The 232,158-nt window shown below is 37.2% G+C and overlaps 1 protein-coding gene across 3 annotated transcripts; it reads right to left on the bottom strand.

The window, feature by feature from the left end:
• Nucleotides 1-30,984: 30,984 nt before the first annotated feature.
• SPHKAP (SPHK1 interactor, AKAP domain containing) lies at nucleotides 30,985-169,740 on the bottom strand (the record flags this gene model as incomplete). Of its 3 annotated transcripts, none has more annotated exons than XM_082630818.1 (12): nucleotides 30,985-31,128; nucleotides 40,303-40,487; nucleotides 40,575-40,627; nucleotides 42,985-43,071; nucleotides 44,907-45,092; nucleotides 59,153-62,921; nucleotides 64,867-65,122; nucleotides 68,971-69,105; nucleotides 71,260-71,319; nucleotides 113,617-113,724; nucleotides 133,825-133,930; nucleotides 169,709-169,740. In XM_082630818.1, the coding sequence occupies 12 exons, from the start codon at nucleotides 169,738-169,740 to the stop codon at nucleotides 30,985-30,987; spliced, it is 5,121 nt and encodes a 1,706-aa protein (XP_082486944.1). The 3 variants fall into 3 exon arrangements, with proteins under 3 accessions (XP_082486944.1, XP_082486943.1, XP_082486945.1); XM_082630817.1 differs by lacking the exon at nucleotides 169,709-169,740 and adding an exon at nucleotides 147,282-147,360; XM_082630819.1 differs by lacking the exon at nucleotides 42,985-43,071.
• Nucleotides 169,741-232,158: the final 62,418 nt, after the last annotated feature.

Here is a 232,158-nt window from a genome sequence, read left to right as displayed (position 1 = left end):
TTTTATGGCTGAGTAGTATTCCATTTTGTGTGTGGCAGACTAGAGTCCTAGAGAAGCATCATCCCAGGGTCTGGATGCTAGTTTCTTTTACAGAACAGGGAGAGGGGGAGGTGAGGAGGTAAAGTAAAAAGGGCCATAAGTTTTGCAAATATCTCCTGGTTTTGCCAGACTGGGGGAGGTGATATGTTAATTTCTTCTTTCCTGGAGCCATCTTCTTGGATTCCAGCTTTCTGAATTAAGTCATTACTCCTTGCCCCAACACCACGTCCCCGGATTTACTGGACTGTTGAACGAGCTTGCACTTGGTAACATGATTGCAAGAGCACCTCAGCAACAATAATTAGGGAACTTTGAAAAAAAAACAAGGTTTATTACACACAAGTCCTGTAGGGTACAAGTCACACCCAAGGGCCACACAGGAGGTCAGGTGGAGGGAGGGAAGCATGGGGGTTCACGGGTTCACACTGCATTGGTGAATTTAAAACAGAAGGGTGGGAATTAGGACACGGGAAGGGAAGAATCGGGGTCACTCGGGTGTTTCGTTCTCTAGGTCACCCAGGGCTTTCTGAAAGAGGAATTCCATGGGTGAGGTGGCCTGGCTCCTGATCTGGGTTTTTTTAGCTAGTGTATGTGTCATACAGCTGGCAATACATTTATTTGAGATGGATGTCTTTGAAATGGATGCCTTGGCAATCAAAAGCTTATTTTCTGGCACTTTTCACTACCTATACCCACTTTACTTTCATCTGGGTATTGTAAGGTATGGTGAAGTGTATGTAGGGTCTGGAGTCACATTGTCTATGTATATATTCTCATTCCAACTCTTCATTCTTGGACAAGTTACCTCACCACTCTGAGCTTTCTCATCTGGAAAGTGGTAACAATAATAGTTGTTGTTTTGAGGATTAGGAATATCTGGCACATAGCAAGCATGAGGATACTGTTTGCTGTTATTATGATCAATAACTTAGCAGTCATCTTAAAAAAAAACTGTGCTTCACATATAAATGCGTCTTTCAGGAAAGAACAGTGTTGTTTACTCAAAATCATAGTTGAAATATAACTTGTTTAATGCATTAGAGGTATCGTAGGGAGGACTGTAAATCAAATTTTTATCAATTAACACTTAAGAGTCTTGGAATAATTGTCCCTTTGTAACCAAGCAGGACCCTATGGGGCCTTCCCAGGACAGGCCTCCTCTCGCATCCCCTGCTTTAGCTCCTCTCTGAGGTACCTAGGTAGCAGTATTGGATGCATATTTCCTGAGTTGTTTTACAGATGGGACCCACCTCCCTCTCCCCGCCTCCACCAAATAGAAGACATTAACTACTTGATGAACTTGAGCACAGAGCCCCAGGCCTCCTGGAGCCTAAGGACCCAACATGTGAACCCCTATGACACCACCCTGTTACCTCACCATCAGCCAATTAGAGAACAGTGCACCAGCTGGTCACATACGCTTCGACACCCGCCCCCGCCCCAACCTGGCTTTTAAAAGTGCTTCGTTGAAACCCTTCGGGGAGCTCAGGGCTTCTTAGGGCATGAGCCACCCATCTCCTTGCATGGCTCCAAACTCCGACATTTTGGTTTGTTTGGCCTCACTGTGCCTTGGGCACACAAAGTTGCGCTAACACTTGTAAAGGTTTTCTTTCAAACAGAGGAGCTGAGATGTGAGGAGATCGTTAATATAGATGATTATGGCTTAATCTATCCTCATATATTTAGATTTCATATAGAATTTTATGAGTGAATTGTGCTCATAAAAATGGAATATCTTTTCTAACAACTCATATCTAAAATGGCAATAGCTCATGATTTAGCATAATGTCTTATTTAAAGGCAAAATAAATGCTTTTAGAACTAAGCAATGCTCTTTATACATGAAAGTCTTACATTGCCACTTAAAAACACATCTATAATCTTTAAATTACAAGTGAATTTATTATCCTATGTTTTTCCACTGCTTCTGTTACTCTTAATTTACCTTTTTTGGGTCTCAAAAGGGATGAGATTTGAAGTAAAAAAAAAAAGCTATTTCGATGTTAAAAGACATATTCCTTTTCAAAAACAGGTTTGTAAACTGACTCAGAATTCCTACAATAATTTTAGTTATCTTACCAAGATTATTTTATGTTTTGTTTAACTTCACTGTTATCTCGGTTTGGTCTGTAAGTAACAAAACACGTGGTTAAAACAAGGTTAGTTAGTCCCATAGTTGGCTATGCAGTGACATGATGACACAAGGACCTGGCATTTGGGGGCTTTCCCCTCTGCCATCCTTGTTGGCTTCTCTCCTATGTATTCTTTCTAGTTGCCAGATGGCTGACACTATTTTCTTAGTTTAAGTATCTTGCTATCTCTTTTAATTTCATCAAATCCAGAAGCGAATTTCTTACTTCTCTCCCTGTTATTTCCACATGCTATATACCATCTTAGCAGTTCTATTTCTGCTAACAATGGAATCATCTCTCGCTTTTTCTCTTTATTTTCTCTATCCACCCACCCAATCATAAACACTTTCCTCAATTAAAAAACAAATCCTAGCTGTCCAGTCTTACTGCCATTTTAATCTGTAATCTATAATCTCATTACCCCTGCACTAGAAACGGAAACAGTCTTCTACTTAATTATATTGGCTTCCTTTTGCTCTATCAGATTATTCCTTTCTAAAATAAACAGAAAAAATTCCAAATGTTTATGTTTTACAGTTTACAAGACTTTTGCAAAAATCAGTTCATTTCTTGATGAGGAACAAAGTAGGAATAATTAGAACCTAAATTTAGAGCTGATAACACATGTTTAGGAGAGGGGAAAGGTGGCTTGCCCCCAAATCATATGATAATAATTGAATGATGACAGGAAAACATTCTCTTACTATAACATAAAATATGAACTAGAAAGGGAGTTGTATTTGATGCTCTTGAAATTAGAAAAGTTCTCAAAAACTTTCTCATAAAAATTTATGGCTTGATGTTTTATGATTTTGGTTTGGTTATACGAGGGTAGTCTATGTTTGGGAATGCCACTTTTAGGATTCCCCTTCCCTTTTAGGGTAAATCCAGTGGAATTTCACAGGCCTCTGAGGTCAAGTCATCATAACATCTAGAAGACTCTACCAGGGAGTTGGTATAACTTTGAGTCTTTTACCCCTTTTTATTCCCCTCCCACACCTTCTTCTCCTTCCCTCTTAAACACCCTGGTATTTATAAGGAATCCCCAGGGTGGATACTGGCTTAGAACATGGAGGGGAATTAATAAAGTTGTGTGTGTTTGTGTGTGTGCGTATGCATGTCGGGGGCTCCTTAAATTCTGCAAGGCAAGGCAAAACCATCAGTTTCTCTCTATTCCTAAATTTCCTCCTGAGTCTGGAGTTTTAGGCTGTATTACGTAGAACTGAAAAATGAGTTTATCTGCAGTATGCAAGAGATGGAAATCCTAGAAAAGTTATATGGAAGCTGTAAATACAATTAGGACAAAGACTTATCTATTCTACCTTTTGGGAAATGTTGGATGAATCTCTTTGAACAAAAGTTGCCTTTGCTATTTTCTTGGGACTGTGAGATCTAATCAAGTAATCACCACCACAAGTCAGATGACCTTGTATTTTACTGAGAAATGAAGAACACACTTTCTACTGCTCTCACTAGTGAAAAGTAGGAAATGCTGAGTTTTAAAAGTGTACACACTTTTATTCTCTTATCTCAGCAGGTGGCAGTGTTTATCTTTTGGCTAATAAGTTATTTTAGCTGCAAATGAAGAGTATAAAAAGTAAACTTTTTATTCTTCATTCTTTACAGATCAGGTTATGTGGGGCTATATAACAATGCTCAGAGCGTGGTGTGGTTTAAAGCTTAGGACCATGTTTGCATATCTGAGGCAAATGACATAGCTCATTGATCCTGATGCAGTGTAGGGACATTTTTCCATATATTTATGAGAACACCAACCAGTACTAATAAATAAAAGATAGTTCTATTTTTTCTCTATAGATCCCTCTATTGGAAACCAAGTTATAATTATTTATTTTATAATGACACAATCTATCAAGGAATCCAACATTCAATTATGTCTTTTGATAGTAATACTTGATCTATTGTTTTAGGTTTTAATAAACTTGATTGTAATTTCAGTGTGTTAAGAGCCTAAGGATTGTGAATACTTTGAATTTTATTATTTTAATGTAATTGTACATCAAAAGGGTCAAACTGGTTTGGCATTTGGTTATCAAAGACAAAAAAGTCTGAGACTAAATTAACAGAGGCTAATTATTAATGATGGGAAACCATCTGCTGTCACTTTCATTTCAGAAGGAGTTCCAAGTTTCAAAGGAGAGTCAGTTTCACAGAGTAGAAAGATGAAATACTGAGATAGTCTCTGGTTGACAAGTGCTCTATTAAGGTGGCAGCTTTGGAAATGGGGTGACTGTCTAATTGGTCTTCAGGTATATCTGGCAGCCCTTGGCTAGCTGCAAAGGCGACAAGAAAGCGGTCTGGGGACATGTCCAAGGAAAGAAGGATTACTCAGTGATGCGGGTGGAGAGTTTTCTGTGGTGGCCACTTCCTGGAAGATGTTGGGGGAGCAGGTGCTTTGTTGCCATTTCACTGTCATAAAGGTTCTTATTTGGTGGGGTGAGTGGCTGCCATTAGAGCCAGTTTCTCATGAGTGACAGTATTTTGGTGATTAAAAACATAGACTGCAATCAAAATGCCTGTTTTAATATCCTGCTCAACCACTTCTTGGATGTGGGACCTTGAGAATTCAAACACTCCTTGACTCAGCTTTCTCATCTAGAAAATGGGACTAATAATAGTGTGTGAGGAGTTTGTGAGGATTAAATAAGTGAATAGACACGTAAAGAACCTGATACATCATGAACATTTAATTAATGGGTAGCTAATATTATCTGTAAACACTGCTTCAGTGACTTGGATTTAAAGGACTTAAGAGTTGAGAAAGAATTTGCATATTCAAGGCAAATTTTCTTACGAATTTATTATGGTTTGGAGCATCTCTGCAATAGATATAAAAATCTTCCAATTTACCTTCTCCTAGGAAACTGATGGGGAATAAAATAAATGCAGCAAATATTTTGAGTGTTCATCTCTCATAAATTCTTATGGATTCAGGAATGAGAATAAAGTTTTATTTCAGCTTGAAAAACATGTATTGGTCATGGCTGTGAATTAGCCCAGCTTTTCAGTATTTTTCCCTCTTTGCAAAGCTGTAAACTTCTAAGTGAAGTTTCATCCAGCATTCACAGCCATAGGAATCACTGTTGAGGAGGAAGAAGATGCAAATGCCATTAATTAAGTGGAATTTCTAAATTCTTCTTGAAACTCTCCTCTCAGTATTTGGCAAGATAAGACATTTGTATTAGAAAAATTAGAGGAAATTTATTAAATACTTCTTTCTTAAAAATATCTTAAAAGTGGAAATATTCTCCCAGGGTGTTCTGATGTGCTTATTAAAATTTCAGTGATTCATACATATTGGAGGAGTTGACAAATGCCCCTAAATTTGAATTTTAATTACTCATAGTAATTTACTCAAAGAAGCCAGCGCCCCTTCATTAAGGGTGATCACAGACACACTTCCCACTGGCATCTCCAGTGCGTTGGCCTGTAATATTTTGGGTGTGGGTTTATGCTGCACAGTGTAATGATTTCCTTGGAATTTTTGTGGTGTGGTTCCTGTTCTAGTACTTTTCTTTATCTTATACACCTTGTTATTTGCAACTATTTCTAGGACACACTCTCATCCTTAATTATGGAAATAGCAATTCAGGGGGGAATGCCTGAATTTCTGTTCAGTGAAGATGTGTTTTTTTCCCTGTTTTCCCAGAGGAGTGCATATCCCTGGAGTGGAGGATGACACTGGGTGTTTTCCCCCAGGCAGGGGGAGACTTCTTTTCTAGGTGTGCCTGGAGCAAAAGAACATGTAAAAGAAGAAAAGAACAATTCTTCTCTAGGTTAGAAAATCTCCAGCATTAAGTAGAGTAGCGGTTATAGTTATTACCTCTTGGGTTATTACCATGAATAAACAATTAGTTTGAACCATATGAAATTTTGACAAATTTTGATTTACAAAAAGTAATTTCATATGGTTCAACCTAATAAATTGCTGTATATGTGCAGGTTAAGAGGTTTTTTTTTTGTCCTGGTGTGTCCTCAAACAGATCCTCGATAGTGGCCCACAACCATTGTTGCATCCTGGGGTCCTCCTGCAGAGGGCAGATGGTGGGATTAAAACAAAGGCTGATGATACCTTAACCTACATGGTCGTGGTACAGAAGACCCACTTAACATGGTGTGTGGCAAAGAGCGTGGACTTTGGAATAAGACAGTGTTCCACTTGTTATTCTCTTCTTATGAGCAAGTCATTTTACCTTTCTGAGTTTGTTTCCTCATCTATAAAATGGAAAGAAAATAATAGAATGAAATGAGATAATGCACATGGAGAAAAACTAGCCCAGGGCTTGTGGTATAGTTGGCAGTTAATAAGTGTCCTTGACCTTCCATTTCTCCTTTGAGAAATGCAATCAGTGATGCCTTGTGTGATGGAAAAAGTGATCTTGCATGAATTGTCCTTGGTGAGAGCAAGGGCAGCCTCTCTGCCTTTGTGAAGGCCCTTTGCCCACATTGCAGCACAGAGATTTCCCTTCTAAATGTGCTTCTCTCAGCCACTCACTCAGGTTTTACTGACTCCCTTGGGAAAAGCAGTTGGCCTATATTTAGAATAGCCTCAGCTGCTTTCTTAAGCATTTGAGCTAATGCTTACTTACAAGTATTAATCAAAAACATTTTAAAGCATTGGCTATAAGTCCACATTTTGTTTCAAACAATCTTTTAAATATCTCTAGGGTCTATTTACATTTGGTTTGAAGGAGAAGGATATAAACAGAAGTATATGAATCTATATATCTGAAAGTAAGCCTCTTTATAGGGAAGTCAGTTGCTACAAAATATACCTTATAATATATAGAAATAATTATTAGTAAATGAGTCATATTAGCGGGTTTTGCCTTCAATTTTGAACAGTCCAGTGAGGTAAGGATATCAGGTCAGGCATTCATTTCGTTCACTGAGTAAAAACTGGAAGTTCCGATTTCTTGTTCTTATGTTCCAAGGCACCTATGTGTTGGCCTCAACCTACATTCCTGGCCTTAATCTTCCCTGCTCCCCGATACCCCGGGTGTTATGGACTGAATCGTGTCCTCCCAAAATGTGTATGTTGAAGTCCTAATCCACTTCAGAATGTAATCAGAATGTAATTGTATTTGGAGATAAAGCCTTTAAAGAGGTGATGAAGTTAAGGTTTTTAGGATTGTCCCTAATCCAATCTGACTGGTGTCCAAAGAGGAAATTTGGACACACAAAGAGATACCAACGCTGCTCATGCACAGAGAAAAGACCATGTGAGGACACAGCAAGAAGATGGTTATCTGCATGCTAATCTTGGACTTCCAGCCTCCAGAACTGTGAGAAATAATTCTCTGTTGTTTAAAACACCCAGTCTGTGATTTTTTTTTGTGGTAGCCTGAGCAGACTGATACAGCAGATAACTAGACTACTCATCAGGTCTCATAGATGTGCCAGACTTTCCGTTCCCTGTGATTTTACTTTTACCTACTGTCTTAGCCCATTTGGTCTGCTATAAGAGAATACTATAGATTAGATGGCTTATAAACAACAGAAAATTATTTTTTAACAGTTTTAGAGTCTGGGAAGTCCAAGTTCAAGGCTCAGCAGATAAGGTATCTGGTGAGAACCTGCTTCCTGGTTCACAGATGGCTGTTTTCTTGCTGTGTCCTCGCAGGGCAGGACGAGCAAGGGACCTCTTTGGGTTTGCTTTTATAGGGGCACTAATCTCATTAATAAGGGTTCTACCTTCATGATCTAATTACCTCTTGAAGGCCCTACTTCCTAATACCAATCACATTGGGGGTTAGTTTTCAATACACGAATTTTGGGGAGACACAAACATTCTGTCTACAGAAACTACCTACCCTAAACTTCCTCTTCCTGTATCTCTAGCTGGGAAATCCTCCCTCCAATGCTTCATATATACCCCAGATATTATTTTTTTCTTGAATTATTCTTCCTACCCACCTTCACTCCTCCAAGGTAGAAAAGATCTTCCTCCCAATTCGATTCATGCATGTTTATTTTATAATTTTAAGTCATATTATTCTTGAAAATAAAGACCAGAGTTTCCAGAACATGTGCTGGAGATGAAAAAGATGAAGGGGCCATGGGATCATTGGAGGTAACTGTGGCTTGTTTTTAGGATGAAGGAGGCTTATGCCTGATTTTAGACTGGGGAAATGATTCTAGTGGAGAGAGAAAGGTTGAAAAATTAGAAGAAAGTTTGCTGGATCCAGGTATCAAAGGAGACAGAAGAAGTGGTTAAAGAACAGAAAGAGGGAAGTGTTTACACTGAAAGGAGAACCAGCTCCTGTTCTGAGACTGAGGAGAGGATGTGGGAAAGAGAATGGTCTTGCTAACTTTGTAGTTTGTCATTTCTAAAATCATTGAGAGTATGAGCTCCTGAGCTGCACTCCTGAATTCCTTCACCCATTATGCTGGATCTATGACCTGGATGGCTTTTAAATTTCATTCAGTCTTAGTGTTTTCATATCTACAGTGGATAAAATCATCACTGTCATCAAAGAATTAAAGGGATCACACATGTAAAGCACATGTTAGCACAGAAACTAACAAAAGTGATAACAATAAATCTTATTACTGTTGTCAATGACAAAGACCATCAAGGATATGCCTGTATTTGAACAATTTGGGATGATTGTTCCTTGGAGAGAGAAGACACTCCCATGGGGAAACATGGAGTGCTTCAGAAAAAGAATGTTAGAAAGGATTTATTATAAAATTTGGCCTGTGTTAGGTTCTTTTGGGAAGTGTTAAGGGACTTTTCTCTAGATTGGATGCTGTCAGGAAGTGGGGTAATTCTATGATTGGATATCTTCATAAATTTTATGCAAGGCTAAAGTTGTAATTGGTAAAGGAGCAGCTATCATTCATATAACCTAGGAGAAGGGGACATTTGGTTTGGACATTTTTGTGGCTCAAACAATGCTCATATTTTGTCTGTGTTCAGACAAAATAGAGTAGTTTTGTTTTTTTTCATGATCCACCCTGAACACAGAGTGGCCTTTTCCAATGTTGATGTTCTGTGAAGTTGTTTATGAGAACAACAAGGCCTGGCTGTGAGTGTCATGCAGTAGCAACACAAAGACCTAGCTGATTAATGCCTAAGGATCTTGGTTCCTGTAGGGCATCTGCTGAAAATGAGGTGCTTAGAGACTGAGATGGACGTTGACAATTTCTTTTTTTTTTTTGATAATCAATGAAGAGACTCACAAAGGGCTGGTGGGCAACACTGAAAGCCGAGGTCAGAGACGGTGGATTTGTTGTAGCCATTTGCATTGTGATTGTGTGATTCTCACCCTTGGTGCTCGGCCACACAACACAGGTATGCAGAAGGCACATCCTAAACTGGTCCTGGCCTGGGGTTTGCAGAGAGACCAGGACACAAGAACAGGAGTTCAAACTCAAGAGTGCAGGTGACAATAATTGTGTTAGTTTGCTGTGAGGTATGGGCAATGCAATGAATAAAGACAGACGATGAAGAAATTAACCACCAAGAGAAGAGAAAACTGAAAGTCTTTTAGAGGACTTTCTTAGTAGAAGACCTTCTGGGTAGTGAGAAGATCTTTGGCTGTAAAGAGTCCAGGGTGTTGGAAATGAAGGGGTTGGGAAAAAAAGCAGAAAGTCTGCACTTCAAAATAGACCAAGCAAACAGACTTTAAAGTCTCCTTGGGCCATTTTGGATTTGTCAGACTTTCTGATTCTTTCAAGACAGGATGCAGGCAAGGTGACAAGTACTCCTGCCACCATGACCCTCACCTTTCTCTCATCTGATAGATGATATTCTCTTATCTCCCATTTTTAGAATCTGTTCCACTTCACGTGAAGATGCTAACTTTTGGCACTGCCTCAGTGTTGCAGTTTGCAGCGTGGGCTATGAAGCAGCTTTGTCCTTGCCCCAGCGTTTCAGATATTTCTATGATGGAGCACTTTATTTTTGCCTCCTCTCCCCAGGGCTCTGGTACAAGTTCAAGGAGGAGAAAAATCTAGTAAGCACAGAGCCACAGTTTTTACAAAACTCTGTCTCCTCTATCAGAGACAAATTGTCTTTGGAATAAACCTCAAAGTCCTTGGAAGGCTGACTCTTAGGACCTTAGTCATGCCTGGAAAGATCTCAAGCTGGTTCCACCACCAGAAGACAGGTCTCTTTTCAACTCTGAGCTTCTCCAGAATGTGGTGTAGTAGAGTGCTCTAAACAGTTAATGACTGATTGATTGTTGACGGATTAATAGAGTGAATGAAGACTGATATGGCCAATTGCATTTTTTTTTTTTTTTGCGGTACGCGGGCCTCTCACTGTTGTGGCCTCTCCCGTTGCGGAGCACAGGCTCCGGATGCGCAGGCTCAGCAGCCATGGCTCACGGGTCTAGCCGCTCCGCAGCACGTGGGATCTTCCCAGACCGGGGCACGAACCTGTGTCCCCTGCATCGGCAGGCGGACTCTCAACCACTGCGCCACTAGGGAAGCCCTGGCCAATTGCTTTAACACTGATTTTCAAATGATGTTTGTGAACATTAGTTGTTCTTTAGAGGTTCTGTAAAGGCATCCATGGCAGTGAACAAGGAGCTGGGCACACAAAACCCTGTCTTCCACATCTTTGTGTAACCAGTCTGTTTTTTCATTAAAAAAACAGACTCACATAGAGAACAGACTTGTGGTTGCCAAGGGGGAGGTGGGTGGGGGAGGGATGGACGTGGAGTTTGGGATTAGCAGATGCAAACTATTATATATAGGATGGCTAAACAACGAGCTCCTACTGTATAGCACAGGGAACTATATTTAATATCCTGTAATAAACCATAATGGAAAATAATTTTTAAAACCACTGTTTTTCTTCCTGATTTTAGCCTACAAGTAAAGGGAATTTGGAAGAAGGTTTTCTAATCTTTAAGGGAGAGAGAGAGATCATCAGCTGAAAGAATAAAGTTCTGCATTTAATCATGGAAATCTGGTCATGATCTATTTTTCAAAGCTCATGTTCATCTGTTGCTTACATGAATTCTTTGTCTAGTCCAGCTCATCTAATGTGTCGGAGTATGCCATTTCCAGTCTTTATACTTCTGCTGCCCCAATCTCCAACCTGCAAAATCAGGTCATTGCACATCTTCCCTGCTCTCCATGGCGGGATGTTCTTGCTCCTTGGGCAGAATTCCACAGCCTTTATTATGCTTCATGTTCCACTCTTTATGTTGCCTGCTTTATTTCTCCAACCATATTGTTCATTCATTCAACAAGTGTTCATTAGTGCCTGTTATGCACCAAGCATGATGCTAGGTTCTGGGATTCATAATGAATAACACAGACACCTCTGTCTGTAGAATGTACAATTTAATGGGACTTGGGGAGTATATTAGTCAAAGTTCAACCAAAAGGAGATATATATTAAGAGATTTATTACAAGGAATTGGCTTATATGATTGTGGTAAGTCTGGGGCAGGGCATAGGATGATCAGTGTGACACTCTCAGGCAAAAACTGAAGCTGCTGTTCACAGGCAGAATTTCTCCTTCTTCGGAGAAGCATCAGTTCTGCTCTTAGGGTCTTCTAACTGATTGAATCAGGCCCATTCAGATTATTTAGGATAATATTCCATACTCAAAGTCAGCTGATTATGTCTTTAATCACTTCTACAAAGTACCTTCATAGCAACTGCTACATAGTGTTTGATTAAATAGCTGGGGACTGTTGCCAAGCCAAGCTGACACATAAAACTGACTGACCATCATAGGAAAGAACAGGAAACAAATCACTGAAAGTATCATGATAAGATTCAGGAAGGAGAAAAAAATATTTCTATATTCCTTTGTCTAGCTGAAAGCTTAGATTTCAATTTAATATTTAATTTTAAGGCTGAACTTAAAAGACAACCTATCCCAGGAGCTTAATGCAACTATCAAATTCTTGAGTGTCACACTCAGGATCTTTAAAAAATAGCAATCACTGGGCCCTCCTATGGACCAATTAAATCAGAATTTCTGGAGATTAGGGCCCTGGAACTGATGTTTTGAAAATGTCCTGCCAGGCAGTTCTACTATGTAGCCAGAGTTGAGAAAAACTGCTTTAAATAGATTTGACTTTTTTAGCTGTCCTTTTATATGTGTTTTGATATTGAAATGACCTTTTCGTCACTTTTGGAAGTAAAAATAATAAATTAGAAAGAAATAATTATTTTAGTTAAAAAAATGGGTTCTTATTAAAGCCACTGAAATACTTGACATCACCTTCCTGGACTGCAAGCCTACTGAGGGCAAGTATTATGCATTAATCATTAATTAGAATTGATACCGGTGTGCTACAATGAAATAAAAACCCTCACTTCTCAGGAAGTTAATAAAACAGAGATTTATTTCTGTTTTATTTATGGGTCTAGGTGACTCTCCAGGCAGCTGTTCCCTTTGGATGGCTCATTAATAAGATCTAGTTGATTTGGTTTCCTATCTCTGCCTTGAGCCCAATAACTGGCATATAGTAAGGACATACTAAATATTCAGAGAGGTACTTCCCTGACGGTCCAGTGGTTAAGACTTCACCTTCCAGTGCAGGGGGTGCAGGTTCGATCCCTTGTCGGGGAGGCAAGATCCCACATGAGTTGCGGCCAAAACAGCACAACATGAAAAACAGAAGCAATATTGTAACAAATTCAACAAAGACTTTAAAAATGGTTTGTAGAACTCACATACCACGTTTTCTTTGCTTTTCTATGTGTGTGTGTGTGTGTGTGTGTGTGTGTGTGTGTGTGTTTAGTGAGTCAAATCCTTCTTTCTGGGCAGGTGTTTCTCAGCTCATTAGCTCTGCAGGTCTATAGCTCCACGGACTTGTGACTTCTGGGTTGTAGGAGCAGAGCTGGGACACCCACATCTGCAGCCATGAGAGCTTTGTAATTCCAACCACAATGACAGCATCAGTAGAGAAAAGCTCCTTTGATTCCACAGAGTACCACTGACCCTCACCTCTTCACCAATAAAAAAGCAAAAGGACCTTTTAGAGATTACCCAGTTAAAAAGTCAGTTTGCAAATAACCTGGCCAAGTTCTGTGGAGAAACACTAATGCAGTTCCCTAGTCAGATAAATACCACTGGCCAGCGCTCTCCCAAGCAGGTCCCAGATCTGCATAGCTCTGAAGAATGGAGGCTTACCTGGGAAAGGGAAGATAGCCCTGAGGTCAGGGCCTCTCTAGAATCTTACCAGTGATCTGCAAGCTTCTGCAGGTCTCAAACCCAGGTGTGTGAGGTGTCATTTAATAGTATGTTTTCACTTCAAGATAAACTCTTTTTCCTTTGAAACTACCCATCCTATATGGAAATGCTGGTGCTGTAGATGTTTGTGTACTCAACCGAGTATCTGTTATCAAACACATTTTTCCTAAGCCTACATTAATAATTTCCAATATAAAAAAGCATTCTTCTTTGAGTTCAGAATTTCATTAATTGAGGGCATTTTGAGAGGGTAACTTGAAAAATGTATTTTTCAGTATTTAAAGTGTATTCTAATTCTAAACGTAGCACATTGATGCTGAATTATTATTTCTAGGGATGCCAGATAAGCACCACATGTGGTATTGCAGAGGTAAATTAAAGCACTATTGTTCTAGGAAGATTTGTTTTGTGAATTATGTTTTTACCAGTGATTATTAATAAATATGTCTGAACTGGTTAGAGTGGGAATATAGGAGAAAATTATATTCATATTTTGGCATTTATGTCATCTCTAAACAATAAAACTTTTTGATCAATTATGCTTACCACTTTGCATTAAAAAGAATCAGAGAATTACCTACTTTGAGGCTATGGAAGGATTATCTTTTCCATTGGTTATTAAATAAGAAAAAAATTTATTAGTTAATTATCCCAAGTCTGTTTGTATCAACTTTGGAATGGTGTGACCAAGTAAGTCACTGCTCCCAGCCTGGTGCATCAGTTTTCTAAAAATGGAGTGAAGAGAAGAAAGAGAACTTACATTTCCAATTGCTTTGAATTCTTATGCAATAGTGTTGTTGATTTTCTGAACAACTCTTGTCCAAATATTCCAGATCGTCTATCATCACAATCCTAATTGGATAAAGCTGTGATCGGGATTCAGATATATTTTTAAGTTTTTGGTAATAAGGGAAGGAAAAAATAAAGATATTTAAAATTGTTATTAAATATCTAATATGTGGCAAGTAATTTGTAAAGGTTCTTGCTTTTAGTCTTCACAGACTCCCTGGAATTTATGAAGCTAAATAACTGGCCCAAAACGACTCTGCTAGTAATGACAGAACAGGGTTTTGAACACAAAAAGACCTGCTTAAAAATCTTGTACACTTTCCATTACACCATACTACCTCCATTAGTCAAGAATTACCCCTCAGTTTGAAATTTTATATACATGGCCTCTAGATGCTGAAAAAGGAGGTTTCAGATAGATAGATAGAGATATAGAAATAGAGATATCTCAAAAACCTCAGTGTTAGGAGTAATTGCTCAAATTCCACTGCATTTTAAAAAATCTTATATAGAGCTTGCATTTATTATTTATTTATTTATTGGCCACACTGTGCAGCATGTGGGATCTTATCTCCCCAACCAGGGATCGAACCCACACTCCCTGAAGTGGAAGCGTGAAGTCTTAACGGCTGGACCACCCGGGAAGTCTCTCCATTGCATTTTTAATCTTCATTTGAATCCTGAGTGACCTCCATTTAAAAGTTATCCTAATTATTTCTAGGAGTCCCTGGAAGTGTTTCTTGTCGGCTGAATTTACTCATGGTGTTTTGTTCTGGACTGCCTTGAATATGTCCTTGAACTTGAGGGGAACCATCCACTCTGCAAATCTGCCTACTTGGTACCAATTAGTGAGGACAGGTCCAGAGCTCCCAAAGCTGCGAGGCCTGATGATGAAAAATGGCCTTCTGCTTATAACCCCACGCATCACATAGTTCCCTGTGAAAACAGTTCCTTCAACTTTAATCTGCAGACTCACCCTCCACAGGCTTCGACATCTGATCATGGGGCTTAGTGTGTGGACAGATATCATACTACTCTCTGTTCTCTTTCTCAGTCCAGCTCATAAACCTCTTACTTCTTGCAGATCATCTTTACTGAAATCAGAGTACTGCTGAGAGGACTACTGCATCAGGAACTGTCGAACATGCCCCAATTTCTCCAGTACCTGTATATCTAATATATTATAAAGGAAAGGTTCAAACATGTTTGATTTTGGCAGCTTCTTGTTTAAAGAATACATTTGGAATGTTCAGTTATGAGTTTTAATCTTCCCAACTCCCACTCAATATTCCTATCCAGCTTTATGCATGTTATGTAACTTTTTTCTGTTCAAATTTTAGCATCTCCATCATCTGCAAACTTGTTAAAATGTAGAATTCTGGTCCTCACCCTAGGCCTACTGAACCAGAATCTGCATTCCTGTTGAAAATCCCACTATTTAACAAGGTACCAGATGAGTTGTATGTGTCTTAAAGTTTGAGAATTCTGACCTCTCTTAGCCTACCATCCCCTGAATTTATGATTTAGGTAATGCTGAGCTGGGTAGTTTGAACCAAACCACCACTGAAATAAATAAAAAGAACTGGATAAGATACAAAGTGAACTTAAGGCAGTCTGGACTGAAAAACTTAGAAGTCTGACAGAGCAAGAAACAAATGCTTAGTGAACAAGCTAGAAAAATGGAAAAATAAAAGCAAATAAGTCCATTTATCTTGATACATCTAGAGTAGTTAGACCTTAATAGTCAATCAACCCCTGATTAACTCTCTAGGCTCAGTTGTATTTCAACCCCTAAGTCAACCACTGGTGCCAATGAAATAGAAAGCAGTGATTGGTTTAGCCTAGGTCATATGCCAATCCCTGGAGGCTGGGCAGGTATTAGTTTGCCTTTAAACAAGCAGATACAAGGATGGAAATTGAGAGTCAATGGCATGGGAAAAATAGAGGCTAGAAGATCCACTATCAAGAATCCATGATGGGAGAATGTATGTTCCAAACAGAGAAAACAGTTGGTGTAAGGTTCTCTAAGATCATGGATTACTTGTGGGGTAATGGAAAGGAACTGTTATGGCTGGAGTAAATAGTGTCTAAAAATCCATGCCCACAAAACCACAGGAACCAGACCATAGCTGTGTCACACTGAAGGATGATTACATAACTGATTCATTATCAAATTTCTTTCAAAATAAAATAGAAACCTGTATTTTCATGGAGCTGAGATACGAGACTTGGAAAATATAGGGAATAGGAGAGTATAAATGCAGAAATGTTACATAAAAGTTTTATTAAAAAAACTTGGAGACTTATGCTCTCCAAGATCTTAGCAACTGTACTTCAAGCTAAAGTTGACTACCCTCAATTATGGGTTCTATTCATGGGCCCATGGACTTGACACTTGAAAGCTTCCCCTGAGAATCACCTGTCAAAGTATACTTTGCCCAGCTGAAAACTAGATTTATAAATACTTTAGCCTGTTTGAACTCTGTCTCAGCAGACTTATATGTCATTTTCAAGCAGGCATCAATTGATGCGAACTTTGCGAAAGAGAATCAAGGATTCAGGAATTACATTGACACTGTACCTTGGATAGCGTCTTGCTGCTTACAAAGCGTGTTTGTGAGTGTTGTCAAATTGAATATTTACAACCTTGTAATGAATGTATATTGATGCTCATTTTATAGACAAATAAACTGAGGCTCAGAAAGGTTAGTGATTTTCCCAAAGATACACAGATGATCAGTGGCAAATGAGTCTCAAGCCTGGACTCCCTTATTCCAAATCCAGCACTCCTTTGGCTGTTGCCCTTTCCTATCATGAATAAAGCAGGCATTACCAGAAGCTTGTCATTTATTAAAGTATGACTTGAATCACAGAATCCATATCTTGCTTTAAGCAACTGGAATTTCAGCAATAATTTGCCTATAATCAGAATACTAGGATAATAGAAAATACAAGTAAGCTACTTTCAGAACAAATGCACATAAAACACCACCTTGCTTCGTTGGATCCTACCTCTTAGTTGTACATTCAAGACCTTCCAAATTTTGGCTCCAACCACTTCCAAATCATAAGTACTCTATTCACCCATCTCTGTGTCCTATATTGTCTTGGCTTTGAGACCCCATCCCATTGCCTACTCTCTTCCTTTTGCTTAAAATTATTTTCCCAATACCACTTCCATTTCTGCTTTTCCAAATCTGATCTGGGGTTTAAGGCACAGGCCACATGGAACCTCAAAGTCATTATTCTCAAGCTGAACCCTCAAGCTATCTCACTGTAACTCTATTTCTATCCAATGCTATCTCTCTTTCTCAAAATGTGTGGGTGAGTGTGATGATAGAAAGGCAGATGGGAGCATAAAAGTCCTCTGAAATTGTATTAGTCAGCTTGGGCTGTTGTACCAGAATACCATAGCCTGTGGGGCTTAAGCAACAAATATTTGTTTCTCACAGTTCTGGAGGCTGAAAGTGTGATATCAAGGCACCAGCAGGTCTGATGTCTGGTGATGGGATGCTCCCTGGCTGGCAGATGGCCATCTTCTTGTTATATCTTCACATGGTTGAGTGCAGAGAGAGAGATTCTCTCTCATGTCTCCATTATAAAGACACTAATCTCATTCATGAAGGATTCATCCTCATGACCCAATTAGCTACCAAAAGCCCTGCTTCTAAGTAGCATCACATTGGGGATTTAGGCTTCAACATATGAATTTTAGGAGAACAAATATTCAATATGTAGCATTTTGCCTCTAGCGTCCCCAAATTTATGTCATTTTCTCATGGAAAAGATATCCATTCCATCCCAATAGACCCAGAAGTCCTAACTCATTTCAGCATCAACTTTAAAGTCAAAAGACTAATATCGCATCTAAATATCATCAAAATCAGATATGAATGAGACTTGAGGTAAGATTCATCCTGAGGCAAAATTCCTCTCCAGCTGTGAACCTGTGAAACCAGACAAGTTGTATGGTTCTAAAACACAATGTTGGGACCTGTATAGTATAGACATTTCTGTTCCAAAAGGGAGAAATAAAAAAGATCCTTTTTGAACAGGATCATGTTCAAATCATGGGTGTGATGGGTCCCAAGCAAGGTCAACACCTAACAAGGCAAGCTCCATGAGATACTAAGGCTCAAGAATGGTCCTCTTTGGCTTGATACTCTACCTTCTAGACCCACTGGATAATGTAACCTGGGCAGTCACACAGGCCTCACATTTAGAAAGGACTTGCACTTAGTTTAAGACTCTGCTGTTGCAATCGACATTTTTAACGATTTTTGAACAAGGTGTCCTGCATTTTCATTTTGCACTGAGGCTTGCAAAATATGTAGCTCATCCTGCTTCTTTGGTTTTAAATATTCCAACAAGTTGGTGGAAGAGAGGGAGAAGGAAAGGAACAGTCATCTCCTACTTAACTGGCCAATTTTGAAATCCTGTCTCTAGAAATGAGAAGAATTGATCTCTAGAAATGAGAAGAACATGGCTTCAGAGCTGTATTCCTCAAGCCACTTCAGCTATCCCCCTTTGTTCTTGGCTGCATGAATAATGGGTCATCAGCTTGTGCTTTTTTCCATGTCCCACTTGTGGGGAGGGTATTTTTCCTTCCCTTTCCTTGAAATCATGAGAGGGGGCAGCAAGATTAACCAAGATCACCCTGTAAGGAAGGGATTCTGATTTACTTACTTTTGATTGGCTGCCTGTTTGGAAAGCTGACTAGATGATTTTACCCTAAGCACATCTGAGTGAAGAAGAAAATTCCAGAAAAGACTCAGCTTAGATGAAAGAGGAAGAGGAACAGCTTCGGTGTAGATAAGATTCTTACTGTTTGGCATGATGAGTTCGCCTAAGTTTATTGCAGACATAGTGGTAGGTGACTGTGCTTGAGCTGTTTTGATGGTACCCTACCCATGGGGTTGTCTATTGGGTAAGAGGTATTGGGAACCAGGAGAAAGAGGCTTGGATGGGGGTCGGGAAGAGAGAGAGAGAGAGAGAGAGAGAGAGAGAGACCACATGGGGGAAGGCCACTGGCTGCAGGGAGAAAAGGTAAAGCTGAAATTATAATTGTGTCTTCTATTCAGAGGCATATTCACAGTGGCCCCACAAGGCTCTCCAAAACACTCACACATGTATCCTATGGGGAAAGGAGATGTTTGCATTCCTGCCCCAAAAAGGGTATTATCAATAGGGTGATATTAACTAGAGAAACAATCATAGTCAACAGAGAGTTGCAGCTGAACTTCCAGATAAAGAAAGAAACACTTGCCCTGCTTCCTCTCCATCCCCCAGTGCCCAGCATGGGCAAAGATAGAACCAGAAAAAGTAGGGGAGGAAGAACAAAAAAATAGCAGACATATCCCTTTTCTAAATTCAAGCTCCTCAGGCCAAAGCCTAGCTGGTGCTTAGCAGAAGGGAATAAGAGCTTTAAATCACACACAAGAGCCAGGCTACAAATTGGATTAGACTGGCTGGAGATTTTAGTAATGAAAGAGAACAGAAACTGTGGGATCTGCCCTAGATTTGTAATAGGATGGCAAAAAGATATTTGACAAAACACAGTTGGCTTAGTGGTTGAAGAAACTTAAAAATGCATCATGTTTTTGTTTGCCTCCTGTAATTCAGATTGTTTAATAAACCATTTACATTTGCATGTTGGCTGCCAGAAGCAACCAGGGAAATGCTTTCCTGTTCAATTTTTCTTGGGAGCTGGAGAAAGATAGAGAGAGAAAGAGAAAGAGAACCCTCTATACAAATGCTTCCCTTCAGTTTGGGCGATTTAGGTCCCAAATCTACCCTTGAACTGATAAGGATTCTAATAAGGGAAGGCTGGTCCCAATGGACTTAGTCCAGCTTGCATTCATCCAAGCCCTGGGATGGAATGTGTAGGAACATGAATTCATGCATATAGTCAGGTAAGAAGGAGAGGAATGCTGCTGACTAGGCCACCAAAACTCTCCACTACATTGGGGTCACCACATGTGATAATCATCTGCTTCCATTTGACGATGGCCCAGGTTGCCCTGGGAAGTGTGGACCAGTTTTCTTTGGGCTGCTCCATGCCAAGGATCTCCTCCATTCCTCACAATCGGTGGAAGTTGCTCATGCCCAGATAAGGAAAGGACAGGTGTCACTTCCAGCATGTAATTGGTGACCAGTAGGACTGTATGCTGTGGTCACTTAATCATCCCTACCCTTCTCTTCATGGCCTGCCTTAAGAGAGATTCCTCTAACTCCCAGACCCATCATGAGTCAGCCTTGGCATCTGTTTCTTTGAAAACACTCTTATTTATTTTTTTCTTTTTTCTTGTCATCTTCCAGAGTCAAGCTCTAAAAACAGAATTAAAAATTCATCTCCCAGTGTGTCTCTGTGATGTTCATTCTTTCCATGCTGAAAATTTGGCTGGCACACAATTCCTCTGGGCTCCATTGAACAATTCTGCTCTTTAGTTCACTAACTTTTATTTTGAACAGATGAATGATATAGCATTATTGGTTGAGAATGTTTAATATAACAGTTTAAAAAGTTAACTATAACATAACATTTTAAAAATGCTTCTGAAAGCATTGTGAGAGAAGCCAAATACTTTTTTTTTCTTTTTGGTGGTTGAAGAGAAAATTTTATTACCATTTTAAACTTTTGGAAAACATCTTATAACCTGATGTTTATCCAGATTGAGGACATCTTTACATTTTTCAGTAAATGACGTCTTTACCTGGAGGAAACTTGTGTGAATGATCTAGAAGTACAGTCTCCTTGCATGGGGTACTTTAAATAGTTAACCCAGATTCTTGAATAGTCATCAACTCCACTTTCCCAGTCTTAATTTCTGTCAATGTCAAGTAAGTAACAAGGAGTTTTGTTCATTTGTTCTTTCTTTATTTGGGGGGCATAATGGTAGCTGAGAAAATATATGACTGAACCAATAAAGGATGACTTGTGGTTTGTGACTCTCCTTCTTTTTCCCTCTGCCTTGTCTATCTTTTGACCTTTCTCACTTCTCATGCCTCCAGTTTATGCCAATTTAAAACCCTGCAGCAGAAGTTGAGTGCAGGCTCTGGAGTTAATCTGACTGGGACGAATCCTGCTCTACCCGTTTCTAGTTCTGTGACATTAAACAAGTTAATTCTTCTTTTCATGTTCCAGATTCTTCAATAATGAAATGATAATAACAATACCTACTTCATACGGCTGTTGAGGAGCTTAAATAAGTTAATATATGTAGAGCACTTAATGTATGTCTGGCACATGGAGCAAATGCTCAGTAAATTTTAGTTGCTGTTGTTATTTTTCTTATTGTTCTTTGATACCTTGATTAGGTCCCCTCACACCTCTGAATCTCAATTTTCTCACCTGCAAAATTAGGGCCATAATTTTTTTCCATGCTCAAATGATTTACATGGACCTGAACAAGAAACAGAGAGGGAGGAGTCATTAGTAAAATGTTGGTGAATTAACACCGGGGAGCTTAATGCCAAGGCTGACCTCTGTTTCGAGAATCATAAGTTGAGGCTCAGACTTCAGTCAGATGCTAGTGGATGTCTATCCTCCAACTCAAGGGCTTACCCAGACCTCCAATGTTGAGTCTGGAAAATTTATTTTCTCCCAAGGATAAATTCATTTATTTTTAAATGTTATATATTCATTAGTCAGGGAGTTCTGAGGATGACAGTATTGCCCTTGACATTCTAAAAGAGGAAGCTCCATGCCTCAGGCAACAGTGTGCTCACGAGTCATCCACCCATGGGCTCCTGAAGGGCAAGTAAATATGGGGGGGTGTGGGGGGGGCGCAGCAAGAGCTGGAGACAGGTCAGAAAACGTCAGGGTGGAATGTACTGAGATCTTAGTTGAAAGTGGAAAAATACATAGTCTGAGAAACATGGGGATGAGAGGAAAAACTGTCCAAAGAATAGGGATATATTGGCTTCCATCAGACTTCTGCTCTTTTTAAAAAAAAAATTATTTTTAAAATTTTTGTTGACATAGAGTTGATTTACCATGTTGCGTTAGGTTCAGGCATACAGCAAAGTGATTCAGTTATACATATATATGTATATATATATTCTTTTTAATTCTTTTTATTTTTTTAAATTTTATTTTATTAAAAAAATATTTTTGGCTGTGCCACCTGGCTTGTGAGATTTTAGTTCCCCAACCAGGGATTGAACCCTGGCCCTCAGCAGTGAGAATGCAGAGTCCTAACAACTGGACCTCCAGGGAATTCCCTATATATTCTTTTTCAGATTCTTTTCCATTATAGGTTATTGCAAGCTATTGAGGATAGTTCCCTGTACTATACAGTAGGTCCTTGTTGGTCATCTATTTTATATATGGTAGCGGTATATGTTAATCCCAAACTCCTAATTTATCTCTCCTCCCCTCTCACCACCATGCTATCCCCTTTGGTAACCATAAGTTTGTTTTCTGTGTCTGTGAGTCTATTTCTGTTTTGTAAATAATTCTGCTCTTTGGAGTAAAGTTAACTCTTCAACCCTGTTCTCACCATCACCCAGTAGAGGCATTTGTCAACATTGTGATGGTGACAGGTTAGCTCAGTCTGTCTCAGTTGCTGAGGTGTAGACAACAGCTGACTTTGTCACAACCTCCTTACTTAGTACAAAAATTACGTGTTTATATTGACCAGTGAGTAAATAAATGGTGAGGGAACATTTCAAGTGATAATATTCAACTTCTTTAAAAACTTGCAAATTTACCTAAAGAGGAACTTGGAACCTCTGGGGTTAAGCATGATCCAAACGGATACTTTCCATCACTCTTTAACTCTCACTCTACTTTTTAATTATGCTTTTCTGGCAGTTTTCACTGATGTTATATGTTCAATTAAATTTATTTTATATTGCTTTTTTTTTTTCTTTTTTTGCGTACATGGGCCCCTCACTGTTGCAGCCTCTCCTGTTGCAGAGCACAGGCTCTGGACCTGCAGGCCCAGCGACCATGGCTCACGGACCCAGCCGCTACGTGGCATGTGGGATCTTCCCGCACCAGGACACGAACTCTTGTCCCCTGCATCAGCAGGTGGACTCTCAACCACTGCGCCACTAGGGAAGCCCTCTTTTTTAAAAAAATTTTTGGCTGCTTTGGGTCTTTGTTGCTGTGAGCCAGCTTTCTCTAGTTGCGGTGAGCAGGAGCTACTCTTTGTTGCGGTGCGTGGGCTTCTCATTGCGGTGGCTTCTCTTGTTGCAGAGCACGGGCTCTAGGGCGCACGGGCTTCAGTAGCTGTGGTGCGTGAGGGCTCAGTAGTTGTGGCTCACAGGCTCTAGAGCATAGGCTCAGTAGTTGTGGTGCACAGGCTTAATTGCTCCACAGCATGTGGGATCTTCCCATACCAGGGATCAAACCCGTGCCCCCTGCATTGGCAGGGGGATTCTTAACCACTGCATCACCAGGGAAGTCCCAATATATACTGTATTTTTATCATGGCTTGTCATCTGTAATCCTTGTTAGAATGGAAATTCTAAAATGCCAAGGAACTAGTCTTTCTCTGTTGCATTTCCTTGTGTCATGTCCAGTCCCAAATAAATGTTTGTGGAATGAACACCTAGCAGAATGCCAGACATTCTGCTGGATTTCTTTTCTTGGCCCTCTTTTCTGTGAGTTGGATGCTGGGTCTAGAAAGGCCTATGATGGAATGTCAAGAAATGCTTAGTTAGATAATAAGAGGCTGTTACGGGCATAAGAAGTTGCAACTTATTATTTTTTCAGAGCTATGTATAGGAGTTCTGTTGTAACTGATGCATTTTTTGAATTTTTTTTATTATGGTAAAAAATATTAAATTTACTATCTTAACAATTGTAATTGGTACATTTTTAATGAAAAGTAATACATTACATCTGCTTTGAGTGGCAGGTGGTTAAAACTGTGATCACTGTTTTCAGCAAATTTACATGAAGGAAGAACAAATTCACATGATTTGATTGGGGGATTAACATCAGGCCTTCATCCCATAGGAGCTGAGGAGAAACTAGAAGCTCTTGGAGTTGAATGGAAACCTCTATAGGAGCCATGAATGGGGCCCAGGGTTTTCGCTGAAGCATGAAACAGCCAGTGTGAACATTTATCTTGTTGTGTATTAGCCATGACATATGTTATGTAAACTCAACTCTGTACTTCTGCTGGATTTAGAATTTTTGTACTTTAAAAGTAGTATATTTCTGGGGCTTCCCTGGTGGCGCAGTGGTTGAGAGTTCGCCTGCCAATGCAGGGGACACGGGTTCATGCCCTGGTCCAGGAAGATCCCACATGCCACAGAGCGGCTGGGCCCATGAGCCATGGCTGCTGAGCCTGCGCGTCCGGAGCCTGTGCTCCTCAATGGGAGAGGCTACAGAGGTGAGAGGCCCGCGTACCGAAAAAAAAAAAAATTAAAAGGAGATGCTGATGTCAAAAATTAAGAAAGAAGGAAATAAGTGAACTAATTTGGTGAAGCTTTATTAGACATTTCTGTGGGTTTCATGAAAGGTCAATATGTGGTCTACTGTCTTTTTCACTAAAAATGTTGCTAGGTTTAAATTAACTGTCCTGTTGTTTGAAAGAGTAGGCAAGAGTAACCTTCACAAATGGCATACGTGACCATGGAGAAGAATCCAGTGCACTGAAAACTAGAGGCCCTCGTGGTATCATCCATCTTTATTCTCTCTCAACAAATGGTGACTTGATTCATTCTGCTTCCCTCTGTAAGAAGGAAAACAGAATGTATGCTCCTACGTTATCTGTGCCACATGCTACTGTTTGCGATGTGACAGAGAAGGAAGGGCTGTGTGTGTATAAAGATCTGGGCCAGGGGTTCAGCTCAGACATAACACAATCTACCGTGAAACAATCTTTGCACCTGGGATTTTTTGGTGCTCAGAGCATCATGGTAGAATCTGGAGTTCCTGCAACCTTCTGTACCAGAAACAGGCAGAGCAGGGAGTAAAGTAGAAAATGGGACAGAGTTCAACAAAGCAGTGGGAACCTTCCAAAGGCAAACAAATAATTGTTGATACGTATTTAATGAAAAGCCATTCTAAAGGACAGAAGGGGAAGAAATAGGAAGGAGATATGAAAACTGAAAAGAAGTGAAACTGGATATGAGGCTTTGAAGGGGCATTTCTGAGGGGATTATTTCAGGAAATGAAAAACTTAAGTGGTCAAACGATTCTTGCAACAATAACAGTGGATTAGCATTTTGTTTGTTTGAGCACAGACACTATTTCTTGATAGGAAGGGAGGCCCAAAGATTCTTCCTCCTGTGCATTTTGTTCAGATCTCTCTGAACTCAATTGGCCTTCAAGTCTTGCTGATAATGCCCTGGATGTCACTTAAATTCATCCCAAAACCACAGAAGGAAAACAGTCTCCTTTCTGTGATCAAATGTTCTAATGCAACTAAAATAAAAGGCAAGTAGTTTTAGAAAGTTTCACTTGCATAAATCCAAAAGTAATTTTATAAAAAGTCTTGAGACTCTTAATAAACCAGGTCTCTGGAAAACTAAGGAGAACGTTATAGTAAAATTGTGTTTCCTGAACAAATGATTAAACATCACTAGATGTAAACCAAAGCCTCAGTTACCCAAGGCCTGTTAGCTTTATCAGTTCAATTAGACATCTACCTTGGACAAGGCATTGTGATAGAGACTCTGACTAAATCCACAAGTGAGTTAAAGATGGCTCCATCCTCAAAGAACATACAATCATCTACGGAGACACAAGTATTCAACTTATCATGCTAGAAAGCATATGGCGATGTGCTAGTACAGGAAATGGTTAACCTAGGAGGCCTGGGTGCTCACACCCTGCACACCTCTTCCTAAAAGAAGTCTGTTTTCAGGTCTTGCCTTTGACTGGCTCCTAGGAGTTGAACTCTGAGCCTCGGACTCATGGACGCCCCCTTTGTTCACAAAGACCCTCCAAATTTCCATTCTTTGTCTCATAAATGATTAGCTGAAATATTTGCACCCACTGATCAACTACAGCAAAACGCTTGTTAACCACACTTTAGTTAAGTTTCTCCCCTTTCTCCAGGCTGTCGAAATTTAACCCATCTTCAGCTTGGTCCAGCATACAGCCTCTCCTTAAAGAACCCCTTTGGGAACAGGCTGAGCCCAGGATAACATGTTCTCTGATCTACTGTCCCATCATGCCTGCCACCTGCACTGGTTCACCTTGTTCATCTCACTTTCCACCCCTGGTTCTCTCTAGTCCTTTACTCTTCTCTGAGAAAGAAAACCGCTTTTTTGCCAACCCCGAGACACTCTTAGATCTCACAGCTGGAGCTTTCTTATCTTTACAATAGACACCAGTCCTCCTTCCTTCCTGCTGCAACAGTCCCTTTCCCTTTCTTGTAATAATCCTTTCCAATAAAGTCTCTCCTTATTAATGTCCAGAGTTTATTTATTTTTATTTTATTTTATTTTTACATCTTTATTGGAGTATAATTGCTTTACAATGGTGTGTTAGTATTTCTTTTTATTTATTATTATTTTTGGCTGCGCCATGCGGCTTCCCCGACAAGGGATCAAACCCTTGCTCTCTGCAGTGGAAGTGCAGAGTCCCAACCACTGAACCACCAGGGAATTCCCAGTTTTATTTTTATTTGACATTGTCCTCTGGCTGACTGGAGAATTCTTTACCTAAGCATATCCACACCTTCTTATTAGTGAATAAAATAAAGTGCTCAGGAATCTCAATACTTTCTTTCTATAAAATCTAATAATTTTTGAGATTGAATATGTTTTTATTTATGTGGGCTGGTGTTTATAATGAGTGGTTTTGTTTGCAAGCATAATTATCCTATAGAAAAAAGAAAATATATTTGTTTTATTGTCTAAGTTTCTGAATATCAGTACACACATGCTTATAGTCTCATATATAAATTAATCTCAATAAAATAATTTTGATTTTAAGAGATGTATTGTGATTTTTACCATATATAACTTTGTACTTGGAAAACCTCAGATTGTAATGAAAATATTGACACAATTGTTCAGCTATTTCTATGATATCTTCTAGTTTTCATATAGATATTAGGAAAACAGACTCCACTTTTGCCACTCATTGTTTTAAGCATTGTATGGATCATTTAGGTTCTCTGTATTTTAGTTCTCCCTTTTGGAAAATCACCATAAAATTGCAATTAATAAAACTGTTGAGAATAGTAGATGTGCTGTTATCCTTACTGTTAATTACCTGAATAATATTCCTTCTTATCTTTTTTTGCTCTACAATATATCCTTGTTGTAATAAATTCTATCGAGTTCAAAGAGCACTGGTCCCTTTACTTCTGAGACTGAAAATGTACCTCTAGTTTACTTGCATCTAGGTTGGTTCACCCCAGGTTTGTAGACTCCTTTTTGTCTTGTGACTCGTTCTCTTGTTGTTAAGACTTACTGTAAAGGCCACAGCCCATCAGTCTTGGGAGGGTAGGGGGAGAATGCCTGGTTTTCATGTTCCTACTGGGGTTCTCCACACTAGGGGCTACAGAGACCTCGTCCTTTACCCTAACTCCTCCTAGAGCCTCAGGCTCTGCCTCTTCAAGGCATTATTTACACTAAAGGTCCTCAACCTGTGGTGATTTTGCCCTGCAGGAAATGCGATATTAGGAGACTTTTAGAGGCTAAACATCCTACAGTGCTCAGGACAGATCCCCACAACAAAGAATTATCCAGCCCCACATGCCAGTAGTGCTAAGATTGAGAAATGCTGATTTACGTAAATATTACTGATCCTAACTAATTTAGTCAAAGAATATTTTCTTTCTTTTTTTTTTTTCATTTGTTAGTTCACTTTATTATTCATTCAACAAATACTTATTGAGTACTATGTGCCAAACACTCTTCCAAGTGCTTGGGCTACACATTATTTACACAATGGACAAAATTAAATTTCTTCACCCACTCTGCCTAGGTGGCAGCGTGCCTCAGTACAGTGGGGTGAAATATTCTGCTAAGTGGTGTTCCTGCTATCAGTTTTGCACAAGATAGCCCAATGTCCACAGAACAGAAAAAGTAAGTTTTAAAAGTCAAATTAAAAAAATATTAGTCCTTTGCTACCTTCACCTGTAACTTAGCCATCTACAAAGCTCCCAATAATTTGGCCCTTCTTAGCTCTTAGCCTTACTCTTTTTTTTTTAACATCTTTATTGGAGTATAATTGCTTTACAATGGTGTGTTAGTTTCTGCTTTATAACAAAGTGAATCAGCTATACATATATATATGTTCCCATATCTCCTCCCTCTTGCGTCTCCCTCTCACCCTCCCTATCCCACCCTTCTAGGTGGTCACAGAACACTGAGCTGATCTCCCTGTGCTATGCAGCTGCTTCCCACTAGCTATATATTTTACATTTGGTAGTGTATATATAGCCATGCCTCTGTCTCACTTCGTCCCAGCTTACCTTTCCCCCTCCCGGTGTCCTCAAGTCCATTCTCTGCATCTGCGTCTTTATTCCTGTCCTGCCCCTAGGTTCTTCAGAACCATTTTTTTGTTTGTTTGTTTGTTTTAGATTCCATATATATGTGTTAGCATAGGGTATTTGTTTTTCTCCTTCTGACTTACTTCACTCTGTATGACAGACTCTAGGTCCATCCACCTCATTACAAATAGCTCAATTTCATTTCTTTTTATGGCTGAGTAATATCCCGTTGTATATATGTGCCACATCTTCTTTATCCATTCATCTGTCGATGGACACATAGGTTGCTTCCATGTCCTGGCTATTGTAAATAGAGCTGCAATGATGACTGTGGTACATGACTCTTTTTGAATTATGGTTTTCTCAAGGTAAATGTCCGGTACTGGGATTTCTGGGTTGTATGGTAGTTCTATTTTTAGTTTTCTAAGGAACCTCCATACTGTTCTCCATAGTGGTTGTATCAATTTACATTCCCACCAACAGTGCAAGGGGGTTCCCATTTCTCCACACCCTCTCCAGCATTTATTGTTTGTAGATTCTTTGATGATGGCCATTCAAAGAATATTTTCTTATTCAAAAATTGAAAGTGGAACTGTAACACGTGTCTAAGGGATAAATCTATCTTCACCCAATTACACTGTGACTATTTTTTTCTCTGAGGTGCTTAAGCTCTTGGAGAAAAAATGATCAACCATTTGGCAACAAAAAATTTATTGATTAGTTTGCAACTTTAGGTACAACAAATATAATTTCATCACATGATTACAATCCAGTATTTGTGCTTTGTAGGATAAGTAAACATTCATTTGAGCACAACAAAAATCTACACACAATATTCTGGGGTTGTGTAAAAAATAAACATACCCTTTTCCATTTAGTACCATGAAGAACTTTCAGTTTGAAACGGTGGATAAATGTTAAAATTTGACATTTGTTTGTGTCAAATTAAACATACAACCTAAATTTGGACTATTTTTTAATAATAAATGCCTAAAGAGTCCTGGAAAGGATTCCTGGGGTGGGTGGTAGGGATGAAATAGAGCTTCCAATGAAGCTTTCTTGACATTTCAAGAAATGTCAATTTCTTGTCAATGTGGATGACACACAAGGCCAGCATTGATGGTGTGGGGTCTTGTTCACATTTAAAATTACTTCACAATCTTAAAAATAGTGTAAGAGCATAGTATCTCAGGAAATCTTTAATAAACACTTTCTTTGATCAAGAAGATAAAAGCCAGTCTAGCTCATTTAGCTGAAGGGAAAGAAGACTTACTGGGGAGAAGTTAGATACCTTTATTTTTCAAAAGAGTAAATCCCTGTTTTTAAAATACTTAAATGTGATAATATTTTCTTTTTCTCAAATTAAATGCTAGTATCCTTAAATCAGGAAGTCTATGATCCTAACTGGTTATGTTGAATCCTGCATCCATCATTATAAATGTCATAAGACTAGCAAGTATGCCATACGGGTACTTTTATAATGAAACCACAGAGCTCGAGTCAATATATGACTTAAGACTATAATCTCTTCATATTTTATGAACTTCTAAGGCTAACTCAATATATTATTTAAGATAACAATCTCTTCATAATTTACAATAAAAATAAAATGAAAGTTTATATTTTATATAATTTAATATACAAGCAGATTTTATCTCAAAAGATGCTCTTTTGTTAGAAAGCTTCTTCCCTTTGCATAAGAGTTCTGTAATCATTTTACTCATGTAATATATAGAAGGAAACAAGACAACCTTTGATCTTTCTCTCTCTCAGCTGAACACCAATAGTTTTCTGATTAGCTAGGAACCCAGATATTATTGGGAGATGTGGAATATTTTTCAGTGGGCTGTAGTGGATAAATGAAATCACCTTTGTAGAGGACACTGATATATTCTTGCATTTCTGTTAATAACCACTGGTAAAGGTCTGAAACTGGAAAGCTTTTATATCAAAGTTTTGGAAATGTCTTGCCCATATCTTAAGTATTTACCTGCGCTGACAGACCCCTTAATCTGCTCAAAAAAGTAAAATAAACATTACAGCAGAGTTTATAAAATGATTTTGACCAGTGACTTTGTTTCCAGTTGATTCACATAATTGGAGACATTACATCACATTTTATATTATTAAAAATATGTAAGTGCAACTTTCCTGGAGTTTGGGCCTAGTTATAAGTTTTTCATTTGGGCCCATTAAAATTTTTTCCAGCCATTCTAATACAAGCTCCTTTGAACTCACCCACCGGTTGTATTGATTTGTACAGACTGATATTTTGCTTTTCCTCAGATTTACTCTATGTGCAGCAGACTTGAACAGCAGATTTTTTCATAGCTCTGTTAATGTGATGTGATGTTTTGAGAAAGTTTAGAGCAAACCACTGTAATCTAAGCTGGAATGAAGGAAGGGGTACTCTAAAGGCATAGCCGCCTTATCCCAGTTCCAAGAGCCAGTCAAAGAGACTCGGGGTCCCATCCTTCTGCTCCTCACGCATTTTGTAGTACTGAACAACTGCATGAAAGATATCTCCCACTTTCCAGGCCTTCTGATGAACCAGCTGCACGACATCTAGAAACTAAAGTAAAGCACAGGGTTAGGCTCACATATCACAGAGGGTCCTCAAAGTTATATCGTTCAACCACTCTTCCAAAGCCAGTGGCTCTCCAGGTTATTTTTTAATATCTCTAGTGACAGCAGACTATATTCTAGGACAGTCTGTTTTCTTTTTAGACAGTTCAGATTATTAGCGAGTTCTTTCAACTGAACTATAATGTTCCTCACAGCAGTTGCCATCCTTCGATTTGGGGAGACTACAAGGAATTCTTCTTTCCACAGTCTATCTTTTAGATATTTGAAGAGTTTCCTCAGATCTGCTTTTCTCTGGGTTGGACTCTCTCTAACAGGACTGTAGAGCATGGTTCCCAGTCCCTTCTATCGGTGTCACAGATAATTTCTCATTGGATGTATACATTTATGCCAAAAAAATTGTGTTACACTTTTGGGTAGGGTTATTTACTGGTTCCTCATTCCATCTTGAAAATTTCCCTCCCTCTTCATCAAATTTTGAGAGACACTGGCTTTCCACTGGAACAGGAAAAAGAAAGATTGAGGAAACATCCTAGATTCGTCACCTGGTTAATGGTACCAGCTTCAGTTGGCCACAATGTAGAAAGTTTATGACTACAGGTGAATTGTGAGTTGGAGCACTGGAAGGTGAGAAAAGCATTATAGATGGTTTCCTTCATGAAACTGTGGGATGAAGCCCAGAATGAAGGCTTCTCAAACTCCTTAGTCAGATACGTATAAAGAAAAGTAATGATTATAGAGCTAAAACCTGCAGGAAGTATTTACTTTCATGCATGTAATCTCATTTAATTCTGTCAACAACCCTGTAAAGCAGGTATTTAAAGATGAAAAATTGTGGGTTTGTGAGATGAAAAGTTGGCAGTAGGATGCATGGTCTTCTAACACTCCAGCCCAAAGCTCTTTCTACTATTGCACCCCATGCATTTTGGTCGTAAGAGAATAAGCTATTGATATTTATTTGGAACACTGGGAGAAAGGATAAGCTGGGAATCTGGTATCGTTTAATGAGGAAGAAAAACCTATTTGTTAAAAAAAGATGAGGGCTGTAGTTTAGTTACTATTTCTTCATTGTTTCCTTCTAGGATTTCTTTCCTCTGCTCATTTCGCATTTGTTCATACTTTCAAGATCAGCCAGAAAATGGAATGCTAATTTTTGTCTGTGTGTGTGGTATGCGGGCCTCTCACTGTTGTGGCCTCTCCCGCTGTGGAGCACAGGCTCCGGACGGGCAGGCTCAGCGGCCATGGCTCACGGGCCCAGCCGCTCTGTGGCATGTGGGATCCTCCTGGACTGGGGCACGAACCCGTGTCCCCTGCATCGGCAGGCAGACTCTCAGCCACTGCGCCACCAGGGAAGCCCCGGAATGCTAATTTTTTTCTGGTCTTTTCCTCCCCCCTCTTCAGTTTGAATTTGCTAATTCATTTCAATTGCTGAGAAGTTGTCTTATAGAGAGCTACTATTAAATTATGTTTCTTCTCCCAGCTGTGATGGCACCGACTACTGCACAGTTACAGAAATCAGTGCTTTATTGTACTCACTCGCCTTGTGTTGGCTTAATCAGAATAAAGCAATTTTCTAGGCTGGAAAATAAAATGCTTAACTTTTAATACATGGAAACATAAACATCATCTAAAAGATGATGTAAAAAGGGAGACCAATGGGAAGCCGATGGCAACTCTATTACAGATAGTAAATCTCCCAGGAAAGGACATCATCTTAGCCACCTCGTTATATCTAGTGCCTGCACCTAATAGGGGCTCAATAAATATTTGCAGAATGACAAAAGGAATGAAGAGCAAAATGTGAGTCAAATGCATCAAATGCATTCAAAATGATAAAGAAAGCTATTTGAAATATGGAGTGACATCCAGAATCATTGAAGATGAACCTTGTCTAAATATTCATTCTTGAGTTTTATATAATGTATTTGCACATATATAGTTAAAAATTAGCATGCACATCTTGGGGCTTCTTACTCAATAATTTTCTACTGATAGGACACTCCAAAAAAATGATTGGGGGGCCATGGATCTAGGCAAAGGCCGGGCAGAGCCTAGTCTGGTGCAATGGTAGTAAGCAAGGAGGAGAGTCAAAGCTGGTCATGGGACAGGTGTCTCATCACACTGTGCCTGGGAGTCGGCATGTATATTGTGGGGGTAAGGCACCTAGGACCTTTCTTTACTGGTCACTGTAATAGCCATGGAAGGTTAGTGCCAATCAGCTCCATCAGTCTCAGTGATAGAATTTCAGAGACTATTAGCTGTCTGGTTTCCCTCACAATTCTGCCTAGCTTTCTGTCTGTTAGATCTGAAATTTTAGACAGCTTAATCCTTTAGGTTAAGGCTTTGCTCAAAACACAAATACCCTCAGAAAGGGGAACATTACAGGAGGTTACTAGTAATTTATGGAGAGGCGTAAAAATAATTTTGTGAGCTGTTACTTGTTTCTTGGTGTGTATGAAAGATCCCAGGCATGTTTTCTATTGGACAAAGTGGTAGAAACATAAGGCCTCAGGGAAAGGGGGAGAAAGGCTAGGATGTCTTTGCATGATTTGGTTAATCAGACTTTCCCAGCTCTTACTGGAGGTCTAGACATTAGATGCTCCTAGTGGAGAAGACTTGAACATCAAGTTTCTGAGGTCTCACTGAGAGAGGCTCATAATTCATTGACTTCAAGATTTCCCTCCAGGGTCATCAGTGGTCTTAGGCTAGACTCATCCCTTGAGGGTATTTGCTCTTCCTTAACATGTCTTATAAAGAAGCAGTCAATATAAAGTAAACAGAAATAGAAAATTAGCCTTGGCACCTCTCTTTTTTCTTTCTATACATACTGGTTCACTGGGCCACCATCTTATTCCCAACTTTTATCTCTCAGGTATTGCTCTGAGAAAGAATCAAAATTCTAGAGCTGATGTCAATATTGGCTAAACATTTCCCAGAAGGCTGTCTGTTTCAGACCTTTCTGGAAGCCCAAGATTAGCTACTTTCCATCTATTTGGGGCTTGCTGAAGCAGGGTCCCCCACTGTGGTGATGACCATAAGATGTTGACTGGCCAAAGTTGTCAAAGTGCCCCATCACCTAGGCCACTCTGTCAGTAGATTGTCGAATGGTCACACACTAGAATCTGTCTCATGATTTCTAAATCCAGGCCAATATCCCAATAAAGCAACTTTTAAAAATGATCTGGCCCCACTAAATATAGCATGTTTTTAGGCCATGATGACTTCATCTCAGACATCGAGACCTTGAACCATCTGTGGGGCTGATGAGCAGGGAAGGTCTTACACTTTCTTTTCTTCCTTCATTTAAAAAAAGTTCTAGACAAAAATGAAGCTAAGATTGTGAAGAAACCAGAAAAGGACATTTCTAGCTCATTACTACAGCCTTGAAAAACTGCATTCTATTTAGCAGCTGGTTCTAGATCTTTCACTGTATCTGTCCATGTTTTTAACTTGGGAATTTCATAATCAGCTTTAGTGTATCAGAGATCTGAGTTTTTCTTTCCAATGCACTGAAATATAAAAATCAAAAATTTTCATTTCCTGCTATTTCACAATCAATAATAATTAGGTTCCCTTCCTATGTATCATAGTTGGCATTTCCTTGAACAAATGTTTTGTCTTAGGTAACTAGAAGAATTTCTGTCCTGTGATGGTATATCATTGGTAGACTCGTTTGAAGAAAAGTATCACATGGTAGATGCCTTGTATATTTTCAGGTGCATTTTCTAAATTAGATTAATTGTTTACCAAATCATATGGTGGAATCTATGGGAGTTGTTGCAAGTCATATGGGATTTTGAAAACATTCAACTTAGATTTCTGAAAGCAGATACCTTCTTTTGCTCCAAGGTGAATTCCACTTCATTAAGCACAAGTGAGCTGGTCTTTATATTGCTCCTGCAATTATGGCCTGTAGAGTTGTGATTCTCAGCCTTGGTTATACCCTAGAACTCCCAGGGACCTCGAGAAAACCCCAAAGCCTGGGTTTCATCCAAAGAGGAGAGTCTGATTTAATTGGCTCATGCATTGGGGTCTATAAAAGCTCTCCAGGTGATTCTAGCACACACTGAATTTGAGAGCAATGACAAAATATTCAGTTCAAGGCAGACAGTTTCTTACATTCACAAAGGAAGAGACAATATCTGTTATGGACTGAATGTTTGTGTCCCCCCCTTCCCCACTTCCATTCATATATTGAAGCCCTAAGACACAAATATGATGGCATTAAGAGGTGGGGCCTTTGGGAAATAACTAGATTTAGATAAGGTCATGGGGATGGGGCTCCCATGGTGGGATTTATGCTGTTATAAGAAGAGGAAGAGATGCCAGAGCTCTCTCTCTGCCACAAGAGGGCACAGAGAGGAGGAAGCCCATCACCAGGAAATGCATCTGCTGGCACCTTGATCTCAGACTTCCTAACCTTCAGAACTGTGAGAAATAAATGTCTGCTGTTCAAGCCACTCCCTATGGTGTTTTGTTAGAGCAGCCTGAGCTAAGACAATATCTAATTCTTCCTTATTTTTCCTTCCTTTGTCATGTATTTTTTTCAAAACTGAGACTTAAAATGTATTTTGGGGAAAGTTAGGTTAACAGTAAATGCCATCAACATTTTCTCTGTCATTCTCTTCCCACTGCTTTGCATATGGAAAATAATAAGAAATTAAAGGCGAGGCCACTCCTCTTCTGACTCCCACTTTCTTAGGAAGGTAAGTTTACATCTGTTTCCTCTTTGCACGTTCTGTTCTATGCACTGCCTTCAAGAAAAGGAAGTAATTCTCAAAATGAGCTTAAAGATGAGAAAGGCACCTGATTTATTGCGGGACCAGTCATCAGCCCATTCTAGCTCACAGAAGCTCATTGAATTTAAGCAGAAATAAAAGAGCTAGAGAAAATAATGCTTTGGCTTCAAAACAGCAGAGCAATTAGCTGGTTGATATCTATTTTTAAAAACAATTGCTCTCAAGATTCCCCCCCCCATCCCTGCTTTGAATTAAGTAGATTAAATTTAATTGATGTCAAGGTCATTGTGAATTAAATTCACAAACTGTTTTAGATTTTCAGGTGTTGGAATTCTCAACAGTCTTTCCTCTGGAATTTAGCATACTTTAAAGCCACCTCAAATTCTGCCACTCCTTCAAGATATTTCTTATGGAAGGGAGTCTCAAATTTTGGTGTTCATTAACATCACTGTACTTGAGCAAAGCTGTTAAAAATGGATATCTCTGGGCCCCACTCTTAGAAAGTGAGTTCCAAGAAGGGGTCTAGGAATATGAATTGTAAATAAGTGTCCTAGGTGATTCTGTGCATTTGGATCCTGGTCACAGGGTGAGAAGTACTGCCTCAGTGTGCTTCTTATTTTCCTTGTCCAGAATAAGCTCCCATCACTTTCACGTTTGGTCTTTACAACCTGAGCCTCTTGGTTTATGTTCTCCCTACCTTGGGTCCTTCCTAGACTGGAATATGAACTCCAAAAGGGTAGGATATTTTGTCTCTTTTGTTCCCTGAGTCCCCAGAGCCTAGAACAGAGGCTGGCATGTTGTACGTATTCAATAAACTTTTCATGAATGTTCCGAATGTACGACATTCAAGTGGACTTGGAATTTTAATGATTAGAACACTAAAAGAGAAAGCTTGAAAAGGTGTCATTTATCGGAGAGGAGTGACAGTACATTGGGCACCCAGAATGTTTGGAATTTGCCTTTTTAATAGAAATAAGGCTGGAGGTAGTTAGAAGCTGACATTAGGTGTTCTTCAACTCCAAAGCCAAGTTCACAGGCAGTGGTGGGAAGGATGAGTTGCTTCAGTGTTCATTCATGATATCCTCTGCTATTTTAGCTCATGCTTGAGACCACCGTCAAGGGAGATGTGTTGGCTAAATTAGTTTATCCAAAAAATTCAGAATTTACACAAATAGGGACTCAGAGTATGTATCTGTGAATGGTGTTTCATACTCTAGTGACAGTGGGGGAGTGTCATTGCTGAACTTAACAGAGATATTTCTCTAATCTTCTCCAAGCCGATGAGGAGTTAATGAGACACTGCTGCTCTCAAGTGACACAGCCTCCTTGGTAGGAAGCCACAATCTCTCTTCCATACCACTTGAAAATGGCCACTTAACTTCCTGGCTAATTTAAAAACAATCAGAATGAGGTCTTCAAATGCGCTATCGATAAAAGAAAGGATGTCAAAATTTTGCATAAGGTTTTGCTTTATTTCACAAGTTCTGTCATAGAACTGGGCACAGGCAGTGCCCTTTTATGGAGAAGCCACTATGTGGAGAGAACCCTAACTGACTCGGAAAAAAAACTGTTAGAAGATTCAGTCCTTAAAATTACATTACTTGGAAATAACCTCCTTGAACTAATGCTAAATAGGAGTGAAACATCATTAATGTTTATCTTGATAACACTAGTGGAACATTTATATTCTCAGAAAAATAGTTATGAGCAAAGACAGGCATCCTCTTTGAGAACTGAACATCAGTGGGGATAAATAAATATCGTGTCAAAGCATCACGTACATAATTAAGGTGTTAATGACATATTCCTTGTCCTTTCATCTAAGGGGAATTTATGAGACATATATTCACACAGAGTGTTACATTGTTTCTTCAAAATGGTGGATTGTATAAAAATCTACTTCATTAAGAGACCATCTGAAAATGCACGAGGTAATGCTTTTATTCAGGGAGAGGCTCGAGATAAATTTGGAAACCAAACTGCCTTTCATTTTTCCAGGAAACTGAGAATGTACTCTGGCTGAGAATGTTCTTGTTCTCCTCCCCATGGCAGGGGGTCTTGGGATTGTGTATGGCAGGAGGGAGGGGTCAAAAGTGAAGTGCTCTTTCACTGCATTCTTTGCACTAGGCAGGCTGGATGGTAAGGTAGAAGGAAAATTTATTAAATAGCAAATCACTCATCACCTTGCAAATAAAGGTATGCCAAGCATAGGATCGTATCTAGATTCATAGAGCGTAGAGCTGTAGGCAGTTCTAGGCCTGAAGAGAAATATGAATTACTGGCTGGAGAGAGAGGCTGAAGAGGAAGAGGGCATGGAAAATAAACTAGGTCTCCTTCTCGATTTTTTTCAGTAGCCAATCCCATTGGCTGGGGATGCAGAAATAGATACGCTTTTCTAATTACCATGTGCCTGAGCAAAAGGGTAGAGGCCCTTTAATATCAGGCTGTAGGATTCTGGCAGTGAGGGTTAAAATGCAGTTACACATTTAAAAATGTCTAGATTGTAACTCAAAGGCAATCTAACTTGAGAGAGACACACTACTGACAGGTATCTGTGGAGAAAGTGGGGTTCTACCACTAGGCTCAAATATCACTATCTGAGGACTCTCTCATGGACTAGCTTCTGAGTACTGAGTTGCTCATCAGTAAAAAAGGGACAATAATATCCATTCTGCTCTTTTCACAGCGTTGTTGAGAAACAAGTATAATGACTATGTGGAAGTGACTATTAGACATTAAAAAAGGCACAGTGGGGGGCTTCCCTGGTGGCGCAGTGGTTGAGAGTCCACCTGCCGATGCAGGGGACACGGGTTCGTGCCCCGGTCCGGGAAGATCCCACATGCCGTGGAGCAGCCGGGCCCGTGAGCCATGGCCACTGAGCCTGCGCGTCCGGAGCCTGTGCTCCGCAACGGGAGAGGCCACAACAGTGAGAGGCCCGCGTACCGCAAAAAAAAAAAAAAAAAAAAAAAAGGCACAGCGGCAGTGATAGGCAGTATCCTGAAGCAGCTTCCAAGATTTTCTGCCCTAATCCTCAGTACTATGAATAGAATGAGATAATTATGCCCTTATTATGTTATCCTAAATGGCAAAAGGGATTCTTCAGTTAATTTTGAGTCAATCAAAAGGGAGACTATCTGGTGAACCTAATCTAATCCAATGAACCCATTAAAAGCAGAGAGTTTTCTCTGGCTAGTGACAGAAGAAGTAAGAGAGACTGACAGCATGAGAGCATGAAGGGACTGTGTGGCAAGGAATTGGGCAGCTTCTAGAAGCTGAGAGTGGACCTCAGCCAATAGTCAACAAGGAAATGGGGACTTCAGTCCTACAACCACAAGGAACTCAGTTAGGACAACAACCCTAACAAGCTCGGAAGCACATTTCTCTCTACAGTTTCCAGATAAGTGCCCACCCAGCCAGGCTGACATGTTGATTTCTGCCTTGTAAATCCCTCAATAAAGAGCATGGAATTCGCCCAAACTTCTGACAACAGAGCTGGGTATTGTTGTTTTAAGTTAGTAAATTTGTGACAGTTTGTTACACAGAAATAGAAAACCAATATAACAACATTATTATTAATTTGAATTTTTTAAAAAACATACTTTTAAATTATGGAAAATTGAGCTTGAAGACATTGGTTGATGGCTTCTTGCTTTAACCTTAATAACTGAGATTCTGTAACAGTAAGTGGTTGGTCTTAGAGAAAGGGAGTTAGAGTGAGAGTTGCTATTAATTTAGATGTTGGCTAGGGATCTATTTCTTAGCTTTATATTTCTAGGTGGAGAATAATAATGAGAAAGCCCATCCAATGCAAATCTGTCCCATAGGGAATTAAAAATGCCTTCTCTTTGATGTCATGCCATAGTTTAATTATCAGGGTGGCCTCACATTGCTGATTGTTGGCTGAGGTCCACTCTCAGCTTCTAGAAGCTGCCCAATTTCTTGTCATGCAGTCCCTTCATGCTCTCATGCTGTCAGTCTGTCGTACTTCTGCCACTAGCCAGAGAAATCTCTCTGCTTTTAATGGGTTCATTGGATTAGATTAGGTTCACCAGATAGTCTCCCTTTTGATTGACTTAAAATTAACTGAAGAATCCTTTTTGCCTTTCCTTCTCTACTTTTTATTTAAATGAATGTTATGAAGAGGTTGGTTCCAGAGTGAGGAAACACACACAAAAATAAGACTCTTAGAAAAATATTCCGTCTCCTCAATTTACTTTCTCATCATCACCAACTAGCTAAGACAAACTGATGGTCAAAGAATTATCATGATTATATTTATGCAGGTGGAAGGTTTCAAAGTTCTAATCACAATTTTAAGGTGAAAAGTCAAGGAAAAAATTTAAATGGGTTAACTGGGCATTTACTGAGTTGTAAGCAGGGATAAAACACAAAGCATTATGATATACAAGCAGGAAACACGGTACCTTTTCGATTCTGTTTTCTTGAGATTTCTTAAAGTAGATAGTGGGGATCCCGAGTTCAGAGGCGGCTATCCACTGCAGAGTGGCTCGAAGCTCAGTGTCAGGACATTCTGGCTCCAGGTCAAAGTTGATCACCAGCAGGCTCCCCTGGCGGCTGGCCTTTCCCACTGGCATTCCAGAGGCCTGTTCTGAATACAGACACAACTGCCTTATTATACTTTCCATACGAAGATCACAGGCAAATTTTGTCTCAAAATTATGGGAACGTGGCTTACCCTCTATGTTTTCTGCCTGTCCTTTAAGAATCTCGTTTTCTTCTACTAATTCACTTTGGGAGAAAACAACAATATATGGTTGGTAATGTTTAAGGAAGAGCAAGCTGTAAATGCTAGATGAGGTGATGGGTCTTATTGATCTAAAAGCTTCTGAAGTTTCATATATTTATTGTTTTTGTGGAATAAACTAAACAAATACTAGGGAAATGTCAACGTGGCTATTAAGTAGGACTACTGGGTCTGCAATGAATAACATTACCCCTAAAATAAAGGCTAGATAAACTGCATGATTTTAGTTGGGATAATTGGTGTGGGAGACTCTGAGAGATGCAAACTTTTCTTCTTCTCAACCTCCTTTCCATAAACCTTCACAGGTTTGAACAGTCAAGGAAGGATTTTGTAGGTAACTAGATCAGATCTGAGGACTTATCCTTCTTCTGTATTTGCTTGTCATTTACAGAACCATATATTTCCATCTTGAGACAATGATATTTTTCTACACTAACATAAACTGGCATTTTCATTTAGGAAAATATTTTTCTACCTATACTTGGTTCTTTGACCTGAAATAATGGAAAAGACAATCACAAACGTTAGAACTTAAGAAGGGTGACAAAATATCTCAATTAGTTGAAAATTTACTTTTTCTTTCTTTTTACTGGGAAGATGTAGTAGGCTGGGGGTGGTTTAGAACTAGATACTCATAATGGAAGTGAGGATTTCATTAAATATAGTCATGTTCAACATCTGAAGTGCTTTCACATAGTGAGTACTTATTAGGGAGACTTGTAAATAGTGGGAGGACTCAGTTAATGCTTTTTTTTTTTTTTTTGCGGTACGCGGGCCTCTCACTGTTGTGGCCTCTCCCATTGCGGACGCGCAGGCTCAGTGGCCACGGCTCACGGGACCAACCGCTCCACGGCATGTGGGATCCTCCCGGACCGGGGCACGAACCCGTGTCCCCTGCATCGGCAGGCGGACTCTCAACCACTGCGCCACCAGGGAAGCCCTCAGTTAATGCTTTTAAAATAAGAGTATATGACCCAACAGCTGAAAGGAAGTGACCATCTTGGGAAGCCCATGGTTGTTCTGTATTTTTGTCTTGTCTAGAAATTAAACTGCAGGTACTCTTAAAAATGTATCTCTATGTGAGAGGATTCTCCCTTATATTCTCTGTTACTGCTAAGATCTGGCTAATTCCATTGTATTCCTGATGTCTAGAGAAAGTGTAATTGTTCTTTCATGAGCACCTAATTATTTGTAGAAGGATGGCCAATTTCCCAAGGGTCTAGATTTTCTGCTAGATCTCTATCCAAGTGACATAAGTGAAATGACATATAGTAGATACAATTTCTACTACTATGGAGCTGCAGGATGCTGATATGGGTACAGGTGATCTTGGTTTTCTCTATCTGTAGTCTGTGGGGTCCTAGGCTCATACTGGGGAGAAAGATGGACAAAATACCTAAACAAATGTTTCCTGTAGGAGAAAAATAAATTTACCCCAAAGTGTTTTTGTTTGTTTTGCCTCCTTTAGAAAACAAAACAAACCCAAGATAATGTTTATGTTCATCTCTACCTGTGAATGATGGCTGTGTGGAACAATAAAGAATGCACTGCAACCTTTAATCACTGAGAAATATTCCCGCAGGCAGGATACCTGATTAAATAGTGAAATAAAAATGATTTAGCTATAGATAATAATTGAAAAACATAGATCAGGGAGCAACTTTAGTCCTATACTTCATTTTCATTTTTCTGAAATTTCAGAAATCTCCAGATAATAAGTCATAATGGTCAAAAATAGGTTTCAATTCATTTAATTTTCCAGGACAATCACAAACTCTAGATATAGTCCTGACCTCATATTGCTCTCCCTTTATGCACCATATTTTATGACACACATATTGTACTTTTTCCCCTTGGTCTTTTAGAAGGTCCCCATCTTGTGGGGGGCATATGTAAAAATGACACATTCCACCATGGTGCCATTTGGTATTAGACTCATTAGTGGCCATAATCCCAGGTGTCTACAGGTAAAAGAAAAGCCTTTATATTCTATTGAACGATAGTCTTTGCTGGTTGGCATAGTACAATTTAAATGGATTTTTGTTTCTCTGTGTCCAACTAGGTAAAATGACATATATGTCTGATTATATGGAAAAAGCTTTATCCAAAACGATTATATTAGAGGGGGCAGATTTGAAATCCAGAAGGCAGGTGGTGGGAAGGTTGTGGCTACTGCAGGCCTGAGCTCTTACTCCAGGGACATGAAACCATACACGTCTGGGAACCTCAGCAGGACAGACATGATGAAACCAGTGGTCAGGAACAACCTGAATGATCAAAATGATTGCCAGATGGAATCGAGTAGTGGTCTCAGAATCACTGCATCTCAGTGGCTACTTACTTAATCATGAGAGAAGATGGCATGCTTTCCTGATAAATGTCCAGGTCCATAATGCCAAGACTGCTAGTGGTACTACTGTTGCCATTGCTGACAAAGCAAAAGTTTACATATTAATGCCAGTCTCCACCACCTGGCCACACTGCTGACACTGATGTTCCACCATTCTAAGAGGTTCTTCCTTTGGTCCCCAGAAGAATACTGCTTAGTGCCTAGGACTCCTAAATTGACGTTTATTTCTGACCAAATCAGGTGAAAACACAACAAAAGGCATTTTTAGCTCAAGCCAATCATCATCATCATCATCATCATCATCAATGTTTCATAATTTCTGCAGTGGTCATACCTGGTGGATAACACCTAGTGGGTGACAATCAACATGACTCCTTTCTTCCCCATCCTAGTGACAGTAAGGATGTTTATCCATCAGCAAGAGTCTCCTTGAGTATACCTCCAGAGACTAAGATACTTCTGAGAATGCTGGCTGAGGGGGAAGATACGGGAATGCTTATCTGCCTGCTTCTTGGCTTTTGACAGAAACCAGCAGTGCATGTTCTCTTTTCCCCTTGCCATTCAGGGGGTTTTTTGTCAGGGATATTCTATAGGATATGCATTTGTCTCATTTTTTTCCTGAGGGACTACAGAATTTACAAGTACAAAGTTGGGCAATGCCAAAGTTTTATAACTCCTTTATCTTAAAATCTTTGAGAAGGAGCAACACCTGATACTTTGTGTGTTGTAGAGAAGGAGGGATCACATGTTGCAACATTTTTGTAGGATGCACAATCAACATATTGTCTAGTTACTAGCCTGGAATTTGTTTACTGAAACACAGAAGAGTTGAGCCCATTTTTAGGTTCTGTCTGTACTTGCAAAATGGAATGCATCCAATTTCACCAAACTCACTATATTTCCTCGTACCTTCTCTATTTTCCAATGACGTCTCTTCCATGTAAGGTTTTCAAAGCGTGAGTGCTGGGGTATCGTGTAATGGGACAGTCTTCCCTCAGGAGTTCCATGAATAAGCAACTAAATCCCCTCATTTCAAATTCCTGTCTTGGTTTTCGTGTGGGGTACTGAATGTACTCACTGACTGAAATCTGAGGTAATTGCTCTGGAGATAATTAACTGTATAAACTTATGCTAAGTCCAGAGATTCAAATTCTCTTTGCTTTTTATCTCTATAGGATAACATTTCCCACCAGTTTTTGAAATTTTAGATAAATCATTTAACATTGTGAAATTTCCCTAAGTCTAAACAGACTGAACTGTCAGAAGTAAAATTTTCAAGGAGCCATACAGCCAGATGCATCAGAAGCCCATTTTCCAATTGGCCTTTCTGGAAAATCTGTGGACTTGTTGACCCAGTATCAAATAAGATTTAGGGTAGAAACATGAAGATTCTTTTCATTCTCACCTCACAAAGGGCTAGTTTTTAGTTTATGTCTCCTGATTGGCTCAGGTCCTCCCAAATCTGGTCTCTCTTTAGCACCTCTCTAGCTTTTCTAGAGCAACAATACAGAGGGCAGGCAGAGAAAGGGGAGAAACAGTCAGGCCAAACAACACAACACAGTATGGAAACGCCTCATGTAAACCCAGCCTGTCTTGCATCTGAAATACAAATGAACCAGAAAGAAAGTATCAAACACACCAGGTGTAATATCAGCTCTTATTTAAAAACTCACAGTTGTCATCATTGAATGCACTAGCTGGAGCTTGCAGAGAAGGGAACACAGATGACTCTCAACCTTGGCCAAGTTAATTGAAACCATAACTGGATATTAAGATAGCTCTCAGCACAAATTATGACTGGCAGTCTTTCCTTTTTGTGCTATTAGGGACCCTTTGCAGAGAATGATTAAAATGCATTTCTGGAATCTGTATTGAGACCTACTTCCCTGGTAAGTCATTTAAAGAGCAGGTACCTCATGGATCGCTCACTGAGCTGCAGGAAGCTGCTGGTGTCATCTGGGTTGTCTTCCTCATTGGCGAGCTGGGACCAACTGTCCGTGCTCTCTCCACTGCTGCCGGGAGGGTTGGAGAACTCATCGGGGGCTCTGCCTTCTGTTGAGACTTCAGCCTCTGGTACATCTCTGGCATCAAGGCTGTCACTGTAGATGGTAAGATATTACTAAGAGTGCAGGCACAAGACTGACCTTTTCAGGGGAACCTCACTGCATGCTCTGTTGAGCATGGATCTCTGCCATAGTGAGCAGGATGTCCTAGGACATAGATGGAATCCTTCTTTTAGGCTAATCCTCTGCTGATGCCGTAGGTCCCATTTTGCCTTTTCAGGATTTCTCTCTACCAGCTTTCTTATTTCTTCATTTGATCTCTTTCTACTGACTCCCTCCGTTCATTTAAAAAACATGTTGAAGCAACCTGGCCTGCATACATAAGAATTATTGAAGGCCAGTGGTGTTTAAAATAAAGATACCCAGAGCATCCTTCCCCTGAGATTACGATTCAGGGGTTCTGCAGGAAGGCCCAGAAACCTGCATTTTAAACAACCACCCCACATGATTCTAATGCAAGTTGTATGTGGACCATGCTGGGAGAAAAACATCCAGCCCAGTTCTAGTGGTTTACCAAACTATTTTGCCTGTAAATGCCTCTATACATATTTTGCACTTGCAGCCACCTTTTTTTTTTTTTTTTACCACATTCTCTCCCTCTGAAACCTCTGATTTATATCAGCATCACTTTTCTGGATGAGCACCTTTTTATATCAAGCATTTAACCTTTGATCTAACAAGCTTTTTTCTTTGAAACCTTTCCTCGTTGGCTTCCCATGGATTTCTGCCTTTCTGGACACTCCATGCCTGGAAGCTGGTTCTCTCTTTGTCCTTTAAACATAGTATAGCCAGCTCTGATTGATTCACTGCCCTCTTTTCCAGTCTGTCCCTAAGCAGTCTCATCTATTCTGCCTGTGAAAATAGCTTCCAAATCTGAGCTCCAGGCAGGGTCCCTCTTCCTGATTCTGGGGCTCTTTTCCTCAGTTGGTCTTCGGAACATCTCCAATCTGTCTCACTAACATCTCAGAATCAATCTATATAAACCAAATTCTAATTGCCTTCCCATCCTCTTCCTGTATTTCTTATTTCATTGACTTTTCTGAGTGTCTGGGCTTAAAATCTTGCAGAAAACTTCTGATTTCCCCTTGACCTTTACATTCAATCATTTGCTATGTTTTTCAGTTCCATCTCTAAAGTTTCTCTCACATACTTATCTCTGTCTCTGTGCTCAGGTAGTTATGTTAATTTAGGTCTTTCTAAATTTCTAGAATTTAGATTTGGAAGGAACCTCACAGATTTCCTGTAGATTACGATGCTAAAGCCCAGTGAGGTGGAATGATTTACCTGTAGTTACAACAGGAGTTGGTACCAGACATCGCATCTCAAGTTTTGAGACTCCTGGGCACTGAACCTTGACTTCTTGCCTGGACTATATTGTGTCAGCCTCCTAACAGTTCAGCCACAACTATTCTTCCTCTTTCAAAACGTTCTTCACACATATGCCAGGTTAATGTTAATTAATGTTCTCAAGGTATATCTTTGGCCTTTCTTGTCAAAAACCTTCAAGAACTTCCTAAAGCTAAACTCTTTCTTCACGGTCTTCCCTTGCCTATCCAGTTTTATCTGTCTGACTCTAGTTCATTACTGAGTAAAACCAGACTCTCTGCTGCTCCTCAAATGTGCCACAAATTTCCTGCCTCTTCATCTTTGCCCCATTGCTTCCTCTGATCAAATGCTGGAGACCAGGGTGCTTTGAGCACTGTTCCTGCAGTCCAGTGCTGTAGCTTCCACTTCTACCACGTGTCATCTATTCAACTTGGACAAGTTAATAAAATTTTCCAAGAAAAATAAGAATACTAACCTCATAATGGTTTTTGGAAGAAATAAGCTAGAAAATAAAATCATTTAATGCATTTATCTTAGTGCTTGGTATGTAAGTATACATTATTCTTTAATAGTAAATTATATAATTCATTAAGAATCATTAGTCTAATAACATTCTTTCCTGATCCTTGTTTCTTACCATTCCTTAGCCAAGATGATCTCACCTTATCCTTAATCTCCCTCACTAGGGCCATCTCTCTCTTGAATGATCAAAGCAATTTTTCTGTTTTCTTTCTTTTCGGTAGCACTTAATGCTTCCTAGTTTGCATTCTAGTGTATATACCATACATTATTAAGAGCTTTTATACTTTTTTATGTATTTGTAGTAGAGCTGTGAACACATTAAATATTTTTTAGATGAATATGTTATTGTTAAAATCGCCTAGCTTCAGAAGTAGAACCATATTCAAATTTAGATAGTCCTACCTGTTAAGTCTTATGTGGAAAGATCTGAGAAAGATCTTTCTTGCAAGCTAACAGCATTCTGAATAAGTACAGTATTGAGGTGTGGCAGTTTCTATCACACTGTACTGCTAACACTTGGTGAAAGCAGGTTTTTAATAAGCTTGACTTTCCATTTGTTTGCCTGGCACAGTGACACACACTCACACACACACACACACACACACACAAGTGCTCTGGATTAGAGATCAGACAATTTCTTTTCTCACAGAGCAGCTTGCATTCATTCTCTGTGCCCCAATTCCCTACTGCACACTGCACCTGTAGTGAGGTTTGCACCACAGGAGAGGAACCTCAAAGTTATCATGCCTGGACACATCTGCCTCTCTTTTTCTCCCGGGAGAGAAGGGAGAGAGAGAGAGAGACGATGGAGGAGAGAGCACTTTGCTCTAGATTATAAACACATTCAAATCTTTTCTGCGGAGAGGAGGAGATGTCACTACCCTGGAATGTAATTAAATAGCTCCAGGGAAATGAACCACTGTATCTCTTTAGAAGTCTCTATCTTCAGGGATAGTATTTGATCAACCTTCAGTCCAGGTGCCAGTGCTCTTTGCTCAGGAAGCCAAATGTACAGAAATGTGAACAGATTCATGGAAACTTTTCTCCATAAGCTCATCAAAAACTAATAGCATAAAGAGAAGGACATTAATGTTTGCAAACAAAAAGCAAGAGTGTATTTCTCAGTTGACAATGAAAAATATGGTAACTCGGTGAGTGGATACTGGAATGCTTTACTTGGCCCTTGTGCACTGGCTGTAGAGAGTAATGGCAGCTGCCAGTCCACACTGAGAGCTGTCCTCAGATTGGGAATTGCCTTGCCAGGGTTATACCCTATCCCAGTGAGCAACACAATGACCAGCTGACACAGAGATACAAAAGTCCACCCTTGCCTCAATTTGCACTAAACATGACAGACAATCCCAGCTTCAGGGCTTCCTATAGGATGCGCTGTGCCCTCAGGTGCAAACATATTTGGGGGAGACCATCTCCCTCTGTCCACTCTTGTCTTTCCTTCCTCCTTACCCATGTATGTACACTTTTCTCTGGCGAGCATTCCATAACAAATTATATATATTGGCCTGAACTCTCCTTCTCAAGGCCTGTTCCCAGGAAATACAACTTAAGACACTTGATCACTTTTATGCAAAACACTTGATCGGTTACAGAAAGATCTACATAATTTTCCTCAATCTTAGAATTAGTACTGTTATCCTTTCTCCAAAAATGGTTGTACTTTTTACAATATTTGTTAAAATGAGTTCTAGTATAGAGTGTAGAGTTTCAAATGTATATTTTTTGGGGTGTGATTAAATATCCCCTTGATATGTGAATGAATTACATAGGTAATATCACACCAAATCTTGTCCCTAAGATTCCTTCTCAAAGTATCTGTACAGGTGCTGTTTTGACGTGTGGCTGTTTCTAGTGTGATCTGTTGCTAACATTTGGTGAAAAGAGATCCTTAATAAGCTTGATTTTTCTTTCAAAAATGTTGAGATTTTTATAAATTGAGCAGATAGAAAGGGGAATAATGGATGTAGCCAAAGGAACATTCACTGAATTTAACTAAATTCAAATGAAAGATAAGTTAGTTCACTGATGACAAATAGAAACAATATACATATTCCCCAAAGTGGAAATGAGGCAAGTACTCAGCACAAAGGGGAGGGCTCCTAAACCATTTGTTTACTTGGCTAAAAAATAATTTCCTGGACTAATTCCTTACTGAATTAGGACCTTACGTTATTAAAAAAAATTCATTATAGGATATTTCTTACTAAATCAGAAGTTAAATCTCAGTGATTGACATTAAACATCTAGCTTAAAAATGAATCTGTCAGTATATTTTATTTTATCTCAATTTCCCTCTCTATTTACAGTAAATCTCATATCCCATGTCACATAACTAGGGATTCAGAATGAATAGTGATTATATCTAAAACACTAGTTTCCATTTTCTTTTGAGAGAAATTTATAGGTTTGTTCATTTTTCCCAGACTGAACGAGGAGGAAACAGAAAATAAAAAGAGACCACTCACAAGCATTGAATTTGAGACTGTGATTAAAAATCTTCCCACAAAAAAAAGCCCAGGACCAGATGGCTTCACAGGCGAATTCTACCAAACATTTAGAGAAGAGCTAACACCTATCCTTCTCAAATTCTTCCAAAATATAGCAGACGGAGGAACACTCCCAAACTCATTCTATGAGGCCACCATCACCCTGAATCCAAAACCAGACAAAGATGTCACAAAGAAAGAAAACTACAGGCCAATATCACTGATGAACATAGACGCAAAAATCCTCACCAAAATCCTAGCAAACAGAATCCAACAGCACATTCAAATGATCATACACCATGATCAAGTGGGGTTTATCACAGGAATGCAAGGATTCTTCAATATATGAAAATCAATCAATGTGATAAAACATATTAACAAATTGAAGGAGAAAAACCATATGATCATCTCAATAGATGCAGAAAAAGCTTTCCACAAAATTCAACACCCATTTATGATAAAAACCCTCCAGAAAGCAGGCATAGAGGGAACTTACCTCAACATAATAAAGGCCATATATGAAAAACCCTCAGCCAACATTGTTCTCAATGGTGAAAAACTGAAACCATTTCCACTAAGATCAGGAACAAGACAAGGTTGTCCAGTCTCACCATTATTATTCAACATAGTTTTGGAAGTTTTAGCCACAGCAATCAGAGAAGAAGAAGAAATAAAAGGAATCCAAATCAGAAAAGAAGAAGTAAAGCTGTCCCTGTTTGCAGATGACACGATGCTATACATAGAGAATCCTAAAGATGCTACCAGAAAACTAGTAGAGCTAATCAATGAACTTGGTAAAGTAGCAGGATACAGAAATCTCTTGCATTCCTATACACTAATGATGAAAAATCTGAAAGAGAAATTAAGGAAACACTCCCATTTACCATTGTAACAGAAAGAATAAAATACCTAGGAAAAAACCTACCTAAGGAGACAGAAGACCTGTATGCAGAAAATTATAAGACACTGATGAAAGAAATTAAAGATGGTACAAACAGATGGAGAGATATACCATGTTTTTGCATTGGAAGAATCAACACTGTGAAAATGACTATACTACCCAAGGCAATCAACAGATTCAATGCAATCCCTATCAAACTACTAATGACACTTTTCACAGAACTAGAACAAAAAAATTCACAATTTGTATGGAAACACAAAAGACCCCAAATAGCCAAAGCAATCTTGAGAAAGAAAAATGGAGCTGGAGGAATCAGGCTCCCTGACTTCAGACTGTACTACAAGGCTGCAGTAATCAAGACAGTAGAGTGCTGGCACAAAAACAGAAATATAGATCAATGGAACAGGATAGAATGCCCAGAGATAAACCCACGCACATATGGTCACCTTATCTTTGATAAAGGAGGCAAGAATATACAATGGAGAAAAGACAACCTCTTCAATAAGTGGTGATGGGAAAACTGGACTGTTACATGTAAAAGAATGAAATTAGAACACTCCCTAACACCATACACAAAAATAAGCTCAAAATGGATTAAAGACTTAATGTAAGACCAGACACTATCAAACTCTTAGAGGAAAACATAGGCAGAACACTCTATGACATAAATCACAGCAAGATCCTTTTGACCCACCTCTTAGAACAATGGAAGTAAAAACAAAAATAAACAAATGGGACCTAATGAAACTTAAAAGCTTTTGCACAGCAAAAGAAACCATAAACAAGATGAAAAGACAACCCTCAGAATGGGAGAAAATATTTGCAAATGAAGCAACTGACAAAGGAGTAATCTCCAGAATTTACAAGCAGCTCATGCACTCAATATAAAAAAAAAAAAAACCCAATCCAAAAATGTGCAGAAGACCTAAATAGACATTTCTCCAGAGAAGATATAAGATTGCCAACAAGCACATGAAGGAATGCGCTCAACATCGCTAATCATTAGAGAAATGCAAATCAAAACTACAATGAGGTGTCACCTCACACCAGTCAGAATGGCCATCATCAAAAAATCGACAAACAATAAATGCTGGAGAGGGTGTGGAGAAAAGGGAACCGTCTTGCACTGTTGGTGGGAATGTAAATCGATACAGCCACTATAGAGAACAGTTTGGAGGTTTCTTAAGAAACTAAAAATAGAACTACCATATGACCCAGCAATCCCACTACTGGGCATATACCCTGAGAAAACCATAATTCAGAGAGAGTCATGAACCACAATGTTCATTGCAGGGCTATTTACAATAGCCAGGACATGGAAGCAACCTAAGTGTCCATCAAGAGTTGAATGGATAAAGAAGATGTGGCACATATATACAGTGGAATATTACTCAGCCATAAAATAAACGAAATTGAGTTATTTGTAGTGAGGTGGATGGACCTAGAGTCTGTCATACAGAGTGAAGTCAGAAAGAGAAAAACAAATACCGTATGCTAACACATATATATGAAATGTAAAAAAAAAAGTTCTGAAGAATGTAGAGACAGGACAGGAATAAAGACACAGATGTAGAAAATGGACTTGAGGACACGGGAGGGGGAAGTGTAAGCTGGGACAAAGTGAGAGAGTGGCATAGGCTTACGTATACTACCAAATGTAAAATAGATAGCAAGTAGGAAGCAGCCACATAGCACAGGGAGATCAGCTCAGTGCTTTGTGACCACCTAGAGGGAGTGTGGGAGGGAGATGCAAGAGGGAGGGGACATGGGGTATATGTATACATATAGCTGATTCACTTTGTTGTACAGCAGAAACTAACACACCATTGTAAAGCAATGATAGACCAATAAAGATGTTAAACAAATAAAAAATAATAAAAAGTAAAGATAAATTTCTTTCCTAAACACTTTAGCTGTATACATAAATTTTTATATGGTATATTTTCCTTTTCATTCAATTAAAAATTATTTTAATTTCCCTTGTGACATTCTTTGACCAACTTATAGTTTAGAAATATTTTCAAATTTTTTGGGGGTGTGGATTTCCCAGGCATCTTTTTGTTATTGATCTTTATTTTAATTCCATGTGGTCAGACAACATATTCTATATGAGTTTAATTCTTTTTAAACTTATTAAGACTTTTTTTTATGGCCTAATGGTCCATCTTGGTGAATGTTTCAAGTGTATTTGAAAAAAATGTATATTTTGCCATTTGGTGGCATCCTTAGTACATGTTAATTAGGTCACGTTGATTGAGAATGTTACTCAAATCTTGTAGTGTATCCTTATTGACTTTCTGTCTATTATTCTATCAGTTACTGAGAGAAGAGTGTGAAATTTCCAACTGTAACTGTGAATTTGTCTATTTCTCCTTCCAGCTCGATCAGATTTTGTTTCATATAGTTTGGAGTTCTATTATTTAGGTGATTGCATATATACATTTTCCATGTCTTCATGATGAATTGGCCCCTCTATCATTATAAAATATCCCTCTTTACTCCTGATAAAATTCCCCTGACAAAATTCCTTATCCTGAAGTTGATTCTATCTGATATTAATATAGCTACTCCATCATTTTTATGATATTTCTTTTTCCATTCTTTTACTTTTAACCTATCGGTTATTTTATATTGGAAACACATTTCTTATAGATGGTTTATGGTAGGGTTTTGCCTTTTTATTCAGCCTGACAATCTCTGCTTCTTACTGGAGTGTTTTGATCATTAAAAAATTAATGTAATCATCAATATGCCTGGGTTTAAATTATTATCTATTTCTATTGGTCCCATTTATTCTTTGTTACTTTTTCCCTCTTTTCCTGCATTTCTCTGGATTAACTAAGTAATTTCTACCATTCCATTTTATCTCCAGTATTGACTTATTGGCTTTTTGTTTTACTATTTTAGTAGTTATCTCAGGGTTTACAGTATGCATCATCAATTTGTTACAGTCAATTTTCAGATTACATTATACAAATTCACTTAGAAAGGAAGACTTTTACACTTCCATTTCCTCTTCCTATCCCTTGGGCCATAATTGACATATATTTCAGTCCCTCATGTCATAAAGCAATATTTTTTGTTTTAAATAATTATCTCTTAAAGAAATTTTAAAATTAACAAAATATTTTGTATTTACTATTTGTGGGATTCTTTGTTTCTGTGTGTACATCCAAGTTCCAATCAACATTATTTTCCTTCAGCCTAAGAACTTCCGCTAACACTTCTTATTGTGCAAATCTCCTATTGGCATATTCTCTAAAATTCTGTTGTATAAAAATTACTAGTTAGCTTTATTTTTTTAAATAGGCTTTATTTTTTTTCAAGCAGTTTTAGGTTAACAGTAAAGTTAAGCGGAAAGAACAGAGAGTTTCCATGTCTCCTGCCCACACACGTACATAATAGCCTCCGCCACTATCAACATCCTGTACCAGTGGTGCATTTGTCACAACTAATAAACTGAAATCAATGCACCATTTTCACCCACAGTCCACCATTTACATTAGGGTTCACTTTGGTGTTGTACATTTTATGGATTTGGACAAATGTATAATGACACGTATCCACCATTTTAGTATCATACAGAATAGATTCACTGCCTTAAAAATCCTCTGTGCTCTACCTATTCATCCTTTCCTCCGTCCTAAACCACTCACAGCCACTGATCTTTTCACTGGCTCCACAGTTTAGCCTTTTCCCAGAACATCATATAGTTGGAATCATACAATATGTAGCTTTTTCAGATTGGATCCTTTCACTTAATAACGTGCATTTAAGTTTCCCCTATGTCTTTTCATGGCTTAATAGCTTATTTATTTTTAGTGCTGGATAACATTCTATTGTCTTGATGTTCCAGAGTTTATTCATCTATTGAACTACTCAAGGAAGTCTTGGTTGTTTCCAAGTTTTGGCAATTATGAATAAGCCTGCCATGAAATCTTGTGTGCAGGTGTTTTGTGTGGACATACATTTTCAACTCATTTGGGTAAATACTAAGAATCATGATTGCTGGATCATATAGTAAGAGTGTGTTTATTTTTGTAAGAAACAGCCAGACTGTAATCCACAGTAGCGGTACCATTTTTGCATTCCCACCAGCAATGACTGTGAGTCCCTGTTACTTCACATACTCACCAGCATTTTGTGTTGTCAGTGTTTTGGATTTGGGCCATTCTCATAGATGTGTAGTCGTACTTTATTTTTGTTTTAATTTGCAATTGCCTAATGACATATGATATTGAGCATCTTTTCATATGCTTATTTGCCATCTGTATATCTTCTTTGATGGGGATTCTGTTCAAGTCTTTTGCCACTGTAAATTTTGAATGACAGTCCTTTGTCAGAGATGGTCTTGGGGAACATTTTCTCCCAGTCCACAGCTTATCTTCTGGTCTCCTTGACAGTGTCTTTCACCGACAAGAAGTTTCTAATTTTAATGAAGTCCTATTTATCAATTATTTCTATAGGTCATATATTTGGTGTTGTATCTAAAAAGTCATTGCCAAAACCAAGGTAACCTAAATTTTCTCTTACGTTCCTTTCTAGGAGTTGTATAGTTTTGTCTTTTACATGTAGGTCTATGATCTATTTTGAGTTAATTTTTGCTAATGGTGTTAGAGTTGTGTCTAGATTCATTCTTTGCATGTGGATGTCCAGTTGTTCCAGCAATGTTTGTTGAAAAAACTATCTATTTTCTATTGTATTGCCTTTGATCTTTTACCAAAGATCAGTTGACTATATCTGTGTGGGTCTATCTCTGAGCTCTGTATTCTGTTCCACTGACCTATTTATTTACCCTTTTACCAGTATCCCAGTCTTGATTACTGTAAGCTTTGTAGTAAGTCTTGATGTCAAGTAGTGTCAGCCTGATTTTGTTTTTCTCCTTTAATATTCTGGTTATTCTGGGTCTTCTGCCTCTCTGCATAAACTTTAGAATCATTTTATCAACATCCACAAAATAAGTTGCTGGGATTTTGAATGGGACTGCATTGAATCTATAGATCAGATTAGAAAGAATTGGCATCTTGACAATGTTGAGTCTTCCCTATTCATGAATAGCCTTTATTTTTTACTAGGTAAAAAACACTAGGTTAGGAGTTTTTTTTTTCTTTCAGCACAGTAAATATGTCATTGTTTGTCTTTTAGTTTATATTTTTTGCAGTAGAAAGCTGAAACTTTTATTTTTGTTCTCCAGTATGTAAGGTTTCTTCTTCCTTAGGCTGCTTTTAAGACAATTCCTTTATCACTGGTTTTTAATAATTTGATTGTGATGTACACTGATGTGGTTTTCTTTTTGTCTGTTCTGCTTAGAGTTCATTGTACTTCCTGATTTATAAGTTTATCATTTTCATCAACTTTCATAATCATGTGTACCTTAAATTTTGAAGCATATTTATAATAGTTATTTAAAGTCTTTGTTGGTTAATTTCATCATCTCTGTAATTTCTAGATGTATTTATATTGAATAATTATTGTCTCAGTTATGGGTGACATTTTTCTGCTTCTTTGAGTGTGTAACATCTTTCAGCTTAAATGGACATTAGGCTGAAAATTTATATTGTTGAGTGCTGAATTTTGTTGTCTTTCTTTAAAGACGATTGGACTCATTCTAGGTTAAATTAGCTTCAGCTCAACCTGATTCTTCAATGTTTCTCTTCAAGTTTTGTTAGGGCAAGTTTAGATCAGTTTTTATTTTTCAGGGATAGTTTAGCCCTAATTCTACAGTATGATTTCTTTCAGGGCCTCTGCTAAATCCTGCATATGTTTAACATGGTTTCTCCACTGTGGCTGGTTGGAACTAAACTTTTCCTAGTCCTGTGTGAGCTTGTGGCATTGTTTAGCTTACAGCTTTCTAGCTTCATGGGGTTTCACCTATACATGCATGGCTTAAGGTTCGGTAACAGACTCGAGGGGATCCCTCTACAGACTTCCGGAGTTCTTTCTCTGATAGTGTCCTCCAATCTCTGAATCTTCAACTGAGTGGCCACTGAGTTCTGCTCAGATTTGTCCTCTTTGTACTTCTGTCTGAAAAGGGAATCCAGGCAGAAAGTTGGACTATTATAAAGATCACCATGTTTGTTTTCCTTATCTCAGAATGCTGCTTGTTGTGACATGTCTGACAAAAGTTGTTTCATATATTTTGTCCACTTTTCTAGTTATTTACAGAGGGAGAACAAGTTCAGCTTCAGTTACTCCATCATGGGTGGAAACAGTAGTCCTTTCACATTTATCTTTTGTTATAGTTTTCTCTGCAGATATGCCATTAAAGTTTTGATTCCAATAATCTAATTTTAAATAATTATGTTTATATCTAGCAATGTTTAGTTTCAATGATTATACTTATCTCTTGTAGTAATTAACTGACTTTTAACTCTACCTCATTCTATTTTGATTGCAGTTTTTCCCACTCCTGTTTTGTATACCTTAATTTTTCAAATATTTAAAATATGTTATATTCTGTATCTGAGCATCCCCACATCTGTGATCTTTGCTAGCGATAATTCTACTTTGATATTTGTGAGTCTTGCTTATAGTGCCTTGATTCCTGTGTATCTTGAAATTTGAAGTTCTGTGTCTATATTTGATAGGCATCATCTATCAAGATCCTTTGAGACTTGGGATTAAATATCAAGAGATTTATTTTTGCCTCTGCCAAGGTCTCACAGTGCTGTTAACCTAAGATTGCTTTAAGGTAATTTACCAGTTTGTGCTTTCCTACATCATGCAGATGGTGCAAATTAGAACCCCAAATATGCATTAAGGCAAGCTGTGTTTATAAATGCTCAGGGGAATTTCTCTTCTACTCTGAGCTCTACTCAGAAAGATACGTTTTCTTATCATGTCCTTTTTCTGGTGGGTGGACTAGTTTCTAGCTAGAACACCATAATGCTAGAGATACAAGTCCTTCAATTCAATTCTTCATTTCGTTGGCACCCTTTCTCTCTTCCTTTAGGTCTCGTCTCAAATGCCAACATCCTGTCTTAAGTGGCCACTTCCCCCAAAAGGTAACTCTCTACCACATTACTCTTTTTATTCCCCTCTTATCACACTCTACATCACACACTTTTTCCAAAGGGTTTTTCCATGCATCTTGTCTCTCACACTGGTGTGTAGGAGCCGTGGAAACAGACACTAAATCTCTATTTTCTTCTGTGCTTGCAGCCCCAAGGGCAGTGTGTATCACAGGTGAGCATGCAAATATTTGTTGGATGAATAATTATTTTTCTTGAAGCAAATATAAATGAATACACGACATAAAATATATTTCTAAAAAAGTTATGTTAGGTCAGTGAGTGCAACATGTGAATGCTCAAAATTCTCTGTTTGGTGTTTATACCTTGTGGTCTCAAATTATCAAAAAGTTAGGTAATTGCTTTTCAAAAATCTCAGAGAATGTGGCTGAGTTAAGAACACATTGCTACTCACCAGTAGGATAATATTTGTCCCCAAATCAAGAACTGGGTTATCCTAACTCACCCTTAAGCTCTTTATAATTGATATAATTTGGTACCTGGACAAATGTGCTAGCCTAAAATACAATAGGTATTTCTATTTGGGCCTGCCATGATGAATTCTGAATTCTGTTTCAAATAACAAAAAAGTAAAAAAGTAAGAATGTGAGTTTTATTTCATCATGTTGAGATTTTATGAAGTTTTTAGTAAGAATTATGAAAATGTCCCTCAGAGAATAGCCTAAAAATATCTTCAGGACATGACACCTCCCCACTTCCAAACAATCAAGAGTGCCTGTATCATTTCCCTCCCTCTTGTGTATAAGAGGGTAGGAAGTCTTTCACAGGGAATTGAGTTCCATGTTTAGCTATTTTGAGATGTCAAATCCCCTGATAACAACTCTGAGCTTAGAAAATGTGATCTAAATATAACTAATTTCTCCTTTTGCAAATCCTGAGAATTCTGTAGTTTTAATAAAATTCTCACACTGTTTATAACAGTTTTCTCTTGGGAAAAAGATCTCCTGGAATAAAGGCAACTATATACCTTAACCCCAAACAACACAACCATAAAGTAAACATTTATTGAGTGTTTGTAATGGCCTAGGCACTGAGGTAAGGGCTTGTGTACATTTCTTTATTTAAACCTTAAGAATCCTCTCATGATGTAATTATTACTATTATTCCCCCCCAACAGGTGAGTAAACTGAGGCAGAGATCAGCAAAATTGCTTAGAGTGATGGTTTCAAGGTTATTTAGTGGAGATCATGTTCCATAACAATTCTTTATATTGCTCCACAAAGGAAAATGTATTCAATACTTAGTCCTTATGTTTTGGAAAAAGATTCAGCTCTCAAATTTCTAAGGCTGATGATGTTGTTTTGTACTTATGCTACCATGGTATACCATGCATCTAAAGGGCCAGCACTGTGGGACATGGTGTCCTTGCAAAGACCTTTAGAATAAGACAAAAAAGAAAAACTTGAGAGACCCTGGAGAAAAATGGTACCAAAATATTTAATGTCAGATTCCAATATTAAAATTTATTTATATTTAACTGTCTTCAAATGGACAAGTTGATGTAATTTTCTTATTTTGCTTGAAAACTGCCATGAATTAATTTCAGAAGGTAGCATTCTATGGGAGATTAATTGTAATGGGGAGAATGATACCTTATTTCTTCTGTTATATACATAAATCGAACTTGTTTTAGAGATTTTAAACAAACACCTTCCATCTTTCTATTATAAGTGCATAGTAACCCAGGGAGGTCAATTACTATCTCAGAAATTCAGTTCTTGCATCAGTAAGTCCCTGAGATTTAGAATAAATACTAATTAAGATGCAAACTCCAATCCCATGCACCTTATCTCGTCTAAGAGGTCATTGACTCACCTAGGGTTTTGGCAGGAACTCACAGTAGTGTCTCCACCCCTCGCCACATGTGGGACCTTTTCTTCTTTCAAACACTCTTCTGCTTCCTCTAGGGGGCTGCGTTTGGAAAGGACGTGTTCAGGTTCTCCAACACATTCTTCTCTCTGATCTGTTTCGATCTGAATTAAAGGCACTTCCCTTGAGCAAAGTGATCGCCTGGTGTGGCTTAGAAGGACAGCATCCTGGCACGAGGAAGTTTCCTTTCTAGAATCTAGACTGTTGTGATTTGCAAGAGGCGCAGCTTTGCTTGGAGATGACATTGGGGGACGTTTGCTTTCAGTAATGGAGTTTTTCCTCAGGTAATCAACAGACTCCTGAACAAGTAGAGCTGGCCCACTTTGTACTCTACTCGAAGCCAATCTGCTTGCACACTTCTCCACCTGCAAGGAAGAGCCACCGGAAGCAGGCTCAGCATCAGCTGCCCGGGTGTCGTCCACTATAATTTTGTTCTTCCGCATCAGGGCTTCGATTGAGTTTGCCCACGTCTCATGAATTAACATGTTTGTGATCTGGTCGGCCCCACCTCTCCGATACAAGCAAGAGTCAGATTTACAGAGACCCGATGAGGAAGCACTACTGACCTGCTGTACGCTGAGGAAATCTTGCTGGCTGTTTTGAGCAAAGCCATCTAAGGAGTTGGCTTTGATAGGCACGTTCACCGTCAGCCTGGCGCCCAGGGATCTGCTGTTGGGCATGGATGACTGTCTGTAACACACCGGGGATCGCAGAGAAGGCGACAGCAAGCCAGTCGTCCAGTCCTGGCTGCTTCGTCCAGAGGAGGCGCCGTCTTTGCTCTCTCGTTCAATGTCCCTCAACATGTACCTATAGAACTCCTCGGTGATGCTCTCGGTGCTGGACTGCTTTGAGGGACAGCTTGGCCTCACACTGAGGTGGTCATTTTTCCGGCAGGCCTGTTGCATAGCTGAGTTCAGAATACTGCTGGCATTCTTGCCTGCGTAGTAATCCAGCAGTAACTCAAAGCCTCTTCCTTCATTTTCCATCTGGTTCATCATGAACCTGGAAAACTCATCGGTGATGCTCTCACAGCTCGACTGCTTGGAGACGGAGCTGGCCCTGCTAACTGGCTGGCTTAGGGTTCTCATTAAACCCAGGCTATTCACATACGCCCTGGCGTTAGAGTCCTCCTCTGGAATGCTCTCACAGCTGGAGGCCTTCAGCCGGTTCCACCTGTCTCCGCTGAGTAACCGACTCCGAGGATAGCTCTGGGCTTGCCAGACACCGTCCACCATACAGAACTCTGTGAGGTTCATGATCTTGGCTGCCACTTCGTCTGCAAAAATATTTACAGAATCTGGGATGTCCTCAAGGTTCATCGACTCGTCCACAACCCTGTTCATCAGCTTCTCTTTAAGCTCCGGGTGCTCATCTGTTTTCCTCTTGATCTCGCTGAGTCGCGGTGGCTTGTGTTTCCTCACAGTGGCCCCACCAGCCTGGCTCTCTTTCTTCCTCTTCAAGGATCGGCAGGATACATTGGGGGTAACCAGAAACTCATTCTCTCTTTTCCATGCACAGAACCAGGGTTGTTTTCCATTGGAGTTGTCAAGGCAAATCGCTGCTATTTCAGTTGCCATGGAAACAATGGTCTCTGCTAATTCTTCTGCAAAGTCTGCAATGCAGTATATGTCTGGGTCTTTTGCCGGTAGCAGGGATTGAGCAGGAAGCAGCAAATCATTCCCTAACAAAGACAGGTTAACTTGGACTTCATTGTTTAGAGGTGAGGCACCATTGTACTTTTCTTGAGCATTTCGATTGATGCTGTCCTCAACGTCTTGGGAACTGATGTACTTGTCAACTGTTGTTGTCATTTCTCCCTCTGAAGGGGCTCTGCATTCATTCTCATTGTGACTGGATTGTTGATGAGGGTTTTTTGTATCCTCTTCCACCATTCCTTTCAGATATATTTCCTTGGGGGATGTTTTAACAGACACTCTGGGAATACAGGACAATTCAGATTGCAGTGTGGGGTTCTGGAAGAGGCCTGGCTTCTCTGGGTTCTTGCTATCTTGCTTTGGATGCTCATCATCTACAAGATCATTGATAACAAGACTGGTGCTATGCAGATTGCTAAGTGGATGGCTGCTGGAGTAGTCAGTGGCTTTTGTCCATGCTTGACACGTGGCCTGATCAGTTGGCTGGAAGTCTAGTTCTGTTTCCCTCCATTGGATGGTCTCCTTAGAAAGGATGGTGGAACATTCACCAAGCTGTACAAGGTGGCTCATCTTCTTGAAAGTGAAGCATATCACATTGAAGAGCAACCGATTTGTACTTTCCATTAAGGTGTCCAGGGTTTCAGATGAGTGCCTGCCATCGCTGGGGTCGGTTATTTTATTTTTCTGGTGAACTTCGTCAATGGAATGCTTCAGGATAACATTAGACAGGGTCTGTGCCAGTTCATTCCCAAGGACATTTTCTGAGCACAAGGTCTGAGGCTTTGAAACAGTTTCTGTGATTCTCCTATTCATTGATTCCATGAGGTCTCCAATGCTGCTGTACGCATTAGGTCTTGTTAAGACCAGAGTGGCCTCCTTGAGCAATGCCTCTGCAATGGCTTCATTCCCCAGCTCCATGTTCTTCCCGGTCACTGAACCACATAGTGGGGGGACTGCTGCAGAAACCTCAGCTGCAGACAAGAAACCACTTGAAGCCATAGGGCACTTCACCTCTCCTGTTTCACCCAGGCCACAGACAGCAACAGCACTTGCCACCTGAGTCATGCCACACAGAGCAGATGGAAAGGAATATTTGCTGATGGAGTGTTCCTTGGATACTTGAGATGACTGAGTTTGCACTGGTTCATTTCCTCCCAGTGGATGGTTTGAAACCAAGGATTCTTGCTCCATTCTGAATCTTTCTGTGGCCTGTGGACTGGAAATGGTTCCAATCACAGTGGCTGCACAAGCTAATGCTAGTTCTAGAGCACTCTGGGGGTGTTTGCTGGAGTTCTCTCCAGAGAGGATGCCTGAAGTTTCAAGTAAGACTTCTGTCTTGGGCCATGAGGAGATACCTGGCTCAGGGCCAGCAACGCTGCCTTCTGGACTCTGAACAATGACAATTTGGGGGAGTTCATTCCAAGACCGAGGGACCACAATATCTTCTGTGGAGCAGCCACTGGGGAGCAGTGCACTTCCTAGAGAAACACTGACTGCAGATTCCTGGGGTAGCATAGGCTGAGACTGAGATAATCGAATAAATGCATCTTGCAGCACAGATTCTGCTAAATTCGTAGCATACTCCCCGGTTGTGGCTTCTCCATCTTTTATGGGAAGAATAGAGTTTGTGCCATCTTCATGGTCTCCTGGGTCTAAACTGCTGTCATGCTCAGAGAAAGTACCACATGCAGAAGGTCCATCTCTCTTAACCATCCTTAAGAAATAAGCATTGCCTGGAATACATAGTGCCTGTGATTTTCCCTCTTGACCTTTAAAATTTTCTGAATAATAATAATTTGTGTTTGGCTTATCATTTCCCACATCTTCACCTTTCCACTCTGATGGCTTGGTTGAGGGATCTAGACTCTGCAAACTTGTATCTTCTGCCACTTTTCCCAGAGATCCTTCTGTTTTAATCAATGGTGTATGATATTTGCTAACATATTTATCTTTCAAATCATAAAGTAACTTTTCCTTTTTGTAATTCCATTCTTCCTGAGTGGCTTCCTTTGGCTTTTTATTTTCCAAAACATTGTCTGAGACATTTATATTTTCATAACCTAGTGAAGAGAAAATGAGGGCCACTATTACTTTTTATTTATTTATTTATTTTCTTTTTTAAGACTTCATTTTTTAAAGAGCAGTTTTAGGTTAAAATTGAGACAATATACAGAGATTTCTCATATATCCCCTGCCTCCACATGTGTATAGACTTCTCTATTATGAACTTCCCCCACAAGAGTTGTACATTTGTTACAATTGAAAAACCCATAATAACACATCAGAATCACCCAGAGTCCACAGTTACCTTAGGGTTCATTCTTGGTGTTGTTCATTCTATGGGTTTAGAGATGTATAATGGCATATATTCATCATTACGGTGTTGTACTAGTTTTACTGGCCAAAAAATCCTCTGTGCTCCACCAATTCATCCCTTCAACTACCATCTGCACCCTTGCCAAACTCCTGGCAACCACTGATCTTTTTTTACTGTATCCATACTTTTGCTTTTTCCAGAATATAGGCTTTTCAGATTGGCTTATTTCATTTACTAATATGCATTTAATTTTCCTTCCTATCTTTTCATGAATAGCTTGTTTCTTTTAAGTGCTGTATAATATACCTGCTATTACATTTTAGATAGCAGGTTTCCATGAGTCTAAAATAGCATTTAATTCCTAAAGATGCCTTAAAGAATCAGGTATCTTTATTTTTTTAAATAGCATTTTGAATGTTTCTTTAAGAAAAATGAATCCGAAAAGTCTTTTGAGTTTCACTGTGGACTGCCACTCAACAAAATGACTTTCAATGCGGGGTACAAATGCAAGTGCTAGCTAGAGTGTGGGAGGGCATTTGGGAGCTGAGGGCTGGTCACCATGTTTCAGGGAGAAAGTAACACAGATAATTGTGTCTTGAAGCTTCCCAGTGGGTACAGGAGCAGAAGGGAGGATGTTCAGGTCACCTAAATCATGGCCTTGTTGAAAGAGTTATCCTAAAGTTGGCACAGGATTTGTCCCAAGGACAGTGGCAACAACATCTGGGGTATCCCTTCCTCTGTGGGGAAGAGTAACCCATTGTTCACTGAGCTACAGATGTAGACATAGAGAATGGATCTGTGGACACGGAGGGGAAGAGGAGGGTAGGACAAATTGAGAGATTAGGATTGACATATTACACTACCATGTGTAAAATAGATAGCTAGTGGGAACATGCTATAAAGCACAGGAAGCTCAGTTTGGTGCTCTGTGACGACTTAGAAGGGTGGGATGGGGTGGGTGGGAGGGAGGTCCAAGAGGGAGGGGACATATATATACATATAGCTGATTCACTTCATTGTACAGCAGAAACTAACACAACATTGTAAAGCAATTATACTCCAATTAAAAAAAAGAATGAATAAATGAAAGCTAAGCACTTTCCTGGGTTATTTCCTTCTGTGCTGACAAAAATAATAGTTAAATATAATAAATATGTATGGTTAAATAATATATATAACAAACATACAGTTAAATATAATAGTGCTAAGAGCACTGCTATACTCCCAAATTGTGGACAAGGAAACTGGGGCCCAAAAAGACTGGATAACTGGCCCCAGGTTTCACAGCCTCAAAGAGGCAGTGCTAGGATTCAGGTCAATCTAACTCAGTTTCAACTAATACATGGCTTTAATGGAAAACTTAGGGACGTTAACTTTCCTCCAAGTGATAGTCTCCATCTCTTGGTAGGCAGGAGGATTTTGTTTTAAAACACATAGATTTCCTTCAATATCCCTAAGGCCTCTTTGGGGAGAATGGGGTCATCTAACCATTAAATCTGTTAAAGTACCTCCGTCAGCATCCTCACTAGTGTTTTCTTATTCTCTCTCCCTCTTTAAACTCCTTAAGTGAAGGTTGTGATGTGTCAGCCAAACTGATGTGGCCTGAAACTTTTCTGAAATTTAACCCAGACATTTTTATAGCGTGACTAATTTCAGGATGCACATTCGTTTTATTGGAAAGTTCTCACCGTTCCTATATTCTTCCACATCACTTTCCTCCTCCAAGTGCTCGGATGCGGTAAGAAAGTCTTCTTCAATTGAAGACAAGGAACAGTTTGTGTCATCCTCCACTGTTAAGATGTTTGTTTCCAGGTGGAGCTGCCGCTCCTGCACCAGTTCCAGACCAATCAAAAATTTGTTGATTTCAAAGATGATGCAATTGGTACTGTTTGGTCTGTTCCCTCTTGCACACTGAACCAAGCAGATATCTGACAACCAAGGACACTAAAAGCAGAGAGAGAAAAAGGCATTTGTTAAAAGAGAAAATATAAATCCATTCCCTCTGACATTTCTTCTTCTATCAATCTCTCCTGTTAGAAGGAATGGGGACCTTTAAAATATTTGGAATATTTTCTGGGCTTTTATTGATGAACTGCTTGAAAAAAATTCAAGTAGTGCTTGGGAACACAAGGTACCCAGGAGAAATTTTGACTTAGTGGAAAATAGACTAATTATATCACATATTTTTGTTCTCTCCTGTCAAAGCAAAAATTGCCCTGGGCAACATTTACCAGGCACTGAAGACCTTAGTCAAAGTTATTAAAATAGGAGAGAGAGACTAGAACTGAGTTGGACCACGACTCCACTGAAACAAAAGGCAATTGGGTTTTTAAGAGCTGGCATAGGAGGATTGACATCCATCTGTTTTTGGTAAAGAAAAGTAAACTTTCTTGTATCTTCATGGCTGGAAGTAGTCTTGCAAATTGGAGCAAAGTGCCCGCAGAAGTTAGGCTCCCACCCTTCCACAGAAACAGGGACACTAGCTTCGCTGATGGTTACATTTCAAAGAGATGGGTCCTAGGTCCTTCAGAAAGACATTCTTCCATTGTAAAACTGGCAAAAGGCTTTTAAAACAATTTACATCTCAATGGGGCAGAGAAACAATTTATAATGATAAGTTTTCTAAAGTAAATGTTCTGAGAAAAGAGAGGTTTAGGGCCTGGAGTCAGGAGGAAGGCTGTCTAAAGTTTAAACAAACTGAGGGGAAAGTTAAGGCTGTCTTGGACACACTTCTTGATTAAATTGAATCCCAGGTTCTCAGATCAATATCTTTTTCTGCCTTGGTGATATTCAGTACAACCTCTGCCAGTATTTCAGATGGATAGCAAGTATTTTCTCAATTACAGTTAAACTTTATAATTTGTATTGCTCATTTGAAGAAGTGGCCAAAATGAGATTTAAAGAAATCCCCTGGAAGTGAACGAATTCTGTCTAAAGGATGGGCATATGGGGACAGCAGTGAAGGAGGTCAAATCATTGGCTGGTGTCCCACCGAGACCTGTTAATTCTGTTCAGTTCCAGGGTTACAGACCATCTCCCTATTCTCTGCTACACATTTTCACTCTTCATAGTGTTATTCATTAGAATAACAGTAAAAAAACTTTCAAATGCCCACATACAGATTACTAGTAAATCACAGACATGTCTTTTGCATTACAAAAATGAAAACATTTTTGTAAGAGGAACAATATGCTGATTTATAGTAATTTTTAAGAGAAAATTATTTGAATGGAAACAACAGTTAGTGGACAAAAGGAAGGAAAATAAACTTATCTCAAATGGAATTCAAAATGTTTGGGAATATTTTATGTCTAAATGGGATTATTTAAAACATGCTGACTGTGGTTAGAGTTACTTAGGTCTCATCCTAGTTAACTTGACATTTTAGAATCCTTGAGTCTGAATGTATGTGTGTGTGTGAGTGGTGAAGATGTGTATATGCAGAGGAACACATACACGTAGACATTTATGTTGTATCTCTGGAGTATATCTTTTTCTGACATAAATATCATTTATCAATCTCTTTGATTGCATATTATAATTAGAGTAATTCTAGGACAGATGATTATAAAATGAAAAATTCAGTAATTCTCTAAGGGTCCAGGGATCCCTAGGGGGCTCAGAAATAGAATTTATCTCTGTGCTTATGTGATTAGGTCTGTTCTCAAGGAAGGTGGTCCATAATCTTGCTTTTCAAAGTGTGGGTTGTGTACTAGCAGCCTCAGCATCGCATGGGAGCTTGTTACAAATGTATAATCTCAGACTCCACCCAGACCTCCTAAATCAGAATCTGCATTTTCAAGGAATCTTTTGGTGATTCCAACATGCATTAACATTTGAGAAGTATTGGTCTATACCTTTCATGAAATTCATGAAGGATCTGTGCTCCCCTAAATGGTGAGGACCCACTGCTATAGAGTAATGAGAGCTGGCTTAATTAATTTTCTTTCCACTGAATTCTGACATAATATACTGAAGTGAAATTTGATAGATACTTTCTGAGTGCCTATTATATGCAAGGTATGCTGGGAGGTACAAACATGAATCAAATAATTACTCTAGGGGATGGGGCATAACATACTCCCAGCAGATCCGACATGAATAAAAATAAAGTTGAACCATAAGAAGTTGTCAGATTTGCAGGTCAAAATTATTGCATATTGTCATTTCATATCATTTAGACTAAATATAAATAACAAAGTGAAACGGGGTAGGAATCAAAAGAAATATTAACAAACAATATGACAGACTTAGGGAAAGGTTGTTATTAAACATTCAATGTTACACCACTGTGGTGCCCTTAGGAAGAAAATGTATTTTCTTTTCAATCTTCTTGAAAGTAAATAAACATCCTGAGAGTCTTAGGTAAATGATGGCAAACAACAGAGCCTGTAAAATAATGGCAGATATTATTATATAATTTTTATGATAGTCTACTAGGTGTCTGCATATCTTATGACCTTTAATGCAAACAATTTTCTATGAGGTGGCTGGTGCTACTGCTCTGTTACAGATGAGAAATCAGAAGCACAGAAAGGCTAACTGATTCTTTCAAAGTCACAGAAATATAATGTGGAAGAGTCAGCAGTGCAATCCAGGTCTGCTGGACTCCAATTCCTGTGTTCTTTCCAAGTCTCCTCATGGAGAGTTTAATTAGAAATCCTTACTAACAGGCCTGGTGCCAAAACCACTCTTAAAACTAAGCTTTGAAAATTGCTTTTGGTTATCATGGTTTTGCCTAGTATAAAGAGAGGGTACTTAGAGCTGTTTCTGTATTCTCTTTTCAAACAATTCATTTTCTCACTAAGGAAATGTGTTATTAGATTGACTGGGAAGAATTTTGTTCTAGGCTTGATGAGCAAATTGTAACAGGCTGTGTGTAGATTTTCGTTAAGTATCTGGAGTGCAGCAAGAAATAGTGGGTGGACCTCTGAATGTTTTGATATTTTGAAGGATTAAAGAATAAAAGAAGATTTAAAAACGTTCCAGAAAAACTAAAACACAAGGAAGAGCAATTTAGAGGAAAACAAATGCTCATTATTTTAAACTGTAGCTATCACTATCAACATATCTTATTTGAGAAAATTTGCGATCTTTTATACAGTATGTCTTTAGAAATCTTTTATGTGTTTTTCTGTAAATTGGTTAAACAATTTAAAGTTTTCTTCAGTGTTATAATGATATATCTAATAATAATGAACATTAGTAGATTGAATGATAATAATAGTATTTTAAATTCTACTTTATTTTCAGTAATATTCTTTTATTTTGGGAACTTCATTTTTGGGCCTAGGAAACTCCATTTCCATCTTTGGGGCTGCTATCCTATATTTATTAGCTTGGCTGGTTTGATATATCCTAAGAAATAAATAGTATCCAGAAAGAAGAAATTGTGCGATTCTAGGACCACAAAGTATGAATTAGAATTTTGCTATTGTTCCTGAAACAGAAGACAATTCTGTTTTTGATTATCCAGTAGACTTGTAGAAAACCAAGCTAACCAACCAATGCCTAGTGCGTCTGCTTTAGTTTAAGTGCAACTCAGCACCATAAACTTGAGAAGATAACATATGTCAGGAGTTGATGTAAGGGAAACTCTGTCAAGCTATGAGGGGCAATATTTAAGAGAAATACAAGTAAAGCCTATTCTTGTATACAAGGACATTTTTGATTCTTATGCTATGGGAGTCTATGTATAGCATCTATTTGGGCCTTGTACTGATTTGTGTCAAGAGCTGACCACAGATAACTTATTACTAGTGAATAGGTTATCAAGGGCTTATATTTCTTACCTGTGAAACTTCAAAATCAGCCTGGAGATTTCCAGATGTTAACCCACTTAGGAGGACAATTTCATTTTCTTTTGGCTTTTGGACGTTCATGGAGCTTATAAGTTTTGGAAGATCTGGTGAGACATTGACCAATTTCTGTAGAACAAGAATCTTTATTAGCTTAGATGTTTTACTTTCACTTCCAAAATACTACCCCAAAATTATTTTACTTGCAAAAATAATATATTCAGTAACAATTCATAATATAGATTACTTAATCTATTAAGATTATTACTAGAAGAGATTATATAAAATTGAAGCATAAGGTTTAGATGAGGATAGAAAATTTCCTAAACATAAAGGTTTAAACATTTTTACTTCTAAGTTTTCCAAAGTAAACACTTAATGATTATTGTGACACCACAATTACACATGATAGTTTGGGAACTTTTTCCTTTAAATCCTTGAATATGAAACCCATGAACTAATAACCATGTGTTCTAATAAAGTTAATAATAATATTAATAATAAAATAATTACTAACATTGATTTTTCTGTATGTATTGATTACAAGGCATCATATTAAGGACTGTACATATGTTACATTACTATCTTCAATCACTGCAACACCCCTATATGGATTGTACCACTATTGTACCACCTTCCACACATAAGTAGCCTGAGATCCAGAGAAAATGAGATGAGTTCCTTGAACACCTTTATGTATACCCGTAGGTATAGCAGAAGGCGGTCTCAAATCACACCTAAGTTCGTTAAATACAATGTTCTTTTTTTTCTTTTTGCTTTAGCCTTTTATTGTGGTAGACATATATACTTAAGTTTCTTTTACATATCAAACAAAAGAATATCAAAACCTGAGAACACAAGCAGGGAATACTAAGAGATTCATACACAGCACAGATTAATTAGAAATACACATCTACATATGCATTTTATAGATTCTAAAAATGTGATTTTCATAATATTACCAAATTTCCATTTCACATATATTTAAAAATTAATATCTGTAATCTACTTGCATATTTAAATACCATAATAGCTGTCCCAAAGATCACTGCTGAAACAGTTTTATTTCCATGAAGATCACATTAATCAGAGAAATGAGTAGGAAAAAATGCTGTTGTTATAATGCATCTTTTCTATGTCATAAAGTTTGATGGAAACGCAGGTTTTTTGTTTTTTTTTTTTTTTTTTGTGATGTGAGCCCTCTGTTGTGAGGTGGATCCTGCTGGGTTCCCATCCCCTTTGTGATGTGGGTCCTCTGGTGTGAGGTCACTCCTGCCTGGTTCCCATCCCCTTTGTGATGTGGGCCCTCTGGTGTGAGGTGGATCTTGCTGGGTTCCCGTCCCCTTTGGAAACACTGTTCTTAAGATGTCAATTGTTTTGGTCCTTCCTGCTCTCTTTTTGATGTACTCTGCACCATAATTCCATCAAATGAAATTATATGTACAATTTCTTTTGAAGATCTCTCCAGTACTACACAGATGAGTGATATTTTGGAGCTCAGTGGAAGTCAATAATAAATAATCTGTATGGGCAATTGAGCTGGAGAAACTTCAGGTGCAGCATTGTCAAGAAAAGAACATTGTGGGAGTAACTGTGTAACTGCAGGTCTACCATATGGTGATAATCAAGTGGCAAATGGTGTGCTATTATGCATTAAAGAGTGTTACACCAAATAGTGAAATCAAACCATCTTCAGCTTTGGGAATGAATCCTTCCCACTGTACACACAGGCTCTAGTTCCCAAGGATTGAGTGGACCTTCAAGTTGTTGCATGTTGTCAAGGATTTACATCAGGATCTTACAACCTTGGATGAGCTTGGAATATTTAGCTGCTGCAGAGTGCAAAACGTTTGAGTCCCAGATGAGTGTAGGGCTAGGAAACTGATGTTAGATATAAAACATTTGATGAAAGCAGCAGAAAGGAGCAAAGCAGAGGGAAGAGCTAGCTGGTATCAAGCGGGTTTTGCCAAAACCTTGGAAAAGTCATCACAGACAGAGTGTTTGAGAGTGGAGAAGGGGAGAGTAGAAAAGCCACTCTGAGGCACTGGCAGGCAGGAGAAAGCATCTGTCTACTGGGGAAAGCAAGTTTCACAAATATAAGGAGGGCAAGCTGTGTAGGAAAGTGGCAGGAAAGGGATCTCAGGGAGATGGGCTGTGATGAAACCACCTAATTAAATAGTCTCCTACAAAGTGAGCATCATTTAAGTGGAGTCGTTTTAGTTCTCTCGTCAGTACAGCCAGTCCTTGAAGTGAGTTCCCAGAGAGCCCAGTTCCCAGTGCTACCTGCTGCAGGTGCTCTGAACTGCATGCATCCTTGTTCACATCCAGGTTCACAAAGCAGACCTGGGAAAGAGGGCAAATATTGTCAACTAAATGAAAGACATGACAGTCATTTTTGAAGAAAGCAGGAATTAGTTTGGGGCAAATGATTAGAGAGTCATACATATTTTGTGTAGTTGATCTGGCCTAGAAACAGCCATCTTACCTTTGGTCATCTTGCACCCAATTCCTACTCATAGTTCCAACTGATCCCACCAATGCCCTCTGTCTTTCATGGCCTGACAAACAAAACAAAGCCCCTTTGTACAGAACCAGTGTAACAGTCCCAAGAAAATCTTCAGGTTTATAAAGTGTTGTCAAATCTCATGAAATAGGAAAAAGACTTGCAATACTCTCAACCTCTGTTTATAATTGCAACAAACACTTCTTGCTATTCCCCTCTTCCCTCTTATTTCCTGCTCCCTTTCTCTACCCACTTTTCATGTCATGTACAATCAATGGATTTCTCTGTCTCATTGTTTTAGTTAATTTTAATGTATTTCATCTTGTTGTAGAGTTTGCCTCTTCTGTAGCTATCTTAAATAAGTGTTTGAATAAGTAAGAGTATGAAAACAACAGCTACAAGATTAAATAATAATTCAGAGCAACAGTAAAAGAATTGTACAATTTAAACACATCACATAGATTAAACAAACCACCGTGGGCATTCAGATGGGAACGGTGAGAAGAAAATTTTAAGAAAATTTGCAAAGAGACGAGATACGTTATTGAGAGATGAATAGGATTTTGGTGGGTAAGGAAAGAGACTGACGCCCCTGGGAGGTCAGATAGTATGAATAATATTTGGAGGTAGGAAAGTGCAATGCCCTGTAAAGAAATAGGGAGAGAGTCTGGTTGCAGCAAAGTCCTGGAGAAAGAAAAGTGATAGAAATAAGGTCTTGGAAGGTTCATGTTAAATGAGGTCATGCAAATGAAGTTTTACAATATTTTACTAAAAATCATTCAAAGGTTTTTATTCCTAACGTCGATTTGATCATACAAAACTGGAAGAGAACATTAATTATCTGGGTATTTATTCAGACGTTTAGACTTAAGTAGATGTCTGAAAGCATATGGGGGCTTCTGATTTCAGTTAGTCATTTGAGGTCATGGTTTCTTAGAGTCCATTCTTTTTCTTTTTGAGAGAAAAAGAACCATAATTGAAAGATTTTGGGAAAGGCCTTAAAAACTAAAATGGTTATATACTGCTGAAGTGTAAAGATCTCTACTGTCTTCATCCCAAGTATTGGGAGATTTCTTCAAGTTTCCTGGGCTCAAAATATCTTTTCAGTGCATCCTACAGTATTTGCTTCTTAAGAATAACTTGATGGGCATTTGGGACAAGGAAGGGCATGAAATGCCACCCTCACTCTCATTCAGAGGTTCTCTTCTTTTGGGTTAATAAGATGGGTAAACAGGGAGGATTCAGGCCTTCCTTTCACAGACAATGCAAATGGAAGTATAAATAGTAGGTGATGCTTGGAAGGGGTTCATGATCTAGAGGAGTTTGAGAATATTCATATAATGATAGTTACTTTGCCCTTGGAAAATTGGTTCAATATCCATTAGTACTCAGGGACTTTACATACAGCTGGGATGACAGTTATTGAATTGATTAGACAATTTTCCATTCACCTTAAAGAAAGGTGCATTACCTGGCCCCTGGGCATCACAAAGCTCTATTATCTTATTTCCCAGTGAGAGAGGGCAAAGCAGAGAGACCAAAGGAAACATCTATAATAACCATTTATCTGCCCTCCAATATTGTCTTTAGTTTCTGAAGATGAACAATTTTTTCATTAATTTTCTGCTACAATGTGAAACTCTACCTATATTTGGAGGAAACCGTCCATACCTTGCTAGCTGGGCCAAGACCAAAACAAAGCAAAACATAAACCAACCACTTGCTTATATTTAGTCTGTATATATTTCTGCATCTCGGTGGTAGGGGAGGTTTTTAGGGCCTGATGTACATCCAATTTTAGGAGACCTTCTTTTAGAAAAAGAAGGATGAAATTCAAAATTCTAAATTAGATGTGAAAGTGAATATTTATTTATTTAGAAGGAGAAAAGAAATCACAAAAAATTCTCAAATTTAAAAAGACTGACAATATAAAGCCCAGAGATAAACCCACACACATATGGTCACCTTATCTTTGATAAAGGAAGCAAGAATATACAATGGAGAAAAGACAGCCTCTTCAATAAGTGGTGCTGGGAAAACTGGACAGTTACATGTAAAAGAATGAAATTAGAACACTCCCTAACACCATACACAAAAATAAACTCAAAAAGGATTAAAGACCTAAATGTAAGGCCAGACACTATCAAACTCTTAGAGGAAAACATAGGCAGAACACTCTATGACATCAATCACAGCAAGATCCTTTTGGACCCACCTCCTAAAGTAATGGAAATAAAAACAAAAATAAACAAATGGGACCTAATGAAACTTAAAAGCTTTTGCACAGCAAAGGAAACCATAAACAAGACAAAAAGACAACCCTCAGAATGGGAGAGAATATTTGCCAATGAAGCAACTGACAAAGGATTAATCTCCAAATTTACAAGCATCTCATGCAGCTCAATAGCAAAAAAACAAACAACCCAATCCAAAAATGGGCAGAAGACATAAATAGACATTTCTCCAAAGAAGATATACAGATTGCCAACAAACACATGAAAGAATGCTCGACATCACTAATCATTAGAGAAATGCAAATCAAAACTACAATGAGGTGTCACCTCACACGGGTCAGAATGGCCATCATCAAAAAATCGACAAACAATAAATGCTGGAGAGGGTGTGGAGGAAAGGGAACCCTCATACACTGTTGGTGGGAATGTAAATCGATACAGCCACTATGGAGAACAGTATGGAGGTTCCTTAAAAAACTACAAATAGAACTACCATATGACCCAGCAATCCCACTACTGGGCATATACCCTGAGAAAACCATAATGCAAAAAGAGACATGTACCACAATGTTCATTGCAGCACTATTTACAATAGCCAAGAAATGGAATGAGCAGTGTTATGATGTCCCGCTAGTGTGGCTTATTTATCTTATTAGAAGACATGATAATCCTCTTTGTTCCTGGTATTCTAAAACTTCATGATGTTAAGACTGGGTGTGGATCTTTCCCCCCTGGCATTAGCCTATTCTCTGAACTCCCTTAAGCGAAATACTCAAGTCTTTCAGATCTGAGAAATTGTCTTATATTTTGATTATTCTGTCTCCTCTACTTTCTGTGTTTTCACTCTACCACTTCCATTAGTTGAATACTGGATTTCTTGAATTGATCTTCAGACTTTTTCTTTCTTTCTTTCTTTCTTTTTTTTTTTTTTTTTTTGCATTTCTGTTCTCCTTTCTGGAAGATTCCCTTGAACTTATCTTCCAACACTTCTATATTGAATTTTTAAATTTCAACTCTCACAATTTAAATCTCCATCTCCCTCTCTTTTTATCATTGCTTAAAGGAAAAAGTCTTGTTCTTGTTTTGCACTGTTTTTCTTATTTGATGATAAATATTCTAGGTGTTTACTTATTTATTTATGGAGGGATTACCTTTGTTCTTACACCCTTGTTTATTTCTTTTGAGTCCTGCTTGTCTATTTTATTGCTCTTTCATGTTAGAAGCTTTTTAAAATCTCTGTCCTCTGTTGTACATTTTATACTTAAGAGTGATGAACTAAAACACTGATTGGAAACCCCTGAGTGCTGCTTGTTAATTAGTAGATTTCTCTTAGGTTGATTGGATGGGACCAATCATATCTTTGGAAGACCTGCTTACTATCAGAATGTTTAGGTTTTTGTCCTGCAATCCATCTACTTTTCCAAAGAGGAATTCTTCAATTTATTGCTTGGGGTGTGGGTGTTACAGTTCTGGTTTCCTGTGTTCTTGCACCTTGGTGGCCCAAGGGGTTGGAAGGAGTGTCCTATCACTTAGTGTATGGACTTTTACTTAAACTCAGTTTTCAATACTGTGATTTTCCCTTGTATTCCTCTGGAGCCTGGCTTATTGTCACTATGGAATAAACATTCAGTTTCATCAATTTATTGAAAACCTATTGGCTGAGTACCTACTATGTTAGGTGCTGGGAGTGCGCTGAACAAAATCCTCTTGCTGAGGTGGAAGGGATGGTGGTCTCTTGTATAGGACCAGAGAGGGAGCTCAGAGTTCTAACTCTTCTTTACACAGACTGTCAATGAACATTCTTATTTTCAGCCCCTCTGCCTACTTGTCTCTACCATGTTTATTACCTAATTTCTAATTGCTAAATTATTTCCCTGATTTTAAAATGAGAATTGGCTTGGTGTTCTCCTCTGAAGTCTTGGTGTTCAGCATTCTTAGTTCTCCTACAGTCAATTTGGTTTTTATTTTCTGAAAACTTGGCATATCTCACCTATTGTTCCATTCTCTGTCTTTTTGGTTTTATACTTATTTTATTCTACTTTCATTTAAGTGTGGTTTTAGGAGGGAGATAAATCCATGTACTTAATCATCTAGGTTTAATGGAAGCATTCCAGACACCTCTTTCCATCAAAGACAAAATTTCTCCAGAACTTAACTTGGTGCCAGTTATTAAAACTAATAAAATTTTCTTCATTTATTGCAATGAGGTGATTGCTTTGGCAGCAATGGGGAGAAAGAAATACAAAGGAAATCACTGGATACAGGCAGTAAAAGTGGTCAAGGTAACAGAATGGAAGGGAGTAAAGAGGCGTTTCAGAGACAACCTGGAGAAGATGATGACTACATGGGTGTGAGTGAGGGAGAAGTGGCAAAAAAAGTTCTTATTGACTTTTTTGTTTTTACCCTGAGTTATTTGGATAATAATAATGCCTTTCAGATCGAATACATAAGAGGTTAAAGAACAAAGTGTTTTCTTTGGAGGAGAGGTAGATGATAAAGAGGAAAATTCAGGAAAATTGTAAGAGGTGGAGATTGCAATGGATTGAGAAGTGGTTAGGAGAAAGTAGTAGCAGGTATAGAATGATATATTGAGAAGTTTAGCAATAAATCACTTAATTATAAACTGTTATGATTGGTAAATTTAGAGATTATCTCATTTAGTTGTGCTCAACTGCGAAAGGGAAAGGAGGGGAGGAGATATGAGAATTATCTAGGGAGCTTCATAAAATATGCATGCTTAGTTCCAGGCTAACCTCTTCACTGGGTTTTAGGCATAAGCATTTTGAAAAGGGTCCCAGTTGATTTTGATGTGTACTTGGAGTTAAAAGCCATTTACAGATAAGCAAATGGAGGTTCAGAAATGTTAAATATTTCATCCAAAGTTCTTTGAGTATAGTGAGAATTAGATCTGGTAATTAACATACTGGAGTTTCAACTACCCTGTTCCAGGTGGGATAAAAAGTTATTGTACAGAAAAATGACTTGCCAGGATTGTGGAATAAAGGGAAGGGTAGAAGAGGATTTAATAGAAAGGAAATGGAAACACAATTTTTTTCTAGAGTGATCAAGTCAATGGGGAGGGTGATATGGATAAGATGAGAAGGAGAGGATAAATGGTAGAGGTACTGGAGTAACAGGAAATGACCATACAAAAACTAAATGGTAAACCAGGCAAAAATGATAGTTGGACTATGAAATATCAAACAATAGTGCTATTTATTGGCTTCTGGGATTTTCTATTTCACATTGGGGAAGGTTCATTCTTTGTCACTCTTCTCTTACACCTGGAGGGGAAGCCTCAAGGAACAGGGTAGCTGGTAGGGGAGACTTCAATAACTTACTGTTCTTTCTGATGGCAGCTTGGAGGTTCTCTATTTCCTTGTATCTACCGTGAGTGTAGAGAAGATTAACAGTGGTGACAGTGGAATCTCAAGTGAGAGTTCCAGCTCAGAGGCTGGAATTTGGGCACCTTTCCTCAGTGGGTGCTATATACATACTGATGACAGTGATGATATTGGGGCTCCCAGTGGTGGGAGCTGAGGCTGCCACCTGAAATCTATTGCTCCCTTGCAAGCTCTACTCTGTGGCAAACCTCTGTCTCCTGCAAACACCAACAGTACTATTTAAGGGCTTAAGCACAATTCTTGGAGATTCCATGATCTTAAATTTCTTCTCCAGTTCTTTTGGGTACATTGCTGTGTATCTTCAACAGCCCAGAGACCACAGGTGTGAGAAACAGCCAATGCAAGTTTGATGAAATAGTTCTGATGCTGCCCCCTGGATGGAGTCTTATTTGTTTTGCATACTTGATCTCCACATTCAATCTTGAAGGGTAGGATGAAGATAGGAAATTGGACTACATTTATTTCTTCTTATCTTTTGGACCTCTTAAGAACTACCTCCTCAAAGTATTTCCTGATCATCCTGTTCTTGTCTCTTATGGCACCATGTAATTCTCCTTTATAGAGGTTATCACAATTTGCACAAGCTTTAATTCTTTCCTGTCTTTTTTCCCAACCAGAAGATAGATTCACAAAGAGTGGGACTGATGTCTGTCAGTGTGTATCCTGCATCTATCAAAGTGCATGGCACAGCAGTTGTCCAGTAAAGAGCTGCTAAATAAATGAAGAACAACGAAGTCCAATTTGACTGGGAACTATGTTATAATGAATCTTGGCATAATCTGGTGGGACCTGCTTTCCTTAGGCACTGAAAGAGCAATTCTCATTCTTTATGACTTAAAAGGTTCTTAAAATGTTTCTTTTTCACTTTAAATATGAATAAGAGAATAAAGTAAATAAGTGAAAAATAATATCTCTAATCTTCAGGAGGTATCATATTGATATATAAGGACAGGCCAGAGGAAATCATATTTCCACAGGGGGTAAACACAGTACATAAAAACTTGCTTATGATGTATTGGCAAGTATACTTTTAAGTCAATCATCAGGCAGCTTTGAAGTATGAGTAGGCAGAATTACCTTCACACTCCCTGTGGCTTGCACTAGATAAGCCTCTTTTACTTTGAATGGCTGCATGTGTGTATGTTCAGGAGTATTTTAAGGTGGGTTGTTCTAGCAGTATTCCTGAGAGTATCTTAGATGGTCCCCATGGTTAGGAAAGAAATAAAATTATAAATAATCAGTGCTCAAAGACACATCTGACTTGTTCAGTGGACTCAGGAAGTTGCATCAAACATCTGCATTTGACAACATAAGCATATAGTCTCAAATACCACTGCACAGTTAGGAAGGCAGGCATGACTGAAAGTAGAAATTGACTTGACTTGATGTTCTACCTCTTTCTTTAAAATTATCTTATATACCATACATGCAGAAAATGTTCTGATGTTCTTTACAAGTATTCTAAATTATCTTTAAAGAGCATTTTATTGGGCCTCCCTGGTGGCGCAGTGGTTGAGAGTCCGCCTGCCGATGCAGGGGATACGGGTTCGTGCCCCGGTCTCGGAGGATCCCATATGCCGCGGAGCGGCTGGGCCCGTGAGCCATGGCCGCTGGGCCTGCGCGTCCGGAGCCTGTGCTCCGCAACGCGAGAGGCCACAACAGTGAGAGGCCCGCATACCGCAAAAAAAAAAAAAAAAAGAGCATTTTATTGAAAAAATGTGCTAAAAATTGTGCCATAGGTAATGAATATTAAAGAAGCCTTCTTATTCATATAACTCCTATTATTCACTCAAAATACCTTGACATGTATCAATGAATGTACAATATTTTTATTGAGCTAGTAAGCAAAAAATTCTCTAATGCAAGGCAAAATTCAAGCAAGGCTGTCCTATTCAAACTAATTCCTTTCCCGGTGTTCTTCATTTCTACATGCTTATTTGAAGTTCAAACTTATGAGTTGTTTCATTCTTGAGAAAATATTTGAGTGCCTATGAAAGTAATAACTGTGAAATCAAACCACAAAGAAGAGTCCATGGCTTCAGAGGGTGTGTGTCAGACAATATTGAACAGATAGAGGAGGAAGGGGAAGGCTTCCTGAGGAGGTGAAGTTTGAATGAAGATCTGAAAGCGTTGGAGGTGAAGTGAGGGCATAGATGGAGGATGAGGGGAAAGACAGTAAGTTAGGAGAGGATTCTGGGCAGGGAACAAGTAACATACACGAAGGTTTTATAACTAGAAGGAGCATAGTGCATTTAAGAAGTTGCAAGGAGAGTGGTGGGAACGTAGGGAGTGAGCAGATGAATGGTAGACTCTGAAGCCAGAAGAATTAGAAGGTTTCAGAGAATGCTGGACTTTGGAGGGAATTTTAAAGACCTTGTCTTTATCTTGAAAACAATGGAACCCTGGTGAAGAGAAAGACCCCCAGACAAGGAGAGACATAATTATGTCTTAGTCAGTTTGGTCAGCTGTAACAAAAACTATAAACTGGATGGCTTATAAACAACAGAAATTTATTGCAATCCCAGCGGCTGGAAATGTGAGATCAGGGCGCCATCATGGTCAGATTCCGGTAAGAGCCCTCTTCCAGAAGTTAGCTGGGGGACAGCTAACTTCTCATTGTAACCTCACAAGGCAGAGAGCAGAGCAGAGGAAACCAACAAATGCATGAAAAAGTCCTCACCAGCACTAATCATTAGAGAAATGCAAATCAAAACTACAATGAGCTATCACCTCACACTGGTCAGAATGGCCATCATCACAAAATCTACAAACAATAAATGCTGGAGAGGGTGTGGAGAAAAGGGAACCCTCTTGCACTGTTGGTGGGAATGTAAATTGATATAGCCACTGTGGAGAACAGTATGGAGGCTCCTTAAAAAACTAAAAATAGAACTACCATGTGATCCAGCAACCCCACTACTGGGCATATACCCAGAGAAAACTATAATTCAAAAGGACACATGCACCCCAGTGTTCATTGCAGCTCTATTTACAATAGCCTGGACAAGGAAACAACCTAAATGTCCATCAACAGAGGAATGGATAAAGAAGATGTGGTACATATATACAATGGAATACTACTCAGCCATAAAAAAGAATGAGACTGGGTCATTTGTAGAGACGTGAATGGACCTAGAGACTGTCATACAGTGAAGTAAGTCAGAAAGAGAAAAACAAATATCATATATTAACGCATATATGTGGAATCTGAAAAAATTGGTATAGACGATCATATGTACAAAGCAGAAATAGAAACACAGATATAGAGAATAAATTTATGGATACCAAGGGGGGAAAGGGGAAGGTGGGATGAATTGGGAGATTAGGATTGATGTATAAACACTATTGATGCTATGTATAAAATAGATAACTAATGAGAACCTACTGTATAGCACAGGGAACTCTATTCAATGCTCTGTGGTGACCTAAATGGGAAGGAAATCCACAAAAGAAGGGGTATATGTATACGTATAGCTGATTCACTTTGCTGTACAGTAGAAACTAACACAACATTGTAAAGCAACTATACTCCAATAAAAAAAAAAGACTCTCATAAGGGCACTAATCCCATTCAGGAGGACTTCACTCTTATGACCTTATCAAACCCTAATCACCACCCAAAGGCCGTGTCTCCTGATGCCATCACACTGTGGTGGTAGGATTCCAACATATGAATTTCAGAAGGACACATTTAGTCTATAACCTCATGTTTCTGTTTTGGAAAGACCACTATGTGCGTAGTTCCTTCTCCCTGAACTCTATGCCTCTCCTTAATTTTAATCTCAGATTAAAAATTGGTTTCATTTAATCTCATTCCTTGTATATCTGCAGAGTTGCAGATATAGGTCTACATGTCTGTTTTGTTCCTGCTGCCATTGCTTGATTCAGAACCTCATTCTCTATAACCAGGAGCAAAAGACTTTAATTAACATCCCCAGCTCTAGCTCCCTCAATTTTAGCCCACTCTGTGTCCTGCTCCTCCCAGACTAAGAAGCTTCCATTTCCCTTAATATCTAGAGAAATCTTAATAAGTGGTATAAGTCATTCCATGCCCTAAGTGCTTATACATACATCATTATACATGTATTGTTACATTTTGCATCCTTTAGTCTTCACTTATATTATACCATTATATGTGCATTATATCATTAGACCATTTAATCCTCACCACCCCCAGACAACGTAGGTACTATCATTTCACTGCACTCTGCTTGTCAACCCTGCTCTCTAAGATCCAGCCAAATGAGACCAATGGTGTTTGCTGAATATGCCCAGGGTTTGTTTGTTTGTTTTTTTCCTCTGCACCTATGCTCACACCTTTAGCACTACTGGGGTTGGGAGCTGTTACCTCTGCTGTGCTCTGTACCCCCTCGTCAGAACATCCATTCAGACTTGAACTAATGTGCTACCTTCTTCAATACCTTCACTTGCAGATTTTCTGAAGTGCTGTGCTCCCGTTAGCATTTGTTCTTAAGAACTGCTAAATAGCATTAGAATATTAATGTGAATAATAAAGGGGTTTCTTTTAATAGTTCATCAATTCCCTATTAGAAGGGTCTGCTTATTTACTTTCTTTTTTTAATTCTTAAGTTTTTGTATGGTAAAATTTACACACAGTAAGGTTCACTTTTTTTGGGTGTACATGTCTATGCGGTTTTATACATACATAAAGTCTTGTAACCACTACAAGATATAGAACAATATAGACACCCCAAAGAATTCCCTTTTCTTTCATAAGCAGACCCTCTCTCCATCCTTAATCACTGCAATCACTGACCTGTTGTCTGTACCTATAGTTTTGCCTTTTCGAAAATGCCATGTAAGTGGGATTGCATAGTATATAACCATTTAAGACTAGGTTCTTTCACTCAGCAAGCTGCATTTGAGGTTTATCCACGTTGTGTGTATTTATTGTTTGTTCCTCTTTATTGCTGTGTAGTATTCCATTGTTTGGATGTATCACAGTGTACCTATTCACCTGTTTAGTCACTAACTACAGGTTTTTGTATGAACATAAGTTTTGATTCCCCTTGGGCAAACACTTACGAATGGGATTACTTGGTTGTCTGGTAAGTGTATGTTTAACTTCTAAGAGGAGGCCAAACTGTTTTCCAGAGTGACTATAACATATTTTATTCCTTGCTTATTCACTTCTGCAATTTTTTAATGTGACTGAAAAAATGATCTTCTCCAAGCGTTTTCTAAACTGATTTATACAAGTGGCAAGACTGAACTGCTGTCATGGTGTTGCAAAATAAACTGCATGTGCTGGCTAAATATTCCAGCCAGTGAGTGCAAAGGCTGAGAGAGAAGAGAAAATTTTTTTCTTGTGAAAAACAGAATCTGAAACATGGGCTCATTATTTGCTACTTTATCCTCCAATTCTTGTTGTTAGATGAGATGAAACTTAAAATACAGCAAAGAACATTCATTCAGGTGCTACTATATGGACTGGAAGGTAAATTTTATCTTATAGAAACTGAGCAGGAACCACCCACCCCCTTGTCCCCTGCATCCTGTGTGTAGAAAACCTTTAGCCTTTTACGACTTCCCAGAGTTCCAAAGAGCAAATTTAATCAGAAAAGTGAGAAAATGCAGAAACAAAGGAAAACAGCCAAGCAAGACAAAATAATAATAGTTGAGTCATAAAACAAAGTCAGGGACCTTTAGTTCCTCCTCAAGGTCTATAGGTAATTTTCTGAGCATATCCTTGAGTTGTTTTGCAGATACTGAAACCCCACTATGTGGAAGAAGTTAAATGCATGCTGACCACAAGCCTACTGACGTCAATGCTCTATACCACATTAACACACTGAAGAATCAAAATCATATGATCATCTCAAAAGATGTGGAAAAACTTTTGACATTATTTAATATCTACTTATGATAAAAACTCTCAACAAAGTGGATATAGAGGGAACATACCTCACCATAATAAAGACCATATATGGCAAACACACAGCCAACATTATACTCCATGATGAAAAAAGCTGAAAGCACTTCCTTTAGGATCAGGAAAGAAACAAGGATGCCCACTCTCACCACTTTAATTCAACATAGTATGAGACACTGGGATAAACTGCTCCCATCCAAGGTTTCTGTTTTCCTTTTTGATGATAAAAATAGTCCTTAGGAAGAAGGTTAATTAAATTTCTACAGGGCTTCAAACATTGATACTCAGACATAAATTAATTAGAAAAAGAGTTTTTTAAGCAATTTATACAGGTGTCCAGCTGAGACCTTCAGAGCTAATGCAGTAGCAGACAATTTCATTATGCCTCTTCTCATGCAGACATTTGGTCTTCATAAAAATCCTACAAAGAAGAGGCTATTATGACTCCCACGTGAGGAATCTGAGACCCAGAAAAGTTAAGTAACTTGTACAGAGTCACAGAGCTGCTGAGTGATAGCCAGGATTCATTCCCAAGCAGTCTGTCTTAGAGGTCTGTGCCCTGCTATGCTTTTTAGCATAGTATTTACTATATGATATATTATATATTATATAATATACTATGTTGCATATGTTGTGTTACATACTGTATTATGTATATAATATATATTTTACTATGCTGTTTTTAAAAGATGATGACTTGTATAGACTGTCAGCGGTTCTAATTTGATTAAGAATTGGATACATTTTCAGCACTTCATTCTAGTAGTCTAAGGTGGTCTTTTTTTTTTTTTAAACCATGGCTTAGTGATTGGAATGTGATATTTACTTCCAGGTCTTTAATATATTTGTGATTGAAGCCATAATGGTTGTTGAGAATTTTTCTCTTCAAGAGGCATCTCATGTCAACCTCAGTTGTGATTTGGTTAAATCCACAAAGAGCTTGAAGTAGGAACCAAGATGGATGGCAGCACTTGGGAAGGATGTTCCACGGGGAGAGGGTGACAGTTCTCAGGAAGTGCTCTAGTTTGATGGGTGATTGAGAAAGGACCAGGAGAAGAAGAGACATTACCAAGATCAGCCCATGAGAGGGGAAAGCAGTGGTCTCATCTCTAAGAGTGGAGCGCAGGTTAAAGCTTGTGACAGAGGCTCCATAAACCACACTGGGTTTGGGACCAACCTTGGACAATTTTTGGGGCATCTTGAAGTTCTCCATTTTCATGGGTGTGCTTCAAATATGATATATGTGGATATTCTTTTCTTAGTGTTAAACTTTCTCCATAACGACATAATAATAGGCGATAATAGCAGCATGCATGACAGACTCTACTGCTTCCAGGGATGTGCACCTAGGGATAGCAAGACCATGGATAAGAGTTTAAGTCAATTAGCTTTATTATTGTGTCATTATTATTTATTAATATTATTATTTCTAGTTGGAGTCTCAATTTTACCCTTGACCTTGTAACAGAAATTTACAATATGTGATTCAAACAAGGATTTTTGCTTGGCGATAGCTGTGATATTTGGGTCAAAGTATTTACACTCTGAGTATCCAAGACATGAATTTTTTGGAAAAGAGTATTAGCTGTAGTTTCTAGAAAAAAGAAAAAGAAAAGAAAAAAATATTTTCCTTGAAAAACTAATGGATCTCATAGTGACCAAATCTAGACTCCGGCCTTATTAGCCCTGGTATAATGAATGTCACCAAATTCCTTTCACACGTTGTAAACTGGCACTTTCACTCCAGAATTAGACAATATAGCCTGGAAATATGTTTAGTGTTCATTGGTAGTATTTTAAGTGAAATCAAGGTAACATGAAACAATTGAGTGATTTCTCATAAAAACTCTGGATTTCCAACTTCTAGAGGAACTCTGGGACAAAAGGTTTCATTTCCATATGACAGTCTCCCCCAGATCCTTTTAAGTGTGGCAAGTCTTCCATCACTTCCTATTGTATCCTGAACAGTGAGGTAGCCTGGTAAATACCATGTCATTGGTTTCTGCATGGTAATTTTTTTAAGAGCAGAGAAAATTATCTCTGTACCCATGTCTTTATTAAAAGTGGGGAAATAAAAATGCCAAGACTGTGAGTGTTAAGAAAAATGGTAGAGATCCCATTTCTTTGTGAAAGTTAGTGCTAGATCCATGTTTGATATGCAGAGTATATCTGTGTTTAAAAGAAACAAAACAAAATGATAAAATAATATTATGAAACATCCATCATAAAGAACTACACAGGTATAAAAACTGATGCATGATGAAACAATTGGTGATCTGTTAAAATGGACTGAAATTTTAAAAGCATTTGTTTTGGATATGAGTAAAATAACTGATGCTTCTGTGGAATTAGTTATGCATTAGGGGAAATAACTTGTCTGGGCAATTGCTTTTTACAGATGACAGGTTTATTAAATAGTCTATTGAGTGTAGCAGAAATCATGTGTTCTGAACAGAAACAAGTTTTACAAACAAAAGACTAGCTGGAAATAATGTTGCTTGGCATGCTGAAGGACTGCTATTTTACTATATAATTTACATGGAAAAAGTTATTTGTGGCATCTGCTCAAAGCACAGATTGATTTCTATCTATCTATCTATCTATCTATCTATCTATCTATCTATCATCTGTCTATGTATCTATCTATCTGTCTATGTAGTACCAACCAGTTAATTCTATTTGTTCTTGGTATTGATAATTTTGATTTTATGGAGAACTTTTGGATATAGTTCTCCTGATGGCATAATACCAGGAAATGAGCTACTTTACTGAGAGAAGTTGAACAGCTTATTGTAGACTAGTCAAAACTGGTGAGACATTAGAAAACTAACATACTGGGTGGTAACCTTTTTCAAGAATGTAGAATTTTAGTTCATGTAGTACATTATGAACTAGTTTTTGTTTGTCTGTTTTGGTTAAAAAGTTAACACTAGATAACGTTATGAACATTGCAATTAACTCCATCAACTCAATAAGCTCCCATTGCTTGAGTCAAGATGAGATTTCTGGATGAACTGGACATGCAGTACTACACGGCTTTGATGGCTTCATATGACAAAGTGCTGAGGAGAAGTTTAACTGTTCAAAACATTGACTTATTCATGGGTTCATGACTGCGTTAAAGATTTGGCCATTTAAGTTGCCAGTACAATTCTTCCAATCACTGAATAGCTATCAAAATGCGTGATTTCACTGCTCCAGTAATCCTGAAAGTAGGTATTTGCAGATGCCATTTGGGAAGGAATAACCTGGCCCACCTTTATATGCTAAAATCAGTTTCCCAAATGAAACAGAACCACATTCTTCACACCATGGTTTTGAAGGCTGATGTTTAAAAAGATTTCTCTGGTTGATGTTAAACTGCAAGTAAATTTAATTAATTTTGCTCAATTTCTCTTTCTTAATATTTCCAATTGTGAAGGAAGAATTGGATATTACTGAAATACAGAATAATAAAATCATAAGTACTGGAATCTAAAAATGATGACTTTGGGACACTGTAATTCTATTTTCCAAGATGGAATTACCTAAAGTATAAGAAGCACAGGTGTATCCAGCCTTGTCAGTACCTGTGTTTGGGAAGAGTTGTTTTCTATTATGGAAAGCAATAAAAGTAAATATCACACCCAGCTAGAGGAACCATGACTGAACTTGGTCTTGCACATTGTAAACTGAAATGTAAAGCCTGCCGTTGACATCTTGTGTAGAAGAAAAAGTTTCAGGTTTTTAGTTTCAGATCAAGTTCTAGTAACTTATGATATAAAAATATAGTAATGCGATGTTTCTAGTTTTAGAGCATATAGTTAAAATTTTTGATTTTAAAGTTATTTTCAGTATCAATCCTATTTGTATTATGTTAAGTATTTTTCTCTCCATTCAGTAAAAATGAATGGCAGATTATTCTATTTCTGGCAGATGCTGGCTTTCCTCCTGGTGTGTGTCACTCATTTACATTACCTGCCTCACCCCTGTAGGCATTTGAGTTTGTGTTCCCTGATACAGATGTTAATTAAAGCACAAAATCATGAAAAGAAAGAGTATGCAGAACAAGAAGAAAGGAGGGACCAACAGAGAACTCATTAAAATGCTCACATAGGGGCAGAGTAAGAGAACTGGGTCACCTGAGAACCAGGAAAATGTGGGACTACAGAGCTTGACAGAAGACACTGTTGGCAGAGGTGATCCGCCATGAGCCCTGAGCATCCTTGTACGCTCCTGCTGGCTACATCAAAAATGCAAGGCCCTGAATGCTCTTTCCCAGGGCCACTTCACAGCCTTGTGTTTGTAGAAAGCAATCTCAAAAGATGAAGTAATGTCTCCCTTCCCCACCGACAAAGAGTAAGCTTGCTTGCGGCTCACTACAAAATCAGTGGATTCTCCATGCTCAGCATACCTTGGTTGTGATGCAGACTCACTGTGTGCATGGCATATACCTGGGACCCACCTGTGTCGTCCCTGTGGTTCTTGGGAGGCAAGAAAAACTGACACAAACATACTGACTCTGGCTACTGCTGTGCTGTGAGTAATAAAGTATTTTTTCTTTGACCCAGAAATCTCATGTCTTTTCTAAGTATTCATTTAACAGAAACAGTCAGCTTGAAAGTAGGACAAAATCTTAGCTCTTTCACAGTCCTTACAGACACTCATTCAAGAAGGGAGGTACCAGCATTGCCAGGAGTTCAAGAGTGGTAAATACTGAAAATGGTCTATTGGTCCTTGATAAACTTGGCAAAGAACAGTATCCATGGAGTGCTGAGGTCTGAAGATATGAGTCTAAACTATTTCAAAAGTTTGGCTATAAATGGGAGTACAGAGGGTAAATGCCAAAAGAAGAAATAGGATCAAAGGAGCATTCTAATTTCTGGCAGTGATTTTTCAGTTATTTCATTTTGCCCCCCTCCCCTAATTTTGTTTGTGACTCCTGTTAAGACTGTTGATGGTTGTGCAAGTGTGTCCTGTAGTATAATTCCAAGGGGTACCATTTACTTTCTAGTTATAGCGTAATTGTAGGGTTATTTTTTATTTTTTATTTATTTATTTTTTGCGGTATGTGGGCCTCTCACTGTTGCAGCCACTCCTGTTGCGGAGCACAGGCTCTGGATGCGCAGGCTCAGCGGCCATGGCTCACGGGCCCAGCCGCTATGCGGCATGTGGGATCTTCCCGGACCGGGGCATGAACCCGTGTCCCCTGCATCGGCAGGTGGACTCTCAACCACTGCGACACCAGGGAAGCCTAGTAGGGTTATTATAATAGTTCTCTAGAGAGGCAGTATATTGATTTGAGGAAGGAATGTTCTTTGGATCTGTGGCAAAGCTGCCTCAGGGGACACTCAGGAGGAATCTGTCCCTGAGTAAACCAACCCCAGACTACTCAGATGACTTCCTTACTTGCACTCAAAATTCTCACTGTGAGTCAGCTAAGTACCAGGAATAGTACTGGGTGACGATACATGGGTGTAGAAAGTACAGTTGCAGACCTCAAATTTCCAGAAGCCTTTCAGGGAGAGACAGATAGATGCTGACTAAGCTGAGACATGAATAATGAAGAGCTATTAGCCACCAAAGTAGGGGAGAGAGGGTTTGGAGAAGTGTGAATAGTTTGAGTAAAGACTCTGAGTCAGAATGATGCATGCAGGAGGGGTTCAGGAGCAGAGGGGTGAAGTTTCAAATAGCATCCTTTATCCCAGGAGGCCCCTGCTGCTTAGGTTGGAAGGGCATAATTCACAACAGAACTTAAATATGCCTTTAGAGGCTAAGAACAAAACAAAAACCTGCAGTAGTACCAGAAAGAAGGAAACAAGTATGCTTTTTTCCCCTAGTCATTAGGCAATTAAATAAAAGCCAGAGAAGCTCCAAGTGGTTCCTTTTCATTTATCTCATGTTTTCCCTTGCATTTTGTCCTCAATTGATTTTCCAATGAAATATGGTTTATCCTACAGCTGAAATATGCCTGTGTCCAGAAACTTCAAAGACTGTGATCCCAATGCTCACAGTTGGCCTCGTCATCATCCAGAGGTCGCATCCTTTTTGTACCTTCCATTCTTCTATCTCTCCTGTGGGTCTCACTTTGACACAAGGTAATTCATTTCCTAGAAAATGATAATTTGTGTCTCTTGGAAGTTTATCCTTTTTAAAAAAGGTTATCCAAGGGGACTCTCTGTCCCCTTAAAACCACAGTCAACCTGTTTGAATCTGCCCATGCAAAGTTCCCCTTCACCTTCCAGAGAAAATACCTTCCAGGCCAGCTGGTGCCACCCTGAGTCCCACGTTGTGTGGAAGCAGTAGACTCAGATCCCAGGGCTGTGATGAGCACACCATTTCTAGTTTCTAGGTTGCACATTGCTCTGACAGGGACAAATCACACTCATTTCTGAACTCTTGCAAAAGAGAGCATGTTTCTTGGCGAGTAGAGCTGTCTGGAGCAACAGGTTGGTCCATTCTTCCATGATGAATTCTCATGATAACACAAACCAACCAGAGAAGATAATCTCTTAAAATTCACCCCTTGTTTTTAGCACCCATTTAAACAAAGCCAGGAAATCGAAGGGATAATATTTCAGAGACTGTAAATGTGTTTTTGATATACTATCCTGCCTATTAAACACCTTTCATTTCTTTATTCATGTGTCCTGCTTCACTGAGCTTACTCCTTATTGCAAACATATCCAGGATTGCCCTTCTTCACCTAATTTGAAAATTCAGGGCCATGGATGTGATTTCAAAAGCACAAACCACAGAATGTGTGCTGAAAGACCCCACAACCTTGGCCTCAGGGCTGAAGATTCTTCTGCTTCTCTCTTTTAGCATAGGAGTTAAAAAACTAAGAAATGGGGGGAGTATTTGCCTTTTATATTTGTGCACTACCGAGGCTCAATTATTTGAATCCTGTTGACTCAATGATACCTGTGGAAATATTGATGGACCTTCCCAATCACAGTAAAAATGGATCTATTCTTAAAATCATAATGAAATAAACTTGATTGAAGCTAAATATCCAGCTTACAAAGCTAAACATAGTTTACAAAATATAAAATTCTATACAACTGCACATGTGGAACTAGAAATCTGGGAGAGGGAAGGTACTTCACTACATATGCTCCAATTAAGTCATCTTGTCTTAGTGTTGATAGGCCTTCCTGGGGACTGAACCAGCCATCAGACAGGTAGACGTCAGAGAGACCGTCATTCCGTCATCTGTCATGTAACTAAGTGAATTTGATTCCAATCAGGGCTCCAGGCCTTCAAATTAACACTTAGACATTTATTCTTGTCTCTGTTTTGTATACTGGGAGACAGGTAAGGTTTCATTTGAAAAAAAAGAGTTTTGCTGCTTAAAAAATGACACTGAAACAGGGCACATTCAAAGACTGTATTTGAATTATTTACAAATATACGTGCTTAATCACTGAAATTGCAGAATGTGTTATTAAATATATAAGGAGACAGAAATCTGCATTTCTCTTTGGGACCAAACAAATTTTAAAAGTGTTAACTAAAGCAGGTTGGAATAGATTGACACTAATATTTTGAGCACCTTAAAATTTTAAGTTCAGATGTTGTTCAGTTATCTTTAGAATATGTATGTTATTGTTTAAAGTTTCAAAGATTTTTCTTTCACTTGTAGCATTTCATATTTTATTCCATGGTATTATTTATTTATCTATCTATTTATTTATTTTTGGCTGTGTTGGGTCTTCGTTTCTGTGCGAGGGCTTTCTCTAGTTGTAGCAAGTGGGGGCCACTCTTCATCACAGTGCACAGGCCTCTCACTGTTGCGGCCACTCCTGTTGCGGAGCACAGGCTCCAGACGCACAGGCTCAGTAGTTGTGGCTCATGGGCCCAGTTGATCAGTGGCATGTGGGATCTTCCCAGACCAGGGCTCGAACCAATGTCCCTTGCATTGGCAGGCAGACTCTCAACCACTGCGTCACCAGGGAAGCCCCTTCCTTTGTATTTTAATAATACTAAGAGTTTCATTTTTGATGAAAATCAAATGCCAGATAATTAGGAAGCGATTGAGTTCTGGTTTTAAAATCATGGAACTAATACCTATCCTTCTCAAACTTTTCTAAAATATATCAGAGGATGAACACTCCCAAACTCATTCTATGAGGCCACCATCACCCTGATACCAAAACCAGACAAAGATGTCACAAAGAAAGAAAACTACAGGCCAATATCACTCATAAACATATATGCAAAAATCCTCAACAAAATACTAGCAAACAGAATCCAACAGCACATTAAAAGGATCATACACCATGATCAAGGTGGCTTTATCCAAAGAATGCAAGGATTCTTCAATATATGAAAATCAATCAATGTGATAAACCATATTAACAAATTAAAGGAGAAAAACCATATGATCATCTCAATAGATGCAGAAAAAGCTTTTGACAAAATTTAACACCCATTTACGATAAAAACCCTCCAGAAAGTAGGTATAGAGTAAACTTATCTCAAAATAATAAAGGCCATATATGACAAACCCAAAGCCAACATCATTTCCTCTAAGATCAGGAACAAGACAAGGTTGTCCACTCTCACCACTATAATTCAACATAGTTTTGGAAGTTTTAGCCACAGCAATCAGAGAAGAAAAAGAGATAAAAGGAATCCAAATCAGAAAAGAAGAAGTAAAGCTGTCACTGTTTGCAAGTGACGTGATCTATACATAGAGAATCCTAAAGATGCTACCAGAAAACTACTAGAGTTAATCAATGAATTTGGTAAAGTACCAGGATACAAAATTAATGCACAGAAATCTCTTGAATTCCTATATGCTAATGATGAAAAATCTGAAAGAGAAATTAAGGAAACACTCCCATTTACCATTGCAACAAAAATAATAAAATACCTAGGAATAAACCTACTTAAGGAGACAAAAGACCTGTACGCAGAAAACTATAAGACAGTGATGAAAAAAATTGAAGATGATACAAACAGAGGGAGAGATGGACCATGTTCTTGGATTGGAAGAATCAACATTGTGAAAATGACTCTACTACCCAAAGCAATCTACAGATTCAATGCTATCCCCGTCAAATTACCAAGGGCATTTTTCACAGAACTAGAACAAAAAAATTCACAATTTGTATGGAAATACAAAAGACCCTGAATAGCAAAAGCAATCTTGAGAAAGAAAAACAGAGCTGCAGGAATCAGGCTCCTGACTTCAGACTATACTACAAAGCTACAGTCATCAAGACAGTATGGTACTGGCACAAAAAAACAGAAATATAGATCAATGGAACAGGATAGAAAGCCCATGCACATATGGTCATCTTATTTTTGATAAAGGAGGCAAGAATATGTAATGGAGAAAAGACAGCCTCTTCAATAAGTGGTGATGGGAAAACTGGACAGCTACATGTAAAAGAATGAAATGAGAACACTCCCTAACACCATACACAAAAAAAAACCTCAAAATGGATTAAAGACCTAAATGTAAGGCCAGACACTATCAAACTCTTAGAGGAAAACATAGGCAGAACACTCTATGACATAAATCACAGCAAAATCCTTTTTGACCCACCTCCTAGAGAAATGGAAATAAAAACAAAAATAAACAAATAGGACCTAATGAAGCTTAAAAGCTTTTGCACAACAAAGGAAACCATAAGCAAGACAAAAAGACAACCTTCAGATGGGAGAAAATATTTGCAAATGAAGCAACTGACAAAAGATTAATCTCCAGAATTTACAAGCAGATCATGCAGCTCAATATCACAAAAACAAACAACCTAATCCAAAAATGGGCAAAAGACCTAAATAGACATTTCTCCGATGAAGATATACAAATTGCTAACAAACACATGAAAGAATGCTCAACATCACTAATCATTAGAGAAATGCAAATTAGAACTACAATGAGGTATCACCTCACACCAGTCAGAACGGCCATCATCAAGAAAATCGACAGGGCTTCCCTGGTGGCACAGTGGTTGAGAATCTGTCTGCCAATGCAGGGGACACGGGTTTGAGCCTTGGTCTGGGAGGATCCCACATGCCGCGGAGCAACTGGGCCCATGAGCCACAATTACTGAGCCTGAGCGTCTGGAGCCTGTGCTCTGCAACAAGAGAGGCCGCGATAGTGAGAGGCCTGCACACCGTGATGAAGGGTGCCTCCCGCTTGCCACAACTAGTGAAAGCCCTCACACAGAAACGAAGACCCAACACAGCCATAAATAAATAAATTAATTAATTAATTTAAAAAATCGACAAACAATAAATGCTGAAGAGGGTGTGGAGAAAAGGGAACCCTCTTGCACTTTTGGTGGGAATGTAAATTTATATAACCACTATGGAGAACAGTATGGAGGTTCCTTAACATCTAAAAGTAGAATTACCATATGACCCAGCAATCCCACTACTGGGCATATACCTTGAGAAAACCATAATTCAAAAAGAGTCATGTACCACAATGTTCATTGCAGCACTATTTACAATAGCCAGGACATGGAAGTAACCTAAGTGTCCATCGACAGATGAATGGATAAAGAAATTGTGGCACATATATACAGTGGAATATTAGCCATAAAAAGAAATGAAATTGAGTTATTTGTAGTGAGGTGGATGGGCCTGGAGTCTGTCATACAGAGTGAAGTAAGTCAGAAAGAGAAAATCAAATACCGTATGCTAACACATATATATGGAATCTAAAAAAAAAAAGTTCTGAAGAACCTAGGAGCAGGACAGGAATAAATGTACAGATGTAGAGAATGGACTTGAGGACACAGGGAGGGAGAAAGGTAAGCTGGGACGAAGTGAGAGAGTAGGAAGGACATATATACGCTATCAAATGTAAAATAGCTAGCTAGTGGGAAGAAGCTGCATAACTCAGGGAGGTCAGCCCAGTGCTTTGTGACCACCTAGAGGGGTGGGATAGAGAGGTTGGGAGGGGGATGCAAGAGGGAGGAGATATGGGGATATATGTGTATGTGTAGCTGATTCACTTTGTCATAAAGCAGAAACTAACACACCATATTAAAGCAATTATATTCCAATAAAGATGTTTTTAAAAAAATCATGGAACTCCTATAGTCCTTTCTTTCAAAAATGCACTAGGATCTTTCTTTAATATAAATATTAAACCTGGTTTATGATTATATGTATTTACTTTTGGTCATATTTCTGCACTTGACTAGAATTCTCTTTCCTGCCTTCTTTGTTCAGTTAAAGTTTTCCTATTTTTCATGCTATAACTTAAAGACAAAATCACATTTTCTCAGAAATCTACTTTGGATATTTAGTTATTTCCATCACCTTCTCTGACCAGAAATAACTCTTGCCTATCCTGTGATCCCACCTTCTTTCATGTATATCTTTAGTGCTAAGATATCACACTGAAGTAGAGTTGAGAAAATCTAAACTTTCCCCCAGCTCTGTGGGGTGCCTGGTAGACATGACTTACCTAGCTTTATTTAATTTATTTTTAAAATGTTTTAATTTATGTTCTATAGGTAATATAGTCATTATAATAAATGAAACAAAAAAATAATAAGAGGTATGTAAGGGTAAAACTGATCATTTCTACCGTCTCTCACCTCTTCCTCCAATACCCACCAGTGTGGTAATCAATTTTACTAGCTTAATGTATGTCCTTCTACATTTCTCCAAGCAAATCTTTATCTATGTATCTACATGTCTAAAGATACAGATCTCTCTCCATCTCTATCTCTACATCATCTTTATCTATCAATATGTATATGTATGTACATACAGATATAAGGATTTTGTTTTGCAACAATAGAATTTAACTATAAATGTTATAACATGCTTTCTCTCATGGACACCCATATATCTAACTTTATATATATATTTTCTAGTGTTGCATACACACTCTAGAGTTTTCAATAAACACGATCATAATACATGCTGGGTTTTCCACCTGCAACATGTAAAGTGTATTTTTGCAGGGAGGTAATATGCTGAGGCAAAATGCAATCTCTATTATATTCTTTTCCTTTCTACTGAATTTACCCTACTCCTTTCACTGTCATTTCCGTGTGAAATCCCTATTCTTTGATCTTAGGATGAGAACTTGGCATATAACATATATTCGTGTGTGTGTGTGTGTGTGTATTTATATAAGGGGGATTTGGACATTGCTTTATAAAAATGAGATCATATTATAAACCTTTCTTTGCATTTGTCTTTTCTCATTCAACAATACATTTTGGTAATCACTCCCAGCATAGTGATAAAGCCCCAGCTCGTTCTTCAAAATGACTGCATTCTAGCCTGTGAGCCTGGGTAGCATAATTTACCCAACCATTCTCTCATTAATGGGAATTTTCTTCCAGGTTTGTTGGTTTGTTTCTTTCTCTTGTTGCCACTATGAAGAAATGCCATATTAAAGATTCTCATTTTCAGTTACTTTTATGGGTTCAATACAAAAAATGGGATTTTGGGGTTGAACAGCACATATGTAATATAAATTTTAACAAATGTTTTGGTTTACTATTTAAATGGGTTAGAACAATTTAAATATCCATCAGCAATATGTGAGAGCATCCCTTTCCTTGCATCCATCTCAGTAATATATGTATATTGCTCTTTTAAACTTTTGCTTTTATCATTAAGTATCATAAATTGGAGCATGCTTCCTTGGTGAAGTGCATGGTCTCCCTTGTTCTTTTTTTTTTTTTTTCCTTTACAGTCTGCTTTTTAATGGAAGAATTCAGTTCACATACACTTAGTTTGCCATTTCATCTTTTATTAATCTTTCCAGTAGCTTGGTGAATCATTTCAATCTGTAGATTCAGGTCTTTCTAAAATTCAGGTAAAGATTTCTTATTTAATTATTTAATTATTGTTTTCCTTTCATGTTCTTTTTTCTCCTTCAGAAGCTTCTGTCATTCTCATGTTAGATTTCCTAGGTCTCTTGTATGCTTTTATATTCTAAAATTAGTGATTTGAGACATTTCTTTTGCTTTATCTCCTAGACTACAAATTTGAATCTCTATAGTGACTGTCTTCCATTCAACCTAACTCTTGAATGTTTAGCTATAAATGATGGTTTTCAGTTTTAAGAATTCATTTTTGTGTTGTTAGTAGGTTTCTTTAAGTGCTCTGTACTTGAAGCCCAAGCCAGTCTAGAAACCCCAGCATCTGCCCCCATCAACAGAGACAGCTCTGTTGGAGTGAGAGTTGGGTGAGAAAGTTACATGGTACTCCTTAAACTACCTCTTCCAGGAATATTCTGATTTTTATTCATCGTTAGATTGTCAGCCCCTTGCATTATACCTAGTATATAGAAAGTACCTTATTGACATGTATTAAATTTATTTAAAACAATTTCCTAAGTTTAATTACCATAACCATCAGAGTTCTTGTTTATAAACAACTGAAATGGATTTTGGCTAACATGAACAGAAAAATATTTATTGCATGGATACTAGTAACTCATAGAACCAGAAGGAAGAAGTTCTGATGAATCAAGCCCGGAAAATAGACAGGAGCCACAGGAAGCTAAATGGCTGGATCCACTCCATGGGATGACTGATTAGGTGCTATTGCCACTGTCACATTGGTAGTTGTGACTTGCACTATTGCCACTCAATACTGAGTGTCACAAGCACAGAATGAGTTCTGAACTGCCACCACCTTGTGTCCCAGTTGTGACCAGAAATGTGTGATTGCCTAAGCTTCAGTCAGATGCTTGTGCATTTGCTGGAGAGTGAGTACCTCTCTGTCCTTTTCACCTTCTAAAGGAATTGAACACAATAGATTCCCTAAATATAGGAAGAAATTTCATATGTTAAGCTGCCAAAGAATCTCCAATAGCAGTGTGATAGTTAATTTTATGTGTCAACTTGACTGAACCATGAGAGCTAGTTAAATTTTATTTCTGGATGTGTCTGTGAGGGTGTTTCTGGAAGGGATTAGCAACTTTCAAGTATATGATACAGTACTGTTAACTATATTCACCATGATGTATATTAGATCTCCAGAATTTATTCATCTTATATCTGGAAATTGGTACCCTTTGACCATCTTCACCCATCTCCCCACCTCTAGGAACTACAAGTTTATTCTCTGTTTCTATTTTTTTGTGTGTGTGTGTTTTTTTTTTAGATTCTACAAATAAGTGAGATCACACAGTATTTACCTTTTCTGTCTGTCTTATTTCACTGAGCATAATTCCCTCAAGTTTTATTTATGTTGTTGCAGATGGAAGGATTTCCTTGTTTTATTATGGCTTAATAATGTTCTATTTTATATACACACACATACACAAACACACAACATACATTTTCTTTATCGATTTACATATTGATGGACACATAAGTTGTTTCCATGTCCTGGTTGTTGTAAATAGTGCTGCAGTGGACCTGGGGGTCACATATTCTTCAAGATACTAACTTCACTTCCTTTGGATATATATATATATATATATATATATATATATATATATATATATATATATCATGACCATGATATTTATATAACCATGACCATGACCATGGCTTTTGTGACTGCTGGTACGTTGTGATTAACAGGCTACAGTAAAATGGGATGGCAAATTAATGTTTACAGAACTAAAAATACGATTAGTAATTACAGCTTTGAGAAAAACAAAAGCTAGATTTATGCAGGAAGCAATATTGTTCTCCTAAAAGATGCCAGATTACTCTTCAGAGGGAAAAGAAAAGGCAATATTTCTGTCTGATTCTCAGATGTAAGTCAGGAGAAAATGCTATGAAACGTAATTTCTTAGGACACTTTGAGTAGTTAAATTGGAAACCACTAAGAAGTAAGGCACGAAAAGGCTACACTAAAGTGAAACAAGAATAAGCGAGTTTGCGGGAAACAGTCATAGAAATGTCATTTTGATAAAAATTTCAAAACATTTCATGGTTTTAAGTAATGGGAAGCAGAGATCAATGAATTAAAGTCTTGATGGTGAAAAGTAATATCCTTCAAATACTTGATATATAACAGACCTGAGAGACTCCTCAGATAGAACAGAAATAGTCTTGTTTTTATCCATACTAAACCAATAATGCAAAGACGCAGTATTTATCTTGCAAAAGTCTTTGCTGCATTTACTCACCTCTTCTGTGGTGGTGGGGAAGCAGCCGTAGACAATACATAAAAGAATGGATGCGACTGTGTCCCAATAAAATTATTTACAAAAACAGACAGTGGGCCAGATTTGGCTTGAGGACTGTATTTTGTCAATTGCTTCTCTAGAAAATTAAGGATATGAAATCATAAGACTTTACTTTCCCAGTTAATTGTTGCTTGGCAAATGTAATTGGAAGACCTGATTTCAGGCAATAACTCCGTCACTTTATGTTCCTGGACAAACACTTAACCTTTCAACACTCACGCACCTCTCTTTAGTTATAATACCTACTCTGGCTATTTCATAGGATATCTGTAAAAACTCAGTGAAATATTATTATTTGCCCATTTCATCTTGCATGGGCAGCGTGTATTATTAATGGCTTCCTGGCATTGATAATTAGTATTAAAAATAAAAAAAATTAAAGAAGAGATGACGTTTATAATGGTAGGACTACAAATAAAAAGGCAAGTAAATGTCTGCACAGCTGATTTGAAAGGGGTTTAAAGCCTGTATGAATTTTTCCCATAACCATCAACACACTAAGAAAATGTCAGTCTTTGACCTATGGGGGTGGGATAGGGAGGATGGGAGGGAGGCTCAAGAGGGAGGGGATATGGGGACATGTGTATGCATATGGCTGATTCGCTTTGTTGTACAACAGAAACTAACACAGTATAGTGAAGAAATTATACTCCAATAAAGATCTATTAAAAAATTAAAAAATAAATAAAATAAAATAAAAAAGAAAACATCAGTCTGTTAGTATGACATTTTAAAAATATTCATACATAAATATTATTAATTATAAGCTACTCATATTTTTGGTTTTGTTTTCACACAAATGATGTGATGTAAATTTTCATGCACCATAGGAATTCATATTTTTGTGTCATCTGAAATGTCTTGTGGGGCTTCATTTTAGGCAGTTTCTAAAATGTTCACCATTGATTAGTTGTGAAAAGTGCTTTCATAAACTAAAAACCCAAGTGGACTTTGCCTAAGCAAATCAATTCTCCCTTCAGTTTCCAGGCACATGAACAATCCAATTCTTTGCTTTCCCACTTTCGAATAACTTCTCTTTAGATCAAAGAGATCTCTGTCCATATGAAGAGTGAGAAAGGGTTGTGATGGATAGAGGAAAGAGGGCATCTTTAAGACAAACTTACTGAAGGAAAAAAATAGTAAAATTGAGTTGTCATAGGAATAGCTCAAAGCCTGTGACACTGATTGATGAATTCCCTTTGTAGTTACGTAAACCAAATATACGCCCCTAGTTCTTTGCCTCTTAAGAAATTCAGACAGAATGTGCTTTCACAGACTAAAACATTAGAACAACAACACTTTGCTGAGTTAACAGAACACCACACTGAAGGTCAGTGTAAAAAAATAAAGGTAGGAAAATTATGCTGCTTTCACTAATCAAGCAAAATATCACTTTCTTCCAATACTGGACTGTCAAGAACAATGAATAAACATTTGAAAAGAGGCTTCAAAATTGGAAGGAACCTTTGAGGTCACATAGGCCAAGTCACTTGAGAATTTGTTGTGATAAGTAAAGTATGGCCCTTAATTTTAATATCAGTTTTTTTAGCCTGCACCAGCCTCATATTATTAATGTTATTAGATGAAAATTGCAGTGACCAGAGAATTTTCTTTGATACAGATATATCTATCCATGAATTTCTGGTTGTAAATATACAAAATTCTGGTGATTTCAAGGATACATGACTAAATTATCTTGTAGGTTGATAATATAATTTATTGGAACAAATAAGTGACATAAATAGACAACTGGGTTTGCTATGCAGTTAGTACTAGAGAGAATGACTCAGTTTTAGCTATTTGACATTTATCATCCTTTGCCAGACCTCATTTAATGTCTAAGTAGCTTCCAGTCAACAACTATATTGTGAATCAATTCATGCAGTATTAAGTGGAACATTTTACAGTCTATTTTGTGGGCTGATGATGAAATTATATTCCTTAAAGTTGAAAAATCAATGCTATTTAACAAGTTTTTAATGGCTAGCTTGACATTGAGTGACACCTTTTAAATGTTTTCAGAATAAAATCAACAAAAGCATCTCCTGAAGTTGGACTCCATAGATTATAAGAAACTCCGATTTTTCCCTGAGGAAAATCTTGGCTCTCTCCCCAAACATTCATTTGCCAACTTTACACAAAAATGAGATGCTCTTCCTTAGGGACATTAGATGCCTTAACTTTCGTAAAGAATGTCAGCTCTACCCTCAACAAGGCTGAATGTTAAAGGATATAAAACAACCCTTAATTGGTGACATGAAACACCTGCCTGGGTCACAAATTCAAACACCTCCAAGGGCCAGGCAGGTAACATAGAAATGGTAGTGAGTTCCAGGTCTGGGATGACAGCGTGAAGAGCTCTGTGGACCAACTCCCCAGTGAAGGAAGCAAAGCTGGAAAAAAAACCTATAAAAACAAATGTTTTAATTCTCTAGAAATTGTCCTAAGAACATACAGAAAATGAAATATTTTTAAGAAAATCTACTAAAACTCAGAACAGAGAGAGAGAGTCTGTGGCATTTATACCACACCCCACTTTCTCCTTTCCCCTGCCTCTCCTTCCCCAGTTCAACTTGATAGAGGCTCCGTTTGGGTCTCCTCTCCCCTCAGCTCCCAAACAAGGGTTACTGTATCTCACTGAGAGTCAGAAACTGCCGGCATTTCTCATCCCCTCCAACTCCAAATAGAAGAGGTTAAATTCCCGGTGAGTGAAACCAAGAAGTTGGGGGGCTTATTTCCTCTACCTGGGCCCTGCCCAGGCGCTACTCACATGTAGAAGGCTGAGAATACTAGGTCCATGAACATCCTCACTCTAGCTTCTTGTAGAGTAGAGGTTCTAACTGGGAGAGGAAAACCAAGAATATCAGAGGCTACTGCCCCAACCAGTCCCTGAGTGGCCACTTAGAGAGTCTGCCCAGAAGGAGAGGTAGTCTATAAGAAAAGAGAGCTCAGAAGCTTTCCCCCAAAGAACTGAGATTATTTAAGACAGTGTCTGGGGAAGTTCAAGCCTAAGGGCATCCTCAAAAAAATAGCTTCTATTAATTAAGAGCAACAAGTTAAACCTTAAGTCAGCTAGTTTACTAGAGAGAACTAGAAAGAGAGATATCTAAGAAGAACACTCATAGGGTCAGAACAAAATTCAGAACTGATTTCAGAAAGTATACCTGCTCAAATTTAATTGCATCAGACTGCTGAGCAATTTATACTCCAGGGCATTTTTAGAAGCAATAGAGTAATCAACTGGCAAATAGTGGAGTCTGACAGGTAAGAAAGTAATACCAAATTAAACAGGCAGGCAGCTTAAAAGAAAGATCAGAGAAAGACACAGTCAAAGAGAGACCTGCTAGGACGAGTGTCATCCTAGGTGACTGTGCAGAGGCCCAAGGCTGTGAATCTCTGAGGAGTGACACCAAAGACTTCACACTATGAGAAGAAAATAAACTTCACTAGGTAAATCCAGTAAAATAAAAAAAGAAAAACAACAAGAAAATAAGCCTAGGAGAGTGGGGCAGTATCCAGAGTTTCTATGACATATTGTTTAAAATGTCCAGTTTTCTGTGCTTTTTAAGATGCAGAGAATTTTTGCACATATTTTTATATACCTCAGAGATTCTGGTAGAGTAGTTTGCACATCATAAGACCCAATGAATGCCAGCTCGAGCAGTAAGTGTAGGCACTGTCACTTGAGGTGACCAGAGGCTATGTTGCTTTAGTTGATGGTACAGACATACCAAACTTTAATGACATTTATACCTATGAATGATATAACTAGCTATATCTTAGATATAATCTGACAATATCTTATATACAAAATGTGACAAAGCTAAGGATCTTGGAACTTTTCAATAACTTAGTGTCTTCAGCATAGCTTAGTAATAAAAATCTTTTATGCCTCAAATAAAATAATCCTACAATAAAGAAATAGTACATTTTATTCCTTTTTAATAAAATTATTATATTTTCTATGGTGGTATCTATCAGAATATTGAAAAAGTGCTGTACTCACTGTGCTAGAAGCTGGTGGATTTGGGCTTTAGACCTGGCCTTGCTATTAATTTAATTTGTGACTTTAAGCAATCTTCCTCCTCATTGTTATTTTGTTTTCTCACCTGAAAAGTGAATAGAGTGAGCAATATATCTTCCCAGGTTTATTCCAGCTCTTGGGTTCTGCAATTTCACCAATGGAACTTTAGTCACTTAGTTTGGCAGAATAGGAGAACTCTAGTACATTCTGTTTGTTTAACATGTGATGTAAATACACTCACCAAGAACTATTTTATTTTGGTGCTACCACTAGGCTCTGTCAAATCCATACTGTGATTGTGTTCCCAGTGTCAAATAGTACCAATGTCAAAGTGCTTCATCATTGGCCTGTCATTAGCATAGTACTTTAAAAACTAGGATAACAGTGGTGAATCATATTCATATTCCCTTGGAATTCATCTTCATTCAATTAAAAATTAGAGTCATGGTCTTGAATTAGATACTGAATTGACTCAGCAGTCCCTGGAGGAATTATATGACGCTGAGGGTGGTAGTAGGGGACTGGTAATGTAATTGTTTGTACCACTGGAATCTTAAAGTAAGTCTAGGAATTTGATGCTACAGAGGAATTCAGGAGAAAAAGATACCAAGATATCAGTGGCCTTTTAAGGTTGCTAAGGACTTCTTTGTTTTTTTGATTTTTGCTTTCTGTGTTTGCTTTAGATTTTTGCACATTAATTTTTAGAAGAAATATGTGGGGCATTAAACAATAAAATAGTGACAGTGGGGCTGAAAAGGCACAGCCAGAACTGAAAAATAAAAGCAACTTTTGATAACCAATTGGAGATGAAGCGTGAGGGAGAAAAATAAGATGAATGTGATTCAGAGGACTATAGCTTGGGAAAATGTGTAGATTACAAAACTATCAGTAGAAATTTTGGGAGGAGGAACATATTTTTGGATATATACCCAAGTTATGTTGACTGGTTATTTTTGAGATTTTCAGGTGGGTGTATCTAACAGGCACTTAGAAATAAGTCTGTAGTCCTGAGATGGTGGTCATTGGTATACAGATGTGGCTGAAGCCATGAGGTAAGGATGAATGATCCAGTGAGAGCTGTGAGCAAGAAAGGACAGGCTTTTGCAAAGACCTTTGGGAAAAGCCACATTTAAGTGCAAGGTTGTGGGGAGCAGAAGTCCAGGAATAAGACAAAGAAGAAATGATCCTAAAGGTAAGGAAATAATTAAAAGAGAGTATGATGTTCCTGAAGCTATGGAAAAAATATCCAGTCTTCAGAAGCTGGGTGGGGTATATATTTAGTTAGTTCTGCTCAAAGCTAAGGAACATAAGTAGTGACAACATGTTAGTGGATTTGCTGTCACAAATAAGAGCAATTTTAGCAGAAATATAAGATAGCCAGATAGTAGCCAGATAGTAGAGACAATACATTTTTCGTTAGTTTTTAAGTCTGGTGGTCAAGAGAAGAAGGAACATAGGGTGAGTGGTTTCACAGGGAGATAGGGTCAAAGGAAGTGTTTTGTTTGTTTTAATATTTTCTTTTTAAAGAGGATTAGGAGTAACATAAGTATTTATAAGGAAGGGGAGAAGTATATATGTAAATATATGTGTACATGTAAGAATGCTGTGATGAAGAGTACTTTCATTAAGAATGATGACATTTGTTCTCTTTTAAGACAAAGCAATTTTGAAAGAATACAATATTGAAGTAATTGACAAACTAGTTGTCAGTTCCCAGTGAAGTCAGTAATGCAGGAAATTACAGTAAGTCCCCCAGGAATTAATCTGAAAGAAATAATGCAATATTGTTCCCCAAATTGTCCTAAATAAGTAATGATTAAAAGTTGACAGAAAAGTTGAAATGACTGTTTTGTATAAACACAGATTGACTGACAAGTCTGTAAGAATTTTTGAGGCAGCAGGCTGGTTCCAGGGCAACCTGGGGTACAGAAACAGAATGGGCAAAGGGACATAGGTGTTTGAAGAAGGGCAAGTATTCTAATGAACCCAGGGAAAGGGTGGTGAGAGAAATTGAGGGCTGACTGAGAGGTAAATTTGGAAAGGGCAGATAGTGGAGGATCTTGAACTGGATGTTTGGGTGCAAATGTACTTACAGGATTGATTTTTATCTTTTGGACCATTCTTTCTTTGTTAGGTCTTCATGAAGTCAATTGCTTACTTACCAGAACAACATTTCAACAGAAATATATATATATATATATATATATATATATATATATATATATATATATATAATGTGTATATAGTGTATATATGTAATGTGTATTTATATATATAATATATTTCAATAGAATACACATTATATATTTATATACACATATAAATAAATTGGTATAATTCATGTCCACTGTCCTTTATATTCCAGGTTAGGTAAGACTGTATTTTCTAAATCATCCTCTGAGAATAAGGCCACAGAGGGTGGTAATGTCTGCTTGTGGAGAGTGGTAACATTTTGGACAAGCTAATTCAGGTAGTGAGAAAGGAAGTTCTAGTAATGTACTTGGCCCTGGACTCATACAGTTTTTGAGCTGGAAAGCACTTGAGAGATTGTTTAGTGACAGGGATCCTAAATTCAAATGCACATAGAAGTTAGCAGGTAACAAGAATGAGGCCAGGTGGACACAAGATGAAATGACAGATGTCAGAAACGAGTCCCACCAGCTGATTCCATCTGATACGGGTGGTCTGTTTTGAAAGAAAATTTTAGTGCTGGCCAACATTTAGAAATCAGATTTCATGTAGAAAACTAGATTTCTGACTTATTTTGAAATATTAGAAGATCTTCAACCCAAGACCTGTATTAGCATTTGGAATCAAGGTGAATTGACATGCCTGCTCTTTTTAGCTTGTGGGGAAAAGTGTGGAAGGAAATAGCCAGTGTCAAGAGTAGATCCATTAACTAGTAGAGTTAGGGAGCTTTTCTTTCTTATTGCTTTCAACTGTTCTGTTATGAAATTGCATTATATTTGATAAAAGAAAGAAAATAAGTTATAAGTAAAAATAATACATCTCAGTCTAAAAATTGGTTGCCTGGGATGTCCAAGTGGTACTGAATTCTGTTTGGTGGTAGAAGCAAGGGCCATAAATTAATTGATCTTGACCTACAGGCAGGTGTCCTGAGCCAGCTTTGACTGTCTCATGAACCTTTCACTTTCAGTCCTTCCTCCTGGTGCACATGGCCTTTGATGAGAGCAACAAGAGGACTGAGATCTTTTGGGGGAAGCAGAGGCTGTTTCCTTTCCATGTCTGTGCAAGAGTGAGGTGGCAGCTCAGTTTGAAACACATGAATAGGAGGTACCTTAGGGGAGACTAGAGCTTAAAATTTCAGAAACTTGAGAGCAGCAGTTGCAACTGGCTGTGATGCTGCTCCTTGCCCACCTTCCCCAGCCAGGGGAAGTTGGTGATACCTGGAGACATTTTTGGTTGTTACAACTGGAGAGTAGGTGCTACTGGCATCTAGTGGGTAGAGGCCAGGGATGTTGCTAAATAGCCTACGATGAACAGGAAAGCCCCTGTGACAAAGAATTATCCAGCTTAATATGGCAATGGTGCTGAAGGTTGAGAGACCCTCCCTAGAAGAATTCATTCCTGGGTACTTAGCAAAACTACCCTACTCACTGCTGACAGACTGTCTGCTTAACTGATTGTATACTATTAAATCAAGCCTGAGACATAACTTAGCAATGGGCAAAGTTTCCTTCACTCCTTTCAGTCAATTCAGATGCTTCTGGAAAGTACATTGAATGACTCCAGATAATCCAATTAAATTCCACCAACATCACAGATGCTATGGACCAGCTGACATGCCAGGTACTGTCTGGGATATACAGTGAGGGCTGTCTCTGGCCTTAAAAAGAGTGTAATATCCAAGGATGGAAGGGCAGGAATTCTGCTTGTAGCACTTTCTCATTTCCTAATAAAGGCCTAGGGTGAGCTTGTCTCATTGTTATAAAAGAGAGAAATTGTTCTCCAGAGGCTTGGAACTGAAAACAGACATCCTATGGTGGGCATTAGCCAGGCCCACTTTTGTATTTCTTCCTCTTATTTATTTATTTGTTTGTTTTTAAACTTCAGTCTCTAAGTTGTGAAAAAAAATTAACGCTATTACTTCTAACTAGTTTTCCTGGTACTTTGGAAAAATTGATTAAGAAAGACAAGTTAAACCAAACACATAATTCTGCTAAAAAGATATTGAAATTATGTAGTCAATATCCTTGAAGCTTAAAGGTATTTTAATGAGGAACACTGTTTATTGCTGTTGGTTTTTCTTGACTGATTGGCTTTCAACTCAAAGGAAATTTACTGTAATTGCAGAAATTGTATGAAAATTGAAACCCAAACCAAATCTGAGCTATTATAATGATGCATTCTTGTGTCAAAAGGAATTTTAAAAAATTTGAGAAATGGTTTGAACACCCAGGTTTAAAATTACACTCAGGTCTATTCATCTGTCTGTATATTTAGTGGCAAAAATACCACTATTATGTACTTGAAACTCGGCTTACCTGCTTAACAAATAATCTCTTGCTTTTGAGGGAACCCTGAAGATAGAGATCCCTGTATATGCACTTATCAGAACACCCCAGCTCTCAGTTATAAGCTCCTTTCTTCATCCACACATTCTTCCTGGTGTGACTGATCTTCTCTACTTTCTGAGGGTCACTCTGAAGACCCTCAAATCTCTTATCTCTCTCTCCCTGATCTTGCCAAAAACTCCCATTTGTAATACAACTACCAGGCTGGATTTCCACTTGGATGAGTAAGAGACACCCAGCATCACCCCCTCCTCCTACCTCCAACCGATTCCCCCCCCCCTCAGTCTTCCCCATCACAGTAAATGAAACTTCCATCCACCTAGGAGCTTACACCAAAATCGTAGAAGTTATCCTTGACTTATCTTTCCTTCATTCAATTCATTAACCTGTCCTTTTTTTTTTAAACATCTTTATTGGAGTATAATTGCTTTCTAATGTTGTGTTAGTTTCTGCTGTACAACAAAGTGAATCAGCTATACATATACATATATCCCCATATCCCCTCCCTCTTGCATCTCCCTCCCACCCTCCCTATCCCACCCTCTAGGTGGTCACAAAGCACTGAGCTGATCTCCCTGTGCTATGCGGCTGCTTCCCACTAGCTATCTATTTTACATTTAGTGGTGTATATATGTCCATGCCACTCTCTCGCTTTGTCACAGCTTACCCTTCCCCCTCCCCATGTCCTCAAGTTCATTCTCTACGTCTGTGTCTTTATTCCTGTCCTGCCCCTAGGTTCATTAGAACCACTTTTTTTGTTTGTTTGTTTGTTTAGATTCCATATATATGTGTTAGCATACGGTATTTGTTTTTCTCTTTCTGACTTACTTCACTCTGTATGACAGACTCTAGGTCCATCCACCTCACTACAAATAACTCAATTTTGTTTCTTTTTATGGCTGAGTAACATTGTATAAATGTGTCACATCTTCTTTATCCATCCATCTGTCGACGGACACTTAGGTTGCTTGCTTCCATGTCCTGTCTATTGTAAATAGTGCTGCAATGAACATTGCGGTACATGACTCTTTTTGAATTATGGTTTTCTCTGGTTATATACCAAGTAGTGGGATTGCTGGGTCATATGGTAGCTCTATTTTTAGTTTTTTAAGGAACCTCCATACTGTTCTCCATAGTGGCTGTATCAATTTACATTCCCACCACCAGTGCAAGAGGGTTCCCTTTTCTCCACACCCTCTCCAGCATTTATTGTTTCTAGATTTTTTGATGATGGCCATTCTGACTGGTGTGAGATGATACCTCACTGTAGTTTTGATTTGCATTTCTCTAATGATTGGTGATGTTAAGCATCCTTTCATGTGCCTCTTGGCAATCTGTATATCTCCTCTGTATATCTCTATTTATGTCTTCTGCCCATTTTTGGATTGGGTTTTTTTTTTTTTTTTTTTTCTGTACGCGGGCCTCTCACTGTTGTGGCCTCTCCCGTTGCGGAGCACAGGCTCCGGACGCACAGGCTCAGCGGCCATGGCTCACGGGCCCAGCCGCTCCGCGGCATATGGGATCCTCCCAGACCGGGGCACGAACCCGTATCCCCTGCATCGGCAGGCGGACTCTCAACCACTGCGCCACCAGGGAGGCCCCCGGGTTTTTGTTTTTTTGATATTGAGCTTCATGAGCTGCTTGTAAATTTTGGAGATTAATCCTTTGTCAGTTGCTTCATTTGCAAATACTTTCTCCCATTCTGAGGGTTGTCTTCACCTTGTTTATGGTTTCTTTTGCTGTGCAAAAGCTTTTAAATTTCATTAGGTCCCATTTGTTTATTTTTGTTTTTATTTCCATTTCTCTAGGAGGTGGGTCAAAAAGGATCTTGCTGTGATTGATGTCATAGAGTGTTCTGCCTATGTTTTCCTCTAAGAACATGTCCTCTTTAATATACAATATGTACAGTTTGAAGCATATTTTAAATTAATAATTACGTTGTGAGCTTTTATTTCTATTATGAATTATTGGAAGTCTCAATCCACTTATTTAATGCTTAGATATACATTATAATTCCTTGAGGCAGTAAACAAAGTCAATGATCTTAATTTTTATTATGTAACATTTTACCTACAACTTATAAGATAGAATTTGGACTCAATTTTCAATCAAAATAAACTTATAAAATGTTTCTCTTTAATAGTTTCAGGATCTAAGACATTGATAAATATTATGGACTAGGTCTAACACCTACCTCCAAATTACTACTGTATTATTTGGCCACACACTTTAAGTTCAGCCCTTAAATTATTTATCAAAATCCCCTTCTCAGTTTTATTGATCATTTTTCTAGGTTTTGGTTTCTTACATATGACTTTCGTGGATATAGAGCCACCTAGTTTCTCTGGTGGCAGACTCTTTTCTCTACCATCCTTCTGTGTCATGCTTCCCAATAAAGTGTCCTTTCTAATTTATTGGCTTCTAGAAGCTTGGGAATGTTCAGTGGAACTCTCATTTGACTGAGACTCAAAAGTTTTCTCTGGGACTCTTGGATTTTTAAAATGTGTCTGGAGCTAATGCCCAAGGTGAGATGAGGTCACATGGACCAGCTCTACTGCCCCAGTGCAGTCTTGCTTTGTCTCTTTTATCTAGAGCTTCTGTTTTGTTTAGTCTGGCTGACTCTACCACCATTGTTTGATTTTTCACTTTTATGCAGGCAGCATTTAGCTTCTCTTTGAAAATCGTTGAATAAATATTTAAAGAATATTGCTTAGATTGTACATTGTAATTCCTTGAGGCAGTAAACAAAGTCAATGAACTGAATTAGTAGCCTAAACAAGGGTTTCTGCAACTCTGGGCTCAACCTGAGCTTAAAATATTTACATTTCACACTGAAGTATGTAGAGATAAAGGGGCATCATGCCATTCTCAAAAGTTTTAGTAAAGAATCATATATGTATGTTTACACACAGATGTATCAATAAATGCATGCACAAAGGAGAGGGTAAAGCTAATGCAGTAAAATTTTAGCATTTAGGGAATCTGGGAATTCTTTGCCCTCTTCATGCAATTTTTCTGTAAGTCTAAATAATTAAAAAATAAGTATAAAAGTAGATTTTTTTAGAAAAAAATATTAAAAGTTATTTGAAAACTTGATAAATATCTGAACTAGATAATGTAAATGTCTCCTCACAGTTCTATAATTATATATTTCCTTAATCATGTAAATCTAGATTTTTCCATAGACCAACTTCTCAAGTGGGGTGTTTGTCTCTTCTTTAACTTTTCTATTAAGTTTCAGAATAGACTAGGTCCAGACATATTTGGAGAAATAATACAAAATAAAAAGCAGTCATTCAAGATATCATTTGTCATTGTTGCCACTGGGTTGCATTCGCATCAGAGACTCACTGAACAGCTGTCAAATATCTTCGTAGTTTTACAATATCATGTATGGAATGTTGAAGGTTGCTTGAGAATCTGATTCATTTATTTACAAATTTATGGCAAATGTAACACATTTTCAAATGCCATGATTCATCGATTAAAATGCAGTCTAGAGGCTATAATTTACTTGCGGGATGATGATAGACAAAAGTCTTAAAATGATCAGTAAAGAAAGAGTCTGACTGTAACTATGAATAGCAACTATACTCCAATTTAAAAAAAAAAAGAAAACTATATGTTCAATTTCTTTTGTAAATATGTCTGTTCAAATTAAAAAAAAAGAGAAAGAATGTGAATTGTCAAGGTAATTTAATGAAGCATTAAACCAAAAGATGGTCCTTTAAATATAAAAAATTAAATTCTAGTGAAGAGGAATAGGGGCTTAAAAAGTAATTAAATTAGTTTTTAATTTAAAAAAGTCAAGGGTCCTGAAAAGTCCAAATCCTACCACTCATGTTAAGGGCCTCTACTAAGATAATGCTTCTGCTGTTGGGTTTGAACATTGGCTTCCAATTTCATTTTCCTCCTCCACATTTCCCTTTTAAACAATTACGTTAAAAAAAGAACACAGTGAAGGTTGGTATATGATTTTTTTTCTCAGAATGGCAAATCAGAAATAAAATAAAATTGTATAGTTTGATTGGAGAACTCTATTTACAAAAACAAAACCACAGTTTTCATATTTGATATCTTTTGAAAAAAATTTAAGGGTAAATTTCAGGGGCCTTCTGAGTCAGACTTCATGTTTGGCTGGCCTATAGTATTTCTTTGTTAAAAATTTTTTATAGGAGTATAGTTGATTTACAATGTGTTAGTTTCTGCTATACAACAAAGTGAATCAGTTATACATATACATATATCCACTCTTTTTTAGATTCTTTTCCCATATAGGTCATTACAGAGTGCCCATTTCTGACAGCTTCAAACTGCTCTTCACTAAGACACCGCATTTTACCTGTGAAATGAAAGCAGTTCTTTATTGAGATAATGACCAAAACTTATTTTTGAAGCTTGTTTGATGCTTGAGAACAAACAGCTGTACTGACCCATGCCCATAACACCCTGAAGGGTTTCTATGCCTGAGATTGTCCCTCAATAAAAATTCTAAATGAACATCTTGAATTCAGAAAACATTGGTCCTTGGAGGCACTTAATTCTAAGAAACTGCAAATCCAGATACTTGGAGTTCAGTATGATGGATAGCAAGCCAATCAAAATTGGATATAAAAAAGTTGACTACTAAGTTTGATCAGGAAGAAATGAGTTAAAGAAGCAACAGTGAACATAGAATGGGGTACCCCAGAGTTATGAATAGAGTATAAAGCAATAAAATATGGGACAGCTTTGCTACAAGTTCCTCAGAATCTGTTGTGATTATTTGTTAATAGATTTAGATTTGGGATTATTTCATTAGACTAATTTTTTAAATTAAACTTTAATCAAGATATTATTTTAAAGTACAGTTCTATTTTTTAATTTAAATTACAACTCCATTGTTATCTTTTTGTGGATAATTTGTTTTGAACAGGAATTAAGTACTTTTTCCCTGACCATTTTAGTGACTCCTTCCTTGTGTATGGCTATTTTGATCAAGAGATCCTTGTCCTGTCAAGCATTGCTGTTGATCAACTCTATTTTTCTCTAGATAATATCTTCCCCTTAGCAATGTCCAGCTCTGGATTCTGTTTCTTCTCCTCACCCTAGAAATCTGTGCCAAGTAAGAAAGAGAGAAAGGACTCATAAACTAAGAAAAAGTAACTACAAGATACTTTTTGAGAGATTAGGGTTCATTTTTCATAGGGATTCTGAAATTTTTTTACAGTTTAGAGTCATGGACAATTTTTAACACTTGTGTCAGTTTCATTTATTATAAACTCTTGCAGGAAAACTAATCTTCCAGTATGCCTTTTACTTGTGTTTAGATTTTTCCCCTTTGGGGAAGTATAGAAAGAACCAGAACGGCAGTATGAATCAGCTAGCTCAAGCTCACTGATGTCATCTGAAACTATAAAGGGACAAAGAATTAAGAAATAAGGTCATACAGTTTTAAGTCCAAATTTGAGTTCATTGGGATTGGGGGGGTTGTGAGTAGAGTTTTCTTATACTTAGGAAGATCCAATGGTAATCTTAAATTTGGCTATAAATTTACCATTTCTAATTGTAGATCTGAAATATAGATTCCAAAAATATAAAGTTTAGAAAAGACCTCTTTGCCCTTTATTACTCAATTTTTAGTGCCCCAACTTTGGTGCCTTCTCCAAATGGCAGACTCCTTAATACAGGAGCTGCTTGGATGACAACTTTGACTAAAGTGTAGATGCTGATAGCTTTTACTCTCCATTTCTCTTCCTTTTACAATTCAAAGCTGTGTAATTAGAGATCCATATCAGCAAATGCCTGAATTTTCCACCTCATCTCAGAATTGAATTTGCAAAGAAGGTATCGCTGTTAAATTACTTGCCACCTAAATCCTTTTTCATTTTCGCCAAAGATTTTTAGCCAACAACTGGTTTTCTGGATAAGGGATTAAAAAGTCCCCAAAATAGCAGGATCAAAATCATTTTGCCTAAACAAAGAGATTGAATTATGTCTGTTGAATGGACTCTGCTTTCCTTGTGCTATGAGACTCTGCAGTGTGAAATGTTTTACATCCTCTGTCTGCCAGTTCTGGTTCTGCTCATTATATATAAAAAGCTCCTCCATACCATTTTCAGCTTCCTTTTTTTTTCTTTTAACAGAAATGCTGGCATGCAACTTACCTCCAGGAATAGCTCAGAGCTGATGCTCTCAACTTAGTCATGAGAATTACATTTCTCTCCTCTTTGGAAATATTCTCCCCTAGTCTCTATAATCATGAGCCCATAAGAGCTAGGTGATTGCAGTTAAAATGAAACATATAGTTTTGTAGAACATATAGGAAGCAGACTATTTCATATAGGAAAGAGAAATCACGTTGTTGATTTCTCGTATCAACAATACGCCCTTACATTCTAAGCCACAAGAAATATTTATCTATAAGGACGTCTCTTCCCTTGAAAAGGAGGATTTTATACGTAAAGCTCAGATCCAGTATATGATATGAAAAAGCATGCCTGTATATTTCTTATGTTGAAAATGTTTTCAAATAATGACTATAACTTATAAGAATGGTAGAATATTTTTATACAGTTTTCATGTTGAAAAATACCTACTAGTAGGAGTTATAAAATATATTAAAAAGAATCCAAGAGCACTCTTGAACAGGCTTTTATTTCTCATCATACGATGCTATTTCTGAATCTTTTACACTGTCAGTTTTGAAAACGAAAACACCGTTTTTTCCTTTTCACAGAAATGATAAGATTAATTTACCTGTTGAGATGAGTAAAGCAGAAGAAACATGAGCTTCTGCCTGTTATTTTGTCAACACTGTATAAACCAGTTATGTATTTTCAAAAACATGCTTTCCAAATCTTGTACCTAATAATTATGTCTTTGGTATGAGTACATATGCCCGACTCCCCACTTTCTCAGCCTGCATCCCCAGAGTTGTGTTTACTTACAGAAGCACAGTTTTCAGACTTGTCTTCCACAAAACCAATTTGGCAGGGTGTCCTCTGATTCTGAAGCCAGTAGTCTGTAGATTCCAGCAGGCTGTTGCTGCAGAGAACCTGAAGGAACCAAGACAAACTTCTCAGTGTTATTGGCAAGATTTTCTATTTAAACAAGGAACTCTTTTCTGAAGCATCTGTAAGTGTTTTGTTTGCCTCAGAGCATCTGGATATTAGAAAAAACTTCCAGGATAACAGCACCTCTAGAGTGTGTAAAATATTCAACCAAGAATCCACTTTAGAGGGATACATTGAAGTGAATACTGTTGTTTTTTCTCTCATCTAATTCAACATCTGGAAACTTCAGTGTACCTGTGACTTTTGCATAATTTGCAGTCAAGTGATTTTTTTGGGGTATGGTTCAATTGGCAATGGGGAATCAAACTTCATTTAAGTGTTGGAACTCTTTTACATTCTACATTATGAAAATTTTCCATTAAAAAATGTAGTTTCTCCATTTGGCACAATACTGTTACCGAAATTATGATTCTTTAGTTCTTCAGCTTTGCTAATATATCTGTGAAATAGGGCACAGTTCTTCTAGAACACTTAGGATACTATATTAAATTTTAAAATTATTAGGAATAAGTAAGTGTCTTACAACAACCCTTTCCCTTGTAGAAGGAGTATGGTAAAGCAAAATCAATTTCAATACATAAATGAACAACACTGTGATTTACAAATGCCTTGTTTCTGGGCTTTGATTTTAAAGCAAAGAAGAAAAATTGCACTTCTGAGCCAAAACATTTTGAAGATGCAATCTCATAAACAAACAAATGACTCAACTTCTGATGTGTCTTAACTCTATTCAAATATTGTATAAGATTTTTCTCATCTTATATAAGATTTCCAATGCTCTCCTGGTACCCTCTGCTTTATTAGGGTACATGTCTGCTACTATTTGACAACTACCTTCACTTAAGTAATATAACACATTTAATCAGTTTGGTTAATGCCACAAAAATAGAATGACACTTCAATTACATTTCATTTGCACAGTGAAGGATTGTCTTTTTTTCTGTAAAGATAAAAGTACATTAATTTTTGTGTCTGCATGTTGAATTAACCAAATATGTCTAACACATTTTTCTATAACATTTTTGTTTCAGCTAAGTGATATTATTACTTTTTAAATATTTTCCCCACACAATGCTTATTATTCCTGGAGATGACAAATTTTCATCCTTTTACAGAACAGTACAAAGAGACACTTTGATGAGAAGGTAATTGAATGATGAAATTCAGTTATCACTGCAGACTCAAGTTGGCAATGGAACCTCTCAGGTCTCTTCAAGATTTTATCTAAACTGTGGTTCTTAAAATGTGAGCTGAGACCCCCTAGGGGTCACTGAGATCTTTCAGAGAGTCCAGCAGTCAAACTATGCTTATTATAATACAAAGATTTTATTCACCCTTTTCATTCGAATCATCTTATGAGTACTCAGTGGAGTTCTCCAGGGTCCACACGAGGTGTGATGGTGTAACAGGCTGACTGCAGAAGCAAATAGGAGAGTCTAGCTGTCTTCTTTTAAGTCAGGTATTAAGAAGGTTTGCTAAAAATGTAAGATGAAATTATTTTTCTCACTAAAGTGTTTTGTTTTGGAAAACATAGATATTTTCCATAAAAATATGTATGTTAACATGTAATGTGTTTGTTATTATTTTAAAATTATGTTAAAATAATAAATTATGGTTATTTATATTGTTACTGTTATTTTAAAATTACACATATTTAGAATTTTCTTAACTTTTTTTCTATGAATTATAACTTTATATAGCTTCTTTAAGTTTCAGTATTTTCATTTCTTTCTATGTGGCCTCAGACTTCATCAAAATATGCTGAAAATACAATTTAGTATATAGCAAAAGCTGTTTTTTATAATTTTTATTTTATATTGAAGAATAGTTGATTAACAATGTTGTGTTAGTTTCAGGTGTACAGCAAAGTGATTCAGTTTACATGTATCTATTCTTTTTCAAATTATTTTCCCATTTATGTTATTACAGAGTATTGTTATGTCAACCCCAAACTCCCAATTTATCCTTCCCTGCCACCTTTCCCCTTTGGTAATCATAAGTTTGTTCTCTAAGTCTGTGAGTCTGTTTCTGTTTTGCAAGTAAGTTTATTTGTATCATTTTTTTTGATTCTGCAAGTAAGTCAGACAAAGACAAATATCATATGATATCGTTTACCTGTGGAAATTTTCTTAGCTTTAATTTATAATATGGAAAATATCAATAAGTGTAAACCCTACAATCAGAAGCTTCATCAGGTCTCCCAACATTTTTAGAGTGCAAAGGAATTTTGATTCCGAAAAAATACAATTGAGAACCATTGATCTAGACTAACTTTATTTAAAGAAGAAAAAGCTTCTCAGTCCACCTCCTCCACTGCCATTCACTTTTACTTTCAGCATATTTAGAATAGAATTTAAGAGACTGGACATTAGTGACCTAACTGCGTTGAAATCTAAACCTGGTCATTAGTAGCAGGAAGACCTTGGGTGGTTGCCTAAAATCCTGAGTCTAGGTTTCTACACCCATGAATGGAGAGAGTAACACCCACCTGGTGGTGGAATCATTGGGGTATTCAGTGAGATGACAAGTGTCAAACACTTCAGCATGCAAGATGACAAGTCATCCTCTCAATACATGGCTCTCATTTTTACTATTTGATACGAACTTCAAAGAAAAATAGAAAATTGGAAGCTTTTGCCTGAAATGAGTGGATTGAAAACATTTCAGATGTATGAAGACAAATTTTCTTCAGCAAATATTCTGACCTAAGGTGTAACTTCAGTTCAACATTTTGTAGTATTAATGGTTGCAGCTACTAGTTTTTGCGTGCTTAGAATGTGCTGGGAAATGTGTTAAATTTTTCATATATTTATTTACTTATTTATTACTTTTAAATTTAATCCTTAGTGCAATACTATAAGGTAGGAATTAAAGAGAAGGATCTTCGTGGCAATTGTCATTTTGCAGATGAAGACCTTGAGGTTCAGAGAGATTTGAGTTCCTGCCCCAAGCTGCTCAGAGCTGGACTTTGAATTCAGTTTTGAAGATACCAAGTCTGTGAGTGAAATCATTTAACAATGTTGCCTTGCATAACCCCTACAGATGGGTGTGATTTGGGGTATGTTTCTGAAGGGTTATGTGCCTCTAATTTTTGTAAACATAACTATGTTTACTCTGCATCATAATAATGTTAGAGATTTAAAATGGAAGCATCAAATGAACATACCAGTTAAGAATAGTTTGCAATGCAGCTTAATAACTCCTCTGACTAAAAATCCATTCTTAGCCATTTCAAAGCTCACTCCACAGAAATTAGACCCTGGACTTTTTCTGTATTCTAACGTATTCTAACATATTCAAGGCACATGTATCATGGTTGCAACAAACTGTGTGTCAACAAGAGAAAACAACTGCCACTTAGAGGAGCTTATGAATTATTCCTGTCTTAAGTCAGCCCTAAGAGGGGGGGCAGAGTTCAGACACAATTCACTTAGGTCTTCCAGAAAAGTGGTGGGCTGGACTGGCATATTTTCCAGGTGAAACACAGAGAGTCAGAGATGGAAATGCCGAAAGACATCAGCCTGACATTTCCACACTGCAAGATTCCCAAGGCCATGAAAAAGACTGTCTCATGATGAGGCTGACTGAGAGAATTGTCAGCTACCTAACAGATTTCTCCTGTGTTGAACTTCTCTGATATAGGGAAATAGCACAGAAAGATTCATTTGTTGAGTCTTCTACTATAAGGGCATTTTTGCACCTATTTTAAACATAAATAATAACAAAACTTATACAAAGATCTTGTTCTGCCCTATCCTAAGGGGGGGGGGAAGTCGACAGCTTTATGGACCTGCTTACTCAGTGGAAAATGCTAGAAAGACTTCTCACTTAGCTATTCCATATCATTTGGATCCTGAGTGTCTTCTCAAAGGTCCATCTTTGCTTTAGAGGAAACAGAAATGTCAGAGTGAGGAAATGAAATTTAAAGTGCCACCTACATCTTTCAATTGCTTAAGAACAAATGTTTTGAGGAGAACATCTTTCATGAGAATATTCATTCACGGTGTAATTTTAAAATGTGAATTTTATTCATCATAATTTAAAAAATAGTTTATTTGATCTTATCAATAATTAAAATACATTTCATTGATATTTAGAGATTATTATTTAATACTTATATTTGTTCATTATTGACCAAAAAATAATACATTTAACTGAGAGCTCTCTGGACTAAGGCCCTAATAGATGTTATCTGAATTAAACTTCTAGATTTATAAGGTAGAATTTGAGGGCTAATATGTGAAATGCACTTAAAACAGTGCTTGGCATATAGCAAGTGCTCAATAAACATTTGTTATTATAAAAATTATTATTCTGTTTGCCCAGACTTAGAGGGGTCAATAATTTTCTTGTTAGTGGAGAGCTAGCATTTGAGCCAGGCTCTCTGGTCCCAAAGCCCCCATTAGGCATGGCTCCATTGCAAGCTGGTAAAATTACATAATTTCTCATCCTTGGATTCTACCAAACATATGTCTATATATTTATCCATCTCTCCCTCATGGGCCTGGTCTGGGTGATCAGGAGCTTTGAGCTCCATTCCTGACCCTACTGTCTGTGTGGTCAGGCTACCCACCAGCTCCCAGCCTCAGTTTGTCCTTTGTATACAATTAAATCATGTGATCTGAAGGGCCACTCTACATGGAACATCAGTAATTCTCTGCCTTCCTCCTCCTTTCATTCCTTCTGCTGTTCCAATTCCCAAATACATTAAGAGCCAAATAAGCAAATAAAATAAAAATGCAGGCTTCAATAAACCACTTAGAATCATATGTTAAGCAATTTTAACCTGTGAAAAGCTTTTGGTGTAATGGTTTAGCCAAGTCATTAGAAAAAGAAGAATGCTTGAAAGAAGAATATGTGCTTGAGAATTTAATGATTTTGAAGCTTTATGAATACAATCTCCCTGCTGAGACCGTCACTTTCTGATGGTGGGGAGGGAAAGAGAAAAACTCACCAGGCTCTCAATGGTTCATTCATTTATCTGCTATTTTTAGCTGCAGGTTCAGTTGTTTCAGATGAAGAGCTAATAACAAACATGCTGTGCATTCACTAGTTTGAAATAACAATGGCACATTTTCTCTTAAAATTTCATGAGTGTCCTAAGCAATGAAGAAAGATTGTTCTGCTCTCTTGTACAGTGACTTTCCTTTTTTATATAGAGAACCAAGTTGTAGGAATTTAGTATTGATATGGCATGGGGAGGGGAAAATGGACTCCTGGTAACCTGGACACAGCTCTAAACATTGCTGGGCAGAAAAAAAAAAGTAGTAATTAGATTGGAGAAGACAGTAATTTAAGGTTAGTCACAGAGGTTTGGAGGCAGAGTTGATATTCTCTTCCATCTCATCACTTACTGAGTGATCTTGGGCAAGTCATTTAGCTTCTGCAGGACTTAGTTTTTGTATTTATTACAGGAGGATGATTACAGGCACTTCAAAAAGTTATTCCAAGGCTCAAATAAGAGAAGGTTCATGAAGGACTACCCTCTTAACAAGTAGGCAATTGATAGGTGATGGCTTTTATTATAAGAATGCAGTAAAATTTAGACAACACATTTTCCATCTTAACATTTTCTTGATCTCCACACAGCACCTGGCAGTTTCTCTTTATTTGTATTTGTGGTGCTCCATTTTTATTTTACCCCTCTTGCTTCTCTCATTTCCTCCTTCACTCAATATTCGGTCAACAGAGGTTCACTGAACTCTTTTGATGTTTGACCCTGGGAATATTAAGATGAACAAAATGACTGCTGTGCCTTGGAAGTTAAACTCTAAGAGGGGAGAACAAGCGCTGACAGGCTCGTGATAGAGAAAGCAGGTGCTTTGATCAGGACGATCTGTGTCAGAGATCACCCAGGATGGAGTAGCCAGTTCAACCTGCAGAAGGTTGAGACAGTGCACTTGACCCTCATGTCAAGTTGAAAGATGCATCTGAGTTGTCTGGGGATGTTGGAGAAGGTTGGGAGAACATGTCTCTCTTTCTAAGTAGCTTTCCTCTCTGATGCCCTAAAAGGGAGTATCCCCTCTGCATAGGGCCTCAGCGTGTTGTTCTTTCCACCCCTCACAACCCTTTTCATCGGAGATCTTACTGACTCCAAGGGTACTAATTCCCGCCTGGGGGGATGACTCACTGGTCTACGACTTCATCTTTGACCTTTCTCTAGAGCTTGGCTTTTCACAGTTCTAGCTGTTAGTTATTTTTCTTGGATCTCCTGCTGTCACCTTGGACTCTTTGTGTCTGAACTCAAACCTTTCTCTCCCCAATTCCGGCCCTTAAAAGAAAGCTGACTCCCTGACTTCTGTATTTGCAGTTAATGGAAGAACAATTCTCTCTTACCCTGGCTTGAAATGTCTGTGCCATCTGGAACGCCTCTTTATCTGTTTCTAGTCTTATATTCTGCTCTATTTTTTTCCTTAATTCACTTAACATTTAAGTACATGCTATAGACTAGTCTCTGGGTAATACAATAGTGAATAATGCAGACTCGATCTCCACATTTATGGAACTTAAAATCTGGCATGGAAACCCAGAAGTAAATAAAGGAGCACTGAAATACACTTTTAATTATAAATCGTGGTAGGTAGTATAAAGAAATTCAACATGGTGCATTGATAGAGAATAAAAGAGATGGGATGATACTTGGGAAAGGCAATTAGGGAAGGCTGGACACCCACAGGGTCCTTAAGAATTACAATCGTTAACGTTGTCATGGTCTGTCTCTTCTATCTCCTTCACCCCTTGCCTCTCAAATCCATGTAGCTTACTGAAACCAGAATCAGAGATAAGTACTAGGCTTTGAAGACAAACCTGGTTTCAAATTCCAGTTTTTCCGTTAATTAACTCTGCAGCCTAAGGCAGTCACTTAACCTCTTTGAGACTCATTTTTCCACCTACAAAATGAGGTCGGTGTTGCACTCACAATGAAGAAATTTTTAGTAGACATTAGAAATACTAAACACACACAGTATCTGACTACTTTAGGTGTTCACAAACAGTGAAGAGTGAATAATAAATAGCTATTATTATCACAAATATGATTACTGATGTTATGTAATTCTCTCCCAAGACCTTAACCTCAGTTGATTAATTGACCCAATAAACATTAACGTTGTACCATCTATTCCCACTGGAAACCTGACCAGGTCCTGGGGAACAAGGAAAGACATATTTGCTTAGTAAACCCCAAATTTTATGGGCTTATTGTCAAACTATGACTTGGTATTCAAGACAGAACCTAATCCAGCTCTCACCTGTTAATCATTTCATGAATATGTATTAAGCTCCTAAGTTCAGGATACTGAACTATGCCCAGTTTAGGTGTTTTCCAGGCTTTGTCTCCAATACTTTCCCTGCACACGCCGTCTGCTAGAATCTCCCACTTACTAAAAGAGCTCCATCTCCTAGTCTTTATAATGCACATGCTTTTCCTCAAATCTTTCCACCAGCTCCCTGAACTTTTCCCCGGAAGTTCCTTCCCAGCTATCAAGATATAATTGAAACAACCCCTTTTCCCTGTCAAATGTTTCTTCTTCATGATGAAAACAATTTTTTATTTCAGAATTTTGGAATGTGCATGCATGTCTTGTCCTTCCCATTAGATGATATGAGTATTATTCCTGCAAGGCTTTTGTTTTCCTCAGAGATTTTATGGAAAGGTTACAAAGAATTTTTATGTTGAGCAAGATTCCCATTTTCTACTTCTGTGCTATCAAATATTGTCAAATTTTATTTTCTGATAATTGTAGGTACAATGATGTTAAGAAGCATCAAAGCCCTTAAAGAGAAAAATTTCAAACACAAAATGCTACATTTGCCTATTGTATATATCATGATTAATGATGGAATGGTGCTTAAAATTAAGTGGATAATGTCATCAGAACAATGAACTCATTCTTCAAAAGCAGAGATTTATCATTCTCCCACCCTCAAACAGGTAGACTCAGAGAAGATAAGATGTGTTGGGATTTTGAGACATTGACTCTCTCAGCTGCCTGGAGGCTGGAGAGAACCTGGGTTGGCCATTCCAGGGCAAGCGCCTCTGGCCATCTGCTTATTCAAGAGTTCCAAACAAATATTATTTTAAAAAGTATGTATAGTAATGTGGAAAAGATTTGGAAACATCATCTAAAGTAATCATCCTTTCAAATGTTGCACACAATTTTCATGAATGTGTGTTGGAGATGAGGAAACAAAAAGCAAGAGCAGCAATAAAATGAAGGAAGCCATAAAAGTCCATTAATAGAGTCCTGGGCATCCCTCAGAGAAGAATCTCCAGGCGCCTATTGCTGTTCTAGCCGTTTTCTAGGAAACTCAATTAAATTTTTCTTACACAAAGAGATTGTAATGTGAGCAGGGCAATTAGATTTGCACAGTGAGTGGTAAAGATGGCAGAGAGTTGATGAGAATGATGTTAGGGAAGAATGAAGACAGCTATTCATCAGATATTACTACCTATTTGCTCTGCAATAAACAGTGGCATCTCTACTGCTGGTAACATTTTCTTCATAGAGATATCACATCCCTATAAAATTCATCCTTTTATCAATTACAGGAAAAAATCTGTAAAAAATACAAACACATGGAGGCTAAATAATACACTGCTAAATAACCAAGAGATCACTGAAGAAATCAAAGAGGAAATCAGAAAATACCTAGAAAAAATTGACAATGAAAATACGATGACCCAAAATCTATGGGATGCAACAAAAGCAGTTCTGAGAAGGAAGTTTATAGCAATACAGTCCTACCTCAAGAAACAAGAAATATCTCAAATAAACAACCTAACCCTACATGTAAAGCAATCAGAGAAAGAAGAATAAAAAAACCCCCAAAGTTAGCAGAAGGAAAGAAATCATAAAAATCAGATCAGAAATAAATGAAAGAAACAATAGCAAAGATCAATAAAACTAAAATCTGGTTCTTTGAGAAGGTAAACAAAATTGACAAACCATTAGACGGACTCATCAAGAAAAAGAGGGAGAAGACTCAAATCAACAGAATTAGAAATGAAAAAGTAACATTTCATTTCAAAAGTAACAACTGACACTGCAGAAATACAAAGGATCATAAGCGATTACTACCAGCAACTATATGCCGATAAAATGGACAACCTGGAAGAAATGGACAAATTCTTAGAGAAACACAACCTTCTGAGACTGAACCAGGAAGAAATATAAAATATAAACAGACCAATCACAAGCACTGAAATTGAGACTGGGATTAAAAATCTTCCAGCAAACAAAAGCCCAGGACCAGATGGCTTCACAGATGAATATTATCAAACATTTAGAGGAGAGCTACCACCTATCATTCTCAAACTCTTCCAAAATATAGCAGAGGGAGGATAACTCCCAAACTCATTCTACAAGGCTATCATCACCCGGATACCAAAACCAGAAAAAGATTTCACAAAAAAAACAAAACTACAGGCCGATATCACTGATGAACATAGATGCAAAAGTCCTCAACAAAATATTAGCAAACAGAATCCAACAGCAAATGAAAAGGATCATACACCATGATCAAGTGGGGTTTATCCAAGGAATGCAAGGATTCTTCAATATATGAAAATCAGTCAATGTGATAAACCATATTAACAAATTGAAGGAGAAAAACCATATGATCATCTCAATAGATGCAGAAAAATCTTTTGACAAAATTCAACACTGATTTATGATAAAAACTCTTCAGAAAGTAGGCATAGAGGGGACCTACTTCAACATAATAAAGACCATATATGACAAACCCACAGCCAACATCATTCTCAATGGTGAAAAACTGAAACCATTTCCTCTAAGATCAGGAACAAGACAAGGTTGCCCACTTTCACCACTATTATTCAACATAGTTGTGGAAGTTTTAGCCACAGCAATTAGAGAAGAAAAAGAAATAAAAGGAGTCCAAATCAGAAAAGAAGAAGTAAAACTGTCACTGTTTGCAGATGACATGATACTATACATAAAATTTTAAGTTTTTATTTTGCTTGAGTGAGATTACTAGGTAGTGTGGTAACTCAATAAAAAACTGATAAACTGTCTTGTAAAGTGGATTTGCCATTTTCATTCCCATCAGCAGTGTATGAGAGTTCAAGTTGCTCTACATCCTTGTCAGTGCCTGGTGTTGTCAGTTTTTGTTTTCAAATTAATTTTAGTCATTCTACTTGGTGCAGAGTGGTACTTCATCGAGGCTTATTTTCCTCTTATTTTTTAAAGATTTTTTTTCCTTTTTAAGATTCTTTTATTTAAAATTTAATTGGATTCTATATTGGTACAAATCACATTCATAAAGCAATAAAGCATTAATTAGACTCTATATTTGATGCTAACTTTGGAATACCATTTCCAAGAGAAGGATAACACCATCCATATTAAGTTTTCATTCTGTCATTCATTCATTCAATGGCTGATTGCTGAGCACCTGCTGTTTTTACTAGGTGTTGCTTATTTACTGCACGATCAGGGGCGGACAAAACAAAAATAATGACAAAGCAAACAGTTTTGTTCTCATCCTGTTGAGGGAGGACAGACCATAATCAAATAAATTTTCCATATTTATATATGTTCTGATAATGAAGATCACTGTGAAAACTACTGTGACTACTGTGAAGACAAAGCCACAGAAAGGGATAAAAATTAAGAGATGTATTTTGGAAAGTATTTTCTGGCCTCTCTGAGGGTGACGTTGAGCAGAAATCTGAATGAATTAAAGTGCCAGTCACACAAGCACCCGAGGGAAGAGCATCTCAGGCAGAGATCACCAGCAAAAACAAAAGCTCAAAGCAGAAATGTTTTTGTTGATTTTGAAGAAGAGCAAAGAGCCCATAATGGCTGGTGCAGAGTGAGTGGTAGGGGAAGTGATGAGAAAGAACTTTTTATCTTTCACTGGAAAGAAATCCATGGCTGAGCTGAGCCAGATAGTCTTTAATGTCATGAAGCACTCTAAGATGCTACAAAATGTTTAATTATAATTTTTGGGTGTTTAGTCACTGGCTTAAATAATGCTTAATTATTAGCTTAAATTTTTATAATAGCTTAAAACCTACCCCCTGCCACACATTGAACTAGAAGTCAAAAGATTTTGTGTAATTTTACACTCTTATTTTATGTTGATTTAATCTGTGCCTTAGCGAACTTTTTGGAGAACTCTATAATCTTTTGTTTTCCACTCTGGGATATGATACCTTTTCATTACCTCACAGTAAAACTCTATTGCTTATTTAAAGCACACTGAACTCCTAAAAAGAGACAAGGAAACAAATTGGAAATGAACTTATTTTGTGGAGGGAAAAAAGTGGCATAGAAAACTCAGTGGTTTCGTCTCAGTTTCTCAGAAGGTTGAATTAAATGTTAAGATAACATTTTCCTTTTAATGATGATTCTTCTGGCTGACTGCCTGAGGTTTTGTGTATTTAGCCTCCTTTGAAAAAAGGGGGAAACTGTTTCCAAAGTATGAATAATCATGTTTGATTATTCATAGGACATATTCTGCAATATGATCATCTGGTTGGATGTGAAACATTCTTGCATTATACGACTGACACCTAGTACAGTTTGGAAATCTTGTAATTGATTATTACAAAAGTATTGGAAAACAGCGGAGTTCTTTTAAGGCCTTGGAACTAATAATTCTCCACTGTCAAGGAGCAGATCAAAGGCATAGATGGTTTGGAAGTTTGGGAAAGAAATGCTTAGCAGCGGATCTGCAATTCTTTCTCTCTTTACTGTGGAGAACAGTGGGACAGAATACCCCCAGAGAAGAAAGAAGGTGACATTCTCGTATCTCGTTATAAACATACTAACCTCTAGATAAACTGTACTGTTATAGCGAGAGAGTCCTTATCTATGGGATGCTCTTAGCAATCCTGGTCGAACTAAGCTTGCCTCTGGGAAATAAATATGAAATATACTGATTTATAAATATCTCTGACAAATGTCACACATGCAAGTAACTGAGTATAAAATGGAAATGTTTCACGAACAAAAGGGCTCTCTTCTTTGAAATTAATGTCCCCATGTATGTAATCTGGAGACTTTGTATATTAACCAGGCACAGAGTTTATCCTAATGTAACAAGAAATGAACTAGGTAGACAGTTTTAGATCTCTCCCTGCTTTTCTCGTGCCACACAATTACTCTGTCCTGGAAGCTCCATTGTATTTCAATGCAATCACAAGAAAGGTATAAGAGCACACAGGGCAATTCAGCAGTATCAAGCCACGCTTGTTTACTTCTGCCACATCACACTTCAGCCAGTCAGCTGTCTGAAGGATGCTTTGAAAGTTGATCAGAGCTTTCTCCACATGAAAATGAAAACCAAGTTTGAGTCTCAAGTATAAATTACAGGAGTTTCAAACACAGATATACTCTGGAAATGCAATTACAGTATAATTTATGAATGGTTTGATTTAAAGAGAGTCAAATTAGACATAAATGGAGGACAGCTGATTAATTGCTATTTAATTCCTATGTAGATGCAGTATAATGCTGTCATGTTCATATGACCAGTGATGGAAATGTGATTTTTAATGTTAGGAGAAGCAAAATATAAGAAAAAAACGTACATGTAAGAAAACACACGATGTGTATCTAGACCTACCATTGACTTTGTATGATTTTTCTGCAAAGTGTAAGTAGCACAGATTTTGCTGTTCATCAAAGAGATAGTGGATTTAGCCACGTATCCCTTGAGTACTGATGTGAGCCTTTGGCCTTTGGCAATTATAAGAAAGTGGCAATTCTCATTTCTTGACTCTTCTTTGGAAGAAGCTGCTGGGAACAACTACCTTCTAAGATGTCAGCATATGGACACAAAATTTGCTAAGGTTCACACCTGCTTCTTGGATGCTTCTCATTCTGGAGAGTGTGAGCCCTCATCTGGATCTTTTAGGGCAGGTGTCCTTCTCAAAATGTAGAGATAAGCCTGGTAAATGTGGGCATGCACATGACAGGGCTCATTTTCAGAGATTCATGAGCCAGAAGGCCCCTATGGAGGACTCTTCAAGATTATCTGAGCCAAATCTTTCCATCCTATTCTGGGAGAATTGAAAAGTGGGCACTTTGATCAGAAGGGTGAGCCTGGCCAGATACAAGGAAGGTGGATGCTGTTAGGACTGGTGGGGAACATGGTGTTTACTGCAGGCTACAAGGCTGAGAGGGTTGTTTACATGGGGACTGAAGGGAAAGAGAGGAGAACCTTAAGGCTAGTGATGGAACCCTGGGATGGTAAGATATTTTTTTTGGAGCACAGGTTCCGGACGCTCAGGCTCAGCGGCCATGGCTCATGGGCCCAGCCGCTCCACGGCACGTGGGATCTTCCCAGACTGGGGCACGAACCCGTGTCCCCTGCATCGGCAGGCGGACTCTCAACCACTGCACCACCAGGGAAGCCCATGGTAAGATATTTTAAAGGCCCACAGAGAGAAAAGAGAGTTTTGAATGCCAGATTAGATATTTAAAAAAATTTAGACCCCTCCCAGTTTTGGATAGAGATATTGAATACCTACTCTAAAGGTTTGGTGTAATTGCAATAATTCAGGAAAAAAGATCACTTGCCTAGTTTCAATAGTGCAACATCACCTTCAATTCCACAAAATGTTTTAAGCTATTCTGGGTTTTCAGAGTCCTACTTTTTGGTTTAAAAAAAAAAAGAAAGAAAAGAAAAGGCACCGCAAAATCCTTCCAGGAGTTCTTCACACACAGCAAAAAGGACGCTCAAGGAACGGAGCTGTAGAGAACAGAATAAGACTAGCATATTGGAGTCTCAAGTACTCTATATAGCAATTGTTGGCAGGAAAGAGAGGTGGTGTGGAGTCCTGAATAGAAGTCTTGACTTTTGAAGTAAGAAGCTGAATCATATTCAAACTGCAAAGTGAGCCATAATTGCTGGGTTTCAACAAGTTTCCCATGTAAGATTACCGAATTGACATTTTCCAAAGAATAAGCTCACCATGTAGCACATATAGCCCCACCTCTCTAAAGTTCAGTGTGGACCAGGCTGCTTTAAAGGCAAGAGAAAACATTCATCATTTCGACCTGCTTTTGGTGAAGGCAGAGGAAATTAGTCCCCACCAGAGCCCTCATCATTTTGTTCTGGCCTCAGTGCAACCTTGAAGCCTCCTGGATGTCAGTGTGGCTCAGCACATGAGGAAGTTTCCTTAGGCAGTCAGCGAAATGGCCCACAGAGGGAATTCTATGGCTGGTTCTTTAGATGCAGCTTGGCTGAATCTGAACCTGTGAACTCGCTACCTTGTCTCCTAGCTCTTCTTCCTAATAACCTCAATGACACCACCACTCATAGACGTCTTGGTTCAAATAGTCAGTGTTCGTGGTTCTGTTCAACTCTCAATGTCATGGAGACCTATTGACCTTGACTTCCAAATGTGTCTCATCAGAGTTCATTTTTCCCTCCTCCCACTGCCTGTATACAGGTTCTGCCTCTCAGTTCCCTGCTTCCCTATTCACATCAGCTATGCTTCTCCTGGCATCCCAGACTCCACTCTCCCTTTGCTCTAAGGAATTATCTTTAGAACTACTATATTAACCATCTTCAAATATCACTTTTAGTAAGACAACTATTTCTTTTTTTTAAAGGCCATTTTACTGCTGGACAATGCACACTTTTCTTTTTAAAAAATTTATATATATGTATTATATATACATATTATATAATAGATACATATTTTTTCCCCCAGCACCGCGCGGCATGTGGGATCCTAGCTCCGTGACCAGGGATCGAACCTGTGACCCCTGCATTGGAAGTGCAGAGTCTTAACCACTAGACCACCAGGGAAGTTCATACTGTCTAATTCTTTTCTTAAAAATCTCCCTGTTTCTTCAATACCTCTGATTACTCCAGCAGGAGGGCAATAAAACAAGACACCTAGCAGTTTAACAAAATTTGGATAGGCCATTCTCTGGTATCAAAATCTGAGCCTGAAAATCACTACCAGGTTGCTTGATCAGAAGAGAGTATTTATAGAACTCTGAGTAGTTTACACTCCATAGGGAAAAGCCTTGTGTCTTCCTTCTATAGAAAGGTGACAATGGCTCAATTATGCTGGCTTTGTTTTAAATTTTATTTATTTAGTTATATATTTTTAAAAACCCTTCCTTCCTTTAAAGAAACAGTTTCTACAAATACAGAATATTATAGCTATTTTCCATCATGTACTTCCTAGAATTAATACTGGGGCTTTTGGCCAAGAGCAGTACAATTCTGACTAATAAAAATGTCTTTAGAGATATGGATCAGATTCTGAAAAAGCTTCTCAGTTTGTATGCCCATGCCTGCACACATTAATTGAATTGCTTTTGTTAATTACATGTCATCAAAATGATATGGGCTTAGATGAAAATGTATATTACAGAGTAGGATGCAACATCAAGGGGCATCCATTCTGTTCTTCAGATGTATCTGTGCCACTGTTGACAGCAAATTTAAGTCAGTTTAAAGGAGGTTAGTCACACCAAAGAATGCTCTTGAAACTTCAGAGAGCTGATAAGATGTCATATTAAGATCAAACTGTGCCTCTGGGAACCTGAAATGTTATCAGCCTGCTGCCTTTGATAAGTCAAAGTTTAAGGTGGATTTAATTAACGTGGCATAAAAAGAGAAGGATATTTGAGGTATTGATTCTTCTTCAACAATTCTTTCCTCACATGAATCCTATTCAGAGACCTGGTTCCACTATATCCCAAGTTACAAATCTTCAGTCCATCAAGTAAAGCATGCATCGAAAATGTCCAGCTATTGTGGAAGTATGGCATTGACTATAATGTTTTCAAACTAGAGGAAAGTCTAACAGACACTCAACACAGTGAAGGCACAATGCATGCTATGTCCAGATTAGTTTTTAAATTTTACTTACATAAATTTTGCCCTTGTGTAAAGATTATTTCCTTGGAACTAGTAATTATTGAGCACCAACTATGTGCTAAGGACTTACACAAAACTTTCTGTATATAAACATCACACTAACCCTAAGACATCTGACTCAGAGAAGTTACATCACTGGCCTAAGATCACACAGTAAAAAGAGAAACCTGGAATTTAACTCAGGACCTTGGATTCCAAGTCCAGCTTTGTTACACAACATTTCACTACCTTCCTTTAGATAACAGATTTTGATTTATTATAGAGACAATATAAGGACCTTTCACTTAGTGTTTAACAGACATAAAAGGATAACATTTATAATAATTTAGCTCATTTAAAGGAAAGTCCCTATGATTCAGTTTCACAAAGGTGGTTGCATTTGTCTTGTAAGGAAGAATTGTCCTATGAGAGGAGGAAACATCAGGGAATGTCCGTGTGAGATACTATTTTAAGAGATACCACGGAGGGCTCCAATGTTCCCTCTCCACCAGCAGCTCTCTTTCTTTCTCTCAATTTTTTTCTGGCAATATTTGGAATTCTACCATTTAAATGCATTATTTTACATACATTAAAACTTTCCCTGGGTCTTGGTGCTCATTAAATTAGGGTGACATAGGGGTTAGCTTACATCCCAACTTGGATGGATTGATGCTTTGTGATGAATGGAATTCTGAAATCATGTCCAGGCTCAATAAGCTCAGTTGTCAATGTCAGTTAAGGGAGGGGGCAATCGAACTAGTTTAGCAGTAGTAGTAGTTAAGTAAAAAAAGATTTTATTTTTGCAGTCACTATTTTATTGTGATTGCAATTTTATTGCTTTATTTTAAGCAATCACCAACACCTCAGTGTGAATTTATCTGAAAACTTTCTTAGCACTTAGAAGAAGGGGAGAAGGAAGAAAAAGAATAATTCTGAAGCTAGAGCTGGGATAATGGTATAACATTGTGCATACCAGGGAACTTTTGAGAGCAAAAGGGGAGTCTATCCACAAAATTCCAGGAGAGTATATATAGGCTGTGACTAGATGATATGGTAATCTTAGCTTTGGGGAAAGACTTACTGATAAAAACATATATTAAGGAGTTACTAAGTCCTTCAAATAAGACCACCAAAGTCTTTTTCCTGATGATATGGCTTTTTCACAGCTATGGTGTCTAGTGACCATTCTTCCCTAACAAGAAAATTGCACCCGGGTAGGATTACCAAAAACCTTAGAGATTCATTGTGAATCATACAGCACATGAAATACATTAGGTCAATTTGCAATTTTTCAGAGGCTGATTATTCAACCAATGCATTATCTTCTGGACCCTTGTTTTATTTCTTCTACTGATTAATTTAACAATATACCAGTTTGGATAAGAAGGTTTGATGGGGAAGAAGATGAAGCTATTACATGAAATGAGTTTGGGGAATTACCAATAGACTTCAATTATCCAAGTTACTCTTATAGAAGGATGACTGACTGTGAAGAGTGGTGATTCAGCTGGACAGCCTTGCTATTTCTAAGACAGAACTGTCCTTATTCTTTTTGTCACTTTTGTACAGAATATACATTATAGTGAATTTGTGAACATATAGATTCTCACTTCCCCAATCCCATTATCTGTGATTAATGAAATTAAAAATATAATCATGATCACTTAAATCAGCTTGCAGTAATATATAATAATAAAATAAAGGAATAAAGTCTCAATATTCATGCCTTTCACTGAGGGCCCATATTCCTGATACAAAGAAGAGAAGAAACACTGGTGAGCTACTTTTCTGAAGGCAAGGAAAACAACTATAGCCCACATGGTGTATGACACATGGTATATATGGTTACTAAATTGTCTTAAAATACAATTAGTATGTAAGCTTAAGAGAATATTTAAAATGAAAGGAACGTGCTATGAATATTAAAAAAATATTGCCAGTACTCAATGGTATTGACTTCTCCTGCATTAATTTGTAACAATCTTTCTGAAATTTAGTTGGATAATGTCTTTACTCATTCAAATCTTAATCATACTTCAAAGTCCAAATTAAGATGCACTTGTCTATCTTGAGATATGCCTGTGTAGTTACCTTACATAATTATTTAACTTATTAATTATTGTTTGACTTTTCACATGAGAAGCCAGTATTATCTCCCACACTAGACTGTAAATTCTTCCAGACCAGGGGACATTTGTGATCTATCCTTGTATCTTTCCTCAGGATGTAACAAAATTTTAAAAGCATTTGGGTTGGACTGTATGGAATTACCCATATTTGATCATTTTTGATCCATAAAACAGTTTCATATGGTTCAAACTAATACTAGTTGCTCTAGAAATAATTGTGGAATGAGTAGAATTATATTTAAACCTTTAAATTCATATATATACATGAAGTCATTTAGAATAGATGACTGAATTTTTATTTTACTTTTCCTAGTAGCTGTCCAGTCCCAAACAGCTTTATTAGTTCATTAGCTTCCAGACATGATTTTTAAAAAATGAATATGACTACCTATTTTCTAGGGAAATAAGCATAATTGAGATAACAGATCATCTCAGCATGGTAATGCCAATATTGAATTTTTTTTCTGGCACTGCTTGCTTGTTGATAAAATCATTCTTTAGAATAATATTCATTGTAGGTAATCATTATTTTGAGTGCTTACAATATGCCAGGCACTGTTCTAAACATTTCACGTCTATAAACTCATTGAATCTGCACCTCAGCCCTGTGAAGTGGGTAATATTATCTTTTTTCCAGATGAGCAAATTGAGGCATGAAGAGGTAATTTGCTGAAATCACACAACTAGTAATTATAGAACTGGGTGTCAAATTCAGGCAGTCTGGCTTCAATCTTTCTTTTAAATGCCACTGGAATTCTAATCAATAGAAATAAAGTTATTTAAAAATTAGAATAAATTAAAAATCATTTAGCCTTATGAAAGATATAGCATCCGGTGAAGACTTTATAATTTAGAGTTACAGAGTTGAAGAGACCATACCTAGGGCTTGAAAACCTGCTGCTTCAGTTCTTTCATAAGCAATTCAAAATCATTTTGAATTATAGTGCCTCAGTTTTCTACATTAAAAACTGGAATTCATAGCACGGAGTCCTCTATAAGAATTTCATGAGGATCATATAACACATGATAATAAGAATCCTTAATTAATCAGGCAGGTATATTTTTATATTTGGTTATGAATATATGCATGAAAATATTTTGTAAAGTTATGTTTAATGCTACTTTTTTAATAATCAATATATGTTTTCTAATGAAGATATTTGTTTTCTTTGGTACTTAAAAACTATACAAAATCACACAAGCAGAGAATACATAAGGCTGCTTAACTGGGTACAGTAATCTATAAATTGAAATATATATACATATATAATGCACATTATGTATACATAATTATATATATGTATACAATATGATTAGTAAAAGAATTTATCTTAATTTATAGCTATAAGTACTTTTTATAATTGAACTTTGTTTTAACAATAAATGAACTAATCCAGTGTGATTTCCTCTAAGTTTTCATGAAAAGGAACACACTTTCCTCTTGAATTCAGCATCAAATAGTGATAAAAGCATTAGATGAGGGATTGGGCATTTGGCTTTAAATTTCTGGGCCTGAAGTTGGATTGGCTGGAAAAATCGGACAATTAAATTAGATGATTTTATGTTGTTCAAATGACAACTTTCTGCAAGTGTCTTAAAGCAAGATTTGTTTATCAGTTCTAAAATCTATACTCCAGGAAATACAATTCTGTTCCTAATAAAATAACCAGGCATACCCTTCTCTTTAAGAAAATAGCAAAAGGAGAAGAGCCATGAATTTTTCTTAGCTATAGACTTAGAAGCTTAATATAATAAGTTGGGCCATTCAAAACCCGTGAAGATTTTTTTGCAAGGAGATCCAAGAAGCCGTTATCCATGGCTATGTTTGGAAAGAGTTACCAGAAAAAGTTGGAGGTGTGGTGAAGCACTGGAGGCTTAGAATTTTAAAATCAGACCTTTCTGAAATGCTTGAGTTTTCCGATCATCTCCATGAATAAGATTTTTGGATGTCATCAGGGGGTTGTCCTGGGGAGCAAATTGTGGGTGATTTTGTGGTGTGTTTTTGTTGCTGTTTCTGCTTTAGAAGAAGTGCTTGAAAAGTCAAACTAAAGTAGTGTTCAAGTTCAATCGGTGAGAAGAGAGCGGTGTTAGGCGGTGTTACCTTCTTACACGCAGTGATGGAGCTACCCAAGCTACTTCCCGAGCTGCCGCTGGCGCTGCCCTGCTGCAATTCCGGAACCTCATACATCAGGGGTGACTCCAACTCGCTGTTTGTGCCCCAAAACACAAAAGAGAACACATTCTGGTGAATCATCTCCATATTCAGAAAGAAAGAAGCATGATGTGGTTTTATGGAAAATCATCTTTTCAGATCTTGCTGAACACTGCAAACCCTCCTGCTGACATTGATGTTTGCTTCTTTGTTGGTTTCACTTTTGTAAATGGTGGAACCACTATGACCTATTCCGTTGTGAATATAAAATTGCGACCCATCACCTTCCAGTGTAGGTGGATGGACACATTGCATCTGCATGACTTCTAGCAGGGTTGACATCTTTCCTTAAGCAAGCAGGTTTAAAACCCAAGCAATATCCTTTCAATTTTCACATTAATTCTCCTTGGCCAAAATGGATACATAAAAAATACTCATTTTATTTTTTAAAATGAGAGAAAAACATAATTTTAACTGGGAGGCAGGGTGGTACCATGAAGCGAACATAAACTTTAGAAAACACAGGTCATCTCTTTATCATCTCTGTGGCTAGAGATGGTATCTTAACTTCTCTGTCTCCATAATTCTAGACTTATATCCTTTTCCCCTATTTCTGTCAAATCTTGGTGGGCTTGACTATATACAGGGCTGTATAAATATTTTAAAAATTTTGAAATTATTTCTGCAGCCTCAAGATGTGATATAAATTGAAATTATTTTTAGAAAATATTTTTAGAATGTTTAGAAATATTAAGATTCAGAGGATTTTTTTGTATTTAAATTAAGCTAAATATTTTTCTTCTGAAAATATGCAAATTTGGGTTTAAAAAATGTGCTGTTATCTCAAGTCTACACATTTTATTTTCATGGTTGTTTGCCACATAGAACAGGTACAATTCATTAAAATACATTTTTTGGAATACTGTCTAATGATTCCTTATGTAATTATCAACCCAAAATATAGAATTTTTTTCTTAAGAGAAGCACAATAGAAAATCAGTTAAATAAACAATGTATTTCTGAATAACATATAACCCTCATGCTTTAAGTTCTGAATTAGTCAACTTTCACTGCATTGTAATTAACCATAAGTCAAATATTGCATGTATGTAGTCTGTTTGTATTTCTATTATTAATTACTATGAATAACATTTTTACATGACTGCTGATGGTGCTATGTAACAGATCAGAAATTTGGGTAAAAATTTCAAAGAATAATTCAAGCAAAATCTGCTTTATTTTAAACTTTCTGTATTATTTTCTGAGAAATTGCCACCTTGAGGAATAGAATGAGTATAATTTAAATGAAAAGATAGCACCCATGTTATTTTTGATGAACTGGGGAAAGGTTGCAAAAGGAAGGAAGGAAGGAAGGAAAGGAAGGAAGGCAAGGGGAGGGAGGGAGGGGGAAAGGATGAAAAACTAACTGGATCCAGATACTGGCTATAACTTCTTAGCCAGGATACTGCCTAGCTTTTCAGGGTCTGTCTCTTCTTTTATAGATGACATGTTTGGAGTAAAGTCTGTGGTCCCTGTTAGCTATGGACATCACTTTCAAAATATCATAGAGAGTCTGAGTTTTCAGCCATATTTTTACAGGCTTCCCACACGTGGGGTTATAGCTTTTTACACTATTAAGTGTGATTCTCCCTCAAATGCAACTGCAGATGTCCCTCTGAATGCTTTCTTGGCCACAGGACAGTTTGGCTTTTACAAAAACACCAAACAGGTGGGGTCCCAAATCCTTTTCACGTGGAAGACAGGACCACAGACCCAGTTAACTTTCGGCTGTAATAACTTGGCCCATAAGTCAGAGAAATTGTATGTTATTTCTTCTAGGAGCCAAAGCTCCGTCTGCAGGAGTTCAGGCTGAAGAGTCTACAAAGCTACATGTCCTGTTTGCTACTGTGTCCCTTAGGCAGCTCTGGTGAGCTGGTGTATCACTTCCATCCAGGCCACCAAAGGACTTAGGTTCAGTGTTAGGACACCTCCCATGTCTCTTTGCAGGGTTATTGGTTCTGCGAGTGGGAAGTAGGCAGACTGAGAAGTAAGGTGGAGACAAACCTGATATAAAACAGAGTAGAAACAGAGCTTCAACAATCTGTGATCATTCTAAAGGGGGATCACATCTAACTTAGGGAGAGTAGGTCCAAAATCAGGGAGTAATGGGAACATTGGGAAAAGTAAAAGATCACCCATGGAAGTTCCTTGTTTTCCCATGAATCACACTGTATATGACTGCAAGTAGCCATGGGTGCTATAGTAATTATTATACACATAAAACTTTAACTGCTGAGCTAATCTAGTGGGAAGAAGAAATGACAAGTCTACCCACATGTATCCTGAAAGCCCTTCTGCCTCTGAGATGATTGTGAGATCCTGGTCAGAGATGAAGGTGAGGAAGGAAATTTGAAACTGTTGCTTGCCTGTAAGGCTCACTTCATTTGTTCTAAGGCTAAGCATGTATAGCATTAAAATATATATATATATATATATATTTGTTTATTGTTATAAGAACTAAATGAGGCAATAGAGTCACATAGTGGTACTAAAATCTGTGCATTACTTCACAATAACTGTGAGGCAACTCCTTGCACCAAAGCCAATGCATCTTTCACTCTCCTGAAATGTTATGAATCAATTTATTGACACCTATATCCAAAATATATCTAGAGAGCCATATCCTTTCTTTTTTTTTTTTTTTTTGCGATACGCAGGCCTCTCCCGTTGTGGAGCACAGGCCCCGGACGCACAGGCTCAGCGGCCATGGCTCACGGGCCCAGACGCTCCGCAGCATGTGGGATCTTCCTGGACTGGGGCACGAACCCGTGTCCCCTGCATCGGCAGGCGGACTCTCAACCACTGCGCCTCCAGGGAGGCCCCTAGAGAGGCATATCTTTTAAATCATGTGACATGGATGTAAATTTCCAGTAGGTGGCTACAAGACAGCCCAATCTGTTCCCATGTCTTTGGAATGGAAATGGAATTTTTAGAGTATTTGCAAAAATGTTGTCTCTAGAGAAGCAGAACATTTGATGCTACAGGATGAGGCAGAGGTGGCAAGAACATGAAACTCATGCATTTATTAAAATGAGTTCAAACTGATATTAAAAGAACTACTGTACTGTTCTTCAAGATACAGTACAGCCTTATAACTTGCTCCTAATGGGTATGGCTGCAAATACTTTCCTGGGACATTTTCATTTGATTCTGACAAGTGTTGACAATATTTATTAAGCACATCCTTTCAGACTGGTTTCATGCTGAAACTGCTAAATACATTTCAATGAGGAGGAAGACGAAGGTAGGAAAGAAGTTACAAAAGCAGAATTTAAAGTAGTGAGTTTAAAAATATTATAGGAAGAGAAGCAGACTCCTTTGCAGAGCAAAGTTATATATGAATTGCCCGAGTCCTGAGCTGTCACCACACTGCATTCATTAATGAATCATTAATGATTCATGCAGTGTGAATAGGTAGGTCACCATCAGAAAATAGCTTAAGGAATATTCAGTTATTTCACCAGAGAGTGAAGTGTCCAGTTGCTGGAAACTGAGTTGTTTATATGCTGCTACTCAAAGTTTGGTCTATGAACCAGCAGCATTGATATCTCTTGGAAGCTTGTTAGATACCCAGGAGCTCAGGTCCTGCCCTAGAACTACTGAATAAGATCTGTATTTTGACATTAAACTTAGGTGATTCGTATTCTCATTAAAGCTTGAAAAACATTTATCTAATGTATTAAGTTAAATATACATTCTTTTTTTGCCCTTGAGCCATTGCACATGATGTTACTTCTTTTAGAAACACCCTTCTCAGTCCCCTTTCTTCCTCCTGGATAATTCCTTCTCTATCCTTTGGGTCTCAGTCTATAAATCACTTCTTGCACTTTCTCCCTTCCCTCTTTCTGCCAAAGAGGCCACTACTGCTCTCCAACCTCCATTGTCCCATGCACAAACACACACATATACTCTCACCTCTTCCCACCCACTTCCCAACACTCAACCCAACCCAAGAAAAGAGATCGACACTCTTCTTGTGTGTTCCAACAGCACCCTGAACCTTATCCTGTTATAGCATTTGTCAAAATGATATACAATTATGTAATGTTTGTCTGTATCCCCCTTTAGGCTGTAAATACTGAAAGATTAGGGACCCCTTACAACCTAGGACAGTGCTAGGCAGTGATGAATGCTCAATTAATATTTATTAATGTTGTTTTTTTCTTATCTTTCTGAGCAACCTGTTTGACCTCAAAAGTTATGCACAAAAGAGTGTTTGAATTCAATGCTTAATTTTCTGCAGTGGTGACATATGGTGAGATAAGCCACATCTGAGAAGATAAGCTAAAGTATTTCCCAGGATAATTCTAATGAAAAGGGATCCTGCTGCTATTGTTGCGAGAGTCTAGTAAACACAGTGAAAGTTAGACAATCTTAAGATTCTAAGAGGTAAGATTTCTTATCTTCTTCCCCATTTAAAGAATGATTTCAGTGAAATATAGTAATTGGTTTGATTGTCTCAGTTCTGTTAAGGATATCCACTCTTGAGCTTTAATACTAAATCCTCTAATTGCGACACTTGGGGGAAAAAAGCTCACATCTATCAGAAGGAATTTTGAGCAAAGAATCAAATTGCTCTTGTTAAAGCCAGTTTAACAATGTGCCACAACCTAGAATTTAGAGGATTTTAAAATACACATTTGTGTGGTTCAAAATGAAAATTTGCTAAAGTGAATGTCCTTCTTTTACCCTCAGCTAAAGGGATTAACTTGTTAGATGAAGCTCAGGGGTTCAGGTTAGTCTTTCAAAAACTGATTTGTTTTTGGAAACATAAAAAACTCTGAAAACCCATAAGAATCTTGAGAAATAAGAACAAAGCTGGAGGCATCACACTCCCTGATTTCAAACTATATTACAAACCTATAAAATAGTGTGATACTGGCATAAAAACAGACACATGGATCATTGGAATAGAATAGAGAGTCAGAAATAAATGCACACATACAGGGTCAATTAATTTATGACAAAGGAGCCAAGAATATACAATGGGGAAAAGACAGTCTCTTCAGTAAATGGTGTTGGGAAAATTGAGCAGCCACATGCAAAAGAATGAAACTGGACCACAACCTTACACCATACACAAAAACTAACTCAAAATAGATTAACGACTTGAACATAAGACCTGAGACCATAAGAATCCTATAAGAAAATATAGGCAGAAAGCCCACAGATAATTTTTAAAATCTGACACCAAAAACAAAATCAAAAACAAAGAAATGGGACTGCGTCAAACTAAAATGATTCTGCACAGCAAAGGAAACCATCAACAGAATGGAAAGACACATTGCTGAATGCGAGAAAATATTTGCAAATCATATATCTGATAAGGGACTAATATCCTAAATATGCAAAGAACTCCTACAACTCAATAGTAAGAAACTGAACAACCCAATTAAAAAGTGGGCAGAAGATCTGAATACTGATGGCCAATGAAAAGATGGTACATGAAAAGATGCACTACATCATTAATCATCAGGGAAATGCAAATCGAAACAACAATGAGCTATAACCTCATGCCTGTTAGAAAGACTATTAGTAAAAAGACAAAATAACAAGTGTTGGAGAGGATGTGGAGAAAAGGGAACCCTTGTGCACTGTTGGTGGGATGTAAATTGGTGCAGCCACTATGGAAAACAGTTTGGTGGCCCCTCAAAAATTAAAAATACAACTATCATACAATCCAGCAATTCCACTTCTGGGTATTTCTCCAAAGAAACCAAAACCACTCATTTGAAAAGATATATGCACCCCATGTTCATTGCAGCATTATTTACAATAGCTAAGATATAGAAACATCCTAAATGTCCATCAATGGATAGATTGATACACACACACACACACACACACACACACACACTGGAATATCATTCAACCATAGAAATGAATGAAATCTTGCCATTTGCAACAACATGGCTGGACCTTGAGGGCATTATGCTAAATGAAATAAGTGAGACAAAGAAAGACAAATACTGTACAATCTCTCTTATATGTGGAATCTAAAAACATATACTTATGTGTGTGTATATCCATATCTATATATCTATATCTATATCTTTATCTATAAAACAAGAAGGAGAGGTAGGTGGGAGAAATAGGTGAACTGTTTTTTGTCTTGTTTTTTAAATTTAAATAAATTTAACTAAAAAATGATTTATATTAAAAATCACATGATATGTTAGTTTCTTTTACCTTCATCTTCTGACCAATCTATTGACAAACACTCCCTCCTTGACCAAACTTTAGTCAAGTTCCTCTGAACCTTTTCAACTAGATTTTGACCTTGGTCTGCTGAGCCCAGTTTTAGCAAAGAATCCTGCTAAGTCAGTTTAGTAAAATTCTCCCACCCTTTATATCTACTCAAGTTCCTCATCCTTCACCCTTAATATCTAAGTCCTTGGTCAGACTCTAGCAAGAATCCTGTCAGGCCATTTTAGCAAGGATCCCCCTCCGCTTGATATCTCCTCTTAGTAATTTTCTATACACTGAACCCCTCACCCTGCCCAATGGTTATAAATCCCCAATTGTCCCCATTGTATTTGGAGCTGAGCTCAGTTCTATAAAGAATTATCTCTCTCCCCTACTGCAGTAGCTCAAATAAAATGTCTTGCATTTCTAACAAGTGTCTGGTGCAAGATTTTTCTTCTACACTGTGTGATCTTCTGTTCCATCTCTGGTAAGAAATTCACATTTTTTTCCTTCTGTACTCATGTTTTTCTTTTCTGGGTTGGAGACATCAGAGCATGGCTTTCTCATCATGTCATCCATGAGAATTAAATATGTCACCAGCTTATCAGCGACTAGCAGACCTACAAACTCCTCATTAATTTTGTAGGATTTTACTAAAAGTATTACAAGAAATGACTATTCAACCCTGAAAATATTTAAAAACCATCGTTATGCCCTGTTTTAATTCTTAAAGGTGACCAAAGAACTGTAGAATGGTGAACAACAATAATATTGTAAAGCAACCACGTTTTTCATTTATTTTTATTATTATTTTTTTTGCGGTATGTGGGCCTCTCACTGCTATGGCCTCTCCCGTTGCGGGGCACAGGCTCCGGACGCGCAGGCTCAACGGCCGTGGCTCACGGGCCCAGCCGCTCTGCAGCATGTGGGACCTTCCCGGGCCGGGGCACGAACCCGTGTCCCCTGCATTGGCAGGCAGACTCTCAACCACTGCGCCACCAGGGAAGCCCACAGCCAAGCTTTTACTTTCCCAAATAAGGACCTTTAAAGAAAATCCTTTACTACCTCTCTCTCACATTCATTCTTCAAAGAAGGGACATTTAAACAATGTAATGACACTATGATACATTATCTAAGAATGAAGAATATTTATTTTTAAGAAAAGAGGGTTGACAAACTTCACTATAATTTTTTGTCCTCAGATCAGTGAAAATGTTGCAGACCTGAGTTTGTGTACTTTTTGTGAGGTAGTATTAAAAAATGACAATAAAAAGAGTATACACAGATCATTTATTATTAATCATAAAACAAGTGGCTCAACTGAATAATATTCTGTGGATCAGAATACTATGCTTTGCAAATTCATATATTATCTCTGAGTAAATAGATGACAACAAATAATGGCCTCAAGAATTTAATCACTACCTTAGGAGTTTATTTTTGTACCTTAAAAGGTGGTTTCACAATCTCAGCCTTCACCAAGACGCCCAAGAAATAATTTTGAAATATAACTCCTTGTTCAGAAAAGAGGATCAAGCGAAAGAACAAGATAGCTTAGCTTCCCCCCCCTTCTGTTAATGAGGGCTAGGGGGAGACTTTTGAAAACATATGCCCTACAAATGGTGTGTGCAAAAATATTATTTTAATGTCAGACAAAAAGTGTTGCTAAGTTAGTGTTGCATGATCATGCATTTATACATGAAGACCATTAGATGCTCACTATTGATATATTTATCCCAAAGTGCTTTATTTCTAAAAAAATGATTTAGGTGATATTTGTTTGGAGGGTCAAAACACATCATATGGGGCTTCCCTGGTGGTGCAGTGGTTGAGAGTCCACCTGCCGATGCAGGGGACACGGGTTCGTGCCCTGGTCCAGGAAGATCCCACATGCTGCGGAGTGGCTGGGCCCCTGAGCCATAGCCACTGAGCCTGCGCGTCCGGAGCCTGTGCTCCACAATGGGAGAGGCCACAACAGTGAGAGGCCCACGTTCTGCAAAAAACAAAAACAAAAACAAAAAACCCCCCAAAACACATCATATATGTCACTGCATTCTGCTGCATCTAGATTTTAGTTCAGATACATTAATAATATATGTTACAGTAACCACCTCCACTCCCAGCTAATTTCTGTACTTCCACCAAACCACCTGGGCAAGTGTCTCATTCTGTTATACAATCTTCTCTATATTACTTCTGAGCATATTACCATCATTTAATGCATAGCAGGTGCTTAGCATCTATGGAGTGTTTTACACAGTCTTTTAATTATATCTGTTTTATAGATGGGAAATCAAGGATTAGAGGTAAATGTAATCCAAGTTTATATCACTGGTAAATAAGTGATCTGAGACTTGCCCTTCTTCTCTTATCTCTACACCATGTTATTTTCCATTGTAACTTCTAATTTTCCTTCTAATCCTTTGCTTCTATGACCATGACCTCTAAATGAGTCCCAATGTAGCCAAATCCTAGTGCTTTGGTATTTGAGAAACCTAGGTTCAAGTTTCTATTTTTACCACTTGTTAGCTGGATGAAATTAGACATGTGACTTAAACCTCTCTAAATATTGGTTTCCTCATCTGTAAGATGCAGATTATAATACAAGATGTGTCATGGAACTGTTCTGGTAGTTAAATGGGGTTATCCTTGTAAAGCAGTAGCATAGTGTTGGCATAGGGAAAGCACTCAATATTAAATTGAGAAATGATACCGTGTTAAGCCCTGTAAATTTACTTACTCTTAAGAGTCTCCTTATTAGATTTTAAGTACATTTTGATAGTAAATTAAACATAATACATGCAGGCCTTTTGAATAAATGCATGAATACTTGTTATAGTGACATTTTTCTGTTCTCAGTTCTGAGTTTCTAAAATATATATATATACTTATGCTGACTCTTGATTATTACCATGAGGTTATAAAAAAGAATGATGAAAATTTTTAAATCCAAGAGAACATAAAATTCATTTAATTAGTCTAAAGCTGTACAAATATATGGCCTGTTCAGACACACAGTCTTATGTTGTCAACATGGGGAAATATTCAGATCATTGAAGCAAAGCCCCAAAGCTTACAGAGGACTAGTCTGACTTCAGTGAAAATTTGAATTGAAAGTGTTTCTTGAGGAAAGAAGTTGTATTGCTTAAATGCTACTTTAATTGAAAAAAATTAATAAGACTAATAAATACATAAGAATGATTTTTCTAAAGCATTTAATATATATTTTCCTCTGTGTTTCTGTTTGCCCCCTTCATTTGCTTGGCAAACCCTTTCTTCCGAGATGCTGGGAGTTAGGTTTCTGTGAAGCCTCTGCTTCAGGTGTCATCAAAAATCACATTGAGGAACTGATATAAGAAATTAGGAGAGGGAGGAAAAGGGATGTATCCTGGCTTGAGCCATGCATGTTGGTCATTTACATTCAAAGTCAGTTATATGAAAGTGGGTTAATGAAGAAAAAAGGAGTGAAAGAAGAAAGATAAGAAATGTAGCTGTGTGTGAAAAATATGGGCCTGTGTCATTCTGATGTGTCTAATGATTGTTGTACAGTATAGGTTTTAAGAAGTCTTTGTTGATAAATAAGTGAGTGAATGAGTTTTGTTGGTCTCCTAAGTTAGGAAAACTGGCATACTATTCTGTCAATCAAGATAATGTGTCATATTTTACATGTTGCTTCTGAGGGTATAAATGTATGTGGATTTTTTGAAAAACAATCTGGACATACGTTTCACAACTCTTATTCATACATGTTACTCAGTACCGCCCCTTACAAGAATCTATTCTAAAGAACAGACACTGAGATAAAGACTCACGTACTGGATGTTCAACTCAATATCACAAGTAGAGAAAAACTGAAAATAAATAATACATTCACTAATAGGTACATTGATGGAATTAGTATGCAGATATTAAGATGATGCCTCTTCCCCATAAATACAAAATGACTTGGGAAAATACTCCCCTGTTGAATGAATACAGTTGAACACAAAATGTTATACAATATGACTACTGACATAGGTGGCATCCTTTTAAAATGTAAGATTAATCAGGTCATTTCTATGCTTAAAACCTTGCCATAGGTTTGCATTTCACTTCGAGTAAAATTGTTAAGTCGTTGCCATGGACTACAAGGCCCTATATGCTTGAAATCCCATGACCTCTGGGACCTTGTGTCATTCACACTCTTCCTGCCTCTCTCCACTCTGGCTACACTGGCCTTCTCGCTCGTCCTAGAACAGGACAGGCACACTGCTGTCTTAGTGCCTTCCCTAGCTTCCCCTCTGCTCTTTGTCTGCAAAATTCCTTCATATTACATCCCTCAGGTCTTTCCCAAATGCCCCTTCTCAATGCGGCTTTTACTGACCATCCTGTTGTCACCCAGGCCCCCCACCCCTGGCTTTTCCATCTCTCCTACCTTGCCTTATTTTTCTCATTATCAATATCATCTTCTAACATTCTATAGGATGTATTTATTTACTATGTTTATTATTTATTGTGGGTCTCTCCTCCCTGCCCTCCCCCGCAAGTTTATTACCTGCTGGGTATAAACTCCAAAAATATGGGCATCTTTTTCGGTTTTTCATGAGGCATTCTCAGGCCACACATAATACCTGGCATATAGTAGGAGCTCAGTAAATGTTTGTTAAATCAATGAGCTAATTAAAACAAATGTATACATAGTTTCATACACATAGAAACATATGAAAATGTTAACAGAACTTATTTTTGGGTAAAGGGATTACCTGTAACATTTTCTTTCTTGTTCTTTTCTACATTTTCTGAATTCTTTACATTCTTTACACGTGTTTGTGTGTGTGTGTGACTCAAAAGTATTCTTTATTTTAAAATGTGTGATCTTTGTAAGCTCTGAAAATCTAGTACTTATGAAAAATATTGGAAATGCAAAATCTATTATACTTACAGTCATAAGGAATTTCCCCAATTATTAAATAATTTTTTTCCTTCAAAATCAAATGAAATTTGCCATCTTAACATATAGGTTACCATTTTAGTGATGAGTTCTCATGGGTCCCACCAAAGCTACTACAGCGAAAATGGATTAATGTCACTGTTAGAAGTAATAAAACAACAAAACAAGCAAATGCTGCCTTTAACCAAAGGTAACCTCCATGGCAAAGCTTTTATGCTGAAGAGTCCTTTATCATGGTCTACTGTATATGAGCCTACATCTGTTTTCCTTATATCTCTGGGGGATAAGGCTGTTGAACGGCTTCATGGTTGTCTGTATAAATAACTGGCCAAATGAAATTAAACTTCGACAGTCCTATGGAGCAAGTGCTGATTCTGGATAATGAGATTTTACTTAGATCAGGAGCAGAAGACCCTGGAAGCTGCTGGATGGCATTACCTGCACAGTTTAAAACAGCATCGTCACGCCAAAATACCGATCACCTCAAAAGGAGTAGCTCCTGCTCTCCTAATGGGTAAGGACAGCCAATGCTAATGGCTTCATTTTTCTGAAATTATCTTAATAGTTTAAAGAATTTTTTACTGAGGTCTTTTTTAGGTATATTAGATTATCTTTTAAAATATCCAAAGCCTGTAGGAAACATCTCATGTGTTAGAATGAGGTTGAATAACATTCCTTTAAAAGGGGCAGGGGGGATAACATTTCCCGGGTCATTCCTACTCTCGGACATGTGGTAAGCATATTAGGATTTATACATCTGAGTCACTATGGAACCCTACAAAATACTTAGTACCATGTCTGCCAATTAATCAGCACTCAATAATATGATAGGATCAATAAATGGCACCACAAAAATTTTAGTGATTTATCTCCAATTGTCAGATAAAGGTGAACATGATCTTTTAATTCTATCTCTATGATTTTGTCTGTGAGAGTCTATAGTCCTGAAATACAAATGTTAGTAAAATTAACATTTAGCTAGAAATAATGTGTATAAACCATAAGTGGAACTGTCATTTTTTTATCAAGAAAAAATTCATGTAAATTATAATTGCAATATTTGAAACCAATAGAATGAAGAAACATATAACAACAACCACACACTAAACAATATGCCATATGAGAAGATTTGTGATTAATATAAATATATATGTCAAAATTTAAAAAAAATATCCTTATGACATGTGATGTAGTGAAAATACTACTATGTGCTGGAAGTTGGAAGACTTGAATTTGGGTCTTAACTGTCACTTTACTAGCTTTATCTTGGGAAAGTTATTTAATATCTCTGAGCCTCAGTTTTCTCATCTGTTAAATGGGACTAATATTATTTACTTTACTGTACAAGGTTTGCTATTAATGAAGGGAGAAAATCTCAGTCAATATTAATAGGTTCACTTGGCTGAGCACCCACTCTATCTCAGTTGTTGTGACAGGACCTTTACATTTGTCACTTCATATCTTCAGAGTAGGGGAAGTGCTATTACCCTATTGTATTCATAAGAAGACTGAGACAAAGAGGTTCAGAGTTTGCTCAGAGTTACACAGTTAAGTGGCTTAATTTGGGATCCAAGCCTAGATGAACCTGACCCCAGTCTCTTTCCCCGAGGCCTGATGTCTTCACATGGTGCCACTTGCTTTTGCCACATGCTAATTTTCTTAAGAACTGTGTTTTTTCAGGGTGCTCCCATTTCATGGGGACCCTGGGGTCCAGAGAAGAGCAATGCGGACAAGGGTGAAGGTTTGCAGGAGATGTGCTGCTCCACCAGACTGGATGAATGGTCCTCTTGAGGGAAGAGGGGGACTTGAATCATAGAGAAGCATCACCAAACACTATCAGGCCTAGACCTCCCTGAAAATGAAATAGAAAAACATCCTCCTTTTGTGAATGGAGGAATGAGGAAAACTGTCTAACTAAAAATATCCACCACCTGCCTAATCTTGATGATGGAGTCCCTACTAATGACTTGGAGTCAGTCATTTAAACTAGAAGAGCGTAGCAGGACCCCAAAGGGATGGGACACAGAAAGGGTAAAATTTGATGTTAAAAAAGAGGTCAGGTGCACAGCACAATTTGCAGTTTGGCACCATGAACCAGGAAGCCTGCAAAGTCACGGTCAAAATCTGAGGTTTGGGAGCCCAGGGGGCAGATGGAATGCTGGCATGAAAGAAGATGCTCTGGTCATGACTTGGCTGTATGTCCTCCTGGACACCACACCCCACAACCAACCTGGATTCCTGGGAGTGTCTCCTGGCGGACAAGGCAGCAGAGAGGTAGGTGTGTGAGTTTGGTTCAACTACCCGCATGGCTGATGGAGAGGACCACACCCACAATAAAGGAGTTACAAACAGGAGCAGATTTGGAGAGGAAGCAGGAGAGGAGAAGGGTGGGGGGGAAAAGAAGCAAGTTTTAGTATCATTCAAGGGGAAAGACACAGCAGAGCAGGCTGTCTTTAAAAAGAACAAAAAGAGCTAGATGATGAAGTTGTAATAATTTTTAGAAACTCAGAAAAGAGTTCAAAGATTGCATGCATATTTTCAGGTAGTGTCTGTCCTGGGTAATACCCTGGATATGTGTCTGAGATTGAGCTCCACATCTTGGATGCATCAAAAGGTAAATTAATCTTGTAGATAAGACTTTCAGAGACTTCCAACCTGGTTTATGGGTATCTATAGGTGAGGAGCTCAGTTTGTGCTACTCAAACTTATTATTTTAATATTAAGATTAATATTAAGAGAATAGTGGGGCAACCGATTTTTATGGACATTTGTTACAGCTTCATTGAAAGCCTTGTAATTAATTTTCTGTACAATGCTTACCTGTAGGCATGCTCTAGCTCTTTGTTTTTCAGTCAAAATGAATAGTATATTACCTCAAATCTCAAAGGCTACAAAGTCATTATAACTATGAAAAAACCAATAATATCATTATATGTTGGAGCACAAAATAAACCAGAAGGAGTCGGTGAAATTATCATCACATCTCCATTGCTGGTAGTTACTGGTACATAATTAGGATTCAAGGAAATTTTACTGTGTGGATGAGGATGCCAGAGAACAAAGGCAGTAAAACATCGAGATAGCAAAGCAGGAGACACCTGATTTGGGGGCATCAGGTAAAAGGCGTGAATGAGTGACCATTTGTGGTCACATAATGTCCAATCTACATCATTAGCTAAGGGTGATAATTTTCTCCAGAAATGTCTTGCATGTTTTTTTGAGCTTTAGTCCTAGAAAATTCATATTTATTGATACCATATAAATGATCTCAATAATTATCCAATAATTTATCTGCAGACTCTTTTGGATTTTTCATGTACACAATCAAAAAGCTGCAAATGTGGAGAGTTTTGTTTTCTTCTTTTCCATGCCCTTTACTTTTTGTTTCTCATTATTGCCTTCCTGCACTGGCTGGCATCTTCAGGGAAATGTTGAACAAAGTAATGAAAAAAAAAAATCCTTACAGAGTTACACCATTATGTATTAATTTTGCTGTAGATTTTTATGAAGTAAAATTTTGTACTTTTCTAGTAGTTTTTCAATTACTTGTAAAAGGATGTTGTTTTTTTATCACATGCATTTTTGCATTTCTTAATATAACCATATTTTTCTCCTTTAGATTATTAATTTGAGGGCTTATAGTAATTGATTTATAATATTAAATCAGTCTTGAATTCCTGAGATCAACTCAATTTGATAGTAATCTATTATCCTTTTTATATTTTGTGGGACCTAGATTGCTAATATTTTCTTTGGGAATTTTTTCCCTTTGTGATCATGAATGAGATTGAATTTCCTTTCTTCCCTTGTCATGTTGGTATCAAGGTTATGCCAGTTCATAAAATATATTAAAGCTATTCCTCTTTTTCTGTTTGCTGCACGAGTTTGTGTACTATGGAAATTATCTATTATAAAATGTTTAGCAGAACTCTCTAACAAAGAAAGAGTGGCGATTTTTTGTTGGAAGCATTTGATGCTTATCGTGGTTTCTATTTCTTCTTGAGCTACTTTTGTAAGTTATATTTTTATTCAAAATCGCCCATTTAATCTAAGTTGCATGTTTATGTATTGACATAATGCTTTATAATATTACTATAATTTTGTCTGTGATATCTGTAGTGATGTTCACTTTTTTTCATTCCTACAATTGTTTTTGTGCTTCACCCCATTTTGAAATTAAGTATGCCAGGGATTTGTCAATTTGATTTGCCTTTTCAAAGAACCATCTTTCGGTTTCTCTATCCTTTATAGTCTATGTTTAATTTCAATTGTATTAATTTCTGGTCTTATCATTATTTACTTTCCTTGGGATTTATTTTTTAAATCTCAGGAGATAAATGTGTACTATCTTTAGTATTTTCTTTTTCCTTTTTTAAAAATGTATGCTTTAAGGCTGTAAATTTTTCTCTTATGATTGGCTTTACCTACACTCCACAAATTTTGAAATATGTCATGTTCATTATCCTTCGAACCAAAATACTTTCTAATTTTCATAATTTTGTTGATTTTACTTCTATTTAATTGGAAAATTTTATTTACCTTTTCATTATTGACTTCCAATTGAATTCCATTTTTCTCAAATAACATAGTCTGCCTATCATTAATCTTTGACATTTGTTAAGAATTGCTTTATAATCTAGTGCATGACCAATTTCTGTAAATGTTATATGTATTCTGCAAATTTTGGTTGTATTATTCTATATATGTAAATTAAGTTAAGTTGGCTGTGATATTCAGATCCTTTAAGGTCATACTGGTACTTTTGGATATTAAAAAATATTTTTGTCAATTTTTTCTGTTATATTTCTGAGACTATTTTATTACGTGAATGCAAATGTAAAATGACATGTGCTGGTTATTCAACCTTTGTCATTGTCAGTGACATACTTAACTTCTGGCAATGCTCTTCTGCTTTAAAGTTCATTTTGACCAATAATGACAAAACTATCAGTTTTCTTTGGTTAGCTATTACATCATTTATATTTTTGCATCTTTTTTAGGATTTTATGTTTTTTTATTAATTAATTAATTTATTTTTGGCTGTGTTGGGTCTTCATTGCTGTACACTGGCTTTCTCCAGTTGTGGCGAGGAGGGGCTTCTCTTCGTTGTGGTGCATGGGCTTCTCATTGCGGTGGCTTCTCTTGTTGAGGAGCACGGGCATTAGGCGTGCAGGCTTCAGTAGTTGAGGCACATGGGCTCACTAGTTGTGGCTCCTGGGCTCTAGAGTGCAGGCTCAGTAGTAGTGGCACATGGGCTTAGTTGCTCCATGGCTTGTGGGATCTTCCTGGACCAGGGCTCGAACCTGTGTCCCCTGAATCGCCAGGTGGATTCTTAACCACTGCACCACCAGGGAAGTCCCAGGATTTTATGTTTTAAAAATGCCTTACCTTATTTGATTTTTTTAAAATCCAAATGATAACCTTTGCATTAAAAAATATTTTTTTATCATCTTTATTGGAGTATAATTGCTTTACAATGGTGTGTTAGTTTCTGCTTTATAACAAAGTGAATCAGTTATACATACACATATGTTCCCATATCTCTTCCCTCTTGTGTCTCCCTCCCTCCCACCCTCCCTATCCCACCCTTCTAGGTGGTCACAAACCACCTAGCTGATCTCCCTGTGCTATGTGGTTGCTTCCCACTAGCTATCTATTTTACGTTTGGTAGTGTATATATGTCCATGCCACTCTCTCACTTTGTCACAGCTTCCCCTTCCCCATATCCTCAAGTCCATGCTCTAGTAAGTCTGTGTCTTTATTCCCATCTTACCCCTAGGTGCTTCATGACCTTTTTTTTTTTTTTTTTTCTTAGATTCCATATATATGTGTTAGCATACGGCATTTGTTTTTCTCTTTCTAACTTACTTCACTCTGTATGACAGACTCTAGGTCCATCCACCTCACTACAAATAACTCAATTTCATTTCTTTTTATGGTTGAGTAATATTCCATTGTATATATGTGCCACATCTTCTTTATCCATTCATCTGTTGATGAACACTTAGGTTGCTTCCATGTCCTGGCTATTGTAAATAGAGCTGCACTGAACATTTTGGTACATGAATCTTTTTGAATTATTAACCTTTGCTTTTTTTTTTTTTTCTTTTTGTGGTACATGGGCCTCTCACTTCTGTGGCCTCTCCCGTTGCAGAGCACAGGCTCCGGACATGCAGGCTCAGCAGCCATGGCTCATGGGCCCAGCTGCGCCACGGCATGTGGGATCTTCCCGGACCGGGGCACGAACCCGTGTCCCCTGCATTGGCAGGCAGACTCTCAACCACTGCACCTCCAGGGAAGCCCCTAACCTTTGCATTCTGATTGAAGCATTCAGTCCATTTACTTTTTTTTTTTTTTTTAGTATATCAGCTTTTCTTTTATTGGAGTATAATTGCTTTACAATGTTGTGTTAGTTTCTGCTGTACAATGAAGTGAATCAGCTATATGTATACCTATATGCCCTCCCTCTTGGACACCCCCATCCCACTTTTAATGTAACTGTTTGATATATTTAAAATGCACTACAATTTTCTTTTTAGTGAGAAATAGCATTACCAGTTTTTGTCTGTAAGAAAATATTTGTATTTATTCTTGCAGGATATTTTCACTGAATATAGAATTCTAAACTGGCAATTATTTTCCTTTATATATCAAAGATATCACTTCATTATCTTGGGAATCCCAGTTATGCTTTTGTGAAGTCAGCTGTCAATCTAATTGTCAATTTCATTTAAAGGCATTGTATCTTTTTTTCTGGCTGCTCTTAAGATTTTCTGTCTATCTTTGATGGTCAGTTGATATTTAGCTAATAATTTATTAAGTTATCTACTCTTCAATTCTTTTAGTAAATTTTAAAGAAATTTTAGTCATTTTAAGCAAGAGGAATGATGAATAATTTTAAAACTATCACTGGAGTTAAAACTGATAGGCCTTGAAAATTATCTCATAGTGTTGGGAAAGACACAGAGAAAGAAAAATATTACCAACAGATTTCAAGGTTGAGAAACATGAGGGTGGGACAGAGAGATCTAATAATGTTTGTGAGCAGACGAGAAGATCAAATTAGGAAAAACTGACCTATCTCCTGAAAAGCTTTTCATAAGAATTAGAAGCAGTTGGATGGAGAAGGAAGTAGATAATTAAGTGACCTAAATGTACCTACTTACTCGGTTAAACATTTCACGGAATAGCAACAAGCTGTAGCAAAAACAATAACAACAATGGTAATAATTATTACCACGGAAAATTATTATATAATACTATAATTAGGTAATAATAATTATATTTTCCCCTCAGAAGTTAAATAAAACCATCTTCATTTTAAAATGAAGTTGTGTATAGCTAAAATGACTTCCGTTTTTCAAGATGGACCTGATTTCAAATCATTTGCTGAACTGTACTTCAAAACCACATACTTGGTAGAGTAGGTGTCTTGATTCTTAGTTTGAGAAACATGGTACTTATATATAGCTATGAATAGCACACAATCTCTTTCTTGGAAAGCAAGCATACTTTAGAAGTTTACTTCTACATGATATATCAAATTGCTCAGGCAGAGAAAACACAACATGTGAATTTATTAATAATCTTATTAAATCTTTTTTTGTGTTATAAATTCATTATAACAATACTTTGTCATTGTGTTTGTAGATTTCTTTTTGAAGAAAAACCTTAACTAAAGTGACTCACATACAAAATTCAAGTACTGTGCATGATGCCTCCCTGTCAGAAAGCCTATTATACCAGCATCTCTGTTTGAAGGTTAGCAGTGAATACTCTTCTCACTCATTTGGTGGTAGCTATTTCTGAGATAAAACTTGATAAGAGTAAAAATTGTTTGCTTTCTAAAAGTAGATGATGAGAATAAAGCAGTTGGAACACAAATTATTAAATAGCTATAATCTATATGCAACTATTATTAATGAGAACCTCAAATATTAGGCCACATATGAATTATAGCAGCATAAAAAGGTTGTTCACTAAAAAGACCATAAAATATGATATATATATAAATATGCATTTCAGATTTTATAGCTCTGTAGATGCTCAAATAGCCAAGATTCAAAGAAGTGTGGTTTGTTCTTAGAAATCACATTTCATCCTTTCTAGGAGAAGTGGAGCACAGAATTCTAGTGAGGCTGAGCAGATGAACAGGTTTCCTCATTATTAGGACAATATAGCCTTTGGCACAGTAGATTTATACTATCGCTTCATTAGATGCCACTGAGAAAAGTGAGCTGAGAGCAGAAAGTGAGAAAATCCAGCTAGAGAGGTTATGTAAAGAGTCAACCAGGCTGCTTAGGGGTTTAGAACAATTAGTCCCTGTTTCTAAAGTGTTCAAGAGTGCTATAAACATATTTCTGAGAGAAATCCTGTAAATTTAATATTCATAGCAAATTCTAGTTGCACACAGGAAATAGAACTTCTATGTGGCACACGCAAAGAAGGCAAAGCAAAGCCTCAAAGTTTAGGAGCATTTGTTAATTGTAGCTCAGGGAGAGAACTCAGCAAGCCGTCCAGTTCATTAGCCAGTTTCCTGGCAGAGCAGAACTGAGCGTGTCCTATATAGAAGATCACCACAGCGAGGAATGTCTTCCCTTGTGAAAGAATTAAGCTAAGATATGCCAACTAAGAGAATAAGACTTCTTTTTCCCCCTCAAGACCTACTTTGAAATAAGATTACTATCTTTTATCTGTACTGTCAGAGTCTACAGTATGATTTCCCAAAGAATTTGACATGCATGTCTCAAATGTAGCTACATGTCGATTGTGAGAGAACTACAAATGGGAATTATGAAGACGCTTTACTTATATTGGTATCCCTGATATATTCTTCTCCACTGCAGATGGACTTAAGCTTATCCCACCAATGAAAATTACAAGTGCAAGAGCTAATTAACATCAATAAACACTTATAGTTATCTATTCCAGACCATCTGGTCATTGACTCAGATTTACTTTGGAAGTTCTCAAGAGTGCTATAGATCTAAGATCTTAGTGCTAAGATCTTAGTGCTAAGATCTTAGTGCTAAGATCTTCTAGAAACACACAAACATTTAATTTCTTCTGAAATTCAATCAAAATGAGATTTCTTTCTAATGATATGTTAACAGTTCCATTAGCCACTTTGTAAGCAGAAAAAGCAGAAGGAACATATTCATTCTGAGCAATTATAAAACTAAGTAGAAATCTACATTCACTTGTTTTTATTCTTTCAACAAATAGCTACTGAGCACCAAGAATTGTGTGAAGTGCTCAAGATACTGCAGTGAATAAAACATACAAAACTCCTCACCATCTTGGGGTTTATGCTGTATTGGAGGAGAAAGACAAAAAAAAAAAGCAATATATAGAAGTAAAAATATGCAAGAGACTGAAAAAATCACACTTGAATATTACTTTTAAATAGTGAATATTTTCACACAGGTTGTCTAGTTTTGTTTTGTTTTTTTTCTGCACACAAATAATGAGAAGTGATTCGGGAAACATTAATACACAAGTTCAGGATAGTTAAACAATTTTGCCAAAGTCACACAGTATATCAAAAAATATGCTCTTAACCCCAAGTCTTTCAATTCCACGCCTTTGGATTTTTCCATTATAAAGCATTGTCTACACAGCAACAACAACAAAAAAGTAAATTAAATGTTCACAAAGAGTTGTGTACTGAATATCATGGAAAGAAAATAGCCAAATGGACTGAACAATTGAATATATATCTGAAGATTTCAGGGCTCTCCACTCTGTCTCAAAGAAAGTTGGACAATGAGAAAAGAATAAAGCAGCTGGATAACTTTCAATAAAACACCTGTTATCGTCTTTTTACATTTTTTAATGGAAATTGCTTTCAGAGGATTTCTGAGTTTATTTGCCTCATTGAATGTGCTTCTATTACATAGGCCTATTAATAAGGGGGATAAGGAGGTATTATTTGGGGGGAGAGGCAATGGAAGAAAGCTCAGGAGCAGTATATGTATGTAAGGACAGGGATGGCCAACAGAGACCCCTGGAATTTGGGTGAGTTTGATTGTTTCACAATTGCTAGGACAGCTTCATTGGATAGACTTGGAAATAAACACATAGGCTGAAATATTTTCACAGACTATTTAGATGGTCACAGATGGGCAGTAGTCGTTTTGTCTAGGTTGAATAGTTATGATTCTTTAAAGGAAAGTAAAACTGCCAAGAAAAATGAGAAACCAAATTTTAAATAGAGTTGTTTTTTATTAAGCCATAGTTATTAATCTGCTGCAAAATGCACAAGACTGGTGTGGAAATGCCAAGGGCACAACAACATGCCAAGCTTACTGAAGCTAATTATGACTGAAGTGCTTGCAAAAGGTCAGGAATTATGCAGTAGAATGGACAACACACTCACGGATTTGTCTGTGACTGCACAAAGGCAAAGCAACAGGGAGACTGTTAATCAGTGCTAATGTTCAGTGTTGACCATCCAAGCAACTTCCTATTTATTGTCCAAATTGTCCACTAACTACATTCTTCACCTACTTTCTTCTTTTTCAGACCTCAGAAGGCTATGTGGAAATAAAATATGCACAAGTAAGATCATTGTGATTGTATTTTACTTCTTTCTTTTCCAGCATAGTCTGTATTATTTTACCCCTTAAAATAGGGCCAAGAGACCAACCACAGTCAGTTCCAGTCTGGAGGTGGTTAAAGTAGCCAGGAGTGGGAAGAACCAGAGGCCAATTTAAGGTATGTCCTAAGTAGCATGAAAAGTCAAAGTCCAAGAGACTGAATTCTATTGCCATATCTATAGAGTGAAACTGGGGTCCACTAGGAAAATTAAAGTATATATATTTAACAAGGTATTAAAAATTCAGGAGGATGAGAATTGGGAGTGAGAAAAGGAGAGCTATTCTTACCTAATCAATTCACCCAAGAGATCTTATGCCTCTGATACATTGGTCTAGATTCATTCTCTCACTCCAGACTTCTCCTCGAGCTTCAGATTTGAATACTCAGCAGCCTACGGGATATCTCCAACGATATGTTTTGCATCTATCTCAAGGTCAACTTATTTCTACCTGATCTGCCTTTCCCCATGAATTTTCAGCTCACCTTTTTCTGTTACAATCAACTCCAAATTTCCAAGCTAAAACAACTTGGAATTTATCTTTGAATCCTTTTCCTCTCACCCCTAATATCTAATCAATTATCAAATCCTTCCAATTTTACTCTCTAGATATGTCTTGCATCCTATCCCCTTCTTTCCATTCTTATTATCTCTGAAAGAATTCAATGCCTTCTCGTGTGTCATAGATGAAGAAACAGACTGAGGGGTGAAGTAATTTACAAATGAGCAGTGGAAGAGTCAGAATTCTAGTCTAGGTTGTAGGACCGCCAAGTCTGAGCTCTCCACCACTGTCCTACTAACAACTTAGACATAATCAAGATTCCTAAGCATAATCTCAAAGTAAATTTTATCAAAGTTTAACAGGTTAGCAAGACTTTATTCAAGGTGATTACAATAAGGGAGAGAGACCAGAATTCAGTCTGAACTCAATTCCATTGAAACAAAGGGTGGAGATTTTTTAAGAAGGGATGGTGGCGGTTGGTGGGGGAAGCATAGGCCATCATTTTTTGTTGGTTTGTTTGTTTTTGTTTTTGTGGTATGCGGGCCTCTCACTGTTGTGGCCTCTCCCGTTGTGGAGCACAGGCTCCGGACACGCAGGCTCAGTGGCCATGGCTCACGGGCCCAGCCGCTCCACGGCATGTGGGATCTTCCTGGACTGGGGCATGAACCCGTGTCCCCTGCTTTGGCAGGCGGACTCTCAACCACTGCGCCACCAGGGAAGCCCCTAGGCCATCATTTTTGTTCATCGTCCTTACCCAAAGGAAAAAGAAACTCTCATATCTCCATGACATGGGATGGTTTCATAACTTGGGGCAAAGTACCCACAGAATTCAGGCTCCTACCCTCCCAAAGAAATTGGAAGATAGACATGTTATGTCCCATGATGTTTATATTTCAAACAGAAGTCTTCCAGGTCCTTAAGAAAGACATTCCTGGGTTGTAAAACTGGCAAGAGGCTTTTGAAAAGATTTATATCTCAGAGGGGTAGAGAAAGAATTTAAAAGTATAAGTTATCTAGAAAAAAAAAGACCTCTAAGAAAAGATAAGTCTGGTCCTGGAGTCAGGAAGATGATGACTAAAGTTTAGGCAAGATGTGGGAAATGTTAAGTTCATCTTGGTCAATGGACTGTGGGTCTTTCATCATCGAGCTCTTGGCTTCTTCTTTATCCTTATTTCTCATCACAGAAGACCATGCACCTCACTTCTATGCCATCCTCACTATATCTGAGGAAATAATTTCCATATAAGTGTGTGTTTAAAATCTCTCTCCAGACTGCTGCTGGGAATGTGTCCTGGTGCTAGGAACCTGAAGCCATTAGAGTCCTGTTCATTAGGAAAGGAAGCAAAGGGAACTGGCATTCACTACCTTCAGCTGCAAGATAAGGCTTTTAATATAAAACCATCATTTTAGAGAAGACAGAAATGAGTCAAAATATAGATTGGAGAGGAGGAAATTCAGCTTAGTGTGATGTTTTGAATGAATCTGAGAGTTGATACTGTCAGTGGAATCTGTAGGCTTGGAAGTAGGGGAGGTGGAATATTGTATTAATCATGTTAGTCTTCTCCATGATCATGATATTCAAATGGTCTTTAGCTGGATCTGTGTGAACCTTCTAAATGAAATATTGTAATATACAGGCATACCTCATTTTATTGCACTTTGCAGATATTGCTTTTTTATTTTATTTATTTATTTATTTATTTTTACAAATTGAAGGTTTGTGACAGTCCTATGTCAAGCAAGTCTATTGGTGTCATTTTTCTAACAGCACTTGCTCGCTTCTTGTCTCTGTAAAATTTCAGTAATTCTTGCAATATTACAAACTTTTAAGTCATTAATATATTTGTTATGGTGATCTATGATCAGTGATCTTTGATTTTACTCTTGCAAAAAGATTATGACTCGATGAAGCCTCAGATGATGCTTAGCATTTTTAGCAATAGTGTTTTAAAATTAAGGTGTGTACATTGTTTTTTTAGACATAATGCTACTGCACACTTAATAGACTAGAGTGTAGTGTAAACTGTGATCTTTAGAGGAAGGTTTGAGTTAGTAAAGGGAGCCCAGGGAAAGCTTCACTGAGAATCTAGCTTCTAAAGAATGAATAGGAATTAATCAGGTAAAGAAGAGGAAGGCATCCAGGTAAAGAGACCTGGTGTGTAGGAATGACCAAAAGTAGATCAAAGTAGCTGGTGCTTAGACAGTGAGGGAGAATGTAAGGCAAGGAAAGATTGGATAGGAAGGTAATTGTGAGTCTATGTGAGACATTGTTGGCATTCTCAGTAGATGTAAGTGAGAGGCTACTGAATTGGTCCAATCTAGAAACAATGCTATTTTGCTTCAGAATGATAGTGATTGAATTGTCACCTGCTACATGAATTTCAGCCATCAGTGAGGAAAAAAAAGGTTTATGAGATATTTGCTCAGAAGCACAAATCCTCATGACACTTAATCCAAATTTACAAACTTCACCTGATTAGAACCTTTGATTCTTTGTTCTTGCCACCTTTACCTCCAAGCTTTTGTGCCCTTCCATTAAGTATGTGTCAATCAGTTGTAATGTCTTGTTTGTAGGGTAGCCAGTACCATAGGCAGAAATGATTCTGGGTTTGCTATTTACTATGTTGTATTAAATCAGAGCATGGTTCAAACTCACATTCCTTCAGAAGTACAATTCGTGAACAAAAAATGGTGAGCCAGGGGAAGGAGTCAGTAGAAGATGAAAGATGTTAAAAATTACTCAGAATTCACTCTGTTTTTATTTTTGATAGACTTTGGTTGTAAACCATTCATATTCTTTCTTTAAGAAATTACTCTTGAGCCATGTAGGGTCAGGCATCAGACTCTTCAGAGCCTTGGATTGGCTGTTTCTATGCACTTTAATTCCAAACAGATGAGGTTGGGGGAAAAAAAGTAGGTCCCCAGAATGAGAAACCCTTTTCATGCTTGTTGCCTTTTAAAAATTGCATTTGAGAATCAGAAGAATTCAGTTGGAGAATTTAGGTGAATTTCAGTAATTAATTATGACATAGGTACTACTTTATGGAAAAGTCTCTTAGATTTGAATTATACTAATTGACCAAATCAGTCAGATTCTTCCCCTTGATTATCTATTGGTAAGTTTTATCTTAGTTTAAACTTGAACAAGACCACTAAATGGGTCATTTTTAATAAATTATATTCATGCATCCACTCAAAAGTTGTCAATATTTAGTGGAAAGAATTCAATAAAATAGTTGTTTACTGTTAATATTGACAACGGGGATTGTGTTGCACACATATATCATGTATTTCTATACTAACTTGACTTTGAGAAGCAACAGATGTTAGGAAGGGTATAGAGGTTGATAGAAACCACAGAGAGAGGGAACCCAGCCTTTCTTAGAGTAAGTGCCATGAGAAGGTGGTAGAACTCTGGAAGGAATGGCTATGTTGAGCTGACAGAAGCCAAACCATTAAGTATTAGGGCTCTGAGATAAATCAAAGATCCCGTTGTCCCACTTTTAAAGTGCGCAGAAAGTGATTGCATGTCAGTGGAAAACAAGATATCATCAGAAACAATGATAGATTGGGGATTACAGACACTACCCAATTTTTTCTCGTAGGTTTGGATTCTTGTGAGATCATAGAGAGGGAAAGAGAGTCCCTTTAATGACTGAGATTGATTATTAAGCCGATTGAGTCATATGGAGACTAGATAGATAGGGATTGAATTTTTAAACAACAAAGAAAATTATATTTATTGTACACTTAGCACATGTTAGGGGCAAAATATTTTTGATTGAATTCCATCAGCTTTTGTGCCCACCATGTAAGATGCAGCTTAAGGTACCTAAGTGACATATTCTCACTGCCCCTCCCCATTTTTTACATTTGTTTCTTCTCTCTCTCTCTCTCTCTCTCTCTCTCTCTCTCTCAGTTTATACCCCTCTCCTTCTTTTATTGAATAAGAGATACTGAACAGACAACTGTACCTAATTATAATGCGTATTATCGGTCAACATGAGTGTTTTCAAATGCGAGCAGTATTTTTTCCCAGCTTTTCTGAAATATAATTGGTATATAACAATGTGTAAATTTAAGATGTACAATGTAATATGATTTGATATATGCACATGTTGCCAAATAGTTACCACCATAAGGTTAGTTAACACATACATCAGTTTACATAATTACCATTTATTTTGTGTGTGTGGCGAGAACTTTTAAAATCTACTCTTTCAGCAATTTTCAAATATACAATACAGTTGTCTCTCGTTATCCGAGGGGGGAATGGTTACAAGACCCACTTCAGATACCAAAATCCACAGATGCTCAGGTCCCAAGGTTGGTCTTCCTTATCTGTGTGTTCTGCATCTACAGATTCAACAACCTTTGGATCATAAACATAGTACAGAATGTGCAGTTGGTTGAATTTGAGGATGCAGTAGCCACAGATGCAGACAGTGGACTGTCTGTACTAAATAAATACATTAATGAATGCATTTTGTTTTTAAAGGCTTATATCTGTCTTACATTTGACTCTAATCCTCCAAAAAAAAGGCTTGTTTCTGTGGTAGCATTTTTTTTGCCCTCCTCAGACGCATAAAGGGACCCATTATAGGGATTAGTGATTTGCTGACTGTGAGGGATTAGACGTGGATCTGTTTCGTCCAGGCCTTGGTCACCACAGACACCGTCAGAAGACCTACCACACGGTTTTAATCCAATTAATATACTTGTTGCCTTTTAGACTTTGATCAACATGGTAGTCTTATAGAAAGGGAGAAGAAAATGATTGATATTTATCCTGGAACACTGTTTGGTGTTTTTCATTCATTCAACTCAAATTACTTCCTGTATATTAAAAATGGACTAATAATTGTGAGATATTTTGGAAACAGAAAGACCTTTTTAATCTTAACTACAGTGGAGAATTTTCCAGCAGATTGTTTGAGGTTTTTGAAATAGTCAATTGTACCTGCATTACTTCATTAGATAATTCACTCATCTATAAGATAATGTTTGGAAAAATGGAAAAGGTTTTCAGCAGTGCCTTCACTGGAGAAAATCTGGTAAATTTAAAGTCATTGGAAAGTGTCCCCCCAAGATCAGGTGTCCTTGTTATTCATTTTCCAGTCTTTTCAGTTAAAAAGGTTGTATAAGAAAGCAAAAGTTTCATTAACTAATGGACTGACAGCTCACAATTACTCTCCAGTGAGGATCCCTCCCTGCCTAACTTGAGTGTTTATCTCTGCCTATGGCATCAACACCTTTGGTAGTTGCCTGTTGGTGATTTAAGATGTCGTGAGGTTTATTTAAATAAAACAATAATAAATTGAAACGGCAAATCTCACATAAAATGCAGGATTTCAGAAAGGAGAAGAATATGACGTGGGAGAACTCTTTACCACATATCAAACTGTCGGCAAATGAGAGTCTGTCTGAGCGAGATCAGTTAAGATCGGAAGAAGAGAAAATCAGTGAGGTTCGTGACATGACAGATATTTCACAGGGGACTGATTTGAGAATCAGACTTAAAAGAACAATTGGCACAACTGATGAGGCTACTGAATATGTTTACAGAACTGACATTCTTTATGATATTGTGACAAAAAGTGACCCATTAACATACAACTTTAAAGGAAAAATTATGATCTTCCAATCCGATCAACACCAGATTCATTATTTGTTTACTACATAATTCACACTTTCTATTTTTAAAATATTGATAAATGGAACTGATTTTTATAAATTTTATTATTCTTAAAGATAAATTCCTAATCAAACATATTTTGTTCACTATTTAATGACATTTAGTCTTTGTAGGAAATTTATGTGCCTTTTTCCAGGTTCCAATTATCCTCACATGATGAAATGGCATTCAAGTCACTAGGTTTCATTCTTTCCTTTCAAGTAAACAAATATATATTTTTTATTTTTATATGATTTTTGGTCTGAATTACCCAGACAAATTATTGAATTTTTTGTCTGCATAAATTAAGTGGAAGAACTGGCTGATCAAACTGTAATTGAACAGATAGATCTATCCATAGGCACAATGTATCAGAAGTCATTTATTGAATTCTTATTCTGTTCTTTTTATTATTTTCAAAATTATAGATTTTTAGGACAGAAACAACTAAGTATGTTGTGTAACTTATGTTAACACTGAAGTATGGGAGAAAATGATCAATTCTTCTTGTATCTTTGGAAGCAAAACTAAATATTTTTAAATTCCTATTATTTTATTTAATGCTTTTTAATACCTGAGCAAAGTAGTCTGAAATGTAAAATGTACAAACTAAAAATGGCACTTTTAGGTAATAATACCCTTGATACAAATTGATATTCATTACGTATCCACATACATTTAAAATAAATGTGTAACATCATGTTTAATAAGTAATTGAGAATTACATCCCACAAAACTTTCACATTTTATTTTACATTTATTTTAAAACAGCTGGTTTTACTTTAATGTTAATAATCTAATAATCACTTTGAAGAAACTGCTTATGACTTTTCAGATACAGTCAGTCTGTCATCAAAGAAAGTCTAATTAAATATGAATGACCATTGATCCATATGAGTTCCAATTTGTCACAATCAATTTAATTCTTCTAATACAGAGGAACATTATTCTTTTGCATTACTTATAAAGAAACTGATTAATTGACTGCATGATTGGTTTAATGATGGATATCCATCTTGTTCCACTAAAAATTTATGACAGCTAACAGAAAATATATATACAATAAAATGGTCGAACGTAACTTAAAACTCAGGAAAATAGGCATTATGGCAAGAGGTTAGTATCATGGTTAAAAACAGCATAGATATTTAAGTTGTAACTCCTACACTGTTGTCATAATTAAACTTTTAACTTGTTTCTGGCATTTCTGGCAGCTGAAGTGAAATGGAGACATAAGCAATCATAAAAATATTATTTTTCTTAAGGAAAAACAAGGAAGGTATTTAGACATAGGTGATTGACAAGTTCTGTTGTACCCCAAAATTCCAAGAGATTCCAACTACATTTTGGAGCTAACTATTATTATTATTTTAAATAAATCCAATGCAGTGGTAAGTGTAGGAATCAGATGGTCAGGATTTCATTCTTGGCCCCATCTATAAATATTTGTATGATTTGATTAATTCATTTAACTTTTCTTGACTTCAGTTTTTTAATCTGTAAAGGAAAAGGGCTGAGCAAGGTGGCCATTACCAATGTCCTCTGGAGCTCCAACATCCCATGCTCGATGGGTTCCCATTTCCTCAGCACAGAGAGAAAGGGATGTGATATTTCAAAAGGCATATCTTGTAGGTAACTTTCTCATTAGGGAAAACTTGTTTTAAGAAGTTAGGGGTCAACTCTCCTTCATGTCAATGCGCTGAGAATCAGAAAGAGAACTGATCAGTTTGGTTAGCCTGAGAGTGGTCACTTAGGAAATGAAAAGAGAATCTAGTCGTGGGGTGCTGGGTATCAACCTCCTAGTATGTCTCCTTCCTCACAAAGCCCAACTGCCACCAAGAAGGTATGCAAGGAGGGCAGGAACTGGGTCTTCCTCTATCCCAGAATCATGAAGGTGTCAGGAGAGAGTGCTGCCTGATTGACTCTCCAATCTTCCTCTTCTCATGGAGACATGTTATCAAAATCAGTGTTTTGACAGTCACTGTGAAACAGAGAAGCAGCTAACATGGGGTTTCAGGTCTAATGTCATAGTCTATCTTGAAAATTGTGTGGAGTCAAAATAACCTTTGAAAATTCTTTAAGAAGCTTATAAATCATGGCATGTTGGATTTTGTGAAAAAGTCTAATAAAGTTTTGTTTCTTGGTGTGTGCATACTATATAGAAATATACAATATGTGATAGAAATACAAGTTAAACATAAGCTTACCATATTTTTAATAATGAAAGAGAGACAGAGAAATGGAAGAATAAAAAAGGAAAATGAATGTGTAGTATTGAATTTGCATGAGTTAAATCTGTAGATGATGCCCTACTGTGCCCTTAAAGAGCAGCAGCTGTGTGAGACTCTGAAATGGGCAGTGTGTGAATTGATATCAGGATGAGTGAGATTCCTAGTTCACACTCCATGTCCTTAGGAGGACAGACCTACAGGTCACTGTATTTATTGTTATTTCCTAGAACTAGTCTATAAGGCTTGGTTCCTGACTGATTCAACAATTAGGGTGAATTCCATTCTCTGAACTGGGCTTTCTTTTGGATGGGTGAGTGTTGCTTTGGGTTTTTTTTTTTTAATGCCTTGATTTTGCCTGTACATTTCAAGAGAATAAGATGCTCATCCATATCATGCCCAGTTGAGAGTCACTGCTACAATAAAGGTCATGGCATTATAGACAGAAGTGAAAGGGACCCAGAAGATCAGTATATGTAGGGTATACGTTATTGTAAACAGGAGGAGGTGGAGAATCAACAAGTCAAGCAATTAATTCCACAGTCACAACCGTTAAGTTCAGAACAAAATTAAGCACTACATCTCCCAATAGTCTCCCAATATCCAATACACCATTTTTTCCTCTTCCCCTCTTTACAATTCCTTCAATCACAGAGTAAAACTCCATTCAAATGAACAATACTAGATGAAGGTGCTCTTTGTGAATGAGATGAGTTCTAATAGTTCATTTGCAAATGATTATCTGGCAGCAGATACATATTTTACTAAAGGAGCCACAGGGATGGAGATCAGGGGCCCCTAAAAGTGTCAGGATGTGAAAAGTAGCATAAATGGTGGGTTTCAAGACTTCTTTTTTTTTTTTTTGACATCTTTACTGGAGTATAATTGCTTTACAATGGTGTGTTAGTTTTTGCTTTATAACAAAGTGAATCAGTTATACATATACATATGTTCCCATATCTCTTCCCTCTTGTGTCTCCCTCCCTCCCACCCTTCCTATCCCACCCCTCCAGGTGGTCACAAAGCACTGAGCTGATTTCCCTGTGCTATGCAGCTGCTTCCCACTAGCTATCTACCTTACGTTTGGTAGTGTATATATGTCCATGCCTCTCTCTCGCTTCTTATAATGTTTCTATGGGAAACTGTCTTCACAGTTTCCATCTCTTCTTCAGATATGTATTACCGTTCAGCAGTGTAGGATCTCAGAGTCCTGAGCACCAGGACTTTCTAATTTCTAGTTTCTTTCTCTATAATAAATAGCACCTCCTGGGCAGTGTTTCCCTGAGAATTATAAATTGGGGAATGTGGCCACATCAGCCCTGGGTTTGTAAAGAACATGCATCCCAAGATAGAGAATAATCTCAAGTTTAGATTTAAGACAGAATCTGATATTTGCCCCTGATCCCCAACTTGCTAAGAGTGATAGATTAATTTTTTTCTGAGAGTTTCTGCTAAATAGAAAAATAGAAATGTAAATGTGCTCTTGAATTTCTCTTTTTATTTAAATTTGAAAACAGATAATCTTTCAATAAAAAGTTGTTGATGGAGGACTTTAGTCTAGTTTATAGCATTGGGTTGCTTGTGCCATTAAAAAAATTGTTTGTTTTTCCCGTAAAACTAATGTTCTTAGAGACAAAATTTTGATTCTGATGGGCTTTAGTTTTACTGCTAGGTTAAACTTAGTCTTGGTTAAAATCAACTAATGGGAAATTTAAATCAAAATAGCTATTTTTCAAAAGTCTGTCTTTAATGTGTTTTTCATTCAGAGTGCCATGGAGGGGGGAAATTAGGTGTTTGGGATTAGCATATATACACACTACTATATATAAAATAGATAATCAACAAGGACCTACTGTATAGCACGGGGAATTCTACTCAATATTCTGTAATAACCTAAGTGGGAAAAGTATCTGAAAAAGAATGGATATATGTATATGTATAACTGAATCACTTTGCTGTACACCTGAAACTAACACAACATTGTAAATCACCTATACTCCAATAAAACACCTGACATTATTACTGAAATAGAATCCAGTAAGCCAAACAGAATAAAAAGAACAAAACTAAATTATAAAAAGTGCAAGTGATTTAGAAAATAAGAGAAGCCTTCTTTCTTAAATTTCGAATTCAAGCTTAGATATGGTCAAGATGACAAATTATTTCTGTTTGCAAAAGTGGTATTTTCAGCATTTGCTGGCTTTAAACGAAGATCTGGCTTTTAGACTGCCCCCATGTGTTCTAATGATATCAGTGTTTGTCCAAACTGTGCACCAGGATCTCTTCCCCTCTATTTATTTTAAATAAATTTTATTTATTTAAAATAAAGTGTGGACTTTCAATCAATACAAAAAGAAAACTGAACTTGAAGTCAGAAGAACTTTGTAGACAACCTAGCTCTGCTGCATACTACTGTGTAGATTTAAAATCTAATTATTTTCTTCATTTAATTTCCTTTTACTTCAATTTTTTCAACAAGGAAGTGGAGACAATTATATATGTCATAATTAACTCACAGGGATGTGATGATCAAATAATTTAATATATGAGATAACACAATAAAATACCAACTTTACTATCCACACACTAGTTACCAATGTAAGTGAGACCGACTTTCCTTTTGTAAGAGGTAACTATGTATTGTAGTACAATGTACTACCGCAATAGGACACACTGGGTGAGAATCCTGGATTCTGTTTTATTTTCATAATTCCTAGTTATGTAAGCTTAGCAAATCAAATAAACTTTTTGTAAAAGAGATGACTAAAGAATCTCTACCCAAACTTTTAGATCTAAAAAAACAAAACATCCCTCTTTTTTTTTTTTTTTTTCCTTGAACTAGACTACTAGTCAGAAAACATTTGGGTTCTGGGTCTACAATGCAACTAACACAGGAAAATTTCATCCTTCCACAGCTCAGCTTCCTTCTTTGAGACACCTTCCAGCTTTGATAAACAGTGGTTTTAAGAAATCTGTAATGTAATCCACATAACATTGCACATTTAAAGATGAAAATATTCAAAGTAAAACCTCATTGGAGCTTTCACAGAGGTAAGGTAATATAGTGGGATAACTCAAAAAAACATAAATAATTCCTTTTTAAAAAACCATCCTTCAAAATTTCTAAAGTATATGAATCAAATAAAATTATAAGATCAATCTCCACAGAATACTGTGATTAAAATTTCAGTAATTTATATCTTTGATTCATTAAGACATTTAAAATCCAACACAAAAATATATAATTAACTTGATATATTACAAAATCATTTTGTCATATCTATCCAATTGTTAGAGTGTCAAATTGTTTTATAATTCTTAAGAGAAACAGTGATTTATAATCACCAGCTTAATTTTATTAGATACTGAAAACATTTCAGATTTAGACAACACAGATATTGATTTATAACAATTTGATTTTCCCCTTGACTGCCATTTTCTTGAAAAGTTTGTATAAAGTATCGTCATCAATTATCTAAATTTCAAAGCTTTGTGGACAAGTGGTACAATGAATATAATATTTCTACTGTTTTAAAATTCTAGTTCATTTTTGGCATATCAATTAAATATTATAGAAAGAAAATTGGATTTCTTGTAGTCAATGAAATAGGCAATAAAATGAACTGAATCTTTTTATATGAATAAGGACCCTAATAAAGTAGCTGAATTATTACACTGAGTGGTAGAAATGTGACGTGTCTTGGTGAATAAACAGTAATATTCAAAAGGTTTAATTTGCTTCAGCTGATGTTAATTCTATATTAACATTTTTACAGGCTACTACAAGATACAGAGCAATTTCATTGCAGTTAGTTTGCTCTTTAGAAGGTCATTTTAGAGTACTGCAATAGAAATAAATTTAAGGAGTTATTGGCATAATGAGTTTCTAATATTTTAGAAAATGTCTCAGCATTTGAATAGATATATAATCCCGATTCGAGCACAACAGTATTGATCAGCAAAACTGGATTTAGAGCAAGCACTCTCCTATCGAAAATGTCTCTATTGGGATGTTGGAACCACACAGCTCACCGTTTCAATACTAAAGACCTCAGGCTGTAGAACAGACAGTGCAGAAAGTGAGCCCCCAGTTTGCTTGACTTTCAAATGCCTCACACGTTAAACTAAAAATAATGACTGTCTATCTGTCTATCTATCTATCTATCTATCCATCCATCTATCTAAAGTTTTAAGAAGTATTCCTGTGGTTCTTATTGTCCTTTTCATACATTAGGATGGAATGGAATGACTTAGTGGTAGTTTGACCGTGTTTGGCTTCACAGAGATTTGAGCAGCTTCAGGCCATGCTTACAAATCCTTTTAGAGCCCTTTGCTAACCCGCCAGGGAAGGGATGCTCAAAGAGGAAATGCCTGTGGAGTTGAGAAAGCTCTATTTCCTTACGGAATACAACTACTTCAAGCCTCTAGATGGCAGTCTTTAACAGGGTTGAAAAGCGGCGTCCATCCCCTTCTACCACTCCCCACTTCAGTCCCACCCCCAGCTCGACTACTCGGCAGAATAGTATCAGCTCCGTGTGTGCTTTAGCCTGTGGATGTTGGATTTAAGTGCTCTCCAAGAATTCGAGCTTCATATGTTTATCCCAGGGCCTGATACGCGGCTGGAAGCTGCCTAAACGTTTGCTTGGGGAAAAGAATGGTCAACACGAAGCCCCTTTTGCCTAGGAAAGGTGGGGCTGTGCAGGCGGCAGTGAGACACCTTCAGCCCTGGGCGGCTGCATCCCGTGCTCTCGGTGCGCACGCTCCGCGCGGAGCACAAAGAGCGCAAAAGCCACCTGCCCGGCTGGCGGAACCCAACCAGTGATCGCCTCAATTCACCCCTGCGGTTTATGCGGGTAGAACTATTAAAATCTGTTTCTTCAATTCGCAAAGGACTGAGTTGGAAGGACCGCGGAGTAGAGGCAAAGGGAGAGGAGACAGGACGAAACGCGAATCAGGGAAAACGTGTTGCTGCCCCCTGGCAGCGTCTAAGGTGGCGGGCCTGACTCCCCCGTCTGCGGACCCCAGGGCTGGTGTGGCCAGGGAACGCTGGAGGCCAGAGATGCTAAGGAGGAACTCGCAGCCTGGCAGGAGGTTGGGGGCAGCTGAGGCGGGTGGGACTGGGGGCGGACAGAGGTCTTTTCTATCCAGGGTCTCCGGTCGGTCGGGCGTTAGGGGCAATCGCTCCCATCTCTATCTCCCCAGCCCAGCAACCGCAGACACTCGCCCGGGTCCGGAGGGACGGGATGTAGGGGTACTTTACCTTAGTCCTGCTCCGTCCTATTTTCATCCCTACCTTGGAACCTGTCTCTCTACAAGGCGCGAAACCTCTCCAGACTGGGTCCACAGAAAGTCCAAGCTCCAGGCTTCCCCAGCGCCCCCGCCCTAGAGCCTGACACGAGCTCTCTCCCACCCTGTGCTGATCTGGCTCGCAGGCTCACCCAGCACCGCTCCCTGTGGGCCAGTTGACAGGGCCCTCGATCTTCCCTAGAGCTCCTCGCACAGCCGCGGCCGGACTTAATTGTAAGTTCAGAGTCCTCGGTTTCCGCGCGAGCCCCGTACAGACCGCGGCGCCCGCAGGGCAAGTTCGTGAGCGACTCGTAGCAGAGAACGGAGATTGATGGGCGTTGGGTTGGGCAGAGGGGGAAGCAGGTCTTACCTCGGTGTGGAGAGCAGGGAGTTGCCATCCATTGTCTATGGGCGCGTTGAGAAGAAAGACTGAAAGTGCGGGCGAGGGATGGGAAGTCTGCGGTGCTAGGACCCGGTTCCCAGAGCGCAGAGACAGACGCGCGCGGGCACGGAGGCGCGCAGGCTGGGACCACCGCGGCCAGGTGCTGTCTGAGCCTCTCTCCTCCCGGGCGGGGAAGCGTTGCACCCTGCGACCGCCAGATAGTCTCCTCCCAGGCGTTCCCTCTGATCTTGCGAGTGCGCTTGGCCAAAGCTCCAACCCTTCTACCCGGCTCCTGCCCTCCTCCAAGGCAACTCCAGTCTTCGTTGCCAGTGGCACCTTCTGAGTTTTCCTTGCCTCTCCCGGTGCCCAGCAGAGGTGACTCCGACAGAATTTCTCTCCCCGCCTCAAAGTCTCGTCCCCTTCTCTCTGTCTCTCTCTCTCTGGGAAAGCAGTCTGAACCCTGAAGTTGTTCAGCCACTTTCCCACATTCAGGCTCTACTCCTGGCAATGCCTACATTCCCCACTGGTCGTGCACCACCCCTTTGGCTGCCTCTCTCAATTTTATTTTTATTTGTCTTCTACCATGTCTTCTACCATTCATCACTCAGAGCAATGCTCTTTGATCTGCCAACTATTTTGCCTTTGCTTGGACTAGACTCTATTCTCACAATTCTGCAACAAACTCATTTTGCTTAATTGTGACTCACTCATACCTCATCTGTTAGAAGCCTGTGTGCACACAGTGATTTCAGAACCTATGACAGTGGTCATCCATCAGAGGCCAGCAGCAGGCCCTGGAAGGAAGGGCTGTCACAAAAATAATCTGTATTTTCTGCTTCAGTGTCTCCTTGAGCAAAAATGACAATTGTTTTAAGAAGGAAGACATTGATAATAGCAAATGACTGTTAAGATGAGGGTGCTGTTGATTATGATATTTTTTTATTAAATAAAAAAACAATTTTAAAGAAAACTATGGGACTTCCACAAATGGGAAGATGGAGGACATGCACTTGGCCCTATTCCTCCTGGTAATCACAAATAAAAGCTCTGGAGATTGTAAAACAAACATAAGAAGACAAAAGGATAGACAGAAGAAGGTGGGCAAGCTAGAGACCTTGGGACCCAAGAGTAACAAGATAGTGAGTTCCTGGGGTTTTCTTTTGGCCTCAGATGTCCCAGACTTGGAGCTGAAGGAGCCGACAAAACCAGAAATGTCCGTGAATGCAGACAAAAAAAAGCCTCTTCTCTTTAGCCAAAGGACCAGGAAAGGGACAGCCCAGAAAGACAGACACTCTGCAGAAAATAACAGCTTCAGTCTGGCAGAACATCAAATAAAAAAGTCCTGTGGCCCCACTCAACCCACTCCATCAAAGGCCAAGTGAGGCACCTAGATTCATTCTATTAATACCATTCCTAGGCTCTTAGGAGGTATCCCAAACCCCCAGCCCAGGTGGTATCAGTGAAAACTCCAGCAGGAAGTATCAGCCTTCCCTCCCTACCTTGGTGTCACCAAAGCCAACAAAACAAATGAGATTAACAGTCTCCTAACATAGTACCCTAAATGTGCAGGCTTTACAGAAAATTACTCATCCTACCAAGAACAAGGAAGATTTCAAATGGAATTTTTTAAAAATCAAGAAACTAAGATGACAAAGATGTCACAAATTTCTGACAAAGATTTTAAAGTAGTCATAATACAAATGCTTCAATGAGCAACTAAAAACACACTTGAAACAAATGTGAAATAAAAAAGAAAGAAAGAAAGAAAGGGAAGAAGGATAAAAGGAAGAAAAAAGTCTTAACAAGTAAATAGAATGCATAAAGAAAAAAATGGAAATTTTATGACTGGAAAATACAGTAATCAAAATACAACACTAACTGGATGATTTCAACAGCATAATAAAGTGAACAGAGAAGAAAAATCAGTCAACTGGAATATAAACAATGTAGATTTTCCAGTATGAACAAAGGAGAGAATATATGCTAGAAAAAAAAAAAAAGAAGGAAAGGAAAAGAACACAGTCCCAAGAACATGTGAAGAAAAATGGCTGAAAAAAATCCCCAAATTTGGCAAAAGACTTAAAGCTATAGGTTCAAGAAGCTGAGCAAAATCCCAACATAATAAACCCAAAGAAATCCACTCAAAGACATATCAGAGTCAAACGTCTAAAAATTAAAGACAAAGACAAAATACTGAAAGCAATTGTAGAGAAACATCACCTTACCTATAAGGGAAAACAGTACAAATAAAAGCAGAGTTCTCATCAGAAACCATGGAGGCAAGAAGTGACATAACATTTTTACACTGCTGAGGAAAAGAACTGTCAACACAGAATCAAGTATCCAGTGAAAATATTGTTCAGAAATGGAGGTGAAATCAAGACATTCTCAGATGAAGGAAAACTAAGAAAATTTGTCATCAGTAGACTTACCCTAAAAGAATGGCTAAAGGTGGCTCTCCAAACAGAAGAGAAACTATAAGGAAGGAATCTTGGAATACCAGGAACAAAACAAAACAAAACATGATGAGCAGTAATATGATAAAACAATAGGTTTCCTTTCTCCTCTTGAGTTTTCTAAATCATATTTGCCAGTTAAAGTAAAAATTATAACATTGTCTGATGTACTTCTAAATATATGTAGAGGAAATATTTAAGACAATTGTATTATAAAGGAGATAAGATACAGGGACATAAGAGACATGAAGTTTCTACACTTTGCTCAAACTGGTAAATTAATACCACCAGAAGACTTTGATAAGTTATGTGTATTTAATGCAATATGTAGAGAACTCACTAAGAAAAGCTATACAAATAGATATGCTCAAAATATTATAGATAACTCAAATTGAAATAAATATGTTAAGTAACACACGGTAAGGCAGGGAGAAAGGAAATAGAAACAAAAAAGGTAAAACAAATAAAAAACAAAAAAAGTCAGTTTTAAGCTCTAATATATCAATGATTACATTAAATTTAAATGGTCTAAATACAACAGGTAAAAGACAAAAATTGGCAGAGTGGGTAAAAAACATGACTCAATTATATGCTGTATATCAGAAATTCATTTCAAATATAGCTATATAAGAAAGTTAGAAAAAGATATATCATGCTAGTATTAGTCAAAAGAAATCATGAGTAGCTATATTAATATCAGATACAGTAGACCTCAGAGCAAAGAAAATTACTAGAGACAGAAAGGGAGGTTACACAGTGATAAAAAGGTCAATGTACCAAGATGACATAGGTAGTCTAAATGTGTACATGACAAAAAACAGCTTCAAAACCTGTGAAGAAACAAACTCATAGAACAGACTGGAGAAATAGACAAATCTACAGCTATAGTTGCAGACTTTAACCACTTTTTCTCAACAGCTGATAAAACAGCTAGACAGAAAATCATAAAGGATATAGAAGGACTTAACACCATAAACCAACAGGATCTAATGAACATTTATAGAATGCTCTGCCTAAAAGCAACAGAATATATATTTTTTCAAGTGTTCATTAAACATATACCAAGATACATCTGAAGCACAAAGCTAACCTCAACAAATGTAAAAGAATTGAAATCATACACAGAGCGTTCCCCAAACAAAATGGAAACAAAAATATCAAGAACAGAAAGATAAAAGGAAAACATCCAAACCTTTGAAAACTAAACAGCATACTTTTAAATAATCCATGGCTCAAAGAGGAAGTCTCAAAGAAAGTTAAAAAAACACAATGAATTCAATGAAGATGAAAATACAACATATCAATATTTGTGAGAGATAATTAACCAGTCCTGATGGGAAAACTTACCATGATAAATGTATATATTAGAAAAGTAGAAAATTCTCAAAACAGTAATCTAAGCTCCCACTTCAAGCACTTAGAAAAAATAATGTCAGAATAAACCTAGAGTAAGAAAAGGAAGGAAATAATAAAGATAAGAGTACAAATTGGTGAAATTGAAACAAAATGTAGGAAAATCAGTGAAATGAAGAGTTACATCTTTGAAGAGTTCAGTAAAACTGACAAATTTTTAGCAAGACAGACAGAAAAATGGAGACGGTGCAAATTACCAATACCAGTCACAATATAGAATATCACCACAGATCCTGCAATCATCAAAAGATAAATAAGGAAATACTATGAAAAACTCTGCACACATTTTATTTGACAGCGTAGGTGAAATTGACTAATTCCTCCCCAAACTGAAATTACTTATTATGTTTGAATTGCGTCCTCTCCAAAAAGATACGTTGAAGTGCTAACCCCAGTGTTTCACAATGTGAATTTATTAGGGAATAGAGTCTTAGTGGGTTTAAGCAAGTTAAGATAAGGTCATTGGGGTGAACCCTAATCCAATATAACTGATGTCCCTATAACAATGAGAAATGTGGACACAGACACACAGAGAGCGAAGATGATGTGAAGAGACACAGGAAGAATGCCATGTGATGATGGGAACAGAGACTGGAATTACATGGTCACAAGCCAAGGAATGTCCAGGACTACCAGAGGCTGAGAAAGTCATGGATCCTTCTCCTACAGGTTTTAGAAGGAACATGACTTTGCCGACACCTTAATTTTGGACTTCTAGTTTCCAGAACCTGAAGGCAATAAATTTCTGTGATTCTAAGCCACCCAGTTCATGGTATTCTTTTATGGGGGGGCATAGGAAACTAATACATTACCTAAACTGACCCAATATGAAAACAAATAATTTGAATAGCCCTATAACTGTTAAGGAAATTGAATTTATAATAAAAGAAATGCCTCCCTAAAAAATCTCCAGGCCCAGATGGTTTCACTGAAGAATTCTACAAACACTCAAAGAAAAAAAATTAACACTAATTAAACATAATCTTTCCCAGAAAATAGGAGAGGAGTAAATATGTCTCAGTTTATTTTATGAGGTTGGTATGCCTTGATACCCATATCAGAGGGACACAAATAAAACTATGAACTAACATAGCACATGAATATAGATGTGGAAATCTTAACAAAATATTATCAAACAGAGTTCAGCAACAAGTAAACAGAATTATATACACTGATGACCAAGTGGGGATTATTTCAGGGTTGCAAGGGTTGTTCAGTATTGGAAAATCAATCAATATAATCCACCATATTAACAAGTAGAAAGAAAAAACACATGATCATATCAACTGATGCAGAAAAAGCATTGGACAAAATTGAGCACCCATTTATGATAAAAAATATTGGAGAGAAATAGGAATAGAGAAGGACTTCCTCAACTTGAATAAAAATGCATGGCAAAAGCCTATGTTTAGTTATGTTTGATGATGGGAGATTGAATTATTTCTCCCTAAGATAAAAAACAAGGCAAAGATGTCAACTCTTGCCATACTTATTCAACATAGCACTGAAAATTCTGGCCAGTGCAATAGATAGGAAAAGGAGATAAAAGGCATACAGATTGGAAAGGAGGAAATAAAACTGATCTTATTGCAGAATACCTTATTTGTCTATGTAAAAAATCTCAAGGAATTTATAATAAAATTTGAAAAGCCTAGAGATAAAAACTTGCAAGGTTGCAGGATATATGCAGAAACAAATTATATTTCCATTTACTGGTAATGAGCACATGGACATTGAAATTAAAAATACAATGCCATTTAAATTTACTCAAAAAAAAACGGAACACTGAGCTATAAATCTAACAAAACATATACAGAAATTGTAGCTGAAAAGTCAAAATACAGATGAAAGAAATCAGAAAAACTCTAAATAAATTGAGAGACATACTTTGCTTATGAATTAGAAGACTCAATATAGTAAAAAGGTCATTTCTCCCCAAATTCATATGTAGGCTTAACACAGTTCCTATCAAAATCCCAGCAGGTTTCTTTTTGGAGATATAGACAAAATTATTCTAAATATTTATATAGAAAGGGAAAGGAATTAAACAGGTATAACAATTTAGAGAAAGAAGAATAAAATCGTAGAAATCAGTCTACTTGATTTCAAGAATTAGCGTGTTACTATGTTAATTAAGACTGTAGTATGGGTGGAAAAATAGATAGATAAATCAATGGAATAGAATAGAGAAACCAGAAATATACCCACACAAATATGCCCAAATGATGTTTAACAAAGCTGCAAAAGCAATTCAATAGAGGAGAGCAATTGGAGCAAATGTCCAACTTCTCCAAAGTTATTTGTTGACTTTTCAACAAATAATGTTGGAGAAATTGGACATTCGTATGTTAAAAAAAATGGACCTTGACCAAGTTTCACACAACATGCAAAAATTAACTCATAACAAATCTCAGATTGAAATGTAAAATATAAAACTATAACACTTTTAGTACAAAACATTGGAGAAAATTTTGGGGATCTAGGGCTAGGCAAAAGTTCTTAGACTTTTAAAACTTTTTGTTCTGTGAATGACACTGTTAAGAGGATGCAAAGATCAATTACACATTGGAAAAAAATATTTTCCACCCAGATACCAGACAAAAGACTAGTGTCTAGAATACATTTTTAAATCTCTCAAAATTCAACTTAAAAAAAAATAAACAATTCAACAAAACATGGGCAAAAAACAGAAGCAGGCATTTCACTGAAGAGAATTTACAGATAACAAATAAGCTCATGAAAAGATGTTCAATCTTACTCTCCATTAAAGAAATGCAATTTAAAACCACAATGATATTTCACTATATACCTATCAGAATGACTAAAATAAAAAAGAGTGACAAGACAAAGTGTTGGTGAGGATGCAGACAAAACGAGTCACTCGGGCCTCCCTGGTGGCGCAGTGGTTGAGAGTCCGCCTGCCGATGCAGGGGACACGGGTTCGTGCCCCGGTCTGGGAGGATCCCATATGCCGCGGAGCGGCTGGGCCCATGAGCCATGGCCGCTGGGCCTGCGCATCCGGAGCCTGTGCTCCGCAACGGGGGAGGCCACAACAGTGAGAGGCCCGCATACCGCAAAAAAAAAAAAAAAAAAAAAACGAGTCACTCATCACTCATCCGTTACTGGTAGGAATGCAAAATGTAAAAAATTACTCTGGAAGCAGTTTGGCAGCTTCTTAAAAAAACTAAACATGCTAGAGTCACAGGACCCAGCAATTTCAGGCCTGAGCATTCATCTCAGAGAAATGAAGACTTAGGTTCACATAACATCCTTACTTGAAAGTTTGTAGCAGCTTTGTTCATAATAATTGAAAACTAGAAACAAGACAGATGTCCTTCAGTGGGTAAATGGCTAAACAAACTGGTATATCCATACCATGAAATAATACTTAGAAATTAAAAAAAAGACTATCTATCAATATAGGCAATAACCTGGATAAATCTCCAGAGAATTATGCTGAGTGAATAAAGCGATCTCAATGGTTACATTTTTACATGACTGTATTTATGTAACATACTTGAAATAACAAAACTATAGAAATGGAGAGTGGGTTAATGGTTGCCAGGGAGGAGATGGGAGCAGTAGGGAAGAGGGTGTGGGTATAAAAAGACAACATGAGAGATCCTTGATGCTATGGAAATATTGTATATCTTTACTGTATATATGTCAATATTCTAGTTGTGATATCCAACAATAGTTTTTACAAGATGTTACCATTGAGGTAAATTGGTGTTGGTGTTGGAGGAGGTCATCAAAAAGACCTGACTTCTGGTTAACCTGAGAACTTGACCTGGGCAATCATACCCTCCTCACCCCCTCCCCTGTCCTTGGAAAGTATACTCTGCCCACTCTTGCCACAGTGAGAGCCTTTGAAGGATGTGGCCTTGAGAGAGAAAGGTATTGTTGAGACCATCTGGACTGAATATGTGAATGAACCCAGTTAAGGCTTCTGTATAAACTTTTACGATTCTGGAGGTAAGGTGCAGAGATCTAGTCTTGAGCCCACCTCAAACAATTCTCATATGTAAATTCCCTTGCTTATTAACACTGCCACCTACCAATCTATAATGGTCTGCCTCCTTCCTCTGTCTCTCCTTGCCCTGTGTGTAGGGGCCAGTTTCAGATTTCATCTGGGAAGCTCTGGAGGATGTGAACCAAACATTGGATAAAGAGTATATGGGATAACTCTCTTTTCTTTCTTACCACTCTATGTGAGCTATAGTTATATAAACGTAAAAGTTTAATTAAGAAAATAAAATATTGTGTTTTTTTAAAATTAATTTTTATTGGAATATAGTTGCTTTACAATGTTGTGTTAGCTTCTAATGCACAGCAAAATGAATCAGCCATACATATACATATATCCCCTCCATTTTGGATTTCCCTCCCATTTAGGACACCACAGTGCATTAAGTAGAGTTCCCTGTGCTATACAGTATGTTCCCCTCAGTTGTTTATTTTATACATAGTATCAGTAGTGTATATATGTCAATCCCAAGCTCCCAATTCCTCCCACCCCACCCCTCTTTTCCCCTTGGTATCCATACATTTGTTCTCTACATCTGTGTCTATATTTCTGCTTTGCAAATAAGGTCATCTATACCATTTTTCTAGATTCCACATATATGCATTAATATACTATATTTGTTTTTCTCTTTCTGATTTATGTCACTCTGTATGACACTCTGTAGGTCCATCCACATCTCTACAAATGACCCAATTTCATTCCTTTTGATGGCTGAGTAATATTTCATTGTATATATGTACCACATCTTCTTTATCCATTCCTCTGCTGATGGACATTTGGGTTGCTTCCATGTCCTGGCTATTGTAAATAGTGCTGCTATGAACACTGGGGTGCATTGTCATTTTGAATTATGGTTTTCTCAGGATATATGTCCAGTAGTGGGACTGCTGGGTCATATGGTAATTCTAGAAAATATTGTTTTAATATTATCAACTGGTACATTACATGGAGTAACTAGTATAGATCCTATAGGGAAATTTAGACTTTTCCTCTAGATTTTACTGTCTCCATTAAAGAAAGAAAAAAATTGCCTTCTCAGTGTCCATAATCAATGGCAATGCAGGAGTAAGAGACAGAAAGAGATAGAGAGAGAGAGAGAGAGAGAGAGAGACCCTCTTAACCACAGTGGAATAAAGAGATGTGCTATCATGGCTTTGTTCTTTAAATTCTTTCAATGCTTTAAAATAAAACTTGAATAAAATAATTTTGGAATATTTTGTTGAAGAAGGTCTCTGAAAGATCAGCTCCATGTAACTTGAAACACAGATCAAATGACACATCAGAGGAGTGGATGAGGGGTTAAGTGTCTGCACTCTACCACCACATGCGTACACTTATTTTACTTGCATTTCATTCTGCCATATTTTTCTGATTTAGGGCTACTGTGATCAGTTTTCTATTGCTGCTGTAAAATATTATCACAAAATATCACAAAACAACAAAAAACCTGTTCACAGTTCTGGAGGTTAGAGGTTAGATATTGATCTCATCAGGCTAAATTCAAAGTGTTGGCAGGCTTTGTTCCTTTCTGGAGATTCTAAGGGAGAATCTATTTCCTGGTGATTCAGCTTATTTGTAGAATTCAGTTATTCAGTTCCTTATGGTCAGAGGGTCAATGTCCCCGTTTTCTTTCTGCTGGAAACTCAAGGGTGTTTCTAATTCTAGACGTTGCCACATTTCTTGGCTTGTGGCTCTGTCCCTCCATCATAAAAGGAGGATAAAAGCCAATAATGCTGGGTCAAGTGTTTCTTACATGCCATCTCTCTGGCCCACTCTTCTGAACTGCTCTTCCAATTCTAACGACACACACGATTAGATTGGGCCATGTGGATAACCCAGGATAATCTCAACTCAAAACCCATGACATAATCATATCTCTAAAGTCCTTTTGACCTTGTAAGGTAACACATTCACAGGTTTTTGGGGATTGGGGCATGAACATCTTTGGAAGGCTGTTATTCTGCCTACCAGAATCAGCTGTTTTGGTGGGCTGGAGTGGTGGGTAGGAAAATGCATCTCAAATGCAGTGGCTTGCCAGGTTCTTCCCTTCTGAGACATGATTTACTATTACAGTGATCCCCAGGTTATCTCTGCCCCCACCCCTCCATATTATGGAGACTCTAAGGGACTCTACTTATTGACACACTTTCCTCTTTCCTCTGACTACTCATGTTCCCATTAATCAGTAAATACCCACCGTGCATACCCTGTGACCCAGGTACTATTGTAGGTAATGTACATCTTCAGGAGTAACAGGAATATCAAAGTTCCTGCTTGCTCTTGTGGAGGTTATATTTTGAAGGAGGGAGCAGACTAAATGAGAAACTTTTAGATAATGATACACAGTATAAATTGCATCAAGGTAATTTTGGATTGAATGGTTGGGGAACATAATTCTAAAAAGGGAACAATTAAGCTTATACAAGACCAGAAGGAGTCAGACGTACAGAGATCTTGGGGGAAGAGCTTGGGCAAGAGGCAGAGGGAACTGTTACTGAAATTGTTCCTGACCCAGTCCCAGAGTGACAATGAACTTAGTGGCTTGGGAGTGCAAAGAAAGTTGGAGCACATCTTCTTCATTGTGATGACTTTCCCTCTTCCCTATGCAGGATTTGCCCAGCTAAATTTTGCACTTCACAATTCATTCCCACGTTGAGTACGAAGGCAAAGGCAAAATCTGAGAAGTGAGCATCCTCCTCTCCCTACTCTCCTCTGAGTCTCCTCATGTCTGCACGAATATCTGTAATGATTGTACTGATTACTGACTGACTAACATTGAGGCTTTTCTTCCAAGATACGTGAAAGCCATGATATACATTTCTCCATTTAAAAATAAAGTAAGAGAAAAGAAAAAGTTAAAGTGTCAGGAAAGAGATCACTGTTGTAGGGAAGTGGTTCAGTGTGTAACTTGTATGTCCCACATTAGGGTATAGAACTTGTTCAGAGACAAAGAAAATATCTATGTGCATTCAAAGTCCTAAAAATTTCTTGATTACTGAGACTCAGAGTCTTAATTTATACAAAAAAGGAGAACATCATTCTCCTGTTTTGCAATTGCAAGTGATCACAGCACCTATTAAAACAACTAAGCAATGAAGTTCCAAAAGAATTAATGGGGGATATTTGTAACTTTTTGTGCATCATGTTAAAATAAATAGTTGAGAAGTTTATATTTAAAAGAATGTAAATGGAAGATATGGCATCATGGAAACCTCAAAAACATTAGTTTGGCTGAAATTTTCCTTTCCAGTTTCTTAGCTTTGCCAGTGTTCTCAATTATGGTGCCTGAGGCACTGCTTTCCAAAATGTAGGCTTCTACCAATTTTGAGAGCAAGAAAAAGCAGGTGCAATTAGACATATGATGCTGGATGATGGCTATCAGAATTTGAGCTCCTGAGGGTGTGGGAGGGCGCCAGGCGCTGTTCTTTTAATGTGGTCTCAAAACACAGTCAGAAATCAGTTGGTTTGGTTCAGATTTCTGGAACAAGACTGAGCAGCTAACTGTGAGGATTCTGAAGTTTCAGATTCAAAATTCGATCAATGGTAGTCATAGAACTTGAAAGGATATTGTACAAGTTCTGCACAGTTCCTAAGAGTGTATGAAAATAACGAATATCCGCCTGTGTTGGCATAAGCAAGCAACCTACTTAGCTTTAAGGATATAGGAATAGAAGGGAAGCAAGTGAGATGTGAGGTGTATTTAGCAGCTTAAGGAGTTTGGAGATGAACAGAGTTAATATACTGAGAGGCAGCAGTAAAATGGGAAGACACCCGCATAGAGCCCAGCTTCAGCCACTCTTGTCTGTTCAGGCTCCTAGTATCCTTCCCTGGTGTCTGCAGCAGCATTGGTGATATTGATCAACTCAGCAAGATACATCTCAATATGATCAACTTAATGTGATCCACATTTAACTTTAACCTGAACACACTAACATATCCATGGAAGACTGTTCTTGAACATGGTTGAACCATGAGCTTTGGGTCAGTGGCTTCCAATCCTGGCTGTGCATCTATGCTTAAGCTCCACAAAGATCAATTATATTAGAACATTTGGAGATGATGCCTTTCCAGGCATCTGCATTTTATAGAAGTTTCTGATATGATTCTAATGTGCTAAGTCTATAAGAATTTTTACTAACTCTACAGCAGCTCTGGAAAAGCTTTTTTCCAAACACCTTATTTTGTAGAACAGAAAACAGGTCTAGGGAGAAAATGACTTGCTTAAGATTTCATAATGAGTTAGATATAGAGCCAGGCTTAGAATAGAATTGTTGTAAAGCTTGCCATTTGAGAAAGCCATGAGAGTGCTAGTGAAAGTGCCAGGTCATGTAGAACAAATATAATTTTGCTTTTAATGGGTCATATTCTTTTTTAAAAAAATTTATTATAGTATAGTTGATTTACAATGTTGTGTTAGTTTCTGCTGTACAGCAAAGTGCATCAGTTATACACGTGCATATATCCACCCTTTTTAAGATTCTTTTCCCATATAAGTCATTACAGAGTATAATGTGTCATATTCTTTTATACATTCTTAAGAGTTCCCAGGAAGTCTTATAAACTTCCATAGCTTTCAATTATTTATTTGTTCCACAAATATTTATGAAGCTCCTATGAAATGGCAGAATCTTTTTTAGGTACTTATGGTACATCAGTAAATAAAAAGTACCCAAACTCTTGCCCTCTTGTTGCTTACATTTCAGTATTAGGATACAGACGATCGACACATAGAAATAAAAAGAAATAAATCAATTAGTTTAGAAATAAATTAGTTTAGAAGGAAATAAACTCGTTTAATGGAAGATGATAAGTGCTAGGGGAAAAATCATTGAACAGAGGAATTGCGATGACTAGGTAGGGGCACCTTCTAGCATTAAATAAGTGTTCAAATTTGGCCTTATTGAGATGGTGATCATTGAAGAAAGCCTAAATGGGAGTGAATATTTGGAGAGTGAATATTTGGAGGAAATAGGGCAAAGGCCCCCTGGCCAGAGAGTGTGTGTGTTGAATGCGAGTCAATAAGGAAGTCAGTGAAACCTGAGTAGGATAGGACACAGGAGCGTCCTAGGAGAGGAAGTGGGGAAGAGCAAATCATAAAAAGTCCCTTGTAGGCCATTTTAAGTACTTTGGTTTTAGTCTGAATGAAATGGGGAGTCTTTGGAGGGTTTTGAGCAGAGGAGTGACATCTGACTTACGTTTCTGAAAGTTTATTCTGTCTGTGATGTGGGAATAGAGTCTAGAGGGGCAAGAAAGAAAGCAGTTGCCTGATTTATGGTGGAGGCAATGCAATGGTAAGAAATAGGGGGATTCTGACTATATTTTGTGATTTGGTTGGTTTGATTTTAGGTACAGTTCTAAAATTTGTTTTTTAAATGTATATACAGTAAAATTCCCTTTCTTTTGAGGGTGTACAGTTCCATGAGTTTTGACAAATGTATCAAGTCAGGTAACAACCACCTCGATCAGGATACAGAACGTTTTCCTACCCCCGTCCCCAAACTTCCTTTATTTCAGACCTTCGTAGTCAAACCTTCCTCCCAAACCAAATGCCTGTCAACCACTGACCTCTTTTCCATCTCCCAAGTTTTTCTTTTTCCAGAATGTCACATAAATGGAAGTGGTATTTTAATCATTTGTCTGACTTCCTTTTCTTAGCATTATGTACTTGAGGTTCATCCATGTGATTGCATGTATCATTAATTCACTCCTTTTTATTGCTGAGTAATATTCCATTGTATGAATGTACCACAGTTTATTTACTCACTTAGGAACATTTAGTCTGTTTCCCTTTTTTTTGAAGAATAAGAATAGTGCTGTTATAAAATGGGCACGCCACTTTTTCTGTGAATATAAGTTTTCATCTCTCTAGAGTAAATACCTGGGAGGGGGATTTCTGGATCATATGGGCATGATTATGTTTAACCTTATAAGCAACTGCAAACTGTTTTTCAGACCCATCACACCATTTTGCATGCCTACCAGAAATGTTTGAGAGTTCTATTTCTCCACATTCTCCTCAATACTTGGTGGGGTCAGTTTTGCTTTATTTTAGCCATTCTAATGAGTGTGTAATGGTATGTCAACATGGTTTTAATTTGCTTTTAACTAGTGAAATGGTGTCAAACAGCTTTCCTATACTTCATTGCTGTCCACACCACTTTAAGGAAGTGTCTGTTCAAATCTTGGCCCATTTTTGTTTGTTGGTTTGTTTTTTATTGGAATATTGTTGCATTTATATAAACACATACACACATTCTGGATGTAATACTTTGTTAGAGGTATGATTAATGAATATTTTATCCCAGTTTATAGGTTGTATTTTGTTCTTTTAACAGAATCTTTTACAGATACAGAGTTTTTTGTTTTCATAAAGTATAATTTATCAATCTTTTAAATCTGATGAGCCATGATTTTGGAGTCATATTTAAGAACAGTTCCCCTAACCCAATTTAAAAAATATTTTTCCTAAAAGTTTCATAATTATATGTTTTACATTTAGGTCTATAACCATATTTTGAGTTAATTTTTGTATAAAGAATAAGCTATTGGTCAATGTTAAGTTTTTCAATAATGATATCTAATTGTTCCAACACAATATGTTTGAAAGATTGTCCTTTCTCCATTGAGTAGCCTTTGTACCTTTGTCAACAGTTGACCATATTTGTGTACATCTATTTTTGTACTTTCTGTTCTGCTCCATTGATCTATGTATCTATCCTTTTGTCAGTACTATACAGTCTGGATTACTGTAAGTCATAATAAGTCTTAAAATAATAAGTATTCTCTGTACCCTTTAACACTGCTTTTCATTATCAAAAGTGCTTTGGCTATTCTATTCTAGTTTCTTTGCTTTCCATACAAAGTTTTAGAGTCAGCTATTACTCTTATGTTAGTCAGCTCAGGCAGATGTAACAAAACATCAAAAAGTGCATGGTTTAAACAATGGAAATTTATTTATCACAGTTCTGGAGACGAGAAAGTCCAGATCAAGGTGCCGACTCATTTGTGTTCTTATATGGCACGAGAGAGAAAAAGAGAGCGATATCTCTTATCTCTTCTTGTAAGGACACTAGTTCTGTTGAATCAAAGTCCAACTCTTATGGCCTCATTTAACCTTAATTACCTGCACAAAGACCCATATCTCCAAATAGTCACATTGGGGCTGGCGATTCAACATATAAATTTTGAGAAGACGTATCCACTCAGTCCATAACAGATATCTACAAGAAATTTTGCTGGAATTATAATTAGGATTGCACTGAATTTATAAATCAGTTTGGGGAATGTGGTTTTGAATTACTCATTCTCATAAGGAAGATGTTGTTTTCTTACCTTCTGGAATGCTGTATTTCTTATACCAGAGTTAAATGTACTTTGAATGTTTAATTCTTTATAACTTCCAAGTATTAGAAAAACATATACATGTGGAATAGCTAAGGTGATTTTTGGCAGTGAGTAACAAAACCCCCATATCTGTGAAGTAATTACCACATGATATTATGGACCAACTCAGAAAAAATGTGCAGGCTTGATATTGATATATACAGAAAATATGGTGAAAAATACTTGTGCGTTTATGAAATTGTATTTTTTATTTATACAAAATAATTAAAACTGCTCTAGTGAAAGTTCAATAATTGGACACGTCTTTTATTGTCTCTTTGTTAGATTTAGTACACTATTTTACAGAAGTTTCATATGTCATGTGAAAAAATATTGGCCTTTGTTGATTTTTCAAATCTTCCCTTTGGAAAGATCCCTTGAAAGAAAACCATACATTCTACTTGTATTGAAAATAGATGAGGTGAATTTTGGGAGAGTGAATGGTGTTGTAGAAAAAGTACAGAACAAAAACCAAAAGATCAAAGCTGGGAGATCTTGTCTTTCTCTGTCTAACATGATGAATGATCTTATGTAAGGCCACCTTCCGCCCAGGCACACTGCTGACATACGCTGTACCTGTGACAGTGCACCAATGGAGGCCCCCAGGCCCTGTGTTCCAACAGTAAGTAACTTAAGAAGCTTTAAATAAAACAGTTTTTTATCTCTATATTTGATTAAAGTATTTTCATAATGCCTTGGAGGCCAGGTTCTTATATCCCTCCAATTTCCATGAGGGAACTTGTCAGGTGAAGAGAGAGCTGGCCCTGTCCTGCAGACCCTACCCTTTCTTCTGCACCCTGCTTGCTGGAGAATCCATCTTCAAATGCCTGTGATGATGCCTTGTGTTTAGGGCGAGGGCTGGTTTATCAGATGGCTTTACTCGGTGTCTCTTCCACCTTCACCTTTACATCTTCCCTTTGTTCTGTCTTCTTACTGATCTGCTTCTTTGCTACTGCAATTACCCCAGCAGTATTTCACATTCCTTGGTACTCTACACTTGTTATTCTGGTGGTGAAGGGAGGGGCAGGGGGTGTTCTTTCACTTCTGATTAAGCCTTAGACTCAAGCAAGCATTGTGGCCCTGGGTCTCCTGGCTGTGACTTTGTCATTGCTCCCTCCCCCAGCTGTAGTTCTGAGCCCCATCATGGTATTCCTGCTCCTTCCTCAGGGGTGGAAATTTTTCTGTTCATTTCTCCAGCTGCAATGGGTTACAATAGGGCATAAGGCTATAGGGGGTTTGTCCTCCCTCCTTCCCCCCAATATTAAGATTTTTGTTCTCTGAGTCAGGTGTGGTGGGTTTCATGCCTTTTCTGCAGACACCTGTTGTTCCTCTCCCCCAGGCCTGTACAACAGGGACATATTTCCAGACTCTTATGAAACATTTTTGTGGGATCCATAGAGAATAGCCTGCAAGAGGGTGAGAATTCTCAACACAGCTACAATTCTTGGGGCTATACACTCTCTTGCCAGACCTCACTTGGCCTCCACCAATGCCTTAACTATTCCAGCTGGATTTTTCCTACTAGTGTCTGGCAGCTTCTGCCTCAGGTAAAAAATACTTTTTCCCTGTATGTTTCTGAGGCACCTGTCTCTTCCTAGACTTTAGGCTAGTAGGTTACCCAGTACTCTACATCTCTGATGGGTTTAATGAAAGTTATAAACTTGCTATTTCACTGCTTTTGTTGTTGTCTTTATAGTGGCAATGAGGGTGTTTTCAGCTTGCTACATCCCAAAGTGAAAAAAAAAAACTACTATTACTTTCTAAAGAAATAATATGTCTGAAAACTAGAATGATTTATATAAAAATGCTAACAATGGTTCTTTCTGCGTAGTGGGATTATAGGCAACTTATTTTACTCTGTGTTGATTTGTACATTCTAAATTTTTTTCTAATCAGAAAAGACTAAGAAACATTATTTTAATGCAAAAATAAAGAAAATAATAAAAAAGAGATTGTGAATTTATTTTATAGGATGAGTCAAATTTTGGCTCCTATATGTACTGGCTAGCTAACCATGGAGTCTGGGTGTTTTAAAACTGAGCAGCTGTCTTCACCTACCCCAAGGCTAGTGATTGCCATGCCCTGGAAGCATGGGTTGTACTTGGGTCAGTTTCCTCCTGGTTAAGCCCTGGAGGCCAACTTGGGAGGCAATAAATTGGGAGATGCTTGATCAACAAGAACAGCAGGCCAAGATGACACAAAATAATACGTGTCTGTCAATTTTTTCTTTTACTTCCATGACTCTGTGACCCTCCCATCCTCCACCCCTTTTGTTTTTGCCAGGCATCACTTCTGTCATTATTCAGGTCTAAGACCCAGCATCTGTGGAATACCTTCTCCATGTTCAGACAAATAAAGCCATTACTCAGAGATCCTCATGTACTTAATGTATGCTTAATTTAACTATTATTTACTATTAATTGATAAAATTTAAGATTAATTAACATAATATATCATTATTATATAATTTGGCTAGCAACTGTTATGTACTGATTTGCAATAAAACAAATTTCAGGAAGCAAATAACTCCTTTAAAATTTATTCCTTAGCTTATTTTCTTTCTTTCCTTTTTTTCTTTTTGGTCAAGTCTATTTATAAAGAAAGAAGTTTCATGGTGTTAAAATCTCATATGAATTCTTACATTCCTCATCTACTACATCCTGTTTACTATCTTTTTATACAACTTTATATATTGGCCTAGTAAGTTGAGTTCTCATAACAGCACAAACTCATTTGGGGATGTGGAATCAAAGAACCTCTCAACCCATAAAAAAACCTTAGTGAAGTATATTCTCATCATTCCTTACCAGCCTTTTTGTACAAGTTGTGCAGATGATAGAAATGAGTGACTAAAGCTTAAAACTGCGGCAGAAATCCATAAACAAAATGAAGATTCATAATCAATGAAATGGTTAGAGGAGGCCCTCTCCTAACCAATCAAGGCAATGGACACTTGTTTTTATTCTTTTAGATTTTTTCTCTCCATTTTTTAATGAAAGAGGGAAATATGTTTGGGACGTTGTTGTGGAGAAAACAGTGTTGTTCTGAAGGTAGAAGCTCGAGCTTCATTCCTTTACTGCTTCCTAGCTGGGTGGCCTTGGACAAATCTCATAATGTTTTTGAGCTTGATTGTTCACCTAAAAAATAGTAGAAAATATAACCCTGGTAACAATACTCTGAGGTATGTATTAAAAGAGATTTTATAGAGAGACACAGAGAAAAAGAAATTTATATAGCCTTGCTGTTTGCTTTTATGGAGTAGTTCTGAAAAAGACTCTGTGTAGTGTTTTTAACCCCCTCTGATTTGGAAAATAATTTGCATGCTGACAAATGAACAATGACTGTAACTTGTGAATAATTTAGTTATTGTTTTTATTGTTAACTACTTGAAATAATATAGCTTAAAAGATATTGGCTATTAGTATTAACGGATGTGAGCTTCACATTTTCAGAGAAGCCATTATTCAGAAGAGAATTCTTTTAGACTTTTAGTTATAAGTAAAATGTCCCTTGTAGGACTTAAGAATATTTTGTAATCTGACTTTTCCCCCAAGCAGATTTTGCTTATAGCATGGAAACTATTTTAGATTTTTTACATCTTTCAAATACAAATAATTCTTTCACTGCTTCATCCAGAAGAGTTGCTAGTTCAGAACTCTTAATTTCCCATATGGGACAAAAAAGGACTAGCTTTTCAAAGTTTCTACAGCTAAGTAGTATCAGGATAGGACTAAAATTCCAGTAAATATTCTTATCAATTCTGATAGGCAGAATAATGAGCCCTCCTCAGAAAAGATGCCCATGTCTTAATCCCTTGAAACAGTGAATATGTTAGGTTATACAACAAAGGAGAATTAAGGTTGCAATGGAATTAAGGTTGCTAATAATCTAACTTTGAGATGGATAAATTACCCTGGATTATTCCAGTGGGTCCAGTGTAATCACATGGATCCTTACAAGAGGAAGAGGGAGGCAGAAAGGAAAGAGAGAGACTTGAAGATGCTAAAATGCTGGTTTTCAAGGTGGAGGAAGGGGTCTTGAGCCAAGGAATGAAGGTGCCCTCTAGAATCTGGAAAAGGCAAGCAAATGGATTCTCCCCTAAAGCTTCCAGAAGGAACATAGCCCTTCAAGATCTTGATTTTAGCCCAGTGAGACCCATTTTGGACTTCTGACTCCCAGACTGTAAGATAAATTCATGTTGTTTGTTACAGTAGTCGTAGGAATATAATATACCAAAAAATCACAATATTGCCTAAAACACTTCAGATTCAGAAACTTTAATGTTTAAAAGTTATTATGATCTGGCAAGCTGGGTGTGCTTCTTTCTTAGATATAACTGTCAGGATACATTTTAATTTTCATCCCAATTGTGTGTATAACACAACTGATGAATAAATAAATACTGTAAGAAGAAGAAATTAGATACTGCTAGAAATTAATGGTAGACTGAATTAGTAAAGGTCTATTTACAGGACATTCTCAGGAAAAAAGTACCAGGTGAGGGTGGAAAAATTACTTTCTTGGCATTACAGGATATGTGTTTGAAGAAGAGAGAAGTATGGTGAACACCTGAAATACCACTAAGAACCTGGTAACTTTTCACTGTTGTAGAGCCATTGGTTGAATAAACCCACTTCTCAGCCCAGGATGGCTCACAGATTTTTCAAGAGGTAGCAATAAGTGGTACAAGAACCCAGGAGGTGGGCTAGTAGAGCAAAGAGAGAAGGTAGTTTGGCTTCAAAGATGAGAAGGCAGCTGTCAGGTTTCATTAAAAGTTTACAATTTATATTGCAAGTGTATTAGCTTCCTATTGCTGCTGTAACACATGACCACAAATTTAGTGGCTTAAAACAACACACTTTTATTCTTTTATAATTTTCAAAGTCAAAAGTCAGATAAGAATCTCATAAGTCTAAGATCATGGTGTCAGCAGGGCTTGTTCTTTCTGGGGGTTCCAGGGAAGAATCTGAATCCATTCCTTACCTCTTCCAAATACTAGAGGCTGCCAGCTTTCCTTGGCTTGTGGCCACATGATTAATCTCTGCTTCTGTTTGACATTACTTTCTCTTTCATTTGTCCTTCTTGCCTCTCTCATAAGAACCCAGTGGTTACTTTTTGAGCCTACCCAGATAATTTAAGGTAACATTTCCATATCAAGTCCTTAACTTACTCATATCTGTAAAGTCCCTTTTGCCACATAAAGGAACATATATAAGTGTCAAGAATTAGGACAAGAACTTCTCGGGGGCCATTATTTAGCCTACCACAGGAGATTATTCATATAGAGTTTTTTTGTAACTTAAAAAATATAACTAAACTTAGGTTAAGAGTATATGTATATATATATAATATTTAAGGTATTTTTAGAAGTTCTATAAAAGGGGACTATGGTACCTGGAAATAGCCCATACACTCTCTGAACGAATTTATAAATTGTTGCATTAATGTATTAAAAGGGCTACATTTTCTCTAGACATAAGTACTTCCTATAAAAACATAGCAATTTGCTATAGATTTTATAGGTATATATGTGTATAATACAACTATAATATATATGTGTATATAATATAATATATAATATGTGTATAATACAACTATAGAAGAAATAAATACTGTAAGGAAAGGAAATTAGATACTGCTAGAAATTAATGGTAGGCTAAGTGAGCAAAAGTCTATTTACAGGACATTCTCAGGAAAAAAGTACCAGGTGGGGGTGGAAAAATTACTTTCTTGGCATTACAGGATATGTGTTTGAAGAAGAGAGAAGTATGGTGAACACCTGAAATACCACTAAGAACCTGGCAACTTTTCACTGTTGTAGAGCCATTGGTTGAATAAATCCACTTCCCAACCCAGGATGGCTCACAGGTGTTTCAAGAGGTAGAAATAAGTGGTACAAACACATATTCTATAATGCCAAGAAAGTAATTTTTCAACCCTCCCCTGTAAATAGATCTTTGCTCACTCTAGTCACCAAGCAGTTCAGAAGCCTCTCTTAATTTGCATTTTATGTAAGTATAAAGGGAGACATAGAAAAGAATAACTTTTTTTCTGAAAAATGGACCTTTAAATTTAAATGTTAATTTCAGCAATAAAAGTGCTTACTAGGGGTCGGATAGTGAGGGTGGGAGGGAGACGCAAGAGGGAGGAGATAAGGGGATATATGTATATGTATAACTGATTCACTTTGTTATAAAGCAGAAACTAACACACCATTGTAAAGCAATTATACACCAATAAATATGTTAAAAAATAAAATTTAATTTAAAAAAGTGCTTACTGATCTCAATATTAAAATAATCCAGAATCCAATGTATTTTTGACAAATATTTTATATTCATTATAACATTTGATAGCTGAAGTTATTGTTTTAGTCTCATTCAATATAAGTTAACAGTGACTAATACATGCAGATGCATTGCAGTTAGTATTGGATACATCAGTAAACAAAGAAATCAGGACTCATGTCTCTATGGAACATACATCCTAGTTTGGGGGGCAGACAAACAAACAAACCAAAACCAATTATGATCAAATAAGTGTCTGTATGTACAAATAAATATATTGATAAAAGTCATATTAAAATTCCTTTGCCATGTTCTTCCTGGTTAAAAAATATTAAGTTGCTAAGATTATTGAAGGCATTAAAATTCCCTTAATTCTTTTTTTTCATCCATTAAGCATGAAATTAAATCTTGCTGTATTAATTCTTGCAAGATACCTGTCTTAACTTTTAGCTTCATTTTTGATGTTTCCATTTTAAAGAGAAGGTGCTGACATTAAGAGATTTCCAACAACCCAGTCACCTTCTCCAAACTTCCACTTCTCAGAAAATAATACTAAAGTTACCCAGTAGTTTGAAATAACAATTTAATCATCATCCTTGATCCCTTTCCCTCTCCCTCTATTTTTTTAGCCTCTATATTCATGGAGAGGGAGCAGTAAGTTGGCAAGGTGGTTCAGGACAGGGAGAGATGCTGAAGAGTTGCTGGCTCCTATGCTATTTTAATCATCTCTTACAGCTCTGCTAGGTGTTCTAGGAATATTTAATATGATGATGAAGGCTGTGAAGGTGGAAAAAGTCCTATGTGTTTTCCGTTCTAATGTATTGCAACAAAATGAGTAAGACATTGAACTAGAACTGGAGGCAGACCAATCAATGCATGTATCTAAAAAGGATTTTTTTTAAAAGTATTGATGGAGAATCTGTGAGAGTTGGAAACAAATAGGGCAGAAAAAGCTGAATGAGGTATAAATGGATATAGTGGGGATGATTTCGTGTCTACTTCAGGGAGGCATCAGAGAAGAGTGGCTGAAGACACACATACCTTCCAGTAATGGGGTATTGCATTCTAAGCCAAAGTTTAGCACTTGGGATTTACCACTAGTTGCCTCATTTTCCTCATCCTAAAATGAGGATTATAACCCTATGTATCCAAACAATTGTTCTCTTATGTAGAATTATCAGATGAGAGAATGTATGCAAAGCACTTTGCATGTGGTTGACAACCAGTTGTCACCAGAGGTGGAATTACTGTGGTGTTAGTAAATCTTAGCCATCAGGTCTCCTCTAATTAGTGGTCCTTTTCACATCCTTGTAGAGATTTATGACGTCATATTTGGGATAAAATAACTAAAAGTAAAATATTTAACTGCAATGTATTTCCTTCTATTTCTTTCCACTCTAGCTACTTTTCTTTTACATTTCCCTTTGTTTCAGGGGGTCCTTATGAAGCCACAGAAATGCGTCTCAGGGTGGGGGTGCTCCAAGGAGCTCTGGTTCTTTTTTTCTCTGCACAGAAAGAATTCAGCAAGAGGTAAAGTGATAGATAAGAAGTGATTTATTAGAATAGGATGCTGTGAGGCTTACAAACGGGCAGACAAGGAAGTGTCATCCCAAGAACTTAGTGGGCTACAGTTTTATGATCAAAGGAAAAGTGGGGAGGGGAAGACCACCTTCATCCTCATTCTTGAGTAGACATCAAGGTTTACATCATTAGCTCTTCCTCCAAGTCGGGCCGGGGAGTTTTCCTGTCCCTACATGGTCAAACTGGGACTGTCATGGCACAATGGAAATGAGCAAAAAGGTGGCAACATATACTAAAATATGGTAAATCATCTCAGGTTTCAGTACAATGTCACCTTTTCCTTATATTTTTGTTTTTAGTGTGCACAGAGGAGCACGTCCTGGGAAACATTAACTTACTAAGCTCACTGAGCAGGATGTGGGTCTCATTCCACCATGTTTTATTGTTCTGGGGAACGTATCATGCTTCTGTTGAATGGTTTTCTTGCTAAGCAAGCCTGCTTGGTATTGTGGTTAAGCAAACCTGCTTTCTTGAGTGATCATTAACTTACAGGGGTCTCCCATACTTTTTCCTTTACTTATGATGCCTTAGTGAGATTAACTGTTTAATCACCAACTTTGTCCCTTTACTCTGTCCCTATCACTTAGAGTGCCTGTAAGGAATAATTTGAAAAAATATTAAAAGAAAGCAAACTATATCAGAAACATAAGGCTCAAAGAAAAACAGATTCCAAGGAAAATTTAATAAGGTATATCAAAGAAAGATAGAAAAAGAGCCAGAAGAATGAAAATTAAAGAGAGAAACAAAAATGTTCAGAAAAAATGTGGTTAAAATGGAAGCTTGGAAAAGAAGTTCCAACATACATGAAATTGGAATCCTTGAGGAAGAAAAGCAAGCAAATAAAAAAAAATAAATCAGAACTAATATTCAAAATTATAATCCAATAAAACTTGTTTTGGAAATAAGATATTGAAAGAGCTCGTTTGAGAAAATTGACTTGGAGGAAATAAACTCTAAGACTTTTCTTAGTAAAGCTCATAGTCTTTAAGAACAAAGCATAAAGAATCCTCAGGGCCTAAGACAGAAAGATCAAACTACTCATAAATGTAAAAAAAAAAATTAGGCTAGCATTAGATTTCTCAAGAACTTAATACAAGACAAGGCAACAGTAGGGCAGCATTTTTTTTTTTTTTTTTTTTTTTTTGCGGTACGAGGGCCTCTCACTGTTGTGGCCTCTCCCTTTGCGGAGCACAGGCTCCGGGCGCACAGGCTCAGTGGCCATGGCTCACGGGCCCAGCTGCTCTGTGGCATGTGGGATCTTCCCGGACCGGGGCACGAACCCGTGTCCCCTGCATCGGCAGGCAGACTCTCAACCACTGCACCACCAGGGAAGCCCCAAGGGCAGCATTTTTAAGATACACAGAGGAAAAGAGCATGAGCCAAGGATGTAATACCAATAAAGCTGTATTTGAAATACTGAGGCTCTAGAAAGGCAGCTTTAAATATTCAGTAACTCAGGGAATACTAAACACATCAGCCTTTGCCAAGGATTCTACTATATGATGAGTTTCATCCTACCAAGAAATAACTGGAGAAACTTCAGGTAAAAGACAAATGGAAAGGATTTAATATACATAGATGTAGAACTATGACTACAGTGAGGTTGGTGACATGGGTGGAAGACAGCCAGGTAAATACATGTTCTGAAAAAGTGGAATGAATGCAAGTAAAACATAGGAGGAAAAGGGAAGGTGAAAGGAGAAGTAGAATAAGATCATTGACTGTTTTACTGTTAATAGGTGGGAGTCAAAGCATGCTGGTTAAAACCAACACATCAGACAGTAAAAGATTAAGTATGAAAAAGAGACATTAGAGATAGTTAAAGGATTTAAATACAAATGTTTCCACTAGAACAAAAAAAGAAAGCTTCCTAAATGGCAAATGACATTTTGAAACATAGTAAAGATGATATACCACCTAGAGAAAGAAACTTAACAAATATTACATAGTACACACAGTAATGGTACCATAAAATACTGTGATGGGGGGAGAAGTGTTCCTGGCTCAGATAAAGAAAATTGCAGTGCAATGTTGCTACCAGGCTAACAATGAAAACAAGTTGAATAATCTATATAATCATGTTTTCCAAATCCCCCCAAAGAACTGAGGGCACAAGAAAAGCTAATGAACTAAATTTCAGAAACTAACATAATGTTTTTTAATTGTTATTTTAATTAATTAATTAATTAATTAATTTCTATTGGAGACAGTTGATCTACCATGCTATATTAGTTTCAGGTGTACAAATGGACTTATTTACAAAATATAATCTTAACAGCAGAGAAGGAAGAAGAGATTTCTTATGACAGAAAGGGTGAGAAGAAGAGAAATCCACCCTAGAAGAGATAAGAGGAAAACCAGCCTAATATGTAACACATTTTTAAAGTTGCATTGGGGCTGGCCTCACAGGTGTTTCATGCCAGGTCTAAGAATGACTTCCTCAACGTCACTAAAAGAGTAACAGACTTCCATGAAGTACCTCTTCTTAGTGGCCTGAAAACAGGATTCCTTGCAATTATCAATTCCTTGATAAGGTTATCAACCCTTTTATCGATTAGTGGAGAACGGAGTGTTCTTACTTCTTCATAATGTTCATGTAACCTTTTTCTCAAATCAGGCAGTTAGGTGGCTTGACTGAGAAAAAGCTTATTCTCTTTCTTTCCTTTTCTGTATAATTTCCCATTGTCAACCTCTTGCCATGAGTTTTAATTTCCCTGTGGCTGCTTCAGAAGAGTGCTGTGAAGATTAAATGAGATAAACAGGGAAAAGAGTTTCCCACATTGCCTGACATATACTGAGGGCTTAATAAATGCTAACTACAGAAATTCTCATTATTAGAGATCTCATCTTTCCCCAAGTAAGAGCAGAGAAGAGCATTCCTCAAGCCCTTACACCACCTCTTCACAACCTACATTTCATGTTCATATAATTGGTGTCTCTGTGAGGCAGTGGGCTTCCTGGCTGCCATTGATTGTCCTCAAAATCCCACAGAGCAAGTGGGATTTTGCAACCCCTATTTGTTGTTTCTTTCTCTCCTCAAGGCTCCTAGTGGAGGAGATGCTTGACCAGGAACAACTGATTTGAATTAGGATTAAATCATTTTGTATCAATAAATGACAGCAGGAAAATCAGGGTTGCTCAGGAGAAATGACTTGTTGTTGTTTCTCTGCTCAAAGAAAATGTTTTGATGGTTTAACTATTTTATAAAATTGTATAAAGGAAGTCATATTATTGCAGTTAACACCTTCCAATCAGTCTAGAGCAAATTGTGGATAAGTCATGTTTGGTTTTCTCATTCTCACCTCTTGTTCTTATTATTTCCTCCACCTTTCTAGCTATTCTGCATTTCTTTTACCTCTACTCTTAGCTGCCTCTATTGCTCCTTCTAAAGAACTAGCTGATAAAATTTTAGAAGTGTTAATCATTTCAGTTATGTTTGAACTCACACATATTTGTAAATAAGATGAAAAAGAAAATTCTTCGGGTCTGGGCTCCAAGAGGACACCATTAACATAGTTGGTTTACATGTAATTTTCTCTCTTTTTCCTCCAGAAAATTAAACACAATGTCTGGGAATTTTGCTATAGATATGTAGTTTGCCATATCTTACAATGCATCTCCATCACATTAGAAATGGTAATTGAATAAAACTATATGGACTCAAGCAACTCTCTGAACTTAACTTCTTCAAGTTTCATTTTAATCATGTGTAAAAGAAGGTAGTTACACTAAGTGACTTTGAAGGCCCCTCATACCTAACTTTCTCTAACAGGATGATCCTTAAATATTCATTATCTCTAGATGGCTAGTTGGTGATCTGCATACCAGGTAGACATAAGACTTCTAAAACTAAAACTTTTTTCAAAGATTTGTGTGTGTGTGTGTGTCTGTGTGTGTGTGTGTGTATGTGTATGAGAGAGAAAGAGAGAGAGGGAAGGAGACGGGGGAAGAGAGAGAGAGATGATGATGATGATGATGATGATGATGTCTGCTTAGAGTTTCTCTTACTGGTGAAGAATCTTGCCTCTCATGGCCAGGCTTTTGCCAGTTCAGTTTCAGCATCTCTATAGGACATATAATGACAAGTGGAAGGCTTCCTTAAGAAAGACTCAACCCAAATTCTGGAATGAGAATTATGTGCAACTCCAAATGCTACATGATATTATTATCACGTTGCCCTTGATTTCCTCCTTAATTCGGACCTGGTTTGCCTTTAGTTACTGTGACTAACAGGATAGTCTGGACATTCTCTGGATCCTGTGAACATGCCAAGGTACTTAAACCTTTACAACAGGAAGATCATTTTTTGCCTGGGAACCAAGGTGAAAATAATCTTACTATTCCCTGGAAGTGGCAGTTTGGGACTTTCATAACCATTTCCTGCCCATATACTTGAAGGCTGTGCTTGCTTCAGGGTGTAGAAGGTCCTTAGGTTGTGTCTTAGTCCAACCTGACTGGTGTCTTTTAAAGAAGAGGAGAGTAAGGCACACGGGGTGCCAGGGGTGGGCATGCACAGAGGTAAATGATATGTGTGATGGTTAATGTTATGTGTCTACTTGGCTGTACCATGGTGCCCAGATATTTGGTCAAACATTATTCTCTGTGTGTCTGTCAGTGTATTTTTGGATAAAATTAACATTTAAATCAGTGGATTTTGAGTAAAGCAGATGGCTCTCCATTATGTAGGTAAGCCTCATCCAATCAGCTGATGATCTGAATAGAAAAATGACTAACCTCTTGGTTGAAGGAAGGAGTTCTGCCAGCAGACAGACTTTGGACTTGAACTGCAACATTGGCTTTTTCTGGTCTCCTGCCTGCTGGTCCACCCTGTAGATATTGGGCTTACTCCATCATCTTGTGAGCCAATCCCTTAAAATCTATCTATCTATCTATCTATCTATCTATCTATCTATCTATCCATCTATCTATCATCTATCTATCTATCTATCATCTATTGGTACATCCCATCCTACTTGTTCTGTTTCTCTAGAGAACTCTGACTAATACAGTGTGGTTACAGGAAGGAGTGGAGAACTGAGATCCTTAAGTGCAGTTTTCTTCACTGCCCCTCACAAGCTAAAAGAGGAGAAGTCCTGGAAATAGTTTTATTAACAACCCAATGCTTTGGTCTTCAAAACAGGCTGCACAGGAAGAGTTGCAAGGGGGAAGAAAAGAAATAACACATGACAAGAAGAAAGAAATTGTGAAGACAATGGAGAGCAGGCTGAAGTTCTGTTAGATAGTGAATTAACAACTGTGACAATATATTTTAAAATATTGAGCCCATGCCAGTTTAACTTTGAAGTAAAAAATTGGGGTTTTAACAAATAGCTTTAAATGAAGGCGATAGCTTAGGTAAAAACTCAATGCTTTTCCTTATCTAGGATTTCGATTTTCTTTTCTCTGAAACCATTAGTGAGTGTGCTAGATAGTGAAAGAAGACAGGGTTCCATTGGAAAGACTTCAGTTTGCTTGCAATAGTGTGTGGGTCAGCTAAGTACAAATAAACCTTCTGCTATTAATAGCTGAAGGAGTCTAAGGTGATGCCATGAAAGGAATAGGAAGCTAATGTTTAAAATTCTTATCTATTTCCAAAACAACTCGTTTGATAAGCTTGGAAATTTCTCTAACTCAAATCTAATTCCTTAAGGTATAGAAAATGGTGAGAGAAAAATAGCATTCTAAGATTCTCTCTAGGAAGAATAAAAACTGAATAGAACATGAAACAGAACAAAAACAATAGTGGAAATAGGAAATACTTGAAGGAGACTTTCAACGGTGAACTAGAATTTCTAGAATGGATTCAAACTTTAAATATGATTCTAAGGAAGATGCAGCAGATTGACATGAAAGGGAGAGTAATTCTTTTTTGTTATTTTTGGAAGACTGATATTAGGAGTTGTTTCTGAAATATGCAAAGTAAATAAAAGATTTCAGAATGGCAAGACCTCTGTATATAATCTATAGTGTTAGAAAACACAGAATGCATTTATGAAGATGAAGAGAGCAAGACATTTCTAACACAGGAACCCATAAGATAAATAACCTCTTGAAACAAAGATTCAAAGTTAAATGGATTAGTATGAAAGAAGTCTTCATTATTGACAGGCATATAAATATAAAGTGGAATATAATATTATATTATGAAAAAAATAAGCCTGAGTCCATCTCTGAAGTTTGTAATAAAAAATAGTTAAGTTTACATTTCCTGGTCCTAAATCTTGGAGTTAAAGAACTGGGACTTCATGTATTCCTGCCAAGTTGCCAGTTAGATAAATATCTTGGTAACAAGATTTGTGCCATTTTCTTAACTCTTGAAAGTCCTACAGTCAGAACTTACTTCGTACATCAAACATTTGAGAAAATAGATGAAAGAAAAGAGAGTGATGGTTTAACACACCAAAGAGGGCGATTTTAGCTTTCCTTTGTCATGGAAAACAAGCGGGGTCCTGTCTCTTAGCTGGTGGTATTAAATCAGTGATGGTGTTGGTAACGTCAAGCAGTTGATGGTGTAGAGTTTTGCCTGCTGACACCACACATAGCATAAGAGGAATTGCCCACCAGAACCCACAGGTCTACTCAGCACATGGGCACACCAGATACCTCAGACATTTCAGTGCTCTGTTCAGGACGTAAAAAAACCAAATTGAATTTTAAGTCAATTTATTAGTCACTAATACAAAAAACAGATTTGCTTCTGTCTTTTTTTTTTAACATCCAGAAAGAAAGTTGGATTATACATCTTTTTGGAATTCCTCAAAATGTAGTTGCAGTCACCCTGAGATTTGGAATGTGCCGCTAAATACATAAGGTTACTGATTGTCATGAGTAACAGGAGGTGGATTGTGGACTGTGCTATGCAGAAGTCTTTTACATTGGACTTATTGACAAAATACACCATGATGGCTCTTGAGTCACACCATCTCTGTGCTAGTAAGCAAAGCATTCATTATACCTTATTATTTTCCCATTCTTTCCTTTTTTCATCTTCCTTTTAAAATATTTGGATTCTTTGACTAAAATAACCTAGAAAAATGTTCTGATTGAATATATGAACCATTCAGTTCACACAAATATTATCTAAAATGTAAATTTATTACTCAATCGTGCAAACAGCAGACCTGAATAACTAATAAATGTAAATACAGTTATTTTTCTGGAGTGCTGATTGAAAATTCATTTTATGCTCATTACTGCTGGTTAACTATTCCTTCACAAAGACTTTCTGGATTTTTCCCTATCCTAAAAGCAATTGTACAAGATATGGAACATGCTAAAAAAAAGTATAGAGCAATATAATAGAAACAATCTATAACCTCAACAATCAGAAAGAACAAATACCTATCCTAGATTAAAAGAGTGAAAATCAGGTTGGATGGAGGAAGAAAACACAGCAGCTCATAAATCAGGCCCCAGGACAGATGTAGATAAAGCCAGCTGCAAAGTTAACAAGAAACATCGTTTCTCACGGGTCATGCATCAACTGTGAAATGCCATGATGACCCCCTCTTGGGGTCCATTTTCTTGTCAATGATACCCCCAGACATGCTTTGCTTTCCCATAATTACTAGAATACCATTGCTATACCTCTCTCACATGTCGGTATCCAATTCATAATTAGAACCGCTTCTATTGCTGCCTCAGAAATAGTAACCAGCAATAAGTACAAACTTCCAGTTATAAGGTAAATAAGCCCTGGAGTTGTGACGTGCAGCATGGTGACTATAGCTAGCAATGCTTTATTGTATATTTGAAAGTTGCTAAGAGAGCAGATCTTAAAAGTTCTTATCACAAGAAAAAAAATTTTCTAACTATGTGTGGTGATGGATGGTAACTAGACATTGCCATATTGTATATATTGAAATTTCTCAATATATACATGTATCAATTCATTATGTTGTACATCTAAAACTAATCCAATGTGATATATGGCAATTATATTCCCAAAACAGGGTAGAAAATTTTAAAAATTATACGATGTGATTGAAATTGATATCATATTTGAGATGGGACATTATGCAATTGCTGCTCTAACTTTGCCTTTAACAAATTTAAGTCTCATCCAATATTAAAGTATGCAGTGGGCACTTAATCAATGTTGGACTTAATGAGTGAAAAAAACAATGAATCAAGAATGGATCCTGCTCTCCTTCTGACTCTTTCAGGGGAACTCAAACTTTACAAAAAACACCTCCTTCTCTCTTTTGTCTTGGGTAACACTGAGGTTCTCCTGGAGAGTCCTCTCTCGCTGTATTAAGTCAATAAGTCTACTTTTGCATTTTTTTCCATGCAATGGTTTTCAGACTGATCTTTAATGACAAAATACAAAGTACTGAAAGTTAACTGGGAATATAAGGCAGATTCTTAATGTCAGCATTAGCATGGTTTCTAGATAAATGGAAATCATACTTGGCTTTTTAAAACTACAGAAAGGTGAAATCTTATCATTAAGATATCAAAAAACAATTATGAGGAATGTATATTTTTCTAAATGAAAAAATATATAATTGTTTTTGTTATAATCAAACTAGTTAACAGAAGGGAATAATGAGAAAGGGTATGGCAGAGTGAGAAGGATGTCTGTGGAATTAGTCAAACCTGCGTGCTATGGACTGAAAGTTTATGTCTCCCGCCACTCCTGAAAATTCATATGCTGAAGCCCTAATCCCCAACGCAAAATATTTGGAGGTGAGGCCTCTAGGTATGTCATGAGGGTTGAGCCCTCATGAATGGGACTAATGCCTTTATAAGAAGAGACACCACCTTGAGCCCCTCTACCCCTGACCATGTGAGGACATAGTGAGAAGGTGGTCACTTGCAAACGAGGAAGAGAGTCTTTACCAGAAACTGAATCTGCCAGCACCTTGATCTTGGACTTCTCAGCTTCTACAACTGTGAGAAATGAGTGTTTGTTGCTTAAGCCACTTGGTCTATGGTATTTCTTATAGCAACCCTAACTCAGACACTGGATTTAAGTCATAGATATGCAACTCATTACTGTGTGATTCTGGGGGGAGTTCATTAATTTCTCTTATTCTCAGTTTCTTTCTAGATAATATCTGCCTCTCCAGGTGGTTTGTAAAGTAGAGAAAGAATGTGTGCAAAAAGCTAAGGTAGTACAGTTAAACATTAGGGAATGGATAAATGGCATGTTTCCTATTGTTATAACCATCAGGTTAGCAATTACTTGTGCACATTTACTCGCATCTCTGTGTGCATGCACACACACATATCAACACTCAGGTTTTGTTCTTCATGAGATCAATGACTTAGCATGCACATACACACATTTACATCTTCTTTCCAGCATTTGAAGACATAGTTCTCATTTCTATAAAAGTTAGGCTTTTAAAAAGAGGAGAGATGTGAAATCCAACACCTATTGTATAGCTTTTTGGACTTCATCTATTTAATGATGCAAAATATGTATTATAAGACAAAAGTTCCAGAAGGTTTTGGAATTTCTATCTTTAGATTGGTTTTAGAACCAGGAAACCTGTACTACTTGCATAATTATTTCCCTTCAACTAAGAACTCACCTTGTAATAACAGAAGCATTATCAATGAAGATTTATTAACTAGACAATATTATACATTAACTATACATTAATTAACTTAAGTGGTCTTTATATTTCATACTATATTGACAGTTTATTTTTTAGTTATTGTAAACACAAGTCTTGAAGTAAGTTTGCTTTTAGTTATAGATGATTAGATATAATTTTTAGGGTGTGTGGGGAAGAATCTTCCTTCCTCTCAGCATTGACAATTCTTTATTCGCTCAATAACTGGTGCCTACATTTGCTCATTTCTTTTAGAATTTTGGGATATTTAAAATGGGAACCTCTGGGTGAAGGTAGCTCTATAAGTGCTAAAATTCTTTATTTTGTACCTGAAAGTAAGCTTTAATTGGAGTAAAGGAGAACTAGTGTGAAGATACTGGACATCAGAGAAGGGTGGACTAGTTCTCTGACTACTGGAAGAAAATATTTTACCAAATCAGTCAGGTGATGACTCCAGAATGCAATCTTCACTATTTCATAACTTACTGGTGAATTTCTACTTCAGAGGTATTTTCTGTCCAATGAACAGAGACATTGGGTTTGTCCATAAGACATGATCATTTATGTATAACTGCCTATGTGTAATGCTGCATACAACACCATAGGTTAATTTTCATCATTTAGAAATTTTACCAACATTATCTTCCTGGTAGGTAATATCTATATAGTACTATGTTCTAGGCATTAGGATAACTATGATGTAGATATTTTCTCAATAACACTATTTGCAAATAACTCAGTGAAGAAGGTATATACCATTCTCATTTTACAGATGCGGACCAGACACAGAATATTTACATAACTTGCTATTATTTTTTTTTTTTCTTTTTTTTTTGCGGTATGCGGGCCTCTCACTGTTGTGGCCTCTCCCGTTGCGGAGCACAGGCTCCGGACGCGCAGGCCCAGCGGCCATGGCTCACGGGCCCAGCCGCTCCGCGGCATATGGGATCCTCCCAGACCGGGGCACGAACCCGTATCCCCTGCATCGGCAGGCGGACTCTCAACCACTGCGCCACCAGGGAGGCCCAACTTGCTATTATTATCACGGATATAAAGTGTGAACACTAACCTAATTGTATATGAATACAAAACTTGTGTGCTTTTTTTTTTTTACCACATTGATATGCTGTTTTATCCCCTCTGATAATTTCCTTCAATCTGATTTCATTTGTTTAAACCTGAAGCTATGTCTCAGAGTTGATGCTTGGGAAATGGGGTTTGGAAATTTACCATTGCTATGCCATCTTGCTGGGAAACCCACTTCATTCTTTTCATGATATAATACTACCAGATTTACAAAATACTTATTTGAATAAGTGTTTTGAATTTTCAGTGAACTGCAGACTACTTGAGACAGACACCAAGTGTTATTCATATGTATCTCAGTTTCATCTAGAAAGAAGACTTTAAATTAGATGGTGCTGCAGAAATCCATTTCTATTTATTCATACGTATCAGTGTAAATTCTAATAATGGATGGATCCAGATGAGCCTGAAATTTTGCCTAAACTGAGGCTACGAAACCTTACATAATGTGGCTTGATAACATTCATCTTCCTTCAGGAAAAGATCTCTGAATAGGATGGATAGAAGTTGCATATAAGTAGGTGTAAAACAATAATTACTTTAAGGCCATTTTTTGAAATGAAGCCCAGAAACTGATAGTGAGTTAGTTTCAATGGAACTAATCAACCTTTTATAGAATGTATTAACAGTTTATTCTGATAAGACTCAGAGTGATCAGTTGTTCTTATGTATTTCCTGGAAAATTAAAGAACAAAATACCTGGTAACTTTGACAAGAATGGCCTGTTAGTCTTTGAAAGACACATAGTTCATGAGCGATAAATTAGTGCAAAGAACGTCATGAATATACAATTTTGGCTTAAGGTTTTTCAGAAATTAAAAAAATATGATACATGCCTTTTCCCTTCATATATTCACATATCCTTAAACGTGTAATAATTTTATAGGCAATAGATATAATTTAAATCATAGAACTGGAAAGAGACCAGTTAGTATAATCTCTTCATTTTCAGATGGGAAACTGATATCTATAGAGTCCAAAAGACGGGCCCAGGGTTACAGGGCTAATTAGTGATGCAACAACTCACAATTTCTGACCTCTAATCCCCTATGCTTTTGGCTATACCATACCAAATAGAAAACATTATTAAAGAAAATGTTTTCACTTGTAGTTTTGCTTTACTTTTCCTGTAACACATTTTACCCCAAACTTGGTCCTGATCCCCTCTTGTATGTTACAGGCCCATATACCTTCCCTCAATGACACTCATTTTTGCGATCATTTGCTTTGTCTCCCACTGTCCTCACTAAACTTTAAGCTCCAGGAGGGCAGCAAGTATATATTCCATCATCTATTGCTGTGAAAATATCCTCTGAAAGCTTAGTTGCTTAGAAGACCAATTTATTACTATTCCCTTTAGTTTGGGGAATTGATGGACTCCACTGGGAAATTCATGCTTTGGGTCCTTCATATAGCTGAAGTCGAATGTCATGTGAGACAGACTCATTTGAAGACATCTTCACACAGTAGGGTGCTGGTGCTAGGGTAGCCAGAGACAGACCAAGGCTGACCGCTGCCACCCCCATCCCTACCCTTCTCTGTTTCTCTCTTCCCATTGTTTCTACACATAGCTAGCTTTGGGCTTCCTCAAGAATGGGAACCTCAGGATAGTTGGAATTCTTACATTATGGGCTCAAGATTCCACAAGCCAGTGCTCCAACAGGGAGGAAGTAGAAGTCTTCAGTCTCTTAAAGCCGGGCCCAGAATCTGTCACCTTATCAATTTTATTATATTCTGTTGGGCAATTATTTAGAGCTTATCTATATTCAAGGGGAGGGGAAATTGATTCCATCTGGCAATGGGGAGAATGAACATGTGGGGAGGGAAGAAACTGATGATGGCTATCTTGAAGACCAGCTACCATAATGTGTTTAGGGTAATCATTGTATTGTTAGTACCCAGCTCTGTACGGAGCCTGGAGAAGACACTCAATGAATATTTGTTTAATAAGTGAATAAATGAGAATACTGAATACCAGGGCATTTAGGTGAACAGCATAGGGTCTGGCATCTGGTAAATTGTTGGGATAAGAAAATAAGTCTTCTCACCTTAAATCTAATGCTATTTCCATGACACTGTACTGTACAGCTAAGGGGTCAGTGACGTGAGGATGATCTGAAAGAATTTAGAGACATTTCTATGAGATAAATGCTTGAGCTGGGATTATTGTTAGACTATCCAGCACAGGAATAGACTAGAAAGAGGCATGGAGACAACAAGAGTCTCAGGGAACACTTAGCACAGTACTCTTTTTCATCTCTTTCTCCCCCTCAAATTAGTACAATAGGCACTACCCACAAATTCCTTTAAATGGTTTCCCCCTCAAAGGAAATTGTTGAGATATTATCTATTAAACAGTTCAAGTCTTCAGACTGGAACACTGAGTGAAAGATTATTCTCAGACAGTGAAGGTAGCAGGATGTGTTGCTCACTCTGAAATTCATATACTTGTCTATAAACCAACCTGGACTCCACAGGAGAGGAAAGAGTATAATGCACTGTTCTTACATATGATGCTGAGCTTAAGGTCTGCCTGTGAAGATTTTCCCAATTCATTCAAGTCTGGAAATGTGAGAGACCTTTCCAAAAACCTGTCCTTGAAAGATTTCTGGCCTAGTTTGAAAAAATATTTCATTGTGTGCAACTTTCAGCTTCATGAGCTTTTAACCAAACCAAATTTACTCCCAGTAACTTGTCACATGGTCTATAAGCATTCACTTTTGCCATCTTGACTTTTGTTGGTGATTTGGGGGTGATGAAGAGGAGATTTTAAGTGGATAGTGCTTGTAAATCACCACATTTGACACTTTGAAACATCCTCTGACTGATCATGCCAGATTTCTTTACAAAATGCAGGAATTAATCTCCATGAATAGCAGGGTTACATGGGAATAGAGGTCTGTAGATGTTGCTCTACTTCACTCAAGCAGAAACTCTTGTTAGTCTAAGCACTGACTGGGGAGCATTTTAACTGAGCCATTTAGGTTTACTGAAGATGTGCAGATGCACCCATGGGAAACATAAAGCCCAGTGTCCCAGATTGGAAACCTGAAGGTCAATGTCAGCTCTAGTATATTTGTAAACTACTTTCATTCCCTAATTCACAACCTAGTTTTGCTTCAGAGAAAAACCTGTAAAATCCCGGATTTAGATTTTTATTTTTTTCGGCAAAACAATACTCACCAGAGCATCAAACTGTCTTCTACGGCTAAAGAACAAGATGACACAGGAAGCTGATTTCCATGAGGCAGGTGGATCCTGCCTAAATGATCCACCCTCATCTTGAATGCAGTTTCAGATTTTTCAATAGCTGTCTGAGATATTCCTAATATCTGTGATGACATGAATAGGATGTCTCAGGAACACAACCTGCTGACCAACATAAAATAGCTTTTAGCACAGATGGTAGTCTGTTGAGTCACCAATGATAAAACTTCATACCCTGCACTTCTTTGTTGGAAGACCAGCATACAAACATTTGTGCTCCACAATGAAAGGTTTGCTCATATCTCAACTAAGTTTGGGCACTGCTGCTAGATATTTTCTTGGTAATAAGGATGCATTTTAGTTTATATAGAAAGAAGTCAGAGAAATGAAAAATGTTCCCACTGGTTTACAGAAAAAAATTCTGATTGATATGCAAACTTTAGTAAAAAATTTTATACATTTTCTAAAGGCAGATGTAACTAAGGGGTTCCTTCAAATTGCATTCTGTGGTAAAAAGATGGGGGGGTCAGTTTCTTTATTCAGTCAACATATTTATTGAGCATCTAGTATATACTCACTGTGTTATTAGAGTTGCTGGAAACTACAATGTGAATAAGATACAGTCCAAGACAAGAAAGGGTTTATAATCTAATTAGATCATTAAATGAGTTACAGATTTAAACATTTATGAGTCATTCTATAAAGTTGTTTCATATGTATGATTTCTTGTGATGTTCACTACCATTTTATGATCTTAGTAAAACAGATATAATTCCTATTTTATGGATGAGGAAAGAAAGAGAAATTAACCTTAATGGTGATACCAGAACTGGAGCCAAGCATTAGTTTTTCTTTTTTTAAAAAATGTTCTTAATATTAATTCTTTTACTTACAAAAATATAATTATATTACTCTAGGTTACATCAGGAATATGGTATTTTTTCAGGCATAATTATTTTCAGCCACTCTTTTTTATTCTAAAGTTAAAAAAACCCAGTAGATGTCATAAAATAACACAAGCATATTCCATAGAATCTGTCATCTTTATAGCTAATAATTTTCTCAACTTTAAAACTTACCTTTATTGAGGTCTAACACATAGATAATATAACACTCCTTTAAAGGATAAAATTCAATGGATTTTGGCAAATGTATACACACCCATCTAACCATCTCTCAAATCAAGGTGTAAAATATAGGACACATTTTAATCTTTGAGCTTTCCCACTGTCCTCTCTTGGACTTGAACTCAGTGCTTGAACGCAGGTTTTTGAGGACCACATGGAGTAATAACCCTGGTTACCCATTGCTGAAAAGGAGATGAGCTCCCTCATTTTATCTTTTTCTGTTTGGAGACACATATAACAGACAATTTTAGATAGGGGAGAGATAGGTAACTGAGGTGATATTTCTGCCAAACAGAAAAGAAAATATACTTGTAGGCAGGAGGGTTAGAACATAACTGCTGACCTACCATCAGGAAGCTGCTCTGCAAATTATTCCTCCATGAAAATGGGAATTACAGTCTTTTACATGAGATGTCAAATGAGAGTAATGTGCGGGTCATATTAGATGACTCACAAAAGAAAATTCTCCCCGCAAACCAAATGAAGTCAACCAGAAACAAATAGCATTTCTATAATAGTAGCATGTCACTAAGGCAAGCAACATGAAAGTTCTGCCTGTCCTTCCCTATGCGTGAAAATAAGATATTTCTGCTGTTGCAAACGTGCACTGCTGCTTGCTGATGAAAAGCAAATGAGGAAATCTTTGACTATCGCTTACATTCATAGCACATGAAGTGGTTGCTATTTACTATGAAGCTAGGAGTGGGAAACACACATGAAGCGTGAAAATAAAAGGTCTTTTTTTTTTTTTTGCTCCTTTATAAAATATACTAAGCCCACCAAGGGGATCATTTCCAAAGATGTGTCAAGCAGTGGACTGAGCAATTGAAATGAGAATTAAGAGATTAAAAATAGCAGAGGTGATGTTCTGCATTTAAGAAGAGATCATGATATGTTCTGTAAGTAGAAACAATAGAAAGGAAGGTCTGTTTGAAAACTGACTACTTGGACTTGAAAAATTAGAACTTTTCCTTCCAATTATCTACCTGAGATATACTTAACCTATGTTTTCAAGAGATGTGATAGGCTCCTTAAACCATAACTGATAGCTTTAGTTTTTAAAAGCAGTATAAGAAAACCATATATAAATATAAATAAATATATATGTATATATAAACATATATAAATGCACAAATATATATGAATATATGTGTATGTGTGTGTATATATATACACACACACATATATAAAGTTGTCTAAGAGGCCATATTATTATCAAAATAAAAAGAACACGTGCATTATTAAATACAAGCAACTATATCTTCATTTTATTGTCCATATCATGTTCTTTTCTACCCTTCTAATTTCAAAAATGAAGTGTCTGGGATAATTTGAGTGAAAAATCTCAGGAATTTCATGTATCTAACTATGAACACTCAGCCCAGCTAAAGTGACATTGTTGGATAATTGAGGTTCATCTCTGTCATCCCTTCAGCCTGTGCACCCTCCTTCTTTGGGGGTAGTATTTTGTACATAGTAGATGCTCAGCAAGTTGTATAATTAGATGTGTTCTCCCATATAAACTTGCTTTCCCAATCTTTACACATTTTACCAAAAAAAATTTTTTTTTCAAAACTTCTTCATTCTCCTTAAATCTACCACCCATTCCAACCTCCACTTGTACCCTTCATAGAAAGTCTCATCTTTTACTCCACAGAGAGAACAGAAATCATGAAACTGGAGCTCTCTCCATTCCTGCCTAAACATCCTAAAAGTTTTCCTGAGTTCATACTTGTCCTACAGTCACTGCCACTCTTGTCCCTATGGGACAAGCCTCTCTCCTCCTTTCTATTGAATGCTAAGGTCCCAATGCTAAAAAAGGTGAGAAGTTTTCCTCTGTGCTAATGTGACCATATAAGAGCTCACCCCACTGCATACTACACGTTGATCATACCAATTCTGAGACTCGCCACCCAACTGGCCTAACCAGTAGACTTAACCAGTAGAGAACAAACAGCCTAATGATGAACCCCCCCTAAAAAAACCCTGAGCAAGACTGAGATTTCAAGCAAGAATAAGAGACCAGTACTGTACTACTGGATAGAAACGTGCTGTAGAAAATCACCCATGCATATTTGGGCCTGCTGTGGGGCAAAGTGCTGTGCATGGAATTTGGGGAGAGCCTCATAGGCACATCCTGGAGTTGGGGCATACATGAACACCAAGACAGGTACCTGATGCTCTGGAGAATTCTGTATGCAGGAGAAGAAGAGCAAGTAGCATTCAGGCAGCCCATGTTCCTGCTATTTGTGATGGCAAGAATTCATGGATTTTCCTTGGTCTTTTTGTTTGTTTGTTTTTTTGTTTTTTTTTGTTTTTGTTTTTTTTTTTTTTGTTTTTTTTCGGTACGCGGGCCTCTCACTGCTGTGGCCTCTCCCGTTGTGGAACACAGGCTCCGGACGCGCAGGCTCAGCGTCCATGGCTCACGGGCCCAGCCGCTCCGCGGCATGTGGGATCTTCCCGGACCGGGGCACGAACCCGTGTCCCCTGCATCAGCAGGCAGACTCTCAACCACTGCGCCACCAGGGAAGCCCCTTTCCTTGGTCTTAGTGGGCACAAAAATTAGTGGGCACATCCTGTCTGCCAGCATAAGGAGACTCCAGCTTGGAAGGCTGTGGTATATACTTCCAAATACAAGTCTAGGTGGGAGAGTGATAAAATAATGGTCACAAATCACGTCTGCTACATCAGGAAATTATCCAGATCAGAGCTCCGGAAGAGCTTCTCAAGGAAACTTAGTCCTGGAGCCCATGAAACATCACTGTTTCCCAGAGGATATCAAACATCAAGCACAGACTCCAACAGGTGGACAGGAAGCAGTGAATTTTGGTCCTTTTCTTTAATCTTGTTTCTCGCCCCTTGGAGGTACTGGAAGTAATGAGACGGAAGAAGAAGTACAGAACAAGGAGGAATAATTCAAGAAAAAAGAGGCACATTTTTTTCTGTGATATAACTGATAGTGACACTTGGACCAGATCCGTTTTTTAACACCATCCTTCATATGAAAAGGTTGTTTTCAGTAATAATACTTCTGAAAAAATTATATGGCAAGAAAAGAAATGCAGAAAGTGAAAATTTTCTTTAATTGAATTTCATATATATGTACATAATCATACCAATTAAAAAAGTTAAAGAAATTAAAAATAAAATAAATGTTAAGATACAAAAGAGGAAAAAGTAATGGATTGATACATTTAAATTACATTACTGTATTTTTAAAAAGAAAAAACCTACACCAATATATGAATCTATCATCGTAATGAATAATATTATAATTTCAGTTTTCTCCAAATTTTCAATGACTGTTAAAATTAATCTTTGCATAGATATGCTCATATCTGATTGATGAATGCATTTTATCATTTTAATTATAATCTGTTTCTTTCTCATGTAGCAACAGATCTAAAAATAGTTAACAAAAGTCTTAAACATAAGTATGTTTGACAGAAATTCATAAAAATTCCAGAAGTTGCAACCCTATTTAGATCTTTATTTCATCAGAGTCAATTCTAGAAGCAATCAAATATCTCTATAGTTGAAACATTTCCACTAAAATATCTTAGCCAAAAATTCGTTTTACACTTCTGTTATATTTGGAAGAAACCTCCACCTGTTCTTTCTTCTGCAAAAGGCAGAATAAATGGCTAAATGACTACTTGGTTCATTGATTGAGAACAAGTGTCCAGTTTTAGTGAAAATGATCAAAGCATTTAAACATTGTCTTTTTGATATCTGTGGCAATGCAAGGCCAGCACCTTCTGTCATTTCTCCTGGCATTTTCGGAAATTATTTTCTGTATATAAATTCTGTTTCCTTACATTTTATTGTTACATAGTCAGTGACATTCTCCACAAGGAACATTTTTTTTTTTTTTTTTTTATTGCTGTACGCGGGCCTCTCACTGCTGTGGCCTCTCCCGTTGCGGAGCACAGGCTCCGGACACACAGGCTCCGCGGCCATGGCTCGCGGGCCCAGCCGCTGCGCGGCATGTGGGATCTTCCGGGATAGGGGCACGAACCCGTGTCCCCTGCATCGGCAGGCAGACTCTCAACCACTGCGCCACCAGGGAAGCCCTACAAGGAACATTTTTAAAGCCCAATGTATCACTGTACATTGTTCAAGTTTGATTCTGGCTGTTTGCAAATTTGTGTCTGAATAGCCTCATCTAAAACTTCACATTGGAAGAAAAAATAACTTAGAAAAAAATATAAGCTACCATTTACGGTAGTGTACAGCTACCACTATACTGAATCTCCTGTTCACACCCAAGAATATGTAGGGTTTGGAGAGGTGAACTGTGCCTAATCAATCTGGCAAAACTTCCCTAACTTACTCTTGTAACGAATGTGTGTCTCTGAGGCTGTGTGTGTTAGGAGTCAACGCCATAACTGGAAGTTCCCCAAGTTAACTTCCACATAGAATACTACATTTATTAATACCATATTTACTAAAGGAAAGTAAGACACGTGTTCATTTGAAGCTTATATGTGTATTATTAAAACTTGCCAGTAACCTTGGCAAGTGTTTACATGTTGGAAGATTTTTTGGGGACAGGAATATTTAATTACTGGTATTGTTTAAAATTGCTTATTGACGGTGATTAAAAAACTGAATTTTCATTGGTTGTATTATTGCCTGCGTCCTGGGCATCCTGTTCTCATCTCTTTGATCAAAGTATTTCACTGCCTCAGCTCACTTCTGGTCCCAATGCTGGACTGAGCTTGAGCTGCAGGTGGTAGAGGATTTGGACTGGATGTGTAAAGGAAGTTTTGACTTATATAAATGCACCTTTTATATCTTAGATTTGGCATTAGCACAAAAATGAGACTACTATAACTTAGAGTGATCAAAAAGCTATAACATCTACCTGAGATGTCATCAAGAGATAGAGAAGAAAGTTACAATAGAGCAGCGCTGCTTGTAGTGAAAGGGAAAACATGAAGGTTTTTCCTGTGAATTATTATTATTATTCAATAAAATGATTACAAAACTATACTATTTTCTAGAGTTGCAAAGTGTTTTCTAATCCTATATCAATTATTCTACCCACGTGAAGCATAAAATAAATGTCAAAATTAAAACACATCAATAAAGTTAACTGGAATGTTAGTATTCCCATTCTTAATTCTATACTATTAAATCATCATCGTATGGTTGCCTAATAACAAGATATAAGTACAGAGCATAAAGAGCTTTCTAGATCTTTAGGGTCAGGATCAAAAGTAAAAGGGGGAAGTATTGCTTAATGTGTGTCATAAACTAAGTATGTATTTTCAAATAATGGACGATAATATTTATGTATGTGCCTGGGAGAAAAAAGGAGAGAGGGAGCAAGCTTGATTGACCAATGACTGATTTATGGGTAAACAATATGTATTTGTATAATAGTTATCCAAAGGAATCTCTAACCAAGTTGTCTTCGGCATCTTTTAAAGGTGCCTGTGCTGTTTACTCTCCATTTGTTGTCCCCTCTCCCTGAGATCTATTCTCCATCCTTCTCTGCCCTGGTCAGTGCCCCAAGGAGACTGACCCAAACATATCAACTTATCCAGATCCCATGACCCTGATTTGACCCTAGGGAGTTTTCTCAGCATCCCACGTTGATTTCTTTGAGCTTGCCCATAACTCTTTAAATACTCCATTCCTTAAGGTTGGGCCACGATCTCAGCTGAAAACATCTTCTGTCTCCTGCTGGGACTCTGATTAATGCAATGCCTTTTGTTCCCTTTCAGCAATCCCTTTATAAGACCCCTGATCTGACTGCCTAAAGGTCTCTCAGTTATAGTTATTCTGTCTGCCCCTTAGATGTCATCTCTGCTACATTCTGGGCTGGATCCTTAGGCAAAATAAACTCTTTGAATGTCAGTTTTCTTGTCTGTCCAATGGAAAAAGTGATATGTATCAAGTAACATGGATTAAATCGGATAATGCATGTAAACACATCTGTCAGTGTGTCTGGTACCTCAGAGGTCCTGGGGGTGGAGGAGAGCCAGCTGGTAATATTACTGTAGAAAATCCCAAAGAACCACCTTCAATACCTTACATTGTCCTCAGTTTGAAACGCCCTACTCCACTTCTTTGTTTTGAGTCTTAGTTCCCTCATCCCCTACAAGGATCATAGTGTTTCTTCTTTGGAATTGAGGTGCACAAGAATTGGGTAATTATAAATTTCATGGTCATGGGACACTGTCTTCATTTGGCCAATGTATGGTCCCCTCGTATTTATTTAATCAGTTACTTCTAATGGTATAATAAGCACCCTTAAGCTGATCACTCAAAAGTGAAGTTCTTGATGTAACGGTTGATACATCTAACCTTCCAGTCCATCCTGCTTCCACCCACCTGATATGAACATCATCTTGAGTTTAAAATCCATCATTCCTTTGCTTCCACTTTTATCTAGATTTAGTACATTTATATATACTTCTGAAAAAGTTAGTATATTTTATTTTAGTTTTTTTAATTTATAAAAATGGTGTGTGGTATGTAATCTTTTGATCTTTTCAGATTCTTTTTTTCACTCACTTTTATTTTTCTAAGACTCTTCCATGTTGTCGCATGTCATTACAGTTCATAAATGCTGACCATTATGCAGCATTCCAGAGTATGAACAGTTAATTCATTTACTCTCTTTGGGTGGACACTCAGGTTGTCTCGAAGTTTTTATCATTGTGAACAGTAATGTTATTGATATACCGTTATTGACTCCTCTGGTTCTTGTGCAAGAACTTCTCTTGGGGTATTTCCAACAGTGAAATTACTGGGCCTTAGGTATATGAATATTCAACTTTAGGAGATATTGACATGATATTTTCCAAAGTACTTGCACCAATTATCACTTCTAGTGGCAATGCACAGAAGATTCTGTGATTCAAAATCCCATTCAATCTTTGGTTTTGTCAGCCTTAAAATTTACCAATTGAATGGTATGTACTTATATCTCATGAAATGATAACAAGTCATTGTGTTCATAATGTAGTTTTTCACTAATGAGGTTAAACATCTCTTCTTAGAGATGTTTCTTAGCTTAATGGAATTATTTTTTCCTGGAACTGATTTTTTTAGAAATACTTTTCTTTTTATTGTGTTATTTGTGCTTTTAAAATTGAGTTTTAGTGTTCTTAAAGTTCTTGGAGTTAGTCCTTTTTTGGTTGTGTGTACAAGCTTGTAAGTCATGTTTTTTATTTTCTTTAAAGCATTTTTGATGCACAAAATTAATTTTAATGCAAACAATTGATTGCTATTCCCACTCAGTGAATGTTTTTGTGTCATGTTTAAAAAAATCTTTCTTTACCTGAAATCTAAGATATTCATCTATATTTCTACTAGGGGGTTAAAAATGTTGTTCTTGACATTTAAGCAATGACCATTGTGTCATGTTTAAAAAAATCTTTCTTTACCCGAAATCTAAGATATTCATCTATATTTCTACTAGGGGGTTTAAAATGTTGTTCTTGACATTTAAGCAATGACCATCATTTTAAAGACAAAAATTAGGGGTATCTGAATGCACATTTTCATTGCACAGTAAGAAAGCTTGTAAAATGTAGTTTGAATATCCAAATATAATAGTTTTAGACACATGTTGATTTGAGAATAGAGCTGATTGTTGAAATTATAGTTATCACTGCTCCTATTTGTGAATGATGATAAACATTTGTCTAATTATTAAGCAAATATTTAAGATTTTAAACATTTGCCCAAATGCAGTCATATTCTTTTGAATTTTCCTATGAGTATTTTTATTTATTATGACCATTAGATTGCTCTCATTTCAGCTCACTTAATGCTACTGAGTACCAATTCTGGGTCACCACAGTTCCATTAAATGCCCATTAAGTCTTGTCTCATGGTTAAGAAATACACCTGTTTTTGAACTAATCAAAAATTGTGTATGAAAAAATAAATAGATTTCCTTTCATAGATTTTCAAATTTGAAATGCAAATTTTTTAATGCTGCAGCTGAACATATTTGAATATATTTTGGAAGAATCAGAAAATAATTATCTATCTTCCAATAGATTTTCCTTACTGCTTGTTCCTCCTCACTTCCTTTTTAGTTCTTATCTTTCTTCAACCTATATTCATATGTGCTTTTCTAATTGTAAGTTTGAGATGTACAAATAAATTATTTAATGCAAGTACTCCGGTATTTTTTCATTTTGTTGAAGGTGATTATTTTAATCTACCTGCTACTGAGACTTGATGAATCAATAATTATATTACATACATAAATAGATGCAGAGCATTTGTTTATGAGATTCCTTTTCTAAGACAAAGCATTCTTTTTAACAAGAATTCACTTTATCTAGCTACTGGTCTGAGTTCTGAGATAACTTTGAAATAGAATTAAATGAAAAAACAAGTAAAGTTGTATTTAATTATGATATATTTAATGTTTATAAAGTCAAATAGTTTAATTTTCATGTCAAAAAATGGCAAGGATCAGACTATAGTTCATACCAGGTGCTGAACTTCTGAACCTAAACACGCACGCACACACACACACACACACATTCTCAGAGACTGAGATTGTTCTTGCCAATAATTTATTTAACACAGGTTTACTGAGAGAATTATAATAATTTCACAAGCCAGTAGCATACAGAATGAGGGTTCTTAAGCCATAATGAAATAACATACTCCAAACAAATAATAGATGAATTATGCTATTATTTTTCCCAGGCAAAGGAAGATGAAAGGAATACAGCCCAAATTTAATTCGAGGTGTATCTTTATATGAGTTGAGACTAGAGAGAGGCAGTTTAATCAACAAAAGTTGACATCCAACTGTCGGGAAAGGAAAGTGAAAAGCCTTCTGTCGCTAGAGAAAGTTGCTAAGGAACAATGACATGGGTATTGACTGGCAAGATGATCTTCATGGTTTATGGGGCTGCTGCACGGCTTTCACCACTGCTGGTAAAAGAGTCACTTTTACCATGGCGGGAGCTAATGCAAGGTTTTTAGGGTACTATTTAGATCAGCAAAGGGTGGCCTTGCCCAGATTGGCCACGCTCAGATTGTCCTAACAACTCTGGGTATTTATAGGAAATAATGATGTATATTTATTGTATATGTAAATAAAATTATTTATAGCATAATTTAAATAATATTTATATTATAAATAAATATAAAATATGCTGGGTCTCCTCACCATAGTTGTTTCTTCATGTTATTTTTGGTAAAAATATATATATTTACTTTTTTATTGAAGTATAGTTGATTTACAATGTTGTGTTAGTTTCAGGTGTACAACAAAGTGATTCAGTTATATATATGCATATATGATATATTTCCCTGTACTATACAGTAAGTCCTTGCTGTTTATCTATTTTACATATAGTAGTATGTGTCTGTTAATCCGAAACACCTAATTTATCCCTCCCCTTTTTCCCCTTTGGTAACCATAAGTTTGTTTTCTATGTCAGTGATTCTATTTCCATTTTATAAATAAGTTCATTTGTATCATATTTTTAGATTCCACATACAAGTGATATCATATGGTATTTGTCTTTCTCTTACTGATTTACTTGACTTAGTATGATAATATCTAGGTCCTTCCATGTTGCTGCAAATGGCATTATTTCATTCTTTTTTATGGCTGAGTAATATTCCACATCTTCTTTCTCAATTCATCTGTCGATGATAAGCCCCCAGCAGGACATTCAGCAGCTGAGCTACCACAGATGTGGATGATGACATCTGGACACACAATACAAAATTAAAAGAATAGAAAAAATTTTTTTTTCTTGTGATGAGAACTCAAGATTTACTCTCAACAAATTTCATATATAACATACAGTAGTGTCAAATATATTATCATGGTGTGCATTACATCCCAGTACTTATTTATCTTACAACTGAAAGTCTGTACCCCTTGAATACCTTTATCCAATTTCCCCTCCCACCATGCCCTGCCTCTGGTAACAACAAATCTAATCTCTTTTTCTACAAGTTTGTTTGCTTGATTTTGAAGTACAATTGACCTACAACATTATGTTAGTTCCTGGTGCACAACATAGGGATTCACTATTTCTATAACATTACAAAATGTTCACCACAATAAATATAGTTACCGTCTGTCAACATACAAAGATATTACATTATTCTTGACTGTATTCCCCACACTGTTCATATCATCCCCATTATTCATTTATTTTATAACAAAGTTTGCACCTCTTAATCTCCCTCACCTGTTTCTCTTGTCCTCTCCACCCCTCCTACCCTCCAGCAACCACCAATTTTAAATGTTTGTTGAATGAATGAAGTTAGGAGCTTAAATGCAGAGCTTCTAGGGCAGAGCAAGCATGACACGTTTGGGGACCTGAAAAGAGGCCAATATGGTGGGAATGTGAAGAGCCAACGCGGTGCCAGAAGAGGCTGGGAAGGTAAGCAGGAAGCCTGGTCAGGGTCACAAAGTGGCATGATTGCAAGAAGGACCTTACACATTATGGTTTATATAAATGGCACCCCTGGAGCACAACTCAACTGTGAATGGTGCCCTCTGGGCTGTGTAATGCAGCCTACCTGGGACAGGGGATGAAGAAGGGGGAAGAGCACCAGGTTACTTCCAGACCCAAGGAAATGAGGCAGAGAGATCTTTGTTGCAAGGGAAATCTCATGGGCTATTGAGGGCATCTTTTCCATACTCATCATTGTTTGTGGTTGACTCATTTATCCATTCTGAATGCACACATAATCAGCAATTGCTACTGCCAGGAAACACCAACACATGTAATTTACTTTAACACATATAGAAACATTTATGTATGCAATCCAGTTTTCAGGACTACAAGATGCCAAGTGTCCAGATGCAATGAATTCTCAAAAGTAAGTAACTAAATAATTAACTAACTAAATAAAACCATTCTACATGCACTGCTACAAACTAATGGCAAGGCTCCCAGTAATGTTTTGAATTATTTTTTTGTATTTTTTTGTTGAGAATATTTTTTCACACTTCACTTTCAACTCTTTTTGGTCTACTAAAATGAAACCATTTTATTGTCTCTCACCTTCCTTACAAATATTGACAAAAAATCATAATAAAACCCACATGTGTTTCCTGAATGTTATGTAACTTTCTAGTAAATAAGAAGAGTAAGATAACACAATCTCAGCTTTACTCTCTCCTGAAATTATTTGCCTGATGTGTGCTCTTCCATGAAAGAGCTTTTAAGCAATCATATGTGAGATTAGCACACGTGAAAAGAAGAGCAGAAGTTTGCTTTTCCACTAGCTTAACAAAGAGTTGCACTGGTGACTTAAAGAGAAATCCAATTTCTCTTTGTTTTATATAACCAGTGATCTCTCAAAGGACATTCTTCACTCATTGACTTAGAGTAAATTTAATTCTTTGGCTCATTTGCTACAGTAGCCAAATATATCTAGGTTCAAATTATGCCTCGGCCATGTTCAACCTCTATCACCTACATTTAATGCTGCTTAATCTCAGTGCCCTCAACTGTAAATGGGGATAACAATGATATTATTGTAGGGTTTTTAACAGATGTGAAAATATAAATACCTAATGTAGTGGTTGGTACAGATGTTACCATTTTATTACTGCATTTAATGGTATTTTATCTATTTTTAACTAAACTGCAAACATATTCCATTTATATGTAGTACACCTGAAACTAACTTAATATTGTAAGTTAACTATATATATTTTAAAATTCCATCTATTATCTAAACCTTGACCCCTTTGGGATATACGTGTATCTTAGATGTCAAATCCTGTCCTTTAGAGCATATTCTCCCTCCCAACTTGATGTGCTTCTTCAAACTGCAGATTTTTAACTTTCTTTCAAGAATCAACAATTCTTAACCATATTGATGCCTGCCTTAACATCTTTTTCTTTTTATTCTGAAATATAGAGCATGTCGAACCTGTCGTTCTATCCTTTGTGTTTCTTAATCTTGCATTCATTTTTTCCTTCTCTCTTTTTGTGCTACATTCTGTTAATTTCCTCAGTTATAGTGTACAGTTCACTAATTTTCTTGTCTACTATAACATACACATGGAATTTTAATTAGTCAATGACAAGTGTATCATGAAGTTATTTAGGGATGGGCAAGGTGGTGGCTCTCAACCCTGACTTCACATAGAACCTCTTTAAAAATTCTGATTTTAGGGTTTCATCTCAGACAATTAAACAGAATCTCTGGGAATGAAGACCCAGACACCAGTAGATTTTAAAGCTCTGTGGGTGATTTCAGTGAGAATCCAATTGTGAGGATTCCTGGCAAAAGCAAAGAGGGAGGTCTAGGCTCCACATCATAGTTTGAAGGTGACCCAGTGGAGACTAATGACTAACCAAATAAAAGAACAAAATCCACTTAACTTGAACTCTTACATTTTTCAAAAGATAATAACTGACTTCAAAAGTATTTATCATGTTTTTCAGCATGTAAAAGGAAAAATGTTCAGGATACGTTTATTTATAATTTAAATTCCTTTTAAATCTACATTTCCCCAGATGAAAATTCTGTATTGAAACTACTTTGTTGTGTTATGATTTTCTTCCTTTACCTGAGTGGATAATGATGTTCTGCTATGTTAGAGGAAGTTTTAGGTACATGACTGGAAAATTTAGGGAGAGTAAAAATAATAGTAGTAGTCGTAGTGTTTGAGTACCTCCTGTATGTCTGACACTTTATATGATTTCTTCTAAATTTTACAAGAAATTGAGTGTCATTATTATTGTCTTGTTTTAGAGTTGAGGAAACAAACATGCAAAGGTTCAGCTAATTGTTCAAGTTTGCACAGCTTGTGAATGGCAGAGCTCTGATTCCAAACCCAACCTTTATAATTCCAGAGCCACCACCCACCCCTTCAGTTGCTATTGGCCTTGAAATAAGGCCAGTCTTGGTTTGAATCTACATGCTTATACTCATAAATTCTGTACATGTAAATTGTTTAGCTTTCTGAGCTTGGGCTTCCTAATCTGTAAGTGGGCTTAATAACAATGATCTTTAAGGGTTGTTTTATAGACAAAAAATCAGCATATGTAGACTGCCTAACATAAATAACTTCTCAAAATGTGGTCTCTATGTTCATGGTTATGTTTTGACCTATGAAGTTAATAAAGGTCCATAACCTGCTGACTTTTAAAACTGGAAGGAAATTGATGTATTTTCTGCAGAGATTTCCATCACAGATTCTGGATGGTCTTTTAGTAACACTGAGCACACTGGAACTCTCACTGGAGCTAATTGATAACATAAAAGATTTAAATATATATATATATATATATATATATATATATATATATATGTATATATACATACATATATATACGTATATATACAGTTAAAAATTAAAGTGACTTCTGACTTTTGTTCAGAATTGTGTGCTTTTTTTGAGACTAATAATGCTTTTTTATTATGCTTATTTGCCTAATAAAATACCTGCCTGGATTTTCACTAAGTGATTTAAAATAAATATTTTTTAGAGAAAAGAATAGTCATGATCCCAGGTCTGGTAGATGAAGGATAATTTCCTATGATTTTCTGAGCAAAAACAGGAGAAAAAACATTGACCTAAATATGAGAGAAATACAAAGATGATAGTTTAACCAGTGACCCCTAGCAAGTAAATACTTTCACTCTTGTTCCCTTTCTCTTTCTGCAGTCCAAGTTTTTTAATGTTAATCTTGAACCTGGGAAATGAGTTATAGGTTGCTTTAGCAAATTTGCTCATAAAAAGTCTGACATTTCAATTGCATTCTGAACACATTCCTGTTTAAGGCCACAGAAAGTTTTATTTTATCTTTGGAGGAAGTCCATTTTTCCACATTCTATTATTTCAGTGACAGATGTTTCTAGCCAACCCAGTGAGTCATCACATGTTTTTTTATATTTGACTTTCATCACAATGTGCATATTCTAAAGCAATCCTTTATAATGGCAGCCTTGAGCCAGCATACTTTTAGTGGACGAGCTGCCCTTTGAAACCATGTGGCCTTCCATTAAAAAGCCAGCTAAAACAATAAGAAAATACTATCGTTTTAAGTAGGTTTTCTGGGAAGGCAAGTCTTTTTTCCCTGAATTTACTGGCATTTTTATACTGTTATGTCATGTGTTAGAACATGAGGCTAGTCAGATATGTCTACTTCCAGGGATAATTTCTTATTTTTATAGCATTTAGCTGAGTTTACCAGTATGCCTAATGGAAACTAACCACTAGCTCAATTTTTCTATGTGTAGGGATGGGAATCCAATATGTAGGTTTCTTCAGTGAGAGGGTTTCTTTCCTTGTAATTATATAATTTAGCTCCTTGAACAACAACTTTCACCTGTGCATGGGTTCCTCATCTTCTCCCCCTGCCTCTTTCTTAGCGGTAAGCAATATTTTAATTTTACGTTTATCTGTTCCCAGCTTTTAAAAATAATTTTATCATATATATATAATTATGCCTAACAATATAACAATTAATTTTTCTTTTTTTAATGAGTCATAGGTAGTGTCTCCCATGATTTGCATTTTTAACTCAGTATGATATTTCTAAAATTCATCTAAGTCATTTGTACATGAGACCCATTCATTTTTACCACCGTGTAGTACTCCATGGTGATTATACAAAATTTATTTGCTTCTTTTTCCTATGGATAGGCTTTTGCCACCTAAGCATTTGGAGCATTCTTGTACCCTTCTTATGGTGAACATATTCAGGAGTTTCCTTAGGATAGACATTTCCTGGGCCATGTATATACATGTCTTCACAGCTACAAAATGGAAAATGAGATGTTTTCCAAAGCGGTTGTACTGATTATAACCTCCACGAGTACCTGTGTTTTTGTTGCTCCATGTTCTTATCAGCATTGTCAAGTTTCTAAGTATTTGTCAATCTAATGAACATAAAACTGTATCTCATTGTCATCTTGACTCACATTTCTTAGTGTACTAATGAGATTGAATGTCTTTTCATATGTCAGCCATATCTATTTCCTCTTCTGTATAAAGCTTTTTTCATGTCCTTTGTGCATTTTTCTGTTGTGCAACCTATTATCTAATTTTCATGTGTTGAATAATATTTCCATTTCTTAATGATCTTCAATGCTATTTCTATCATATATCATAATTATTGTTTCTGGACTCTGTGTTTGAACTATTTGGGAATTCCTATACCAAAATTAACTATATTAATTATTATAGTTTTATAAGCTTTTATTTCTGATAGAGCCACATTTTATTCTTTTTTTTTTACTTTTGAAATGTTTTGAGTATACTTTTGCCCTTTGCTTTTCCAAATAAATTTTCAAATAATTTTGTGAAATTTCACATAAGTGCTATTGGGATTTTTATTGAAATTATATTGCATACTCAGATCAAATTATGGAGAATGGAAAAATGATTCTACCTCTCTAATAAAATGAAATATCTATTTGTTAAGGTCTCAATATATTTAAATAAAACTACATAACTTTTTTTCACATCTTTATTGGAGTATAATTGTTTTACAATGTTGTGTTAGTTTTTGCTGTACAACAAAGTGAATCAGCTATATGCATACATATATCCCCATATCCCCTCCCTCTTGAGCCTCCCTCCCACCCTCCCTATCCCACCCCTCTAGGTCATCACAAAGCATTGAGTTGATCTCTCTGTGCTATGCAGCAGTTTCTCACTAGCCACCCATTTTACATTTGGTAGTGTATATATATCAATGCTACTTTCTCACTTCATCCCAGCTTCCCCTTCTCCTGCTGTGTTCTCAAGTCCTTTCTCTATGTCTGTGTCTTTATTCCTGTCCTGTCACTAGGTTGATCAGTACCATATAACTTTCTTGATGTAGGTGATGCTTAACTTTTATTAGATGAATTCTTTGATATATTTCAATATTTGTTTATTATAAAGGCTATATATTTTTAAAAATTTCTGTTTGTTGCTGCATTTAGAAATGTAATTGAGTTTTGTATATCCATCCTATGTCCAGCCATGTTTCTAAATTATCTTTACTATTTTACTAATTTGTAGATTTTTGTGGGGTTTTATGTACATAATCATATCATCTGCAAATTAAAAGTTTACTTAGTTTCCAATTGTTTTTTTCCAATGTTTATGCTTTTAGTTTGAGGATTTAATTTATCTTCATGGATGGGTGTTTAGCATATATATATATATATATATATATATATATATATATATAATGTTTTTCATCAGTTTAGCATATTTGCAGTTTTTATATTTTCAAATACTGCCTCTTTTTTCTCTCTTCTCTTCTTAAGAAGCCTCAGTTAGATATACATACCCCATTCTCATCCTAGCCTTCATATCTCTTAAAGTTTGTTTACATTTGCCATTTTCCCACTCTGTATATGATACATTCTGTATAATTTCGGTTTTTTTAAAACATTGTTTCAATTAATCCTCCCAAGAATCCTGCTCAGTATTTATTCAATAGTCCATTCTTTAACCCGTTGATTTAAAATGCCACCTTTAACATAAACTGAATTTCCATATATACATCAGTTCTGTTTTTAGCTCTCTAATCTGCTCCATTTATGTGTCAACTATTTCTGCCTCAATACCAAAGCCTTTGTTATGAGTGTTTTATTGTATATTTTTCTATTTGATATCATTACACTTTTTTAAAAAAAACATCTTTTTTTTATTTAAGTAGATCTTCCCCATATGAAACCTATGTTTTAATTTTATTTAGTTTGTTGTCTAGGGAACAAATATGCTTGGTGCTATATGCAAAAGACACAAGGATGTAAACAATGAGTAAATAAGTCTCTCCTATAGCCTATCATTTAGTTCTGTCTCAAGAAGTGACTGATGTTACCAGCTTCTTATCTGCCCTTCTAGAAATAGTCCATACATATGAAGTTTAAAATAAGTTTATTAAGAATTCAATTAATAAACAAATAATTCAATACAAATTTGATTAATATTGAGTTGAATTTATAGATTAAGTTGAGGCAAAATTGACATCTATACTGTAACAATACTTCTCAACTGCTAGAATGTCTTTCCACTTCTTTTGTTCTTCTTTTGTGTCCTTCAATAAACTTTTACAGTTTTATTTATATCTTATATATTTCTGGTAATATTTATGTCTAAGTATACTATTATTTTTGTATGTGTGGCAATAATGAATAGAATCCTGGTGAATTGATTTTATATCTTTCTTATAAGTCTAGTTATTTCTGACAATTTTTCAATTGACTTTCTTGCATTTTCTATTCAGATGATCATATTGTTTACAAATAATGACAGTTGAGTCCTTCCTTTCAGTCTCTATACTATTTTATTGATTTAGTAAGGCTTTTAGTATACTTTAGAATGATAGCAGAGGTAGAAGATAACGCCCTGTTTTCCCTGTCTTTGTGGAAATACTACTCTTACATCAGTAAATATCATGTTTGCTGTGTGCTGTCAGTAGTTAAGTTTCTATTCCATCTACTAAGGTTTTTTTTTCTTTTTACCTTTTGACCCACTTAATCCATTTCTCTCACTCCCACCCCACACTTCTGGCAACCACCAATTTGTTGTCTGTATCTATGAGTTTTTGTTTGTTTAGATTTCATATATAAGAGAGATTATACAATGTTTATCTTTCTCTCTGTAATTTCTGATATATCTTCTGTTCTATATCCTCTATTTCACTAAATGGTTCAACTATTTCTAAACTGATATTTAGGATATCTACTGAATTTTTTAATTCAAAAATTTGTTTTTTATGCCACTAAATATACTATTTTTGAGTAATTCTATCTGTTCTTATGATCTCTTATTGCATGCTCATCTTCGAGCCCTTTATTTCTGTAATACTTGCACCATAGCTGTTTGATATCCTGGACCTGACAATTCCAACATCTTTGATCCTTGAAGAAATAAGAATATCATTTTATATTGCTGTTGGCTCTCTCATGTATTGGGTCTCATGTTTTTTTTGGTGCTTGTTGATATTTGCAAACTTATTGCTTGGACCTCATTTGTGGAAGATCATTATGCTAATTGGGATAACTTTTCTCTAAATAGGTTTTGCCCCAGCTTTGTCAATAGCCGAGGAACATCCCCAATATGGGTTTTTTTCCACCTCCCTCCCCACTGTGACTCAGTATGGGATTCTCAGGCTCAGATATTTTACAACCTGCTTCTGAAGGCTCAGTTTTCATCTTCCTTAACTGAGTTACTGCTGGCCTCTGCTCTAAATAGAACACTTCTTCCCTCACTGTTCACTGCTCAGTCCCAGCTACTTGATCTGATTCCAGATCACATTAGAAAAATAAATCTTGTGTGATAAAATGAGGATAAGGATTGGGGGTGAAATTCCTTACTTCTTTTGAAACTATGTAGACATATATTTTCTGCCATAAGACTGTATCTCTATTCAGACATACTATTGAACACAAAAGATCTACATGAGAATTATTTGAGCAAGTTTCGATGGTTTTTCCACATTTCAGTGAATACAGGTTTGTTTAGAAAATTATATTACAGTATAATAATAATAATTAGAATTTATTGAATGCTTCCTCTATGCCAGACACTATCTTACACACTTTTCATTATAGTTAATTTCTCCAGCAAACTTATAAAAGAAGTGCAATTATTATCATTCCAACTTTAACAAAATGTGGAAAATGATACACAATAACATTAAATATCTTGCCCAAAGGACATCTGTAGTAAGTGGGGTGAAGTGAAACCATTGTTTCAACCTGGGTAATCTGACTCCAGAGCCAGCTTTTTAAAAACATTGTTATACATTTCCTAAGAAACAAGTCAAAGTAGTCAAACATCTTGGGATTCTCCAGAGAGGGAGGTGCCAGTGTAGAGCTCATGAGCACCCTCAAACCCCAGGAGGTGTGTATGGGCTTTTCAGAAGGGCTCACACCCAGGGCTCTGTCCATGGTAGCCTCAAGTGGTGGATATGAGTTTCTGGAGCCCTTCAAAATTCCACCTGGTGGACAAAGGCTCCTCTTCCATGCCCAGTGGTAACCCCAGTCTCTCTCAAGGGTTCACTTGGAGGCTCTCTCACAAGCTTGTGTAAGGTTCACAAAGCAAAATGGTGTGTGCAACCACTTACCAAACAGTAAAACTGCAGGAGTACAGCAGGGAACATCTTCCTTTTTCCCCTATACCTCTACTTTTGAAAATTAAGAATATGGATGGATTTATATATTACTAGTTTTAGAACAGCATATTAGTTTGCTAGAACTGTCATAACACAGTGCTATAAACTCGATGGCTTAAACTACATAAATTTATTGTCTCTCAGTTTTGGAAGCCAAAAGTCTAAGATCAAGATGTTGGCAGGACTGGTGACACCTAAGGACTGTGGGGGGAGAGAATGTGTTCCATGTCTCTCTCCCGGCTTCTGATGCTTTGCTGGCAATTTTTGGCCTGACTTGGCTTGTAGATCATCACCGAATCTCTGCCTCCACCTTCACATGGAATTCTCTCTGTATGCATATGTGTGTCCAAATTTCTCCTTTTCATGACTCTAGTTATAGTGAATTAGGGGCTGACTCTACTCCAATACGAACTCAACTCAATTAATTATATCTGCAGTAATGTTATTTCTATATAAGGTCACATTCTAAGCTATGGGGGTTAGGACTTTAATATAAAGTTTTAGGGAACACAATTCAACCCATTACAGTCGATATCCTTCCTTTCTTAAGTGTTTCTCCCCTGCCTCAGACATGATAATAATTAATAATAATAATAACTATAACAATAACTTACATTTAAAAAATACCTATTATGTAATAAGCACTCTTGTAAGTGTGTTACATATGGTGACCAATTAACTGTTACCGCCATTGAGGTAGGCGCTATTGTTATGCTCAGCTGACAAAGGAGAAAACTAAGGCACAGAGAGGTTAAGTAGTTTGACCAAGGTCATAGAACAAGAAAGGCTCATACCTGACATTGGCTCCTGGTGCTCGCTCTTCATCACTGTACAAGACCACCTTTGTGCATCTCTCCCTCCATGTATAACACTCAGCTTTCGGAAGAAAAGGAGCTGTGGCTATGGCTGGCATACCATTACTGTCTTTAATTGTGGGCCTTGATAACAATCTCTTTTATGGGCCATAAGTGTTGCTGATCTAAATTTTTTTGGAATGCAAGAGTTTTTTGAAATTAATCTTATTATGTTTCAATACTTTCTGAAAATTATGTGACTTTGGTAGCTGCTTTTTGACTTTTGTATTTCGATTTAGTGATGCATTTCCCTTTAGGACACAATACTCTTTAATCCTGGTTTAGGATTTTTCTTCCTAGTCTACTTTCCATTTATACTCATGTAAGTAATGCTTAAATTAAAAATCAGGACTCTATTCTCTACTTGCCCCCAAAATACGCAATTTTCTGGAATAAAAACTGTGTAAATAAACATATTTAAACCAGAAGTCTCATAAAAACATCTTAAGTTATTGATATTGTCCTCTGTTTTGAAATACAGTGAAGAAGGAAACTGTAAAATGAATTAGCTTTTTAACAGGTGCAAGTAATTGAAGCTGGAGACTGATGAAAAAAGAACTGCTCACTGTAACACTTAGGTGGAAAAATATTCATTTGAAGCAGAACTGTCCTTCTGAATTCTAGCCCAAATGTGATATATATTTCAGCGTGTGACTTTTATTTAATATATTTTCCTATAATTTGATCTTAAGACCACAAGACATATTGAAAACATTTATCATAAAATTGAAAACATTTTGCAAGTCTTAAATTACTATTGAATTTTAAGATAAAATCTAATCATTTTATGAGAAGAAATTTAAAACTAGGGTATAGCTATTTACTTTGCTAGAGTGACTTGACCCAACCATTATTTGTATGGAAATAAAAGTAAATTTTTCTAAGGAAATATTCTAAATACATTTTTTTTTTTTTTTTGGCTGCTTTGGGTCTTCATTGCTGTGCTCGGGCTTTCTCTAGTTGCAGCGAGCAGGGGCTACTCTTTGTTGTGGTACATGGGCTTCTCATTGCGGTGGCTTCTCTTGTTTCAGAGCACCGGTTCTAGGTGCACAGGCTTCAGTAGTTGTGGCTCGTGCGCTCTAGAGCACAGGCTCAGTAGTTGTGGTGCACGGGCTTAGTTGCTCCGCAGCATGTGACATCTTCCCGGACCAGGGCTCGAGCCCGTGTCCCCTATCTTGGCAGGGAGATTCTTAACCACTGTGCCACCAGGGAAGCCCTCTAAATACATTTAAAATTTTTTGACTAAGTATGTGATTTCAAGTGAGGGAATAATTCAATGTCTAAATAACTATAAATTTCAGCTGCCATTTCATATTTAACACTAACAGAAATACTCATACCATATTTTCTAGATCAAAAAGTTTATAAATGCTGACATATTTATCCTCAGCATAAATATTAGGGTCAACTAGTGCATCCCTAGAATTATTGTAATCTTGGTTTAACTACTTTTTGTTTTCTACATAATTAAAGAGATTTAATACATTTAAAAATATTAGTGTATATGTTTTGGACACACAAAGCATAAAGGTGGAATCTTATGACTTTGACAGCTGAAAGGGAGTTGGGATAGAGCTGTATATGAGTAGAGTTCTTTTGTATGTGATTGACATCAAGCTGGTATAAATTCAAATAAGAGTGTTAAAACTTTAGGATGTTGTGTCATTCCCATAGTAACCACAAAGAAAATAGCTAGTGAATATACAGAAAAAGGAAATGAGAAGAGAATTCTAAAATTTCATGATAAAAAATCGAATAAACACTAATAAGACAGTAATGCCAGAAATGAGGGGCAAAAATATCTGTAACGTATATAGAAAACAAATAGCAAAATACAGAAATAATTACTTTCCAAAACAATCTTGGAAAAGGATAAAGTAAGAGGACTCAAACTTCCTGATTTCAAAATTTACTACAAAGCTACAGTAGTCACAATGGTGTGATAATGGCATGAGGAAAGATATATAGCACAATAAAATAGAATAGAGAGAACAGAAATAAACCTTTGCATGTGTGGTCAAATGTTTTTTGACAAGGCTGTCAAGACCAATCAGTGAGGAAAGGGCAATCTTTTCAACAAACAGTGTTGAGAAAACTGGATATCCACATGTAAAAGAATGAAGACCAACAAAATAACAATCCCATTAAAAAATTTACAAAGAATTTAAATAGACATTTTTCCAAAGAAGGTGTATAAATGGCTCTATACACATTTGAAAAGATGCTCAACATCACTAATGGTTAGGAAAGTGAAAATCAAACCCACAATAAAATCACCTCACACCCAATAGAATGGCTACTATTAAAAAAAACAAAACAGAAAATAACAAGTGTGGATGATGAAGGATGTGGAAAAATTGGAACCCTTGACACTACTGGTAGGGATGTAAAATGGTGTGTCTGTTATGGAAAACAGTATGGTGGTTCCTGAAAAAATTAAACATAGAATTACTGTATAATCCAGATATTCCACTGTTAAATATATATACTCAAAGGAATTGAAAGCAAGGACGTAAACATATATTTGTATACCCATGTTGACAACATTATTTACAATAGCCAAAGAGGTGGAAGCAGCCCAAGCATCCATTGATGGATGAATTGATAAACAAAATGTGGTGTAGGAATAAAATGGAACATTCAACCTTAAAAAGGAGTGAAATTCTGATACATGCTACAACATAGACGAATCTTGAAAGTACTATGATAAGAGAAATAAACCAGACACAAAAATAGAAATACAGTACAATTCCACTTATTTGTGGTACCTAGAGTGGTCAAAGTCATAGAGACAGAAAGTAGAATAATGGTTTCTAACAGGTGAGGCAAAAGGGGATAAAGTGTTGTTGTTTAATGGGTATAGAGTTTCAGTATGCAGTGATGAAAAAGTTCTGGATATGGAGAGTAATGATGGTTGCACAACAAAGTGAATGTACTTAATGCCAATGAATCGTACTATGAAAAATGGTTAACTAATCAATTTTATGTTACGTACATTTTACCCCAGTTAAAAAAGATAATATTGTTTAAAATTTCAAAAATAGTAAATGCTTGTTAAAATTTCCCAACAATACAGAGGTGCCTAAAGTGAAAAGAGAAAGCCCTACTTCCCTTGCTCTCACTCCTCCAACGATTCTTTACTTTTGAAATGATAAGAAGTAAACCAATTTTATAATATTAGCCTAGATTTCTTAAGAATACAGGCAATGTGTAGGAAGTGCTAGTAAAAATTAACAAAAATATGGGATTTATAAAGAGGAAGATAAAAGTATCCATGACAAAAGAGCAATTAGTTACATGGGATCATAAGTGTTTATCCAAATATAGGGCTCAGGCAGAACTTGAGTTCTTTCTAACATGGTTAATAATATCTGGAGCACAGATGGGACGACTTGGCTCCTAACCCATGTAAAATGTGATGTGTGTCTATAAGATAATCCCTTATGGCAACGGAAAAGAATATCTCTATTTTATATAGAACTTATTTTCACATTTAATAGTTCCTTCATTGTGAATTTTAACCTTAGAAATTTACTCCGTGACAACGCTTAGTTGAATAGATTTTCACCATAGGTTTGTTGACTCACATATGTAGTTCACCAGGATAAGCATTGCGTTCAAAAGCCAGTGTGCTCTTAATGACTATAATTCTCATCCTCGAGTCAGCCAAACTTCATCCTTATTATCCAGAGAAAGTGGTTTCTTCTTGCGTTTTTCTGGGCATATTGTTACACCTCTCTGTTGTCCTAACTTGGTATTTCCTCTCTTGCCCCTAACTCTAAATAGTCTATCCCATCTAAGGCAGAATTTTCCTCTGTGAAGATGTCTCCATCTACTACAAGGGATGTGCATACCCTTTATTATAGTACTTGGGCCTATGGCCATTGAAATATCTATTTCTTGTAACTTTGCTTGTTGCTTAGACACTTCATGTGGGTAAACCTTGTTGCCTCTATAGACTGTCCAGACACACACATAACAGGACATTATTCCACACTGGATAATACATAATACATAATCAACAAGTACATGATGGTGGTCTATGGTATTAATAGACATTCTTTAATAATGTTACCTACCACTTTCATATCTGCCTATTATAATAAAAAAACTTATCCAAATCATTATTTGCATATGTTATATAGTCTCTTAGACATGTTCTCTCAATTTCCCTAAACTCTACCCATAAAAGTGTATTCACTAAACTGATTTTTCTACTCCTGTAATTGATTTGAGATTGTTAATCCATGCTAAGATTCTATTTTCCAGGATGTAATGTTTTTCGAAAATGTAAAATATTATTATCCTTCTCATTTTACATATTCAGGAGTTTGGGAAAATGCAATATTTTATCGCATTTACA

The sequence above is a fragment of the Mesoplodon mirus genome (assembly GCF_964341445.2).
Source record: "Mesoplodon mirus genome assembly, chromosome: 8".
In the NCBI taxonomy this organism is placed as follows: domain Eukaryota; kingdom Metazoa; phylum Chordata; class Mammalia; order Artiodactyla; family Ziphiidae; genus Mesoplodon; species Mesoplodon mirus.
The sequence above is the reverse complement of the archived record's forward strand: the minus strand, read 5'-3'. Positions and strand labels throughout refer to the sequence as shown.